The sequence below is a fragment of the Haliotis asinina genome, chromosome 10 (assembly GCF_037392515.1).
Source record: "Haliotis asinina isolate JCU_RB_2024 chromosome 10, JCU_Hal_asi_v2, whole genome shotgun sequence".
Classification (NCBI taxonomy): domain Eukaryota; kingdom Metazoa; phylum Mollusca; class Gastropoda; order Lepetellida; family Haliotidae; genus Haliotis; species Haliotis asinina.
The window spans coordinates 39627433-39882678 of NC_090289.1; the positions used below are offsets into that span (position 1 = coordinate 39627433).

The following is a 255246-nucleotide window of genomic DNA, read 5'->3' on the forward strand; positions in this document are numbered from 1 at the left end:
ACCTTTCATGCAAAGACAAGGTGTAGGATTTATTGTGAATACTGAGTCCAGTCAGAACAGTGGTCGCCACTGGGTTGCTATGTACTTTAAAAACAATACAGCAGAATTCTTCGATAGTTTAGCAGATCCTGTTGATGTTACATTTGATCGCTATTTAAAGACTTATGCTGGTTCTTACTTACGCAGTAATCACCGGATACAATCTGTGAATTCAAATGCATGTGGGTTCTATTGTTTGTACTATGTATTATGTAAATTTAAAGCAAGCCAGAGTCTAAACCATATACTTCATCAGTTTGATGTACACAACTTCATGTGGAATGACGCCTTTGTATCTGAATATGTTTGTAATTATTTCAAATACTGCTCTGCTTCTTGTTTAGATTGTAATTGATGTTATATCTATGTATGAAAAAAATATCAATAAAATTAGTGTAGATGAGATGAGGTTTGTGTTGTGTATAAATACCACGGTATCAAGCCTAGTATTGCAGTTCTGTGCTAAAGAGCGATCTGAATACATCATGGGAGAATGTGTGTTACCATTTCAAACTCCTACTACAATATCGGTTGTGGGAGGATCTTCAAGTTGGAAAACCTTTTGGGTTGCACAGCTCTTAAAACAAGCTAGCTGCATGTTCAATCCACCACCCAGCCTGATTGTGTATTGCTATGCCGTGTGGCAGGATGTCTACAGCGAACTTGAGAGGACGATTTCCAACATTCGATTTAAAGATGCACTACCTACAGAAGAGGAGTTAAAATCATATTCTTTGGAATCCGATAAACAGTGTGTACTGGTAGTAGATGACTTCATGCAAGACATTTGTAAGAACCCTCTGTTTTTACATCTTTATACCACGCTATCTCATCATCTGGGAATTACTGTCATTAACATTCAACAGTCAGCCTTTCCTAAAGGCGAATGTAACAGAACCATGTCTCTAAACACCCATTACTTTGTTCTGTTGTCTAACCCGCGTTCAGCACACGAATACAGAATTTTGGCGTCGCAAATATTTCCAGGTCAAATTAAATATTTTATGGAATCCTTCCAAGATGCAGTTGGGAGAAAACAATATGGGTATCTTGTTTTGGATGCTTCACCCCATGCTGATGAACGCTATGGACGTTTACGTACAAACATATTTCCTGATGATGAAGTATGTACAGTCTACTTACAACAGTCCTAGAAGTAGGACTGAAATGATATATTCGTCTCTCTATAAGTGTTTTCATCATTTCACACTCACCGATGAAGTTGAACAGAACCATGGATGTGTGTGGACGGTTCAATGATGTGCTCACAGACTGTGTTGAAACAGAGCGTTACACTGAGGAGTATGGCTATAAGTTTAGTGACAGACTGAAGTCGTTCAACAACTGGCCTGTTCAAATGAAACAGTCGCCAAAAGCCATGGCTGAAGCAGGATTTATTTACACAGGACAATCTGATAAAGTCTACTGCTTCAAATGTAGGCTTCGTGTACATCAATGGATACCCGATGATGATCCCATGACTGAACACTTCAGACTGTCTCCACACTGTAACTATATACACATGGTGTCTGAACCCATGGATACCAAGAAAGGTTAGACGTGAGCAACTTTGAATAAATATTAATCACTGTAGTTTTTCAAACTGACAACCTTCCATATAACAACCAATTCACGTCACTTCAGCCATTGTACAGTCAGCTCTCCCTCAGAATGTATACAGTGAAAGAAAGGAATTGTCTGATCAACATTATCGAAAAACACAGAAAGGATGATGCAACATTGAAAGAAACAGCTTCTCGAATGTTGTTTACAGTGTCAGTGTGGGGAGACGATTACGCTGCTTTACAAACAGAACATCACTATGACTCATGGACTGAAGTCATTAAAGACTTCTTGTGGAATAACAGACTGTGTCCCAACATATTAGATGAAGACATATGGATAGATGGAAGGGTAGACTACGAATGTTTCTGTAGTGAAAACGAGCGAGTGGTTGCTAATAATATTTTTCGAAAGGCTATGTCTTTACAAGATTACGAAGACTCAAAACACAGTACCACTGTGTCTGTTAAGGGTGAAGATTTGTTGGAAAGTTGGCAAAGAGATCCTCCTCATGATTGTAGTCAGTGCAAAGCAGATGACAACAAAGAAGATGCGATTTTGGGTTTCTAGATAAATAACACTAACCAAAGATGTGTGTCTTCATTTGAAAGTGGAACAGCTACCCTACAGCATCAACATGAGTGGTCTGCTCCAAAAACATTCAGCTTTTCTTATGATGTTGGAACAAGCTAGTGTCAGGCAAAGAAAGGCTTTGTTAATACATGCCTCACGTGAACAGCTTATGTCAGTGATTACTCTTATATTTAACATTTTGAGAGGAATCATACCCTTACCACACAGTGATAAAATACGTCTCTCACGCTACAAGAAGTGCATTCGATCTTTAGCCAGCAAGACAGTTAGTAGTCGTGAGAAACGTGAGCTGATTCTGACACATCATTCGGTTCTACCCATTTGCATAAAATCCTTTCGAGTATACCTCTCATCGATTCACAATGAGCAAGCCTATGGTTCTTCTGACAAGAGAGACCTACCAGAGGTTGATGAACAATCAAGAAGAACAGATTCTTCCTCAGACAGCGAATCAGATACTGAATCAGAATCCTCTGACGAGACAAGATCTGAAGATGATGAATCATAATAAGGGTTCTAGTGATGAAGCGGTTGCATCTGTCATGGAACATAACATGGACTTTATGCTTCGTGTCCCCGAGCAGATCATTCGAGGGGTTTCGTCTACAAAGACCATTGGGAAGTTAATGAGCTTGTGGATATTTGTGAAAGAAAATATTCTGAATGGTCAAATAGGACTAACAGAAGATCTAAGACTTGTGTTACCTAATGGTGAGGTATTACATGGTTCAAATATAGTGGACTTGCTCCGCTTTCTTATCATGAAAGCAGGTGCTGAGAGTCACCGACCCGTTGGATATAGAGAGTTTTATAAACTTTTGAGACATTTACACGTTCCTAAACATCTCATGAAAAGCAGGCAAAAGAAAGACAAAAAGAAGAAGACTGTAAATACTTTATATCTAAAACGCAAAGCTTCTCATGGTGTGCCTGGTGTGGCAAACGTAAGGAAAACAATAGAACCATTTTAATGTACATCCATTCTTCTATACATATTATGTACAAGGAAATAAAAAAATGGATTACTAAATGACTAGTTGGTCTTGTTGTTTATGGTAAACGCATGTTGAGTTTGGTCAGCATCAGCAGTTTCTCTTTTCCTGTGTTGGAAAGCAAACCAGCGTTCAAACTGTTAATGTTTTCATAACAGACAGTGTATCTATCATGGAAGTCTAGTCTGAGTTGTGTACGTTGATGACGTGCACTTTCCAACATGTTTTGATGAGATATTCCACTCAGAGCTTCTTCAAAATAGCGTTCCACCTTTTCATCACTATTCATCATCACACACTGGTGATGGATTTGAGATGGATGATCAATTTCACATCCATAGCAATTGTCTTCACACAATTTGTTGATTTTTGTCTGGAGTTCATTCAGGTAGAGCGTTTCAAGAATAGACTCGAACATTTGACGATGGTGTCTCAAGTCACGAGCACGCTCAAGAGATCGCCTTGTGATGTTAATTTCACGCACTTCCACAGGATATACAGTGTTAGCAGCGATCACACCCTGTTCCATGAGCCGCTGCAGAACCCTCTGTGCTGCTTGATAAGCAGCCATTCGTGTTCTTCTTAAGGTTTGTCCTTCGCGCAGCATTTCACCATTGGTCCCGATCAGCCTGTACACATATCTCTGAACATTCATTTTGAAGCTGAAAATAAATTAATGATTTGATAAATAGCTAGCTAAAAGGAGAAATATATATATATATATATATATATATATATATATATATATATATATATATATATATATATATATATATATATATATATATAATTAGATAAATTATATATAATGAATGAGTAAAGGAAGCAATATATGGTGAATGAGTAAAGGTCTCCACACATGTCAAATGCGTAAAGGAAGCACATACCTGTTGAGCACTGTTTTCTTGTGGAAAGATGTCTTCACATACATAGTGAATGTATACAATTTTTTAGATTGGTGAATATCCATATGGAACGCTGTGAACAGCATCATCTAACAGATACCTCTTGTCGTCAACTGGTGTCAATGCCACTTTGTTTTGTCTCTCAGTGTACAAAGTGTTATTGTATGATCGAATCAAGTGAAAGGAACAACTGAACCTCTTCTGTTCAAATAATGATTGTTTATACATATCATGTCTGAGAAATTTCTTGATGACAGATTTCTTAATGCCTTTAGCTGTCTTTTTTTCGATGACGTTTTTAGATTTTTGCATCAGAAAAGAGTACATTTTGCTTTTTAGTCCTACAAACTCTAATATGATGCTCCCGCCTGCTTCATCCTTCATTTTACCAGTTACCTTGCGATTTTCATTCGAGTATAACCCTTTTGGATCATCAGGTGCATAGTTGGAAGTGTCAAACAAATGTTGATTGTATTTCATGAACACATAAGGATTCAAAAGGGGATCATGTGAAGGCGCATGTACATGCATAAACAAACTGTCCGTGTCGGTCATCAAAAGATCAAGTCTTTCTGGCCCATACTGCCTTTGCATGACATCATAATAGAAAGTGTAAATTTCATATTTGGCTAAATCCAAGATGGTGAAGCCAACAGCAATGGGTTGATCTAAATGTACAGATAATTTCTCCAACTCTACTGCAGTCACGTCTTCTGAAAAAATTTTGACCTGTTTGAAGTTACTTTTAGCTGCACATTTTCGAAGTTTAGATCTCTGTGTTACCAACTGAACTGTTTTATGCTTTCGTTTATTCATGCAGAACCGTCCAAACACACAGTTGTTCATGAGTTTATAACGATCTTTATCACAGTCATCCATTGCATTTTTGCGGTTACTCAAATTAAGATCAATGTAAGGTTTCAACCATGCTCCTTGTCTAAATTTTAACACTCTGTGTATTTTTGTACATATCAATCCATGTCTCAGGTACAGCTGTAACGTTTTGAAGTGAACCACGTAGTGGGAACGATCTTTTAGAGTTGTGAAGAGTTTTTTACCGGATGATTTCTTTGAACCTTTACGCAACGATTTTTTGAGTAGGTTGAAATGAGTTAACAGTTTCTGGTGAGCAGGTGAAAACTCATCATAGAGAATGTCATCATGTGTAGGAGCCATGGGAAAAGCAGAATGAGCTTTGTGTAAGTGTTTGGGATACAACAAATCGACTTCAAGGATGTAACCTGTATCTCCTTCTGTATCGACAGTTGCCCAGTCAATGCTGTCATACTCTTCAGAACTGATGAAGCGATAGTTTCCAATGGGGAGCGGTTGTAGCATGACTGTTGCATACAGAGAGTTAACATCAAAGTAGAGAAGAAAGGAGGTGTCTTTCAGTGGATCAAAACCCGATAGGTGATAATTGTTAGCAACTGCATATTTCTTGCTAATCATAGACACCCCGCCACGAATGGAATTTTCAATGAAATTGTAAGTGTCGACATCAGTGAACAGATCAAGTTTGGCATCTGTGATTTTCATAGCAGCATCCAGACAAAAACCTGGCATGGAGTAATAATGACAAATGTCAAGACCATAGTCTGTCAAACACCCAGTTCTGAAGGTCTCTATGATGTCGGTTAATAGCAGCACATCAACACTCACATACAGCCGGACAAAATCGCTCATGGTTTCACAGTCAAACTCCTTCCATAATTCATGAACAAATGTATAGTCTTCCTGACTAATATTTTCATCAGACAAAGAACTGAAGAAGGATGCTTGAGAAGGTAAACAAGTCTCATTCAGTTTTCCCCAGCCATCCATGTATTCATAAGGAAAGGGAAGTTTCCTTGTTAACATGTTTCCATGATGGGGGAAGTGTTCTTTCAAATAGACAAATGAATCCACGCCTTTGTTCAGTTGGTTTTGTGTCAGTGCATCTAAGGAACTTTGCAGAAATTTGTAACTATCCAAAAAGACCAAATTGTTATCTACTGTAAACGATAGAAACTGTTCTGAGTTGTGAGGGATGACTGTAATGTCTCTGTCACCAAAGTGTTGTGCTACTTCCAGTATCAAGTGAGAATCATAACGTTCAGAGTTATGAAGCATGACAACCACTTTCTTGCGTAACTGAAAATTCAGGTTACATCGATTATGCAAAACTTGTCGAAAACGTCCTGTCAGGTGATCGTGGTCTAACACTCGATCAGTACCTAACAGTTCACTACACAAACCACAATGAGTAGCATTGGCGATGGTTATCTTATCTTGGACAGTGAGCTGCACGGGTTTGATAGAATCCAACAATGTCTGGATGCTGTCATATTCCCTTAAAATACTTTCAATAAAATGCTCAGCTGCCTGTTCTCCTACATAGGTTTGTACAGGTTTCGAATACCGTTCCTCCGTGCACACCACTTTGTAAGCATAAGCACAAGGTACATGTTTATTCACTCGTGAACTATCCGGGTTGCTTTCTGGAATGAGCAAGGACTCAAAATCAGCCACGATAACAAACTTGGCTCGTTCTGTTTTGCTTTGAGAACGTAATCCAAACTGATACACCGCATCCTCTGGACTAGGCATAACGACTCTTTGTGCTTTGTCATAACAGTAGTCTTTATGCTTATCCAGACATTGTTGTGATGTATAACACCAAAGACATTTGCGACAGATGAACTGACTGCGGTTATTACGTTGCTTGTTTCTGACTAACCCACTTAAACTGGTAATGAGGCAGTAATGTGTATTTGGTTTAACGTCTACGTCCATACGTTCATGTTCTTCTAACCCTAAGATGCCTTCAAAATCATCCATCTCACTTTCTTGTGAAAGCAACAACAAATCAATCTTTCTGTTTTCATCCACATCCAGTCTATTACTGATGTACATGGGATACAAAGTATTATCTTCAAAACCATACACGTTGATACTCAACTCATTGGCTACTTCAAATCGAGGAATTTGTTTTAAAGTCATGGGAAAGGTGAATCCTTCTAAATTCAAACGGTTTAAATAAGGACGATAATTTCCCTCGCGTTCTTTGTTATGAGAAGCCGGAAACAGTTTTGCTAAAATGCTGTAAGCAAAACAAAGATTATCGCCATTTTTTATGTTGATAATACTTTTGGATTTCTTGACAAGAGTTTGTGGTAGTGGAATATAACTACCACCTTTGAAAGGTTCAAACTTTACCACAGTGAGTTTCAAAAGTACGACGGCGGAGATATTCAAACCAGAATGAACCCCCTCATAATCATCCAGCGTCTGAAGCATCTTGTGTACGGCTTCAAGATACTGTTCATTTAAGTCACTACCCTCTGTAGCTATAGTCATGACACTTCTGAAATAAGCCTCATGGTAACTTGTGTTCTCATCTTCCCGACTAGGTTTGGCCATTCTAATATGGAGACACAACCCCCATTTTACGGCTTTTTTCTCACGAATTTCATCTTCAATTGTATCAATAACCTGACTTTGTTCACTAATCATGAAATTCAGTGGATCCGTGCTATTCCGTCCGTCAAAGTCATAGTCTCTAACATCTCCCTGTAAGGAGTGGTTTGAACATGGACGTGAGGCGATATTGGTGGCGGGAGGGGCGTTAGGTGGGGGAGGAGGAGGGACAGATAGCGTAGCCGTTTTAGCCCTTTGTCTACGTTTACCTCTGCCACCACCCGACATGTCATGGTCAGTTTTATGTTTGTGCATTCTTAATGCTTTAGAGGTTGGGAAAGATTGATGATACGTTTGACAAATATGTTCATCAGGAGCAGATGTTTTACAGTTACATGAATGTCGTTGATAACCGAATTCGCTGTTAAACTGTGCAAAGCAATGTGGACATTGACGACAATAAACAACATTTTCGGAACAACTTTTGACATGACGTTTTAAATTGTCTTCCCGATTAAACGACCGATGGCAATGGTTGCAGGTAAACAATATGCCCACTCGTTCACAATGTCACTGATGTCTTAACAAATGACATTTCTGTTTGAAACAATGTCTGCAAATTTCACATTGGAAGACAGGACATGTAGTTTGCTCAGACATTTTGTTATTTGTTGTTATTCACCTACTATAAAATTTGAATACGATTCACTATTGCATGCTTTTTTTCTGCGCCAACTTCTACTTTGTTTATCTGAAATAATTAAAGTTATGATAAAACGTTTCGAACAAAGTTTTAAAAAATGATACACAAAACAAAAAAGCCCAAAGACTAAGTATTCTGATTGTTACTCACTTCTCTGTTGCTTGTACGTTCGCTTGAAGAAGTCGAGTCTTGACTGTCTCTAGTCTTTGACGGACTGTTGAAGTGTGTTTCCGTTTGTGCATAACCTTACCCTTTTTATACCGTGTAAGTGCGCTATGTTGCTTGCTATTTCTCATGTCTTGTATCGAAAGGGGGATGCGACTGGGATCGCTGCGTTTTGAAAAAAGTGATGAGTCACGATTACTTCGCTTCTGTTTTTCAACAGTACAACGTGGTTGCTCGGTACATGCAGGGACGTTGATACAACGTGTTTTGGAAATGATAGAGGGGTGTGTCGCTCATATATACTGCTCACCATCACCCATGATGTTGTCTTGACTGATATTCTTGTATATGCGCGGATTCACATGGACACTCACGCGCGCGCACACACACACACACACACACACACAGACACAGACACACACACACACACAAGCCATCGAACCACATGCGCGCACACAGAGTGAGAAGTCGACACTGCTAGACTATGGGTGAAAGTCCAACAAAGAATAAGAACAAGACTTTTCAAAGTAATTATTCGTTTTATTAAATTAATAATTCCTTTTCATTCCTGACGACCAAACCTCACCCCGCGTTCAGTGTGGTACGTGTCTTATTACAAGGACGTTGTTTGCTGGTGTTGTGGGGAAAGCGTAGGGGACCCGTGCCTGACACTGTGTCACTGCATCAAGAGGATCCCTTGATACCTTCTGACAGTAACAGGAAATGTAGACTAACGCTTAGTTTCTGAATACATATCATTTTGATAGTAACACACAAACACATTCAAATTCAAAAGGAGCATCAGGGAGACCAGAGATTATAGGGCTTGAGCGCTGCAGCTAGGGCTATGGTGTTTGGGAAATAATATGGTTCGGGGGCTGTGAGACAGACTACAAGGGATATTATCATCTCGGATGGTACGGATCAAGACAGCCACATCGATTGCGAATACACTCAGCACAATCATACATTCAGCACAATCAGCGACAACGTGGTTGTGCAGACTCGTACCACTTCTGAAATAATAAAATTTGTAAGAAGAACTCATGTGTGTAACGGTTTTTAACAGAATTAATGTTAAGTAACTTTACGGTAGGAGTACTACATCATTACATGAGAAGGGGCGTGATTGGACGAGTGGTAGTGACGTCGCACTGTATATCAGTGTGTTCTAAATCGGATTTGCAAATAATTTGAAAAACACCCCTTCTTGCTATAATTAGATTTTACACACACAATTATATAAACTGTTTAAGACAAAAAATGTGACTTACTCAAGACAGTAATCTATATAAATTTATTAGACACCGCATTGTGAGAAGCTGGTTTTGGTGAACATATGAGTAAATTCATTCATAACTAACGAAGCCGGAGGAACGTTTCAGATCACTATCACCAGCTCGCCGCTTTAACCGGAATGAACCCGGTTGTCGAGCGAACAATATGATTAAAGTCAGGCCATAGCTACAGGTGTAACCTAACCTATCACCCGTCGTCTACCTTCACGTCATTCAAGACGATATGCTTACTAGAATGAACTCGCCTCACGCATATATTCAAGACTAACTAAACAAACTCAGTGAGCGGGTAAGCACGTGTTCCCGTTGGTGAGAAACATTGTGCAAGCACCGCCATTCATGTGTCCATTTAGATTGCCTCGCAGAATATCTACCACCCATCATGATACTAACAGCGCAGTGATAATAACGTATTTTAAAACTTGCACTTCTCACATCTTAGTAATAATTTATCCAACACTATGATGTAGGTAAGAACACTTTTTGTGAATTTCTGGTTCTCATAAAATTCGTAGTCGCCTACAATAGGATACAAGGTCATTATCAGTACACCTGTCAACATGTATCATTTTGTGAATACCGTCTTTAATCAAGGCGATCGCACGAACAGAATTATAAACCACTTATCAATCAGATAAAGTAATCACATGATAGTTAATACGTGATTGTGGTAACATAGATGATGATCAAAGTTACAAAGTACCTGCGCGTTAGGTTCTGCAACTTTTCAACAGAACACTAATCACATGGTTTAACATGTAATGTTTGCATCAAAATCTCTCCCACTTTGCTAGTGAATTCACTCTCACGTTTGTGTAAAGTCGAGGTACGTTCTAACGATCCTATCTAACGATCTATCACTTGTTACAGCTTGATTATCATAACGAATTTCATTAAGAGTGGAAACATTGAGGATACACATCACATAACAGACATTTTAGATTCGGTAAAGTGTTACAAAGTAATTGAATCAGAAGCGTTAGTACTCTTTATAATTTTAAGTTCGTACTCTGTTCTTTGAGCATTAAATGAAACGCGAACAGGCATTACGTGAAATATTCCAACTAAAGCTGTTGCGAGCGGTGGTGCGTTTTAAGACGTAAACGAATTAGCAGACTCTTAAATGTGGAAAACGAGCTGTCTGCTGCTAACAATTTCTTTTCATCACTAATTCTACTGAATTTGAAAACATAGCAGGGAGGGTCTTGCACATCTCAGTTAAATAAACAGTAATTTAAAGCAAACCCATCTTGACCTACAGATCAAACCATCTTGACCTACAAATCAAACCTACTTGTCAGCACTTTTTTACACAATGGGCAATGGCGGAAAAAGTGGTGCATGGGCATGACACAGCGTTTCTCTTGCTGCTGATTAAGTTTCATTACAACGCATGAAATGGGATCGCGATGGGTTAGGGTTTGTATGTGACTTGATTAAAAAACGCTAGATCATAAAGACACTGTCGAGACGTCGCCAAGATAACCAGTCACATGACACCTTTCATGGTTGTTCTATATTACAGAGTACACCGTGCACTGGGTATCAACCGGTCATTCCACCCTGTCGTGACTGTTCTGTATAAACAACTTATTTGAATAGACGTGAAACATCCATTGATAATTTCTCCTTAAACGTCATTAACTTCTTTTCACCATGGTGATATTATGTATCACTAGGCTTAATGAAATTGATATGTTTAGATAATGACTGTCACGTGTAGCTATTTTTGGGATGAAATGTGGGCCAAATGAGGGATGAGGGATGAGGGATGAGGGATAAATGAGGGATGGGGGATTTACGGTCACTGGTTTCATTGTCTTTGCTAATTGGAGCACGAAATGAGGGATGAGGGATGAGAGATGAGGGATATGGGTCATGGGCTATTGTTTTAGCTAATTACCGCATTGTTTTACCATTGTTTTGACATAGTTTCTATTGTCTGTGCTGTAGAATGAAATTTATATCTACTTACCCCTAATCACAATGCTATAATTTGTCGTTTTTGTGTATCCGGTTTTGTGTATTCTGTAATATTGTATGGTAGATATTTGGCTGCGCGTCTTGCGCAATCAGTCTTTTTCATCCATATACACTCCTAATGACCTAATGTGATCCATGGATGAATTTTGTATATGACAAGTAAAATATGACAAGTAAAATACAAGCGGCAGCTGTTTTACTCCAATAAACAAGACCAGCGGACGAGACATGACTTTTTCGGCGCAAATTGTCGTAGGCGCTTTGTGGAAATTACGTAAGTGAACGCGGAAGAAACAGAAAGCGTCATCGTTCCGCTCAGTTTCCATTGTCTTTGCGAGTTATGCTGAGATACTCAACAAACTGAGATAAAAGTCAAGATGATGAAAAAGTGGAAATCAGTGTGTGGATTAGAACTTGAAAATCACTCATGAAGTCTGTGACAAAGTAATATCTGTTCAGGTCATGATCATTTGTTAGAAAACACGTAAGTTATATGGATATACAACTTCTTATAAGGTAAGCAGCATTTCGGCGTAGCTGTTAAACTCGTTATCAAGAAAGGGATATCTTACAGGTAGTCCTGTAAGTTAAACCTTTGTTTTGGGTCGAGGTCAAAATCGTTTGGTGGAGTGACAACGGTGTTGTTTTATGGGATTAGATTACGGATTATACGGATTTTCTATGAAAAAAAGTAAAATGTGTGTCCTCAGGAAACGAATAAGACACGTGTACCAGAATGTAAGTGAATCGATGTTAGCGAGTTCAATCAGTGACTTCAGTTAATAAAATGGGCTTTCAGTTCATTCCTTCCATTAGTGATAAGTTATTCAGTTTCGTGATAAAATTGCCTGCAAGGTGAATGTTGAAAATGACAGTTTTCAGGATCATTTTAACAACTTCAGTTATGGCAAATGCGCTGCTATGCTTCACGTTTCGTCCTACTTATTTTACGGGAAGATACCTTTGTGTAAACAGCTATATGTTCATTTTGAGAACTGGTAAAAAGGGAGAATATATCTCGTGAAAATGAATTTTGAAAGACTGCAGATCAACAGTTCCAGTTGTCTCAACAACATAATTTCTAAAATACTTAGAGACCACAATCACGAAAGCCAAAGTAAATCTTTTCGAGTGTAGCTAAAATAGTGAAAATTTATTTAAAAAATAGAAATGTAAATGCAAAGTCAATCTTGATTACATTACGTATTCCTCATAGCCCGATATAATGATTACACATTAATAGTATGGATACGTTAATGTATAGTTTAAACCAATCTCCTCAAGTAATCGGGACTGGATTGGCAAGCATAAACATACATATCAATGCCGCTCCATACCAATATTACTTAACATACATGATAACAACACTTCATGTTCCGCTCGTCAAACGTCAGAATAAATGTACAGTTATCAAAGCAGACTAACAGGCCCACTAGCAGTAAAAAACAAAACAAAAACAAATAAATTACTAAATCCAAATGAATAGATGGACTACTAAAAACAACCAAAATATGCACGCCCCCTTTAAAAAGGTAGAGTGCAAAAGTGGCAAACCGGTAAAATATGCCAAGATTCAAACTCAAAACTATACAATCGTATTTTACTCGATAAATCAGAATGGTCTCAATGCCATAATGTGGGTAGTTACAGAATCGAAGCAAAATATTGTACATACATGTATCATGAAATAATAATTTATCAACTGAATAATACATAAAAAATACTCTTATGATATGTATACCATCACATTTGAGTAACAAAATACATGCGTTGAGCTTGTTAGATGTTTTAAAGATTAATGGAATATGTAGAAAAGGACACCCCCACTTGGGAACTTGGGAGCAGAGAGACGCCACGGTTCAGTGGTTACAGCTATAGGGCCATCTGTGCTCTCTGCTGAATATATTAAGGATGGTGATGTAGATGAAGGTTACGCAGGAAAAGTAGGTGATGTGGGTATACTACGTCAACAGGCAGCTGTGCAGTCAACCAGATAGTTTGTTGTTTTAACCTGTCTGACAATTGTTACGTCTGACCAGGGAGACAATAACAAGCTGATGTTAACACATGTGATCTAACGATAGTTTTGCGTTCTTTAGCATGCTTTGGAAGGGATGGCCGTGGTGTATCATTTATTCTTTCATTCATTCACATATGTACTTCTTTCTTTTATTATTCCTTTCTCATTCATTCACATATGCACTTCTTTCTTTTATCATTTCTTTCATTCATTCACATATACTTCTTGCTCTTCATTCATTCATTCATTCATTCATTCATTGTAAGATTTCGACTGATACAGTAAACTGGCTGAAGTACTGTTAAACGCAGTTGCGATGGAGACGAATCAGGTCACTGTGTGCGAGTGACCTACCCGACCTATTAAAACGAAACATGCTAAACTGGGTAGGTACACTTAAAACTACTAGGTAGGTACATTTGGTGAATGTGAGTGGAATTGACAAGACATATTTCAATACAGTTTAAAGATCTCACAACACCGTTTATTAATGTGTCCTAGCATAGTCACTGGAGTTTGGTCACTCTTGATTAGGGCTTTCACAAAAAACTTCAACTTCATAGATATAGGTTGAATTTTGTTATATTTATAGAATACCTAAATTCAAAAGAATCTCAAGGCTTAGTATTCTAAGTGTACTGTATATGTTGCTGGAAGTAAAAGGCTTCAACAACCCATGCTTGCCATAAAAGGCGACTATGCTTGTCGTAAGAGGTGACTAACGGGATGGGGTGGTCAGGCTCTCTGACTTTTGCTGACACATGTCATCAGTTCCCAATTGTGCAGGTCGATGCTCATGCTGTTGATCACTGGATTGTCTGATCCAAACTCGATTATCTACAAACCGCCGCCATATTGCTGGGATATTGCTGAGTGCGACATAAAACTAAACTCACGAAATTAAACTGAATTTTCATTAGAATTTCATCTATTTTTAAACCATATGTTTGCAAAATAAAGAAAACGAGCAAACGAAAATATTTTCGTCCACGAGCGAGATTAGTCGAATTAAGACCGGAATGATTTCATTTTTTTGTCGTGATACTTATAAACACACTTTCATTCATATATTTACAACCCCCAAGACAATAAAAAAACTATGAAAATTTAAGTGGAAGTCCAGATTCTTGTACTTGTTACAAATTAGCAGAATTAAGTCAAAATGAGTTGAATTTTGTGCCATGATACCTACAAATATATCGTCATTCATTTACAACCTCCAAAACACAGGAAAAGATGTATTTTGAGTAAAAGTAATTATTCTGGCATATTTTGTAAAAATCTTCCTGAATTTGCAAAAGTAAGTCAAAATCAGTTGAATTTTGTGTCATGATACTCACAATGGCCCTTTCATTTATTTACATCCTCCAAAAGATTAGAAAAGATGTATTTGGAGTGAAAAGGAAATATTTTCGCTCATGGGCCTAATGTTTTTCGCCCATGGGCGAGAGTTTTCAAAATTGCTCTCATTTAGAGGAATTAAGTCAAAATGAGTTGAACTTTCTGTCATGGTACTCATAAATGTACTTTCATTCATTTACATCCTCCAAATATTGGAAAAGATGTGTTTGGGGTAAAAGGAAATGTTTTTCGTCCATGGGTGAGATTTTGTTAAATAGCTCTAAATATAGCTCTAATAGCTCGGAATTAATTCAAAATGATTTGAATTTTGTGATATGATACTTATGAACATGCATTCATCCATTCACAACCTCCAAAACATGGGAAAAGGTGTATTTTGAGTAAAAGTAAATATTCTCACCCATGGGCCAAATGGTTTTCGCCCATGGGCGAGACTTTTTGAAAAATCACTCTAAATTTCGTGTCAAGACAATAATAAATACACGTTCATTCATTGAAAAGCTGCAAAGCCTGGAAAAAACATGTAGTTTCAATGAAATTAATTATTCTCGTCCATGGGCCAATATGTTTTTCACCCATGGGCGAGATTTTTAAAAATCGCTGTCAGTTAGCAGAGTCAAGTCACAACAAGCTGAAATTTGTGTCATGATACTTATCAACATTTTTTCATTCATTTACAACCTCCAAAACATTTATTCTGGATGAAATTAAACACTTTCGCCCATGGGCCTACCCATCGGCCACTGTTCGCCCATGGGCGTGCCCATGGGCGAGCGAGTTTAAATTTTGAGTTTTCGAAAAAAATTCTTTTCATTTTTTCATCCTTAGCACATATACATAACAGCTGCCTGTTTAATTTTGCGAAATCCCATGTGAGAGAGTGGCCACAGTGCTGAGAGTTTCTGGACTTTTGTGAGTCCAGAATTAAATTGTGACGTGTTATTTTATGCTTGGTGTGAAACAGAGGCTGCTTGTCGAGGCTGTTACATAAGGAAGACACTGTATGCTTGGTGTAAAATAGAGGCTGCTTGTCGAGGCTGTTTACATAAGGATGACTTTGTGTGTTTGGTAGGAAATAGAGACTGATTGCCGAGGCTGTTTACGTAAGGAATACATGATGTGTTTGGTGTGATATAGGGCCTGCTTGTGGAGGCTGTTTCCATAAGGAAGACATTGCATGTTTTTGTACAAAAATGGAGACTGCTTGTCGTGACTGTTTACATAAGGAAGACTCCGATGCTTGGTGTAAAATAGAGGCTGCTTGTCAAGGCTGTTACATAAGGAAGGCATTGTATGCTTGGTGTGAAACTGAGGCTGCTTGTCGAGGATGTTGCAAAATGAAGAGACTGTATGTTTGGTGTGAATTAGTGGCTGCTTGTCGAAGCTGTTTACGTAAGGAAGACATTGTATGATTTTACAAAAAATGAGGATGTTTGTCGAAGCTGTTTACATACGGAAGACGTTGTATGCTAGATGTGAAATAGAGGATGTTTGTAGAGTCTGTTTACATAACGCTGTATGTTTGTACAAAAATAGAGACTGCTTGTCGAGACTGTTTACATATGGAACACATGGTATGTTTGGTTTGATAGAGAAGATACTTGTCTTTGCTCTTCACTCGTGGAACACATATTGTTTTATTTATTATGATACAGAGACTGTTTTTGAGGATGTTTATATTGTATGCTTGGTGTGAAATAGAGGCTGCTTATTTGCATATACATAATAATACCTGAACTGAAGTGTGGTTTCTATATACAGAACACCTGAATTGCAAACACGGCTCCTATGTGTCCTTTGTACAGTGCACCTCAGTTGTCAACATAGTACATATGTGTTCTATTCATAATGCGCCTAAATTTGCAACATAATTCTCCTGTAATCCCTACAAAATGGACCTAAATTTTCCACGTAGTAACCTAATATATTTACTCCATTTGAAGGAGTCATGTGATCATAACATAATATTTACATATTACTGGAAGTGACACATTCTGAGCTTTTTGGTGTATTTTTATTATCATACATTCTGCTCCATATATAACAAACCATGCATCAATACAAAAATGTGAGAACTTGATGTAATTGGTCAACGTGGAGTTGGAAATGTAAGGGCACGACCCAATGAAAAAATGGGTGTATACCTTTGATGGTGGCGATATTTTAGTTTGACATGAAAAATATTTTTCGAACCGAAGCGTGGGAAGTGCGTTGCCAACCTTTGCTCGCTTCACTCGCATGTAAGAAGACTGAAGACCAGTTCTACCCCGGACCCTCATGGGTCGAACATGATTGGTCCATGTATACCCTGGGCGTCCTGGGTATGGGTGTTTGGTTCATCTTTTCTCAGAATCAGAGAGTTATGTTGTGAAGCACTGATTTAAAAGCTCCACCGAACTACTGCGCAACCTCATAAGCGCCATCCCTTTTGAAATCATCATCACCAATAATTTGTTTGGTTGTTTGGTTGTGTATCGACACACTCAGCAATATTCCAACTATGCGGTCTGTAAATAATCGAGTTTGGACCAGGCAATCCAGTGATCAACAGAATGAGCATCGATCGTACGCAACTGGGATACGATTGTGTCAACCAAGTCTGCGAGGGTGGCCATCCAGTCCCGTTAATCACCTTTTACTGAAGATCAACTTTAACTCGGACCTTCAAGGGTGTTATTGATGTCTGAAAGGTGCAGCTGTGTATATTTGCCATGTTTACGTATCACACAAATACTCACTATTCAAATATGAACACGTGTAAATATACATAGCATGTCCTAGAAAATAAACAGGTTTGCTCCTTGTGCAAATCCATGTATAGATGGCCTTCAAATGACAAGTGTCCAGTTCTTACATAGTATGTAGTTTACCTCACATGTACACAGATGAGAGCGGGGTATAATAGTTTATCTGTGCTCCTTGGTTACCTCGGGTTTGCAGGTGTGTCTAGACATGTCTGTTCAGTGATGGAAATTTTCTTTAAGCATTGACGTAAAAGGTCAGACGAGTGAAGTCACGACGACATGGGAAAATTTGTATAAAACGTTCCTCAATAAAACTGCCCCTCCATGAAGCATGTTTCTCAGCTACATTACGTTTGTCAAATCTTTTGAAACTGCTCCTATTACGTTGCCATAAATTGTGAATATATCATTTTGATCAACAATGATTAATATCGTCAATGTAGTGTTGACGCAGCGTCTTAGGTGATTGTGATCAAATGTTGGGCTTGACTAACATATCCGAATAAACGATTCCTAAAATTTATGTTTTGAAATGTCTACATTAAAACCATTTTAAGCTTTAGTGAGGATGTGATTAAATCTGTATGTGATTTAGTGCATAGGTTTGATAGACACATCACTGACAGCCCCTCGTGCTCATGTGGACATCCAGTCGAACACGCTGCGCATTATTTGTTTATATGTAATAAATACACGGAATTAAGACACATTTCTACCTGAAGTGGTCTCGTATCAACAACACTGAAGTATGGGGATGTGCATCCCTCACTAGCAATGACCTACACAAATGACTAAAATCTACTCATGATTACATCATAAGATCTGATCGATTTGATCCTTTATATATATTGATTTTGACTGTCAGTCAAATGAATCGGTGTGCATGCAGTATCCTTATCCTTATTCTCATATTGATTGCTGATAACTAAGACGTGTAACAATGTTCCAACTGTTTCCTGCATTTACTTGTATACATATTTGTCTATGGGAATGCAATAAGCTCCTCGGAGCTTGTAGGCCAATCCATTCATGCCTTCATGCAAAAATATGTTTAAACCATATTGTTTAAGTCATTGTTATGTTGAAAGATAACCATCATATTATGAAAGTCATTGTTTATGTTAAGGCATCGTTTAAGTTCAAAGAAATGTTTTTTGGAAAGAGGAACTACGTGTATAAAACAGTTGTTAATCGTATTGTATAAGGCATTGTTAATGCTATGGGAAAGAGGAACTATAAAACAACTGTTAATCACATTGTATGAGGCATTGTTAATGTTGTGGGAAAGATGAACTATAAAACAATTTTTTATCACATTGTATAAGGCATAATTAATGTTAAAGGAAAGAGGAACTATAAAACAACTGTTAATCACATTGTATGAGGCATTGTTAATGTTGTGGGAAAGATGAACTATAAAACAATTGTTTATCACATTGTATAAGGCATAATTAATGTTAAAGGAAAGAGGAACTATAAAACAAGTGTTAATCATATTGTACAAGGCATTGTTAATGTTGTGGGAAAGAGGATCTATAAAACAATTGTTTATCACATTGTATAAGGCATAATTGATGTTAAAGGAAAGAGGAACTACAAAACAACTGTTAATAACATTGTATGAGGCATAATTAATGTTGTTGGAAAGATGAACTATAAAACGATTGTTAATCATATTGTGTAAGGCATGGTTAATGTTATAGAAAAGGTGAACTAGTCACCCACGGAGACGTTTAGCATAGTACGTCTTACAAAATTGTTTTCCTGTTACACAAAATTCAGGCCAGCATTTACTTTTCTTGGAAAATCGCGCACACCGTAAATTCAAAACAGAGATGAAAAAATGATCGATGGATGTCAACAATCGCTGGCAACCCGGATGTTAACTCCATTCAGTGTCCTGCGCTACTTGGAAATGTCGCAATAACCCTTTTGCGCAATCTTCTAAGTATAGCATAAAAGCGGATGTAACACAAGCATTATAAAGTCGAATACTGTTGTTGTGTTCAGTGTTGTATGCTCACTTCTCGTCGCAACATATCTAGGTGAGTACTCAGACGTTCATTTCGGCAGAAAACCTGTCTTGTGTTGCCTCTGAAAATGATTTCATGCATTCAAAGTGACTTCGATCCTAATTCGTGTGGACATTTCGGGCTAACAACTAACCCAAGTTACACCCGCAGCTTCACTAGGCCAAAAGTTTGTCTGTTACAGCAATAGTAATATGTTGTAGTCCATATAATTAAAATATGGCAGTTGGCGTATATGTGTTGGTGTGCATGGGATAGTAGATGTGTGTGGACTAATACAAGCTTCACATTAATTGTGACTTGTGTTAGTAGGTGTTAGTGTTATATGTTTGTAGTATTTTCTGTTTGTGAGTGAGCCCCTCTCCTTTTGTGTGTGAGCCCCTCTCCCTCTCTCTGTGTCTACATCTCTCTCCCTCGCGCGCTCAGTCTCTCTCTCTCTCTCTCTCTCTTTCGCTCATTCTCGCTCACTCTCTCTCTCTGACACACACACCTTGCGTTGTGTAAACATATTTCATCCAAGCTCTCTCCCTCACTCTCTCTTCCTCACTCTCTCTCTCTCTCCCCCTCTCTCTCTCCCCCTGTGTCTCTGTCTAGTGTGCTGACCATCGAGATGCAGGTGATGCAGGTGATGCAGGTGATGCAGGTGATGCAGGTGATGCAGATCAAACATTAATTACATTTGATTAGTACACGCCACCTGAAATGCGGGTTCATACAAAAGGTAGATGGTGGATGTGTTGTTTAACGCCGCATTCAAACCGTATGGCGGCTGTCAGTATATAATCGATTCTGGACGAGACCATCCAGTGATCAACAGCACAAACACCAATCCAAGCAATATGATGGGCTGCGATCAAGTCAGCGAGCCTGACCACCCGACCGTGTTAGTCGTCTCTAACGACAAGTATGGGTTTGATGAAGGCCAGTTCTAACCTCGTTGTACATACATACGAGAACATATACGGACACCTGCAATTATGAAACGTAACACATTAAATAATGTACAATTTCCAAAACCTTTGCCTTACAAGAAAACGATGAATTCCAACCAGCTTTGTACCGCTCGTAATTTATTCCAGCACAAACCTTGTAAGAAAGGTGTCTTACTGAATAAATGCAATGAAACAACCGTATTTCTGTTCTTCAGATTAGTCCACTATGTCTCTCCCATCCCTCGTTGCTCTCACTGTTGTAACGGCTTGTCTGCTGTACACGTCGTTCCCGGTGTCGGCCCAGAGAAGTAAGTAAAGAACCTTGACCTGTTGTATATTATTTATGTTTGTGTATTATTTAACGCTGAACTAAACAGCATTCCAGCAACACAACAGTGGCCATTTGTATGTCGCCAATAGAGAAAAAGAAAAGCAGGCTATTTGAATAAAAAACAATACAAAATGTTGGATAAGCGTATCTTTCCTTTACCGCTGTGAACATTGTCTCATACAAGTAATACAAAGTATCGTTTTCTATTGACTAAACTATTGTATACTGGTCAAAATAAGTTAGGGATTCTGGCATTTTATGATTGATAATTCATCAGTTTGTCAATGAATAAATAGATCCTTATTCATAATTTCAAAATTTACATATATCCCTAACTATCTTTGTCCAGTATATTTTACGGAGATATATTTATCGTAACAAGTACGTATAGCTGCTCACTGTTAACTCATTTATATACATATCGTCCATTTTCTGGGACGGGCACTTCAAGCATTTCCCTCCTATTGTTGAAGATAGAAACTTTTCAGTTTTGAAGCTGAGTAAATTGTCTAGTGGTTGAAACATTAACATTACTTGTAGAGTTTAAGTACTTTAAGCATCGCCACTTCCAGTGCCAAGGCAGGCCCACTGTCAAAGTCGGCGAAGTGTTACGTTCGATGATTGTGTATTGGAAACTATTTTAACTATACAAGTTCTGTGTCAGACTCAACGGATGTCATTGAGGATGGTGTGATACCTTGGAATACATCTATCTACTATACTGTTTAGTTCATCAGAAAACATTTTATGGGATCAAGAATGTCCATGAAATGTTCAGATTTCCATGTGTTAATAAACACTGATTCATATAACAACATTCCATGTATTCCATGAAAGCTTTTAAATTAGAAGGTATAAGATTTAAGAGGTTGATCTCCCCGTACCCAAGCTTAATACATTTCCTAATTTAAGTTCATTCATCTGCAAATTGTCCCATGCAGTGTTAAAAAGTATGAAAATATTTACTTACTGGCAAAATGACACCTCATTCCTTTCACTGCTTACCAAAAAAAAAACAAAAACAAAAAACCAGCGCACCCCGTACCATTCTTCGTGTTTATTGTTTATCAATATTCCTCGCAACCATAATAAATTTTATAAGCAACACTATTCTGATATCATTTGGGAATTCCTAGCACATATCTGGAATTATTATTTCTTATTAATGTGTATACATATGTATACACATATACACATATGTTTATACTACAGATCTTCCATTAAAGATTGTGCAAGCTGTTATTCGTAATGTGCGTTATACGGTACACAACGGTTATAACGAACTCAAAGGGACCACTAATTTTATAACCGGAGTTCTCTATACCCATTTTGACTAAAATATACAATCCAAGTGATCGAGCCAAAAAGCAATTAGGGATATTCTTTAGTTCCTTAGCAGTGTAGCAGCGTAGTTTATATGAAAGTTAAAACAGAAGGGTAATAACTATTTTATCACATAATGTCAGTTCAAAATTCACCAGATGTCGTGCCTCAATGAGAAAACAAGGGCAGTGGTGAATCATCCCATTCAAAATATCGTGTCAAATGAACTAACATGCACAGGCGTATTCTCGTCCAGAAATCTTAGTTCATTTGATTTTTTCGGGAACTTTACAACTTTACGCAGTTTTTTTATTTATCAGCAAGGAGGCATTCCAGATGTACTTCCGGTTCTTCATTTGTTTATTCATAAGTTCGGGTTTACTGTGATCCAGAGTTTAACGGAATGGTTTGCTCCAGCTATGAGATGATAAAAGCGGGTTAAAGGTCACATGCAACGCAAAACACAACTTTGCAAAGATGCAAAATCAACTTATAAAGGTGAAAAACAACGCGATTTAAAATATGTCCGCGAAATCGGAGTTGAAATGATTCACAAAATTTTCCCCCACTGCTGGGGGAAAAGGTGGTTTCAGCAGCTGTGCTGTGCTGCGCTGCTGACGTGGCTTGAACTGGGGTTGACGACTCGTATAAATGCAGGTATTGTAGATTATCCCTGCATAAACACAGCAAGGGATGCGTACTAGAATTATCGCTACGGACGAAGGAAGTTTGGGTCCGCAGTAGTAAAAATACAGATGTGCAAACCAAGGTTTCAAGAAAGTATAGCATTAGAAATACTAATTTCATTGTTAAAAATTGCTCAGCTACAAAACTGAAATGTTTGAAGTCATGTCTATGGAAACATAGAGAAAACTTGTTGATTGTGATAATCTGCCACTGTTACAGACAAAACTCAGTGTGTGTTTTATTGACACCTATGTGTCTGCCTGTCTGCTGATGACAACATGCAATACACAACTTCAATCACTGACCACATGCAATTTGAACTTAACACTCATCAGGTTATATGTCATAAACAAAATACACTGATTTATGGCTCATGCACATTTGTTCTGTCACATTGTGTAATTACACAGACAGGCAGGTGTGATACCAGTACACATGACATGCAATCATGTTTGTGGTGTTCGTGGGTTGCAAACAAACTGGATCGGACGGAAACGGATTGTCAGTTTCAAGTTCTGCTTTGTACTTTGACTTCGCCATCTCAGTATCTGTTGATTTGGATTGAACGGAAATGCAGAGAGCATGTATTCACAAAACCCAACATCTCTATATATGCATTATTTATGGATAACAACTTCTTTTATTGACATTTTGTACAAAACATAGGGCTTTTGATTCGCGATTGTACGCTTATAATGTTGCTTATGTTTTTTCACTAGAAACTTTTATGTCATGAAGAAGTGATAACTGTGTTTTAATTATGCTTGCTTTTTGGTTGCATGTGACCTTTATCGACTCGGTGGCACGCTATGCTTTCACTTATAACCATGAGACTGGGTCCCCCGTTGTTAAAGCGTTCGCTCATCATGCCGCGAGCCTGGGTTCGATTCCATATACGGGTACAATGTGTGACGCCCTTTCGGGTTTCTTCATATTGCTGGATATTGCTAAAACGGAGTAAATCCATCTCACTCAATCCTCATGCCCTATTAATTATTCTTGGTCCTGAATCTTTACAGCAACATGTGCTGTGGGGTCAGCTTGTGACAGCTGTACAGGCGACAAGGTGAAAAGGCTGACCTTTGCATCCGGGAATTCTGTAAAAGTCTGCTGTCCCAGCTGCCGCAGCCGCTTCTTCAACTTCGGACTCAACCCGACAGGGAGCGCCTACTGTAATTGTAACTTTGACCGTAAGTATCTGACAGCGTCGTACTCGTAGTCTACGTTACGTTGGTAGTCATACGCCGGAAATGACGGGCGATTCGTTTACTAATATACATGAAAGTAACTCACCCTGTAAATTGCAGGTAACCTGCATTAAGTGGTACTTTTAGGTGGTGGGGTAGCCCAATAGTTAAAGCGTTCGCTCGTCACGCCGAAGACCAGGGCCATTTTGTCGGAAAGCTCTAAGATGATCGTAAGTCACTAAGGTAACCGTAGTGCAATGTTAAAGAAACGGAGTTGAGGTTAACCATAGTAAAGGTTGGTTTTGATTCCCCATGGGGCCAATGTGTGAAGCCAATTACTTGTCCCACCCTCGTGGTATTGCTGGAATATTGCTAAAAGCGACGGGCTTGCCCTAATTATAGCCGCTTTTAGCAATATCCCCGCAGAATCTGGACGAGGGACACCAGGAATGGGCTTCACACATTGTACCTATATGAGGAATTGATCCCGGGGCACCAGTGTGACGAACGAACGCTTTAACCCATCGGCTATCCCACCGCCCTCCGTGAGTGAGGAACAAGCAAAGTCGATATTAATTTCAAAGTGATAACAGTCGATATAAATTACACTTTCTTATTTACGAATCATAATATTGAGTGTTCATCGACACAGGGGTGAGTGGTAGCGCCAAGAAAGGGGAGGAGTGCTCTGGCACTGGAATGACCACATACGTCCGTCTAAACAGTATGCCTATCTGCTGCCCGGATCCTCTTGTGGCTAAACAAGTTCGTCGCAACGCTGCCGATGGAAGCTATATCTTCGACTGTGGTAAATCTCAGTCAATTTCCTGTTGTTAAATTAAGAACTGACTGTGCATTGCTTTCGGTTTCTTGACCGCCTCCGTGATGTAGCGGTTTAGGCGCCCACTAGTAGAGCGGAAGTTTGCGAGTTCGATCCCCGACAGCGTCATACTCAAAGACGTTGAAATATGATACTGCCTGATGCTCGACATTAATAGGGAAAGCATGGACTGATCAGATCGGACTCAGTTTAATGTATCTGAGAAGGGTACAGTGCGACATATCTCCATGAGCTAGCTATAGCATTGTACATCCAACTCAAGTCTGTGCTTGTAGAAACAGGCACACGTACACACCGTTATATTAGAGACATATTCTAAAGTACGACGTTAAACAGCATTTCACCTCAACTCAACTCACCTTTCGGCTCACTGGGGTTTGAATGGAAAAACCGATGCGCAAATCATGACAATCCGCAATCGTACGCAAATGGGATTCTACTATAATCCATAGTCGTGAAAGTACTCCGTTTTGATCGGAGAGAAGTATTTTTCACATTCACCGGGAAATGAATACAATAACAGGGAAGAACATTTCAACCAGTCTGAGTCCAGGAATTACAATGAACACAATTGAACGTCTTGCATCTGGATTTTTTTGTGATTCGCATTTAGACATTTTCACCCAAATTAACCAGTTACGTATGACATGATTCTATGACGTGTTTGTGTTTTCAGAACAACTTGGTGATTGCTGGAGAGGGAGTCAGTGCAGCACTTGCAACCAAAGCTACGTTGGCAACATCAACGGAGTGAACGTGTGCTGCTCCAACTGTGATGAGTACGGCCTCCGTCTCGGGCCAGGGAACTCCTGTAGCTGTAACCGTCCATAAAAATATCCGTCCATATTTTGATTCCACTTATACCTTCTCTTTCTAATTTTGTTACTTTAATAAAGTGTAGCATTTAATGCAAAGATGATTGTTTCTTGCTGTCTTTCTCACATCTCAATACGCCATGCATGGTGTTGCTTGCCAGATAGTTTATTCGACAGATAGTCGGAATACCGGACTCCCCAATACCAATATAGATGTGAACACACATACATGGAGAGTCTTTAACAACAATGGACAAGCAAAGATTCAACAATGAACAGATAGAGAAACAATAGGACTTCCCTCTACAGTTGATGTGATGACAGACACAGAACATAATATAACATAACTGAGAACATAAAACCATCTTTCTGAAATTCATTAATATTATTATTATTTATTTATTATTAAGTCAACAGGTTAACAGGGCAAGTGCAAATGTTTAAATATAAATGACATTTTACAGCGTGGTACTTGTTCACTTATTTTCCGGTGAACATTGTAGCATTTACCGTTGTAGAAAACATGGACTGCCCATTGTCTAGATCCAGTCGACCTTAAAGACATTTCACCTAACCATCGACGGTCATAAGATAGCTCACTACTAAAATAAGAGTCAGATTTCCCTGAGTAGCATCGACGTACTATCCCATGTGTCCACAATATCGTTCACTGAAAACTTCTCATCCTCATTGGTTGGTAGACTGCGACGATTGTAACCCAACAGGGAAACTACAGAACATTTCCGACATTTACCAGGACTCAGATCCGAAATCTATGTCTCAGCCTGTTCAAGGCAATTGGGCCCCGACACACGTGGGGTTAAGTTTTAAATATGTTTCATAGATTTGAAGAGTGAATGAAAAACACTTACATGGCTGCAGGTGAACTTTTTCTAATGGTTCGGTTTCAACCTCTACGCTTATGCTGTGTACCAAAGTATATTGTTACCTTTGTATCAAATGGTTAAAAGACATGTATGTGAGTGTATGAACTCACGAATAACTTTGTTGCTTAAAGTGCAATAGTAATCAAGGCTTTTGTCCACAATAATAGACGCGACAGGAAATTATAACCAGCTTACCATACCTATAATATCTGGGATACACAGGTACGTCAACGGCCGCACTCACAGCGCACTTGGTGCTGTGGTGAAGAAAGAATAATACGTATTTCCAGTCAGTGAGTTCACCTATTTTAGTAAGCATTTCAACTCAGCTTGTTCACCTATTTTAATAGGTATTCCCAACCAGCTTGTTCCCCTATTTTCATAAGTATTTCCAATCAGCTTGTTCACCTATTTAGATAAGCATTCCCAACCAGCTTGTTCACCTATTTTAATAAGCATTTCCAGTCAACTTGTTCACCTATTTTAATAAGCATTTCCAATCAACTTGTTCACCTGTTTTAATAAGCATTTCCAATCAGCTTGTTCACCTATTTTAATAAGCATTCCCAACCAGCTTGTTCACCTATTTTAATAAGCACTTCAAGTCAACTTGTTCACCTATTTTAATAAGTATTTCCAGTCAGCATGTTCACCTACTAGCATTTTAATAAGCATTCCCAACTAGCTTGTTCACCTTTTTTAATAAGTATTTCCGGTGAGCGTGTTTACCTATTTAGATAAATATTTCAGGTGAGCGTGTTCACCTATTTAGATAAGTATTTCCTATCAGCTTCTTCTAATACGTATTTCGTATCAGCATGTTGACCTATTACAATTAGTATTGACCTATTACAATCAGTATTTCCAATCATTGTGTTCACCTCTTTTAATAAGCACTTCCTATCAAAGTGTTGACCTTATTAATAGTCACTTTTGATCAGACTTCCATCACTATTTGGTATTCTTACTCTGAATTTTGCTTCGTCCAATTATCGGTAGTCAGTGGCTATATCCTCACAGGGGGTATCGCATAAAACTAAACTCATTCACTAACCTCACTCAAATGGAGTTAAAGTATCGTATGACTATTGTCCCCATGAGAGGATGCGTAAGTCCAAGAAATTTCGAAGTAAAATTTGCCCATGTGACTTTAAACATTAACTCACTCAGTCAGTCAGTTATCTGTGTAACCTCTGATCCATAAGCATGCTGTTGCATCTTGTAATCTATTGCTTACTCACTAAAATAAAAAAGACGTTGTGGTGCAGGTAATGTTGCATACTTCACTTTTTTGTCTGATTGGTGCTCTGCTCATTACATCTGTGGTAGTTTAGGGTTGGATATAGTTCAATATGGGCTATTACTGTGTTCCTGGCTATGCTGATATGCATAGCCACAACACACCCGGCAGGTTAGTGTGGTCTGCCTGGCATGTGCAGCCCATGCACTGCCTGTCTCTAGCCCTATAAAAGGAGTAGCTACATAGCACTCCTTGTCTTTAGTCCACTGGTCCACCAGAGGTGAGGATATTTATTTTAGTTGTTTGAGTCCTGGTGATCCAGACCAAGTAGATAAGTTTTTCTTAGTTTACCACAGGAAGTTAATATATTTATTTGTTTTTAGTCATAGGCTTTGAAATCAGAGCCATGTCTTCGTAGGATTTGGGGTCAACTTAGGTTGTTAGGTATAGGTTAGGTATAGGTTAGGTTAGGTGGTTAGGTTAGGTATAGATTAGGTTAGGTTGATGGGTGGGTAAGGATAGGTTCAGGAATTTTGTTATAAATAAATTATTGAGTTTCCTTTGTCTGTTTGTTCTGTTTTACCAGCAATGAGGCCTGATTCATAGAGCCTACTTGAAGTTGGCTAAGTTATTATCACCGCATAAAAAAAATACACAACGCAAGGTCCAAAATCAGAGAATAGCCAACTTCAGCTGTCACTGGGCTGAAAAGCCTATTACACATCGAACAAAACATGCATTCAGTTGACATACTACATATCAAGCTTTGTCAGCTAATAAACACTCATAATGTCTCATGGTTGTGACATAAATCATTATTCTCTGCCTACAATCGGGGAATTTTTGCAATACATGTACTTAAGGACCATCCTACTCTCTCGTTTTGAATGTAATAACGACCCCCTCTCTCTCCTCCTTACTCCCTACCAGCCACCGCTCCTCCCCACCCCCTATCCCCAAATTTTAGCAAGGCTACGTCAGTTGCGTGTGCTTGCGCGCGTCTCTCTCTCTCTCTCTCTCTCTCTCTCTCTCTCTCGTGTTGAGCACCGATATGCTTGTACTATGGGCTGGACCATTTGTTCTCATGTCCCGCCTATACATCATCTTGTGTGTTTGACTGTCCTTCTGATTTGTGTATCAGGGGTGCTTGTTTTTGTCTGATTCCCTTGCGACATGTGCTTTGTTCTTAGATGCTCTCATGCGGTGCCTGTTTCTCTTCTGTATGCCTGTATGAAGTACACAGGATCTTGAGTCAGCACTCTGTGAGAGTTGTGGGACTCCAGTTATGTGTTCAGTGATCCAGAACTTTGATTTTTCCAGGGTTTGCTTAGGGGCAAATCTTTTGCAGGACAGTCATTGATTTCTGACTTCCCTTCTTGCTTGGAATTTCTCTTACTTTATCACAGATTTGCATTATTATTTCATGATGACGTCAGTAGGAGAGTGTATACCTTTCTAAGAAACAGGATTTTCCTCAGCTCTGGAGATTCTAGTGAAAATTCTTTCAATGAAAATTCATTCATCTTCTGTCGGTCCCCGGGTGAATTTCGGTGGCTTCAGATGCTTACTCTCAATGCTGAGGTGATCCTTTTTTACCTCAGCAAGAATAGCTTCTGGCATGGGCACCTTTTAGCCACCTTCGACTGAGAGCTCATCTTTTGCCTCACATCCCTGAGACCCGATTTTATCGAACTATGCACTTCACCCAACCCCTACCTGTAGTTTCTGGTAATCACTCTTGGTCCTTGTTATTGACTGTTCCATGATGCGTTCGTTGAGTTATATAACATTAAATCCACATTTCAAATCTTGTCTTGAAAGTGGATCGAGTAGCTGCTCAAAGCGATCCTTTATATAATCGTGATACATGTCAAGCTGTTCTGTCAGAATACATGAGTTATAAGGTGTGAAAACCCATCTCAACTAAGTGTTCTGGAACTTTGATTTTCCTCACTGACATTTAAACTTTTGAAAACTATGTTACGTTTCGACTGAATAAACACAACACTTCAGTGATACCTTGTGATGCTCAAGCAGTCCATTGCAGAGCTTCTTCCACTCTGATACTTCATGCGGGAAAAACCATCACACAGCGTAGATCGATATGCCACACTTGATATGTGCAGTTTAAAACTTTAGATTAGTTTTGAAGCATTATATCTTTGGGAACGATCTAACGGTGTCTACCATTGGTATGAGCCATACAGCTTGTTATACTGAGTTTAGACTTCACATATGCTCCGCTCCTGTAAAACCCATGATACTGGCACAGCAAACCCACACTTCGGTTTCTTTATGTATTTCCTCGGCGCCAATTGTTGCATAGGGGCTTAAATACATGCAAAACGAAAGTGGCGTCATCAAACACCTGCGTGACCTCATTTCGAGGATGTCAGTGACCACGCACCCCCCGTGGGAATCGATCTGACACATCACAACACACCATTCATTTGGACCAATCACCGTACAGTATCGAACTCACTCAGGAGCTCCAATGACCTAATTACACACCTGGCTCACACACCGCCTTGGGAACCGGTATGACACATCACGCCATGGCATCACCCCATTGATTTGGACCAATCAGCAAGTATCAATACATACTGGTTTACGAACCACTTTCATCCGGTTTTCATTTGAACTCCGCTGACAAAAATCACTTGACTTGTCTTTAAACCATGTTTACATGTTTCCATACTCAATCACCTTTTCTGTCGCATATCTCAAAGTGCGCGACGTTGAGGCATGGTGCACTCTCAGCCTGCAGCCGAGAAAGCTCACACAGCCAAGTGGTCATATGATATCTCCTCAAATTGTTCTCTCCCATGTTATATTTTCTGCCTGCTGTGGTTTGTTTGTTTACACATTCAGAGATGAAACATATAGATGTAAATAGTTCGCCGGTTTAAGGACACATGTGCCATACTACATGTTTACACGAATCAAAATGACTTACCGTTATGCCATGGTTACTTTCCGTATCCTTATGGTATCTTGCCTGAGAATGTCAACATGTTTGTTTCATACTAAACCAGTGTATCCAATGCGGGAGATGCGAATTCAAGGATCATATTGACATATAAAAGCCAAACCTCATATGTTTGTGATTGTATGGAATGAATCAACCACCAAAGCACATGAGATGAAAATACACATCTGTGTATCTCTCACTCACCGCCACATATTAGCGCCGACAAGTCTTGGAACGACTGGCGCAAGTCTCTAATAAGTTTTATCAGAAACAGTTCATGCATGTTTCAACAGCTGTGCTGCGCTGCGTCCATAACGCATGCGCAGTGAATAGGTTCGCGGAGCTTGAAACAGTATGCATGCTCAGAGTCTGAGGTCGTGAGCAGTAGTTTAATCTTGGTTGTATACACAAACAAGTAAATAAACTACTCGTTTAGTAAAAAAAACCTTGTTGATTGTGGTAAGCAGTCTCTGTCACAGAGAAAGCTCAGTGTCTGGTTTATTCACACCTATATGTCTGCCTGCTATGTCTCCTAAAGACAGCATGCAGTACACAGCTTCAACCATTGACCACGTGCAATTTGAACTTAACACCTATCTGACTATACGACGTAAAGAAAATAAATTGATTTATGACTCGAGCACGCCCAGTAGTCTACTGTACATGACATTGTTCTTCATCCTCCTCCTGTCCTCCGCTCTCTGTCTCAAATAGGGTGTCTGTATCATCATCATCATCAGTCAACCCTTCCACCCAAGACTTGTATTTGTACAATTTGGAAAACACATCATCATACATATTATTGCTATCTTTTACTTCTGTTAATATTCCTTGTGTCTCTGGGCCCCACTGCATATGATACAGATAAGTAATAAAGCGAGCATGCGTCTCCTTAAACGCGATCCAGGTTAATTTTGTCAGTCTGGTTTGGTTTACGTCCTCGCTAAAACCTCTCTTCGTGTACACCTGACGTTTCATCTCTATTCAGCTCACGTGTACGTGAATACATTTGCCGGATACCTTGCTCTTCGAGATCAGCCATCTTACTTTTCCTGTTGTTGACATTGCTTAATGATTCATCATCATCATAATCATCCTTTTCAATTTCAGGACATTGCTTGTCGTCTAAATGTCGTAAGTTATGGTTACTGCTAAACACGTGACCACAATAGCCACATTCTGACAGAGGACGTGCTCTGTTCACATCAGAGTTGTCTTCCTCCCATTTCCATTTAACTTGGGGTATTCCAGGAAGGCTCCCATTGGACTTTTCGGGACACCAGTTTCGCCTGTGTTTTTGCAAATCAGAAGGATCTTGAAACATGAGTCCGCAGTCATCACAAGATGGCATGGCTGAGAGCTGTTCTTCACACGTCTGCTCACGATGAACGTCGAACTCGACTGAATCGTCCTAGCTTGGGGGTTTCCTCTTAAACTGAACGCATTAGGACAAAGTCGCAAATGGGGAGGTGTTTGGGGCTTTAGATCAACCAGCAAGTGTCCATACGGGGTTCTGAGTTGCCCTTTGAAACTGGTCCATGAAATGGTGTGTGTTTCCTGGATACATCTGTCTCGCCAAAGTCATGATGGGTTGTTGATCAATAGGATTATTGAACAGAAGTAGATAATGACAGTTCCTTCGTTGTGTGGGATCCTTACTGTAATGTACGTTTTGGTTCAAGGCAATTACAGAGAGATTCGGATGATGACTTCCTTCGGTAAACAGATCGGTAATGCGTGGATATTTGCTGACTGTGGACATTAAGTCATCAAGCACAACGACATTCACCACCTGGGGGTCCAGAAACGCATCCTTTTCCAGGTCAGAAGGAATGCCTTGATGGAATTCAACGTAGGGATAAACACGACTTTGAATGACATTATACAAGGGTTGCCATCGTTTGTAGAGCCATAGAATACGTTCAGGATAAGGTTTAATGTTCATCCGTTCTAGAAGCTGCTTCACTAAGTAGGTTTTTTCCATAGGAGGGCGGCCCAGAAACAATCATGGTAAACGGGTGTTGCAACCTAAATTCATCACCCACATGTAGCTGCTGCTTTTGCTGCTGCTTTTGCTGCTTGAGATGATCTCCAGAATGTTTTGTTCTAATATGACGGGACAAGTCATGAGCACAAACATATTGTTTGGAGTATACTGGACAGGAATACATGTTCATGCGGTGGCAGTCCTACTACAAATGACACATTTAGCCTTTTGTTTCTATTTAAAAATCTGTTTTCATTCGTTTTGGGGGAACTGCTTCCATGGTGTTTTCCCTATGGACGACACTTTTTTCCTTCAACTTGGCTTTCGCCTGTTGAACGACTTGTTGGGTGGGAGACGTGAGAGCAAACGTGTCTGTAGAAGTGGATAGATCCATCTTGACCTCTTGTTTCTTGTAATAGATGACATAATCGTCTACATTCGTAAAGGAATTGGGAGAGCCCTTGGCCTGCAAGTATTAACATTTGGTCCATTTCTTAGGGTCATCCAGATAAGGTCTCCACTATCTCATGTTCATGGTTTCTACTCACCCAGTGGTTTCAGATGAAGTGTCACTATCACGAGTCCACGGCTAAATGAAGCTAGATTGCCCTAGTAGTCCTTTATATAGAACTCCCCTCGTGTTTAAAAAGGTTTCGATCCACTGTCCTCTGGGTTATGAGCCCAGTGCGCTTCCACTGCGGCACTCTGCTATACTTGTATCTACATTGTGTTAGGGCATTTATATCAACCAATGACAACCAAATAGTCACAAATACATTCAGGCCATCTCTTAAACATGTAAATCCACATGACTTCTCCAACGGGCTATCACTTTCTGAGGGACTCCCACCAGGACCAAGTACGGACAGTTTGGAGACCACTTTTCATGCTCACTCCAAGGATTATCCTCGACGTCCCAGTTCTTGAGAATGACACCTCACTGCCTTCTCAATAATCTCAGCTTTCATGAATGTCAGGACTTGAAACTGTACCAGTTTGTTAACCACCTCTCCTATTCTCTGTATCGCTTGAACGAGGCCAGAATAATTTTCCCCCAGGGTATCCGGGTGAGTAGCTTCCACTTTCAAGAGGGAGAGAGAGAGACCTGGATGTGATATGTATTCAGGGACGAAGTGATGCCTAATCCAAAATGAAAGGGGTTTTATATATTCCCACTGTCAAATCGGATGGAACCGGTTTGTAGTCCAGTTCGAATTCGATGGGTGGGATGGGTCCTGTGCGGTCATTAACACCCCCGTCCGCGTGAGTCATGACAAGGGCTGTTGGACATGTCGGTCACCCTCAGTGTGAGTCATCCCGTACAGTTCGATACTGACGCCAATGGGTCCAAAGGGATGGCATGATGCCGGTTCCCACTGGGTGTGAGCCAGGTGTTCAATGAGGTCAACCCGGAGCCATTACCCAAGGGGTGGTGAGTCACCAACTTCGACTGTAGATCTAGACTGGGTGTCTAGACGGATGAGGTCACGCCGGTGCTTGATTTTTCGTTCATAAACCAAGCGTCACGGTGAGGTCACACAGGTGTTTGATGACGTCACTTTCGTTTATTTAAGCCCCTATACAACAGCCAATTTACGTTCACTGAATACAATGAATTCATTGTTTTACTTTGTCCATGATCGTCAGCCCACAGCGTTCCTTGTTTAGGGCGGTTCACATTCACGTGTATATCCTTGCGCGTAGGGCGGGACTACGATGCCAGGAGGAAACTAGTCCGCGACACTATATGGCATATAATAAAGGTTTACAGGAAACACGAGGTACTTAACACGTTGCCAAAGGAATGCTGTTTTACTTCAAGTGGTAGTTCTTCATGTAATGATCTCAAGCTGAATATAATTCTGTATCATCTATTGACCATTAAAAATAATGGACAGAAAAATTTTCAATATAAGGGGGTTAGAATGTTATACCATGATTTTTGCATTTATGTATAAGTGGAACTGTACGCCGAACGAAGCAACTGTACGTATGAATAGAAGAAACGTTTTATGGATTAGACCATCTTTTTATTCTATACTACTATACGTTTCTGAGTTAATTCCTATCCATAACACCTGTCATGTGTTCATGTTCGAGCAACTTCTGAATGCCTTTCATGAACTTCAGCTACCATGACGTCAGTGGTGACTTTAGCAGTGCATTTTCCTTACATTTCTAGTCACATACCAGTCACAGCTGGCAGAAGCTGTCGAAATTATGCATGGAGCTGAAATCGTAAGAACTGTTGGTTGTGTATACCATCTAGTTATGACTCTGTCTATGTATTGCATGTATGTTAGTTGTGGAGGTTATGGCGCGTATCATTTTAAAGCGGATAGTTATGTCTCTTCTTCAACCAGGCCATTCCACGAGGTCCTCGATCGACTCGTGAAGCGTTGTCTTTGCCGTTATCGGAACATTGACAGGGCGCTTCTCTGATATCCCTTGCCACGACGGTTCTGTCTGTGTGAGTTCACGAGCGAGGTTAGTTTTAGATTCCAGCAATATGGCGGCGGTCTCTACGAATCTGGTCCAGACAATCCAGTGATCAACAACACGATCGATCTGCGCAAATGGGGACCGTAGACACATGCCAACCAAGCCAGTGAGCTTGACCACCCGATCCCGTTAGATGCCTCGCGAAAAGCATGGTTTTCTGAAGATCGGTTCTCACGCGGATGGAAGCTAAAGATTAACATGCTTATCGTCATCACTACGGCTTATCGGAGTTCAAGGCACGTAGGGATTCACTTGTACTTATTCATCATAAATCACCAGAAGAAGGAGAAAGAGAAGCACTTGCAGTTTATTACAGTGTCATGCGTTGTAATTCGGTTACAAATGACAGTATTAATATTCTGCAAACTATAAAAATGGCCAAATGACACATTGGGACACTCCGTGCACCATGTACGTTAAACGTACTCACAGCAGGGAAAGTGTAAGTGTAAGTGAGTGAGTTTAGTTTTAAGCTGCTTTCAGCAATATTTCAGCAATATCATGGCGGGGCACGCCAGAAATGGGCTTCACACATTGTACCCATGTGGGGAATCGAACCGGGTCTTCAACTACAAAGCTATCCCATTGCTGTACAGCATAGACAGGCGCCGTAGTAATTTATACTGGACAAAAATAGTTTGGGATATATGCAAATTTTCAAATTATTAATAATGATATGTTTATTCATTGACACACTGATAAAATATCAATCCTAAAAATACCAATATCCCTAACTTATTTTGTCTAGTATGTATAAAGCGATGGGTCAGTCACACATTTTGACCCAAAATACCACATTGCCTAAACACGTTTAGACACGAAGGCATTAAGATTCATAAGACGTGTTTAGGATCAGAACACGCTATTAAAGGAACGGACACGCAGCATGACCTAATCTCAAAGAATAACGATCAATAATTGTTGTAGCTAGTTTCAGTTAAGAATGTCGCATTGAATTTTCAATGACTAAATTAGAATAGATAACATCAGTGTAGTGTCTAACAACAAAAATCTGACTTACCCACAACAATGTGTAATGAGTAAAATACTTTCGCTAACATGGTGATGTTGATGATCATCATCATGATGATGACGACGACGATGATGATGCTTATAACAAAATATAGTGATGCTATTTCATTCCAGTTACAGTATAAGGTTATAGTTTGGATCAACTGTTCTCGCATCTTCTGACAACAGGCATGGGAATTCGAGGAGTCATTGTAGAACTATAAGAAGCTCCTGTAAAATCTCTTATAATGCCACGCCAACAGCAAGGACATTATGTTTGATAGTTTCAGTTCTAAATTCGTAAATTAAAATCACATTCACTGAAAAGGATTCTTTTGACTTAATAATGGAATATATTCAGGGTTTTGCATACACCATTAATCCCTCTATATTCTGGTCTTTTTGCTCAAAATGACATTCAGATCATATATCGATATGAGTTAGACAAGTGTAAATTAACCAGCCTGTAAAGTAACCAGTCTCTGAACTTTTCACAATCAGTATTGGAACTTTATCACATGTCACTTAACGGCACACTGCAGAGGCATCTTGCGCTACGGTGTCTTCACTCATGACTTCTGAACCCATACAATTAAGTAAAGTAAACACTTAGCACAGAGCCATAAACCAGCATTCGGCTATGTATTGCACGCTCAGCTCACCTTCTGGTGGCAATGGTATGATGCATTTGGGTGTTCCAGCTCGTCTTTGAAAAACTTAACATATTCTAGAGAAGAAAAAAAATGTTAATCCATTTTAACTAAATGTTGCAAAGAGAAACAGAAATATGCCATCAGACCGATGTTCTCACCACAATACAATTGTACACAGAATTAATACAATTCATAATTATGGAGTAAGCATGTGGTGTTAAGAAAACCTAAGTGTATCAAACACTTATCACAATACATAACTGATATCTCAATATTTAATAAAACGTATCACAATACACGACAGAGATCTCGGTATTTTGTAAAATGTAACTCACTTAGCCAGATTCTGTCAAAACGGTACCGTCAAAACTGGTCTCTCACATTGCCAGAGGGGGATTCAGCTGACTGGGGTTAGTGTTTTCACAACACTTAGTCCAGATCAGTCATAGTCTGTATCAACGAAATGCTCAGTTAGTGAGATTAGTTAAGTTTGTATTAATAAGAGATGCATGTTCATTGATATGTATTGAATTTTGGTGGAGGATTTTGAGGAAGGTGAAATAAGTGACATTTGTATCAAGGTAAGACGCATTGATGTGGCATTATTTCAATTCTTTGGAGGATTTCAGGAAACGCTCGAATAGTGATATTATTGAAATAATTTAGACATAAATGATGTTCTGTGTGGTGACCTAGAATTACCCAGATCTATCAATCATGATATTACCAAATCAGTACATAAATGTATTACCACATCAAGAAGATTTTATCAATGTTACGCATTCATTTGGCACCTTGTAGTACTAAAAGTATGTTTGCTGCATGGATGCTTATATTCATATATGCTGTATCCTTTGTGTTATTTATAGTATCATATACTCTTTCAATGATATTGTGAATGCAAGTCGCATAAATGTTATTTTGTCTGGAGAAGAATTAAACTCTTCCTCATAAGCTTCATGCTTACATACAAACTTGCATGCATCTTAAATTATGTCGCATTGTAGTTATAGACTTTAGCTCACGCATCCCTCGCCTAGCCATAGTTCAACCTTGTTTTAATAAGGCCTTTGTGGTTAGAGTCTGGCTACGTGAGAGTGAACCGGCACAAAAGCGAAATAAACCTAGCCACAATATGAATTTCTGCTTGTTGCTTAAGAAGCCAGACAACAGTATACCGGAAACCCACCCACACCAACCATTGTGTCCACTATCAGTCCAACCACCCTCCACAAGTGAAGTCAGGTATTATCTCCACGCTCACCAGAAGAACTAAGAACGTATGTTCTATAAAGCTGCATGAGGAAATCAACCGCCTGAGAGATGTCTTTGTCAACCATAATGATTACCCACCCCAGTTAGTGAACAGGACAATTGCAGCAACTTTATCGCCACCTACTACCAAACCTCCTCGACCTGACTCTACTCCTATAAAGATTTCCATCCCATACATCGGCAAACCTTCCCAACAGATCAGCAGGCTGCTTAAGCAAGAAGCAGGAACAGACGCCATCTTTACTACCTCTGTCACTATCAACAACCTGCTACAGGCCAATGGAACAAAACAGCCGCAAGCCATAAAGTCTAACCACAAGGATGTAATCTACAAAACTGACTGCAATTGTGGGCACTCATGCATAGGTGAAACATCCAGGCCTGTCTACACCAGAATCAAAGCACATCAGAAATCAACCATCAAATCGGACCAGAAATCAGCCATTTCAGATCATATAGCGGCCCATCCCGATCAACAATTCAACTGGACTGACTACACCATCCTCTCAAAGAACCAGTCAGACTTTACCAAAAGAAAAACAACTGAAGCCATCAACATCAAACGATACCGACCCTGATTAACAGAGACCAAGGCTACCCCATCCCCACGGCTTACGATGAGCTCATCAAACCACTCTAGCCTCCTGTACAAACAATCTAATCTGTGTACCTCACTGGCTTACTTAGTTATCATCACTTAACCAGTATTCATCCTAGACTGTGTGCACCACTGGCTTCTATGTTTATCCTTGTATCCATTGTTATCCCTTTTCAGTCATCACCTGTTAATTAGTTTTCTGTTGTATATATATCGCTTGTTCTCTACCTGTATCATTTACACTTGAAAACGATACAAGAACCTGTATCGAAACGTCGTGTTCTACTATTAAAGAAGTTGTCATCCATATACACTTTTTCATTTGACTTCCAACTTCTAAATATGCCACTCAAACAAGTTTAACCACAATAGTCAAATGCATCACACAGATCGGAGTCATAATCACTGGACCATTCATTTGTTATGATATCATTGCCTGCCGAGCACATCGAGACGATACCATTGCCGCTTCGTCACGCCTCGTTCTGTTTGATTATGAACTGTAGATATCATTAACGTCATTGCAGCCGTGTCCCACAAGATCAGCCCACAGCACCGTGCAAGTCCCTATTTTGACTTTTCCAGGTGAACAATTAACTAGACGTTCCATTGTTTATGGCGGGTTCGAAGGATACGCTCATCTTTTGGCGAACACTGGGTATCATCAGTATTTCATAGTGATTCATAAACACATATTCTCATCGGATCGGATCGTATCATCGGATTGTCTGATCCAGAGCCTATTTGTTTACAAACAGCATCGTAAACTGTAACACTGCTGAAACAGATATACGTTCATGACAGAGTCACAATCGACTCAGCTTTGTGACACGCAAAACAACAATCTGTAATAAATGGAATTCCATTTTCTTTATAATGGTGTGATAATTGTTCGGATATATATGACACTGTATATTGTATATACAAGACACATATTTAAAGAAGCGGAACCTTTCTGGAAGTGACTGTCACTGTCCATCAAACAAGGTCCTTACTACCAAGAACCCTTCTGTAATGTCACATTTACGTCTGTCAGAACAAAACTATACAACTTTTTGAAAAAGCATCTTGTGTATACCTCATGTTTAAAGGCACTACAGATCCGTTAAGATCCAGGGTAGAGTAGGTCTTCAGCAACCCATGCATGCCATAAAGGACAACTATGCTTGTCGTAAGAGGCGACGTGATCGGGTGGTCAGGTTCACTGACACATGTCATCCATTACCACTTGCGCAGATCGATGCTCATGCTGTTGATCACTGGCTTGTCTGGTCCGGACTCGATTATTTACAGTTGGCCGTCATATAGCTGGAATATTTCTAAGTGTGGCGTAAAAATAAACTCAATCACTCACTCTAAAAGCACTATAACACACAACTTCTAAAACATGAATTATGTATTTCTCTCAATAATACAGACTCTCAACGCTTAGGAAAGTTACCATATATAGAGTGCTCTTTACGAATATCGTATAGCTCGCTTGTAAGAAAAACTCAGTCCGAGACACAATACCGCTAATATCTGGGGCAAAAACATACGCGCAACTTGCGATTGGAACCAGTTCAGCAAACGTCGACAATCACGGAACGTAGCCGAGAAATCTCCGATGATGACCGAGCGTGTTTCAAGTATTACCGACATTGTTTCCAATAGTGGCGTTGCGTTTATGGTGTTACCGGTAAACTGCCGATATCGCTGCAATTGTTTCGCGAGTGGGCTGCTTTTGTTTACATTTGAGATGCAATTCCTTAAAATTTGCCGTGATTCCTTCAGTTACTTAGGGGGGCCTGGACAATATCGCGTGCGACAGTTTCCGATGTTCGGGTCAATTGTTTACATTCCACATAAGGCAAGTGTTCTCTGTTTGAAAGCTGTTCGATTCCAAGTTTCACATATCGATGTCAGGCAAGTGAGTGCATATGCACAAACGCATACGCACACAAACTCACAAAAACCTGACTAAAATGTGAAATTGTCCTTTTAATCTGTATTTCACAAACACAACATATGTTTATCACAGTCGGTTCTAAACACGGTAGTCAACGAAAAAACAAACCACCCAACCAACCAACCCCCCCCCCCAAAAAAAAAAAACAAACAAAAAACAAAACAAAACAAAAAGAAAAAAAAACAAAAACAAAAACAAAAACAAAAACACATAAACAACAAAAACAACAAAAAAAACAAAACAAAACTCCCAAACCCACAAAAACAAACGAACGAAAAACAACAAATATATTTTAACATTGAAACTAAACACGCAAGATAATTATTGACATTGCTCTGTCCGCCTATATGATAGTTTAAAACTTTGTTTTTGAGGGGTGTCTGACGGGGTCAGGTAACATTGTGTCAATGTCCATGCATGCAATAAACATCTGATTTAATTACTAATGTATAAAATGTCTCAAAGTTTGCTCTCGAAAAAAAAAACACCACATGTGTTCTGACTATACTTTTGCATTCTGTAATTTGTTTGGGAAGGGATGGCCATGGTGTATCATTTATTCTTTCATTCATTCACCTGTATTTTTATTCTTTTACCATATTTTTCATCCATTGACATATAATCATTGCTCTTATTTCTTGCTATAATTCATTAATTTTATTCATTCATTCATTCATTGTAAAATTCCGACGGATACAATAAACTGGTTGTAATGCTGTTAAACACAGCGCTGGGAACGAACCAAGTCCCTGTGTGCGTTGGAGCATGACGAGGCACACGCTAATTAGTACAAAGGGTAAAGAAAGCAAGCGAGTGATCCATCCCTGTAGCAGATTATCCCTGCTATAACGGAAATTTAACAGTAAATTATATAAGTAAATATTGGATATGACATCGGGCATCATCACTGCTGAGGCTTGGGTGAAATATCCCACTTATATCAACCATAAAATCATTTGGAATTTTTATAATGGCTTAAAATTTGAAATTCTTATCAAACACGGTTTTATCCACAGATAAATGACATATTTACATGAACTGAAAATGTTATGACGTGACCACCACAGTTCCACTAGTAACACTAGATACATTCAAAATTTCAAAGCGTGAATACATTGCTCTCTCTCCACCTCTTTACATTCAAGCGTGGACGGACGGACGGCCCCACCACCCCCCTCCAACCCTTACTCCGCCATATACGTTCCCCTTCTGTACATACACGCGAGCAAGCACGCACACACACGCGCGTACGCGCACACTTCACATTCACACAAAGTGAAGAGGAGGCAGACAAATATTTTTTTAATGTGTCACACATTGGAAACTAGCAGTATTCAGGTCATTTATCACTGAACAAAATGTCACATACCTTTGACACAATGAAATGCAATTACATGTATATACATATGTTAAAATATAGATGTTTATCATATTTACATAAGAAATACATTAATGTCAAATATGTAAAGGCAAACGTAGTGTAATTTAATAGTCATGTAAATTCAATGTGAGCTACCAACATATTCCCCATCCTCTCCAGAGAAAGGTAACTATCTGTACTTTAATCATTATCTTCCTTTACATGCATCAGGGAGCCCAGAAGACTAGATTATCCATGCATGCATATATGCTCCCCATGTTTCCATTCAAACAGACTGCACACAGCTATAAGGACGCTATGTGGTGATAAACAGGTAAACGCCGCAAAATTAATGTGTGTATTGGGGACTATCCGGTTATTGCTTCAAAGTATATTGAACTATGATCTGATATTGGATTGATATTTTAGACGACTGTGAGTGACAATCACTTGGAGCAGTTAATCGCACCACACAAGCCAAGGCGGCATTCACAAAGCTTCTATGAATTTTCTTAAGAATGAAGAATTCTGAAATCCACCAAGAATTCTTAGTTTCCATAACAACGTTCTTAACTTGTGAGAAAACACTTAGATAGTCATTTTGTTCTTAGTTTATTTCTTAATTTTTAAGAAACCACATGAGGACACCTAACTAGCAAGTTCATAGTTATCCAAAATGGGGGTTCATGGAACCACAAACTTCCACACTAGGAAGAATGTTAAGAAGTTGTAAGAACATTTTTAGCTAAGAATGTTTCGTAGTTTGGGTTAAGAGAGAAAGTAAGAATGTTTCTTAAACTTAAGAATTCTTAAGGAAACTTAGGGGAAAAACTAAGAAAATTCTTAGAAGCTTAGTTTGTGAATACCGCAACAGGATTAATCGACAATGATACAGGGGTCTATACCACGAAACGTCGCATCGTTTTGGCATAAAGAAGTTGCTATTAAAGACAAGACAGATAATATATTAAAGTAACACCCCACTTTATACATAAAATGCAGTTAAGACCAATCTTGTGATTGTCCTTTTTTTGTTTGTTTAAACATATTCGTTTCCAAAAGAGGAATCGGATTGGTAAACAAGCAGTACATTGCTTATTGGTATCTGAATACCGCTCCGAAATCCAAATAACTTATAGATATACCAGCCGCGAGGGGAAAAGCATTCTATTAACAAGCAATAAACAATAGCTTTCTGAAAATATAACAATCATAAGCTATTCAAAATAGCTACTTTTAACAATAGAACCATTTGTGTAATAGTAAGTGCAACTTGGTTTTACTAATATGTATTTACCGACACAAATGGTTCTGTTGTTAAAAGTAGCTATTCTTTCTTTCATCGGAATGTCAGGCAGGGTTGCGTTGTAATAGTAAGTGCAACTTTGTTTTACTATTACAACACAAATCTGCCTAACAGTACGATGAAAGAATGGATAGATTGTAACCACGATTATCTTGAGCAGATTCGTGAGAGTGGCCGTATAGTATTGATGTCATATCCTTTGGTATAGAACAGCATTTTGTTTAGTATGTCAGTGAAATTAAACCACGAAATAAATAGTGAATTGGATCTTCTTAACACTGTAACAGTAGCCACAAGAACAAGATGGATTTGAAGATAAACATCGTTGATACTTATGTGCGTTTAAATCGCTGCAACTGAGGCGCGAATGGATAATCTGACAGAATTAGCCAGGGCCCCGTTTCACAAAACTCTCGTAAGCCTAAGATCTCGTAAGTTTTCTCGTAGCCATTATGCCTCCTATACTGTAGCATAAGAGATGCGAATGCTACGAGAAAAGTTACGAGATCTTAGGCTTACGAGAGTTTTGTGAAACGGGGCCCAGTTTAAACTTTACTAAGTTGTAATTGAATATATAATTTATAGTGTTAATAACAGGTACATATGATTTTTTTACATGAAACTTTACATGCATTTAAAGAAGTTGAAGAAAGCTACAAAACATGTTCAGTATGGTCTAAAAATTATTTCGCTGTTCCAGAAAAATAAAAACAAACCTAACGACGTCTCACGTGTGAAAAATGTCGATGTATGAACAAGATGGCCAACAATATTGTATCAAAAGCAACGTATGAAGGAAGATGTGTTGTACGTATAAAACAAACATATATTTGTTGCAGCAGAATAAAAACAATTAACCTGAAGTGTCTTTCTTTCGTTTGACCCTGTTGTTGTCGGTATATGTATTCCTCCGCGCTCGCACGAGCGCAGGAATGGCATGTCAGCTAATTCCAAACACACCATATTTACGTAAAACAAGACTGCCATTGTATTACATCTCTGACTGTTCATACGAAATATTATATTTGATGTCTATTGGTGATAAATACCTCAATGTAGTACTATTTCTTCTCCGAACTATTTGTGTCTGCAACGGTATAAATTTAGGTCACTGCGAAGCGGTTGTTATTGTACGGTTGTGAGATAAAGGCCGGTGGATACGTACAAATGTGACAACCAGAATCATACGCGAGAATCATGAATTTATTTGGAATCCTACTTTTGTCTTTTCTTCCATTAACTACAGGTAGGTGACTGTCCCCGTACCCTGAGCTGCTGTTTTAAGCAAAGTCGTTACTTTTCCCTCGCATTCGTAGCATGTTTGGTTTAATCGCTTCCAAAATGGCCGCCACCTTGATTATGCACATATACACAACTTCAAACGGGTGGAATCGCAGGCTTAATCGAACAACCACATATAATCATCACCGACTTTTCTTTAAGCTGACACAGTCTGTGATCCATGTGCATCACTTGAATGGCTAGAGATAAGATTTTGAGGTCAGATTATGTCGTCTGCTGTCTACATTGCTATCAATAAATCAACATTTCACAGTGCTGAAAGCGATACAGCACGAATTACATTTTATTCAACTACACTCACATGACATCTTACCAGCATTTGTCATATGTGATGCATTTAGCAATGCAATGGGAAACAAAGCATGATAAGTGATTCTTGCGCCAGGTACATGGGACTTCATAGATCTCTGCAACCAGTGAATAACAAATTAACTGATTGTCACTTCATCAAATGTGCGTAGAATAATTACACCAGAGTCAAGCGTGGGCTAGTAGATATATTTTGGCAAAGGGAACTTTACCGGGTGCACATTTCAGATTAATTACACTCTCTTAAGATAGAAAATCGAAAAGGGCACCTGCCCCTAACCCCAAACCCAAATGGTCCTAAAGGGTTGGTAACCATAAACCTAAACTCTAACCCCTAGGATCATAAAGGGTGCCTGCCCCTAACCTCAAACCCTAAGGATTGTGAAGGGTGCATAACCATAAACCCAAACCCTAAGGATTGTAAAGGGTGCTGCGCCCGTTAAACGCCATTCTTGCTGGCAAATGCGTCATCCATAACTACCATCTGCTAGTATAATTGAACTTTTATTTCGTAACAAGTTAACAACATTCTGTCATGTACTATGGACCCTGAACTAACTAACATTCATTATTTGATTATGATTATTATTTATTGTACCCTGCCTTCAGTAAATACCGGATTGTGATTGGCTAGTCAAAGTCATTCAGAGGTATATAATCACATTATATACCTGTGATTTTCCAACAAAGTATGAACTGATTTTGACTCTTAACAACTCAGTTATGTTAGAATGGAGATAAAAGTACTGTATTGGAAAATCAGAGGTATATAACAAAATTACAATAGCTCTAAATTATTAATTTAAATCCTCATTCTATGCTTTCAGTTTTAAATCAAATTTAGAGCTATTGTAATTTTGTTAATTATCTCTGATTTTCCAACACAGTATGTTTATCTCCCGAAATATCTTGATTGAGCCCAAGGAGAGGGTGGTAGGGTAGCCTTGTGTTTGATGTGATTGTCATGCCAGAGACCCTGGTTTGATTCCCCACATTGGTACAATGTATGTAGCTGGATTATTGCAAACAGCAGTCATTCACTCAGCTTGCTTAAAAATCATTCAAGACTTGAGCATGATTAGGCAAGAAAAGGGACTGAGGTGTTTTGTTTGCTTATCAAAAATACATTGTACATTCCTGAAATGAACATTATCCATTTATGAATTCTTTTATTCATTTTCACTATAATCCAATATTTGTGATTGTTTTATAAGGGATGTTTTCACTTGAGTTTAGTGTTATTTACTAAAATGAAATATGCAAAATGAAAAGTATCCAGTGATAATAGCGAGTTCTGTTATATATTAATTTTGACAATAATATAGTCACTGGTTATTGTCTTCATAAATTAACCAAGTCAGTGTGGTCAAAAGTTGTCACATAAATATTTGGCTATCATTTTAACTGAAAATACTCAATATTCAGATTTGTTATGCAGTATTGATGATCTGTTCCATATTAGACTCCGAGTGAATTTGTTGCAGTAAGAAAACATACACAGCTTACACACAGCCTCTTGTTGTAAAATCACACTAAATAAAGAATAACATTAGTTCTACTGATAGTAAGACTTGGTTAAATGTTTAATTTCAATTTGGTAAATGTTAATGATATTTGTTACAGAATGGGTGCTGAGTAAGGTCCGTGACATTAGATCAAGACATATATTATAACCTTTGTTAAATATTTGTAATGCAAACTGCATATTGTAAGGATACATGGAAGTATCGATGGATTGCAATTGTTGAGTGACTGATAACAATTAATCGATGGTTGAAATGAAAACTATTGATAGTATATGTGACAATCAGTAGTTTAGTAATTGACTTCTGTTTATAATTAGTAATTGTTTATCTCATAAATACAGTCAGTACCAACTTCATTCGCTTTGATTTTGTTGTCCACCCCTGTTGCCTGTCAACTGTTCTATTGATCTGTGTTGACAAGTTTTTGTCACTGTAGGTCTTCAGTAACCCATGCCTGCCTCAAAAGATGACTATGCTTGCCATGAGGCGACTAATGGGAATGGGTGGTCAAGCTCGCTGACTTGGTTGACACGTCATCATATCCCAGTTGAGCAGATTGATGCTCATGCTGTTGATCACTAGATTGGTCGATCCAGACTTCAGTATTCAACGGCCATCACCATATAGATGGAATATTGCTCAGTGTAAAACTAAATTTACTTAATCCAATTTGCCAGAGTGCTTTTACAAGGCGTATAGCAGTGCCCTTTGGAATTTAAGTATGGCAACAAGGATTTAATATTTTATTCATCTTCCAAATTAAGTTAAAACTGTTTTCTCCTGCATCTTCATTGAATTTAGTTACATCCCTCTGTAATGTTTGTATTAATTTGCTTTATCCTCCTATGCATTTCCTGTGTTCATGTTCACATGAAAATCACTATGGATTTTTACAAACAAAATATTTCTGTGTGTGCTCTTTAGTCTGCAGCTTGTCGTTAGAGGCGACTATTGGGATTGGGTGGTCAGGCTCGCTGACTTGGTTGACACATGGCATTGGTTCCCAATTGCACAGATCAATGCTCATATTGTTGATCTCTGGATTGTCTGGTCCAGACTCGATTATTTACAGACTGCCGCCATATAGCTAGAATATTGCATAGTGCTGTGTACAACTAAACACACTCTCTCACTCTTTAGGCTGTATGGTCTGTTCTGTTTGATTTTCACCAAATTTGTCATTGATGCAAGACAAGTTGTAGTTTTTAAATAATCAAAACTACACATATTCTGGCATGGACAAAAGTCTTGCTCCAGGGCTTGACTGAAAAATGAGTCACTTAAAGTGTTGTAATTCTAACCTAATAGTCTAGTCAAGATAAGCTGCTGTTACTGGTTGCCTTTTATCATGTTTATGTGGACAGCATGTACTAGGGGTGAAATGGTATATGGTATTTGTAGACCTCAGTATTTTGCATTCGGTTTTCTATACAGTAATGCAGTCCAAAAATCTGCTATATTCATTTTTTGTACAGTGACTTTACTAGCCTGTTTAGACTTTGTCTTAAATGTCTAGAACTTGAATCATTTCATATATTGATTTCTTTGCCATATGTCAATTTTCAATCTCATATATCAAAGTAAACGCATTTTACTGTGAAACATATTTACCATGGTAAGAGCATACCAATTCACCCATAGCATGTACATATTTCTCTCTCTCTCTCTCTCTCTCTCTCTCTATCTCTCTCTCTCTCTCTCTCTCTCACACACACACACACATATTTTATATATATACACACACACATATACTAGATTGATAAAATGCAAATGATAAAGCAAGGTATGAAGGGAAACTAATGGAAAATGCGACAGGTCATTCCATTCCTTTGGAAATGTTTTATCTGTATGGCTATATATTACTTTTCCTCATATGCATTAGCTGGTCGTATGCTCACAAAATGGAATATCCCACTACTGTTTTTTTGGATGAGGTAGATGATAAATGATGTTTTAGACCAGTAACAATTTCCTTGCAGACTTGTGCAAGTCTGACACTCAGGGTGAAATTCATAATGGGGAAAATAGTGACATTTATGTATGTGGACAATGTATGACCCTGTTATCAGTTTGTGAAGGTATGGTTCCACCTCCCTTACCATGATATAGCTGCAATAAATACAAAAGCACCTTGATTTTTTTGTTCTATAGCAGTTATTATCATCATACTTCTCTCATCATTGATGAAAGCCTGATATGCGAACCAATCTCTTGACCTGTTTCTCATTATACCACATCAGACCTTACAATTATTGTAGATTTATATATTTCCTGTGCCAAGAATGTCTGTCTAAATCTAGTAAATGGCCTGCTGGTGAAAGTTGGCATGCACACCTGTCTGTGGTAGAGATTGGGCAAGCAACAGCGCATGTACTCTTAAGTTGAAAGTTATTGTGACATTGAATTTATTTGTTGGTAATAGAAGGAGAAAGTATGAAATAAAATGGCCGAAGAAATGCAACAAAGCACTTGATTGAATTGCACCAAATTTGAAAAAAACATGACTTATTCGAAATTTAAGAAGAAAGGCCTTCAACGTTCCCTTGGAAAGGCCAGAAAACCAGATGCTTATTATTTTCACTCCGTGCAGATTTAAGAAATGCAGAAGTGAGTAAAACACCTCTACTTATCATTCTGGAACAGGCTGGAACATACTGCCGTTGGGAAAATGAGCCATGGTGAGCTGTTGGTATGCTTCAGTCTGATATCTTGCAATGTGATGTTGCTACTGGATTCCACATCCATGGAATCTCTGTTTTGTACTTATGGTGACATATTCAACAGACAATCAAATTGAAAACTATCTATGCAGTAGCTGCCAGCCATTAACAACCGCACATCAAAACAGATGGATTTGAACCACATTCTTATAACCAAACACTCTCCTCTGACTTTAAAGTTTCTAGCCACTTACCATGACAATTTGATGACATGTAAGTGTCTGGCATATGGTTCAGGCCATTTCTGAGCATCATTCCACATGATTCATGATTCATTCCAGACTCTAGACAATCAAGACATAAACATCTCTACACCCTTACTTCAAAGGACCCCCAAATTGCTGCAAACCTAATACTTAGGGGTCCATAAACAGAACAACTTTAATCTTTTATCCTGGATTACAGGATCCCCTGATCTGTCACCAATCAAACATGTCTGGGATGAAATGGAGTTTTGATTTCCAGCTGAACCCTTCAAACCATTTGCGTATGACAGGTGTGCTGTTCGTTTTGTCTGTTGGTAGTTGTTTCTTTCCACATGAGTGAGTGATGATTACATGATGCCATTTAGGAAGTGGTCAAATGCAACATATGTCATATTGGGGATTTCACTTCCTCAGTTGTGGAAGTCGCGGTGGCTGAGTGGGTTAGGCGGCTGACTTTGTGTGCTGGGGATTAGGTGCCTCACTCTGAGGGTGCGGATTCGAATCCCAAATGGGACTCAACAAAAAAGTTCTAGAATTTGTACTTTACTGAGGAAGTGAAATCCCAAATATGACATGTTGCATGAGTGAGTGAGTTTAGTTTTACGCCGCACTCAGCAATATTCTAGCTATATGGTGGCGGTCTGTAAATAATCGTGTCTGGACCAGACAATCCAGTGATCAACAACATGAGCATCTTTCCACATGATTTAATTTGTAGCAGTAGGAGGTTCAGTTCTGTTGGTGTGTCACCAAAACTTTCACACCTTGTTTCCATGGTTTCAGCATTCTAGATTTTCGCAGGTATATGATTAAAATGCAAATGGCTTGGTTGAAATTACCTTCCTAGTGCCTTTGGAGCACATGTTGACAGAAGAAATCATGTAGAAATCGTCTATATGAAAAAAGTTTTTGTGTGTGTTTTTGTGTAGAGCCAGTAAGAAGTGAAAATCAAACAAATGGAAAGGGAGAAATTAGGATCGAAACATGATACAGTTATAACTAACCCAGATGGCATTAGTAAGTGAGAGAGTTAAAAGGCCAGATAGATGAAGTTCTATTTGTGGAGTTTTTTTATGTAAGTAAAAGAAAGAGGTGCATCCATGATATACAGTAATGTTATCTCATTGGGTTAGGTCTGTAAAACTAGTTTGTTTAACTACCTAATCAGCAATATTCCTGCTATTTCCATGGCAATAGGTTATAATTCAGTCATCAAAACATCATGAGCATAGATCTATGGGGATTATAAGAGTGCACATGACATTTATAAATCTAAATGAAATTTCAGTTCAAAATGGCATTTGGCATGCATAGAATTTTACACGCTACTGTGAGATGAACTAAAGATTATGCTGGCCTGTCATTTTAATCCAGGAATCTGAACAGCGATTCAGTCCATTTTACCATTAAGGGGACGAGAGTATGTAAAGCAATAAACTGCTGTGAAGCTCGTCAGTCCACTCTGGCACTACTGGAATGGGCTTTATTTGCTATTTTTCAGTTGATGATTTCCATACACAACCCAATACAGCGCTCAGTTATTTTTGTGTGTTTAATGATTAAAAAAAGTACCAAAAGTTAATTTCTTTCCTAGCTTAAGTCCTGTGTGTGTGTGTGAATATTTGATGGATAATATGAAGGGAATGAAATGATGTTATGAAAATTCGAAACAGGGTACTAATAAAACAAAACTGATTGTTCAGTGTATCTGCTGTTTGTTACATGGATCTGCTACTTGTCATCATTATCACTGATACCACTGTCATCAGTATTGACACCTAGTTCATCCCCTTTGACAATTTCTCGATGCTAGTAATGATCTTCAATTTCAATCACGTCTGCAACAGTCTGACCGTTCCTTCTGGCCAATAGATGACAATCGTTCTTCGCAAGCACTCTGTGCAGAAGCCATTTTGAAATCTAAATTCTTGTCCCAATCCAATTTTAAAAAATTTGCCCAAATTAATTCTGTGGCATTGAAATTGGTGTGACAAGGGGGTAATCAGAGGACTATGCCTGTGTGTGTGAGTGAGTGAGTTTAGTTTTACGCCGCACTCTGCAATATTCCAGCTATATGGCGGTGGTCTGTATATAATTGAGTCTGGACCAGACAATCCAGTGATCAACAACGAGAGCATCAATCTGCTCAATTGGGAACTGATGACATGTGTCAACCAAGCCAGCGAGTCTGACCACCCGATACCGTTAATCGCCTCTTACGACAAGCTTAGTCGCCTGTTATAGCAAGCATGGGTTGCTGAAGGCCTATTCTACCCTGGGACCTTCACGGGTCAGTATGCCCATGAGTTTTTAGAGTTTCATCGACATGATATACATGGCAGTGTGGACATGATTTCACAAGTTCAAACAATTCAGCCTTCAACATAAAATGTGTGAAAGGTATATCATGTCTTTGTAGCCACGATTTGATGTCATCGTTTGGATTGTTGAAGCTTTACTGACTATGTGATAAGGGCATTGTCCATGATAACTACCATGTTTTGGGGCAGATTAGGAATAAGTTTGTTTGTGCCAACACTTAGAGAAATTGTTGAAATTCATTTCATTATGGTAATTGCTGCTCTTTTATTTGGCTTTAAATATCAAAGAAGCATTAGGATTGAATCCTTCACTTGTACCAGCATGGCCTATAAATAACCTTCGACCTGTCCCAGATGGTACCTGAATACCGCCAACTGCAGCCTCATTTTTAGTTGACCAACATTTTGATACCATGTGATGGATGTGTACATGTTTTGCTGATGTACACAATTGGACAGTTTTCTTTACACTACTGGCGAATCATTCTGAGATATCTTAAATGCCATGCAACAATGTCTTTTTGCTCCATTAGGACCTGTCTGTCAGAATGAGTTTTCTGCCATTTGAAACCAATTTTTCTTAATCTTTCATGCATTGTTTATTTACCCCCTTTATATCCCAAATCATCAGTAACCATTTTCATAACGCTTGTCAGTGTTAGCATTGTCTTGGTTACAGTGAAGCAGTGTTGAGTGTACTGGCAATTTGCGCTCTTATCAAAACCGTCAAATTCAGTTTTCCCTTCTGTACGAGAACACACTTTCCCTGGGTTTGTGAACTTACTGGTATCTATCATGCCTATTGTGGGAACACATTTACCTTTGTCATATATTTTGTGCAAGGTAACATGTACTTGACTGTAACTTTACTTGGGAGCCTTTTGGCTGTAGAAAATAACACTTCTGTGTTGCTATTAAACTCCTGTTTACTACGTGACCGGCTTGTAACATGGAGTAGCGGTTGATATTTAAATGGGTCCCATCCCTACATCTGTGTGTCCATTCATCAGTGCACATTTCTTTTCCTCGGGAGAACTTGAAGACCGTTCAGTATTTCTTCACCAAACTTTGGCACCTAGATGCATCTGGTGGTGAACAGGTGCCATTTGGTAGTTTAGGGTTATGAAAAAAATTTTTTTTTGTTTCCATGGCAGCAAGTTTGACTTTGATATAAATTGGGGGTAGTTCTCTTTTATGAATAATTTTTTTTTTCTTTTTCCATGGCAGTAAGTTTAACTTTGATGTAAGTTGGTGGTAGTTCTCTTTTTCCAGAGCAGCACTCTAAAAAAAAGTTCAATATTCCTCCACCAACACATGTCACATAGATAGGTCTGGTGGTGAAGTGGAGCCTTTTCATAGTTTTGGATTTCTGATTAGAATACTTTTTGCATTTCAATGGCAACACGTTTGACTTTGACAGAAATTGGTGGTAGTGCTCTTTCCTGAAACTGAGCAGTCTAACAAAACGTTCACTATTTCTTCACAAAACTTCTCACCTGGATAGGTCTCAGAGTGTGCTGGTGGCTTTTTGGTAGGCTTGGCAATGGAATTCTGAATGGAATAATTTTTTTACTGTGGCCTCAAGTTTCACTTTGACTGAACTTGGTGTTTGTGCTCTTATCCAGAGCAGAACTTTAAAACCTTTCAATACTCCCCTTCCACTGTGCTATATGCATTAAAAACATTTGACAAAAACATAAAAAATGGACATATTCGTGAAGAGTATTTTTCCATTGCAGGGGATACTGATGACTTTGTCTTCTTGTTGATATATTAAAAATCTGTTGTTATTCAGAAATTGAAAAGGTTAATATCAATCTCAAATGGAAGGAATCAGTTCAGTGTGTGTGTAGCCAGTACCTTGAATGTATAGCCTGTGTGCTCAGTTGTGTTGTTGAACATATCTGATGCAGTATGTGTTGGAAATACTTGGGTTAATTATAATGTTTGATTTAATGCAGCAGTAAGCTAAATGATATGATATTAAGAATTGACTCCCTATTACATGTGACTCCAGAGCTCCAGATAATGTGCGTGTTTGCCTATTTTGCGCAACAAAAAGCATGTGTACTCAATTCATTACAAAACACATACGAATAGCTTAAATCTCTGCATGGTCATAATTCCTTGCATACATAACTCAAATACTAATTTGGCTTGTTTATGACCATTCGTCATGGTGCCCAAACTCTAAACAGTGTTAACAAATCTTATGCAATGCCTACATACATGTATACTATTAAAATCGTAGCCTTTGTCCAGTGTTTGCTGTAGTAGTCATGTGACTTCCATGTTTAGTGTTTAAAATGCCTGACAACTATTTGACAATGCAAGAATTATTAAAACATTGGTCTATTGAGAAGCATTTATGTTTATATACATGTATTTAGAAGTGTTAATTACTCAGAAAGTATGAGAAACTCTTTGTAAAATTACTCTGTTCTTTAACCTAGTGTGAGTATACAAGATGTTAGTTACTGACCTTATAAAGTGTACTTGCTCATACATTAACAGCCATGGGAGTAAATATCCAGTTGCAAGAATTAAAAAAAAAAAATTCTGGATCTCTGTGACCACCTTGAGGAAAGAGGGGTAGTGGGGTAACCTAGTCACGCTGAGGACCCTACATGGTTGTGAGTGAAGAACTTTCCTGGTGCCGGTAAACATGTTCAAATACTTATCTATATGCATGTATGGGTTGGAGATTTGACTGTTTATGTGTCATGGTATCCTAATGGAAATGATTAGTTTTTTTAAGCTGGATTATTTATAGGCTATTACTGCAGTGTTGTATAATGTTCAGCCATGTTCGCCATGGTTTGTCATGAGGGTCTTGAGTTCGCAGCCCCTTGTTCAAATGTTTCCATTTTCCAGAGGTTACAGACTACCTTATTAATTTTACACAGCAAAACAGTTTTGTGGATTTCTGACATGAAACCATTTTGACACTACTAATCAACAAGTCATTTTGTTATTCATAGTTGGCTAGTGGGTGGTGATAATTTCTATTGTCTTTAAATTTGTACATGACGTAAAGGGTGGGGAAGGTGGGATCACTTACTTTGTAATGGATTTTAGGGTGGTCATTCACATTGTAGATGTTTTATCATAAAAAGCATCAGTCCCTAGCTATGCACTGGGAATGGTCCCTAGGCAATAGGGAGGCAAACTCAGAACCAGTCATACAACTATTGCTCCAGTGGTATTAAACTTTATATATGGAGTTCCAGTCAACTTGTTGGATACCGTAATATTAGAATTTTGACTGTTTCATTGATCTGAAGTCTATTCACCATCAGATTCAAAATGTTGAACTGCCATGTTCTGTATCATGTTTGTATGTGAATCTATTAGTTATTCATGATTTTTGTCGGTTTCAGGTCTGTTGTGCAAATGTACCTACTGTGGCACTCCTGGTAGTCAAACGCAAAATGACACTTGTGAGACAGATGGTGTCTGCATGGCCGTGGTAACAAGAACAAAAGGCGTGGTCAAGGTCAACTACCTGTAAGTCTTTGGCATCATTTGACCCGTGAAGGTCTGGGGTAGAATAAGCCTTCAGCGACCCATTCTTGCCATAAAAGGCAACTATGCTTGTCGTAAGAGGCGACTAATGTGATCGGGTGGTCAGGCTACCTGACTTGGTTGACATGTCATTGGTTCCCAGTTGGGCAGATCAATGCTTATGCTGTTGATCACTGGATTGTCTGGTCCAGATTATTTACAGACCACCACCATATAGCTGAAATATTGCCGAGTGCAGCGTAAAACTAAACTCACTCACTCACTCACTCACTCACTAACTAACTTACTAACTTTGGCAGTGTGTGTCCTTCCTGAGCTATGCTTAGACTAAACAGAGAACAGTGGACAAAATGCACATTGATTGCTGAAAGGAGCAAAGGCTTATTGTGCCAAATTCCAAAATTTGTATTTCTTGAACTTTGCAGATGTTTCTTAAACTATATTTGATTTGTTAAACATTTTGGACATCTAAAGGCTTGAGTTTATTAACACTGCAACTGAAACTGGCTTGAAAGTGCTAGTTAAAATTCTCCAAGGATAGAGCAGATCAAACAAACACCATGGTTTGCCAAGGTGTTCAAGGTGTCCAGGCTTCTACCTGATAGAGACCCATGAAGGTCCCGGGGTAGAATGTGCCTTCAGCAGCCTATGCTTGAAATAAAAGGTGATTCTGCTTGTCATAAGAGGCGACTAGCTTGATCGGCTCACTGACTTGGTTGACAAGTTATCGGTTCCTAATTGCGCAGATCCATGCTCATGCTGCTGATCACTAGACCAGCCTCGATTATTTACAGGCCGCTGCCATATAGCTGAAGTATTGCTGAGTGTGGTGTTAAACTAAATTCATTCACTCTACCTGATAGAGCACCTAATGGATGAACTCGAAAAGTCTCGAATCTGTAGACTCATGCAGTTGGTGTTTAGGATGTCTGAAGCAGTGATGTTATACTGATATCAGCACATTATTTTATACAAGGTATTCATTGGAATGTTTTCCCTTGTAGATGTTTTCTTGTGACTGGACAACAGGTATTGCGATTATGTCTACAGAATGTGCTATCACCTTGCTAAGTGTAACTGTTTATGACCCATGAAGATCCACGTGAGAATTAGTCTTCAGCTGATATTTTTTGTTAAAGTGTGTTTAGTCTTATGCCTCACTCCGCAACATTCCAGCCATATGGCGACAGTCTGTATATAATCAAATCTGGACCAGACAATCCAGTGATCAACCGTTTGAACATCAATCTGGGAACATATGATGTGTCAACCATGGCATTGAGCTTGACCATCCAATCTCGATCCCATTAGTCACCTCTCAAGGCAAGCATGGGTTGCTGAAGACTGATTCTAATCCGGACCTTCATGTATATGTATTGTTTAATGTGTTGACCACATCATACGTAATAGAAAAATCAAAGTAATTCGTGGGTGAAAAAAATAATAAACGTTTGTTATTCTTATGCTTTTGTAACTGAATTGTTTAACTTTTTTTGACAGCTGTAAAGAAAAAGCTGCTTTAAAGCCGCCAGTGCGACCATTTGTGTGTCATGCCAACCGCAAGAAGTTGTCAAGTTTCAATGTGCATTGTTGTGACAACAGTGATATGTGTAACTTGAAAACAATCCCAACACTAGCTCCACCTTTAACCTCAGACGATTCTGGTGGAAACAGAAGTAAGTTGAGATCGTGAACCCAAAGCATATTTTAGATTGTTGCAATCCTGGATAGTGTACTTCACTTGAAAAATATGTTGTGTGTGTCAACTGTGTAAGAAGCAAAGTTTATGTCTTAGGGGAATCTTGTAGTCATGTTTTTAACTTCTTTGAAATGAATGTTTTGTTCATGTAGTTGGATCTAAAAGCAAACATACTTCATCAGGTTTATGTCTCAGAATTAAGTAATTAATCAGAATTTTGTTAAGATTTCATGTCAAGCATATATTTATTTGCAGAAATGCCATTTACAGTATCACATAATGAATGTTTCTCTGAGTTTATTACATTTTAGAATTCTAGTCAGCTTTCATGTGAACTACTTCATTTGAATTAAATAAGAAATAAATCGACATACCATGTTGGCTTTCGCAGTGATCAAAGCAACATTATTGCTATACTTTTTCCTCCCTATCATCTTTCTCATCATTATGAAACTTTGTAAAGCATATTTGATGGTTGAAAGCATATTTAAACGCTTCAAAGTGAAGAAATCTTGTTTGAAGTAAACTGTTGCAGCAGATTTTTTCAAAAGCTGTAATTATTCACTTTTACATTTATCAGGTATACAGAAAAGCTCAAATGACTTAGATGCTGTTCAGCTGATGGCGCTTATTGCGGTTCCAATAGTGCTTGTGTGTGCCCTCTTCCTGGCTAGTTTCTTCGTGTATCAACAGTACCGGAAAACTCGTGCTCCTTCACACCACGATGTGGAGCGTAGTATGGAGACTAATCCCCTGGTTGCTGGGCAGCCACCGTCACTGCACCAGCTTTATGATTGGTCACATTCAGGATCTGGATCAGGTAGGGAAATAGCTGGATTATATTGCTTTTTATGCTTGTTTGGTAGAGATAGTTGTGAGGAATGTCTAAAATAGGTATAGTTTAGAGATTTACCTTCATTTTGATTTTGGTTCAGGTGTTTTTCACAATTATTTGTTTTAGTCCCTGTTTTAAGTTATGTATGCCACGCTTTAAAATAGTGATGCCAGAAAGATATGAAAGACTCAATTCTGCTATGAAAGTATTGGTCCTAGAGATAACAGAAAAGTCGAATAAACAATGATAATTTAATAGACCCAACTTTGTCCCTTGCTATTTTACTCTCCCTAATTAGCAATAATGAAACTAAAACGCTTGCATGAGAAGATTGTGGATTCAGCTGTTTGTTATAACCTGCTAGTTATGGGGGGTATATAGTGTTCATTCTGTCTGTCTGTCCCGAAACTCTTTCTGGAGCATATCTCTTAAAGCTTACATGCTAGGTTCACCTAACTTCACACACATGTTAATCATTGCCCATGCATGTGCCTTTAGCTGTTTTGAAGTTTTTCAGAATTTTGTTTCCATGGAAACGCGACTTAGTGCCAGATGTGTGTGATGATTTTGTCAGGAGCATATCTCTTAAAGTTTACATGCTAGTTTCACCAAACTTATACAAAAGTTAATCATGACCCACAGATATGCCATGTGCTATTTATTTGCCAAATGTGATTATTCAAAGTGTGATGTTAACTTCACACCTTTTTATGATCTTTCATTGTGTAGTGTACCAATATGCGGTTTATTCTCTGTATCTAGAATAGTTATTTCCTTGATGTTATCATGTGATCTATTTTCTGTATCTACATGGGTGGTTTTGTTCATGTCAGAAGTACAGATATAATTCTGATTGATTCTAAATAGTTAATTTCTTCATTTCCTATGTGCAAACGAAGGTGTACATGGCAACTATTATCTAACATGTATATAAAGTTTAGTAGAGTCAAAGAGAAAGTTTGTGAGCTGCTGATGCTAGTCAGTGAATGTCACATTATATATATCAATATCAGTCATTTCCATGTCGACCCATGAAGGTCCCTGTGTAGAATAGGCCTTCAGCAACCCATGTTTGCCATAAAAGGTGATGATTGTGCTTGTCGTAAGAGGCGACTATCGGGATGGGGTGGTCAGACTCGCTGACTTGGTTGACACATGTCATCGGTTCCCAATTGCGCAGATCGATGCTCATGCTGTTGGTCACTGGATTGTCTGGTCCAGACTCTATTATTTACAGACTGCCGCCATATAGCTGGAATATTGCTAAGTGCGGCATAAAACTAAACTCACTCACTCACTCACTCACTCACTCACTCATTTCCATGTCTGAAAGTGGGAAGCTGAGCCGTGGGTATGTGAGCTGTGCTCACTTCTACGCTTGTGTGTATCAAAATTAAGTTAAGTAATTCTGTTTCCTGTTTCGTAAAGTATGAATCTTTTCACGTCAGGTACATTCTTGGTGTTATGAAACACTAGCAGACAATTGTGTTGTTTTTCTTGATTGAATGGCCACTTTTACATGGAACCATAGCAAGACAATTTATCGCAAGAGTTGATGCTTATGTTTATGCTGTCAGAGGACTGACTTGTCCAAACAGTGGTACGTAGGTTGAATGGTGCTGATTGTGTTATGAAACAACACTCCCAAATTTTCAAGATAAGTTTTTGCTGAAAAATACAAACTGTTTACAGTCATAGAAAATGCGGTTGTGGTGGGTTAGTCTTATTGTTGGAATACTAGTATTGCTAAAATCGGCATTGAACCATACTCACTCAATTCATACAAAATGTGTCTCAAATTTATAGTCAATAACTCTAGTTGACAATTGGTTGTTTGTCAGGTTTATTACCCACTGCTACCTGTTAAGTGCAAAGTGGGGATATAGTATTAGGCTGTGACCATACGTACATACCATACATCTCAAGAACCATTCACTGGATTTTCTTGGATTTTCACTGGATTCAACACCAAGCTTTATCGAGGGAAGGTGCAGGGCCCAGTCAATTTTTGTGACCTTCACATAATTTACGAGGTATTGGCAACACTGAAGATTTCAGCATGGTTACCTGCATGTGAAGCTTGTCAGTGAGATATCTCACCAAGTCTTATCTAGGGAATGTGTAGGGACCTCAGTTTGGGTGACATTCAGTTAATTTTCAGGGTCGCAAGTCTGTATGTACAGATTGGAATATCTTAGGAACCATTGACTAGATTCTTTTCACATTTGGTATCTAGACTTATCACAGTAAACGAAAGGTCTCAGTCAGGTTTGTTCTTTTCTAACCTTCATCTCAAGGTTACAAGGGGACTATAGCATTTTGTCTTTTTAGTGAGATATCTCAGGAACTGTTCACTGGATTTTCATCATATTCAACACCTACCTTTATCTATGGAAGGTGCAGGGCCCAGTTGATTTTGGTGGCCTTCAGTGAATTTTCAAGGTCACGGCGACTGTTTCATATACACTGGTCAAGTTCTAAGTGACCCCTCGAAATATTTTTGTGTTTGAACAAGTGCAGTGCAAGATATCAAGAGTGTTTGAGGGAAATGATTTTTGGACATTTTACTTCATCTTAAACTACGACCTTCACTTTCATTTCTTTTTAAACTTGATTTAATAATATGCTACAGGTGATTATGTCACCTAACTGACAATGCTTGTTCAAATTTGAAATACCTACCATAAAAACCTTGCTGTTTGTAGGCTTACCGCTATTGGTCCAGAGAACAATTGCCCGACAAATTCGCCTATGTGAGATAATTGGCAAGGGGAGGTATGGAGAGGTATGGCGTGGAAACTGGAGGTGTGAAAGTGTGGCGGTGAAGATCTTCTCATCTCGTGAGGAAAGGTCCTGGTTCCGTGAGGCTGAGATCTACCAGACTGTCATGCTGCGGCATGAGAACATACTGGGCTTCATCGCTGCTGACAATAAAGGTAGGTATCCTGCAATGTGTTCACTTAAGAAACTGGGGGACACCCTGGCAAATAGTGTCAGGTATCACCCCATGCAACCTAACTTCCAGGATGTACTATTAATAGGTTTGAATGTCAGATTTTTTATTAAAGGTATTTTTCAAATTACTAAAGATTCAGATTCCTTATTACAACTAACTGGGCATTTTGGTGCAGATAGAAACAGCCAGTTACCAAGCCATGTCAAGAATTTGTGTTAGTGTCTTCACAACACTGATGCTATCCTTGTAACAAAGATTGTATGTAATCATATGTAAGGAATATTCCTTATCAGCACTGTCTTTACTGATCAGTTCAGTGATGATGTGGTGCCTTTAGATGATTTGAGATTTTTTAAGTAGTTTGAATATTTTGGCTGTCATAACAACAAGTTGGCTTTACTAAAGAACTGTGCAATGATAAAATATTTCTTCGTAAATGTTGCAATATATATCAGTCTAGAAGTGAACTGGTTCCTTTTAGTGATTGGGATGGTGGGGTAGCCAAGTGATTAAAGCATTTTCTCGTCTTGCCGAAGACCTGGGTTATGCTCATTTCTTCTGTCATCTGCTGTGACATTGCTAAAATATTGTGTAAAACTAAACTCTGTCGATCATGTGTTAATTGTAACAGGCCGAGACAGTCTTCAAATGAAGGACTCATGGTTCTTGTTTCTCCTGCCCAATGCTAATATTTTTGTTGATATTCATAATATTGTTACATCATATATATGACAAACCTGACTTTTGACATGCTTACATATGCAATGTGTCATGTTGCAAAACAATTTTGTCTTGACAGACTCTTGTTTTGACATGAGTGATATTGAACGACTGTTTACTCAGCTCTTTGCAACTGATATTTCGGGCATTAATTCAAAATTGACAAGAGCAGGGCACATTTTAACCCTCTACCCATGCATGATTGGTCTCTGTAGCTGCACAAACCTCTGTTCCGCCTGCACGTACTGACATCTGGTTTGTTTTGAGAGCTGTAACAGGTGTTGCTACTGCTGGAGTCAACAACAGTGACCTATCAGTACAATTGACATTTGTATTTTACGTGTATTAACATTTTAGTGTCTTAAATTCCGAGGGGTGGTAGCCTCTGAGTTTTTTACGTGAATGTTGTGGATATGTTGACATCGTTGATGAGAATGTTGTTGATATTTTGACATTGATGATGACAGACCAACAAAAACATTCACAGCTGCTATCACAATTCAGTAGCTGAGTACATGTTCTTTAAAAAATTTGCCAGCATTCAATATTAGGAAGCGACAAAGTGTTGCCTTAAACATTTTAAATGCCAAGGCTAGAAATGACTAGAAACAACGTGTTAATTCTGGTAGAACTGCTACTCCAAGATAAATTTGCAGCTGGTAACAGGCAAGCACAGTCTTGCAAGATGTAGTTGTTCACAGTTTTTGGAACAGTCTAGTACGAATTATAGGTGACCTGTCTGTTAGGTTTCCTTGAAGTTGCAGTCTAAAATAAAACTTTGGTTGATCTATTTCCAGTCTCTATATCTTTGAATAAACCATTTTAGATCAAAAGCCAAAGCCTTGGATATCCTTAACTGAGAGTATTTCTTCCCAGAATAGAAGTGCAGATAACATGTAAATAGTATTTTGGATGCTTTGTTTGTCTTCTCAGTTTGTAGATGCATATGACATACTGTTTTGTATCAAGTTAAATGCAAAATAGTAGTGGGTATCACATGTATGGGTATGTTTCAGACAACGGCACTTGGACTCAGTTGTGGCTCATCACTGACTACCACGAGAACGGTTCCTTGTTTGATTATCTCAACAGGCAGCCTGTCACCCCTGCACAGATGATTAAGCTAGCACTGTCAGCTGCTAATGGACTCTCCCATCTTCACATGGAGATTCTTGGTCAACAAGGTGAGTGAGTGAGTGAGCAAGGGTGTTTAGTTTAATGCTGCTTTAGCAATATTCCAGCAATATCACTACGGGTTACACTGGTTTGGATCACACATTCTAGCCATGTTGGGAACTGAACCCAGGCCTTTGTTGTGACAAGTGAACACTTAACCGGTTGGCTACCCAAACACTCCACAAGGTGAAAGAGCTGGTAGGCTACCCCACCACACCACAAGGTGAATGCGCTGCTGATAATCATCAAGGATTGAGAAACCTCTTAAATTCTTTATAATGCTGAAAATGATCCAGGGCAATCATTTGTTCTTGTAGAATAGGACAGAGTATTGTTTCAATTGTTAGTGTCATCAAGATGATTAGTGATACTAGCATTGAAAAGAACTACCTGCCTGACCACCAGGAGGGGTTATTTTCAACACATACGACCGGTTTCTCAAATTTTGTCAGGCAGTCGGACTAAGATTTAGACGTGTATATGAAGATATTCTTAATATTACAGGATAACAAATCATTATTAATCCTCTCGTGGAAATAATGATGAATTCCAATTGGATGATAAACTGTGTTGCTTGTCAAACCTACATTTTTGCAAGTAAGATTTGGTCAGGGCTGGCAAGTTTTACATGTAAGCACACTTGTGGTTTGGCAGAAATTTTGTTGAGTTTCATACCCAGATGGTAGACAAAAAAAATTTTCATTGCCATCTCTTCCTCATCATTTTGTATAATTGTGGCAAATGGTGCAAGTGTAATGACTCTTTATGTCCTTGTATCACTAGGTATTTTTTTTTTCTTCAGGTAAACCAGCTATTGCCCACAGAGATCTGAAGAGCAAAAATATTCTAGTCAAAGCAAATGGCTGCTGTATTGCTGATTTAGGTGAGTCTGTACATGCATTTCCACAGGTCAAATAAATCATTTATTGATGATCTAATTATGCTGTTGTCAATCTATACTCAGGTTATTAACTACTGTGATATAAATTTAATCTTTAATTATTAATAAGACCAACACTGCCAACCACCCTTGTACGTTTTACCAGGTGGACATTGCAAAATAGAAATTCCCAGGTACTTGCATGTGAATTGAGTTAGGAGTGGCAGAGAATGTTAAAATGTTAAAAGGATAACAGATGAAACACACTGACAAACATACATTCACACGTAGACACATGCAGTAACCGGCAAGATACTAAACTGATTTCTCTGAACCCTCTTTACTCAATCCATGAAGATGTGGGTTAGAATTAGTCTTCAGCAACCCATGATTGTCATAAAGATGACGAACAGGATCAAGTGATCAGGCTTGCTGACTTGGTTGACACTTGTCATCATATTCTGTTCATGTAGATCGATGCTCATACTGTTGATCCCTGGATTGTCTGCTCCTGACTTTATTATTTATAGACTGCTGCTATATAGTTGGAATATTGCTGAGTGTAGTGTTAAACAGCAAACCAAGCATCCAACCATCTTTACCCAACTGTTCCACTGATTCCGGACTGGACAGAGTCCAAAGCAACAAATGACGACAAACAGTGTAGTGATTTTTGTCCTGTTTCAGCTACTGTTGACTCCATCTAAAAGTTGTGACAAATAATATATTTCAGGTCTGGCAGTGCGCCATGACTCCAAGACAGACCAAGTGGACATTGCTCCTAACAACCGTGTTGGGACAAAACGTTATATGGCACCTGAGGCTCTGGATGAGTCCATCAACATGAACCATTTTGAATCCTTCAAAAGGGCGGACGTTTACTCATTTGGATTGGTGTTATGGGAGATTGCACGCAGATGCATGATCGGAGGTATGCTTATGGACATAGTTTCCTCATGGTTCTAGAAGATTCGTCTTTGTTATTTGCTTAAGTCATCAGATACAAAGATGGCAGAAACTTTAGTTTTCAAATCAAGCCTTTCAACATGTAATGTGCCCCGAACAGTTTCAAAGCCCTGTGTCAGTATCAGAAACAGTTGCTAATTCCAGAGATGAGAATTTTCTGCATGCCCATGGAATTCTGTAAATTTTGTCATTCCAAGATCATAGGCTTATTATCCCCTGCTGCTTGTTTAGCGCAAAGCGGGGGATATAGTGTTAGGCTCCATCCATCATTATGATTTGGAATATTTTGAGAACCGTTTACTAGATTCTTTTCATATCCTGTACCTAAGTTCATTACAATATAAGAAAGGTCCAAGTAAGGTCTGGTGACCTTGACCTTTCAAGGTTTTAAGGGGACTTAAACATTTTACCCTTTTTAGCGAGATATTTCAAGTACAGTTTACTGTACTTTCTTCATATTTGACAGCAAGCTTCATTTGGAGAAGGTGCAAGGCTCAGTCAATTTTGGTGACTTTCACGTAAATTTCAAGATGACAGCGACACTTAAGTGATTTCAGCATGTTGTTAACTTGCATATTATGATTGTCAGCAAGATATCTCAAGAACCATTCATGGACTTTCTTATATTTGACACCAATTATCATCTAGGAAAGGCGCTGGGCCTGGGTGATTTTGGTGACCTTCATATAATTTTCAAAGTCACAGCGACACTTAAAAGATTTCCTTATGTTAAACTGCATTTAAAGCTTGTTTTTAAGATATCTTAAGACAGGTTCACTGGATTTTCTTCCTAGACTTCAAGTTTACTCTTTATTACTATTCTGGCATGTTTCATACACCAAGACATCCATAACAATGTCAAAGCGAGTCTTGAAAATACTTGTGTGTTTGAACAACTACAGAGCAAAATATCAACAGAGGTTGACAGGTCATGCTTTTGTTGATATTTAACTACTTTTTCATTACTTTTTTAAGTTTGAATTGATAATTTGCGCTAGGGCATTATGTAACCTTAGTGACTATGCTTGTTTTCCTTGTTTTTGTTTTCCTCATATTCATTCTCATCCCTTTGCATATAAATTACTCCTTGCTCAACAATTTGGTTCTCACATTGTGTCATTCAGTAGGAATTTTGATATGTAGTCTGGATTTGAATATTTGTTTCAGGCATTTTTGAGGAGTATCAAATGCCCTACTATGACCTAGTTCCACCGGACCCTTCCCTTGATGATATGAAGAAGGTAGTTTGTATCGAGAAACATAGGCCGGCCATTCCTAATCGGTGGCAGACATTTGAGGTAGGCACATTGTAAAGTCTTTCTTGGTCTTCACCCTCATAGACATTCAGAACCGACTTTATCAGCAATTTCAAATTTTATGACATGCATATGTTACATCCAATGTGTGCATGCATTAGAGAATAGGATTGAAACGATATACTGTGGTAGTTTGTTTTCAGTTCAGTCCTTTGGAATTCACTTTGACAGTATGGTGCGTTTGGTTTTCGCACTGAAAGTATTATCTTACTCACCTTATGCTGCACATTACTTTTGGAATATCATTTCAAATATTCCATGTAATTTAATTTTAGATGACATCTTCAAAGCTCTCTGACATTTCTGTGCTGCTATTATCAACAACTCATGCTATTTTGGTTGGATGAACGAGATCGTGTAGAGGCACTTTTGTGTGAGTCCCAGTTCCAAGAAGATTTCTACATGGAACTTGAACTAAACCAACATTGTGTTTCACTCCTATTGGCAAGGTCCTGCAGTGTGTAAACAGCCTGCCTGTTGCATGCAATGGTGAAATTGAGGATCTTATTCACTGAAGCCAGTAGATATAGTTATTTCACAAAGATCTATTGTTAGTTTAGGCATTAGGGAATAATTAAATTGGACAGTGTTACTGTACTAGTTCACTGTCCCTCTGTAGCATTACTAACATTTAGGTACTGCTGACCATTGTCTTGAAGATATGTTAATGTGAGAAATGCTGAGACATAAGAAGTATGGACATTGAAAGGCTGTGAGATCTTACTTGTGAAGGGGGCTAGTTTTGTGTGCAAAATCTGAAATCTCAAAACTTTGTCGCGATAAACCATTGCTTCAGATAGATGCTTTGTGCCTACATGATGGAAGGAGGGAGTTTCGTTTTGCGCTGCTTTTAGTAATATTCCAGCAATATCAAGGTGGGGGGCACCAGAAATGGGCTTCACTCATTCTACCCATGTGGGGAATCAAAGCCGGGTCTTTGGTGTGATGAGCGGACATATTAACCACTAGGCTACGCCACCCCTCATCGCCATTATCTTTATTGTGCAGTATAATAAAAGCAACTGACAAATTCGATTTTGCTTGATATTCCCACTTTGATATACATGGTATAGTTACCAGTTTTAATTACCTAGTCAAAAATTCAAGGTTTAGGTTAAAGTATTATTACTCGCCCATTGATAATACTGCAGTGTCAGTTTTTCACTTCAATATTACACTAGTGTAATACCGCTTGACGTATGACGTCAAAATGGTTCAAAGTTGTGACGTGACAATGCTAATGTTGATGCCGTGATTTTACTGGACCTTGTTTGACTTGGAAGCTGATTCACCGGTGATTTCAATTTCACCGCAGTTTCTGTTATTTTATGTTGGCGAGTAATAAACAGAATACTAAATTCGCTTCCGTGAAATACCATTTCATTAAACTCGTTAAAGATTTAGTATCAAACTCGCTTTCGCTCATCTGATACCAAATCATTAACTCGTTTAATAAAAATGGTATTACACGGAAGGTCGTTTAGTATCCTCTATTTGTATTTCATTTATTCATAGTTTTGTACTGACTACATAGCTGCCAGATCCGCATTTGAATTGGTCTTCATCAACCCATGAATGTCATAAAAGGTGACTCACGCGATCATGTGGGCAGGTTTGCTGAATTGGCTGACACGTATCGTCATGTCCAAATTGTGTAGATTGGTGCTCATGTTGTAGATCATTGGTTTGTGTGGTCCAGACTTGATTAATTATAGACTACCACCATAGAGCAGGAATATTGCTGAGTGTTGTGTTCGATAACAACCAACCAACCAACCAACCAACCAAACAGTTGACTAATTTCCTTGTATTCCAGGCATTGCATGTCATGGCTAAGCTGATGAAGGAGTGCTGGTATCCCAATGCTGCTGCTAGGCTCACAGCGCTCAGGATCAGAAAGACACTGGCAAGTCTTGCTGCCCAAGAAGACATGAAAGTGTGAATCTGATGTTACCATGGTAACGAATTGACTTTTGGACTGCAAAGACGCCGAGCCAGTGAGAACTTCCTCTAAAGTGTGATCGAGTCTATAATGTATGTGTGCAAGAGTGGAGAATATAGTACAGATGACCGGTCCGGTGAAGATATTTAGTGGGATATTTAGAAGAATGTATATTCCTTTCACGTGTAAAATTGTTTTTAGCGCCTGTGTTATCATTATGCCTCAAATCAGTTTGCATTATGTTTTGTTGTTGAACTAATTATGAAGCAGAGGTGTGTTACAGTTGATGTGGGCATGATTATTGTGACATTTTGGTAACATGAAGTAAGTAGGCAGGGCGGAAATACATGCTCTTGTTGCATATGAAACAGGAGGAGGTTTTCCTGCCTTTTCAGATCTTATCAGGGTTAAGCTGTATATATATGTGAACTGATAATCACTGTATGCACAAACTTCAGAGAATATTTCTGCTTCTGTAGAAGATGGTTACCCTAATGGGTCTCAGGTTCACCTTGCAGCAACGTACCCAGTAAGATTCTCCACATGCAGGATTGTGAAGTCCAGTCGTGAGATCTGGTGCTCATTGTGGCAGTATTGCTTCTAGCACAAACTACACTTCCACCTACATATGGGAGCACCCACCAGTCACATAAGGGAGGGAACAAGTAGATTAAGCGTTTTTGTTCGAAGGTTTGTGGTCACATTTGACTAATCCGAGAGGTTTTTAATCAGTACAAGTTTACCACAAAGGCCAAAAAGTGAAACTTGATTCATTATTGATATGTGGTACATAGAGGTATGTATGGCAGCTAAGGTGTATAGCTTAATCTCCATTATTATCAGCTACAAGACAATTCTACAAATGTATTATTTGGGAAAACAAGATGATTTCACAGTCTGTGATCACAGTGTATGAAATAAGCCAGACATCAGTGCTGGGAGCTTTGAAATGTTTCCAGTCTGAAATGGATTTAACCAGCCCAGACACCAAGATATAATGCTTTTACTCTGGTGTATGGAACATCTAAATTCGTTTACAGAACAAGTGGTCAGTTTGGTCACACTAACGACTCTGTTTTGATTCAGCTGATGAGGACAGTGTGTCTTTGATTTCTCATTTTGACAATTATGATATCATTTGGGTGTTGATAAAATGGAATATGAGACCCTGCTTACTCCAGAGGAAGTTGAGCAGTGGACATGACAAAGTGATGTGCTTTGATAAAGGGAGACAAGTTACCAACCAGAATGAAACTTATCATTTTGTATCAATAGATGCTAATTTTGATCACTGGATTGTCTGGTTCAGGTATGACTAGTTACATACCACCACCATAAAGCTGGAATGTGGCATTGAACTGCAGAGAAAAACAAAACTGGAGTATGGTTGTCAGTAAGCTTTAACAATTAAAGTAGAATCAATAATTATGCAGCTTGTTTGCTGGATATTGAAGCACTGACAGTTTTCAAACAGATTTTGTGTAACATAGGGTCAAAATACCTGTGATTGACAAATAAATAATGGCCTGACAGAAGAAATGGCCTCTAAATATGTTGATATAATTTGTGAATTCCTTACATTTAATCTCATGAATCTCATTAATACAGTTATCTCATATTCTGTCAAAGAGAAAAACTGAGTGTTTAATTTTATTTTTAATTTTAGGTGGTCTGATGAAAGATTTTTTTCTTAAATCCTGGCTTTCCCATTTCAAGTTTATTCTCTGAGCAAGGTCAGAGGGTTTTGATATTTGGGCAAGAAGCAGCAGGCCATATTGGTAATCAGGCTGATTCTATGACCACCACGCCGTGAACAAATGACAAATAATGATCTTTTGGGGAGATGTTTTGATTGAAATTAGTGGTTTCAGTGTATGATGTGAACAGGTATTATCATAAGAACTCTTTACCATCTTTTAAATAGCAAATCAAATTTGGGGATCCAATGCATTTTTCTCGTTCTGTATAGATGTCCATAATATGTTATTTTAATCAACAGATTGTTTACTCAGCATCTACCATATCATTGTTTGATTGTATATGTTTGTTCATAATATTGACAAAGCGAGGCTGAATGTTGTTCGTGATATCTGCAGCATAGGTTTATAATACTGCTTGGTCTTTATGTTGTGTGAAAAGCTGAACTGAACTTGATCAATACTGTGTTATGTGTGGATTTGTTGTCCAGTTAAGCTCTTAAATATTTTGTGGATATAATGAAATTTTATTATGAATGGATTAAGTATGTGTGTTAGAGGTATATCTTAATGTATGCTGAAAATGTAAGGCACGTTTTTTTGACCAGCTAGAACTTGTTTTTAGGAAGCTAATACTGTTTAATTTAATCCTGAATTACCAATGTGCATATGTGTTGTGTTTCGTTTTGCTAAGGGCCACTTGTTGGTTAAAATGAGACTCTAAATACAGCATCCGTAAACAACATTGAAAGTAGTTTACTATTTAGGTCTGATATGACACTGAGGATATCAGATACTGAAAGTGTTGAGTACTCATTCTCCCCATTATCAATACCCAGTAGTTCATGGAATGTTTAAGCTGATATTTATTTGTTACGTCAGCATTAAGTGAGGCTTGTATCCTGAAGAAACTTTGAGGAACATTAATACTATTCTCAGTTCACTTGGAGTAATTTAGTAAAATCATCTGATAATAATGCTGAAAAACTTGTGCGATACATGACATTTTGTACAATGAAATAATTGATTACCATTGCTGACAAATGATATAAATAACCCCAGTATTTGTTTACACCATATTTGATGTATCAAGTGTCTTAAGTGCTCATTGACCAAACTCCTCCCTAATAACATTGAACATTCATTCAATTATCCATATTTTCCTGTAAAAAGACCCACCCATGTGGAATGTTTTTTTGCATAGTAACTACATGATTAACCAAAAACATTTCTGAACTAAGTTTGTTTGCCAAAAGCTGATCCCTGCAAACAGATTCCAGGGTGTTGCATACACCCAATTTTGTTAATATTATAAAATGTCCAGTGTACTTATTACTGCAAATAGGGTGTAAATGGTGTACACAAGCACACACTGTCAGAAGCAAGGTTCAACATCTCAGAAAGTTATTATGTGTGAAAGAATGGTATGTATGTGTTTGTATAACAGTTCATGCTTTATGCTCTAGGTGGATTTTATGTGTTCTATAATCTTCATTGTGTCTGTAAATATGTAAATAAGTGCTGGTGTATATTGCGTTTATGTCCTTTGTGATATATGGTCATCTAGTTTATTGTGATGTTGCACAAACTACTGCCTGTAACTTGTCAGAGAAATTTGCAGGTGAAGCGATGACAAGCTTCTTTTCAAGTTGGGATACAGACTAGCAGCAGTCAGTGGCTTATTAGGTGTTCTTTTATCCATTAATAGTCAGTGAAGTCAGAAAAGTGGAAATTAGCATAAACTCGCCTCCCCAAATTTTCTTTTTGTTTGGTTATGCTAAGTTGATTCTGTTGTTTAATTTGATGGTCATTATGTAAAATTATGTTCACATTATACAGAAATGAAGAGTCATCTTCTCTTGCACTCATGAACATTTAAATGATTGAGTTGGATGTTAACGTTATCTGGAAATAAGAACTTTTGTTGGAGTTACCTGCTCTTGCAGTCATGAGCGTTTAAATGAATAGACTTGTTTGAATGTGATTGAGTTGGATGTTAATAGGGAAGGGAACAGATTTTCCTGTTTATTTTCAGAAAATGTAGTGCAGATTGGCGATGTCTCCATACTGGAAATTCTGTAAGATGTTCAACCAATGCACCAGAGACTGCTTTGTATAGGCTTTGCCTATGCTCTCTGTCCACTATCAGTATATATATATATGTATTTTTCAGCCAGTGTTCAAACATTAATAATTCACATCCTTTGTAAGAACTTTGATTTATATTGTAATGGTAGTATCAAATTTAAAAACCATTAGAAAATTCCACTTTCGCATGCAGCAGATGTCAACATTAGTTGTGTTCAGTTAGGAAAGGAGATGTACTTGCCTTTTGTTTGTGTATCTTTGTATTGTAATGGCTTAAAGTGAGTAAAATCAAAACATTTTGTAATTAGGAGAGAAACATACGTGTTGGAAAATCAGAGGTATATGACAAAATGATAGCAGCTCTAAATTTGATTTAAAACTGAACGCATAACTTGAGGTTTTAAATGAAAAATTTAGAGTTATTATGATTTCATTATGTACCTCTGTTTTTCCATTACAATACATTTATTTACATTTTAAAAAAAAATTACATGGTGTTGGAAAATCAGAGGTATGTAATGTGATCATATACCTTTGTATGACTTTGATTAGCCAGTGACATCTGGTATTTACTGAAGTCATGGGAGAATACATCTTTAAACACCACCTTTGCAGACTGTTTTCATCTGCAACCTGCATCATTATCACCTTTGATATCTGAACGATAACATGAGGTTATTATTACAACTGAAATACTGTTCAAAGTATAGTGATACAAGCTGGTTACTCAAGGTATAAGCTTAAGAATTGTCACTCATATGATTTTGTCATTCTTGATTATCAGCAGGATGTAGGTTCCAGTAAATCTCCACTAGTTGGGATTTCTCAGATTTTTTACTTACCTTTCCATAGGATATATGATTATTACCTCAAGCTATGGTAAGGTAAGTATTTAAATATCTAAAATATTTAAATTTTAACAAAATTTGTACCCTGGAAATTATCGAGGATGCCATTTTGTCCTGATGTTGAACAGTAGTACATATACTGGACAAAAATAGTTAGGGATATTTGTAAAGTTTGAAATTATGAATAATGATGTATTTATTCATTGACATATTGATAAAATATCATCCCTAACTTATTTTGTCCAGTATATTTTCTTTCACTTACTGCATGTTTTAGTTTTTAATAGAAATTAACTCGTGTAATAAGAGAGCCTAAATGGGCTTTGAACTGCTAGCCCCAGATAAATTCACTTTGTCATTTTCATTGGTGTTGATGAGATGCTCATGCAATCGCAGAGTGATATCTTGTAGTGGTGCATTTATGCATGTATTCTCCAAATGGACATTTTTAGTTGTTTTTAAATTCTACCTTGGTAGCTCATCTTTTAATTGTATTACCACCCTTTTGTTCAAATTTGCATGCATCCACAAACTATCATTTTACAAAAGAGGTTTGGGTAGATTAGTTTTTTTGAAAATGTGAAAGGAAAGGTCACTTAAGGTGTTTTGGACATTGAAAATGAATCAAACATTGAAATGCCTTCAACTTTGACACAATTATGTTTGACCTCAGTTGAATATCCATATCCTTTGTCCGAACACTTAACAGCTACAGGTGTGAGTCCTAGTCACTGGTATACTCTCTAGACTTGTGGCTTAGTCATAAAGGAACCTAACATCGCAGAGTTAAACTGATCATTGTGTCTCCACATTTTTTCAGAGCCACACCCATACTAAGTATGTTTTTTTCTGAAATTATAAACACCCATGACTTCTTACCATAATTTAAGGTTTCAAATCGGTGTTTGTAACTATTAAATGTATGACGAGAGATGCAGTTAGTATGCAAGGCAGTGAATAGTTATTAATGGTATTTTGACAGATCTTCACATGAAAAGTCTTGTTATTAGAGGCTTTTAAAGTGATGTTATTTTGAAGTCAATTACTGGTTTGCGTTGTCCTGTGTTATGGTAATAGTGCTGACTGCTGCAAGAAATAACAGATAAGATGTAGATAACATCTAATTACAACTTTTATGTGCCATAATTTTTAGACATTCTGAATAAAAGTAGCAGCTAGAATTGATTACAAATGATGACACAAGTCCGTTTTGTTGTCTGGGATAATTGGACGAGAAAGAGCGAAATGTTGAATAATTTTTGTAATTATCATTAAGGAAGAATCACATGACTATGAATTATTAATCCCATGTGTCAGGCATTCAACTGACAGTTACTGACTTGGTTACCTATAAATATGTGCATTTGTTGGCATTATTGTGCTTACAGCAGCCATGTCATTAGGATTTGCCAATTTAATATTGATAGTTCTGTAATTACTCAAAATATGTGAAGCCAAAATGTTACTGTAATGGCATATGTTATTTTTTGTCTTGTGTGGTCAAGTGAATCTTCATTAGTAAGCAGGGTGTAGATGTTCAAAGCTGTCTTAGCGCTAAGATAGCCTTAAGTGCCATACATTAACATATGACTATCTCAGCAATAAGAGAGCATCGAAAATCAAGGCCCTGGGTGGTTAGTAGGTGGACTGGTAACAACAGTTTTCAGAGGCAGTTTAAAATTGTTTTTGTTTGAAAAGAAGTGCCACATGCTCCAGAAAAAAAGAAGGATGGGGTGGGGATCAACTCTCAGCCTGGTGCGTGAGCCTTTTCTACTTAGAGCACAGATTGTCCACTTGTCGATAAACAAACTGTTGTTTCAATGTCATGTGGGTCCTTCACTTGTGCTAGATTCGGACGTAATGTTCAATACCAAGTTTTGACTTTTCATTGCGTACCCTCGCTCATTAGTCTTACTGAAGTTAGAAACGTCCAAATTAAAATGTGTAACATAAAATTGACCATGTCGGTTACCCAGTATTCCGGTGAAAAAAAACTCCTCAAAGTATGCTGTGAATTATGAAATAGTAGTCCTGGGAGTCAATAAGTTATGTTCAGTAGTGACAGTTTTGTAAAATGGCATAGTCTGAGGTAACTATATTTGGGACAACATTTTGAGTAATTATTGTCGCACTCACCCTTACTATATTGTCTAACTACATCTCAGGAAGAGTTAAACTTGCAATTTTGAACAAAGTATTTTTGTGAATAACATCTGAGTTAGATCATACTTTGAATATTTGGCTGTAGAACTTTAGCTCTTGTGCGAACTCACTGTACCTGTATGATTCTGCTGCTCTGTACAACGTCATTTGTATATGAAAAATAAATATAAAATGCTATGCTACTTGGCTGTTTTGTAGTTATGTAATAATATCCTCATATTCGGTTTCTTGCTGGCATGACGTCATCAGCCAAATATTTGTGCGTAATTTTATATCGATGTGCGTGTATATCATGATAATTGTGAAGGACTATTTCTCGTCGTGATATCCAAATTTAAGACAACTCTCGCACAAAGAGAGGGCTGTGTATCAACATGTCTTTACATCCGGGCCATCTTGTTTTCAGTTTTCTGGTTCGGGAACTGACCTTGCCGAATATTACAGATGAAACTTTAATCACTGGACCCTGGTCATACGGTGGAACATCGGAAGTTGTGACGCGTTTAGAATTCTCACAGTTTGTTGGTCATGATTATGGGTGCTTTTGTCCAATGATTTGCTGATAGTCTCACGAGTTGCACGTGGACATAATAGAAGACTGGTCATTTTCTCTCTGTTGCGCAACCTTTTTTGCGCTACAGTTTGAAATGGAATGATGAAATACTTAATCTCAGTAACAATACAACAGCCTCCAATTAAGAACTGAGGCCCACAGGATGGATCACTTTTAAGCATTGGGCGTTCGTTTCATGGATATTGGACCGGGGCATGTAACAAGCGACGTGCCAGATACGAAGGCACTACTCGGGTGATGTATGCACATCATGTATCTGAATATGTCAGATACCGGAAGTAGTGAGTGTGACGTAGAGACATTGTGAGCTGCCCTGGAAAACTCACAAATGTCAGCCAGTCGTAACTGACTTGTTGATTCCGTCAGAGTTGAATGGTGAACCACTGGTCGACTTACTTGAGGGAGAGGTAAGATACGATTCCGTATGTATCAACAGGGATAATCTACAATAGGGATAGGTCACTCGCTTGCTTTCTTTACCATTTGTACTAATTAACGTGTGCCTCGTCATGCTTCAGCGCACACAGTGACTTGGCTCGTTCCCAGCGCAACTTCAGCTGTGTTTAACAGAACTTCATTCAGTTTATTGTATCAGTCGGAAGTTGACAATGAGTGAATGAATGAATTATAGTAAGAATTAAGAGCAAGAATTAGGCTATACGTGAATGAAAAATATAGAAAAATAATAAAGTACATGTGAATAAATGAAAGAATAGATGATACACCGCGGCCTCCCCTCCCAAAACATTGTTAAAGAACGCAAAAGTATCGCGAAGACACATGTCTTAACATCAGCTTTTTAAAAAATCTACAGTGAGACTTTTTTGTTTACATTAATAACTAATTCAGATATCTTTTTGCATGTGGGGAATGGAATGGACATTAACAAAATGTTCACCGACACTGTCACACACCCTTCAAAAACAGAAAATTTAAAACTATCACAAAGCGTTGTAGACACCTTTCCAATTTTGTCAAAAAAATAAGATCAAGAAAGAAAGAAGTTATAGAACTATAACCCTCTAACTTCGCAAGCATCAAAGGCGGATCAGAACAGATCGGCGATATGTCATATTTTTCATACACCTCAAATACACCCTAACATTCTTTTTTAGGTTATGAAACTATCACTATTACTTGCAAACACACTCCACCTGATAGTGTATTCCCCTTATAAGAATTAAAGGTGTATGTGAAAGATGTTTTTGAAGACATAACTAGAAACACTCATGTGTTCCTTCTAAAAAATTAACGAATGTGTGAAAGAAGGTTTTTATCAGCACAATTAAGTCTATCTTCGCGGTGAATCGAGAATGGAAGCCAGTGAGCTGTAACATACCGACTTGAAACCTTACTGCAAATCTACTGTCCTAATACTGACACCAATACCAATTATTTGACTTCAACTGATTCCAGTTGTCACAACACTCACCGAATTTAATCAGCTGAGGAAAATATACCGGGCTCAATCTTAAATACTACGCTGCGGCCATATTGGTAAGACTGGTTACGTAACGACCCGAGACATACGTTCAGGGGCTTTTCGGGGAGTTTCTTCTCTCTATATAGTCTTCCTGGTATCAACAACTCTTTCTGCAATTTACGTATTAATTTTAAAATGAAATTACATCAGTTTAGCAACTCATGAATATGGCATTTTACCAAGATAAACAACGTTTTATATATATGAAAAACTTCATAGATGAAACGGCCTTGAAAAGATGTACACATTTACAATGCATCTTAATAAAAGATATCCCTAAAAGTTATGATGTACATATTCCCTAAAAGTTATGATGTACATATTCCCTAAAAGTTACGATGTACATATTCCCTAAACGTTATGATGTACATATTCCCTAAAAGTTATGATGTACATATTCCCTAAACGTTACGATGTACATATTCCCTAAACGTTATGATGTACATATTCCCTAAACGTTACGATGTACATATTCCCTAAACGTTATGATGTACATATTCCCTAAAAGTTATGATGTACATATTCCCTAAACGTTATGATGTACATATTCCCTAAACGTTATGATGTACATATTCCCTAAACGTTACGATGTACATATTCCCTAAACGTTACGATGTACATATTCCCTAAACGTTACGATGTACATATTCCCTAAACGTTATGATGTACATATTCCCTAAACGTTATGATGTACATATTCCCTAAACGTTATGATGTACATATTCCCTAAAAGCTATGATGTACATATTCCCTAAACGTTATGATGTACATATTCCCTAAACGTTATGATGTACATATTCCCTAAACGTTACGATGTACATATTCCCTAAACGTTACGATGTACATATTCCCTAAAAGTTATGATGTACATATTCCCTAAACGTTACGATGTACATATTCCCTAAACGTTATGATGTACATATTCCCTAAAAGTTATGATGTACATATTCCCTAAACGTTACGATGTACATATTCCCTAAACGTTATGATGTACATATTCCCTAAACGTTATGATGTACATATTCCCTAAACGTTATGATGTACATATTCCCTAAACGTTATGATGTACATATTCCCTAAAAGTTACGATGTACATATTCCCTAAACGTTACGATGTACATATTCCCTAAACGTTACGATGTACATATTCCCTAAACGTTATGATGTACATATTCCCTAAACGTTATGATGTACATATTCCCTAAAAGTTATGATGTACATATTCCCTAAACGTTATGATGTACATATTCCCTAAACGTTATGATGTACATATTCCCCAAAAATTATGATGTACATATTCCCTAAACGTTATGATGTACATATTCCCTAAACGTTATGATGTACATATTCCCTAAAAGTTACGATGTACATATTCCCTAAACGTTACGATGTACATATTCCCTAAACGTTACGATGTACATATTCCCTAAACGTTATGATGTACATATTCCCTAAACGTTATGATGTACATATTCCCTAAACGTTATGATGTACATATTCCCTAAACGTTATGATGTACATATTCCCTAAACGTTACGATGTACATATTCCCTAAACGTTACGATGTACATATTCCCTAAACGTTACGATGTACATATTCCCTAAACGTTATGATGTACATATTCCCTAAAAGTTACGATGTACATATTCCCTAAACGTTATGATGTACATATTCCCTAAACGTTATGATGTACATATTCCCTAAAAGTTATGATGTACACATTTACGCTTCATGAGAAGCGCTTGGATAGCACAAAAATGTGTTATGTGCAAAACAACCTCAGCTCTACGACAGTGATAATTTTTTGTGAAGGTATGGGAGTTACAGTCACCTTAGTTCAAAGATCGCTTTGTACAAGGACATCCTTGGTTCGATTTCCTGCATGGGTTCAGTTGGTGAAGCCCATTTCTGGTGTCTAAACTCTTGATACTACAATACTGTTAAAATGCAGATAAACTATGCTAGCGCCCTGCTTGATATTTTGAAAGACACTCTTACCATGTATATTGCACGATGCATGAAGCAGTCTTTAAATAGATAGAAACTTTACAGATTTACTATGCATCAAACTTGAACATGTCATTCAACGTTTTCGAAGATGATTTCCAGAATTTATATTAGAGCTGTAGATATTTGCTTTGCATAACGTGAGAAGCACTCCTTCTATATGTGTACTATATGTATATGTGTATATATTGCATGTGTTGATATGAATTAGTATGAAATTCCTAGGACTACACATATCTACATGTTTATACAAGTAAAATGACGTATAAAGGAAAAACAGTATGGTGATATTGCGATCTGGTTTTCCACCTTACATATGTTGAAACTCAAAGATGCTGAGTATAGTTGGAGTATCCCCCGCCGAGAAGTGGTCTGCTGAAACCCATAGACTGCCTGCTGGCTGGTGAACAGAGTTGATTATGGTTATTTTATGGTCACGGTTGATTTTACCCAGACCATGGATATATGGACAGATAGACACAATTTCTATGATTGATTAGATTGATCGCAAAACATCAATACTAGTCAGAGAGTTTCTAGATCCCTTTATATGCACATCTGTAATGTACACATCTATGTGTAATGTATGGCGGTGTATGTCCACATATCACTTGTATATTGCATTTGTTCAACTGCATTTGACTGATTGTTACATTCCTACACTTTCTATTTGAACAACATAGTAGCTCATCCTTTGGTGTTCGGCAAATATCTGTTAGGTTCAGTGTAGTGTTGGTCTTCTGATAGCGTACTGCAAGAGACAAAACATAGTCGAACACAATGAATACAGTCTGGCTAAAACAAATGTTATTAACAGTTAGCTGAAACATTCAGATATATTTAATATTTATCAATCAGTACAATCATTGAGATATTATGTTCAGTTGGCTTGAGATCAGTGTGTGGAATATTTTCCAAAGTTTGCTAGCCAGTCGGTCTAGCTATACCCGAAAGTTACTAGCCCACAAAAGAATTCACTAGCTCAAACTTTGAATGCAGAAACTAAGCCAACGATCATAAGAATACATGAGAATAAGATATAGCCAGCATGACACGGATTTCATCATTATTATTATATTTCTTTTTCATTAGACCACAACTTTGCATGATTTAATAGTGTATCATTAAATGACAAGTCGGAGAGAGCGGTATAATTACAAAAAAATGGCCCCACGAAAGTGTGCCAGACAGTCGGGCCAGTGACTGTGGAGACACATGGGCTAGTGGGCTGGTGATTATTTCGCACACTACTAGCGATAGATACTATTTTCGGATTTTTATCACGGGTTTATCAGTAAGCCAAACAGTTATCGGTCTGACGAAACAGACAGATATCGCTATCGGTTCGCTGTAAATAATAAGTTAAACCTACAAGGTTGCATTTTAGCCCTATCGAACAAGAGGCATATTTTCAACCCATTTGATATGCATTACCTTTACTTAACCAGATAGAGTATGTGAGTTTGGTTTTAGCAATATTCCTGCAACATCACTGCGGGGGACACAGGAAATGGGCTTCACTCATTGTACCCACGTGGGGAATCGAACCCGGGTCCATAGCGTGCCGAGGGAACGCTTCAACCACTCGGCCACCCAACCGCCCCTTAGCACATATTTGTCCCACCCAGGTGAATACATTGTAATGTCATGAAACACCACACTGTGCTTTGGAGGCGACGTTTGCTAATTCTCCCCCAATTAACGAATGTAGACAGTTTTGAGATGTTACACAGTGAGTTGACCCGTAAAGGTCCCGGGGTAGAGTAGACCTTCAGCAACCCATGCTTGCCACAAAAGACGACTATGTTTCTCGTAAGAGGCGTCTAACGGGATCGAGCGATCAGGCTTGCTGAGTTGGTGACACATGTCATCGTTTCCCAATTGCGCAGATCGATGCTCATGCTGTTGATCACTGGTTTGTCTGGTCCATACTTGATTATTTACAGACCGCCGCTATATAGCTGGAATATTGCATAGTGCGGCGTAAAACTAAACTCACTCACTACACAATGAGCGAGTTTAGTTTTATGCCGTTATTCAGCAATATTCCAGCGGCGGTCTGTAGCTAATCGCGTCTGGACCACACAACCCAGTGACCAACAGCATGTGCATCTATCTGCGCAATGGGGAACCGATAAGTTCTGTCAGCCAAGTCAGCGAACCTGGCCACCCGATCTCATTAGTCGCCTCGTACAACAGGCATGGGTTACTGAACGATGTTACACAGATTTGAAAGATGTATTGTTGAGCGTTATACTGCAATGTTGTTGATTGTGACGTCCCAGCGATATAGTCAGACACGGGTAAGTTGACACTGATGTTAACAGAATTTCTTATGTACATGTGTTGGTGTCGTTTCTGTTGTGATCACTTCCGCTGACTCAACTGGATAGTTTGCTTGTTGGATCAATTAAGTTCTGCAGTTGGCATATTTGTTGCGGGACAACATGAACTATACAAACCCGTGGCATAAGAGTGAGTGAGTTTGGTTTTATGCCGCACTCAGCAATACTACAGCTATATGGCGGCGGTCTGTAAATAATGGACCAGAGAATCCAGTGATCAACAGCATGAGCATCGATCTGCACAATTGGGAACCGATGACATGTATCAACCAAGTCAGCGAGTTTGACCACCCGATCCCGTTAGTCGCCTCTTACGACAAGCATAGTCGCCTTTTATGGCAAGCATAGGTTGCTGAAGGCCTATTCTACCCCGGGACCTCCACGGGTCCGTGGCATCAGAAACTTACATTACGCTATTATTGAATTCATTAATAACGTTCATAGAGTTAAGCATAACAGTCCAGAAAAACATAAAGATCATTTATTTTATCTAATTACACCAATAATAATAACTTCAAGGACTGTTCTTTCTCAATTAACACACATTCATCCCAAACCCAACTCACCCCATATGATAAAGCTATAAACTACAAGAAATCACTGACACTGCCAAGATCAACAATGTTACTATGAAGTAGTCATCAAACTTGTTATCTAGTGGTAAAGCCGTTTTGTTTCTGTGCATCGAAAAATACATGTAAACATTAACGATTTTGACTGGTTAACCATTTAACGGCCATGAAATCACCTTCATTTTTGTATTTTGAATTTCTTAGCATCGCTCTCACCTTCTCGTCCGTTTCAATGCTATCGTACACGGACTGTCCTTGTTTGTAACCGGCGCTCAACAAACGAGGTTGGCGTTGCATTGGTTGATTATCCACGAAATCGTCCTGTCCGTAGTCGTATTTGAACGGCCGTTGCTGGGATTTGATTGGTTGATTCCCTCCGCGGTTCCCTTTCTGGCTATAGTCGTCCTTGACGGGGCGTGACTTTGATTTCACTGGTTGGCTCCTGGCTTGGTGACCTTCCTGACTATAGTCGTCCTTGACGGGGCGTGACTTTGACTGACCTCGAGTAAGGTGGGTCACAGGGCGATCACTCCCCACATTCCTAGAGTACAGAAAAGAGTGATCAACTTTTAACCCGACACCGGTCTTCAGTAACAGATGAAACGTCCTTCTCCTAAACATGAAAACAAGGCACAATTGACATATGTGCAGAAAGAAACTAAATCAGACATTTCCGAGAACACCCAAGCCCATCCTAACCATACCATCGGGGCCAACATCAACATCTTTGAAACCAACCAATCAGACTAAAGATCTGAAAACGGGCAATAAATATCAAATCAGCGGAGATCAGGGTTATTTCACCCCTGCAGGTTATCATCATGTAGTCTACAGTAAACATTTCCCCACATTGTCCAGTGCGGTTAGTTTTAGGCTGCTTTTTGCAGTATTTCAGCAATATCACGGCAGGAGACATCAGAAATGGGCTTCACTCATGGTATCTCTGTGGGGAATCAAACCCGAGTCCTTGGTGTGACGAGTGAACACATTAACCACTAGACTTCCACACCGCTCCGTTTGGTCATTTGGCTTCTTTCCTATGAACTATACTCACAACAACTATCAGCAATGTAATTACTGTGCACACCAACCTCCTCAGCTGTACCAGCCAAATATTCTTTATTCCCAATGCAGGACATTAACCATTACAAAACACACGAGTGTGATAGCCTATTTATCCTATGACCCGGCTCAAGGAAGATACATTATCACGGTATTATTTCGTGTGGGTGTCATTTGCCATGGCATCAGTGCTTTAACTACAAGAAGATCATTTCTATCTTGGATCTTTTCTGGTCTCTGTTGCAATCTAGATGTTGCCAATTCATAAACATGACTTTCTACGTCATGTCAGATTCTAGTGCCGTTCAAGGAAATTGCAGTAAAGCAGCAAATGCAGAGTCTTCACTTAGATATGCTGTATTTTTACCAATTGTCCTTATGTTTGTCCTGGCCAACAAACTGATCTCCGTCTTCGCTGTCATAATCGGGATAGACGTCCTCACGGTAGTAACCAGTTCGCAGGCCAGATGACCCATTCTGCTGGGCATGACCTGTAAACATGTTCAGAGACACGTTTCATGCTTGTGTAACCTGTCTCGTATGTTATTAATGAACTCAGTAAATCGCTGTCGTCACATTGATTGATTTGATCAGTCTGTTTCTGGTCAGCCACTGTTTTCTTGCTACAGTTGCATGTAAGGAAGGATGACTTCTGCACCTACCCCGCAGGTCAACCCGTGAAGGTCCCGGGGTAGAATAGGCCTTCAGCAACCCATGCTTGCCATAAAAAGCGACTATGCTTGTCGTAAGAGGCGACTAGCGGGATCGGGTGGTCAGACTCGCTGACTTGGTTGACACATGTCATTGGTTCCCAATTGCGCAGATTGATGCTCATGTTGTTGATCACTGGATTGTCTGGTCCAGACTCGATTATTTACAGACCGCCGCCATATAGCTGTAGTATTGCTGAGTGCGGCGTAAAACTAGCCTCACCCATTCACTCCCCGCAGGTCAAAATATACATAAACTTTTCGTGACGTGACACACACACATAGTTACGTTATTTTCTAACAACACGAAAACTTACTAAATAAGGCAGCAGGTTCCATCTGCTCCCACTCTTGTCTCTCATTACCATCGTTAGTCCGCCGAAAGTCGTCTGCTCTCCTTTGTCCCTTTGAAGATTTTTCTGGTTTATCCTGCATCAACCACTGTTGTTAAAGGAAGAGCGAGTGAGGAAGTCTCATATTTCAACCAAACCACTTATCTACAACCTGTAAACAAGTTCACGTCCGAAGATGGCGAAGTCTAGTATAACCTCCGTATCGTAGTTTCTTGGTGGTCATACTGTTGGGGAAGGGATGGACCATTTGTCTAAGATGGACAAATGTGAAATGCCAGGATGAGCTGCTCTTTCTTTCGAATCGGAGGCTCGTCTAAATGATCTTTTGTTTCACCACAGACTTGGTAGTGATTCCCACAGATCAGTCTTCCCCTTGATATCTGTTAGTCAATGCCTTGGTCAGACATATCCGTACGAACGGCTGCGAACGCTTTACGAACGACGTTTGGACCATTTCGAGCGTTTGCAAGAATCTTGTGATCATAGATGCGACTGTGGTAATACTATAAGACAATTCCGAAATGGCCACATCACCATAACACGCCATTACAAATTGATTATAAACCTACAAAATCAGGTGTTCGTTAATTGTTTGAGCAGTATATATCTTTGACCAAAACGTTGTGAAAAAGACTTGCATGCGATAGATGTTCCGTTGTGAAAACTCACAGATTGGTAGCTCTTGCCTTCACTAAGTACACCCTGGTAACTGTATTCCTCCTTCGTGTCGGCGGCAGGGTTATCCTCACCCACGTCCCTGCCCCAAATATCCCCCTCTAACCCAGTCAGATGGATTTCATCCTCACTGTGGTGTCTGCAAAAAGAAATTCAGAGCTAGGATTGGTGACCAACCTTTACTAATGTAAAGTTTAGATTTGAGCATGGCTGTTTCGATACTTGGAAACTAACATTTCTCTGGCTATATCAAACACTTCATATGTTTTGGCAATATATTTGTTATAAATACACAGTATGGTCAAGATTGTATGAGCCTTCTCCTCAGCTCTGTCGAAAGGAGTTTCGGACGACCGATAAGACGTGTTATGGATAGCTAAGTTTGGGTACGGATTAAATAGAGTAGATCAAGTTATGTTGCTCAGTTGGGTTGGCTTAGGTACAGCAAAGTTGTGCGGATGGATCGGTTTGGTCGGCTTCAGTGGGAATTAGACAGGGCAGTGTTGTGTGGATCGGATGGGTGGGGATTAGATAGAGCAAGGTTCTGTGGATTGGTTGGGCGGGGTTTGATTTTTATCGGTTGGGTTACATAGACGTATGATTCGGTATTGAGCAACGTAAGCTAATAATAATCTATGACGCATATTTTCAGTTAGCTATTCTATTTCTATAGCATATAGTTTTCGTAACCTTGTCATTTATAATATCAGCTATCCGGATTTGATTGGCGGTGTTGTAGCCTAGTAGTTAAAGCGTTCCCTCGTCACGCCGAAGACTCGGTTTCGACTCCATGCATAGGTACAAGGGGCGGTGGGGTAACCTAGTGGTTAACGCGTTCGCCCGTCACGCCGGGTTCGAGTCCCCACATGGGTACAATGTGTGAAGCCCATTTTCTGGTGTCCCCCGCCGTGATATTGCCGGATTATTGCTAAAAGCGGCGTAAAACTAAACTCTCTCACTGCATGGGTACAATATGTGAAGACCATTCCTGGTATCTCCCGCCGCGACATTGCTGGAAACTTGCCAAAAGCGGTGTAAAACTCACTCACTCACTAATTATCCACTTGAATGAGATATACAGCTAGAACAACAAAGAACATCATGACCCAATAATTTATTGTTTGCAAAATAGATAGCGTGGTCCTACCTCTTAGTCTTGTTCTTTCTTCTGGAACAACACGTCAGCACCAGGGCAACGACAAGCAGAAGAATTATTCCCCCGCCAAGGCCTCCAGCGATACCAGCGATGGCGCCTATCTCCATTGACAGTTTTTCCGTCTTTATGTCGCATTTATCACCGCTGTATACGAAATCCTCCGATACATCACACCTGTAAAATACCGCGCCTTCATGCATAATGACGAAATAGAATCTGTACAACCAATCAGGCTGAATGTGAGGACAAATGTTAAATAAAGAGATACCAGCAAAAAGGTTTGTCATCAACCCATATGTTTATCATAAAAAGTGACTATCTGGACCATGATGGACATTTGTTTGATGCATGTCAGCGTATCCCAGCGTATTGTTTATGGAGCTGCATGTACAATGTTAATGTCCCCCACTAAAATTAATGTACAAAGTAAGTGACCCCCGTGCTTGTCATGTACACGCCTCCAGAACATGTGTACGAAATTGATGACAACCACCAACCCTACCCCACCAACCCCTTAAAATCATCACCACGACCCTAGTCATAAATTATGAACGCCCCCTTACTTGCAAATGCGATATCCGTCCGAACCGATATGGCACCGTCCATACTGACATGTATCACCCGTGCACGTGGACAGGCATGTTACCTCTCCACTTTTCGCACCAGAACACGTAAAACCTATGGGACATATTCCCGTCGCTTGGCATTTGTCACCGATGGTTTCCAGAACTGAAACATCATCACATAGTACATAACCATCCTTCTTTCGAGCAAACTGAAAATGGCATCATATCGGAAAGCGAACGTAAAATCTCCAAATCATCACAACAGATTCACCTGTTCAAAAGTTGACCATCCATTAATTTTTACCATTAACTATTACATGCAGTAGCTAATCATTCTGACATTTTGCACCTTGTTTCCATTCCTGACCTGATGGAAGCCCAAAGATACAGGTCCCTATTGTGCATAACGACTCACAAATGATAGGTGGTTACAATTCTGCGAGAACTTTTGCTGAAAGGGAATAATATTTTACTTTCAGGCATTATTTCAACATTATATCTGGTGGTATGGACTTGACCCCGGACTTTGTATTGGACGTGCTAACGTATTAACAAATGAACTATCTCACGTCCTTTTCTGTTGTAAGTATAGACTGGTTCGCAAATGTACGCCTCTCTTATACAATCTCTTTTCATGTGATGCACGATCCAAAACCCAACAGATGGACGATTGGACAGGCAGTCTGGAACAGTTTCGTTGATTATCTAATTGAATACTTGGGACTTACTTTGTGACATATTGTTAGTCTTAGTAAACGGTTCTGCTGTAGTGTTGAATATTGTTAGGCTGTTCATCTCCGATAAAAAGGTTCCAGTGAAGGCACCCAACACGTCATCGGTTGGTTCATTTGCCTGGATGTTGACTTGATAATGGCCAATAACTGAACCGTTTCTGGAATGATAATGACTGTCGCCTAAAATGACTGTGTTCTTGGAACTGACACTGTTACTAGAACTGATTGTGTTAAAGGAATAGCTTTTAACGGAAATTACTGTAGACCTGTCGGATGTTGCTGGAACTGAGGACGTTACTCGAACAGTGTTCCTGTTTTTCTAGAAGTAGAACTGACGTTTTTACTGGAACCAACTGTTACTACAACTGATTGTGTTACTGGGACTGACTATGTTACTGAGACTGACGGCCTTACTGGGACTGACTGTTACTGGAACTGACTGTGTTACTGGGACTGACTGTTACTGGAACTGACTGTGTTACTGGGACTGTTACTGGAACTGACTGTGTTACTGGGACTGTTACTGCAACTGACTGTGTTACTGGGACTGTTACTGGAACTGACTATGTTACCGAGACTGACTGTGTTACTGGGGCTGACTTACTGGGACTGTCTGTGTAACTAGAACTGACTGTTTTACTGTGACTGACTGTTACTGGAACTGACGGTGTTACTGGGACTGTTACTGGAACTGACTATGTTACTGGGACTGACTGTGTTACTGGGACTGACTTACTGGGACTGTCTGTGTAACTAGAACTGACTGTTTTACTGTGACTGACTGTTACTGGAACTGACTGTGTTACTGGGACTGACTGTTACTGAAACTGACTGTGTTACTGGAATTGTTACTGGAACTGACTGTGTTACTGGAACTGACTGTGTTACTGGGACTGACTGTTACTGAAACTGACTGTGTTACTGAGATTGTTACTGGAACTGACTGTGTTACTGGGACTGACTGTTACTGGAACTGACTGTGTTACTGGGACTGTTACTGGAACTGACTGTGTTACTGGGACTGACTGTTACTGAAACCGACTGTGTTACTGAGATTGTTACTGGAACTGACTGTGTTACTGGGACTGACTGTTACTGAAACTGACTGTGTTACTGAGATTGGTACTGGAACTGACTGTGTTACTGGGACTGACTGTTACTGGAACTGACTGTGTTACTGAGATTGTTACTGGAACTGACTGTGTTACTGGGACTGACTGTTACTGGAACTGACTGTGTTACTGGGACTGTTACTGAAACTGACTGTGTTACTGAGATTGTTACTGGAACTGACTGTGTTACTGGGACTGACTGTTACTGGAACTGACTGTGTTACTGGAATTGTTACTGGAACTGACTGTGTTACTGGGACTGACTTACTGGGACTGTCTGTGTAACTAGAACTGACTGTGTTACTGTGACTGACTGTTACTGGAACTGACTGTGTTACTGGGACTGACTGTTACTGAAACTGACTGTGTTACTGAGATTGTTACTGGAACTGACTGTGTTACTGGGACTGACTGTTACTGGAACTGACTGTGTTACTGGGACTGTTACTGGAACTGACTGTGTTACTGGGACTGACTGTTACTGAAACTGACTGTGTTACTGAGATTGTTACTGAAACTGACTGTGTTACTGGGACTGACTGTGTTACTGGGACTGCTACTGGAACTGACTATGTTACTGGAACTGACTGTGTTACTGGGACTGACTGTGTTACTGGGACTGCTACTGGAACTGACTATGTTACTGGGACTGACTGTGTTACTGGGACTGACTGTGTTACTGGGACTGTTACTGGAACTGACTGTGTTACTGGGACTGACTGTGTTACTGGGACTGCTACTGGAACTGACTATGTTACTGGGACTGGCTGTGTTACTGGGACTGACTGTGTTACTGGGACTGTTACTGGAACTGACTGTGTTACTGGAACTGTTACTGGGACTGACTATGTTACTGGAACTGACTATGTTACTGGGACTGTGTTACTGGGACTGTCTGTGTAACTAGAACTGACTGTTTTACTGTGACTGACTGTTACTAGAACTAACCATATTACTGGGACTGACGGTGTTACTGGGACTCACTGTATTACCAAAATCTTACAGTCAAAATGATAGCATCACCATCTGGTTTAATAGTGCTTTAATAGTTTTAATTAGGTTCAGTATCCTTATAGAAAATGCACAGTTTGAACACTGATACTAAAACGGTGTACTGAAGGCATTTTCAGGATAAAGAGGCAGTTAGGTTTGTCGTGTTAAGAAACAACACACTTACGTAAAATCAGTAATGGCCAGGTACAGGAACCCAGGAATGCGTGTGTAGACAGGTGTTAACTACAAAAAGAAGATATTTTGTTTGTACCTATCTGTGATCCAGCCGTATGAATATAACCGTGTCTACCTGGGTGGAACAATCCAGTGACTGGGCTGCGACATGTGTCAACCAAATGCACCTGCCTGACCTACTGTCCTCTTATGACAAGGATGAACTGCAGAAGCTCTAACCCGGGTCATCATCGGGAAAGGAGATACTTGTTTCGATACCCGTGATTCATATTCAATGCGGTTGGGGATGTTTCTGGACCAAGCGACCTTGGATTACGTATGTTTGTGTGGATGTCTGCTAAGTCCACGATATATAAGGTGATAAAACATACATTCAAGGTAGAAAGATGTCCCTGTGTGTTTTGTATCTTTGAAATTGTGCGATGTGTGTATTTATATGTGCATGTTGATGCATGCTTGGATGCTTACCTGTTGTGTAGCGCCGCATTCAGCAATAGTCTTGCTTTCTGATAACTCACAGGGACTTACAACGCATTCGAGAAATACTGGCATCAAAGTACATGTTGTCAAATCTGTGTGTGTGTTTGTGCGCGCGCGTGCAGGTGTATGTACCTCTTGGTGCACGGTTTTTGTGTTACAAACCCCAGTGTGTTGTGTGTGGACAATCGTTGCACACAAGCCATGACGTCAGGTCAAGGCGACATTATGCGCAGGAAAACTGTAACGCAAAGTGGGTTGCGCAGCAGAATAAAATTGACCAGTCTTCGTAAATACGAGCGACGTGTTGCAAAGTCTGTTACGTGTATCTTCCCTAACATGTCTGGATCAGTAACAATGTCCATCCGGTACCCGTTTTGCATCACACCTATCACGGAACGCCACAGGCTGATACCTGCGATCGTGCATGTACGACAGTTACCTATTCCGTTCCATTTGAAACTTTACTGCTGCTGATCACGGAATTGTCTGGTCCAAATTCAGACGTTTACAGACCGCCGCCATATAGCTGGAATATTTCTCAGAGCGACGTTGAACAACAAACAAACACGACTTTGTTGTGGTGAGTTAATGACGTTGAAAACAGAAACTCGTTTTTGTCCTGGAGACGGACTTGTTGGTAACGTCAAAAATTATCCATGGAAATATTCCCTAAAGCCTGTAATTCGTTAACCCAGGCCCCACTTTCATTATCTGCGTATTGACTGTCATTTACTTTTCATAAAACAAAATGAATTCATCATAATAACGTCGCTATAAACGAGTGCACAAGTGCATGTTTAACAAACAGACACGTGTACAGTAGCTCTACAGTGATTACCGTGAGTGAGTTTACTTATACGCCGCATTCAGCACTATTCCAGCTATATGGCGGCGGTCTGTAAAATATAGAATCTGCACCAGACAATCCAGTGATCACCGAAATGAACATCGATTTATGCAATTGGGATACGATGGCATGTGTCAGCGAGCCTGACCATCCGATTCTTCTTACGACAAGCATTGTTGCTGAAGATCAGTTCTAATCCTGATAATCACAGGTCCAGTGAAAACAAAAGTTCGGTGTACAGGATACTCAGTATTATATATGATGGACTTAAACATAATAACATGCTGTATTCCGCTCGCACCTTACAGGGACCGTTACCTTAAGGATAAGCTCGTGATTCCATTCCTCGTAGTCTGTTGATGTGTTGTTGTTCAGAGCAGGAGAAAACATCACGCCCACTTCTACTTTCATATCTAATTTGAACAGTGCCGTGTCTGCGAAGAAAATATAACAGGGTACAAGTTACACTGGAAGTACTTCTCGGGGCACGAAGTCCATATATCCTGTATCCCTTACTTTCTGACCCGTGGTTAAATAACTGGCGCGATTGCCAGCTGCTGAAAGTTAGCGCCTCGCTGTTACGCGAATCGCTGCACATCTCTTATATCGCAACCTTGGTCTTCAACAACCCATGCTCGTCAAGAGAGGCGACAAATTGGATCGGGGTCTCCTTTCATTCTTTAACATTGCAGTAAGGTTACTTTGGAATTAGTGACTTACGATCATCTTAGTACTTTGGGAAAAGAGGTGTGGGTGGTCAGTCTCACTGACTTGGTTGACACGTCATCGTATCCCAGTTGGATAGACCGATGCTCATGCTGTTGATTACTGGATTGTCTGCCTAGACTCGATTATTTACAGACAGCCGCCATAAAGCTGGAATTGTACTGAGTGTGGCCTTTAAGCAACAACCAAATCCTAACTCTCTGGTGAAACACTTACCCAGATTGGGTTTGGAGGTAGAGATGTCCTGTGGTGGTTGTGTTGTCGGGGGACCTGTAACACGAAGGATACGTAACTCTTTAGTGAATAATGAAGGCAACCAACGATATCATTGCTCTCACATCTCGACATGGATACACATTTCATTACTAATCAGTTCAAGTGGGTTTTTTTGTAAATAATGACGGTGCACTTTGATTAAAGGTTTTGTAATTATCAGAAAGACAAGTCTCTTTCGTAGACCGTGTAGGGACTGGTAAGAACTAGTCTTCAGCAGTCCGTGCTTCTTGTAAGAGTCGGCTGAAAGGATCGGAAGGTCAGGCTCTCTGATTTTGTTAATACATATCATCTTATGTCACCTGAGTATAATTCAAGCTCATGACATCGGACACTAGATAAACAACCCAGACTCCAGTATTAGTTATCTCTGTCAGATCTTAGCAACATTTGCAACTAGTCAAACCAAAAGAGCCAAACATACGCTGAGTTGTCTCCGGTTCCGTTGTACTAGTTGAGGAATCTGTTACCGAGGAAGGCGTTGGACTGTAAGATGAATGGAATACCGACGACGCTGTGATGGAATCGGTTACCAAAGTCTCCATCGGAGCTGTTGAGGAATCAATTACTGGCGTGGCTGTCCCAGCCGATAAGGAATCGGTTTCTGATGTCTCCTCATGAATTATTGAAGAATCAACAACCAACGTCACTGTCCCAGCCAAAAAGGAATCGGTTATCGAAGTTGCCACCGGAACTGTAGAGGAATCGATAACCGGCGTTGCTGTATCAGCCGATAAGGTATCGGTTATCGAAGTTTCCACAGGAACTGTAGACGAATCGATAACCGGCGTTGCTGTATCAGCCGATAAGGAATCGGGAACCGAGGTCTCCACCAGAACTGAAGAGGAATCGATAACCGGCGTTGCTGTATCAGCCGATAAGGAATCGGTTATCGAAGTTTCCACAGGAACTGTAGACGAATCGATAACCGGCGTTGCTGTATCAGCCGATAAGGAATCGGGAACCGAGGTCTCCACCAGAACTGAAGAGGAATCGATAACCGGCGTTGCTGTATCAGCCGATAAGGAATCGGGAACCGACGTCTCCACCGGTACTGTAGAGGAATCGATAACCGGCGTTGTTGTTCCAAGCGTTAAAGAATCGGTTACCGAGTTATCCGTATAACCAGATGAATAATCGACAACAATCGATAACGATGATTTGGAAAAGTCTGTAAATGACAAAAAAAGTACATTATACAACGTGATATGCAGTATTATACCATGCTCTCTATCATCATGACTCACTAAATCTTGAAGTCACTAAAATTACATACAGAGCAAGAGCCTAAAGATCTGTCTGTATTTAGATTGCCCAGGAAGGACTAACGACCTTGGGTAAATTGGAAATACGTGCGAAATTGATTCAGAGAGAGTGGGCGAGTTGAGGTTTACGACGCTTTTAGTAATATTCCGGCATTATCATGGACACCAGAAACGGGCTTCACACATTCTATCCTTGTGGGAAATCCCCATCTATACTTGTGGGGAATCGCACCCGGGTCCTGGGTGTGACGAGCGAACGCCTTAACCACAAGGCTAGGCCACCGCTCCGATTCAGAGAGAGGTGTGCGAGTGCGCTCCATGTAATGCCGCTCTCATGCTGAAAATTATGAATATTCAATGCAAATTGTAGCATTTGGGCACGCTTTAGTGCTAACTAAAACATGCAGGGCCAGGGAAGGGTGGGTTGAATTGGGTCGGGGTGTGTTATTAGGGAATACTACCATTTTACAGCAAACTAAAAAGCAAACCCAGCATTTGTGCGAACAGTGAATGGGGTGCAGAGAGCAGGGAACAGGGATAGAATAGGCCTTCAGCAACCCATGCTTGCCATAAAAGGCGACTATGCTTGTCATAAGAGGCGACTAACCAGGTCGGGTGGTCAGGCTCGTTGACTTGGTTGACACATGTCATCGGTTCCCAATTGCGCAGATTGATGCTCATGTTGTTGATCACTGGATTGTCTGACCCAGGCTCGATTATTTACAGCTGGCCGCCATATAGCTGTAATATTGCGGAGTGCAGCATAAAACTAAACTCACCCACTCACATGTAATTAGTGACTTACGATCATTTTAGTACTTTGTGAAAGGAGGTCTGGGTGGTCAGGCTCACTGACTTGGTTGACACGTCATCGTATCCCAGCTGCATAGACCGATGCTCATGGTGTTGATCACAGAACTCAACTCACTCACTCCCTGTTCCCTGCTCTGTGTACCCCAACTCACTCAATCTGGTAGTTGCTAGTAAACACGGGTAACCCTAATGCTTGCAGAATATTGAGTCATGCAGTGTTATTAAGCCTTTGAAATTGAAGGGTTGCAACCCATCTTATGATGATCAGCCAAGATGTGAACTCCATTTTTGAGGACATTGAATGGACTGAGTGTTGGTTTTCCATGAAATTAGGGGGTCTGTTTAAGCGGTACTGGTCTGCACAAGGTGAAGAAATGTTGGGAGAAGTGTGTCACTCTGGATGGTGAATATGTAGCGAAGTCTTAAGGACAAGAAATCAAAATATAGTTTCCACCCTGAAAACGCCTTGGTGGTAATTAGAACGTTTTTATATCTCCGCGTATACCATTTTGACAGTAAGAAATATACCCATTTAGATCGAAAAGGAGCCCCTTGGAGGCATGAGATTCCTTAACCTGGGGAAATCTAGACTTGTTGCATTTAGGGCTTTAGCATGCAGGGATAGGTTCTAAGGAAAATAATGTGGCGCAGGGACTGTGAGACAGACTAACCCTGAATAGTGAGTGAGTGAGTTTGGTTTTACGCCGCTTTTAGCAATATTCCAGCAATATTACGGCGGGGGGCACCAGAAAATGGGCCTCACACATTGTACCCATGTGGGGAATCGAACCCGGGTCTTCGGCGTGACGAGCGAACGCTTTAACCGTTAAGCTACCCCACCGCCCCAACCCTGAATAGTACAGTGAAGAGTGAACAGTGAAGAGTGAACAGTGAAGAGTGAACAGTGAACAGTTACCTATCGAACAGTAGCACGCCAGAAGCACCAGACAAAGGTCCTTGAAACTGATCATTGTAGATCTTCTGTAACCAAAACAAACTGAATGAAAGCATGTAAACCTTTAATCCCATCTGTTCGTAACCTGAGTTTACCACACATCAAGTGTTACGGTGATCTGTCATCACCAAATACATATCAACGAGGGTCATGTTGATGTTGTAGACGTTAAGACACTTATGATAACATAACGGCTCCTTTGACCATCAAAATTGCAAAATGTTGTCTAGATATGTGTTGAGTTATTCACGTTTTTGAATCAACTTCGAATATACGGTTAGTTTGAAAACATATGAACTTTCTGGTTAAAGCCGGAATACGGATAAAGAGATTAATGTCATCCAGCACGTGACCCAGTAGGCAAGCGTGCCACAAATCACATTAGTGTGAGTATGGTTTTACGCCGCTTTTAGCAATGCGTCAGCAATTTCACTGCGGGGGCCACTTGAAATAGCTTTATACATTGTACCCTAGGGGAATCGAACTCGGGTCATTAGCGTGACGAGAGTACACTTTTACCACTAAGGTATCCCGCCCCCCTTAAGCGCCTTAGATGCCTGTGATCGTGGTTTCGAATCCCAGCTTGCTCTTGTGCTTTGTCAGCACCATATTCGTGATCTTGGACCTTTACCAAAATTGTGATCGTGTTTACTAAGTAAGTCTTTTGTTTCAGATATCCGCATTCCAAGATGGCCACAATGTTCCGGCGAGAGTTTTGGACACAAGTAAATTTTAACCAGGAAGAGGATCTAGAGCGCACATGGTATCCAAATACATGAAATAAAAGATTCACGTGATTCATTCCATTTATTTATAACCATATCCTGGGAAATCCAGGGCAGAATTGGTCTTAAGTCACGTATGCTTGTCGTAAGAGGCGACTGAAGTGATCGGGTGGTCACGCTCGCTGACTTGGTTGACACACGTCATCGTACCACAGTTGAGTACATTGATGCTAGATTTCCTATCATGAGCGTTGCCCATAAATTTAACTACTTAACAGTAGACAAAGTGGGTATTACCAAATTCAACATCGAATATTGTTAAAGGCGTACTTTTCTTTGCCTGTAAAGCATAAGTGAGAAAGTGTACATGAACACTTTTAGTTTACAATCACAATAACCCCTGTCTCACATTCATTTAGTTGTAATGATTTTACCATAGCGTTGAAGAGATGGCATTGGCATGTTAGACAGAGATTGCCTAATTACTTGAGATGCAATACACGGCTGTTAATGCTTGGTCATAAGGAATTTTAACAAATTTAGAGATTTTTTTATTTGTTGGGAAACAAATAGCAACATATTTAGACTGAAGTCCAAATATTTTTTATTCAAAAGACAGTTCCTTCTTTTGTCAATTTTAGCATCAAGAGCCTTCGTTTTATTCGTGTGTGCAGTTAATTTCCACTGTTAACAATAAGGTTCAAAATGAGTGACTGATTTTTATAGGTCCAACACGGTCTAAAAGAACCCTGTAGTCGGCATACAGAAGCACGAATAGAACTAGAGCAATATATCTACGAGGCAATCTAGTTTAGTCGCTGCGATCTGCAACCATGTACAACCATCGTGATACATTATTATATTTTATATATATTTGGCTTCAGGGAACATAAGGCAACATAGATGGTACTTCAACCCATGAGCCCCAAGGGACTAGGGAACGATTTATCTTACGGAACACCTCAGTGTTAATTTTAAACTGGTTTAAAGACGGGAATAAGAAGGAGTACCGGAGTTAGGCAGCATCCCTTATAATACTAACACGAAGTACCAAACGCAGTCCCAAAGTTCAGCATTTCCAGCGGGTAACATAGAAAATGTTACTCGCTTGTAAGCGGGATACATTGATTGGCTCAGACAGTTAGAAAACGACATGTGTGAGGTAAGATAAGATTCTATATCATTCAAGTACAAGGAAAAAAGGACTGGAAATAAACTTACCCTTTTTCTAACCCCAGCGTTAAAATAGCAATGATTTTAGACCATTTTCAAGCACATGCGATATCATCATACATTGATCTCATGCTTCGTAATCATTTTCTGTCAGTCACCTAGCCGATCTTCACATCAAAGACAAACATTTATCCTTACAATATTAAAGCCTTGTGAAAATCTATAAAACATCATACCAGTTTCCCTTTTCGTTTTTGCAGCAACTCGATTAGGCTGTGGAATGTGAATATATGATCAGTGGTAGAATATTTACGACTAAATGGAGTGTTTGCCTCTGCAACAACTCGATTAGGCTGTGGAATGTGAATATATGATCAGTGGTAGAATATTTACGACTAAATGGAGTGTTTGCCTCTGCAGCAACTCGATTAGGCTGTGGAATGTGAATATATGATCAGTGGTAGAATATTTACGGCTAAATGGAGTGTTTGCCTCTGCAACAACTCGATTAGGCTGTGGAATGTGAATATATGATCAGTGGTAGAATATTTACGGCTAAATGGAGTGTTTGCCTCTGCAGCAACTCGATTAGGCTGTGGAATGTGAATATATGATCAGTGGTAGAATATTTACGGCTAAATGGAGTGTTTGCCTCTGCAGCAACTCGATTAGGCTGTGGAATGTGAATATATGATCAGTGGTAGAATATTTACGGCTAAATGGAGTGTTTGCCTCTGCAACAACTCGATTAGGCTGTGGAATGTGAATATATGATCAGTGGTAGAATATTTACGACTAAATGGAGTGTTTGCCTCTGCAACAACTCGATTAGGCTGTGGAATGTGAATATATGATCAGTGGTAGAATATTTACGGCTAAATGGAGTGTTTGCCTCTGCAACAACTCGATTAGGCTGTGGAATGTGAATATATGATCAGTGGTAGAATATTTACGGCTAAATGGAGTGTTTGCCTCTGCAACAACTCGATTAGGCTGTGGAATGTGAATATGTGATCAGTGGTAGAATATTTACGACTAATTGGAGTGTTTGCCTCTGAAACCTTTAAAAAAATGTTTCAATAAAGTGTATATTCTGGATCCTAGCAATTACATATTTTATCAAAACGTCTGATAAGTCTAATACGATGATTAATTTACTTACCATGGTCATTCCGATTCCTGAATTTTAAGACAGTGTTGAAAACAATTTAACTGATAACCCGGAAGTAGATCAATAGATTGGCATTGTTGTTATACTACCAACATATATTTAATTCAATTAATTCTTACCCTTCGTCCTTCACACTCTGTCGAGGGGTTGATTCAGCAAACGGGTAGACCAGTTAGACACAGTTTAACGTTTATGAAGATTGTAATGCGTATAGCGATCTCCCCGCCAGGTTAAGAGATATAATAGACGGGTGTAAACCACTCTCTGGAGGTCTCCGCCCTGGTTTGTGCAATATATCATGCAATATATGTTGTTATCTTCTGCCAAAGGTAACACGCTGTTAATATTTATGACCTTACCTTGAGAGGGTGTTTGTTGTACTTGCAACAGGATTTACGTGAAGCCTACAGGGATAACTAAATCGACAATAAACACACACTGTTTATACAAGCTGTGTGAGTGGCTGCGAAACCGATAGAGCAGGACATGTTTAACTCCTGCTGTTATCATATATTTTCAGTAAACTGTTTATTTAATTGTCACAACTAGTTTCACGCCCCAAAGGATATTTTTCTCCGTTGATAATTCAACCAACCAACCAACCAACCAACCAACCAACCAACCAACCAACCAACCAATCCACTGACCGACCGACCGACCGACCGACTATTCATCCATGCATCCATCCACCAAACTGACCATTCAACCAACCAACCAACCAACCAACCATCCATCCGACAATCCATCCATCCTCCCTCAGCTGAATCTATTATTTATTACAGACATAGCTAAAATAACCATACAGCCAAACAACCAGCTTACCCACTTGCGGACCTTCCACCCACTCACCCATCCATCTACCCATCCATCCACCCATTCATCTATCCATCATCCATACGTCCAGCCAGCCAGCCAGAAGCTATTATTTATTACAGACATAGCTAAAATAACCATTCAGGCAACCAACCAGCTTACCCTCTGGCCGACCGCCCACTCACTCACCCATCCATGCACCCATCCATCCATCGAACTGACCATCCAACCAAACACCCAAACACGACGAACACTGGGGTTGCCTTCATCACCTGGGCACTGCATTTGTTTTCAGTAAACGTTCTAGAAATCTCTGGCGAGGTTGATGGGTCGACTCGGTGGTTAAAATAGATTACAAATCCACGTTACTGTTAAGTCACGTTACTTCCTTGTTCTGAGGGACGTTTTAATACGATACCCGTTGAGTGAAAGTTTTAATGCCCGTGAAGACCCAGGTTAGAGTAGGTCTTCACCAACCCTCACATTTTGATACTAATGACGAGCACATATTCATGTCTTGTCGGGTTCGTTCAGTTAACTCTTATTTAATTAGAGTTTCCTTGTCGATATGAAAGGGGAATGGGCTTCACACGTTGTACTCGAATTCGATTCGAACCCGGGTTATCGGCGTGACGAACGAACACTTCATCCTCTGGGCTACCAAATGCTCCCAAATGTGGAAAGAGCTTTGGATTATTTGCTTCAATTTCTTATAAAGTGTTACATGTACGGGATTTTCTATTCGAATAAAACACCCTTCTATTTAACACGTAGTTTTAAGGAGACCATATTCCTTACAAGGATAGGCCAATAAACCTCTTTATTGGAATGTTTACATGTTCAGCTAATAAAAGCGCAATGTACCTACATGTATTTATGACAGTTTCATATCGCTGGACATTGTTACCTTGTAAAAAAACTGAAGGAGTTCTATTCATAGTACAGTATATATAGAGTACAGCATTGAGAATTATAGCCACATTATCAAGAAGAGAATACACATCATGCAACTACCTGGTTGCTGTCTCCAAACCTAGCCCTTGATGTCTGGTATCCGTGATACGATATCGTATGCCAAGGACCCGATTTCCTCCTCTCGTCGCTCTTTTCTTCCAGTAGAAATTAGGTTAGATTATAATCATTCTCGTATCATGGAACTACCTCAGAAGTACCTTTCTGACATAAATAAAACGAAACGCCTCTACAATGTTGAACGCAGATTCATACTGTATTTCCGATCTATCTTCAAGTGTCAAAAACCTCGGGGATGCCATTATTATTAGTTTCTGAATTAGACCGGAATTATCCCAGATATCCGAATTTGGCACGGCCACTAAATACTGACACAATATTATGTTTTGATACAATTTATATTATACATGTCAAATGGAAGCTCCATGAACTTTTCATGCATGGATGAATGAATACACGACAATATAATATGTAACAGTAATCTCTCTATGAAAACAATGCTGTTTGGAAATTGTCGATATTTTGTGGAATTCCCTATGTAGACTATTCAGAAAAACAAAAAGAAAACCAAAACGTATGGCAACACAGCCACAGCCTTTGTTGTGTTTCTGTGGACTTCAGTCCACAAGACAGTAAAGCTCAATACTTCGTACAGCCACCATAACTCGATACTTTGTACAGCCACCACTGGCAGCAACCGGATACATCGACGAAGTCGCTCTTGTGGAATTCCTCTCCACTATCCTGCAATGCGATGATCAGTTGAGACGAGGCGTGTTTTGACGTTGACAAAATCGAAGGACAAAATCAATAACACGAAGTTTAACTTTTTAGACAGATCGATACTCGCTTTTCCTCTTACTTGTGTGTGCATTTTGCTTTATATGAATTCTGGATGACGTTTAGGCGAATATTTCTTCAAACGCTTCTGAAACAAGGGGGATAAGTTAAATTGTCGCATTTGACGTTGAAGCTCTCTACGCTTATGCAAAGATGACGTTTCAGAAAGATATAGAATATACGTTTTGCTTTTCCGCAGCTAGATGAGTCTGGTATTCTCAAAATCACCTATCACCTAGTTTGGAAGAGTGTAAATGTGAAAGTTACTGATCTTTGCATGTATGTACTGCTGAACATTGCATCTGTGTGTCGATCAAACTCAGATTGAACGACTCGGCACTCCAACATAGCTACCCCTGAAGATCAGAATTAGAATGGGTTCCCAACCCACTTGCTGTCTGTCATCGCGAGTGGGTCGATGCTCAAATTGTCGATCATCCAGATTGGATTTAGTTGGGGGATTAGGCGTCAAGACATTTCACTGTCATGTGTTCTGAATAAGAAAACTGATTTAATTTGTAAAAGGTTCTCCGATTTGACTCTAGATCTCTGTGAACCCACTGAAACTGAGGTTAGTGCAACTAATGCAGACATGACTTCTTTCAAGAGTGAGTGAGTGAGTGAGTGAATGTTGCTTAACGCCGCTTCTTTCAAGAACAGCCACGTCAAAGAAACTGCATAAACGATGTAATAAATTGTTATGTTTCACGTCTAGCTGCTACCCAAAACCTCTGGAATAAAAAGCAGTTGGTGCTCACGACCAATCTTTTTGCAGTGGCTTTGTCTGTCATCACACCAGTGTGATATGCATTTATTTTTCCAGGTCGTCTTGTTGTGACGGGGACGGTGGTGGTAGCTAAGTGGTTAAAGCGTGGCCGAAGCCTAGGGTTCGATTCCCCATATGGGTTGTGTGGAGCCAGCGTCTGGTGCACCCACTGTAATATTGTTGGAATTTTGTTAAAAGCGGCGTAAAACTAAACTCCATGGTCTCTTGCAGCAACAACACTTGCAATGATCATATTCTGGCTGAAAGGGTTCTACCTTGAGGGAAAATGAGTAATTTTCGCCGCTTTCAGCAATATTTCTGCATTATCATGGCGGGAAACACCAGAAACGGGTTTCACACATTGTACGACGAACGAACGCTTTCACCACGAGGCTACCCTGTCGCCCTTTGTGGAACACTGATAAGGGAATGGGACCCTGTTAAAATGAATTTCGTAACTCATTTACTTCAGCGGGAACAAAACAAACGTTGCATTCAATAACTTTATTGAGTATATTTCTTTTCAAAATGTTCTTATTGGTCCCAAGCGTACATCGTTACATGGCAATTCAGATTTTCAGAGTTTGCATACATAATTCAAATAGAATTAAAAAATACATAACAATAATGACTCTGGTTTATTGTTGAGTTGTTAATATAGATAGATAATTAATTTTTTTTCAAGATTGTAAAGGCTACCATTTATGATTGAAATGTTTTTTTTCAACATTGAAAATAACCAAATACTTTGGAGGGTTTAGAGAATGTTGTTTAATGCCATATAACAGGATTTAATTTTCGCAGAGAAGATAACATGAATCGGTACATCCATCAATGTTACAAACCAAACAAGGTACAATGTATTGTGTTATCTTAATTGAATAATTAATAATTATTCATCCAAACATAACATTTATTCAAGAGTTAGTGATTGAGTTTAGTTTTACGCCGCACTCAGCAATGTTCCAGCTATAAACAATCTATCTGTAAATAATCGTGTCTGGACCAGACATTCCAGTGATCAACAGCATGAGCATCGATCTGCGCAACTGGGAACCGATGACCTGTGTCAACCACGTCAGAGAGCCTGACCACCCGATTTATTAAAAAATGTTTGTGTTTCTTTATATTCCTAATAAACATGACAAATACTCTCATTCAGCTCATAATAAAAACAAATATATTGTTTATACTTTTGTCAACATTCCTCGCTTGACTTGGTGTAAAATAAACAAGGGAATACAGAAGAAGTATCCCACTTAAACAATACACACTGGTTACATACAACACGATCACGAATCGTTGCTAAGATTACAATTCAAAGAATGAAAGCTGTCAAAACCGGCATCTGTCCCATCCGGTAAATTGTCAACACCAGCCTATAATCTCAGTCCCATCCTTGGCTTGTATCTTTATCATCAGCTCTACAATCCGGCACCTGTCTAAACCTTATTATGTATTCAATCCCAATGCGTGCCACTTTAGACAGCTTCCACTGTATATCTTATAATCACACATCGACAACACGTCCGGAGTATTTTACACCATCTGATCTTCCATAACAGTAAAATGCAGTTCTCAGTTGAAAAGAAGCATAATACTTATATTACTGCCGTTGACAGTTTAAACGGTTCTTTATTGCAACAAGGGCATCGATCCAAAAACATAACATAGTTGCTTATCATTCGACATCATGTACACTTTCGTTAGTGCTACATGTTCGGTGTGTGCTAAGTATCGTTAGGTTGTATATGAGAAGCATTCCTTCAAGCCTGAGTACCAGATATTTACATTTGTTGTGGGAATATATATTTGGTACCTTATGCATGGAATATGTATGTTTTTTAATTCATATAAGTCCTGGATATATGTCAGTTACATACAATAATGTTTAACAGGGTAGTTCACGTATGTATCATTTACGTATTTACAGTCGAAGCTGTCAAAACCGGCATCTGTCCCATCCGGCAAGTTGTCAACACTGACATAAAATCTCAGTCCCATCCATGGCTTGCATCTTTTAATTATCATCAGCTCTACAATCTGGCACTTTGTCTAAACTGGATTATGTATTCAGTTCCAATGCGTGCCGGTTTAGACAGCTTCCACTGCATTCACTAAACTACATTAATAAACGGTAACTTGTATAGCGAACATACGAACATACAAATGGGGGTTAAGGTGGCCTGGTGGGTAAAGCGTTCGCTCGTCACGCCAGAGGATCCGGGTTCGATTGCCCATATGGGTAGAATATGTGATATTGGTAATAGCCGCTTAAAACCCATCTCACCCACTCACACTATATCAAGAAAGACAAATGGTCCTCTGGTTGTGGCCCTAGTTTACTGTGTTTCTTTTAAATTACTGATTCGTGTGTTTATGATATCGGTTTGTTCTCTGCGTTTTAATTGTTCTTGATAGAAAATAGCCGAATCAGTTCTGCACAGATATAACATCTGTGATAGTTTTTCCTGTGTTCAAGCAACTTATCAATTAATTCGTTCACTTCAGTTCAATGAATAGGTTAAGCTATAAACGTATCAACCAAAACCGGAAATCAGTGAAGATATTAAACTTTTGCTGCCAAGACTACGAACAAACGTATTGTTTTTCTTACATACGTCTATAAACATTTAGTGAAATAGCGGTTGAGTCTTTTCTGTTATACTATTTTCTAAAAATTATTGCTTCTATGCATTTTTTTTTGAAAATTAGATTGGTACTCTATACGTTTGTTTTTCCTTTATGTAATGTAACGATTTGTGAATAAAAACATATCCGCCTGTCTTTCGGTCATGCAGAGGGCAGAAGGCATCAAGCACATTCCTAGTCACTGCAGTTTGGTAAGTACTTAACGACAGGTCATCATTAATGACCTTGTAATTGTGAAGTGATAGTTAACTTTAACATTAACGTAAACGAAAACGACGCTTTTGTAAGGATGGAGACGAATGCAAATATGTACAAAATACAAACAGATCTGTGATACTCGAGTTCCACACTATACAAGTATAAGGAATAGACGAAAGTTAATGATTGAACTGCTAATCTACTTCAGAGCTCACTTGCACACTTGTAACTCCCACTCTCCAACATAGACTTAAATATCGTCGTAGAGCTAAGATCGCTTTGTGTAAGTTGGCCCAAGACCCAGGACCCTTATTCTCAAAACGTTCGTAGCCCTAAGAATTCTTAACTTTGATCGTAGCCAGTGTGTTAAGAATGGGCTTAAGAAGTTCGTAGAGCTACGAACGTTTCGAGAATAGCTAGCCAGTTTCACAACGCTATCGTAGAGTTATGACTGTCGTAACTCCTATACGGTCCCATGGACGACTTACGACAGTCGCAGCGCGACAATAGCTTAGTGAAACGGGGTCCAGGACGATTAGGAAACATCAATATTCATAATAAATTGACCTGTAAGATGTGTTATAATGCCAATACTCTCAGAATTTCAGGCCGACACCCTTAAAGCGCTAATAATGCTATATTCACAAGGCAATGCAGATATCTGATCATAGCTGTCAAGTTCAAATTCTTGCTGTTACAAATTGTAAATCATGAGTTATCTCCCCTAAATTGTTCGCAATTGGACAAGACGCCATACATTCAGTATCAGACTCAATTCCAGTTTTCAATTACTTTTAACATTACTCAAGCTATAAGACATCAGACATGACAATGCAGCGACGAGTGACCGCATTTCGATTACATACCATGAACTATATCAGTGACGATGACACCCCCCAACACGTTTGCTGGGGCAAACAGTCGTTTGGTGAACAATAGTTTGTCTGCCCTCCTCTCCGCAATTCTCAAGTTGTGTATGCAGACGAGACCCTCCGGGAAATATCGTTGTCAGATTTAGCATCACATTCGGTGTTATGTGGTCTGGAAACATTAACAATTGATCCAATTTAACAACGGTATTAGGACATACCCGTTGCAATATAAGTACAAAATATAAATAACAACAAATATAATAAAAAAAAAACAACAAAAAAACCCACAGAAAACAAAACAAAAACAAAGCAATTGAACAAGAAGAAGAACACAGTCACACCAAAACTATTATCCACATACTTCAAAAGACATAATGATCTGATTTTGTGGCATTTTGATAACATGGAAGCATTTTGTTAATTAATTCTTAGTGTGCAAGTTTACACTGATGTTATCCAGTTTAATAAAGGGGCGGCGGGGTAGCCTATTCCCACTCGTCACGCTGAAGGCCCGGGTTCGATTCCATACATGGGTACAATGTGTCTCAATTCCATTTCTGATGTCATCCGCCATGATACTGCTGAAATATTGCTCATTGCGGCGTAAAGCCGAACTCACTCACTCGTGCTGGTGAGACCACGTTGATTTCACTGAGGTATTTTCTTACCGTTAGCGAAGTGTTGGTCGTCTTGTTAGCGAAAGCTCGGTCTCTTGATGGCGTACTATATCAGCAATGGACGGAAGTCAGAAGGAAATATTATTAATTTCCTTACAGGAATACAATGCATTGTTGTATGAAGGTATACATTAGGCAAGTATTTTGACGCGTTTGCAGCAAACAAAACAAAAATCGATTTAATCGTATTTTACGGCATTGTTCATTATTCAGAGTACCCAAACTGTACCTCATTCCTTTACTATCTTAACCCAGTGGTTAAAGCGTTTGTTCGCCACGCCGAAGACCCTGTTTCGATTCCCCACATGGGTACAATGCGTGAAGTATCCACCGCCGTGATGTTGCTGGAATATTGCTAGAAGTGGCGAGAAACCATACTCATTCAAGATAATGGGGCGGTGGAGAATCCCAGTGATTAAAGCGTTCGTTCGTTACGAATATTGCTGGAATATTGTTAAACCCGGCGTAGAACTAAACTCACTCACCTGTTCGCCAGTGTCAATGTGTGGGTACACACTGCTGCCTTGCTTGTAGTTGTTACCCAACAGACTGGACTGTCTGGATGGCGGCCGATTAGTGGGCATCCGGGTGTAGGGGTTTTCCCTGCTCTGGTCCCGAGGGTGGGGAATCATCTGGCGCTTGTCATCTTGGTCGTAATCAGGAGGCACTTCATCGGGGAAAGAATACTGGGGGGTGCCAAGGCCAGATTCCCTGCCTGAGAATACAAGTTAATGATTCTGGCTTCAATTTACAGTTTGCGGTAATGAAATTTGTTGCCTTGAGTTGCCCTGTAAGGGAATACAATAAATGACGCAGCCTCCAATTTACTGTTTTGTGGTAATAAGATTAATAGCATTGGTTTGTCATGTCAGAAAATTCAATAAAAAATGTTGGTATTTTATGTACAGTAATCGAGACCGGGGTCAATTGTAACATGGAACAGTTGTAATAAGGGCGATTACTCTAAAAGTGTAGATGAGTTGTTTCCCTTCGCTTTCCTGAGGTACTTATCCGGCAAATTATGATGACGTTCCATGTTAGTTTTTTACTAGTTTTATCATAGCAGGACTTTTTCTGTCTTGTGTTGATAGTACTGGCCCTCGAGTGAAGGTTTTTTTTTATGTTAGTCTTTGCGTTATATATTTTGTGCATACCAATACAAGAAGTTTAAACCCCAAACATATTTAAATATCGATGGTGGTAATAGTCTAATGGTAACCCATTACCACCTCAGTTGATCAAGATTACATCTTTCTACAGTTTATTTCGTAGATTGTTACATTTGAACCTTCTTTGTTATAACTGTCCCATCCACCTGTTACAATAGCCACGTGCAAGGGGTCAATCATAAAACTGGCACTCATAAAGTTTTGCATTTGAAATGTAATAACTTGTAACGACATGATAGTGAACTTTAAATGACACTGAGGTTTACACCAAAGGTGCCGATGTAGTAGTACCAATTGATTGAGCGGTCGACTAGTATCAAATCACAAGACGTTAAGTACAAAGTGTTACAGTTGACCCCGGTCCCCACCTATCTCTATGGAGATTTAGAGCATTGATTTGCCGAAAAAACAGTTTCACAAACAAATAATCAAAACTCCTTTCCCCTGAAATAATCCAGCCTTGACTAATGCGTTATTTAATGCTACTTGATGTAAGAACGTTTTGGTGGTATTAGCTACGCTAGTATGCGAACGATCTGTGTCCGATTCTCGGTCTCCGTAATAATTGATAACAGCCGAGTCAGTGAATTCGTTGTTTACAGTACACTTAATGCAAGTAGATGCAAACATGAGGGAACATGTGTCAGGTCAGCATATAGTGATATTGGTTGTGTTGGTGGATAAGAGTACGCTAGGTATAGTGTTTGTAATACCATTACATTGCGAACCGATTTCCATTTTGCATTTTATTTCATATTTTCAAAAATCTGCCATTCATGACCAGCTCGTGTTATTCCGGGACAAGCCGAATACATTCGTCACCACTCGCCCCTTTCCGTAACATCCAAGAAGCTATTCGGCTTGTCCCGGAATACTACGAACTAGTCACAAATGAAGCCGAATAGCGCTGGGGGTTACGGAAAAGAGATCGAGTGGTGACGAATGAATCACCTGCGTCACTGCATGCGCAGAAATCTCTATACGGTGACTGAATATAGTTACAGAAGATTGGCAAATACGAAAGTGTCAGGTAGTTTCTTGTCTTGCTTAAATGCAGTCCAGAAAAGAAACAAATCCCCTTGAATGTGTATTCTACACTTGCTATTTTCAGAAAAAAAAAACTTTCCCTCATGCTGTCTCTTGAGTACCGTAATGAGCGACCTGGGTATTCATGAGTGACCTGTCTACGTAATGGTATAAGTATCTTTACCGAAACATGGCTATTTACAATAAAGATGCTGATCATCCATAAGGATTTGTTATTCCTGTCTTCATAGTCAAGTGTACAGATATCGATATCGATAGAGTTAACTAGAGACAGACGGATAACAAACCAAACATGGAGGCGGATTCCATATCGGTATTGTCTCTTCGTTTGTCGTCACCATAGTTACGTCCCCAGTTGCTGCTGTAGCTGGGTGCCCGGAAGTCGTTCTCACTTCTTCTGCCGCTTGGCTCGCGTTCTGATCTATCCGTACTCATCAGCCACTGGAATGAAGAAATAAGTGTGTTTATATACTTGTAGACAATGCAGACTGGTTAATAAAGATGAAAAAGAGTTCATCGTATAATGCGGACTATTTGATGAGCATTAATCACATGAATCAATCGTATTGTCCAATATCTGGAACTCTTGAAATACACATAAGAAGGAAGGTTAAATACTTACTAGAACAGACATGTGTTCAATATGCTAGGCCCGTTTCAGGTGTCCCCCGCTGTGATATTGCTGGAATACTGCTGAAAGCAGCATTAAACCATGCTCATGCAAGTATTACATCACAATGGGATGGTTGGGTAAACTTCTGGTTACAGCGTTCGCTTGTCACGCCGAAGACCCGTGTTCGATTCCCCACATGGGTACAACGTGTGAAGCCCGTTTCCGGTGTCCTCCGCATGGATAGTGCTGGGATATTGCCAAAAGCGGCTTAAAACCCAATTCACTCACTTACTCATGACATGGGTCAAATGTTCTCTCCTCGTCGTGTGCAAACCTACCCCCTCATATCCTCGTCCATCATCCCGACGACCGGTGTAGCGATACTCGTCCTTGATGTCAGCGCCGTAGTTAAACTGACCGGGCTGTCTTTGGTTGTAGATATCCCGCTCCAACCGCTCCGACAGAGGAACATCGTCTTCGTGTTTCCTGTATTTGATATGCTGTAGAATTAGTAGTGATCAGACACAAAATGTCGTTTCACATTTCATGGCATGTTTATATATTGAGGGTATCTTTGTGCGGAAGATTCTGAAAGCAAATAAAAGACTCCATCTTTGCCTGAGCGCCACTCAAAACCAGTGTATTAACTCGGTTTCACTCTATGAAAAGGGGCGTTTGGGTAGCCTAGTGGTTAAAGCGTTGGCTCGTGACGCCAACGACAAGGTTCTTTGCACAATACAGTCGTTTCAGGAACAGACAATCCAGTGATCAACATCACGAGCATCGTCCTACGCAAACGGGATACGATGACATGTGTCAACCGATTAGGAAGCCAAACCACTCGATCCCTAAGTTGCCTCTTAAGACAAACATGGGTTACTAAAGATTCTTATTCTAAAACGGATCTACACGGAGTCGTCACTTCACTGCGTGATCATTTTGCGGGGCTTTGGACAACGCGATGCCGGGTTGTGTTCACAGCCATGTCACACGACGTCTTTGCATGGACAACGATCCTCAACAACACTGACTAACCGTATCCTCGTTGAAATGAATACTACGTTCCAGACAAACATTAAACAAGAGAGTGAGTGAGTGGTCATTAAGACCACTCTACAGCCTGTGGACACCTGCCACTTGGCTCTCTGCCTCGGTGCATTTAGGAAACTAAAAGCCTGCCGTGACAGTGCTAAAAGACTTGTACGTGTTGTTGAAAACTATGTCGAAAAATATTTTCGATTTTCATGAGCCATCTCCCACAGTCTGTACTTTTAAGTGAAGTGAGGCGTAGTATATATTGCTTTAAAAAACACAGTAGGCAGGAATAACCCCCCAGCCCCCCACCCCCAGCCCCAACACACACACACACACACACACACACACACACACACACACACACACACACACACACACACACACACACACACACACACACACATACTGTCGAGTCCACTTCGAGTCCATGTCGGAATACGTACATATCATTCTCGGGATTCCTTCCCTTTCTCCTTGAACAGCACATGCAGCCCAGAGCAATAGAGAGCAGCAGGATCGCCCCTCCACCCACTCCACCAGCTATGCCAGCGATGGCCCCCTTGCCCATGGACATTTTTGTTCCCTGTATGTCGCACTGGTCACCACCGTACACGACATCGTCCGAAACATGGCATCTGAAACCATATACGTACAAGCAATAGTCTATGGCCATATTATGTATAAGAAGGATATATACAACACTATATAAGCGCGCTCGGTCTAGATGGCTGGTTCTGTGTTTGTCGTACGGTGTAGTTCTGTTTTTGTTGTAGCACTTATTTGAATCCATCAGCCCTTACATAAACTCGGTTCATGGATATTTCACTTAATTTCAATTGACAAACGTTACTAAATGTGGGTGAAAAACGACTGTGGATTGAAGGTCGACATGTTTTCTCAATTGCTGTCATATTTATGCACTCAACTACAGGAACAACAGAAAAAGACACCTTTTGTTTAACCCGCTGTTTTGTATTAGTTATTGAACTATAGGCATGTGGAATAGTTGTCTCTATAATCTCTATAAACGCGAGTTAAAGAGTTATCTCCCATGATGCTTGTTGTACAATGTACCTAAAATTCAGTTTAGACAGAACATCAAAATCACTCATAGATGGTATTAAATAACTGACTATAGTTTAAATGATAGTTTGAACAATGTTTCAAACCCTTTATGAACCATACAGATCATATATAGTAATGAACGATACAGATCATATATAATAATGAACGATGCAGTCATATATAATAATGAACGATACAGTCATATATAATAATGAACGGTATAGATCATATATAGTAATGAACGATACAGATCATGTATAATAATGAACCATATAGATCATATATAGTAATGAACGATACAGATCATATATAATAATGAACGATACAGATCCCAGGCATTTGAAAATTACCATCATAGTGTGGCTCTTGTAAACGAATATTCATATCATAGTAAGAGATTCGAACACACGATCGTGGAATTCTTGACAATAGGAAAAGCACCACTTAACGAAATGTGGCCCTTTTGGTGACCCAAACACCCGTACAGCATTGATATAAACAAATCAGTGCCTCATAATAATGAGTGAGTCAGTGATTTGGGCTTATACAAGATTTCAGGAATATCACGGCGGGGGGCACCGGGAATGAGCTTTACATATTGTATCCATGTTAGGGACCGAACCTGGGCCCTCGTTATAACGAGCGAACGGTTTAATTACCAGGCTACCAACCAATCAACTAATCAGTCGTTTCAGAGGTATTCCAGCTACGGGAGGTTAGGTGTTGTTATAGAGAAGTACGTACTTGCATATAGGTTTTCCATCACTCTTGACATTACAGGTACCATGGTGACAGTGATGATGTGCACATACATCCTCACATGACGGATATGACTTGGTGCCATCCTTACACGTAGAACCTTTGGGGCATATTCCTTCAGCATTGCATTTATCTCTAATAACATGCAAGACTGAAACAGATAATATTAATATGATGACATGGTATTTCGATAAATAGATATGGTGTGAGTGTGTTTATAGTGAACATCTACAACTTGTTCAGCTTGACCTGAGCTACTCTACATATGCATAACCCGGGAGGTCAAATGGCACAAAGGGCTTGGTCGAGTTAACTTCGTGAAATACAGGAGCAGAGATAGTTATTATTGTTGGGTTCGTGCGAAACATGGATACATGGATTCATTACAGAACTTGGAACTGAAAGCAACACTTCTGAAAAACTATCATTTCATGACTAACTTTACAACGTACAGACATTTCACTGGAAACACCAGTTGCTGCTGTTGCTCGCTGCCTAAAACCCCGAATGGGAAATATTACACCATCCATAGCTTCTTTTTAAAAGACAGTTAGGCTATTCGGACATCTTCACAATCAACTGACAAGGGTGAACCAACCCTAGGTGACACGGCCATGCAAGACCAGTTAAAGACACTGACGTTTGCATCGGCGAGATAGGCACCTGTTACAGATGTGTGAGGTCGAGCGTTGTCGCGTTGAATCTCACCCTCCAGTTAGAAACTGGAGGAGGTGAGGTCACAGGATATGGTCCACCACTTGAACCACCCCTACTTCTCATCTAACCGTATGGGGCATGGCTCCAACACCATGACATCATCCAAACCTGTGCACCTGTTGAACGCAGTTCGGAGCAAGACGTTCGTGTCGACGTCGACAGACACGTTGTCTCCCATCCCGTCGTTGCAGGAGGAAGCGCAATTCATTACTGAATCAAACGCATCGCCAGTTCCACAGGTTTCATACCTGTGTCATGTTGCACCATCGGACTCATTGTTGTCGGTGTAGTCGCGCCATGACAGGTTCATATTTGGTTGATATGCTCGAATTCCCACTTCGCGCAGACGGTTTGAGCGGAAAATCTCCGAAGATCTGGTACAACTCTTGCAGTGTCCGTCCGTCCGTCTGTCATACTTTGAAGCATATAACCTAAACGTTTCGTGGTGGCTTTACAAAACATGGTACACATGTCAAGAATGATCCCTAGATGTGCCTTTTGGGGTTTAGTCCCAGATATGAATTGTATTTATTTATCTGTTTTTAGCGGTTTCCATGGACATAATTATGACTTAGGCTGTGGCTTTGAGGATGTCATCTTGTCAGGAGCAGATCTTCCAGACTTTTGCTTTATCAAACTTAGGACCCATGTTCGCCGTGTTCATCGTGATCCCTGGATGTGCCTTTTGGAAGTTACACTAGTGTGTGAATTATAATGTGGTTTCCATTACAACAGGTATGACTGAAATTGGTGGTTGTGCTCTTTTCCGGAGCAGAAATTTAAAACCGATCACTGTCGCACTTGGGGGTGCCTATTGTTAGGTTTGGATTTTTTAATCAAACATTGTTTTCGTTTCCCTGGCAACAAGTTCGACTTCGGTTGCCTTGGGCGAAAGTGTTCTTTTCCGGTAAATCCTTTCAATACCGTGGGATAATGGTGACTTTGGTATTGTGGATGTCTCCACTCATACGTCACACGCAGTGTACATGCACTACGTGGAAATATCGTTTCTTGCATGACCGTTTCATGTATGGTTTTCATTTTTTATGGCACAGGTTTACTCACACATTTTGGGATGAGTTGACGGACAATGCAAAACAACTACAGCATGATTAACGAGATTCAAACACGAGAATTGTCTTAATGGTGATTGCTGTGAAAATATATCGAAATAAACTGCTGAAAGCGCCTATGCTTTTCTTTCTTGAAGATTGTAGAAGTTGTACTTATTGTAAATTGGCCCTCTTATTTCGTCTTGAAAAAGTCAGTGCATGTGGAGAAGTGGAGATATAACGGTACAGCATAAAAAAACTTATGGTATGGAATCAAAACTTACTCATTTTGGTATCAGTGATGAGGTCCATTTCATGGTTGAAAATTCTTGGTTGAGTCGTTGTTGAGGCAAACACATCCGTCACGTCTTCTACAACTACTTCAGCCTTTAAGGAGATGTTGTAATCAACAACGATGGATCCATTGCTGTAAAATTATTCCTCGTGTCACTTCACCATTGGTATGAACTTTTACATATATTGTCACCAAAACGTGGTTTCAAACCTTCTTACGGCAAACGTACGGTAAAGAAGAATTACTCATTGTTACTATTACCCCGAGGCACATACGTAAATATCAACTAACTCACATGTATGGGATACCGAGCACCCGCTCCGGCTACCAGTTCAGAATAAGTATAGCCCAGGAAAACAAAACGTAGGACAGACATTTCAACTTCCTGGGAAAGATCATGTATAATTAAATGAAAGATGTAAAGGTTCTGTAATTGCAACGACTGTAGAATGCAATGCAACCTACCTATGCTGATTACTTCGTATGTTGTAACATTCGTAGTAGAGGACACCAGATATGATACTTACGAGAACCCGATGACTTCAATATACAAGAACCCACGTATCTTGTCGTAGACTGACGTCATCTAGAACAGAATGATAATTTACTTGGAGGTATCTATCAAACAGTGTTTTCCATCAAAGATATAACAGACGACTGACCCAAAATGCAGAGGCGTGCCAGATGGCCCAAGGTTGGCAGCTCGGTTTGATTTCACAGGTTGACCCGTGAAAATTGTACTCAACGGAAGCTGTTCCTAGAGGATGTGCTGGTTCTTCGAGCAGACTACGCGACATAACATGCTGAGCCATAGGAGCAGGGTTCTCCTCGAATATACACTCTTCGGAAAAAGAAACGCAAAACCCAAATAGTGAAAATTTGGTATTATTCAAGCACATGTAGATTGGCGGAAAGATACATGAATGAAAGTTTGTGGTACAATGCATTGCTATCTTGTCCATATTTCAAGAGTCATCACAGTCATTACTGCTGTCCACCAGGTGGTGTTGAAGTCAGTACCTCGTATGACCACCTCCAGCTGCTACCACTGCCTGACACCTCCTGGGTACAGATCGAATCAGTCGTTGTATGTTTTGTTGTGGAATCTTTCTCCATTCCTCCTGCAGCATGTGGAACTACTGTTGAAGATTCTGTGCTCTGGTGGATTACGACGTCGACGTACTCGTCTATCGATCTGATTCCAAAGGTGTTCTACTGGGTTTAAATCCAGGGATCTGGAGAGTCAGTGGAGGGTATTGATGTTGCTATTAGCCATGTAGTCCACGGTGGCACGTGCTGTGTGGGACCTGTCATTAAGGTGAAGGACGTGCGGACGGAGAATCGGGTCGATGTTCGTCACACTGCCTTGGACAAGTTCCGATCTGCCGGAATATGAGATCTCTCCCCACAACATAACACATCTTCCGCCGAATCTGTCCAGCTGTCTGATGCAGTTAAGAGCAAAACGTTCATGAAGTTGTCTGTAGACAAGGTCTCTACCATCACAATTTCATACATTTGTAATCATCTCATGAAACGTTTGACAGAGGTCATGTTTTCCTCCCTGACAAAGTTATACATACTCAAAGGCAAAAATCATAGTGACATGAAATTGTTTCATTAGTAATCTTGTTGATGAAGTTTCAGGTTTGAACCAGTGTTAAAATGGCCGAAGAAACGCAGCCAACTCGTTAAACGAAATTTGCATGAAGCATCACAGTTTCGAGAAAAATGTCTGGGAAAGTTCATTTTAAAAGGCCAGGCGACCTGTTGCTTACCATTTCCATCCAATGCAAGTTTAAGTGCCGACGTCGGAGCAAAACACATCTAAACATCAGTCTCCAATAAATTGGAACACACGTCGCCTCGGAGAAAATGACAAATTGTGACAAATAGGTAGCCTTCAGTCCAGTAACTCACAGCGAGAGGGTTGTTCGCCAATTCAACGTCCACAGAAACACAATTTGCTAAAGCAATCAAATTATAGACCGTTCCCGTAGTAGCCGTCCACCAGCAACGACTCTACGACAAGACCTATGGAATCAAACCGCATACTGTCGACACAGGTTCCAGGCAGCAAAAGGTAAAGTGCGTACTGTACCTGGAAACAAAGGTTATCTGCGAACAGGTCGCCAACGTCTACAGTAGCCCGACGGCCAATTCTGATGCTCCGATGGAGCAGGGCGGAGCGGAGAACGCTTGTGACGGCGAGAACGTGAAAGGAGGAAAGGCCCCATCACAAAAGTCACGTTTCCTTCTTCAGTGTTGACTGCAGAACACGTATGTACTGACGTACAGGTGTGACTTACATCAGGCCATGTGATCAGGAAATGGATTATTTTGGATGTTGGGGCATAATGGTCTGGTGCGGGATAACAGCAGCAGCAAGGAGGGAAATTACTGTGATGGAGGGAACTTGAATGCTATCTTGTACCGTGATGAAATGTTACAAATGAATGTTTTGCCCTTTTTGCAACAGAACCACCCTGGAATTAAGTCTCAACTCGATAACGCTACACCACACTTGACAATGACATGTGTTGGAAGGTAATATTTAATCAGAACAATGTTAATGTGTCACCCTGGCATACAGGATCCACTGCTTTGTCACCCACCGAAACACGTATGTGATGCAATGGAGAGATGTTTACGTTGTCATTCGAATCCCCCAAGCAAGGAACGCTGCAGAAACTCTTTTCCAAGCTTTCATGTGGCCAGTGAGTAAGGCCAGTGAGGTGAAGGTTTCAGGCCTGCATCAATGTGGCTCTTGATTGGTATCCTATCTCCAAACACTTGTCGTTCCATGTTCCACAAATATGTATAACACATAAGATTTAACTCTACACGTGGTATTCGTTCAATTTTGGTACCTTTTCCTTGAACTCCCTGGTGTAGTTTTGATACAGTTCAGATTTTGGGTTGTTCAACGAGTCAGTGAAGTTTGCATGCACTTTTGCCGAGAGATTGAACATGAACTGCGCTGTCTCTGCGGAGAAAAAAAAGTTCAAATGAACAGCAAAATACCTCAAGTGCTGCCAGTGTTTCGAGCTCGGCATAACAATCGAAGAGTCCTGTATTATGGGTGACATTGGACGCTTCTTGTATTGAGTCAATGGGACAAATACACACTGATGTCATGGGTAGTAAGTATTTATTGGGTGATTTATCCATGACCATGTATAGACATGCGCCCCATTGCCATTAAATTGGATATCTCACATCACAAATCGGCTGTAAGGTTTCTGTTTCTGACATGTTTCTATATCTCAGGAAGTTGGTAATGAGGAGACGTTTATTTGTCTTTAGACAACATATTGCTGATTGCAGCAGTCATTTCCCAGATTAAAGAAAAAAGAGCTTCAGTTTGAATTTATGTCCAAACTACAGATGTGTGATTACAGAAAAGCTTGGTTTAGGTTTTCAAGATGACTTGATAATTTTTTGTTTAAAACGTACTCTCTGTTTTCGATCTAAATGTTCAAAAGATAAAACGTACTATCTGCTTGCGTTTTAAATGTTCAGACGACGACAAGCGCGTTTTAAGTTAATGTCCTACATAAGTCTATACACTATTTCCTTAAAGTACAATCCCCATTTGACAAACCATGTATTTTTTATTTCGTCTAAGAAATATGAAAACGCATTTCCTACTATGTATTTTAGCAGTCGAACAAATTGAGTCGCTCGTGTTCTCGTTTAGCAAAAGAAAGACGAATCGCCACATAAGAACATACACATATATTGGCACACTAAGTATCAGATAGTCGTATGACATAAATATTAACAGGATGTGGCATTGTATATTTTAAATAATAAATACGTCATACTGAATGTTGTTGAGTATATTGACTTCCGTGTAAAGCAACGTCCATATAAAAAAAACATGTTAGAAAAGACCGTTTTGACAGAAGAAAATATTTCACATTCAGTACTTACCTAAATTTGGTTTTACTTGAAAAGGTTTCCTGGATCTTTCTGCAATCAAAATATCAGCTTCGGACACTCTTCATTTAAACCATTTGTGAATAATCCATGTAAGCTCAACCTTATTCGCTGTGCAAACTTCCCGAGTCTCGGACAATGATACTTGTAAAACGTTTTCAAATCGATTTCAACAAAATCCAATCTAGAAGCTTAGTTCCTCTAAGTTTATATAAAGCAGAATGCCTGGTATTACCCTACTAAACACGATTGTTGATCTGTATTTACTACAACTCCATCGGATATACGTATCAATATATACATTAAGATCTTTACAGAACTCCAAGAACATATCAATACCAAGAGTATTTTCGATTTAGTCATATGACATGCAGTTAGTAGCCTCCGGTATTCTATAGACTGATCCAGACCCGGCTATCAGTAGCTCTCGTCTTTGTTTTTGACGTTAGTGGGAAAACCACTAGCTAATCGTTACGGCGTCACCGCTGGCGTAACTGCATTGTTGGAGTCATAAATTTTGCTCTTGGTACTTTGATACTAGTCTTTTGTGAATGATATTGACAACGGAAAGTTATGCGTATGTTTATTTGTACGGTTTGTTGTACCTGGAGCGGAAGAGGTTGATTGCTTAGTGGTTCCTTCAGGAAGGAAAGTGGATGATGGCACTATGGTTGCTCCTGGAAGGGAAGTGGATGATGGTTCTATGGTTCCCTCTGGAGAGAACATGGATGATGACTCAATGGTTCCCCCTGGAGAGAACGTTGATGATGGTTCTATGGTTCCACTTGGAAAGAAAGTGGATGATAGCTCTAAGGTTCCAGTTGGAGCAGAGGAGAATGATGAATGTGTGGTTCCACTTGGAGAGAAAGAGGATGATAGCTCTACGGTTCCACTTGAAGCAGAAGTGGATGATGACTGTGGGGTTCCACTTGAAGCAGAAGTGGATGATGACTGTGTGGTTCCACTTGGAGCAGAAGTGGATGATGACTGTGAGGTTCCACTTGGAGCAGACGTGGATGATGACTGTGTGGTTCCACTTGGAGCAGAAGTGGATGATGACTGTGTGGTTCCACTTGGAGCAGAAGTGGATGATGACTGTGTGGTTCCACTTGGAGCAGAGGTGGATGATGACTGTGTGGTTCCACTTGGAGCAGAAGTGGATGATGACTGTGTGGTTCCACTTGGAGCAGAAGTGGATGATGACTGTGTGGTTCCACTTGGAGCAGAGGTGGATGATGACTGTGTGGTTCCACTTGGAGCAGAAGTGGATGATGACTGTGTGGTTCCACCAGGGGCGGAAGTGGATGATGACTGTGTGGATCCATCTGGAGCGAAAATGGTTGGTGGCTTTGCAATTACACCTGTTTGTATCTGCTTGATATTGAAAACATACTTTGTTTGGACAAGAGCAAGCTGGTCTTTGATTAGTTAGTAGTGGAAGATGTTGTTGCAGAGAATTTCCATATTGCGATACATTGCGATGCGAAAGCATATATTGCGATATGTATTGCAATATATTGCAAGAGCATTTTTAACAACATGTGTGTTTAATTCGTGCATAGACTGTTGTTATAATTGTCTGTACAGTTTCTCAGTTACTATAGAAAGTCATACCTGGTGCAAGTGAAAGCGTAAATGCCAGTAATACTACGGCAAAAACTTTGAGCTCCATTCCTCTTCAATTCCTGAAACACAATGAACATATGGTAATTTATGGCAAACTATGTAAGATGTGTTCTATTTAAGTAGAGCAAGTTTGTGTAGTGAATGTTGTCAGTAACCTGCATGTCTCTGATCTAAAACTTCTGGTCTCGATTCTATGAACCACATAACGTTTCATGCATGCTAGTGCCTAATTCTCCTATCGTCACGTCATCCATGCATTCAGTTGTTGCAGTCCTAAGCACTCTGATATTGATGCGCTCTGTGACAGGTCTTCAAGCACCTTGTGTGCATCGAGCTCGTGGCTGCATGTCTTGTGGGTGACTTTAGTTTTAAGCCGCTTTTAGCAATATTCCAGCAATATCACTCGGGGGGAGAGCAGAAATGGGCCCCACACATTCTTCCCATGTGGGGAATCGAATCCAGGTCTTTGGCGTAACGGGCGAACGCCTTAATCACCAGGTTACCCCACCACCCCAACTGGGATTCGGTGACATGTGTCAGCGACTTCTATCACCCAGTCTCGTTAGTTACCTCTTACGACAAACATGGGTTGCCGAAGACTAATTTTAACCCGGATTGCCACGGGTCAATAGATTGCCACGGGTTATTAACCAGACAAAGTACTGTAACTCGGCCTTGATGCTAGTATATTCACTAGGTCGCAGAATACGCCAGACTGATCCTCCAGTTAAAAAATGATGTATTGGACACAGATCTCTGACACAATCAATGAGGTGACGGTCACGGATGTTAATGCAGTGGTCAGGGGTTACACCGGATATTGACTTGTGCTCCCACTACGATAAGTTACGTATTGCGATACAACGCCTTCGGTTCGGTCCTTTTCGATTCGGTATATGATATGATAATGCTGAAAATTGACAAGAACCAAACCTAGATAGACTTTTGATAAAATGATTCGATATCTAGGTATAGTAGAAAAGGTTTTAAAAAGTCTTCAAAAGTCTGAAAAAATGACGGTACGGAAACTGAATATAACGATTTTTTGGATTGTATTGCGGTATACCGAACTGAAGGTAAAATACCGTGGTTCTACCAATACTACGATATACCATTTCAACCCTAGTAATCAGTTGGGGAAAAACGGTACGCTGTTACGACAGTACGGTACATATTGAGGTACAATATCATTCGGTGAATGAGATGTGATCGTTATGCAGAAAATTGACAACTAAAGCCAAACCTAGACAGATTTTGATAAAATGATTCGATATCTAGACATTTTAGAAAAGGTTTAAAAACATCTGTAAAGGGTTAAGAAAACTACGGCACAAAAACTAAGCAGATCCATTTTTTATTCTACTACGGTATACTGAACTTAAGGTAAAATACCGCGGTTCTACCAATACTACGATATACCATTTCAACCCTAGTAATCAGTTGGGGAAAAACGGTACGCTGTTACGACGGTACGGTACATATTGAGGTACAAGATCATTCGGTGAATGAGATGTGATCGTTATGCAGAAAATTGACAACTAAAGCCAAACCTAGACAGATTTTGATAACATGATTCGATATCTAGACATTTTAGAAAAGGTTTAAAAACATCTGTAAAAGGTTAAGAAAACTACGGCACAAAAACTAAGCAGATCCATTTTTTATTCTACTACGGTATACTGAACTTGAGGTAAAATATCGCGGTTCTAAGTATTAACACCGCGGAAAGGCGTTTCACCACTAATTCTCAGCGCTACAGATGATTAGTTTTTTGCCAAGTTTTTTACTCTAAATAAACTGCAACTTTCAGTTCTTTTTTGCTTCTTTACAATTTCATTATTGCTTGAGGATGCATCTGTCCATCTGCGTGAGTCACATCGTGATAAGGTTGTGACAGCTCACATGCATGGTACTCTGCGATTTTCGTTGTCACTATTTAGCAACACAAACGATTTTAAACCGCCATTGTAATCCATGTTAGTGATGTGAATTTATTTGTAAACTTGTTATACTAATTGTCTTTTTCGTATACTTTTCGAGTTTCGTTTTGCATTATGTTGGGTCATCTAACAATCTTGTTAGGTCATTCTCCTAATCTTGTGGAGCCAACGGTATTGGGTATAAGTATATAAGTAAGAATTTAATTTCTATTTTCTCTGCAGGAATGATCTCAAATCGACATACTATAAAATATCACTCATGATTAACTAAGTATATCAAATCTTGCTCTGGTAAAACCGACACGATGTTTTTAACTGAACCAAAGAGGGAACAGTTTCAAAATTTGTCCTATTGTATTTTCACATTCTTTTGTTTGCAGATGGCTGTCATGTTTTGGTAATCTGAAGACAACTGATGATTCGTCGGACATCTTTAGCTAACTCGTATATAAGCACAAGCAAGCAGTTGTTTACTGGGTTTCAAGTAAGGCCGAGATAACTTGTAACTAATGGGCGTAGGGTCGGACAGCCAATGCAGACAGGCGGGTTGCTACGGGGTCCCCGTCGACCGGGGATCGGCGGTAGAGGGACCCCTGACTGATAGCGACCCGGGTGGCCGCATGGTTGTGCTGTGTTTGTGCGTTTCTTAGACTAGAATGACGCTACTGCTCTCAGTGCGTGAGTGAAGGAGTGAGTACGTACTGCATAAGGTCGCAGCAGCAATTGCAAAAATAAAATAAAATAAAATAAAATAAAATAAAATAAAATAAAATAAAATAAAATAAAATAACAGTATTTTGAAAAATAACACCCCATAGCAGGTTTCTATATACATTTTATACTTAGGTTGGTGATCTACCTTCAGTTGATAATAACCTGTTTTTATATTGTATTGATTTGTATGAATTCATAATTTATTGATTACTAGTTTTATATTTCTACCTGTGATAATCTGATTGTTCTACAGACCTTCGTTGTCAGGGTTTTTTTACTGTACCTTGCATTCACCCATAACTTGACTTAGACATGATTTGAAATGTTCCCAAAGTGACTTTAAATTTTAGCTCACTCACTAACTCGTGTTGAATTCAAATATTATGAAATACAAGACTCCCCAAAAGAGCACAATATTGAAGCAGGTAATATTTAGATCTTCAAAGTTCGAAACCTTCGAACGGGAATTAAGGAAGGCTGAATATTTAAACGATATCCAGAATTCGACTTAACCTGACGTAAATTATCACACACTTATTCAATCTTCAATCTTCTGATTGTACGTGAAAAGTCTGAACGCGTGCTCTTAACTGATGAGACGACTTTGCCGTGGCTTATTAATCCTAGCGCAGAGGTCCTCATTATATATTATGAATAAACAATGTACATTGAAATACCTTAGTTTCACGAAAACTATAAAACATAGTGCTGCTCTCACCTTGTGTCTGTGCACACTTCTCTTCCTGAATAATTTGTGACGAATTTCTCTTCCTGATTAAATTGTGACGACACCAGAACAGTAAGAGCCTTATATCATGCGTCGGTTAGATTAAACCCAGGGGTAAAAACGATCTGTCTCAAGTTTCACATACTTCACTGTATGAGCAAGATATCGACTTGAAATTCATTTCAATGCAAGCAACGCTGGTATTGCACCTCGATTTTGTTCTGATAAGTGTTCTAAGTGCAAAGATGAACCGACACACAATTAGATAAAACTTTGCGTTGCTCGTAAACCTTTGTTTAGTCGAGCTGGTTTTGTCGTTATATTGCGTAACTAACTACGTAGAGGTCTTGTTAATTTTATAGTTGACTGTGACCTTGTATTTCCTGAAAGTTCTCGTCACGCAATGTGAAGAAAACATAATGTTCTGTAATGTCTTTGAAATCATTTAAGAAAACTGTAAAACGTGGCTTCAGATGTATGTATGTATGTATGTATGTATGTATGTATGTATGTATGTATGTATGTATGTATGTATGTATGTATGTATGTATGTATGTGAGTGTGCGTGCGTGCGTGCGTGCGTGAGTGTATGCATGATATGTGTGTGTGCGTGCATGTATGGATGGACTAACTTATTTATCTTCGGGGAGTAATTGTAATCTCTGCCGGAAAATAGAGTTGAAATGCTTAGGATGGAAATTCTTGTTGTGCCATTTTTTGTGGAATGTTTTATGTATTACACGATCATTTGCATATTACAGCATTACATACATCGGTAGTGTAGAAAATGCATCTTGTCGTGCATGTCAGAAACTTTTGCCTCAGAAAGAGTTGTTAATGATGTTGTATACTAGTAGATCAATAACATCACACATATATTATGGACTGACCTGCAAGGTCACCTGATTATAATCCCACTGAACATGCTTGGGACATTACTGAAGTCGTGTTTACTCTCTTCATGTTCACCTTCATTCTCTATTTTTATATTGTGTTGTCCCTTATAGCTAAAATGTTTTAGGTTAATTACTAGTTTTACATGTATATCTGTGATATTCTAGTTATTTTACCGTCCTTCGTCGACAGATTTTTAAAATATGCATATATTCCATTTAAATGTTAAATGTTCTCTTCACGATGTGGCTGAGATATTGCCCACGTGACGATAATATTAACTCACTCACTCACCTCATAGTCTGGATGACCTTGAACGGGCGTTACAGAGAGAAAGGCAGAACATTCAATGAGAGCAACTTTAAAGGCTCATTTGGTCAATGCAAAGACGTATAGAAGCTTGCATTCACTGTGTTCATAAGCGTTATTGAACAGTGTTTCATTTTTCTCCATCAGTGTAGCATATTTTGCACCACTGTTTCACGGGTACATGCTTTTGATGATTTGTAAGTCGATTATTGCTCGAAACCATTTTCTTTCATTTTGTTATTCGTGTGTCCACACGTTCCACCCATCTCTTGCATCATTCTATAATTTGTTATTTCAGTAAAGGAATATACAATGTGATTAAGCCTTTGTGTGAGGAGTAAAAGGAGTTAAACATGGCGTTGAATCCAACTCGCTCGCAGAATCAAACTAATGTCGAAAATCGATTAGTTGCAGTTGTTGACAATCGCAGGCAATAAATTGTGGATATTGAATTCATGAATGACACTGCAAGTAGTTCCTGCTTGTCGGAGTTATTGCATTTGTATTTGACCGTAATAACCAGTTTATCGTCGATATTGTTTTTGCACGGAGTTCTCGATTGCAAAGTCACCATAAATCAAAGATAAAAACCATAAGTGCAGCTTTCCGGTAATAGGTAATCTTTATCTGCAAGATTTCTCAACAGCATTTTCAAAGAATCTATTGCGGTCTAGAATTCCAATATATATATAAAATATTTACCACCGTACCCCTTCCACAGGTTTGGTAGTCGTACCTAACTCCAGGGCCGTGGGGTAGCCTATTGGTTAAAGGGTTGGCTTGTCATGACGAAGACCAGGTTCGATTCCCTACATTAGTGCAATAGGCGAAGCCTGTTTCTGGTGTCATCCGCTATAATAATACTGGAAAATGACTAAAAGCGGCGTAAAGCCACAATCACTCGCCCTCATAGCGTATTATATACTCTTCAAAAGACGTCGCTATACATATTTGTGGCGTGACAGTTCATCGACACGCATTGATCTATGGAACGTCGATACAGTGAATCGATACAAAATTTTACATTGTCGTATATCCCAAAACGGCACTTCAAATGAGTCGCAATATATATAGATAATTTTGAATGTTGGCGAATCGCGATATCTGTCAAGATATGCCGATTTAATATAAGCACATCTGATATATGTGATGGTGGTTTATAATTGATGTCAGCATATTAGCATCGTGATATGTATTGTATCGAGATTCTTATATCGGGATTCGTATTGCATCGTAGCTGAAGTGCACAATACCTTTGTAATATATCGTCGTTACTAAACTTACTTACTTACTACTAGTATCATGATGTATCGTATCGCAGGTTGTATACCAATACCAGCTCTAATACAAAAGACACAAAATGAATTTTAGGAAAATATTTGACACAATCCAAGCCACGCTGAATCCCAACACGTTGGGAAATGGTTGCCGATGGCAAAAGGTTTGAAAAAAGAAATGTTGACGAAAATCGTGACCTTACATTCACGTCTGTAGTGAATCGCCTAAACGCATCCTGCATGAAATGCGCGTGCATCGTGAAATTGTGTATCAACGTGAACTGAAGCTTATGACTGAAGACTTTAAACCGTCATAACAACGGTACTTCACATGGAGGTCTTTAAGCAACCACATGAGCAGACGACAAGAGAATGAAAGGACTGACAGAAACCCAACGACACCCATACGTTTACAAGGATGTGTGTCCAGACAGACCATCTAAAAGTATGGATCCGATGCAGTGTTAACGACAAACCCAGGTTAGGTGGAACTAGAGTTACCACGGCCGCCCAGGATCGCTACATCCAGTCGATAAAGCTTCGTTAAAAACACTGCCTCATCATCAACAACAATCCAAATCCGTGGACTGTCCCGAATCTCTGACGAGACACTGCTCAGTTGACTATGGGATGCCAGAAGACCAGTTCAACGTCACGCCGTTCCCTTCATCAGCGTCATTGGTGGATCTTTGAAGCATGGCAATGAGCAAACCTGACGATGCACGTGTTTGACTGGACTTCCTTTAGCATAACTATGTTCAGGTGTTTTATACCTTGGCTTTCGTGATCACCCGGTCTTTCCACCACTTAACATCTGTAGGATACTCTTGATCGACGCTTGCGCCATCATTACTTCCGCTAACTCAGACACTACACGAACTGTATTCAGCGTTTCTGCTGAATGCAGTCAAATCCAGTCAAAGCATTCACTCAAAACATTCCCCGAGGCAGCATTTTTCTTGTGTTTTCTTCTGTATGTCACCGCTGGCAAGCTGTTTTCGGTGTTCATGGTGGTAACACCAGATACCGACATTTTACTCAGACCAAGTAGTTTTAATAGTCACTCTGTGGTATTTCCAAACAATTTCTGGATAATCATGAAAATTTGTAAAGTGAAGATGTTACTGTAACTGGCCAATGATGTCATATTTGAATCAATTACATTCACTCAGTAAGTAAGTTGCAAAACAGGATGTATAGTTTCTTTTCTCGAAGAGTATATCTTGTCACAACAATATGGGTTACTGTTTACTCAACGTTCTTTAGAGTGCAGATAAAGAGTTCGAGCAAACATAATAATCGATATATACAGAGTGTCTCCTTTACGTTGCTCCAGAAAGGAGGTGACCCAATGTGTAAGCTTGACTAAGAAATGTAGATAAGAGTTGCGATCTATTCTTGGAACAGTATATAATGTGACCGTGGTTGGGATTCAATGAGAAATTGGACAGCAGCTGGAGTGATATTGTGTGTTAGTCATACATGCTGGCCGTTCAAACAGTGGAAACTAAGGAAGCTATACCTGATGAACATATTAATGGTTTTAACTTTAAATACATGTGTATTAGATTCACAAAGTCTACTGCAGCGAGGTTGAAATAAGCTGTTTTATGCGTCTTCGAGAAGAACTAATATCGATCTGTTTTGAGAGGCTGATCGACGTGGTGTTAATATTGCATTGCATTTTTACGGCACTCATTCCAGTATTTGTAGCATAGTGATAAATGGCCACAAATATCAAATCTGACTGTTCCATGGTGTTATGCTGAAATGATCAGACGGTAGAAGTTTGAGCATTGGTCTTGATCCATTCTATGTGTGTGAAACAGTAAGTGTCAACCTTGATTTATTGTGTGTGTAATTGTGACTGTGGAAGTTTCTTTTGTTGGTAGGGACGGTTAAGTAGCCTAATGGTTAAAGCGTTCGCTCATCATGCCGAAGGCCCGGGTTCGATTCTCCACATGCGTAAAATATAGGAAGCCCATTTCTAGTGTCTGCCGTAATTTTGCTTGAATATCCTGGAATAGGGTTCCGGAACGAAGGAACTTTTTGCAGCCGATACGATAACATATTGAAGTATAGATCACAGGTTCTCGTCAGAATTGTGTAATCCATACCCGGAAGCCTTCCTTCAACGTTAACCAATCCGTAGGTTAATCTTTGTGTGTTACAGTTTCAAATTCCTCCATTCCTAACTTGTTACATGAAATAAGTATGAACTCAATGATCCTCCTTTCCTTGACTGCACGTAAATGAAGAGAACATCGAGGCAACAATATGCTTTTTCTCGATTTAGGGAAATGCAGCGAGCCCAGCTGATCCCATTCGTCTTCTGTTGCACACACGGAAGCGTTTTATTGTTTTATCTTTCTTTATCTCATCTTATTGTCAACTAAAAACAGGTAAATCAAGTTTGTCAGGAACATAGGTTGGTGTAGAAAGAGAGAGAGACGTGATTGGAGGAGAATCACGTGACAAACGAGCGAGTGAGCGCGCGAATGTTTATCAATATGCCAGCAATGTCAGGAATGGTTACCAACAAGGCCCAATTACTCTCTCACTCACTCACACGCACTCACAGTCAAATGTTTCCGCTGTATTCTATTGGTGTCAGATTTGTTCAAATCTACTGCACACAATGCGTCATGAGTGAGGGAGTAATGTTTTTCGCCGTTTTAGCACTATTCCATTAACATGAAGCCGTGGGATACTAGAAATCTAGATTTGTTTCACACAATGTTTCATACATTGTGCCCTTGTGGGGAATCGAACCCGGCGTGGCGAGCGAACGCTACAATAAATTGATAAGATCATTTCAGAGATTATAAAAATGCAATTGATATTAGTTCATTTTCACTAAATTATATTTATAAATATTTGACCGCTAGAATTATTCTTACCAATTTACAGCTCAGATCAAGGACATCTATGGCCGACAAATGAGTATGACTGCCGATATTGGAGAAAATGCCTGCTTACTGTCGAGGAAATCAAATGTGGAGGTTGCAAAAAGCTTTTAGGCCCGTGGAATGCTGCCCTAATCTAGCCCTACACATGAGCTGTCAACGTAGCTGGAATTAATACACAAATGTTAAAGGTTACTTTTCCCTCTCTTGGGTGATCCTTGATTTTTGGCGTGGAATTGCGGAGGTAGCTGTTCTCGGTGATGATTCCACTGTCACCATTTATAGCTCATTTTATATGGAAATCACCAAGTTTTCCTCATCGGGGAATAAAAATAAAATCTAACTTTGATCGAGGAGGGGGTGGTTTCGTTGTTACATCACTTTCCTTTCATATAGTACTGGGATAGAGTCGACACACCTATATCTTTTCAAACACTGTTTCTGTGGTGCTTCTAGAAAAGTTAACTGTAATCGAGTCAAGTCATTGTTACACCGTCACCATTTTACACTGTCTTTTGTACAAAAATGTGTCCCGAATCTAACTATGCAACATAAATAGCAAGTCACCGCGGCATTTGTTTGACAAGTGACAACCCCCTTGTGACAGCCCCTTGTGACAACCCCTTGTGGCAACCCCTTGTGACACCCCCTTGTGAGACCCCCTTGTGACAACCCCTTGTGACACCCCCTTGTGGCAACCTCTTGTGGCACTGTCTGTAAAAAGTAATATGTCAATAAAGGTTCTCTTAAAAGTAAATCGTTTACTTTTATTATTTAATATGTGTTTTTTATAAATAAAAGATAGGATCTTTCAGTATTGATATGAAATAATGCAGGAAAATCATTTTTCAAGGCGGTATATAGGATTTGACACATTAACCAACTTCTAAAATCATAGGAATTAAAAAAAAGGGTTTATCAATGAAAACCAAGATTTTTATAAAATAAATTTTCATGTATTAAATTCACACCAGATTAATGTAAAACAGATTTAATAAAATATGTTTCCAGAGGGTATCAATATTATCTGCAATTAAAAAATCATACCCCAATTAAATTGATAAGGGGAGATAACTCTTGCCCTGGTTTATTTCCAAAATGGAAATAACTGTGTAACATAACTACGCACCCCTACTGTCACACCCCTTTCGCCTATGGTATGCGCACAAACCAGCCTGTTTAAAGTCGTGTTGTGGGGAATTCTAAACAGGATATTGTCGCATTGCAAAAGTGACAAAATTAACATGGGGTCAAATATCGTCTGAAAAACACCATTAACGTGAACAACAACGCGATAAAGTCCCATCGAGATTCCACATCGAAATATATTTAAACACGATATAGGAATCCGGTTTACCTTGGGTGCGCAAATGTTTGCATACACAAATGTGCTGCCATAAGACCGGTTGCATAAAACAAATATCAGACAAATACGTTTCGCACGTAAGGGGGTGCTTGTGTACACCAAAGATGTTTTATAGAATATGGGTTGAGATCTCAAAGGCTGGTGTCAACCTATAACAAAAGAATTAATGTTCATACAACACGGACTACGTTGATTACATGATGCCATTTAGAAAGTGGTCAAATGCAACATATGTCATATTTGGGATTTCACTTTCTTAGTAAAATACGAATTCTAGTACTTTTTCGGTTGAGCCCCGTGCGGGTTCGAATCCAGGATGGGATACAACCGAAAAAGTACTAGAATTTGTACTTTACTAAGAAAGTGAAATCCCAGATATTACGTATGTTGCACAGGCTACGTTGCTTGAAAGTTTATGCTTTCGCTCGTCACGACGAACACCGGAGTTCGAACTCGATCTTCGGCGGGTCAAGCGAATGCTTTAACCACTAGGCTACCCCACCGCCCGTATGACACGCCAAAGTCGTCCCAGCTTTAGAACTTTGGGAAGTCGTAGCAAGGAAGAAGGTAGCGTTTACGCCGTCAGAAATACACTTAAATTTGATTATATAAACAGGATGTAAGTATTGTTTCTGTTTATAGCGCTTCGACGTAGAAGAACCATGCTTGGTCATCATTCGCATTAAATATACAGTTCGGAATATATTAAGACAAAGCTTATAATATGACGCTATACAAGATATATTTTCTTTCTTTTATTAATATATTTCTGATGCAACGCATGTGTTCCTGTTTACAACTCGATGCAATGAAAATAATAAATGTTTTGTAACTATAAGAAATTTGATTCTTTTTAAATGTCCCCCGTTTAACTACAGTTAGCCACAACTTCAAGATGTTTCTCTCCAAGATTTTAACTTCAGGCTTTGAATGTAATGACAAGATGACAAGAAAATGAAAGTATACCACAGAAATGTTGGTTTACTATTCAACTGTTAAATTGGAATTCAATCCTCAGATGTTGTGTGATAAAATAACGTTCATTATCTTTCTTGGATCACATCGACCTGTGAGTCTTGCATAAATAATCATATTTATACCTGGGCGAGATGCACGCTTGCCTCAGCGAGATGCGCGTTTTACTCGTGACAAGCGAGCACACGAGCCGATTGTTGAAGACTCAAAACATTAGGATGTGTCGGATTTACTTGCATGGAAGATCGACATGAAAGTTTCGTCAAGGTAAGAGTACGGATTCACGTATCTGAATGCCCCAGTACGGATACAAAATATCACATTCCCTTGACTGCACTCATTACAGTAACTTCCGTAATTTCAGGTTGGTTTAAAAATAGTGTGCACTTGTCGTTGCATCATTAGGTACCAAGAAGGGCCCTTCCTGAGCACTGTTCTTGTACTGGCTCAGCATTGGCTCTTTACCAGCAACCTGCATAACGTGTAACTCATTTCTCAGATACACACAGAGATATGTTGATTCCACAAACTTGTCGTGCTTGTCGACAGGTACTCGGATCTTCCGCTTGGAGTCGCTGCTTAGACCCAGCAATCCAAGCTACACGATGTCCAAGTATGTGGAAGGAACGAGCAGGACCAGGCTGTGGTGGTGGTGGGTTCGCAGCCCTAAAAGCCTCAATTTATTTTCTTGGCAGTCAGCACCACACCCGTACTCACGATGAAGCATCCAAGACCCGCATGACTTGGAACATTTCTCCGACGTGAATTTGACACACCATCTTGTCTGATATGCTGTTCAAAGCGACTCGTCACTATATGGCTGCAATACTGCCGAGGTGACGTTAAATATTAACTCGCTCACACTGTTCAAATCGACGTTGTGCCAAACCCACTGACGAATTCTGATCAGGTCTAGGATAACTACAGACCCCCGACTAATGGACATCTGGTACATCGATCGACGTGTTATGCAATGTCTGTTTTGTAGCAGAGTACTTGTGAACATGGTGTACATTGTGTTTTATAACATCATTGGTTTAAGTTTTAAAAGTATTAAGGGCTCGCTTATCACGTCGAAGGCCCGAGTTCGATTCCCGACGTGGGTGCAATATGTGAATCCCATTTCTGGTGTCCCCCGTCGTGATGTTAATAATAATAATAATGCTATTTTTTGCGCCTAGAATCCAACACGATGCTGCTTTCTGGCATTACATTATTACCCTGACGAAACTTTACTTTCAAAGCTGAATCTACGTGCTGAGCGCGACCGTATAGATCCGTCCATCCGCTTCTCTGTGGTGGCTGATTAGGGCCATCTCTTTCTCGCCTTAAATTTTGCAGGAACAAATAAGGTATGGTGATAGCGCTACACGTCCAAACAATCATCCTTAAATAAAATCACTGCAGCAACCCAATAAAGGGAGCGAGATTCTATGGATTTATTGCTTTTAGCATTAATCCAACAAGCTGGAACCATTTATGTTTTCCTTGGTTATAAAAACTTCGGTTGTACTTTCTTTGATTTCTTCATGATGATAAAATTTATTAACTGTCGATCTTCACCTTTATGAACCCAAATCGCTCCTACCCAAGGACCTAAGAGGCGCGCCTGACAGTAAAGCACCTTAAAATATAAATTGGGTCCGAAATGTAGAAGCAGAACCATTCCACAGTCAGTGGTCTAACCTAGACAAAAGGATGTCGCCCAACGTTCGTCCAGTCAAAGCTGAAAATATCCAGTATCCAGTACCCAGTTAAAGCTGGTCTAACTAACCATAGTGAACTTCAAGAGGTATTCAGCAGTGGGTGCGCTGAACAGTGGGGACAGTTCTAAGGATATGCAGCTTCTTTATTTATATAAGCATCGTTTTGCTGTAGACACTGTTTTCAAGCACGTGATGTACAATACTACAGGAAACGCTTATATATTCATCAGTAAAGTTTGCTTAGTAAGTTGACTGATGTTTACTCATTAACAATGATGCATGATGAAGCCAAGGGCCCATGTAAATAACACCTGTTTGCTCTGTATCACTTTTATCTGATATCATACGTATTATCACTTAGAGTACGTTATGAATATATTATTGAGACAGTTTAAATGGCATTTATATGTCGAAAGTTGGTGTGTAAAACATTCCGTTTGCCATATCTGACAGCGTCGTAACTTATAAATGCACTGTTGTATTGTATTGTATTGATATTGTATCTCTGTGTACATGTATATATATATATATATATGTATCTCTCAAAGGGTAAAGCTGCTCTTGGTCGCGTAGCATTTGATAAGCGGTTTGGTGACGCGTGTATCCAATAACCCTTTTTCAGTCTGTAACATTTTCTTTGTCAGACGAGGACTTGAAACTTGTTCAGTATATGTAATGATCTACTTGTATTATCCCATTTATAATTTGGTCAATTTATGTCAAAACTATTCGAATCTAATGAGAGCAACAGATGACATTCACTGGGTTTGGATCCGTGAAGGTCCCGGGGTAGAATAGGCCTTCAGCAACCCATGCTTGCCATAAAAGGCGACTATGCTTGTCGTAAGAGGCGACTAACGGGGATCGGGTGGTCAGGTTCGCTGACTTGGTTGACACATGTCATCGGTTCCCAACTGCGCAGATCGATGCTCATATTGTTGATCACTGGATTGTCTGGTCCAGACTCGCTTATTTACCGACCACCGCCATATAGCTGGAATTTTGCTGAGTGCGGCGTAAAACTAAACTCACTCACTGGGTTTGCGGCGGTCTGTAAATAATCGAGTCTGGATAAGACAATCCAGTGATCAACATCATGAGCATCAATCTACGTGATTGGGTTGCGATGACATGTGTCAGCGAGCCGGAGTTTGTCACCTCGTACAACAAGCATTAGTTGCTGAAGACTAATGTAACCTCGATCGTGTTCCCCGGTAAAATGGGGACTAGGGAGGTACTAGTTGTTATCACATGTCCTGATACTCTTCTTTATGGCGTCACGGCAAAGGTGCAGCTTTAGTCTGAGGTATAAACAATCCTAGTAAAAAACCTAAAGACAAATACTTCTATATTTGTGGAACACGATGTTACGGAGTATATTTTTATTTCTTTCATCAGGTGTATGAAGAAACTATGAAACGGAAAGCTATATACGAACATATACGAACATGACTAAAAGAAATGGTGATTCAGATTCCTGTTGGATTAAGTCATACGCAGACAAGACGACACGCGCAGATAGGTAAGGTAAATATCGCTCTATCGCTTTCTCGCTTCATCGCCTTGTTTTATCGCTTTCTCGTGCTGTCGCTTTCTCGTCTTGTGATATCGCTCTCTCGTGATGGCCCTAATCAGTCACCATACTTCTCAGGTAGCCATTTACGTCAGCTGGGTGGAATGTGGACGAAGTGCCTGAACTATTGCTGAATATTACTTAACGCGGTGTGAAAACCTAACGCATTCACTCAAACCAGTCGGGCCAATGCACAATGAACCACCAGCAAGCACTTACAAAGCATGTCAAAAAATTTTATTGATTGAAAATACAGATATTGTTTTCATTTTAAGGTGATGGCTCACGCTGATTATATATCTGTAACATGAACATGGTGGACTATCGGAATATGTAACCTTAAATTTTTACTTGAATATTCAAGTCTTAAAAATATAAATATGAAAGCACATATTTTCACAAGCTAACAAAGTAGGGATTATGGTCAGTCAACACAAAATTAAATATTGAAAAAATATACAGGAAAACATGAAACACAGTGATTAAAACAGGATGTTTTTTAAATATTATAAACATATCATGAATATAGGGTATTTCATCGAAGAAAGCATATCACCCTTGTTACAAAAAACCCAGATTCAACTAAGGAACATGGATTTAACATTGAAGTCCCATGAAGGTGTCAGGTGTTCGTTGAAATGTCTTGCCTAATCCGTGAAGATCCGAGATGGACATAGCAATCCATATCGTTGTCAGTTATCTCGCTCTTACTGATCTTTTCTGTTTGGTTGGTTTAGGACAAGATAGGGTTAGACTTGATTCTCCCGTTCCCATGCCTGTCGTATGAGCTGACTAGCAGGATCGGCTGAGGCTGACCTTCCTGAGGCATGTCATTGTATCACGATTGTGTAGAACGATGCTCATGATGTCAGTCACTGGATTATACGGTCCTGTCTTGAATATGTACAGACGTTGTTATATAGGTTGGAACATTGCCCGCGGCGTTAAAAACAAGCAAGACCCGCTCTGTTTATCTGGGAGAATACATAACGGCCATAATTTCATTCAACTCTGCCAAGGAAAGACAGAAATAAACGAACAATGGCATCGCTTGCCTATAAACGTCTTAATCTAGGTCTGTCTTAACCAGTGCTACCCAAGAACGAGTACCATTATATACAAGATTGGAAAACATCTCGACAACGTTTGCTTAACTGGTCAGGTTCGATGACAAACAGTCTTCGTGCGGATTTCTTGGAACATGGCCTCCATTGCTGTATGTTGCCCGCCCAACCACTAAAAGTGGTAAATATATATTACACGAATTGTATTTTCAAAGCTTTACAGCTGTAAATAAACAAATATAAACAGAAGCGTAGGGAATCTTGTTTGAAGATACAAATGGTCAAAGCGAGGTTTCAGGTAAATTATGTATTTACGTTTTGAAAACAGTGTGTGAGTATTAAACTCATGAATATCGTAGGTGTATACTATTTTAAACATGCTGTTGGTATTATGTCGACTATTTGTCTATTAGTGCATAAATAGAAATGCTTTTCGTCTCTACGAAACAAACCTATTGTTGGGAATAGTTCTGGATCTTGTAAATACAATTTTCCGTCTTTTCAGTGAAATTACTAATACATACAATGACAAAGATGATGACCATATGTATTATTATTATTATCATTATTTATTTATTTTATTTCTCGTTAACTAGATGATACATTCTAAGTGGTGTTTGAAATGAGTATTTGAAAATATCTCGTACAGCTCCTAGGAGACTAGAGTGTATGACGAGACTATTGTCATAACATCTGCAGACATAGCAACACTTCAATCATGTACAATATATGCGCTGGTAGATGTGGTATCAGCGTAAATTCTCAAATTATCATTTCATTTAAAAAAAACTGGGACAAAATATCACGCATGTGCATCTATTTAGGTAAATTAATAGATTGGAAAAGCTGACTCAGATACAATCTGGTTGATTGCAAAGACTAAACTCAGATTTTCCTGTATTGAAGTTGAAGACATGAGATGGAGAGATAGAAGCATGTGTTTCAGGAGGTGTCACCATGTCTTTACAAGACATCACTGGTGCACCTGATGATGGCGAGTAATAATAATGATAATATAATATAACATAAAATAAAATAAAAAGGGCAAATTGCGGTGACCCCTTACAAACGGTCTCAAACCTCTAGTTTAACTAAAAGGCGAACATAGTTATTGTATAGTAAAGAACCACAGTATGCTCCTGCAGTGTGCTGGCTGACGTCCAGTTGAAGATCTTTTAGATGCCGAAGGTGTCCAAGTTGGGGTGTTCGGGTGTTTACCGGAATCTGGATTTGGAAGATGTCCAGGGTGTCGTGGGTGGTGGCGTTGTGCTTGTCCATGGTGTCTGGGCTATGGCTGTTGTTGTGGTCACCTTGGATGACGATGAGGTTGTTTTGATTGTGTAGGGTGTTTTTGTTCTTGGTGATGTTAGGGGGTGCTTGAAGCACTAGAATCGTTGCTGTATACATGTAGCCATGGTATGGCTTCCTAAGTGGTGACTCTGGCAAACAGACTTCGTGTCCCATCAAAAATGGTGAGAATGAAGTCCCTGAAAAGAGAATTGTTTCATTATTCCTTTTTGAACATGCAAAAGAGAATCCGTTATTACACCTATGGAATATTAATGTACGTTTGTATTACTGAATGGCGTGGAATTGGCTTTAACCCTATTTTACTCAGTGAAATCTTTATTACTTGGACAAAAACTCATGATGTCAGCCACTGAATTGTCTACTCTTGAATCGATTGTTTACAGTCAGTCGTCATTTGACGATAGTCACCAAGCAGACAAACAGCCTTGCCAACATAGTCCTACCTCATTGCCATCCCGTCCGTGGCGAGACCAGTTCTCACTCCGGCGGTCCGAGTGCTCCCATTGTCCACGTCTGTCCCTGGGTTCCCTTAATCTGTCCTTAGCACCTCGACCCTCAGAGCGTTTTATCTCCTGTCCGCGTCGCTGTAAATCTCGGGCAAATGAGCTGTCATTGACTCTCCCGTGATTCTCAGTTCTATAGTGTTGTCCTCCATCCCTCGATTCGTTGTCCTGGCTCGGCCGACCTCTGTCGTGCTCCATGCCGCTGCCATGTTCGACGCCGTAATCTGGCTCAGGGACAGTGATGAAACTGTGTGGGTGCCGAAAATCCCCGAACGTCTTTGGGCGAGGTTTGGGAGAAGGAACAGGCGTTTGTTGTACACGGTCTGCTTCTCGGAAGCTCCGTCTGTCATTTCCAAAGCTCTCGTGTCTCCCGTGTTTTGAGGACATTCGCTCCTCCCGATGAAGCCGTTCCAGATTTCTGTCCTTCGGCACATAGATATCCTGATCCCTTTGGTCATGTGACCGGAAGCCGTCTTGCTCCTGACGATGAATTGGGGGATATTCGTCACGCTTCGGATGGTCACGTGAAGGATAGACGTCTTGCTCTTGACGATGAAGTGAGGGATAATCGTCACGTCTTGGATGGTCACGTGAAGGATAGAAGTCTTCTTCCTGACGATGAATTGAAGGGGAGTCGCCTCGCCTCAGATGGTCACGTGACCGGAAGCTGCTTTGCTCCTGACGATGAACTGAGGGATAGTCGTTGCGCCGCAGATGGTCAAGTGAAGGATAGAGGGATGAGGGATTTTGGATTTGCATTTGGGGAGTATTTTGGGTGACAGAAATGTTTTCACGGCGCTGTTCTTTGATGTTAGCGTGGGACCCAGAAACAACACTTGCCAAACGATTCGTGTCGAGGGACCTTTCAGCACCAGTCCTGTAGTGGTCCTCTCGCATCCTGTCGTGTCTCCGGACGTCGTTGAGGATGTCGGCCTGTGCAGCAGCTGAAACGTACCCTGCCTCACGTCTTGCATCTTCATTTCTGTTAGAGGGGCCATCGTGGCCATGGTGACTGGCGTAATTGGTGTCGGTTCGAGTCTTGATGGGGGGTGCATGAATCATACTTGTTGACCCCTCATCCATGAAGGAAGCGAACTCGGCGCTCGCTCTTGTTATCGGCCTCGAGATGTTGGAAGGCTGATAGACAGAGAACTGGAAACAAAAACAACATTAAAATAATTACTGTCCCCGACTACCTTCTGTTGACCTTTTTTCACCAGAGGGCTGTTTCTCCACTGTCTATATGTAGACGTGTACGTGCCACTTGTATTTGGCACCAAATAGTTTCTGAAAATATTACAAGACACGGATCTTTTCCTACATGTTTCAATTTTATCTTCAGGGAGAAGTGATTACAGTTAAACAGATTGTTATGACTTCACAATGCAACTGTATACACATGTTGTGACACGGAGTTGCCATGAATTCATATGGGCGGCTATAAAATGACAGAAGTAGAGGCACAAGAAAAACAAGTATAATTCAAATACATAGAGAATCTCAACTAAGTGTCTACTGATGTCAAATATATCAACACGAGTTGATAAAGTAACAAATACCCGCGGCTTGCCGAGGATATTTTTACCTTTATCAACGAATGTTGATATTGTTGAATCAATAGACACGAGGGTGAGATTATATTTATCATCCAAAATCATTCTCCATTAGATTTTTCAATGTAATATGTACATCTCTGAACACAGCACGGCATTAAATTTGCAGTGCATCGATGTCATAGCATTGTGACGTCATCAAGTTCATGACGTCATAGCATTGTCAGGGTATTGTGCAAAATCTACTGTCAAAGCGATATCTCCTAGGCTATACACAGATCTCACACAAGTGATATCGTCTGTGGAGCATAGTGTTTGAGGATAAATTGCTTTACTGATTTAATGTTGGATACTATTCTTTAATAACAAAGTTTTCTTTAGCTCTACGCTGCATGGCATGAGTAGTATACATTTTATAAAAAGGGAATCTTTTAAATTTTATCACGTCGACAAATATGCAGCAGGAACGGAAATAAAATTTAAAATATTTCCTTTTAAAGAATTGTGTCCTTCGTTAAATCAGTAACGCAATGTATCTGAATTAAACTTGTCTTGTAGTTCTACTACTGTCTACTGTCAGAAACTATTTGTTTATACATTATAATATGATTATTATGTATCATTATATTATTATACTATAGATCTATTTATATAAAATGTTTCTTTATATTCTTGCTTCATGGTTCAGTATGGTGTCATGGATCCACAAGATCCAACTATAGAGAGAGCTTCGATACAATGCAGAAATGTGAACAGTCTAACGTTCTTCAAACCGTATGCTATCCATGCCAACAAAACATCACAATGCATCGACTTACAGGTTCCTCGTTCAGGCTAGGTTTTTCACGTTTAATTGGGAGATGGTCCATCTCAATGGTCTCATACGACTGGTTCTGTAGCAGTAACAGAAAACGCAACAAAACATATAAACGATTCTTCAAATCCGACTGAGACAAACGAAATAATATGTAACTCCCCCGGACGATATAAATCAAGTTACCAAACCAGACACCCAATCTAAATTATTTTTTCGACCTGCTCAAGAAAAGTAGGATAACGCTCTAGTAAATAGTCTGTTCATTCTGTGCCTTTTGGTAACGTAAATTAAAGATTGTCCATTGTTGACAAACATTTATAATCCACAATCTGCACAAAAGTGATGTGACCCAAAGATCAAGACTGTTTTGCGTGTTCCGTCTCGACACTTCCGGTCAGTATCGTTTACAGAGGTTACTGAAAAATCGACGGACATTTTGTGGCAGAAGTGGAAGGTTTTCTGCATACAGCAGAACAGAATTCCAATATTTATTTTGGTGGACTGGTATATCTCTACTGTTGGCAAAGAAGAAATGTCATTGTGGTTTGGGACCACGAGGGGCCTATTCTTGTCAGGAAACCCCACAGAGCATGCACTCTATACCTTATTGGTTTTTGGCTACATAGATACACCGGTATGAGTTCTACTGTTTACGGAAATAAAAACATCATTTAAGTTCTGTATTTTACATTATATCCCTTCGGGCCGTCCTGTCTGGAGGTCCAGTGTTGTCGGGTGCCCTCGTCATAAGCACTGAGTGGCCCATCACTTTGAAAACAGAAAGATTGAAAAACACAAGTAAATGTCAGTCCTAGTTAGTGATCAGAGGTTATATGCAACATTGAGTTCATTACGAGTAAAATTGCGTTATACAGGTTAACATAGCTTGATTAACTAGATTATGTAGATTACTTTGCATTTGGTGACGATAATTCCTTCAATTATATGATCCGTTTTATTTCTTCTCAGGGGTTTAATACAACGATTGGTGTTGTCAGTCGCTGTTCATGCACTATAGCTTTCTACTTCTGTTCTATATCTGACGTGGCGGTGAGGTAGCCTAGTTGTTAAAACGTTCGCTCGTCGCGCCGACGACCAGGGTTCGATTTCCCACACGGGTACAATTTATTTAGCCCATTTCAAAGGTTCTCTGACGTGATATTGCTGAAATATTGCTCAAAGCGGCGTAAAGGCATCCTCACTCGCTCACTCTGTATGTGAGCCTACTGGATACATTTAAGTGTCGTGTACAATCCCATGATAATTCCACACATGCACGTTTTTCTTTCAGTTCCTGCTGGCGATGAAGGGGAGATATTATGTGCGCTTTCCGACCTTTTTTATAGCCAAGACAAAGTTCTAGAAATATATTTTTCAATATTGTATTTCAACAGTTATGAAAGTTATCTCCTGCCTCTGCTGGAATCTCAGTACATATTTACAGATGTCGTCTTGAGAATTAGTTTGCCTGACATGTCTCTACCTATACTGACTCTGTTCTGCTTTCAAACTGTATTGAACAGGAGGAAAGGAAAGTTGAACATGGTGTTCATACAATAGTCAAGCAATTTCTGAAGGGTTCACTTAGTAAATACGGTCATGTGGGCAAATTCGGGTTATCTTACCTAATCTTCATAAACAAATTAGTTGAAGTACGAACTATTTACAAGTGAAGGAACCATAATTCAAAATTATATTAATTTTTGTTTTCTTCATTATTGTCCATGGTATGTCTTTAAAAAGGGTCCCTACCATAATTCTTTTTTTTCACAAACAAATTAAGTAGTCAACATAAGCGCCATTAACATGACAGTGTTGTGATGCAGATCCTAAGGATTCAGTACTACCGTTTTTCTTTCGCTTTCCTCTTCCTGACGCATGTGCAGATGAGAGCTATGACCAGTATGAGAACGAGGCCACCTCCCGCACCTCCAGCTATGGCGGCGATATATTCCGACTTCAGCAGCAGCTGCTCCCCTGTGATCTCACAGCGGTCCCCACTGTAAACGTACTTTGGGTGCTTTTTGCATCTGAAATAGTGGTAAATAAGGGTAGCCTAGATAAAGCGTTCGATCGTCACGCTGAAGACCCGAGTTTGATTCCCTACAGGTATACAGTGTGTAAAGCCCATGCCTAGTGTCCGCCGCCAGTATATTGCTGGGATATTGCTGGGATATTGCTAAATGAGGCTTATGAAACTAAACTAACTCACTTCTTTTAGGTGGATATGTACCTGGAGAATATATTAACAGATGTTCAAATATCTTCCTTTCTTGTGTCTGATTGATAATGCCCTTCAGTTCGACGTTTCACATTTAGGTTGGACCAGTCCGATATTGTATCTTCGTTTTGAGGGGTGCTCAAACGTCCGACACAGATTTGGTGTTAAGATCCGGGTCAGAATTGGCCTTCAGCAACCCATGCTTGTGTGCAAGAGGCGACCAACAGGTTCTTGTGGTCACTGACGCGGTTGACACATAGCATTGCCTTCCAAATACAGAGGTTGATGCTGATGGTGTTCACTAGACTGTCGGGTTCAGATTCGATTGTTTACAGAACGCGGCCTTACAGTCGCAATATTACTGAGTACAATGTTGAACCAAAACATAAACAAACATCCAAGACCAACTAAGGTTAAATTAAAGAAAAATATATAATAAAATACGTATGGCTTCATTTTCCGTATAACTGTGTATCGGGTATATTTGTCAAGGAACGCCCTACTGCCAAAGGATAACAATCCACACTCTCACTGTTTCTATTATCAGTCCAAAATGACGAGGCGTGTGGATTCTAGGGGTGAAACAGTGCGCTCCGCACACGGCACGGTACGTATTGCGGTACAAAGCCCTCGGTTCGATCTCTTTCGTATTTCGTATGTGAAATAAGATCATAAAGCCGAAAATTGGCAACAAGAGCTAAACCTTACAGAAATGCATACTTGACGAAACGACTCGACTGCGAGACATTTTAGAAAAGGGTTTTAAAAGCTTAGTAATGTGACGTTACGAAAACCGAAAAAAACGTACTTTTGTATTGCATTACGGTAGACTGAACCGAAGGAAAAATACCTACTAAAATACTTCTACTAAAACCGCGATGTACCGTTTCACCCCTAGAAGATTCAGGGTTAGAACAGGTTATCATTGCCACAAGGCCTAAAAATCCCCGGGCCTCATGAGACAGATGCGTAAACGTCAGTATGGCTAGGCTACGACTGGCATGGCGGTAACAACATTAATCCACTTATTGCACTCAGAACATGGACCCGAGGGTAAAGCGACGTGGCCATTTCGCGAGCCATTCCCCCACATCAAACAAACTGCAAAGAAGTCAGGGTGATCTGTCAACACTGCACTATACTATTAGGAAGGAACGTTTAGTGAGTTTGGTTTACTCGCTGAGTTTCCGGTACACACCAGCAATTGGCTTTACGCCCATGTGGCGAATCGAACCCGGATCCTCGGCTTGATGAAACAATGCCTTTGAACGATAGGCCACCCCACCGACCAACATGTATTTTTAAAATAGATATTCAAGACTCTTGTCATGTGAAAATGATATACTATCCATCAAAAGTTTATTCATTACTACCCGTGAAGGTCCCGGGGTAGAATAGGCCTTCAGCAACCCATGCTTGCCATAAAAGGCGACTCAGCTTGTCGTAAGAGGCGACTAACAGGATCGGGTGGTCAGGCTCGCTGACTTGGTTGACGCGTGTCATCGGTTCCCAATTGCGCAGATCGATGCTCAAGTTGTTGATCACTGGATTGTCTGGTCCAGACTCGATTATTTACAGACCGCTGCCATATAGCTGTAATATTGCTGAGTGCGGCGTAAAACTAAACTCACTCACTCACTCACTTATTCATTACTGTTTAACGGTATAGTTTATACATGACAGACAGACAGATATTTTATTCAGTATAAAGGCCAAAGGCCCATAATACCAAAAAAAAGTAGATTCGTTGAGATAAGCGCACATAAAATTGATAGGATTTATGTTTTCAGGCTTGCAGGTCTAGTTTCACGTACATAATTCAGAAATTTACAGACATTTATGATAATATTTTTTCTTTAGTGTTAAGTATGTGTATTACATTTTGTTTGCTGACATTGCCATACACAAATGGAATGATGAACCTATTTCTATCATCATTATATAATTTACAATCAAGTAATTGCAAATTTTCTGCTTTACAGTGCAAACAATGTCAGCAACTGGAATGTCATTATGTCTTCCTACCTTTATACCTAACCCAAAATTGCTGCACCTAAACTTTGCTAGAAGAGATTTTGGATAGGGAGAGATTGATGATGTTAGGTAGCTTTCTACACGCAGCAGTGTTTTAAAGTGTTTGTGGGCAAATGAATCTGAAAGGTTATGAACAGTGGCAGACCATGATTGTTTGAGGTTATCATAGAGCTGAAGTTTAAATTGCTGCATAAATGCCTTGCTATCACCGACATCCTGTGTGATCCATACAAACCCTAAACCGAGGTTAAATAAGAATTTTTTATGTTTGTAGCCCATGTAGTCCTACCTAGATCATCAAGAGATTTCAACATATCATAACACTGAAATGGGAGTCGGTGTGATACTAACTGTGTTAACCTACACCAATATTTAACTGCTCTAGACATAAAATTATATTGTGATGGAAGCCTGCCACATTCCTGAGCTGACAGATTACCAAAATGTCTTTGAAATGAGTAGATAGACTTAAGTGCTTTATTACCTTGAGAGAAGAGGCAATGATGTGCCTTAGTCCATGATAGCCTGGGAGTAAAAGCTATGCCAAGATACCTATAAAATGGCACGACTTCAATTTGTTCGCCCTCAAAGAACCATTTTTCATAGTGCCTTAAATATCCTGAGTTTCGAAACACAATAATCTTTGTTTTGTTCCAAATTAATCTTCATACCAGTATGCCTGCAGAATAACTCTAGTGCATTTAGTCTCTTCTGCAATTGAAGTGCAGTATCTGCAACTCCCCACACATCAGCAGCAAACATTAATGCATAGAGATTATCAACATTAACTTTGATGTTAACACCTTTTTCTCCAAACCTTTCTAAAACTGAAAAGAGCTTATTGATAAAGATAATGAATAGTTGGGGACTCAAGATGCAACCTTGACGGGTGCCTTGATTGCACCTGAAAGTATCAGTGAGGCCATTTGAAGTCCTAACACAGGCTACCAATTTCGAGTACATGGACACTAAGATATTAGAGAATTTGCCAGTTATTCGAACATCCTTTAGACAATGAAATAAAACTTTATGGTTAATTGTATCAAATGCTTTTGCAAAATCTATAAAAAAAACACAGTAAAACCTTCCTAGATGTTAGGATGCAAATAAACGCTTTACAAAGTGAATCTATACGAGAGATGCCCCTATAATTACTGGGGTCTTGTTTTAATCCTGACTTGAAGAGAAGACATATTATACTGGTACACCACACAGTTGGGAAATTGCCCTTATTAAGTATTTGGTTAAAAAGTAATGTAAGATGCTGAACAAAATATGGTTTTGCTGTTTTAATAAATTCAGCTGCTATACCATCAGGTCCGGGAGATTTAATGTTTTTCAGTTTGTCAACGTTATGGCTCACTTCCTGTTCAGTAATGTTATCATTTAAGCCATCATCACACATAGTATCACACACTGCACCTGGAGTGTGAAATAAGAGTAACTGTAAGTCTTGATCACAAGTCAGGAGAGAGGAGAAATGTTTCACCCAGTCACATGGGTCAATATTAACATTAATAACAGTTGTTTTCCTAGTAGACTTAAGCAATTGCCAAAACATTCTAGGGTCATTCCTGGCTTCTACCAGTTTGTGTTGGTTGTGTTCATAATATTGTCTCTTCTTCCCTTTAAACGGGTATTTCAGTGACCTCACCAATTTGAATATATTAAAATCAGCACCTTAGTCTCTGTGGGCTCTAAGAGCAGCATATTTCTTACGTTTAAGTACTTCTAATTTTTGGTCCCACCATGGAGGCTGGGCTTGAAATTTCCTTGTGTTAGACTTATATAATTTCTTAGCAAAATCAACAGACTGACAAAAAAATGTTTGTGATTAAGCCTTTAAAGTTACTAATGAAATTTTCATAGGAATCCTGGTTCCATACAAACTTTATCCAGTCATGTGAAGTTTGTTCCTGTACAGTGGCGCTAGTATGTAGTCTGGCTTCTGTTTGTATATCACCATCAGTAATAGGTTCACAGTCACATGTTGAGTGGAGGCCAGTGTTTAATGAACATGATATTGGGAAATGATTGTAGTAATCAGCATCTTCAACTTAAAAATCGCTTATGTGTGGAAATAACTTAGCTGAAGCTATCGCATAATCCACAACACTTGAACCATTACACATGAACCGAGGTATTGTAAAACAAATTTGTAACGCTGAAAAGGTTTTGTCATAGGTTCAATAAATTATGGTACTCAGTGAAAATGGGAGAATTCTTAAGAAAGCTTTACACTGACACGCAGCTGTTCACATGCACGACATTTGCACGTGCCTTTCAGCAATGTGATGCATGTTCCTCAGACAGTTCATCTGCATAAGGTTTGCAGTTGGTTCCCCCAAGGTAATGGAGAAAGTCACCATTGATAGGTGCATAACATTTAGCGAGTGCTTTAGGTGCTCCTAAACGTTGCTGGGTAGTACCTATCAGTTGGGCAACACATGACATAAACCCACTCTGTCAAATATTCTGTCATAATTACTACTTAACAGCTCACCTGCATATAGGTTGACCATCTACCTTGAATTGACACACTCCATGACTGCCACAGTCCATGTTGTTACAATTACTGGTGCATGTGACCTTCTTGTGATCAAGGGAGCAGTTGTAGCCAATATCGCAGATGCCCTCTGCTCTGCAGATGTCAGACATTAAGTTCTTCGCTGAAAACCAAGTGTTGAATGAAATTTAGTTTTACGCCGCTTGACACCAGAAATGGACTTTACACATTGCACCCATGTGACAAATTGAACCCAGGCCTTCGGCGTGACGAGCGAACGATTTGACCACTCGGCTACCTCATCGTGGTTCGTGCCGCAGATTCGATCCCATGATGATGTGGCTAATATGGTCATTCATGGTTTATTTAGAAATCAGTTGGAATTGGAACACCAGTTCACAGAGATTTGCCATTAATCGCACCTGACGCCAATTAATATTTTGACTTGATTTTAAATACACGTGTTTCGAGTGGGATCGGTCAAAATAAACTGCTGCACCTACATACAGCCGCCATTTGTGACCCGTGAAGATCCGACATAGAATTGGTCTTCAGCAGACCATGCTTGTCGAATAATGGGATCGGATTGGTTGACACATGATTGTATCCTGTGTAGGTTGATGCTCATGATGTTGATGAGTGGATTTTCTGGTCCATATTCGATTTTCACAGACTGCCGCCATACAGCTGGAATATTAACTGCGGCGTCAAACCACAAACAATTATCATTTGTACTTACACGCATTGAGTCCCTCGTTTATATTCTGCTCGAGATAATTGCTATTTACGTCATGGCCGCTCACTTTAGCCTTCTGTAAATTTCCTTTCACAGAACCTCTGATTTCCTTGACCACTTGTGTACGATCGGTTGTAGCTCCGAACACAGCTGTGTAGTCACAGATGATGGACCCATTCCTAATAAAATAAAAACTATATCATAGCTTGAGGATTTCTCTTAAAATTCTCTGTTACTTTAAACTGTGACTTTTTCCTCCCCCCATATTTAAAATAAGGATGGAGAAAAGGTTGTACTTACTGACGAAAATGTTGCTTGGATGGCCTTGTGATCTTGCTCATTCTTTCATTTCACACTGATTCATTTGACCAGACTCAATTTTATATTTAATGCTTTACGTTATATTTCATCATATTACAATATATATTCCAGGATAACATGCAATATCACATATCGTATCTATTAAAGGGTGTATTGTACCCGTGATGATCCGGGGTAGAATAGGTCTTCACCAACCCATGCTTTCCATTGAAGGCGACTATGCTTGTAAGAGGCGACTAACGGAATCGAGTGGTCAGTCTCGATGACCTGGTTGACACATGTCGTAGGTTCCAATCGATGCTCATGCCATTGATCATTGGATTGTCTGGTCCAGACTTGATTATTTACAGAACGCCACCATGTAGGTGCAGTATTGCTGCGTGCGGCGTAAAACTAAACTCACTCACTATCAAAGGATGTATTGTACCGTGAAGGTCCAGGTTAGAATTGGTCTTCAGTAGCCCATGTATGTCGTAAGATTTGACTGACGGGATCGGGTGGTCAGGTTCAGTGACTTGGTTGATGTAGATAGACAAGTACAATTGTTTTTACAAACAGTTGTCACATTGCTTGAAGAGGCGCTTTGCAACTAACAATCAAAGAGGTCGTTTGCTATTCATCATCCATTCAGTGGCTCGCTTCCTCTATTTACACATGATTGTTTGGAGTTGAATAGAGGGCACTTGAGCTGTCTTGATTCTACGTATATTCCAGGTATATGACCGCGTTCTGAACATGATCGTTCAAAAGTCCAGTGATCGAGATCATGAGCACCGATCTACAAGATTTGATGTTAACAATGACCTGGTGTCAACCTGGTCAAAGAGTCTACCATCTGATCCTGCTAGTTGCCTGAGGTGTCTGTGTGTGCGTGCGCGCACGCGTTTGTGTCTGAGAGAGAGGTTGAGCTTGAGCTTACCGGAACCCTTTAATAATTATCTGTCTGAAACCAGGGACATCCACAAAGGCCTTTGTAATCTGAAACACCGAGCAGATACTGATGATTCTGGCAAGACAAACTGCACTGAACGTACCAATAATGCAGTGCTGAAACTCCACGTAGCACAATGGTCTGCAGGGTCCTAACAAATCAAATAGGTAGGTGATTGCGTGTGCGTGTGCGTGTGCGTGTGCGTGTGCGTGTGCGTGTGCGTGTGTATTTTATCTGAGCACTAATATTATTTATAGAAGGCAACTAAAATACTGCAAACAAAGAACAGCGTGTTCCAAATTGTTGTTTGGGGATAAACAATCTTCATCTGCATACCTGGTGAGACATTTTCACTTTTAAGATGATAACAAATAACAAAATGCCTTCCAAGCGCCAACAGTATATAAGGTATAAACATCATCGTTAAAGAAATTTGGAAGTTGCTTGTAGATGATATACCCTGTATAATCGATTTAGTTACGGTTCCGGCGAGTTCTATTGTACTCACAAAAACATAAATAAGCAAAAGAATAATAACGTTTTCAGTTTCGATGTAGATTTTTGCCGACATGTTACTGAAGGTAAATATTATTATACATGACATTTGGTAGCTGTCAAATCAATAAGACTGGCACTACAACAACTCTCAGAAACGACATGCACATGTGTGGCCTGAATGTGCTCCACTCTGCACGAGTGTACCCTGATCGGTGTAAACCTACCTGTAATAATTCCTCTGGTCCTGGCTTTTCACTTTTATAGATGATAATGCTCGTCCAATGATGATGATGCTCGTCCATCAATGATGATGCTCGTCCATGGATGATAATGCTCGTCCAATGATGATAATGCTCGTCCAATGATGATAATGCTCGTCCATCAATGATTATGCTCGTCCATGGATGATGATGCTCGTCCAATGATGATGCTCGTCCATCAATGATAATGCTCGTCCAATGATGACGATGCTCGTCCATGGATGACGATGCTCGTCCATGGATGACGATGCTCGTCCATCAATGATAATTCTCGTCCAATGATGATGATGCTCGTCCATGGATGATGATGCTCGTCCATGGATGATGATGCTCGTCCAATGATGATAATACTCGTCTATGAATGATGATGCTCGTCCATGGATGATGATGCTCGTCCATGGATGATGATGCTCGTCCATGGATGACAATGCTCGTCCATGGACGATAATGCTCGTCCATGGACGATAATGCTCGTCCAATGATGATAATACTCGTCCATCAATGATAATGCTCGTCCAATGATGATGATGCTCGTCCATCAATGATAATGCTCGTCCAATGATGATAATGCTCGTCCAATGATGATGATGCTCGTCCATGGGTGATGATGCTCGTCCAATGATGATGATGCTCGTCCATCAATGATAATGCTCGTCCAATGATGATAATGCTCGTCCAATGATGATAGTGCTCGTCCATGGATGATGATGCTCGTCCATGGATGATGATGCTCGTCCAATGATGATGATGCTCGTCCATGGATGATAATGCTCGTCCATGGCTGATGATACTCGTCCAATGATGATGATGCTCGTCCATGGATGATGATGCTCGTCCATGGATGATGATGCTCGATGAATGATGATGATGCTCGTCCATCAATGATCATGCTCGTCCATGGACGATAATGCTCGTCCAATGATGATGATGCTCGTCCATGGATGATGATGCTCGTCCATCAATGATAATGCTCGTCCATGGCTGATGATGCTCGTCCAATGATGATGATGCTCGTCCATGGATGATGATGCTCGTCCATGGATGATGATGCTCCTCCATGGATGATAATGCTCGTCCATGGATGATGCTCGTCCATGGATGATAATGCTCGTCCATGGATGATGATGCTCGTCCAATGATGATGATGCTCGTCCAATGATGATGATGCTCGTCCATGGATGATAATGCTCGTCCAATGATGATGATGCTCGTCCAATGATGATAATGCTCGTCCAATGATGATGATGCTCGTCCATCAATGATAATGCCCGTCCAATGATGATAATGCTCGTCCAATGATGATAATGCTCGTCCATTGATGATGATGCTCGTCCATGGATGATGATGCTCGTCCAATGATGATGATGCTCGTCCATCAATGATAATGCTCGTCCAATGATGATGATGCTCGTCCAATGATGATGATGCTCGTCCATGGATGATGATGCTCGTCCATGGACGATGATGCTCGTCCAATGATGATAGTTCTCGTCCATCAATGATAATGCTCGTCCATGGACGATAATGCTCGTCCAATGATGATGATGCACGTCCATGGATGATGATGCTCGTCCATGAGTGACAATGCTCGTCCATGGCTGATAATGCTCTTCCAATGATGATGATGCTCGTCCAATGATGATGATGCTCGTCCAATGATGATGCTCGTCCAATGATGATGATGCTCGTCCATCAATGATAATGCTCGTCCAATGATGATGATGCTCGTCCAATGACGATGATGCTCGTCCAATGACGATGATGCTCGTCCATCAATGATAATGCTCGTCCAATGATGATGATGCTCGTCCATCAATGATAATGCTCGTCCAATGATGATGATGCTCGTCCAATGATGATGATGCTCGTTCATCAATGATGATGCTCGTCCATGGATGATGATGCTCGTCCATGGATGATGATGCTCGTCCATGGATGATGATGCTCGTCCATGGATGATGATGCTCGTCCATGGATGATGGTGCTCGTCCATGGCTGATAATGCTCGTCCATGGCTGATAATGCTCGTCCAATGATGATGATGCTCGTCCATGGATGATGATGCTCGTCCAATGATGATGATGCTCGTCCATCAATGATAATGCTCGTCCATGGCTGATGATGCTCGTCCAATGATGATGATGCTCGTCCATGGATGATGATGCTCCTCCATGGATGATAATGCTCGTCCATGGATGATGATGCTCGATGAATGATGATAATGCTCGTCCATCAATGATCATGCTCGTCCATGGACGATAATGCTCGTCCAATGATGATGATGCTCGTCCATGGATGATGATGCTCGTCCATCAGTGATAATGCTCGTCCATGGCTGATGATGCTCGTCCAATGATGATGATGCTCGTCCATGGATGATGATGCTCGTCCATGGATGATGATGCTCCTCCATGGATGATAATGCTCGTCCATGGATGATGCTCGTCCATGGATGATAATGCTCGTCCATGGATGATGATGCTCGTCCAATGATGATGATGCTCGTCCATGGATGATGATGCTCGTCCAATGATGATGATGCTCGTCCAATGATGATAATGCTCGTCCAATGATGATGATGCTCGTCCATCAATGATAATGCCCGTCCAATGATGATAATGCTCGTCCAATGATGATAATGCTCGTCCATTGATGATGATGCTCGTCCATGGATGATGATGCTCGTCCAATGATGATGATGCTCGTCCATCAATGATAATGCTCGTCCAATGATGATGATGCTCGTCCAATGATGATAGTGCTCGTCCATCAATGATAATGCTCGTCCATGGACGATGATGCTCGTCCAATGATGATAGTTCTCGTCCATCAATGATAATGCTCGTCCATGGACGATAATGCTCGTCCAATGATGATAGTTCTCGTCCATCAATGATAATGCTCGTCCATGGCTGATAATGCTCTTCCAATGATGATGATGCTCGTCCAATGATGATGATGCTCGTCCAATGATGATGCTCGTCCAATGATGATGATGCTCGTCCATCAATGATCATGCTCGTCCAATGATGATGATGCTCGTCCAATGACGATGATGCTCGTCCATCAATGATAATGCTCGTCCAATGATGATGATGCTCGTCCATCAATGATAATGCTCGTCCAATGATGATGATGCTCGTCCATCAATGATTATGCTCGTCCATGGATGATGATGCTCGTCCATGGATGATGATGCTCGTCCATGGATGATGATGCTCGTCCATGGATGATGGTGCTCGTCCATGGATGATAATGCTCGTCCATGGACGATAATGCTGGTCCAATGATGATGATGCTCGTCCATGGATGATGATGCTCGTCCATGGATGATGATGCTCGTCCAATGACGATGATGCTCGTCCAATGACGATGATGCTCGTCCATCAATGATAATGCTCGTCCAATGATGATGATGCTCGTCCATCAATGATAATGCTCGTCCAATGATGATGATGCTCGTCCATCAATGATTATGCTCGTCCATGGATGATGATGCTCGTCCATGGATGATGATGCTCGTCCATGGATGATAATGCTCGTCCATGGATGATGGTGCTCGTCCATCAATGATAATGCTCGTCCATGGCTGATAATGCTCGTCCAATGATGATGATGCTCGTCCATGGATGATGATGCTCGTCCATCAATGATTATGCTCGTCCATGGATGATGATGCTCGTCCATGGATGATGATGCTCGTCCATGGATGATAATGCTCGTCCATGGATGATGGTGCTCGTCCATCAATGATAATGCTCGTCCATGGCTGATAATGCTCGTCCAATGATGATGATGCTCGTCCATGGATGATGATGCTCGTCCAATGATGATGATGCTCGTCCATCAATGATAATGCTCGTCCATGGATGATAATGCTCGTCCAATGATGATAGTGCTCGTCCATGGATGATGATGCTCGTCCATGGATGATGATGCTCGTCCAATGATGATGATGCTCGTCCATCAATGATAATGCTCGTCCATGGCTGATGATGCTCGTCCACTGATGATGATGCTCGTCCATGGATGATGATGCTCCTCCATGGATGATAATGCTCGTCCATGGATGATGATGCTCGATGAATGATGATAATGCTCGTCCATCAATGATCATGCTCGTCCATGGACGATAATGCTCGTCCAATGATGATGATGCTCGTCCATGGATGATGATGCTCGTCCAATGATGATGATGCTCGTCCATCGATGATTATGCTCGTCCATGGATGATGATGCTCGTCCATGGATGATGATGCTCGTCCATGGATGATAATGCTCGTCCATGGATGATGATGCTCGTCCATGGATGATAATGCTCGTCCATGGATGATGGTGCTCGTCCATCAATGATAATGCTCGTCCATGGCTGATAATGCTCGTCCAATGATGATGATGCTCGTCCATGGATGATGATGCTCGTCCATCAATGATTATGCTCGTCCATGGATGATGATGCTCGTCCATGGATGATGATGCTCGTCCATGGATGATAATGCTCGTCCATGGATGATGGTGCTCGTCCATCAGTGATAATGCTCGTCCATGGCTGATGATGCTCGTCCAATGATGATGATGCTCGTCCATGGATGATGATGCTCGTCCATGGATGATGATGCTCCTCCATGGATGATAATGCTCGTCCATGGATGATGCTCGTCCAATGATGATAATGCTCGTCCATGGATGATGATGCTGGTCCAATGATGATGATGCTCGTCCATGGATGATAATGCTCGTCCATCAATGATACTGCCCGTCCAATGATGATAATGCTCGTCCAATGATGATAATGCTCGTCCAATGATGATAATGCTCGTCCATTGATGATGATGCTCGTCCATGGATGATGATGCTCGTCCAATGATGATGATGCTCGTCCATCAATGATAATGCTCGTCCATGGACGATAATGCTCGTCCAATGATGATGATGCTCGTCCATGGATGATGATGCTCGTCCATGGATGATAGTGCTGGTCCAATGATGATGATGCTCGTCCATGGATGATGATGCTCGTCCATGGATGATGATGCTCGTCCAATGATGATGATGCTCGTCCATGGATGATGATGCTCGTCCATGGATGATGATGCTCGTCCATGGATGATGATGCTCGTCCATGGATGATAATGCTCGTCCATGGATGATGGTGCTCGTCCATCAATGATAATGCTCGTCCATGGCTGATAATGCTCGTCCAATGATGATGATGCTCGTCCATGGATGATGATGCTCGTCCAATGATGATGATGCTCGTCCATCAACGATAATGCTCGTCCATGGATGATAATGCTCGTCCAATGATGATAGTGCTCGTCCATGGATGATGATGCTCGTCCATGGATGATGATGCTCGTCCAATGATGATGATGCTCGTCCATCAATGATAATGCTCGTCCATGGCTGATGATGCTCGTCCAATGATGATGATGCTCCTCCATGGATGATGATGCTCGTCCATGGATGATGATGCTCGATGAATGATGATAATGCTGGTCCATCAATGATCATGCTCGTCCATGGACGATAATGCTCGTCCAATGATGATGATGCTCGTCCATGGATGATGATGCTCGTCCATCAGTGATAATGCTCGTCCATGGCTGATGATGCTCGTCCAATGATGATGATGCTCGTCCATGGATGATGATGCTCGTCCATGGATGATGATGCTCCTCCATGGATGATAATGCTCGTCCATGGATGATGCTCGTCCAATGATGATAATGCTCGTCCATGGATGATGATGCTGGTCGAATGATGATGATGCTCGTCCATGGATGATGATGCTCGTCCATCAATGATAATGCCCGTCCAATGATGATAATGCTCGTCCAATGATGATAATGCTCGTCCAATGATGATAATGCTCGTCCATTGATGATGATGCTCGTCCATGGATGATGATGCTCGTCCAATGATGATGATGCTCGTCCATCAATGATAATGCTCGTCCATGGACGATGATGCTCGTCCAATGATGATAGTTCTGGTCCATCAATGATAATGCTCGTCCATGGACGATAATGCTCGTCCAATGATGATGATGCTCGTCCATGGATGATAATGCTCGTCCATGGCTGATAATGCTCTTCCAATGATGATGATGCTCGTCCAATGATGATGATGCTCGTCCAACGATGATGATGCTCGTCCATCAATGATGATGCTCGTCCAATGATGATGATGCTCGTCCATTGACGATGATGCTCGTCCAATGACGATGATGCTCGTCCATGAATGATAATGCTCGTCCAATGATGATGATGCTCGTCCATCAATGATAATGCTCGTCCAATGATGATGATGCTCGTCCATCAATGATTATGCTCGTCCATGGATGATGATGCTCGTCCATGGATGATGATGCTCGTCCATGGATGATAATGCTCGTCCATGGATGATGGTGCTCGTCCATGGATGATAATGCTCGTCCATGGCTGATAATGCTCGTCCAATGATGATGATGCTCGTCCATGGATGATGATGCTCGTCCATGGATGATGATGCTCGTCCAATGACGATGATGCTCGTCCAATGACGATGATGCTCGTCCATGGATGATAATGCTCGTCCAATGATGATGATGCTCGTCCATCAATGATAATGCTCGTCCAATGATGATGATGCTCGTCCATCAATGATTATGCTCGTCCATGGATGATGATGCTCGTCCATGGATGATGATGCTCGTCCATGGATGATGGTGCTCGTCCATGGATGATGGTGCTCGTCCATGGTTGATAATGCTCGTCCATGGTTGATGATGCTCGTCCAATGATGATGATGCTCGTCCATGGATGATGATGCTCGTCCATGGATGATAATGCTGGTCCAATGATGATGATGCTCGTCCATGGATGATGATGCTCGTCCATGGATGATGATGCTCGTCCAATGATGATGATGCTCGTCCATGGATGATGATGCTCGTCCATGGATGATGATGCTCGTCCATGGATGATGATGCTCGTCCATGGATGATAATGCTCGTCCATGGATGATGATGCTCGCCCATGAATTATAATGTCTCAGATGTTGTTTTTGACTCTAGATGACCTTGAGCAGACGATACAGAGAGAACGGTAGACCATTGATTCCACAACAACACCTTTATAGGCTCATTTGGTCAATGCCAAGACGTGTAGAAACTTGTATTTGTGCCAAACCTGAATGTTATCATTTTGTTCCATCAGTGGAGCACATTTTGCATGACTCTTTCACGGGTATATGCTTTCCATGATTTCTAAGTTTACCCAACACTGTAAAATTGGTGCGTTTTGCATCGATTAAGTTATTAAATCAGTGAGTGAGTATGGTTTTACTCCATTTTTAACAATATTCCAGCAATGTTACAGTGGGGGGTCACCAGATACGGGCTTGACACATTGTACCCATGTTGGGAATCGAACTCAGGTGCTCGACTGGAATATTGCTAATAACAAGTGTTATCCTTCGTGTCTCCTCAGTAAACATCATACGAAAACAACATATCATAATACCTTACCTGTTTAGTGTGAGGATCCATGCAGCCTATTTGCCAAGAAATCCAATGCATTTAGTGATACAATCGGTATGGATTAATGTATTGTTAAATGTATGTAAGCTGTACCAGCTATGCAAGAATAGGTGCACACGAGCGCTCCGCTTGTCACAACGGGTAAATTACGCCCCTTGGCAGTACCAGAAACCTCTAACTGACTCTGACTGGCTGTGACTGGGTTCCTACGTTTGTCATCATTGTGGGTCTACATCACTTTCGGCATCCTACTTACCACTTTTCTGAATGCTGCCGAGTAGTTCATATAGTTGGGTGAAGTCTTATCATCTAAATCTTTAGAAAACGTTGCATCAATTTTCAGCGAAAAACCAAGGTTGAAATTTGCCTTTTCTGTAAAAGAAAGAGTGTAGACATATTTCTTTCTTTTGTATCATAAACATTCCCTAATCGAAAAAAATCAATTATATTGATTAAATAAAGGAATCAATTAAATGGATAATTCAGTGTGAAACGGATGAACAGTTTTTCAGGTATAGTGACAAAAAGAAATACGAGAACGTTTTTTGTTAGGAATATTTGGCACTTCTTGGTCAACAAATCAGACACAAAAATCTTGCAGTGGCCTATTCGTTAACGTGAAAGAGGGTATTTACATATCCAGCTATAAGAACAGCTGAAAATTTTCATAAATTCACACGAGTGGGAAGTAAGAGCGAACCGTATTTTCCCCAGTACCGTGGCGAGATTAAATAGTCTAGTATTATTTATAACAGCTAATGATAGCATCTTCAGCCATGTCTCATGTCTTCAATCTCCTTGGAAAAGAACCACAAATGCAGTCCATTTTGCTAATTAAAGGTCACATACAACGTAAAGCACAACTTTGCAGATTCTGATACCCTTCGGTATACACTTACGGAAACAAATCATCAAAAATGCCAATTCAGCCTATAAAGTTGAAAAAAGCGATGAAAAAAAGCCCGAGAAATCGGAGTTTATTGTCACCTATATGTCTGTCAGCCTGTCTGTTAAAGCAATATGCAATACACAGATTAAATCATTGACCACATATCAGGCTATACGCCATAAACAAAATAAACTGCATTATGTAATTATGTAATTAAACCTCATTATGTAATTAGGCAGGTGTGATACTTCAACACATGACATGTTTTTTTATGTCTGTGGGTTGCAGACAAACTACTTCCATTTTTCTCGGATGACTGAGATCTGACGGAAACTGGTGCAAACTTTTGTCAGTGTCAAATCCTGCATTGTACTTTAACGAATGGCAGTTTCCAGCCATGTAGTAGTTCACCATCTCTACTGAGGTGAGTTATGATTGGATCGTACGCAAATTCAGAGAAAATGTGCTTACAAAATTATAAAACCCAACATCTCTATGTACATTCTAAAAGAAGCTGTTATCCATAAAGAATCTTACTTTCTTGTGACTCTCCATACTTCTAAAATGCTCATGGACCCGTGAAGGTCCCGGGGTAGAATAGGCCTTCAGCAACCCATGCTTGCCATAAATATGGCGACTATGCTTGTCGTAAGAGGCGACTAACGGGATCGGGTGGTCAGACTCGCTGACTTGGTTGACACATGTCATCGGTTCCTAATTGCGCAGATCGATGCTCATGTTGTTGATTACTGGATTGTCTGGTCCAGACTCGATTATTTACAGACCGTCGCCATATAGCTGGAATATTGCTAAGTGCGACGTAAAACTAAACTCACTCACTCACTCACTCTAAAATGCTCATCAAACAGATCATCTTTGTGTACACACAATGAGCCCTCAGCGTATCAGCAAATGAACCAGCCAATCGGAAGCCGTCGTTACACTTGAGTGCACCGCCACCCGCTATGACTGGGTTCGGTCTCCCGAGGGCTTCGTTTTGAGTGAAGTAAGTCCAAGTATAAAATATTGCACTTTTGAATCGCGATTGTACGCTTAATATTTAGTTTATTTGTTTTTTACAAACAGCGATGTATATTATATATGTCATGAATAACTGATAATTGTGTTTTAATTATGTTTGATGTTTTTGGTTGCATGTGACCTTTAACTGTGGCCATTTGGGGTCCAGTCTACAGGGCAGCTTAGATCTAAATCAGAACCACAGTATGTGTATCACCTTCATAACTTCGAGGATTTCCAGCTTTGGTCAATGTTTCATTGTGACGAAAACATATAGGCTCACACAGTCTGGCGATTTATCGACATATCATATTTACTTATGATCGAATTACACATTTTGAGAGAGCATGCAAAAGGAAACCTGAATTTTTAAAACGTATTAAATCCATCAACAAGTTAAACAGATACCAGATTCTACATAACTTGTACTGAAATGAACGTTGCTCAATATGTCTTTAGTAATCGCCATATTGTAATTCAGATTCGAACCTACTGGACAAATTCTGTTAGCATTATAATGGGAACTAAGGTGGATTTGCAACGTCACTGCGTTAGTGGTTTCTGATGAGATCATGATTACGAAGGAGAAACAGTTCGGGACAGAACTACAGGTTGTTCAGCTTGATCTTATCAAGTGAATACTAATACATTGTGTGGCCGTGTCACAACTGGTTGGGTCTATTATTGTGAAGGGGTGCACCTTTGTAAGTTGATTGTCAACATGTCCGAACTGCCGAGACAAGGTCGCCATGTAACATTCTCTGCTCTACTATTTAATGTAGTTAACATTTGACCTCCCGGTTCATGCATATGTAGAGTAGCTCAGGTCAGGCTGAACAAGCTGAAAAACTGAAGTGCACCTCTGACCCTTAAACATTTGTATATTCAGTTTATTGCCTGAGTGAGTGACTTTAATTTTATAATGCTTTATCACTATTCTAGCAATAGCATGGCCGGGTACACAGGCATGTGAAGCACACATTGTAAACGCTTTAACCGTTCATAAGAATTCAGTTAAAATTTCGAGAGCTGAATTTTATTATGCTTTACAACTAAATGAATTTCTGCGATGCATAAAGTAAGGTCTTCTTTTTTTTAAAAAAAAAAAGAAAAAAGAAAGCCCCAGCTTTTAAACTGAAAATGTCACAATAGTCATTGTGTTGTTTGATTGTACATGCTCTACATAAGTGTTTCATGAAAACATTGACACGTATAAAAATAGATTTCCATTTCCAGTACGATCAGTCTCGGTTCATTCGATCGGCCCAGAGCGGATCCGTGTCTTTGGCAAATGATAGGATGGAGAGCCTGCCTGAATTGTTTGGTAGTGATTCGAATATTGAAACACTGCCTTAAAATACCTGGAATATTTGCGACTGCGGCGATAGAAACAAACCCAACAAACAATGCTCCTGGGAAAAAAACCAAGAGATATAGAAGAATGCCTTACCAGGGTGCGGAGGGATTGTATGAGGAGGAGTTGTAGTCTGTGCTGGGCCTAACCCTGATGTGGATGTAGATTTTACAGTTCTGCTGCCCCCTTTGCTTGTTCCGGATCTTAGTGTTGATAACGCATTTGCACTGGCTCCTGGGTTGTAGGATGTCGGCGAAGCATTTTCACTGGGTCCTGGGTTATGTGTTGGTGACGCATTTGCACTGGGTCCTGGCTTGTGTGTCGGTGACGCATTTGTACTGGGTCCAAGGGTGTTGGATGTTGGTGACGCATTTGCACTATGCCCAAGGGTGTTGGATGTTGGTGACGCATCTGCACTGGCTCCTAGGTTGTGTGTTGGTGACGCATTTGTACTGGGTCCTAGGGTGTTGGATGTTGGTGACGCACTTGCACTGGCTCCTGGCTTGTGTGTTGGTGATGCATTTGTACTGGGTCCTGACTTGTGTGTTGGTGACGCATTTGTACTGGGTCCTAGGATGTTGGATGTTGGTGACGCATCTGCACTGGCTCCTGGTTTGTGTGTTGGTGACGCATTTGTACTGGGTCCAGGCTTGAGTGTTGGTGACTCGTTTGTACTGGGTTCAGGCTTGTGTGTTGGTGACTCATTTGTACTGGGTCCAGGCTTGTGTGTTGGTGACGAATTTGCATTGGGTCCTGGGTTTGATATCGAAGTGGGTGTCGGTAACGCATTTGTACTGGGTCCTGGCTTGTGTGTTGGTGACGCATTTGTACTGGGTTCTGGCTTGTGTGTTGGTGACGCTTTAGCACTGGGTCCTGACTTGTGTGTTGGTGACGCATTTGTACTGGGTCCTAAGGTGTTGGATGTTGGTGACGCATCTGCACTGGCTCCTGGTTTGTGTGTTGGTGATGCATTTGTACTGGGTCCTGACTTGTGTGTTGGTGACGCATTTGTACTGGGTCCTAGGATGTTGGATGTTGGTGACGCATCTGCACTGGCTCCTGGTTTGTGTGTTGGTGACGCATTTGTACTGGGTCCAGGCTTGAGTGTTGGTGACTCGTTTGTACTGGGTTCAGGCTTGTGTGTTGGTGACTCATTTGTACTGGGTCCAGGCTTGTGTGTTGGTGACGAATTTGCATTGGGTCCTGGGTTTGATATCGAAGTGGGTGTCGGTAACGCATTTGTACTGGGTCCTGGCTTGTGTGTTGGTGACGCATTTGTACTGGGTTCTGGCTTGTGTGTTGGTGACGCTTTAGCACTGGGTCCTGACTTGTGTGTTGGTGATGCATTTGTACTGGGTCCTAAGGTGTTGGATGTTGGTGACGCATCTGCACTGGCTCCTGGTTTGTGTGTTGGTGACGCATTTGTACTGGGTCCTGGTTTGTGTGTTGTTGACGCATTTGCACTGGTTCCTGGCTTGTGTGTTGGTGACGCATTTGTACTGGGTTCAGGCTTGTGTGTTGGTGACTCATTTGTACTGGGTCCAGGCTTGTGTGTTGCTGACGAATTTGCATTGGGTCCTGGGTTTGATATCGATGTGGGTGTCGGTGACGCATTTGCACTGGGAGATGGACTTAGACCGGATGTGGTTGAGTTAGATGCGAGCCCGATGAAACAGATAGCCAAAGCTAAGAGAGCCGTTTTCATCGTTTTGTCTGGAAGGAGGATATTCATTTTTTGTTGAGATGACAGAACATCTCTCTGTCAAATAGGTTTGGTGCTTTTCCAGACAAGCTGCAAAGATTCAGAGGGTTTTTTCGCACATCTAAATGAAATGTGTATCCTTTGTTTTATCATTAACGAATTAAATAATGCTCAACTACAAACCCATCAACGGACAACTGCATTGCTGGAGTATCACAGTCGGAATAGTGAATGGCAGTATTACGCCTATGACAGTAAAGGATACACGACAACCATTTCAGAGTATGTACTATATAATTATGTCAAGATAGACACAATCACCTTGTGGGCAACGTAAGTACAATTTCCTTATTAATTACTGGAGCTAGGGTTCTACATATATAAAATTCAGGCCTTGGTCTGGCAACTCTACGGGGCGGTGGGGTGGCATAGTGGTTAAAGCGTTCGCTCGTCACGCCGAAGACCCTGGTTCGATTTCCCACAGTTACAATGTGTAAAGCACATTTCTGTTGTTCATCGCCTTGGTATTGCTGGACTATTGCTAAAAGCGACGTATAACTAAACTCACTGACTGACTGACACAAATTCAAAGACTCACTGACTTGTGTATATTCAGAGTGAGTGAGTGAGTTTAGTTTTACGTCGCCTTTAGCAATATTCCAGCAATATCACGGCGAGGGACCCCAGAAAATAGGGTTCACACCGTATATACTCAGAGATTAAACCTTAGTCTATCCCTCTGAATCTGCCTATGATACAGTATGTCACGAACGGCTACTGCCAGAGAAGGGGGTCAACTACACCGACATCGAACAGAACAGTCAGAAATCAATCGTTCGGATATACAGCCAGGCAACCTGGACCTCTAGCACAAAACAGTACGACGTCAATGGAATCTTGAGGCCATGGGCCGGAAGCAACTCTTTCTTGGCCCTTCACAGTCCAGAGCTCAATCCATAGAGCATTTCTGAGACCTTGTGGTTCCCAAAATATGTCCGATAGATTATTCATTACAGAATCGTGATGACTTGGGACGACTTTGGGGAGTTTAGACGGGTCATATAAGTATATTCTTTGAGGGTCAGTTTATCCCGAGAGAACGTTCAAATGTTTGAAGAAGTTCCCTTACTATGGTCAGTTATGGCATATTAAGACTGTGAAAAATATGTGTTGTTGCAACACTTTCTGTCCATGTGTATGTATCAATAAATACGGAAATAGCACTTCATCGAAAGTTATGAAATTTGCCCTCGAAATACACATTTGATTACATATCTTCGTGTTGTAAGGTCATGTGAGTACAATGTCTGCTGTCATCAGCCGTGATAGTGCTGAAATACAGCTAAAACCGGCGTAAAAAATCTAAACTGAAACACACTCATTCGGGTGGATGTATAACTCCCATTTATGTAAGCGTAATACTGCTTCAAAATATTCAAGAATTTGCGCAACAAGATCCAACAAAATCGGTTAATCAGCTATTCTGACAACCCAGAGCAGCGTTCCGCTTGGCCTTCAGCGAACACTCCGCAGTAGCAGGTGAAGGTTGAAGGGTCTGGTATGAATAATTACAGATCGTACAATATATTTTGACGTATGGTACGTATAACGCTATCACTGAACTAGGTGACTAAACATAAGCATAAACAGTGTGAATTGCTATACGCCTGATGTTGCAATCAATAGTATTAGCAGTCGCAGTAATGAAACACTACTCAACAAAATTAGAAAACTGACACCTACATATTTGTAAATATTGTGTGCGTGTGTATGGCGGCTTATGCGAGAGAGTGTAATTTTACGGCACACGTTTTTTCGTCGCACTCAGTAATATTCCAACTATATGGCGGCGGTCGATAATCTAGTCTAGACCAGGCAACCTAGTGATCAATATTATGAGCTACGATCTACAGTATTAGTTTATGTTGAAAGTCTATTTACGTAATGTATACACACTCCTCATATTGTGGGTTTCAATAAGTGTCAAGTTCTTAATTTGGTTGATACTTCTTAATTTGGTTGATACTACTACTACTACTACTACTACTACTACTACTACTACTACTACACTGAGTCAAAAAAGAAACTTCACAAAATATAAATATTAAAAGTAATGAATACTTTTTTTTCTGTGATGATACATCTATGTATCCGAAATGGGATCCCTTTCTTTCGACTCTAGAAAAACGTTAGCAAAACCCATTCAAACCTATCCATTTGTTGTGCAAATGACGTTAGTGCCAAATCAGGTTTTGCATGCTGGGGGTGCTTTCTGTGGTAACAACCGTTCCCGATTTCTGGTCATCCGTGGAAACCTCACAGCTGTTGCTTACCGCGATCAGGTGTTCACCACTGAACTTGTTCCTTTCATGGCGGCTCATGGCCCAGGTCTACAGTTCCAACATGATATTGCTCGGCCGCATACCACGATGTTGACACGAAATTTCCTTCAAAACGCTGGAATCAACGTCATGGACTGGCCATCGAGGTCCCCTGACCTTAATCCAACAGAGTTTGGGATGCACTTGGGAGAAGGCTTCGTGGTCTTAGGAACCAGCCTCAGAAGTTGGTTCCTCATGGAACTGATTGTGGCACTGTCAGTGTATCGAGTACATCACACAGATCTCAGCAATGAAATAATAACAATTTAACCACCTTACTATCTCTTTTATAGTGCCCTGAAGAAAGAATGTGACGTTTCTTGTTTTGACTCAGTATACTACTAAGGGACCATGTTCCTCTATTGGTAGAAGGGGCATGTTTTTTCGGACCTCGGGTACAACAAACATCAATAAAAATTATTACTTCAAATCAATTCTTAAGTTACATAATGCTGAACATACCTAGGGTGTCGTTCCTCGCTCACATCGCATATTAATGTCTATCCACTGATGTTATCAACACTGTCTGTAGTGGCCGATATCACCAGTTCGGACACAATGAAGGCGTTCCCGTAAATGTGTTGCAAAGTTCGAAATCGCTGATAAGGGCGACGTCGTATTCTCAACGGTCTTAGTGATGTTCGATGTTTTGATTAGATTACACGACAACCCTCTGTGGATCACAGCATTTTTGTGTAGCGCTATAGCGCATACTGCGAACTGGGAATAGCGAAAACACCATTTTCACAACCCCTCTCTCCTGGAAAACTATACAATTTATGATCTCAGCCAAGCCTGAGATTATTCCCGAACTGTACGGCCATGTTTTCGTTTACACCATAACCGTTTACTATCTAAACAAAGACTGAAATTGATATTCAACGACTACCTTTAGTTTTTCAAGATTTTGGAATGATAAAGTCCAAATTATGTGTAGTGGCCCTTTCGTTAAAAATAGCTTCTTTTTCACAAAGTTAAAGGTAGAGGTCAGAAGAAGTCAATAGCGTGTATGTTTTGCTCAGCTTCTGCGGATGGAAGCAGTCAAAGATTGAGTTACCACATGGGGGAATGGCGAACGGCTGCGGGATGGGCTGTATGTGTGGTTATGGCGTAGTCGTCTATCTAGCTCATCCCACTCTTCTCTTCGTTTTAAAGTCCAGTGTTCTGGAGTGTCAAGGGAGGACGTCAACCTTACTGCGCGATTACGTGGGAGGCTTGTTACGTTAGGTATCCCTGAATGAAGACATGGATGGTCCTCGGATTATGGGAGATGGTCTGTCTCATCGCACTGCCAACACTAAACCTGTCTACGCAGCAAAACTCTAAAAGACGCCGCCTCAGTACCATTGGCGAACCTGGTGCCAGTGAAGTAACAGTTAAAAGTGCAAGTCAGACGTCTGGCGTGAAGGCATGCCTCTCGTAACCTGCGATATTCTCAGCATTTTGTTATTGTTAAAAGGGGGTGTACGTCGACATACTTGTGTGCTGACGCAACATGTGATCTACTTCATCTGGGTTAGTCATGACTTGAAACATCCTTTCTTAAGGCTTCGTTCATGTAAATACACACAACAAACCCAAAATGTTAAATATGGTTGGTGACTTCAACTTGGTGTTGAATGTGCAGTGGGCGTAACCAGGGTTCACTTCGCATTTGGGTACACTGTGTGATGCCCATTTCTGATGTTCCCCACAGTGATACTTCTGAAAAGCGGTGTAAAACCAAACCCACTCAGATTGTAACAATGGGGATTTTCATGGCCATCTGGATTCACTTCTTATGCGCCAAGCCTGAACTAGGTCTATTTTTCAGACTTTTACGTCACGAGCTAATGACATATTTTGATATATAATATACTGAGATGGTCATGAATAATTTAGAATGTTTATATGAAATTCTATGCTCAGTCTTGACTTGGTCGGTCTGTCTCACAGTCTTTGAGCCCCATTCGTTTTCCTTCTGCAATGGTAAGGCTCTAAAGCAAGTCTTATATTTATTATATATATTCAGAGCGTACGTGGGACATAAGGTGTTCAAGAATGTGGCTTTGTGAAAAATGGTTTTCTGGGACCAGTGCACAGAAATACCATGCCACTGTTAAATAAGGTAAAATAACAAGTCTATATTCAACTTAGGCAAGATCCTGCTCCCAGACCAAGACAGTTCTTTACGTTAACTAGTAATAACACCACATATTAATAAACAGTAATTAATACAGGCCAGTGTTGAACGACTTTAGTGTTAGTAACTGATTTAAACACTGCATCTAGCAATGTTCCAGCAATATCACTGTAAATGCAAGATTTCTGTACATACATGTCAATGTACAAACTGTTTAAAATGAATTTTTGTTGTTTGTTTTCAAATTGTTGCAGTTGATTTTAATTAATTTATCCGTTGTGGTCCAATAACTGAAATACTTTCTCAATATTTAAAGTATATTTCCATTTAAGTTATCATTCAAAACTGTAAATGTTTACATTTGGCCAGTAAATTTCCATTGCTCAGTGGCCTTAACCTTCATGTCTAATGTCAAAGCTCAAAGGTCACATCTCGACCTCTCCAAAGCTCATGCAATTTGGAGCACATGCTTGTCAGTGTGTACTGGACCTCCATGCTGCCTAGTTGTCACTCAGCTGACTGTAAGCTGAACCATGTACAGACACACATGTGAGTACTTCATCTTTTCATTGCTAGAGTATGCTATGTCTAAATGAAAATGAAATTGTTTGTATGCCAAAATGTTAATTGGTTAGTGCAAAAATGTGTTACTACATTTCACACAATTTTTTGCAAATTTGTTGTTAATTTTGAACAATGTGCTCTTGACTAATACATTCACATAGCATTCGAATGAAGTATTGAATGTTATGTACTGTGAAATTTGTACATTTTCCGAATTTCATTGATAGCTATTGTTTGTTGTAGTTTTCTGAACCTCATCAACGTCACAACTGTAACGCTGAACGCAACTCATCTGTGAAGTTTGTATCTCTGCCTCAGCCACATATAAACGCTAATTTCTAAAGGCTATAATAATAAACCCTGTTGATGCGAGTTTCAGTTTTGTGTTCTTGCATTAATAATCACAGTGGGGACACCAAAAGCCAGTTTCACACACTACCAATTTGGGTACAGGTGAAACTTTCACCTTTAGGCTACCTATCGCAGACAATGATGTATCTCAATGATACAACAAGTGAGATGGGTCGATGAGGTCATCCTGATATGATATGTAGGCAAAGCATGAATTAACTCATCTGTGTATCATTTTGGACATAGATAAGATAAGTGTGACAGTCACAGCCCAAGGCTTGGCCTGGCTGTCATCATTATCCTTGTGTCTTCCGGGTAGCAATATAATAGTTTGTCAGTATAGCAAAACATTTACCTGTCAGTTTCCTATTGGTTAAATAAATACACAACGATAAAATTCTAATGAGAGCATTAACTCACCAAACAATATTTTCTCCCACCAATGTCAAATACAACAGACACCAAATATTACATAACATGTTTACTTTCAGTAGCCTATACTGTCATTAACAAAACTTGGCTTGTGCTGACAGAAGCAATGGAACCAACTTTGGCATTATGTTCACTATATAACAGAAGCAAGCATAGTTTGTATCAGTCAAGAAAGACACATGCCACACAGTTCATGTCCATTACCTTTCCAAAGATGGTGACACAATGCTTGCTGTTCAAAATGAATGGAAATGATGTCCATTCCTGATACAGGCAATAAACAAGAGGGCTTGATTTAAGAGATGTTTACCTACTTGCACCAGGTGCAACTGGAGATGAAAAACCTAGTTGCACTCACAAAATTCCAACTGCACTGCTTATATTGCAATATGTTATGAAAGAAATATGTTACTGAATTAATTAGATGTTTGGGTAGACCTCTGAACCCCTCCCCAATCAAAAATTGACTTGCACATGGTGTTCGACTAATAACTACGTTGCACTTAGTAATACTGATCAGCACCAGTGCAAGTAACAAAACACTAAATCCAGCCCTGAACAATGAACATGTATCCTTACACCTTTATATATATATATACACACACATGAGCATTTATTAAGCCTCTTGTTATTCACACTCGAGAACAAAACTTGAACAACTGACCAGGTCCCCAAAAAATGGTAAAGGACCCAAGTGTGGAATATCAGACCTCCCCAACATAAGGACACATTAAGCAATAGAGTGCATAATAGTTTTCAAATCTTGCTGGCCAGTAAGGGTAGCTATGACTGACAAAATAGGTCCACAAAATAATTCTCTAGCCTACAATTTCACTGTAGAAATTAAGCAAAAGATTAGGAAAATAGAGAATAACACTTCGGCAGCTAATATGATGAAAATTTTGTATCAGCCCATAATCTTGCTTGATATTAAGGTTCATTTTAACTAAACAAATTGGTGAACATAATGTATTTACAAAATGACCCTATGTAAAATCACCAGCCCCACTACATTTTTACTAGCCATCAGCCAGAGGCAATTTCGCACACTGCCAGGCATGTGTGATTATGACTAGGCGAACAATTGTTTTTCTTGGCAGGATGCCATATTTTTCTGTGTTGTTGAAATGAATATTTTTTTAAAGACTTCTTCACACTAACGCCATTAAATCGGTTTTGATCACTGGTGTCATGTTTCCGATAATCAATCCAATCGAAGGTCAGCTCATTCATTCAAGAACAAGCATATGTTTATTGATTAATTCATGCTCATGTGGGTGTTTTCTTTGCACACAGGTTACATAGTAAGTGACCTATTTATATATTCTTTTCACTGCTGTATGTATAAGGCTAAATAAAAAAAGTGAAATGTTTCTCGGGCATCGGCGTGACAATTTTTTATTGCCATTTAAAAGATCATCTATTTGTCTATTATAAGAATGAGTGTCTATAAGAATGAGTGTCACTGAATCTACAACTCAGTAACACGTGCTAGAGTTAAACTTCCCAATCTGCATCTATGAGAAAAAAAAATAAACATGTTCCTCATACATCACTTATTTTCTATAAAGTCCAACTGCCCATGTCACTTATGAAAAAAAAAATGTGCCCGAGTAACACCTATTTCTTTTATGCAGCCTAAGTAACATTAATGATTTCTCATTCACACACCTTTCCTGAAGATTGAGCAAATACAAAGCACAGTGAGAGATGCTCTTCCACCACAGTTCATTTCAGGCATTACCTTTACATGAAACAAACACTGGCCAACATAACAAATATTATGCTATCACTTGCACATTCCAATCACTTCTTCCTGGAAAACCTTGCAGTTCCACTCATGCCATATATACATATGATACAAGATAATATATACAATGAGATGTAAATACGATATACAATATTATACATCAACACAAATTAGAACACCAGGTGTCTACAACATGTCCAGAGCTGCTGTGCTAATAAATGTCACAATATAAAGAAACAATATGTGGTTTTGATTGAATTTAACAACTGTACCTTCTGTGTATCTCATAAACACCATTTTAATCCTTTGAAAAGCTTTGAGAGATTTACCAGCTATTTCAGTTGTACAGGGTGTCACAACATTGTTTTAAACCACTGCTTGCATCACATTGATCTGAACCCTTGTGAGAAACGGAATTGCTCTTTTCCTTCCATTTTTGCAGCACTTCTTACAAGGGAGGAGGGGCTCTTGATCGTAGACCATTGCTGAATACTGATGAGCATCAATAACAAAACAATCAGAAAATTATATTTGTTCGTTAACTGTGATTTGATCATTATTTGCGCATAAAAAAAATAATATAATAAATATCAGGGGTATAGTTGACATGAATTATAAATAAACTGCAGCCTGAGTAAACTTAGCCCCAGTGTTATTCGTTACACTCCTATACTGGGTTTAACAAAACCTAGTAAGATGTCGCTTCAGGTAACCCTTGAGCGACATATGACCATCCAATCAAATGCGAGACAGCAAAATGGATTTAGCCAGTCAGACAACAGCTAATGTTTAGGGTTTGGTGGGTTTTACAAAATACTCTGTCACTAACGATGATCTCTCAACAAATGAAAATCTGCATATAACACTGATATTTGACCTGCGGTATATACGCTTTTTGGTTTCTGTTGGCTACTATCTTGGTTACCATTAGCTAATATTCTTAAATATTGCCAAAACTACTCTTTTTCCACGACTGTTTATTCACTGTTGTTGCATGCTCCATGTGCATCACCCAGAAGCAATCATAGGGAAAATAACATGCGGAATCATTCAGGTCCAACCTTTGCGTGAGTAGAAGTTACAAAGGTATGTGTGAATGTCCACTTTCACAATTTGATAAGCAATGCTCTGATTGACCAATTGCAAAGGTTACCTGACATGACCTACTAGGTTTTGTTAGACCCAGTGTGGGAGTGTAACGAATTTCACTGGGTCTGAGTTTCCTTAGATTGAAATAAACTTAGGAAGAATGCTGAGCATATATACTTTCTCTCATGCATTAACTAATCAATGGAATAATCTTTCCTTCGAACTGGTGTGCAGAAATTCACTCAAGATCCATCACATGCGCCAACCTCTGATGGAAGTTTCAGTGTCATCTCCATAATGGAGAAGACCCATACAAATGTACTGTTTGTATTATAGCATCGTATGCGTTACATTCATACTTTTGACCTGATTGCTCAAAGTGATCTTTGCACTATGACCATTATAAGTCTGTTTTGGAGTGTGGGAACCAATATTTGCACTATGATTATCAACAAACTTCCCTGGTGGGGTATTGTGCAGTGGGATACTTCGACTTTTAGATCAGCTCAACCAGGCTCAATAGATTCCAGATAAAATATGTCCCTAACACCAAAGTGTACAAATACTGCCATGCTACAATATGATTTGTCTCCGATACAGTGCTTTGCTTTCCATGGTGCATACTGTCTCCATTTTAGTAGGTGAATCACAACCCTGAATCACTTGTTTTCAAATAGCACAGCTGGAATTTTGTAGGGGATACATACATACATTTGGGGGAAAATGTACACATTCAGGATAAATTGGTTCTTGGACAGTTTCCGTAGTTATGCATATTTTTACTCCAATGTCAGTTTGTTATCTATGTACATGTATAATGAGTCTTGTCTCACAATACAATAGTGCATTACCATATTCTTACAACACTACTAACGATTAATGATTGTTAGATGCGACAATATTGATTGAGGTGTTCAGGCTTTATGAGTGAGTGGGTGTGTGAGTTAAGTTTAAGCCTCACTCAGCAATATTCCAGCTATGTGGCGGTGGTCTGTAAATGACAGAGTCAGGACCAGACAATCCAGTGATCAATAGCATGAGCACTGATCTGACCAATTAGGAATCAATGAGATGTGTCAGCTAAATGAGCGAGCCTGACCACCCAATCCCATTAATCGTCTCTTAGGACAAGCTTAGTTACCTTTTGTGGCAGATCAGCCTCTGGTTTGCCTGATCCAAACCCTCTTATCGTCACACTGCCACCATACAGCTAAGATACTGCAATGTGTGTCATTAACAGACATAAAACTGAAGAATAAGCAAATTCGCCTCCAGTGACACATTCTGAAGATTCAGCTTAAATTATGTGTGGATATTGGGATTTATAATTGAAAATTCAATATAGCAAGCATCACTGACAAAAGAAACCCAATTCTCTACAACACTGGGGCCGAGACGATCATCATATGCAATTTGTTTGAGGAATAGGAATCAGAAAAATCATGCATTAATCCTATAAGCCTATGCTTCACAGTTTATTCCCCACCAATGACCACTTCACAATATCGCTACCACTGCAGACATACTGAAAGATATTTATGGCCATTCCTCAATAAATATTCTTTCCCCATGTAAATAAATTTGTCATGTCAAATTTTATAAAGCAAGAGAGTTGAGGGCATTTTCAATATGGCTGCTCTGTGGTCCATATTTGGAATGGGATCCCAAGTCATGTTTTCTGAGTGTCAACTTTATAGATCACTTAAATCCATCACATCATGTGATTTTAGCTTGAGCTTTAACTAGAAATATTTAAACTGAACCTAGGGAAGATGTGTTAAGGGACCTGTGCACTGATCAACAACAGGAATGTCTTTTCTAACCATTACAGATATATCCCTCAATACTGACAGTGCTCATTTTCAATAGTGTTTTAAAAGAGGCAATGGATAAATCTCCAACCAGTCAAAAGTGAGACTTAAAAGAACATACTGCAGATAAACTTAAATACTAAACCCATGATTTGTCAGTACCCTGATAAAAATCACACACAACCAACAAAACATGCTAAACACAACCATTATAATGCTATCACTCCATTGGTTATACAGATTGGAACCAAGATAGCAAAGAAACAGATGACGTTCCTCAGCAGCGACTTCCAGTCATTGGGCACGGCATATTTGGCCAGGTTGGCGGTGATCTTGGATATCTCATGGCTGATGCAGATGAAGATGAAGGAGGTGAGGATGACGTTGAGGACAGGGTAGCTTGGGATGAGGACAAGCACGCCATGGGTGTCTGCCGCCAGCCAGATGTGATACTGGGAGATGAATAGCTGCAGAATACAAGCAGTGATCATTTTTCATGCAAAACGTTCAAATTGTTGATTCGAAATTGATTTGTTTTTTCTTTTGTTAGACAAAGCGCGCTATAAAATTCCAAGCCACAATCTAGTCTAAACCTGACAATCCAGTGATTGATATCATGCCTAACGATTCCCACTGTAAGAGTAAAATCAAACAATGTCCCTAAGTCTGACCATATGATCCTTTGAGCTTCATCCCGCGTGTGCTTTTGGGGCCCACTTCATGCCTTGAATCCACTATCTAGCAAAGACTAACTCTGACCAGCATCCTATTTTAAATGTTCTAAAATAACAAGTAACACTTGACCGCCATCCTTAATTTCCTACCAGCAGAATGAGAGACTCACCTCAAGTGAAATCTTGCCAAACCAAGCAAAGAAAGAGCTGTACCTCGTTCTCAGCCACCCTGGCACATTTCGTAAAACTATGTAGGAAATGATCTGAAACGACAAGACATTGGATGAAAAAAGACCAATCAAGTGATACAAATTAACAGTTGGCATCAACAGAGTATAATCAGTGACTAGAGTAACTGACTTATGAACCCAAAGGATGATGTCATAAACAAGATCCTAACATCAGTGTAGAGTGTGTAAGTGAGGGTTTACATAGCTATGATCACTGTGGTAGACGCCAGATTGTTTTGTTCTTAAACACTGCACTCAGCAATATTAAAGATATATGGCTGTGGTCTGTACAAAATCAAGGCTGGACTAGGCAATCCAGAATGAACATTGATCTACGTAACTGAAATCCGATGTGTCAACCAAGTCAGCAAGTCAGACCACCCGATCCTGCCTCTTATGACAGACATGAGGTTGCTGAAGACCAGTTCTAATCTGGATCTTCATGGATATGTAGACACCAGAAATGGGCTTCACATCGAACATGACGGCATGATGACAATCGAACGCTTTCACCACTAGACAACCCCTGTATCAGACTTTACTTAACTCTTACAGCAATGAGTCTAGCTACTGTGACCCATTTACGTGGGACAAAAGCAAGTCAAAATCATTCATGATACACTTGTTTCTTTTTTGTCCACTTTATGCAAATCCTCAACAATTCACATGAGAGTATTTCGAACAGCTGTACTTACAGGAAGGAAGGTTATGTAAGAGTGTACATCATTACACTGCTGTTTATTGCCACAGAGAAAGGTGAAGGCAGCATAGCTCTGAAAGTAACAGCATAACATTCAAATGCTACAATACATCCATCTGTACCACAGTCCAGGGCTGGGTGAATGTTGTTTTATGACTCTATCCAGTATGTATTAGGCTAGAAAATAACTCTGTTTTCTTTGTAATTACAAATACATGGTATGTATTTACCAAACATACTTAAATTAGTTAACAACAAAAATTACTGAATAGGCTCTGAAGTAATCAGAATGATTTTTGTGTTACATTCATAAACAGAAGCAACTCCCCAAGCAATTTCATGACAGCCTCCCAAACAACTCCATTAAAAACATGTTTGTTTGTTTCCCGTTTAATGCTGCACTCAGCAATAACTAAGCTATATGATCAAGTCTGGACCAGACAATCAAGTGATCAACATCATGAACACTGATCTCTGCAATTGGGACACAAAGACATGTGTCAACCAAGTCACTGGGTACGACCACCCAATCCCATTATTCTGCCTATATAGAACTCAGGAGTTGTTTCTTTTTTGTCCACAGACAGTAAGGAAAGCAGCACCTACCCCTATTCCTATTAGTCCCAGCACACCGAGTAACCAGGATATTGGCTTAGAGAAGAGATTTTCCTCATGGCTATCATTGATGATCTTGTACCTCAGAAGAACTTGATATCCAAACGCAAACAACATTCCATAAACTACACTCTGAAAAAATAAGAAATGGAGTTCAGATTTTACAAATATACAAATCTCAAATCCAAGGCTCCAAACACATGTGAAAAGATTCTTTTGAATCATGGAAATAAGGAATATGTGATACTGAATAGGCAATATTTCATATCTTACATCATTCACTGACACAACAAAAAAACAAATTTATGAACCCATACAGTCTTCCCCAAAGGAAAATGAAGAACATGGTGATGTTAATACTTACATATCTATCTAACTGCCATCGGAATCTCCACTCGTGCAGTGAGTCATCAGATGTCACAAACAGGGCCTTGAAGGGCCTAGTTAAAAATACTTTTTCAAAAAATACCTGAAAAAGAATCAATGTTACATGTAAGTTATGTCTCTAAATACTAAAATGCAAACTGTAAATAGTAACTTGTTAAAACAATTCATGCAGTTATTATACTACTTAGTCATGGAATGAAATCAGAGACAATGTCTTTAATGCTTCTAATTCCACATATCTCTCAAACTGTTCAGTATGGTTTTACGTGGCTTTTAGCAATATCACAGAGGGGACACCAGAAGTGAGCTTTACTCTTTTTACCCACATAAGGAATCGAACCTGGGTCTTCAGAGTGATAAGCGGACAATTTCACAGGTCATCCCACTGCCTAATGTCAAAATGAAAGCAAACATGAAACACACTCTTCCCAGTGTGACAGGTCTAGTCTCTACAAGGTCATAACCCTCTGCTATGTTCACCATAACATTTTGTAATTGAACTCATTAATAAAAATTCAACACAATACTACAACGAAAGTACCAGTTTGGCAAATGTTGATACATACATACACAAATTTCATGACTGTATATAAACAATCTCCATCTTATGCTCCAGAAACGATGAGCATGATAAGAAAGCACTGATTCTAATTATACCTGCTGTCATTTTTGTAAATATTAGTGCTATGGCGATATATATTGATAATTGTGAAACATTATCGGACGATACATATATCAATACTGTTTTTTTGTGTTGTGATATGTATCGTTGACCTTGAAATTGTTAATTTTCACAAGAAATTGGCAGTTATGTAAAAATTTAGACTGTTACTTGACATCAAAACATACATTTTAAAGAAAATCATAATGTACATTGAAATGAATAATGTATTTCCAAGATGGTGCGATATGTATTGTATCATGAATGGCAATGAGCAAAGCAGATAGTTACACTGGCAATGTGAAAGTGTTGTCACAGATATACTGACCTCAGATAGGTAGAAGAGAGTGATGATTGTAATCAGCAGAACCATCTTGATCACCATGAACAGGTACTGGAGCACATTACCTGCAACAAACATGACACCTTGATCAAGTGCTTGGTACACATACATTGAAAGTATAGTATACCCATGAATATTCATTCTGTAAAATTGGGACTTCAGAACATGTAAAGTGAAAAAAAACACATGTTTCAAATCTTTCTAGTTTTGGCAGTATGGGCTATAAGTCTCGCGAGGGGCTACTTTCAGAACTAAGCTGAATCCTGGCTCTCTTTGCATTATCAACTTGTGAACTATTAGGCTTGAAATTTCCAAAGGCAGAACAGTCAAAAGAAGCTTGGGGACAAATTCTGTGTCCACCACAATGAGTGAGTGAGTGATCAGGGATTGGGAAAGGCAGGGGCCATAGCCGTTTTGCACATTAGAATGAAAAATGGAAGTTTACTATTGATACAAGGGCAGTGGCCCATTCTAAATTCAGAAAATGGCTAATAATTCTGAAAATGGCCCATTGTCAACATTCTCTTTCCCAATCCCTGAGTGAGTTTAGTTTTACACTACTTTAAGCAATACTCCAACAATATCATGGCCAAGGGACACCAGAGATGGGACTCACACATTGTGTGTATGTGCCGGGTCTTCAGCATAATGAATAAATGTTTAATCGCTAGGCTACCTCACTGCCCTTGAACCACAACGAGACAAGAATGACATGACAGAAAGACTTACCTTCAGCCGATGCCTGAGTAATGTGGGGCCATATCGCCATGGACACATATATGACGATGAACCAGTAGGATACAAGAGGCACAAAGTAGTAGAACTGGTAGGGCCTGTTCATCACAAAACACAGCACGACAACTAGCAGGTTGAGCCGGAACAATACCTGCAACACAAACAACATCATCAACCATCATCCCTGGATACTGATGATCATCCCAGTCAGGACGACCAACTGATGTCACCTTAAGCTTCCAACTGCATTTATCTGTCAAAAGTGTTGAGTGAGTATGGTTTTACATGTCTTTTAGCATATTCTAGCAATATCACAGCAAGAGACACTGGAAATGGGCTTCACATATTGCACCCATGTGAGGAATAGAACGTGGGTCTTCAGCATTGTGTGCGAACACTTTAACAACTTGGCTACCTCAACATCCCTACCTCTCAATAATGATTGGTATCTTGAAGTCATAGCCATCAGATGAACCAACACTAACCTTGTTTGTGTGTTCACACATCAATTTCTTGCCAAGGTTTAGATATATAATCAGAAATACAAACATCAAATGAAAGCACTTAGTGGTAACAGGATAAATAAGGATCTCAGTGAGCGAATTTAGTTTTAGGTCAATTTTTGAAAATTATTACAATTGGGGCCACCAGAAATGGGCTCCACAGATTGTATCCATGGAATCTAACAATGGGGCTTAGATCTTCGAAGCCTCTTAACGCTTAGATAGTCTTAACGGCCATACATTAACAATGACTTACAACTATCTTAGCAGTAAGAGAGCTTCGAAAATCAAGGCCCTGGTCTTCAGCTAGACAAGTGAATACATTCACCCCTACAGTCTGTTTGCAATTCATCGACCCACTTTTGAGCCAAACTTACTCGAAACCTAATACACACAAAATACTCAATGAAAGATTGAACATTATCAAAACATCAGATCAAACTCTGTAAAGTGTTTGCAGAATGTATGTCCTGAAAATTAAAAAGCTGTTTATCATTAAAATATTGACACAGTTCACTATTTGTTATAAGGGAGGAGTGCAGAGAAATGGAAAGCCAGGTGTTGGGTTATTGAAGATCAATTCTGGTCCGCATCTTGGCAGGCAGAATTTTTGAAAAATCGTATGTTAATGTTGAAAGTTGATGTGTCAAACTAATGTTAAAGCTTGTTATTCAAAAGTATCTCAAGGTAGCAAGTAGGGATAAAAGAAAAGATGCTTAGCAGATGGGTAAATCATGGTTATTCAAAATGTTATGCATGTTTTATCTGTGACAGGCAATACCATTAACTTCACCTGAAATTTCAGAAAATAAAGGAAACTTTACAAAATCAGTTTCTTTGATGAAAAAGTTACAGTTCATAAAAGACAATCGATCAATCAGTCAGTGATAAAAAAAAGTTCAGCCTACTGATGGAGTTATTTAAATGAAGATAGGTGTGAGTGAGTGAGTGAGTGTTGTTTTATGCCCTGTCAGCAATATTACAGCTATATGGTGGTCTGTAAATAATCAAGTCTGGGCCAGACAATCCTGTGATCAACAGCATGACCACTGATCTGTGCAACTGGGAACTGATAACATGTGTTGACCAAGTCAGCGAGCTTGACCAGCTGATCCTGTTAGTTGCCTCTTGCGACAAGCATGGCTTACTGAAGGCCAAGTGACTTGGTCAAGAATAAGGAAAGTAAATGTAGTTCATATAAAAATATGAAAATGAAACGATATGTGGCAGCACATGTTATATCTGGGATTACATTTCTCTGTAAAGTACGGATTCTTTGGGGTTGAGTCCCATCTCAGAGAATTGAACCATATGAAATGTCATTGTCATTTTGCCTTATTCTACATGCATACAACTTGCACATACCCTGTATACGATCAGAGCTCCAGATAATTTTCAAGCAACTGGGTACTTATTTCCATGTCTGTTTATGAATGAGTAATTGCATTTTTTGAGGAGTAACTTGCATTTTGCATTTTCCCACTCGTTTAAAGAATTGAGTACTTTTCCACGGTTTCTTATCCTTATTGGGTAATTAAAACTAAATATATAAATATAAATACATCTCAATAGACTGAAAGGTTTTAGTGATTGTCATATTGCCAAACATTTGACGGCCATTTCTAAATACTCAACATGAAAGTCATGTGACTTTTAGAGTAAACCCCGGACAGTGGCTACAGCTATATAATAGCATATGTATATATAGGCATCGCCTACAATTAACTAATGCTGCTGTCGAGTTTGCTTGCCATGACAAATCATACACAAGCCAATTTAGTTAACTGATTAAAGTATGCCAGGTATTATAGACCTACTGGGTTTTGAGTGATTCTTATGCATTTTTTGTACTCCCAGATTTGTAATTAATTGAGTAAATGTGTTTTTTATCGAGTAAAATACGCAAATACACGCCTTATCTGGAGCTCTGTATGATGTTCCACACAGTCAGTCTACATCACCTGACTTGTTCACAAAGATAATATCCTACTGATATATAATGAACTTCACAATTTATTACCTTCTCCGTGATTTGACACTGCTTGGCCCCCAACATGAATATTTACAGGACAAATGCAACACACAATCAATAGCAATGCCCCAAGTCCAAAATATCCTTGAAGCCTCAACATGGAATAATGGCCATAGTAAAGTTCCATCAACAATCATTTACCTATGTCTTCTGTTAGGTCAAAATGCAGTTTGCTGCACACAAGACTATTCCAGCTATATAATGGTAGTCTGTAAATAATTGTGACTTGGCCTGACAAACCATGAAGTATGACAATAACTGGAATTGCAAAGAAAAAATCTATTTTCTGCTGAGAACTTGACATTGTGTCATAAAATGAGGATTAGATGATTTACATGATTCACAATTTAAAATAAATCTGGAGAAAACTGTCATTCATGCCATATAAGCAATGCTGTGGCCTAAAACAAAAGTAGGGAATATTCCATTTTGCGAGCATGCTACAAGCCAATGCCAATGCATGTGAGGAACAGTAAGATACATCAATACAGATGAAACATATACAAAAGAATGGAATAAATCATCACATTTTCCCTTATTTCTCTTCACCAAGACAGGAAGCACATGGGAAACATGTGGTCTCACCTTAGGCAAGTGAGTTTGTTCAAATTTGCCTCTGTTCACCCAGCAGAAAATGGGTACCCGGTGAGTCTTGTGACTATAACCTTCTAGTGCTTAAGAGGGCAGCTTGGGTTATCCGGGGTAATGATAATCAGATTCTGATTAGAGCGTCCAGTGAGCAACTGGTCAGATGGATACTAGGCGCTATATAAGTGAATTATTATTATCATTATCATCTGTTTCCTCCTTGGCTTCTGCATTTAATCAATCTTGTGAATCCTGAATCCAATATGCCCTACTTTTTGGGAATGGTATAGGGTCAATTAGTGCTCATTCCTATTCATATGACCCATGGAAATTTGTGTTAGAATTTATCTTCAGTAACCCATGCTTGATATAAGAGGCGACTGACGGGATCGAGTCATCAGTCTCACGGACTTGGTAGATATATGTCATTGTATCCCAGCTGCATACATTGATGCTCATACTGTTAATCCTAGTGAGTTCAGTTTCACACTGCACTCAGCAATATTCCAGCTATATGATTGGCAGTCTGTAAATAATTGACTCTGGACCAGACAATACATTGATCAACAAAATGAGCATCGATCTAAGCAACTTGGAAACTAATGACATCTGTCAACCAAGTCTGTGAGCCTGATCACCCGATCCCGTTAGTCGCCTCTTATGACAAGCACAGTAGACTTTTATGGCAAGCATTGGTTGCAGAAGGCCTATTCTATCCCAGACCTTCATATTGATCCTAGGATTGTCCAAAGTCAGTTATTTACAGATGCAGCCATATAGTCGGCACTAAACAACAAACAAAGAAAGAAACATATGTTCATTTATCTTGATAAGTTTAATCTAAAGAAAGAGACGGCCAGAGTTGCAATGAAGAACTGACTTGAAGTATATAAGACAATGGGATAACTTGATGTGGAATCGTGAGTCTTAAGTAGTTCTATACATTTACCTGTCACTCCCACAAGCAGGGTGTTGACCAACCAAGAAATAGATTAATGCGAATACGGACAACGTCATTGATTCGTTGATCATGTTGATGATATATTAATGGCTTCAACACTGCAGCTTTTGACAACTGTCTTGGATGCACCGAAATACACACACGCAAATACTTGTGTGTTATATTTCACTCAATCCTAGAATCTCCATGGGTGAAGTAAATGTATTTGTTCACATTAAAACAGCTGCAAGTGAGGGTAAAAGACAAGACTTTAGTTACTGTAGGTAGTTAGCACAGCCTGCATGAATCTATTTCAATAGGAATCCATAGTCTGTTACATCACAGGGTAAAACATGACAGAAGCCAAGACACATGAAGCAACAAACACAAAGCCACACAAAACGAAGACTAACACATGATAGCGTTGAAAGTCTAACTCTAAACACAGCAAAAAAGGTTGGGAAATATACCATACATACTGTATGTTATGATTTGGGCTTTTTCTTGACCAGTTATTAAATATCAAAGTCAGTGAGATGGTGAACATTCTCCTGTTACAATAACTGTCCTGCTGATTCATTATACCACCTTACATGAAGAATAAATACAATGTATTAACAGAATGGCTATGATCCAGTATGACACAGACGCAGATCTGACTGAAGTCTCCAATTTATGGTCACTTTTACCTGTCTGTTTTTCATTGTTTCCAAGTATTATCAACATAAGAAACTATTCTGAAAAATAACTTGTCCAACTCAGTTGTGAAAACTGGTTTCCCTCTTAAACTTATTCAGCAGGGCACTTTTCAGGCCCAAGACACATATCATGTACAGGTAAAACAGTTGATGAATGCTATTTTAAAACTATCACAAGAGTGGTATTAATAAAGAGATAACCAAAGAGAATCAAATTCTGTTCCGAGGACTTGTATATTATTCTCATTTTAAGGAGAACTTTTTTAAGCATACACAACCATGGCAAGAGATGTTGTCTTATGTTTCATAATCACTCATTTGAAAAATAAGGAAAGATCCATTAAAAAAGATGTGTTTTGTTTGAAAAATGGCTACCGTGGCTCAACAAATTTGCTTTAAAACTTTAACTAACACCTATCGCAAATATAGTTAACATCATGCCCTTAGATTTGATCTTCAGTAACCCATGGTTGTAAGAGGCGACCAACAGGTTTGGGTGGTCAGGCTCGCTGACTTGTGATTGACACATGAGCCAACTGTGAAGATTGTGCTCACTTTGTTGATCATTGGACTGACTGGTCCAGAGTTGATCATTTACAGAATGCTGCCATACAGCTGGAATATTGCTGAGTGCAATGTTAAACAACAAGCAAAGAAAAATACAAAATATTAGACTACACACGACTGCCTCCCCTCTCTGTCAGATAGCTCCACATTGTTTAGACAGGCTAATTCAGAGCTCATGTTAATGGGTGTGAACAAAATATCTGACATACTATTCAAGGTCTTTTGATCCTCCCTCCATGAAAATTAAAACTTAGTAATGGCCTTGAACTTGACATGACCTGATTTTCCATTCATGTTTTAAGGACTGAATCGCATTCCACTGGATATAATTAACTGGCTACAACACCAAAAATTATAAACTCAAACTTTGAATAGATTTCCACTTTTTCTTCTAAAACACTTAAAAGTATATAGTTTAAGTAATTCTCTTGCGAACAGATTACTTTTGAGAATATATGGTCTTTTCAAAACAATCTCACAACAAGGATTTTTGGAAAGTTGTGGACTATTCTATTCTGGAATCAAAGGTTATCCCTACATATATCCATTTATTGCCTACAAAAGTTTCATATGGAATAATCTCAAACAATGCCTTATTCTTGACTGCCGTACAAGCATGATCACAAAACAATAATTACTGCTTAATAATAAAGCATTTTCGCTCCATATTATACCATTGAGAAGCAATGTTTTTGATGCTTTGCCAAAGAACTATACCTGAAAACAACATGAGCATAACGCACACCACCACATATTTAGAATCATATATCATCTGACAGAAGTGTGTGATAACCGTTATTATTCATGTTTGAACATTATATTGCTTAAAACCTATTGCAGCAACCATTGGTCAATACTCTAAACAAGAATTAAGGTTCCCAAAATATTTTAAAATAATAAAATCTAAAATTTAAAACAAAACATAATGATACTACACTACGTATTAATATCTATAAACTATGAAAACTCAAAGGAAGCATGACATAGAAGTTGCTACCAGAGATGAAACTGCGAAAAGGAGGGACGTGCAGAGAAAGAAAACTTACTTCCAGAACCCGACGCAAGCTGTTCTTTCTTGTATGCCAATAGAAGGGTAAGTGGCGACAACCATTCTGAAAAACAAGTCACTAAGTCCTAAACAAAAATTGCTGGTATCAATTACTGTTTAACGTTAAGTATAACTTACAGTTTTAGAATATATTATAGGAATGATATTTTACTTGTTATATTTGCTATCCTAACAAAAGACACTCTTCCAGAATGACATCTAATTATAAGATTTATTAGCTCGGTTTTATATCCAATACTGCATATCATTTTTGCTTGATTTTCAAAAGGACAAAATGGAAATATATTTTCCATTAATATGAACACTGCATATGTGAAATTACTAGCACTTCCCCTAATAGTTACATTAAAAGGTAATGTTATTTACTTCACTAGTTAATAATGAACAAACAATAACATCCACAAACTAAATTTTCAAATCATTCATAGTACACCAAGTAACAAAAGACATACTATGTGTTCAAATTATTTATTTCAGTGCTTGAAATGCTTTGCAATAAGAAATAAATATAAGGCATGTCTAATTTTATCACTTACACCCATCACACTGCACTTGAACATATCCATAAAGGTTTAGAGGCGTTCAGGAACATATCTTCATGATGAACTGAGAAAATGTTCCATTGTCACCCATCATGGTCAGTTCAATGAATTCTTTAAGCATCTATTACCTCTTTCTTTCATTCAATCTTGGGAATGAATGATGTCAATAACTGTTTCTTTGTTCACGTTTGAATGATTTTAAACTGAAGTGATAATACTTCTGTGAAATGTTTCCACAAGCATGAACTAAATATTGGAAAAGTGTTAATAGCAGCAATGTCATATTAGGGCAAAAGCGGGGCATGAATATGATGAAGGCAGTTTATGGACAAGCAAACATCAGAAATAATAGTGTCAACAGAAAGTTGAAAACAGAATTAATAACTCCCACAGACAGATGGGTGTCCTGTAGCCATTGCAGTTATCAGAACAATACTCCACTTTTCAGTTCCGAGCTGAACAATATGTGCACAGAAAAGTTAAAAAGGAAAATAACGGAACAAACTCAAAACAGCAAACAAACACTATGGAGAGATGGAGTCATTCAAACTGAAATAGGTGATAAAACTTCAGAAGGTCCAACCCTGAATGCAAAACTTTAAGAAACCTTCAGGAGATTATTGTTATTATTATTGGTGCTGAAAACTGAGAGAATAACTGATAAAGTACAGTGCAGATTGTTTCACAACCTTACAACAGAATGAAAGTCACAGTACACTAAGATCCCTTATAGTAGAGCACTGATGGAACATTAAGTTCAAGTCAGCCACAGTGCATTTATACAGATCTTTAGGTCTAGTATAAGGAATTACTAAGGAATTAGAATAATCAATGTTTGCTTCAGTGAAATCACTTTACCAAGGCCTGAAAACAGCAACTAATTTTTTTTAATTTGCTCCTCCTTTTTTTAGTAAAGTTATTAATGCCCATTTCATTTCAGAATATCAAATTCATTTTGTGAATCATAATGTGCATTCTGAAGATTCATAATGACTGCAATATTCCAGCATTGTCACCATGGTCACATCCAAAATGGACTTGACACCTTGTAACCATATGCTCAATTGACCTTGGGTCTTCAGTGTTACAGGTGAATGGTTTAACCACCCCCATCCACCTCTCCATCCCTGACAGGTTCATATGTTACTATTTTCATTTGTCCATGCTTTAATTCATGTGTACCTGTGATTCCATCGAATTAGACAATACACATTGTCAAGGTGTTGTTGTTACAATGTGACTTCTAATTGGCACAATATGGCACAATATGACATATGAGTGTACCTTTAGACACCAGAAACTGGTACAAACAATGCAGTTACTTTTTTAAAAACTATCCTCTATAATGGAAAGGATTTCAAATATGGGAAGGTGTAGTGTGGGAATTTTGAGACTATTCATGGAACGAACTGCATCTTGCAACATGTCTACTTCCATTATTATGTCTGTAAGTGAGCCCATCACAAGAAGTATCATACTAATCCCACGCAAATATTTAGTTTAGTTGAAGACCCCAAAAGCAATGACCTTCAAATACATTAGTTGTAATGAAGAGAAATTACTTCAGAGGATAATGTGGTTATTGTATTTGCAGTAGTCAGTGCCACTGGATGCAAAACATATTGACAGAGGATGCGCTTTAAGCATATGCATATATTACACCATGTGAACATATGGGCGTCAGGAAAGAGAAAGAGTCCACGAAAGAGATAATAATTTGTTATGGGGGAAAACAAATTAGCCTAAATTATTGTGTTAGTGGTTGATGTGAGCATCTAAAACCCTCTGTGTGCCAAGACAAGGCATCGACCAAGCCAGTAAGGGCAACTATCGAGATCCTCATTTGCTTCTTACAAGCTGAATAAGAATTTGAGGACCTAGTTTGAACTTGACTTGGGAGTTATATAGAGAATCAATATAAAGTATGTTTCATGCAACTTCCAAATACACATACTGAAAGTAATAATACACTGACAAATAGTTCTCAAGACATATATATGAACACAATTATGATGATGTCCGATGTCTCTTGTCAAGCTGCATGTTTGACACGACCACACCTACATTTTGTACATAAATGGCATGAAGAGGTAATTCCTTGCTGACAAAACAGATAATGTTCAAACCTATTTCTGCAAAAGAAAAACAAAGACTGACTATAACAGACCAAAGCCAAGCATTAAACAATCTAAACTGAAAGACAACCATCACGTCTATGACCTTGTTAGTAAGGTCACAAAGAAACCATAGCATCCACTACTTTCTTTGGAAGACTACAAGAGAACCATCACCTTCATGACCTTTCTAACAAGGGTAGTAAAGGACCACAAACTACAGGAAAGACTACATGAAAACGAGCAAGTCAGGGCCACAAGAGTCCAAGCAAGGTTAAAAGGGGACCATAACAGCCCTTTTGTGGACAACAAGAGGATCACAAAGTTCACAACCTTGTTAGGACTACAAGAACACCAGTGTGTTCACATCACTATCGTCATGACAACAAACCCAGAAAGACAATGACCTAGTTAGCATGGTTACAAAGTCGTCTTGGGAATTGGTTGAAATCTCATAATTGATGACAGGGTCATTACAACCGATCCATCATCAAAAAACATTGGTTCAAGTCATTTTTCAGATTTTGCAATTCTGGTTGTTATTGCAGATAGTATAACATGATGCAACTTGCTAGTGAGATGACTAATATATCATGTACATTAACTTCCTGGAGTCTACAAGAAATGTTCTATTATGACTTTTCAGTTACTGAAGAGAACATTATAACAATTAAACATTTTTCAGACCCTGAGAACTTTCCGATAAGTCCGATCGTCAAGTGTTTCAAAGACTACATCAGTATTTCCAAAATCATTCGTGTTTGATTATGAGATAATGAGATTGATTGCCTGGTCGTTTGTAATTGCCACCAAGCTTTGATTATTTCAGTTTTTCTGAACACCAGTATTACAAAGGAACAGCCCAACAACAGAAGAGCAAAATCAGATACATTCATGATATCCTGTGCTTGGCTGGCCACCATACCATGTTCTAATCCTTGGGTGGTATCAGAGGGCTGTCCTTTTTCAAACAAGAAAACACAGGACAATCTCTCCTTCAAGATGGTTCTCTTCAAGTACCTCTGGGAGTGAGTGGAGATGGGTTGGGATGATATCCTTCATCATTTAGCATAAGAAAATTGTGGATATGATTTCAGTTGTCAGTTTCAGAAACAACAGAGGTCATTAACAGTCTCCATATACACCTTATTCCATTCACTTAAAGAACAAAGTTGTTACATCAGTGTCACACAACATCATAAAGAGCTTGACAGTACCGAGAAACGTTAGGATCAAATATCACAGTGTCTGAGTTAGCGAGACTGAAACACTCTCATCAAACACCACAGCCAAAGATCAATGGCAAAGCATGCAACCAACAGCCAGCTGGTCTCCAAATGGCTTTTCCTCTAAAACTGATACACTATAATAAACCTTCTATGGGAACATCCAGTCCACAAATTATTTCCTACAGGGTCTCATGGTGTAAGGTGGGTGTTTAGTTATCTATCACAGGTATGAGTGCAAGTGCTTGCTGCTTATGAATAAACAGGAGGAGTTACATAAGACAGGGTATAATAAAAGATCGGGGAAAGAAAACAAGAAATAAAATGAAATGATTGAGACTTGTTTCCACCTCTCTTGAGTCAAACTGATGATGAGCTTTTGCAAGTGAAATATAGCATTAATTCTTGAGAGAGTGAATATAATTCAAGGGAATCACCTTTATTACCCAAGGAAAAAATCAGGAAATGGCTTAAAACACAAACATGTCAAATAGTAGTAACAAAGTTTCATAGCATCATGCCATTGTATAACAGGATTACTTTCTTGGGTAATAAAGGCATGCAATATAATACATGTATCCATCACACAGGTGAGCTACTGGAAGGGAGCAAGGAATTTTTAGTGACAATATCATGATCAGCGCTTGTCTTCTCACCATGCCCCAGTAGGGTTAAACCCATGCTTTAGAATGAAGGAGTAATAATATTGATGACACCTTCTCAAGTTTTCAAGTTCAAAATGAACTGATTAGCTTAACCACTGGACTAGAACTAGTGGCTTGTTACTCAACGATTATACCAGATTTCAATCTGAGTTCTACAATATTTGGCCAATCAGTAGTGACAACGAAACAGCCACGAGACAGAACACAATAGTAAAATGTAAACTTGCTCATCGTTCAGTAACTTGTCAGTGTGTTAATACTTAACAAGCCAAGCATAACTACCTTTGTCAAAGCTTTCCTCACAAGGGAATGTACGTCCGTACCTTGACTCTGAAACGTTAGGCATGGCTTCACACTAACTGACTGAAATACATGTCTGCTGTACCATGTCTTCATAAGAAACCATTCTCAGTCCTAAGAATGACATCAACTTGCGACTTGCTAATATAATAACAGAATCTAAGCAGAAAAGAATACTTTTTGCTTGACAAACATTACAGCAGGAACTAGGCTGCAAAAACACTATGACAACTAAAGAAAGCAATTGATGATATAAGCAATGACAAACAGCAAACAACACATGTGCAGAACAACATTTAAACAACACAAACTATCAGTAAGCCTCTCTACAAATGTTATGTCGTGGTTGTGACAGGACAGATTTTTGGTTTATATTCCTTGCTCCATAGACAGTTTGGGGAAAAATTTAAGTGTATTAAAGGGGAAAAAACACTTCATGTCATGTCTTTTCATATTTTATGTTTTCCGATATTCGTAGCTAGTGTTACAGTATAGATTCATGAACTATTCTTACCAATTACCTTAGTGTCTAATCTATTATGTGTGTATCCTTTGTGAAGTAAAAGCTTAAGTTTTCTGCTGATGCAAGTAAAGAAAATGTTGCATTGTTTTCCCAATTTCCCCCCACATTTCATTTTGAACAAGTTGGCAAAAAATTCATTCTTGATATATACGCTTCTGACACATGGCAAAACAATATTTATATGAAGATGATATCAAAATAAATACCAATGCCAAACAGTGCCCTTATTCCAGAATATCTGAAATGACTTATTGAATTCAGATACATCACATGTGAATGACCTGAACACTCATGAAAACACTATCGAAAAGCACCCAGCATAAAACATTTCTTGCTTTGCACAAACATTATTAACTCATACATTTTGGGACTTATTTACAGTGTCAAATCAGGAGATATATTACAAACAGGTACTTAATTTTTTCGTACATCCAAATGATTTTTGCTGAAACAAATCCTACAAGAAATGATGAGATAAAATGACTGGTAAGCAGTTTATGAAAATAATCTCTGAAGCTGTAGTCTCATTTGATGTGTTCAAACATTGTTAAGATGGCAACTGATGCAAAAAGAGTCTATGAGGGGCCTACCTTGCAATATCTCACTAGCCCATATTCCCCCTTGTGCCAGAAGTAGGTGAAATGCCCGAAGCCAGTGAGGAAGAGGTAGGATGACACCAACACTCGTATGTGCATGTACACTGGCAGCACCTGCAAGGAAATCACGAGAGGGAGTAAGGTTTAATGATGCTTTTAGCAATATTCCAGTGATATGGTGAGGGAGGCAAGACACTGGCTTCGAACAATGTACCCAATGCAGGATTTGAACCTAGGTCTTCAGGGTGACATGTGAACGCTTTAACCACTAGGCTACCCAACCACCCAACCACCTTAAGTTCATTTAATAAGAAAGCCATATTGTAAAACTATGAGTATGTAACAGTCACATGGCTATAGTCAAAGCCCTGGATGGGTAAACATGTTCATCATGACTCCAGAGTGAGTGAGTTTAGTTTCACGCCGCAGTCAGCAATATTCCAGCTATAGGCAGCAGTCTGTAAATAATCAAGTCTAGACCAGACAATCCATAGACCAATAACACAAGCATCGATCTGCACAATATGGAACCAATGACAAGTGTCAACCAAGTCAGAGAGCCTCACCATCCCATCCCATTAGTCGCCTCTTACGACAAGCATAGTCGCCTTTTATGGCAAGCATGGGTTGCTAAAGGCCTATTTTACCCTGAGACCCTAACGGGTACATGACACCAGAGAGTTTCAAGGACAACAACATAACAATACATGTAACACATGTTTTCTCACTTGAGGGAAGTGAGTTTCTCAAAATATGCCTGTTCACCCAGCAGTGAATGGGTACCCAGAGGGATGACTGTTAACATTCTTGCCCCACAGGAAGCCTGCTTCTGATCAAATGACTGGGTAATAATGCTAGTGCTTTGGGCATATGTCCTGTGTATGAAAGCAAAGCAATACTTGTACACAAATCATTAACGTCCGATTGGAAGCAGTGAGAGTGAGTTTAATTTGACGCAGCATTCAGCAATATTCCAGCTAGGTGGTTGAAGTCCACATAGCTTGCAGTCTGTAAATAATCAAGTCTGGGCCAGACAATCCAGTGATCAACAGCATGAGCACTGACCAATGATGACGCACATCAACCTAGTCTGTGAGCAAGGGTTACTCAAGATCAATTCTAACCAGATCTTCGTAGGTCTTGACTGGAAGCAAAGGTAGATTGAAGAACACAACCCAGCCATTGCAGCACAAAGCATGATTATTCTACCCTATAAATAATAGTGGACAGGTATAGTGATAAAATTACAAAAGATATTCAAACATAAAATAAGCACCTTCTCCACTTGAACATCTTTCTCACCTTGCTTGCTCCTGTAAGATGGTATATAAGAAACGCCAGCTGCATCCAGCCCTTCCACTCATCAGTCTGGTCTCGGTGAAGGACAGCTGTCTGATGGCAAAACAAACAGAACTAATACCCTTCCTGCTGGTACCAGGGACTGGTAAAAAGGCAGGGGCCATGGGCCATTTTGAACATTAGAATAAAAAATGGCCCATTAAAATTGTGAAGTCTGCTATTGATACAAAGGCAGTGGCTTTCTGAATTCAGAAAATGGCTAATAATCCTGAAACTGGCCCATTGTCAAAGTTCTCTATACCAATTGCTGCTCTACAGTGTATTCCTTGTTAGCAGGGCATAAATGCATCTATACAAAGCCAAAAATATTCTTTTGTAAGCAACACTTAAAGTTCTTAGATGGGGATCTTCGGAACTATATGATTTATGTACATACTGCACAAAACTGACCCAAGACACAACAAAATCTTAAGAATTCCAAGGACCTAGAAAAATGTTTTTAGTTCAAGATATCCTCTGCTCATTTCACTAACATCTTTTTTTCTACCTCATGACTTCAAATGTACCGACTGAGGACTGATCAGAGCCTCCTTGCATCAAGCACTAAGGTAACCATAGTGCAATGTTAAAGAGTGGTTGTTAAGGTTAACCCTGTTAAAGGTTGCTACATGAAATGAGGCCTTCTAAAGTTAGATTTTAAGGGAGCAAGTTAGCCATCATTAGACTGCAGGAAATAAGCAATCAGTGAGTTTGGTTTTAACTTTTATGCAGCTTTTAGCAATATTACAGCAGTATCATGGTGGGGGACACCAGGAGTGGGCTTCACAAAGAACTGACTCAGTTTGAACACAATCAACCTGATGACTGGTCACATAAATAGTCAACTAAATGCTTGCTCCTTGTTACCTTGTCCGTCTTCTCAGTAAAGAAGAAGCCGAGAATCATGACATAGGCGAACGGGAGGAAGAAGTTCACATGAGTGTAGTACTTGTTTTCTTTCATGAAGAAATTGGTCCTGGAAGTGAAATCATATGACTGATATTAACGTAAATATTTTCATGATTATTATCTTCACGTAAAAATGACGCGTCCTACTTCTAACTATGATAACACTATATATTTCGTAACAACAGACCACCTCTTGGTGTTGCATGCTACCATGCCAACAAGCATGTACCCATACAATGATACACAATGATGAACAATTAAACAGGTCACACTTGGCCACAGCTGTATTTTCATAAACTGCCATTTCTTCCACCAGAGAGGAACAGAAGGCCCTTCATGAAGAGTATGTTATACATACATCTTACATGATAATATACAGTAAACCATGTTTATAACCAACATTTGTGACAAACTGGTTTGGGAGTCTTGTGCAATCAGTATACAGTCAGGCCGCGTTAGTCCGGACCCCGACGATGCGAATACCGCGATATCCGAACAATAGCTAGCTGAAACCAATCTTGTTTACTATGTAAACTCATTACCTGTTGATTCAGTAATCCGGTGCTTCACTCTCTGTATCCGGACGTTAATCAGCGGTAACAGATTAGCTAATTACACATAGTTTTGCTTCATTAATCCAGCGGTACATCAAAAAGGTTCGGATAATCCCTTCACACCATGAGCCCCATTCAGTGGTAATTGTTAAGTGACACTTCCGAGTTGAACATGTTGTTAGTTTGTGATTTTGATCAATTAGTAGGTCTCACATTTGGTTAGTTGGAGTAATACCTGTCATGCTTACTTCCTGTGTAAAACATTGATCGTGTCAAAATGAGATCAGATGACGTTTGTCAGTCATAATGGCAAGTCCTGCCCCTAGGGGTAAAAGATGTGAAATTACTGCCGCACAAAAAAAGAGAAATTTGTAGATACAAAGAGAAAACCCTAAAGCCAGTTTTGATCTTATGTGTAAACATTTTGGTCAAGAATTCGGACATTCTATCGGCAAGAGCACAATTTTGGACATCGGATATGTTTTGTGATTGGCTATGATCATTTGACAGACAGATTCAATCACGTGGTTGACACGTGATCTTTCTTTGTGACAATGCTGCCACTGCCAGTCACAAGTGTGCCAGTGTCAAACTGAAAGTTAATTTCTTGCCCCCAAACACCAAATCACACATTCAGCCAATGGATGCTGGCATCATGAGAACTTTCAAGGCCCACTACAAGTGTCGACCGGCCACAGAAGCTTAATCTCCAAGAAGCACTGAGAAAACTGCCTGATCCGAAGTAAAAAGCTCCATCATTCAGAACTGACACTATCTTGTAGATTTCATTCACAAGTGAGTTTTGTTATGTGTATATATGTATAATCTATCCAGACATGATTGTAAGCATTTGTTATTATATGAATATTCAAGTTATTTTGTCTACAAACGGTAATAAAATCTTTTGAAACTTGTATACGTTCATATGTTTTTGTATTGCCATGTCAAAGGGAAGTAACTCTACTGTAGTTGTGTTCATAAAAGTTCGTTTCAGTAGTCCGTACGTTTCACTATCCGAACATTTTTTATGAAAAACAGAAGTGTCCGGATTAACGTGGCCTGACTGTACATGCATACAATAAACTTTAGTCATTATAAAGAAACATCGTATGTCCCTTTGTTTTTTGTTATTATGACAGTTTAGAAGAGAACAGTTATTGTAGGGCACTGCTCATATTTTTTCAGCCTTCTGTCATGCTAGAGGTTTGTTCTGTCAATCTGTGTAACAAGGTGAAAATGGGGGAAAAAGGCTTCAATCTAAGGGACCTGGCTACATTACCTGTCACAGAGGTAGAAGTATGCCATGATGACGCCCAGCTTGGCCAGTGATACCATGACATCGTAGCATCCTTCATGAGATTCTTGCAGACCATTCTGTCCATTACGCTGTCCATTTTCTATAACAGAGGGTCATTATGTAATACATCTGAAGCGATGCAGCTTTTTGCTTGCAACATTGCACTCACCAATATTCTGGGCTCAACAGATAGGTCACTGTGAAATACATCAAAACTGCTCATCGTCACAATTTTTTACATCTTGTTTACATGTCACCCTCAGCAATACTTCAGTTATACATGTTTGATAAAACACTTAAAAGGCTTCAAAGTATGCTGATTACAAGCTGAAAAATAACTGAGGCAAGTCAGGGGTATATATCCATAATCGTAAGCTTCTGGCACAGCACAGGGACTTTACTCTGTGCAGCAAAAAAGGAATCCACTGGCTCATTAAAGATAAATCTTTACTACAAGCCTTTGTGTAAAGAAACAAATGAGTTCAAGAGATACACATTGTTACACTATAAAACTTCTTCTCAATAAGGTTGCACACATGGTAAAATAACAACAATTTATACAGGCTTGTTTGGAAAAGTTCAAATGTATTTTGTCACCTTGAATGCAGAACTACAGTATTTATGAAATATCAAGAAAAAAACCCAATTTCCTGCTAACTTCAAGGCATAACCTTCATCACAGTTATAAAACACACTGAATCTGACTATTCATCTTTGTGGATGTTGCAAGAATGTTTAAGCAAAACAAGAAATTTTCTTCTGTAAAATGAATGAGTTAAAATATGTCTGAACACAAAATGTCACAGCCACCAGAGGACCCAGGATGACCCACAAGTCACAGCAACTGTGAGTAGATGGTTCAAATGATTATACGATGGTCTAAAACCACATTTTCATGACTTGAGAAAAGTGGGGAACGCCATCAAAAAATACTACTGAAATCATGAGTGCCAAGATATTCCACAGATTTACTGAAGCCACATTTCTAATATATCAATAACTGATAGGAATATTTCTGAATCCGCAAATTCACAGTGACTCTGCCACATGACCACATGTGGAGTCACCATGAGTGAAGAAAACACTTACTCTATGATTGGCCTAAAACCACAGATTCAATCTCTCTGAAACTACGGAGAACGCCATCAATAATAATATGAAGAACCATCATACCCAAAGCATGAGTACTGTAAAGTGTAGTCCCATAAAGATTAACTTATTTGTCTGTTCCCGCAAATTCACAGTGACTTTGCCACATGACCACATGTGGAGTCACCATGAGTGAAGAAAACACTTACTCTATGATTGGCCTAAAACCACAGATTCAATCTCTCTGAAACTACGGAGAACACCATCAATAATAATATGAAGAACCATCATACCCAAAGCATGAGTACTGTAAAGTGTAGTCCTATAAAGATTAACTTATTTGTCTGTTCCCGCAAATTCACAGTGACTTTGCCACATGACCACATGTGGAGTCACCATGAGTGAAGAAAACACTTACTCTATGATTGGCCTAAAACCACAGATTCAATCTCTCTGAAACTACGGAGAACGCCATCAATAATAATATGAAGAACCATCATACCCAAAGCATGAGTACTATAAAGTGTAGTCCTATAAAGATTAACTTATTTGTCTGTTCCCGCAAATTCACAGTGACTCTGCCACATGACCGCATGTGGGGTCACCATGAGTGAAGAAAACACTTTCTCTATGATTGGCCTAAAACCACAGATTCAATCTCTCTGAAACTACGGAGAACGCCATCAATAATAATATGAAGAACCATCATACCCAAAGCATGAGTACTGTAAAGTGTAGTCCTATAAAGGTTAACTTATTTGTCTGTTCCCGCAAATTCACAGTGACTTTGCCACATGACCACATGTGGAGTCACCATGAGTGAAGAAAACACTTACTCTATGATTGGCCTAAAACCACAGATTCAATCTCTCTGAAACTACGGAGAACGCCATCAATAATAATATGAAGAACCATCATACCCAAAGCATGAGTACTGTAAAGTGTAGTCCTATAAAGATTAACTTATTTGTCTGTTCCCGCAAATTCACAGTGACTCTGCCAAATGACCACACGTGGAGTCACCATGAGTGAAGAAAACACTCAATGATTGGCCTAAAACCACAGATTCAATCTCTCTGAAACTATGGAGAACACCATCAGTCATGATCCTTCTACAAACAACCCAAACCCAACCCTGCTAAAAAAAAAAACCCATGCACACTGAATATTCATAAACTACACTTTTAATTATTATGACAATATTGGACCCAGTCACCCTATTCTGAAGCAAAACATAAATAATGAATTCCCCAAATGAAATAAATAATATTTTATTGCAAGGAATATACAAATATCAAACAACTTAGGCACAGTGGATCCGCGTCTCCTAATCTCAGATGTTATTTTTTGCTGAAAATACAGAGAAGGTTAACAATAACTAAACACTGCAAGTTCTGTATTTCAGAATTATTGAAAACTATATAACCCACCAAATTGAACAGTGTTTAGCATTTATTTTGCTTTAGGTCAGACCAGTTTTATTTCTTGAAATTGCTTTTCCACACATGAGGAATCAAACCTGGGACGAGATTTTCGAAGCTCTCTTAGCCTTAAGATACTCGTAAGTGCAATACATTAACATGAACTTATGACTATCTTAGCAATAAGAGGGCATTGAAACTCTATGCCCTGGGCTTTAGAGCATGCTTTAACCACTAGTTTCCTCCATCACCCCAATTTAAAGATGAGAAAAATAAATGAAGTAACATAAATACAAAATATCAGTTTGTTTATGAAACCTGTACAGCAGTGTGCTTGAAGTGTCTGACCATGCAATGTCACAAGTGCTACAGGACTCCGCATGATCCGCAGGTGTCATGGCAGTTATGACTGACGAGGTCAGGTTAATCTATGATGGTCTAAAACCACTTCTCTCAATACTCAGAGAGACTGGGGAACGCCATCAATTGCACAATTTTTCAATACGTCACAACTTCATAGAGTGGCTGATATATTCAAACCTTGGTATTCACTGATTCAGCGTGACAAGCGAACTCGTTACCATTTAAGCTACCCAACCGTCCCTATCTACACAAAATGCCATATAACTTAAATATTGCACAGTGTGGCATGAAACTAAACTAACTCATCTATGTAGAATCAACAGTGCTCAATTACTAAGGAAATAGTCTTTGAATTCTGGTGTACTGACCAGTTGATCACATACAGAAGCATGGAAAAAAATTCTGCCTTACTAGGACAGTCATTTATTTTGATAAAGGGTCTGGTCACTCTATAGTCAGTCATGCTGAAACTCTTGCATATCTAAGAATTGAGGTAGGTATTTTTAGATAACTGACAAAAAATGTGCCAAAAATGTAACTAAATTCGAATCACCAATAAGTCATCAGTAACAACTACACAAACTGTTCACATATTTATTTATCACAAGGAGTGTAGACCACATGTTGTGAGCTCATATTATTCTCAGGTTGCAACAAACAGATCAATTTGTGGGGTTTTCCATTAGTCTCTTTTTATCAGATCATTACCTGCTCTTGCCTTTGCCCCATTCCGCCTCAGCTGTCTTCGGCGATACAAGCACAGGGCTATTGCGGACACGATACTGAAATAGTAATTGTGTATTTAGTAACAATTTTACATAAGTAACATCTTACGGGTGTGGCATGTCTAAGGGAAGCAGCTCTGCAACATGAACCGCAAGAGAAGACAAGAAAAAATCATCAACATACCCTGCAGTAGCAAAATACTCTTCAAGTGTATGTCTACTAGTTATGACCATGTCAAATGGTTTGTCTTTATGGCAAAGCGGAAGGAGTGTACTGAAAACTTTATAAGTTCTGCTCCAGAAAGGAACACTCCCACTAAATTCAGTTGAAGCCAAACTTGTTGGCATGGATGAAAAACAGCATTTGCCATGGAAACACACAAAAAAAATATTTTATTAAAAAATCCAAAAGTACCAAAAGGCACAAGTACACTACCAGATTTATCTATGTGGCAAGTTTGGCGAAGAAATAGAGAACGGTTCTGAAGTTCTGGTCTGGAAAACATAAATGTGCATGGACGGACAGAGTGCATTTTAATACCTCCTGGCATGATACTTTATGGAAATTGCTTGGCAACAGTGTAAGAAGCTATACTGAAAATGTTGCATCATAAGGTAAAGAGGTTGTTATGGACACGGCACCATGATTACAAGGTAGTCTATGTGAGCTGTATTACCAGACAAGGAAGAACGCAGCAGTAATGATCTGCAGGGTGGTTGCCTGCTCCGGCTGGTTGCAGCAGGTGCCATCATGGTGGTTCATGTCATTATTGCAGTACATGTTGAGCAGAATCTGGACATCCTGTATACACACAAAGGCACAATATAGTCAAGACATCTATGACATGGTAGACGTTTAGTGCACAGATTAAATTTGGCCTTTCCAGGTTAGCTATCTTGCTCAAGGTGCATCTGATCATTCTTACCCTGGATATGTCAGGCTTAAGGTTTGGTTATTAGTTTAGCGCAGTGGTGTAGTTGTTACCATGCAGGCCACTCATGCCAAAGACCCAGGTTTGAATCTTGATAGAAAAAGAATATTGTGACCTCGTTCTCATGCTGTGCTGAGTCCCTTGGCACAGCACCTTGTCCACATGGCGCTCAGTCCACCCTGCTGTTTAAAATAGCTACCTGAGAAGTGGGTGTACGGACATATACCGTCACGGTTAGCGGCTAGTAGCAGCTTTGAAAGTACAGTTCCATCAGGGTGATAATGTAATGCATTAATTTGCATTTTTTCTGGCATTGTCAACAAGGGAGGTGGAGGTGCCTTTGATCTGCCACTACATGACTGGGTTCTGTCTAGATGAAACACTTGCACACCGTGCTGGGGCAGATGTTCCAGGTTTCCCAAAGAAAACTGAAATTACCGATGCTTTGTGAGCGGTCACTTTTGAAACAGCGATGCTGATTGCACAACAAACTCGGATTACAACCAATCATGAATCAAGAACACTCATACCATGAAAGGGCTATATTAGAACATAGATTACGTGGGACGCTATAACAGGAGTAACCTCTGTGGGAAGAGAATGATTTTCTGCTGGCTGAAGAGAGGCAAATCTGAACAGACTCACTTGCTGAAAGTGAGGTCACATGTATGTGCTTTGTTGTGGGGAAGGACTGAGTGATAGAAACAAATGGTCACCCATCCAAGCTACAGAGGATCCCAACACTGCTAAAGTTCAACAGATTTCAACCTGAGCTCTCTGCACAGGACCACACACCAAAATCAACTTAATGGTTCTGCAATGTATTTGTTGCAAACACATCAGAGGACCATAATTTGATACAGGTCACTTTTATGATCTATATTCTAAAACTTACCAGATCGAGCGCCAGCTTTGAAATGTGCAGACCATCCTCAGATTCCTTCTTCATCCCTTGAGCAACAAGACGTGATGACTTCCACAACTTGGCATCACTGTGTCGCCTGACAACAAACATCAGAATGATGATGATGATGATGATGATGGTGATGGTGATGATGATGATGATGATGATGATAACAATGACTAACACAAGAATCATCTTCAGCATCAAGATCAACTTAGAGACCAATGGTGTTTTGCATATACAGGACTCGATTAAAGAGATGTTAACCTACTTGCACCAGGTCCAATCAAAGATAAAAAAACTACTTGCAGAAGACACCGCGTTTATTGCAAAGTGTAATGAAAGAAATATAATGCTATTGAAATTAGATGATTTATTCACAATTATACCCACTCAAAAACTGTGCAAGATAGACTAATAACTGGGCTGCTTTTTTAAATATTTTTTTGAACCAATGCAAGTTACAAGGCACCAAATTGAGCCCTTATATATATTACACACCAGCATTAATGCTATGAAACAAAAAAATGATAACAGACAATTTCAACATGTTCAATGTTTCAACCTGCAACTGGTCCACAGCCTAATTCTGTCAATGTTTATTTGGAATTTATGATAAGTACATGAAACTGTGTCTCCAGGAAATAATCTGGCTGGTCAGTTGTCACTAGAATTTATATATAGTGGACAGCTACCTCTAACAGGATATCTGATACTGATGTGGCTTTACACAATACATCATATTCTGATCATGTTTACGACCTTTTTAGCAATATTCTTGCAAGATCACTGTGGGGGATACCAGAAATGGGCTTCACACATTGTATCCGTGAGGGTATTTGAACTCATGTCTTTGGCATGACGAGTCAACCCTTAGGTTTAACCACTAGGCTACCCCACTGCCCAACATCATATCCCCATTTCAGCCACTATGCACTAGGCAACACCAGGAGACAGAAAAAACAACATTCAGCATCATCAGTTCAGGTTGTTGCCATGGAAATCCAATAAAATATTTTTCATATATACAAAAAATCATCTAAATGTAACTGCCCAGCAAGTGTCTGATACAAATGCAAAGGAAATTAAGAAAATATTAACTGCCTTCTGCCAAAAGTTCCAGAAACACAATGTGACAGAAATGCAAATATATCCCCTCTCATCATACTTATCATCATGATCATAAACATATTGCAACATGTTTCTTTCTTATGTCTGCATCATGTGTCTGTTCCTGCAAATCCACAGGGACATTGCCACATGACCACATGTGGAGTCACCATGAGTGAAGAAAACACTTTCTCTATGATTGGCCCAAGACCACGGAGAACGCCATCAATAACAGAGCGAACATCTAGCATGAAGCGAACAACCAGTATGAACACTGTAAGATATGGCCCACATTACATTAGGTTTAAATCATTTGTCTGTTCCCGCAAATTCACAGTGACTCTGCCACATGACCACATGTGGAGTCATCATGAGTGAAGAAAACACTTACTCTATGATTGGCCTAAAACCACAGATTCAATCTCTCTGAAACTATGGAGAACGCCATCAATAATAATATGAAGAACCATCTTACCCAAAGCATGAGTACCGTAAAATGTAGTTCTATCAAGGTTAACTTATTTGTTTGTTCCTGCAAATACACAGTGACTTTGCCGCACGACCACATGTGGAGTCACCATGAGTGAAGAAAACACTTACTCAATGATTGGCCTAAAACCACAGATTCAATCTCTCTGAAACTATGGAGAACGCCATCAATAATAATATGAAGAACCATCTTACCCAAAGCATGAGTACCGTAAAATGTAGTTCTATCAAGGTTAACTTATTTGTTTGTTCCTGCAAATACACAGTGACTTTGCCGCACGACCACATGTGGGGTCACCATGAATGAAGAAAACACTTTCTCTATGATTGGCCTAAAACCATAGATTCAATCTCTCTGAAACTAGTGCAAACGCCATCCACACTTTTGAATTTTGCCTTGTAAAGTTTGCTTGGTGCATAACATTGCACAAAGCAATAGTGCAGCTATATGGTGGTGGTCTGTATAAAATCAAGTCTGGACCAGACATTCCAGTGATTACCAGCATGAGCACTGATCTACACAATTGTGATCTGATGACATGTCAGCTTAGAACTTGAATCTTCACATGTTTACCCTCTGAACCAAACATGACAATTTCACTGAAACAATGCACACTTTTGAAGATCATTACTTACAACAAATCCAAAGCAACCTTGTTGTAGTCATCAATCTGTTCATTAGTTATCATTGAGCGGTTTGCATTCAGTTTCTCTTCCACCACTGGATCTGAAGAAACACAACCAAACAACATTAACAACAAAAACAGATTTAGTTATTAACTTACAAGTTTGCAATTGTAGGAAAATAGAAAAAAAAAATAATAATAACTGGATTAATGTTGTTTTTACAGAGCTCTAGATAGCCTGTTTGTAATCTGGGTATTTTAACCATTGTGCCAGTTATAAGTGGCTACTACTGATCTCTGAGGTTGCACTCAAATTTTCCGATACCTGCCCTTTTTAAAAAATTGAGTATTTTCTACACCGGTAATTAAAAAAAGTTCACATTGTCATTTAAAGTGAAACACAACATATGTGTAGTCTTACGTCACTTTGTTATTGAGTGACTCGATTATAATCGAAATATATACATTTTTCTTGTCATCACCAGTTATAAGGGTTTTACTCCAGGTTTTTTCTAATCAATGTTTTTAATAACTAATACAGTCTTGCAATGAAATGCACACATTTAAGGAAGACTCTGGAATTTTAATTAAATAAGAAAAGTCGTCAACGTATTACAGTGTGTGTAACTTAAAACTATTGAGCACATGTTTGTTCTCGAATTTTGTCAAATTTAATCGTTAGTTTACTTCTTTCAAGTGTCTTTCCAAACCAAGAAAATTCTGATTAATCAAGCATATGTATTAGCAAATCGACAATCATTCTTAATCTTTCTTTTGATCGGTTTTTCGATTATTTTCAATCATTGGAATAGCACTAAATGTAATCAGTTATGATTGTTAATAGTGCTTCAACCAAGTTTACTGTGTGGATAGACAACAGTGGTAGTGAAACAAATACCTTGCAGCATCCAGAGTATTTGGGTTGTATCTTTCAGCTTATGGAAAAGCGGGACAATTGTTGTGAGATTCACTGAAACAAAAGGAAATTAGAGTAGATTTATGGTTGGTCGAGTTTTCGTTTAATGCTGCACTCAGCAATATACCGGCTATAAGATGGAGGTCTGTAAATAACCAAATCTGGATCAGACAATACAGTGATCAACAGCATGAGCACCAATCTATGCAAGTGGGATACAATGATCCTGTCAATCCTGTCAATCTTCTCTTATGACAAGTATGGGTTACTGAAGATCAATTCTTACAAAGATCTTGAGGTGTTGGCAATAAAACATACCTTGATAGTTGCTAAGAGCATTCTTGCTGCCATTGTTCAGCTTTATGCACCACTGAAAAACACACAAAGCAGAAGAAATTAGAAGATGATACAATACAATACATTAATACCTAATATAACTCCACCACACAATGATCTTGGTGGGAACTACACACACGGCTAAATTAAGAAAGAGAAATGTTTCTTGGGTATCGGCGCACCACTTCCATAAGTGCATGTAACAATTTTTTACTGCCATTTAAAAAAAATAATTTTGACTTTACCCAGCCCAATCATCCATTCGTGCACCATATGAATGAGTGTCTGTGAGAACGAGTGACTGAATCTACAACTGTGAGGATACCACAAATAAGCTTCACACACTGTACCCTTGTGGAGTTAACCCTGGTGTTAGGTGTGACGAGCGAACACTTTCACCAATAGGCTACCCCATCATCCGTATTTGAATGTGCACTTGCAGGAACTCACCGTTGCACTGCCTGTTATGACCAGGTTTGGTCTGGCGCCGGGTTCACTGAGCAGGAAGTTCTTGTACACATAGAACATGGAGAGATTCACCATTGGCTGCCACAGGAAATCCTGAAGTTACAGAGAGAATCAATGAGTTAAGGGAAATGCAACTGTTTCCGCCAGACAGGTAATTTAAGCGTGCCCTTATCCACTTCAACTAAAATTATCACAACAATTACCCTATTTCAAATTGTTGTTTGAAAGAAGTGAATGAGGTTTGAACCTTTAACATGTACAGTGTTTGAATCTATGGACCCTCAAATCTTTAGCAGCGGGCCAATTACAACAAGCCTTTGACATTCAAGCAAGGACCTATCCCTACACAGAACTCTCACACAAGCTACCCTCCCGAAGGTCACTAAGCACTACTCACAATTCTGGCACTGATCTTCTCATCCTGGAAATGGATGTCCGTATGAGCCTTCTTTTTCTCCACCTCCTTTGACCCGATAAGGTTGACAAACTCAAAATAGAGTTGCCGGATTCTTGAATCGCCTACGAATGTGATGTGATTCCTGCCTCCCCAGTAGGACACATAGTGCATGCACATCCTGGCGTCACTGAAACAGACAAAGAACACGAGTGAGTGAGAGAGTTAGAGTTTACGTCACTTTTAGCAATATCGCAGCAATATCATGGCAAGGGACACCAGAAATGGGCTTCACACATTGTACCAATATGGGAAATCAGATCTGAGTCTTAAGCATGACGAGTGAGTGCTTTATCCACTTTGGTACCCAATTGCTCTACAGAACATTAGCATGCATAGGCAACAGAGACTGTGTTCCTGCAAAACTACTTCCCTTATGAAACGAGGAATGTTTAACTTGTTTTTAAGTGAGTGTGTAAGTGAGGGAGATGGGTTTCACACCACTTTTATGAATATTAGAGCAACTATCAGGGCAGGGGAACATCAGAAATGGGCTTCACAAAATGTATCCATGTGAGGAATCAAACCCAGTTCTTAGGCATAAGAAACAAACACTTCTAAGGACAAGTTTACATGAAAATTAACCTTTCATCATAAGAAATGTTTTGCTAAGCATTTTTATGGCCAAAACAATTCAGACATCAGAAAAAACTAATTAATTTTTTGTTTTATATTGATACAAATTGACATCATTAGACCTTATTTCACATGGCATAGGTAAGGTTCTTCTGTCTCGATGTGCAGGCTACTTTTACCTGGCGGTCAGCATGGTCAGCTGGCTACGTGATTTGGTTCTAAACTGATACATTGTACACAAAGTGTCACATAACCAAACTGTATAACATTTACCCAGAGTAGATCATCTTTCCAAGAAACAGTAAATTCTTTCACCGAAACTTAAATGTATGTACTACATCTGTCTTGCCATCAGTGAATGTGATTCTTTGTGAAGGTATTCTATGTTAGACATTCCTACATAAATTGTACAATATATGCCCCTCTTCTTCAGCCTTCACTTTGATGTTGAAACCATATCCAAATATATCCTGAAGATACAACTTTGGAAATATTCTGTTTGAAATTCTTTCTGCAGTGACTAAAATGTCTGCATAATCACCAAATGAGGCCTCTAAAAAATATTGAAGACATTTGGGTGTTTAATGAGATATCACATTTATGCAAGTGTGAAAACTGGTCCAAGAGTTATGGTGACCTAAAGGATAAGGTCAAGGTCACCCAAATCAACTGGTGCCTAGTAACACCCTAATGTAAGCTGCTACCAAATCTGAAGACACTAGGTACAACACTTCATGAGATAATGCGCTTACATTAAGTTTGAAAATAAAGTCAATGGTACCAAAATCGACTGGCGTCTACCTAATTCCAAAATGTAGGCTGTCACCAAATTTGAAGACACTGGATACAACAGTTCATGAGATATCATGATATCGTTGCAGTGATCTTGAAAATAAGGTCAAGGTGACCCATACTGAGTGGAGTTTGTGTAGTCTCCCCAATGTGGGATGCCACCAAATTTGAAGACATTGGGTACAACAGTTCATGAGATATCATGTTAACATGAATTGGGATGCACATACATATGTACAGACACTGCTGAATACATAGTCCCCCATTCTGTATTGTGGCATAGGACAACAAGGCCAACCTCACATTTTACACTGTGTATTATTTTCTAATACTGTGAGTTTTAGAACATGCAGACTCCAGGAGAAGAGCATCATAAGACAAGGTACTTAAAAAAATATAGGTGCATTCAAATTATTTCCATGCTTCAACACAATGTATCATAGTTTCCAAACGCGTGACGCCATGACTGACACAAACTCACACACAATGATGACATTTCAGTACTTCTAGAGTGTGCTATATAATCAAGAAAAACAAGTATATATTTTCAAGCATTGATATTAAGTAACTTAAAAATCCACTCTGGTTCACATAAGAAAAAACATGATTTTTTTCGTGTACACTTTAACCACAAGGCTACCCAACCGCCCACCTGGCCTGGTGTGCCAGCCCTTGACACACGTACAGCTTTGTATTTTTCAATTTATTGCCATGAATCTGGTTCACAAGTTTACGGATGTCCAAGCATTGCAAAATACTAGCAGTCATCAAAATGGTCAAGATTGGATCTTGACCATGTTAGAATTTCACTTAATCCTGTCACTGGGTTGCAGCCATGTTGCAAATTCAAAAGTAGGCTGTTTAGGTATTAGAGAAAATACATATTACCTTCTACCTTCTACTTGATGTAAAATTACTGAAACTAAACATTTGTACCTGAGTAATAACACAAACAAATCATCTTAATTCTATAAAGACAATAGTCTGGTTATGATTTAACAAAATAAATATCTTCATGGAAACATTCTTTTGTAAACGATTGCCATGGTTAAATACACATCAAAAGGTTCAGTTAATCTATTCTCACATTCACTGCAGAGTGGGATTCAGTGCACAGCGTAACAATGTCAAGTAGATGATTATCAGGGATTGACTTCGCTATCTTCAAACTACACCAGTGTGGCTAACTTTCAATGTTGCCAGTGTAGGCTATCAACATGATAAAGTCTACAACATATGCATGGAAGCAGTCTTAACGTGCTTAGTGTTATACAGACAAAAGAACTGTCTATTCATTGCTTATTCATTGTACTGCCTGTACTGTTATTAGTATCAACCAGACAGGTTATTAGGTTTCAGTTTGCGTACATGGAAATGGTTCCTGAAAACACACCTGACGCAACTTACTTTGATAAAAGCATGTGGTTTTTGCTATTTGCATTCGAACTGAAATTGTAGTTAGTTTGTTTTGATAAGTTAGTAAGGCAGCAAGGTGTAAAGTGTCAGTTAATGGTACTCATTTTGGGTGTTTGACTGAACTTAAATGTTATAGAAAGTTTAGTAAGCAGTGTAAGATATTGAAAATGTAATACAAGGTATATTAAAACAAACACTAGATTCTGATTTGGTGGTTTAGTTTATTATCACAACTAACACAGGTCCTGCTGAGCATAATACATTTCTGGTATTAAATCGGTCTTCTGTTGTGTGTACTAGGTTAATAAATTATCAGAAACGAATATGTAAACAGTCGATTTTCATGTTCGTATATCAGCTATATAGATCACATACTGTACACTATCTTGTACACATCATAGGTAATGGTGGATAAACTGATTTTACCCTGAGGAAAAATGATTACATTCACAAATGAATGAAAATGTTCGTTAAAACAGCAATCTATCCAAATATGATTTCAGACATTGAGTAATGTGAGTTTTTTTCTAGAAATAGCGATGCTGGTTATGAATATTTCCCTCAATCAGCTACTAAAGAATTATCCATTCTCCCATGTCGGCAACAGGGCGGTGGGATAGCCTAGTGGTTAAAGCGTTCGCCTGCCACGCCGAAGACCCGGGTTCGATTCCCCACATGGGTACAATGTGTGAGGCCCATTTTCTGGTGTCCCTCGCCATGATATTGCTGGAATATTGCTAAAAGCGGCGTAAAAACCAAACTCACTCGCTCATGTCGCTAAAACTGATGATTGTTGGCATGATTGTGCAACCAATATTTGGATGGTGCAATCTGATTAATTCACTTAGTTGCACCTGGTGCAGAAAGTGAAATAAATAAATAAAAACTAAGAAGCGACTAACAGGATCGAGTGGTCAGGCTCGCTGACTTGGTTGACACATCATCGGTTCCCAAATGCACAGATTGATGCTCATGCTGTTGTTCACTGGAATGTCTGGTCCAGACACGATTATTTACAGACAGCATATAGCTGGAATATTGTCAAGTGCAGTGTAAAAGTTAACTGTCTGTCTGTATGCATGTATATACATACATGATAAAAAGATATAATCCAATTTAAATTGGAAAGGAGCTCCAATGAGATGGCCTGAGGTTGAGATTTAGACTTGCTTTATTTAGGTCTTAAACACTACGGAAAGGACTTTCAGAAGGGGAAAAACAGTTCAGGGACTGAGAGACAGACTAGCTGATCATATGTGTGTGTGTTCTGATTAAATACACAGAAAGCCCAATGGTCTTGACTATCTCCCAATATACAGTGTCAACACACCCTAACATACACGTCCTACATGTCACCAGCAGCCTGTGAACATGATTGAGCCATCCAACAAATCATTCTCTACATTGCATTAGCAACATGAGTAGATATGCATGTCACATCCAACAGGTCTAGAGCTGTTTTACACCAATGGTTTGTGTGAACTAACTAGATCATGCAAATTTTAATTTTTAGAACAAAACAAACTGTACCTCATTTTTTTTCACCATACATGGACTATCATGTCTGTCAATGCACCATGCTCTCAGACTTGCAATGCAAAGGTATTAGCTAAAGAGACTCCAACATAATTGACTTTTGTGGGCAGGTATTTTAGCTCCCATATGGAATTGTTGCATTATTTTTATCATTGGAACCAATTACAAGAACAACAAGGTAAACCTCCTTGATCAGTAAAAAACCTACCACTTTAGTAAAAATATAATGGTCACAATATGTAACAGAAACAGGAATGTTTATTTATCTGAGTCAGGATGTTTAATGTCCATTGCTGCATGCTTGGAGTTGGCGCTGACAAATCAACCATTGGTCAATCAGCCTGTGTGTGATGCAGTACTGCACATGATAAAATACTGGTACCATGACAGCAAATATGGATTTTTACAACAGCTGGCCAGGCAATCCAAACAATGAAACAACATATATAACGGGACACCTATTCAGACAGGCAGACATTATTCCAGTCACATATTACCAAAGCAACCAAGTTTCACTGAAACACTGGCTCATCCAGATACACATAGAAATCTGAAAAAGGTGACTTTGGTAGACAAATTGCTATAATTTTTTATTGCGTTCAAAATTAAGTTCTTTCCTTAAATTAAGACTATTTTAGAAAATGTTTAAAATTATTGGGTGGATTCAATGATTAATCAGGTTCAACGTAACACTCAGCATTATCGCACAATAAAGACTTATGGTTAACAATCATGTTACTAGTGAAACACAAGTTATCTATATAAACAGAGAGTTAGTTTTAAATGTCAACATTTAATTTAAATTTGTGAGTTTAGTTTATGCTGTCATGAGCAATATTCTAGCAATATGGCAGCAGTCTGTAGATAATTGTGTCTGAACCAGATGATCCAGTGATCAACAGAATGAGCATCAATCTGCAATTGCGAAGCAATGACATGTGTCAACCAAGTCAGCAAGCCTGACCACCCATCCCGTCAGTCGCCTCTTACGATAAGCATAGTCGCCTTTTGTGGCAAGCATGGACTATTGAAGATGTATTGTATCCTGGATCTTCACAGGTCTACACAAACAGAAAATTAGTTTTAAATTTTAACATTTAATACAAATTAGTGAAGTTTTCATTCAGATGGCATTGTTTGGTTTCTTGAACATTGACCTCTGTGCAGGTCAACATAAATAGATACATCCCTGGTCACGGAAGGCATATTTCTCATAAATAGCCACCTATAGTTCTCCAAGGATCATTTAGAAATTCAGGTAAACCTCTTAACCTCAGTATTATAGACTAAAATTAACAATATCATTGTTTTTTGGGAACAACTTAATGTATAGGAAAGAAGCCTTTATGGATTATCAAGTTTTTATCAGATTTCAAGCAAGAGGTTGTATGATAACCACGTAAGAAACATCGCTATTGCAGAGGTTGGTCATCCATAAAGTCATGTCATTCCTATTACTTACTTCTAGAATGTCTGTTTGCCTAATGTATACACTCCTTGTAATTTAGTCATGACTGCACATATAAAACTGCAAAGATACAGTTACTGGTAATGAAAGTACACTGTGCACTGTGCCTGAATATGTTAAAGGGTGCTGCTTTTTTTACAGCATAAATGTACAGACTGAGGAAATTGTTTCTAAGTATTTATTTATGATACAGCATGGTCAAAAGACATTCAGTTACTGATGAATCAAAATGCTTTTTGAGAAGATAATCAGTGCACTCAACTGTGACCACTGTTCATGATGTGACAGATTAACTGTGTGAATACAAAAGAATTGACATTTTCATGACATGGTACATGATCAACCAGGTAAAGTTTGCATATTCTACATAAGCACCAAGAGAGAACATCCTAAATCAATAACTAAAGCACAAGTGTGTTTACTTGAACTGTTAAGAAAGAATGAAAACTTTGTTCCAGCTCACTTCCATGGCCGAAAGAACAAGTAAAAGGGCTTTATGTAAAAAAAATTCAAATTTTCTTTGACAATCCTTACGAGTTTTTTTAGTAGTACAAAGTGAATGATCTTGATTTGGGGAAGACATATTGTTATTGTCACCAGCATGACTATTTCAAGTTATAAAGCAGATTTAGAATGTGGACTTATCCCTTCAGCTGGTAATGCTACCAAATACAAGTCAATATGAATTGAAGGACAACACAGACAATCTAAATGCCAATCAAGTTTACATTAAAAACCCACACTGACAAGTGCAAAAGCATATAATATTACGGATAATTTGATCCCAACTATCTGTTAATGTACATTACAATACAAACGGAAAAATAAGAGTTTGGACCACAGAAATAGAAAGGCATCAAGGAGAGTAATAGACAGACAGACAGACAGACAGAAGATTTTATTGTATGAATGGCCATGAGGCCAATAGTACATCGGCATTCATAATAGTACTAGTAGAGTCTATAGTGCCTGGATATTGAGTTGTATATTAACGGTACGTGACTGCATTATTTTTGTACAATACACAGCTAAACATACTAGTATTAGCTAATTTAGAATTCAAAAAAGCTATAAACATATGAGGATGTAATGTGTATAACTTGGTATAACCCTTGTAAAGAACACACATCCACTGTCCATATCTCTTTGTGTCTTCCAGAGATCGTTTTTGACAACAGCAACACAGAAAGGGTACATCACTGTCTGCTAACTAATACAAAAAACTGTTCTATTTTTATCAGTGACATCATGTTCATTAGTACAATGTGCAGTAGTGCTAATCTGAAGTGCCATTTTTCATAGTGAAACATTCAGTGTGCTGAAATAAGACCAGTAAACCACAGAGCAGTAATGTTACTTCCTTTTCACTTGACTGATACTGTCATAGACACACAAGAACATATACCTTACATTACTGTAGATATGCTAAATTCTGATGACCAAAACTAGCAGTATGTAGAACTAGACGGGGATTTGAATATCTATTATTTACACTTTTGTCAAACTCTTTTATCATCTGGGGGTAAGAATATGGCATTGTATTGCAATGGTGAACGAACAAACCAGACAAGACAACTCTGTCAGTAAAGATGTCAAATTTGCAATTAAACATCGCAAGACAGGAGTATTTACCTATTCACTTCTGGCATTGTATAATATACAGGGATTCCAGTGAATTAGTTAAAATGGACCATTCAGCAGAGATGAATTCTGATGTGGTGATCTCAAAAATACAGTATCTGAAACTATTATTTTATAAAAAGAAATATATTCTAGTATTATGTCATTTTAATTGCAAGTTGTGCTAAAAAATGTAAAATATTTATAATTATAACTTAGGTTATGCAACAGCTTTTTGTTGTATGTCCAGGAAGTTTTTATGCATGAAACAGTTTGACCTGTCACCAATCAGGTTTCACATGATCTTGCTATTTCCACTGCATAAGCAGTTCGTTGACTTATGATCATCTAGCTACCCAGTAACTGTGACTTTTGACAAAAACAAAATATGTTTGTGTATCCACTTCATGTCCTCCACTGTATGTACAACCAGATTAATTAATGAAGCCCAATCAAGTACAATTAGCTCATCTATTACCGATAATTGATGTTCAGAGTTGGAGACTGGAACATCCCATTAATCTATTTCACTGATTGATGTGTTCATATAGTAAACGATTGGTTACAGGTTGAATCGGTTTAGATTATTTGGATTATTGGGGACCGGATTAATGCAGCTTGAATGTATTTGAAAAATCACACCAATCAATTTTCTAAATGTCTGAAATTATGACTTGTACAACAATTACAGTGTTTGAAATTAAGAGGTTTTTAGAGTGAGTGAGTTTAGTTTTACGCCATGACAATATGAGAACATGAGCATCAATCTCCACAACTGGGAACTGATGATGCGTCAACCAAGTCAGAGAATCTGACCACCCGATGCCGTTAGTCGCCTCTTATGATAAGCATAATCGCCTTTTATGGCAAGCATGGGTTGCTGAAGACCTATTCTACCCCGGCACCTTCACAGGTCAAAGGTTCTTAGAGGTCTGCTCCTTCTACATCAAAATGTCAAGGTCCCCCTAATCTTCGACTCTGAACAAGTAATGAGTGAGTTGGTCAGTTTGGTTTTATGTTGCTTTTAGCGATATTCCAGCAATCTCATGGTGGGGGCAACAGAAATGGGCCTCGCACATTGTACCCATGTGGGGCATTGAACCTGGGCCTTTGGTATGATGAGCGAAAGCTTTAAACACAAAGCAATTGAACGAGTATGCATGTTATGGGTATGCAACTAAATGAAAGATGGTACCGTGTAGAGAGGAGTTGCAGGCAATAGGGACAGAAAGTTAGTTAATGTCACCAAAAAACCTAGGGCTATGACAAGGACTCATGCTTACTTTTGAACACTAACAGTTCACAAATGTTCATTTCTAAATACAACTTCAAATTATGATGCCTTTGTACCTCTTTGAATATTTGTGCATCATGCATCCGTATGGCTGCCAGGTGCTGTAGCCGGGGAACCTGCCATCGCTCAGGAGCCATGTGCATGAGTCATTACCTGCGGGAAGAAATCATGGATATGGTTAGGAAATCTTGCGAAACAACTTTGACATCATTACATGAATCGTTCCCTTAATAGGAGTATGATGAGTTTTAATGTATTTTTACCATAATTACAGTTTGCCAGTGACTGACTGTATGTTGGCAATTAGGCACCTCAATCTGGGAGTGTTGATTTAAATCTAAGATGGGACTTAAAGGTCACATGCAATGCAAAACACAACTTTGTAGATTCTGATACTTTCCGTTACAGACTTAAAGTCACAGAAACAAATTAGCAAAAGTGCAAATTCAGCCTACAAAGTTGAAAAATAACACGATAAAAAAAGCCAGTGAAATCGCAGTTCAAACAATTCACTAATTTTCTCCCCGCGTTGGGGTAAAAAGTGGTTCCACCAGTTGTGTTGCACCATGCCCAGAACGCCTGTGCTGTAATTACGTTTGCACGGCTGGAACTAGGAGGGCAACTTGTACAAACACAGCAAGTGATGTAAGCAGTGCAGTACAGTGTAACGTAATTACACTGATAGGCAGTGTGATACTTGTACACATGACATGGTATTGTATCTGTGGGTTGCAAATTAACTGCATCCAATTTTCCCAGAGGACCGGATCAGATGGAAATTGGTGCAAACTCAGATTGTCAGTTTCAAGTTCTGCTTTGTATTTGGATGAATGGCAGTTTCCAGCCACACAGTAGTTCACCATCTCAGTATTTGTTGATTGAATTGCAGAGAGTATTTACAAACCCAACATCTCTATAAACAATTTTTATGGAGAACAACTTCTACTGTATATGGTGAGACGGTTTGGTATGGATTTCTTATTACTCACCATACTTCAGAAATATCAATCAAACAGGTCATCTCTATATACACTCAATAAGCCTTCTGCATGTCATCAAATGAATCAGCCAATACAAAGTCTCCATTACACTTAAGCGGACACCCACCCACTCCAACTTCGATTTGAGGGAAATAAACGCATGTACAAGATATTGCAGTTTTGATTCGCAATTTTACACTTATAACTTTGTTGCTTAGTTTTTTCACAATCAGTAATGTATGTTATATGTCATGAACAAGTGATAATTGTGTTTAGATTATGTTTGTTTCATTAATTGCATGTGACCCTTAGGGTAAACAATACAAGTATTACTGTAACGTACGTACTGTACTGATGATATATACAGATATAGCACATGGCCACAATGTCACATGTATTCATAGCTTAGGCATCGGGTCCTGTGGCAAGTTACAATTGTCAGAGGGGCACAAAAAGTATACTGTGTACATGTTCTAGACTACAGGTTTTAGTGTGCTGGAGATTAGGTGCTTCACTCTGCAAGTGAGGATTCAAGTCCTGGATAGCACTCAGCCTAAACAAAGAACATGTACTTTACTGAGAAAGTGTAGCTCTTGACACAGTAGCAAACAGTGATAAACCTATTAAACACAACACAGAAACTATGATCAATAGCAAGCTAACTCTTCTCCACTCGAAATTGAGGCCATATGACTAAGATACAAAAATATGAGTAGATTTCTAACAATTTCCTGTTGTCATTTTTTCCTCCAATGTGTGTTGAAATATCCTTTAATAAGTTTATGCATAATTGAATCTATATTTCCGCAGTATAGTTCCGCCTGTATCCCCCTCCTATTACATAGCAAATTTGCTGCAGGTGAGTCCTCACCCAGTGTATTATTCCAACACTGAAATAAGTACATGGATTGCTGTTTTATACCTGTTCTAGTTTATAGAATGTATATACTGGGATGTATGTCAGTTTGTAATTTCGGTTTTGATGTGGGTAGTGGGTAGGAGCGGAACTCTTACCATGTTTTCATTATATAGAGTTTCTGAAGATAAACGTACGTGATGAACATGCGTTATGTGCGGACACCATGAGTCACGAAAACATGTGACGATTTGGAAGCGACGTGACGAGACATGCATGTGGCTTTGTGATACAAGTCAATGTCAAGTGCAGAGAGCACAAACACTGGTTTCAACTTAGCCTGAGATGTATAATTAATTACATAAAACCCTGAGGTAAACGAAAAAAATGGCAATGGCCGTAGTGTTGATTTGACAGCACATTCGCCCACTGACGAAGTGAAAAAACCAAACAAATGAGGTATTCAGAAGAGGAATTGAAAAAGTAATGAGAATTTGCATCAATAAAACCTTACCGAATTTGAGATGTAAAACCCCATGGTATAGGATAAATCCCGACACCATAAGAAATGCAGCTATTTTCGCATTTTCTACGTTCAGGTAATGTGTAATTTCGTGAGTCGATGTGCTTCTTTCCGCCATATTTCCCCCATGTCTCGTTGGATCTCGTTGTAAGTTCGAGACTTTGTTCGAGTTGGACGTTAATTCATTAAAGCGTACGTAAAATATATAATTCTTCCGAGAAATCGAACGTTCGGATCTCCCATAACCTTCAAATTTTGAGTAAATCGAACATTAAAATTGAGCAATACGAATATATCGTGGTGATTGTCTTATTTGTATTTACGTCCTAAAGTTGAAAATTTCGAAAGATCGTCGTAGCCTTTGCAATAACATTGTTTTGTTTGTGTATTCGTGAAATGGAATTTTAATCAACGACAAAAGCGCCCAGCAAATTGTAAACCCACCGTAAACGTCGAATTCAAGATAACAGCGGGTATCACAGGGTTAGGATACATAGTGACTGTCTGCTACACCGCGGACGGGGTTCAGATTGGTGTTATTTGACATTGTCACTGACACTGATTTTCGGTTCATGGGAATATAAAGCTGTGAAAAATATGGTGAAGTCTAAACATGTTCTCAGCCTCGCGTTTTAAGGATTTATATGTACTTAACATTCAGTATGATACAATAATGATACAACCAATGATATGATGAAAATCCCACCAAACTTCTAATGGTGGCGTTGTAACACAGTTAACGAAGGTGATTTCTGAAAACAATTCCAAGCAATGGCAGATTTCTTGGAGATATATCCTATCTCAATGGTATATACTATACAATATTCCTAAATGTTAAATCTATATCAAGTCAATGACACAGAACAAAGGTTCACATGAAAAACAAAATACGAAAGGAAACAAACAAATCCAGGCGTCACAAAACCTGTAACCGAATTATCAATATCTCTTTTATATGTTGGAAGGATTCGTCATAAATTTTAAGATATTCTTAATGATATATCTGACTTTGATATACTCATGGAAAAATTTAAGGGAACGCATGAAATAGCTGTGACTTTTTATCTTTGAATCAGCAAGAGAAAAGTTCATACAGATGAAAAGGCTTCTGAAAATTAATATCGGGTGTGTCCCCCATGTCTCTGGAGAACTGCTTGGCATCGTCGTGGCATGCTGCGAATGAGTGTACGGATGGTACCAGTCGGAATTCTACGCCATTCTTCCTGGAGAGCCACGAAAAGTTCATCCAAATTGTTGGGTTGAACAGGTCTATCCCGAACATTGCGGCCAAGAACATCCCAAAGATGTTCGATAGGGTTAAGGTCAGGACGTTTAGCCGGCCATTGCAACACCCGGACACCTGCAGCCCTCTCTCCCGACAAACATGAGCGATGTGAGGGCGGGCATTGTCATGCTGGAACTCGAACATTCGACCTGCTGTACGCGCAAAGGGGATCGCAATCGGGTTCAAAATCTCGTCACGATATCGTACACCTGATATCCTGCCATCAACACGCACAAGATCTGTTTTGTGGTTAAAGGTAAACCTGCCCCACACCATAACAGAGCTCCCTCCATAACGATCATGCTGTTTGATGGTGCAAGCACTGTGACGTTCCCCACCGTGTCTCCAACTCGAATTCGACCGTCATTATGGTCTAGTGTGTACCTGCTCTCATCACTAACCATGGTGTTCCTCCATTGACTTACGGTTCTTCCTCCATGGTTCCATGCCCACTGCAGTCTCAAGCGCTTGTGTTGCTCAGTCATGTTGATTCCAACCAATGGACGGCGGCTTTTTTAGACCAGCCGATTTGAGGCGATTACGCACTGGACATGAACAAATTCCGACGTTTGTTCTTCGCCTGAATTCCGTATTGATTTTCGAGAAGGATTTGAACCTGTCTCGCAGAGCAATAAGGCGTAGGGTCCGGTCATCCCGTGGGGTGGTTTTTCTTTCTCCGTCCCCGACTACGCCTCATTTTGACGTCACCAGTCGCTCTATAGAGATGCCAAAGTCTGGATATCACGCTAACAGACTTGTCAAAAATTGTTGCAACCTGTCGTAATGAGCTTCCACCATTAACCATGCCAATTTCCTCCCACTTCTGTGCCAAAGGTAAGTACTGTCTCGCCATGTTAACAATGTTTTTAACAGTGCACATGCATTGTGTGTGACAGTGCGCATACATGTAACATGTAGATCAAAGTGCATGTAACTTCAGGAGCATGTAGTGCACGTGCATGGAAAGCATTATGGTGAGTTTGAGTGAACTTCTCTTCACGAAAACGATAATACACGGTGAAATGCCCTAAGAAACATGCGTTCGCTTAAATTTTTCCATGGGTATATTTGGTGTTTCACTCGGTAACATTTAGATAGTAAAATTCAGACTAAAGAGCTACTCATTGACCACTCTCATGTTTTAACGACAAGTGACTGCACATTTCCACTGCCACCGGAACAACCATTTCTTCGCCACTGCAGTGATGACTGCCCGGACCATCCCAAGACTTCGCCGTATTCACCCCAACACAGCTGGGCAACGTTTACGTCATCACGGGATCAGACCACGACGTCCCGCCATATACAACCTATTCTGACACAACGACTTCGACAAGCTCGCCGAATGTGGTGCCGCAATCATGTCCGCAGACCCTTGTTTTGGTGGAGAAATGCTGTTTTTGCAGAGGAGTACAGGTTTAACATTCCCCATATTTCCTATTAGGTTTCCCCGATGGAGCATGTTTGGGGCGAGATGGATCGACGTCGTCCTCATCCGCCAGATACCGTCCTTGACCTTGTATCAGAACTTGAGAAAATCTGTTGTGACATCCCACAAGCTTTCTGTGCGTCGTTGATGCCCCGCTGTTCTCAATCCCGATAGTGGAAGTACCCTGTATTGAGCTTGTGACATGGCCGTTTGGCTCCTGCCCAACTTGTGGACTCGTGACATCACTGTGATTGACTTTTCAAATGAAATTCTTCCAACTTATGGTCTCATGATCCCTCCATTGAAGTTTGTATGTACCTTTGATATTGTTATCGTACTTATCACAAGAGATTATATTTTGACAACGCACGCTTTTCTTTTTGTTGCTAGTATAGTACATGTTTCTGACTGATTGCATGTTAAAAGAAGACAGGATTTAGAAACACTCATGAGTGAAATGATGTGGTTCCAGTTATTTTCGGAACTTAAATGTTTAATGTTATGCGTGTCATATCGTCTACCCAACAATGGGTCATGTCAGTTCACTGGATAATTAGTTATACTCTTGATATAGCAAAGCATATGGTTTGGCTGGGAGAATTTACATCAAGATAGTTTTACTCATTTTCACAACGTACGTGGCCTGATTATTCATTACAACCTACAAAATGTTATTACTGAACTGACTAGAGTAACGCCTGTTTCATCCTCCTTGACTGATCCCTTTATTTATCTGAGGATTGTCCATACAAAGACGCGGGGGTCGTTGAATTCACGTAAGATATTATATTAGTGATCAGAAGGGAACCTATGTCTATATTTCAAACATTGTAAATGTCAACAGTGCATACAAGTAGCAAGTTTGGTTGTATGAAAGCGGTAATTATGATGCGTTAGATAATCTCATGTGGGAGATTCTCTCAAGGTCTGTCGCAAGGTCAAGGACGTTATCTGGCGGATGAGGAAGACGGCGTAGACGTCGATCCAGCTCGTCCCAAACATGCTCCATCGGGGAGAGATCTGGTGAATTTGCACGCCAAGTCAGCAAGTAAACCCTTGCCGTATGAGGTCGGACATTGTTCTGTTGGAATGTTAACCCACGGTCATCACGCTACAGAGAAGGAACTGCCGCAGGTCGAAGAATCTGATCCATGTCGCCCAAACCGGTTACATTGCCCCGAACAATCACCAAAAGAGTTCCATGGCGTGCTTTTATTCCATCATCACTGAACCACCACCAAAGAAATTCCTCTCCAAGACTCAGGCCTGTGCATAACGTTCTCACACACGTCTACAGGCACGCTGATGTCCATCACCTGGACTCATCTGTGAAAACAGCCATTTCTCCACCAAAACAAGGGTCTGCGGACATGTTTCGGCACCACATTCGGCGAGCTTGTCGACGACGTTGTGTCAGGATAGGTTGTATGGCGGGACGCCGTGGTCTGATCCCGTGATGACGTAAACGCTGTCCAACTGTGTTGGGGTGAATACGGCGAAGTCTTGGGATGGTCCGGGCAGTCATCACTGTAGTCTGAAACCTTTAGCGAAGGTGGGTCACTCCTATCCATCTGTCCTGTCATGTGGACGTCCAGAACGTGGCTGATCGATGACGTCATTTGTGTTCTGGTAGCGTCTCACCAGTGCAGAAATGGTGTTCCTGTGACAGTGGAAATGTGCAGTCACTTGTCGTTAAAACATTCGACCACGGACCATATGCATCCCAATGGCCTCATGGCGCTGTGCAGACGTTAGCCTTAGCGTGCTATGCGTTTCAACAGCCGTTTCGTTTTCTTGAGCGATTGCAAGGGCAGGGGTTGAGCTGGACGAGCTAAGAAATGGAATCTTTACCTATTTCAAGCAACACCAAAAGTCCCGTGAAACCTGAACATAACCGACGTCGAATCTCAAGTGAGACCTAAACCCAAGCAAACCCTGCACACAACTGACCGGTTCGACCGTGGTCAAGAGCACGTGTTCTGCCTCACGTGAAAAGTCATGCTTCTCGGTAAGCGGCGAAGCATGGTGCGTTTACGCGATCCGTTCCAACAGTTTTGGCATGAGAGGTGTAATGTCATGTGGATGAGCCGAGTGGTAAGTTGAAGGACGACAGTTGATAAGAGTTTCTGCCCAGAGAAAGCAGTCACCTACTCTTCATCTGTGACATCACCACCACTGAGGATAGCAAAGATGGCACGTTTTGCAGCTTTGTGGTTTAAAACACTCCTCCGAAATGTGAGGCATTAGGGGGATTGAAGCATCATTCCAAGTAAACGCAGTCTCAGTACGTTCCGTTAACTCCACTACTGAGTCTAACAAAACCTTATGGGAGGTCGTGTCAGGTAACTTTTGAGATTGACCAATCAGAACACAGCTTACCAAATCGCGAAAGTGCACATTCGCACATACATTTAGAACATTTACCTCGGAAAGGTTGTACCCGAACGATTCCGAATGCTATTTTCCATACGATCGCTACAGGGTAATGTACATGGAGCAGGCTGCAATATTGTCAAAAGTGAGTAAACCGTCGCTGAAAATATTTAAGGGTGTGAGTCTGCTTGTCAGTTAGCACATGGTAACCATGTCATCAAAAAGCCCTAAGCACATATACTGAAGGCCAAATACCTGTGGTTTATGCGGATTTTCGCTTTTTCAGGGACCACTGTCAGTGACTGGCGAATTTTTCCCGCCAAACCCTAAACAGTAGCCGTTTCTGATTGGTTAAATCCGTTCGGCCTTCTCGCGTTTGACTGAACGGTCATGGGTCACTCAAAGGTTACCGAACGCGACCTCCTACTAGGTTTTGTTAGACTCAGTAGTGGAGTGTAACGATAAGTACTGAGACCAAGTTTACTCAGACCAGAGATCATATATGGTCTGATTGAACTGATCGACTGATTGAAGCACAATTTTATTCCCTTGTTTGCGAGTGATTGTCTAACTGCACTCTCATCAAGAAGGAGGAACAGTTCCGTCAATGTTTTAACAGACCCAAGTTGATAACATTATGAAATACTACTAGCTCAGGAAGACCTCTTTTGTTTACCATCCGATATGAGGCATTGAGAAAAGAGCCGTATCCATGCCACATTCATGGCGATTTGCGTCACTTATCTCATTAGTGATAAAATTCTCCTTCAAGTTTATCATCTTTTGATTCAGACAATTAGGGAGAAACCTGTGAACCCATGCATTCACTCGTGTGAGTCTTCTCCACGAGGAGAGAGGTTTCCAGTCGCCTTGAGTCATACGGCACAGTAAGAAAGTTTGATCAATGAAGTGTATTTCTGTTCATCTCTTTCAGGGCATCCTCTTTTGTTGACTTCGGTTTAGTTTCATGCCATTCACTTTCATCTCTCAGTAAGAAGGCCCTGACGATGACAACGAACTAGTAACCAACTGTTGAGCTATGGCACCTCGAGTAATCAAATCAGCTGGATGCGCATGTCGGTAATCACTGGACTGCCTGTCCAGACTCGGTTATTTACAGATCGCCGCTATATTTCTGGAATATTGTTGACAGCGGCGTAAAGCCACACGCAGTCACAGTACTGAATGTGATTTTACTGGCGCTTCATGTAATTCGGTGATTAATACGTGGCCTCATTGAACGGCTCACGCGATGACCCAACGATGTGGCTTGCTGATGACATCACCGTCACCATCTAGTTGTGTAGGTGAATAACCCGCGGATAGCGAACCTCTTGGGGGTGTTGTGACTCTGGGATGTCCACTTCTGGATCAATCACATGCCTGTCATATTGAAACGTATGGTGGCTGATTCGTATGGTGGCTGATTCGGGCCATCGCTTTATCGCCCGGCAAAATCAAGGCGACATCGCGACAAAGCGATAGCACGACACGACACTGCGATACGGCGACACGATATAGCGATATTGCGATAAGGCCAGAAAACGAAATAGCGAAAACACGACACGAAATAGCGATAACACGACACGAAATGGCGATAACTAGACACGAAATGGCGATATCCCGACACGAAATGGCGATATCACGACACGAAATGGCGATATCACGACACGAAATGGCGATAAAACTGGGCGACATTGCGATATTGCGATAAAACGAAAAGGCGACATTGCGATATAGAGACACGATATGGCGATACAGCGATATTGCGATAAAGCGATACAGCGACATTGCGATATAGCGACAATGCGATATTGCGATATAGCGATACAGCGACATTGCGATATGACGATATTGCTCCCTTTCCATTTGTGAAATGTGGAAAAGTGGATAAGTTTATTCACTTTTAGAATCTAATATGTGAAGTATGGGATTAAACATCTGGCTAATAAAAAATAATGTACATGATTAATGTTCATGGGTTTCAGTCTATCTCTACAGATATTTTTAGATTAAGAAAGTCTGGGTCTTGTAGTTGTTATTGCATGATGCCTCTGGAAGACGATTTGGAAACAAACAGTTAAACTCATGTGTGGCCATGGTAATGTGCACAAAAGGATTAATGAAGCTGATTTCCCGTATTCCGAAAGTCTACGTCTTGCCGTGTCAAGTTAATGTTTAGTACTAATGTCATGATTTTTATCAGTTCATAATTTATTTATTTATTTATTTATTTATTTATTTATTTATTTATTTATTTATTTATTTATTTATTTAAAATAAGAACCTTATCTTTTACTTGTTAAAGTTAACACTTTCTCGATTTGGTTGTAGCTTAGAAGTTCGTTTTAAAGTACGATAATGATAAATTTGTGGACGTGGCCGATAATACCGCTTAACCGTTATATTGCCATACGAGCTTCACAGTACTATATTTCGCAAACCGGTTCACCCGATACGATCTGCCATTTTTGTGATGTAGCCAAACTACTAATAATATTCGTATTTCCTCTATATCATTATATATTAATACACTCCGTACTGGGTCCTCTTATGTTCCTTGTTTAGATAAATGAATCACTTATTGGTATCAAGCAACATACTTTTATTTGCTGATGATACCTCCCTTTACATAATCATACGTAACCCCACCGATGCACCAAGAATATTGAACAGTGATCTTACTAATCTGTCTGAATGAAGAAATGAATTGCAGGTGCCGTTTAGTCCCCCCAAACCAGTGACAACGTTATTCACTGAAAGGCAATACCTAGAGCGAAAACAGATTTAATGATGGATGACTATCATAAACATTTAGGGCTACGATTTCAAAGCAATGGTATATAGAATATGCAAATCGAATATCAGGTAAAGAAACTAGTCCTGTAATATATTGCTTTTGGAGTCTTAAATATGCACTAATAAATTAAACAGAAAGACTGTATATATCATTCCTCCTTCCTGTCTTTGAATACTGTGACTTCATTTGGGACAACTGATCCCAAGAACAAGGATCAGTACTAGAAAGATTACACCTTGATGCTCATCGTACCTAAAGGGAGGCCATCATGGGTATCAGTCATTAAACAAATGACGAAGAAACATGTATGCCATCTCTCTTCCAAAGGAGAAAGAATCATAAATTGTTTATTTTTTATAAGATGGTACATGTTTAACGCCAGAGTACTTAACAAGATAAGCTCCACAAGAAGTGGGTAAAAATACTCACTATTTCCTTCATAATGCCAAAGATACTCAAGACAGCCAGAACAAAAACAGCTGGACGAGTTTAACACTATAACACTCTCTTCTTCCATTAGTCATACAAGGCTACAATAATCTGAACGAAAATGTAAATCGGCAGAGTTATTGTCTAAATTTAAATTATATATTACTTATTACACTCTCATTTTCAGAGCTATAAATACTTTAATTATTGCCACGATCTTTTTCCAAATTATCATGTCCAAACTGAGACTCGAGTTCCAAACATTAGAGCAAAGCATTCAGAAACATGTTCATTTGATCTCTCCTACAATCACACCTGATTAGCAACTGACTAGTGGCATTGTTTCAAAAGAAATGTAACAATAATTTTATGACCTTAAACCATGTGTTCCACTTTCACAATGTATTGCAATACATATTGCAGTACGACGACGTATATCACAAAACATCGCTATACGAACATTTTGGTAACACCCAACCCTGCTAATGTCTATTTAGAGAAAATCGGTAAATATCTCAAATATTTCTACATTTAGTGCAATATTTTTTGTCCTTATGTATGGAACAATGTGTCGACGTTGTTCCATTTTTCTTTAGTTAGTGGTAATATGACGCCGCAGTTACACAGATGGTAAGAGATAAGAGGTACGTTTTAAATAGTAATAACCACCCCACCATTCAAATACAACACTGACATGGTCAGAAAGCAAACAAACAAACAAACATACATGTTTTTATCTGTTTGTTTCCAAATCGTTTACCAGAGGGACCATGCTATAACAACTACAAGACCTACACTTTCTTAATCCATAAATATCTTTAGAGACAGATTGAAACCCATGTGCATTAATCATATACATTGTATTTTATCAACTAGATGTTTCACCCAAAAAAACATTTACATCCCCGTAAATTGTACCTTTCCAGTAAAATTCTATTGCTCTAGCCCCAACAAACCTAAACTAAAGTCAATTCCACCCAATTTTGTACCAAATTGTTTAATCTAATCATGTGTAATATTGTATCTCGGACTGTTTAATTGGGCTGTCTCCTCAAACGCTGAAGGTCATCAGTGGGTCCACAATACTGTATTCGGCGTCAAATATATTTTGCTTTAAATTCTTTAAATTCTGAGAGTGACTTACTATACTTACTGAAATTAATTCAGTGTACAATGTAATATTTTCTTATATATAGATATAAGAATATAAAGTCTTCTACAACTTTTCTTTATGATCATATTTTCATTTCGTAAAGAAGAAGAAAAAAGGCACGGTATGATGCCAAATCCGTTCTGGTGAAATCCTATAGCCTACAAAGTTAGCATGACCATGGCCTGCACAACTATCACACTTTGAAATATGTCATCACTCATCGTGCTTTTGGATGAGCTATAGCTATTTCTGTAAACTGGATGTTTTTACAAATGCGTTTATCTCACATACTCCACCTATCACATTCTAAAACTGAATCAGCTTACCCGCTTTTCCATATTTCATAAATGGAAAGGAAGCAATATCGCAATATCGCAATGTCGCTGTATCGCCATATCGCCATATCGTGTCTCTATATCGCAATGTCGCCTTTTCGCGTTATCGCCATATCGCAATGTCGCCCAGTTTTATCGCCATTTCGTGTCGTGATATCGCCATTTCGTGTCTAGTTATCGCCATTTCGTGTCGTGATATCGCCATTTCGTGTCGTGATATCGCCATTTCGTGTCGGGTTTTCGCTATTTCGTTTTCTGGCCGTATCGCAATATCGCTATATCGTGTCGGCGTATCGCAATGTCGTGTCGTGCTATCGCTTTGTCGCAATGTCGCCTTGATTTTACAGGGCGATAAAGCGATGGCCCGAATCAGCCACCATAGAAACGTGTAAAGATCCGAATTATGGTTTGTCTTTTGCAACCCAATGTCCTTGCAGTATGGCCGTGGGAAGTACCAATTTGTGACACTCCTGGGGATCGGGAAGTGATTGTTCAGTCTTCACGACAAACAGGTGTCATACCCATGGTGGAAAAAGCGCTGGTGCATGAGACAATACTCACAATGTTTCCAAAACTTCGTTCAAAACACATACAAATGTATTTGGTTGCATTTTGGCAAATGAAACATGTTGGTTGCGTTCTGTACAATCAATGCTCTACAATAATGTTATTAGTTAGAACACGCAACGATTCCACCTGTGTATTGTCTTTTACTCGCCAATGTGTGCGCGTGTGTGTATGTGTATAAGTGTTTGTATGTATGTGAGTGTATGTCCGTGTGTGTATGCATGTATGTGTGCGTGTGTGTGTACAAGTGTGCGCATGTATGTATGTATGTATGTATGTATGTATGTATGTATGTATGTATGCATGTATGCATGTATGTATGTGTGTGTATGCGTGTGTGCGCGAGTGCGTGTGCATGCATTCCATAGAGCTGTTAAATTTACACTTTAAGCACAGAAATCTTCCAGTGTCCTATCATAAAGCGTCGACTGGTATTTGTCAGCTGAAGTTATGAGCTGACAAGATTGTGCAAACATGTCCAGATTTATAGAATCTAGGCGCTTCTATAAAGGCAAACTGGGAAGTTAATTTTAGAATCGGTTTATGCTATTTATTAATAGTATGCGCGCGGTAACGAGCAAGGCCCAGCTTGATCGAAACAATTAACAATGGTTCTCATGCACGTGGCGAGGGTACATGCAAATGGGCGATTTGCCAACATTTCAGTTCTAATCTCATCTAAAAATTTTCATATTTAAAAATGCAATCTTTAATCCTCGCAATGACATGAGCGCCTGTGAACAGCAGACCAGAGGCTAATGGATGAATGACTTTCTCGGCACTTGTGCACGTGCTTCTCCAACACCTGGCTGTGCCTTTCCCTGCACTCGTCCCTCATAATAAACAGTGAACTGTGTCAATATTTTAATGATAGCTTGTTAAACAACTTTTTTCTATTATTAGGACAAACATTCTGTAAAAACCTCACAGAGCTGGTATGATGTTTTGATTATGATCATCATTTCATTGAGGATGTTATACTTAATAGTTTTTGAGTTACATAGCAGTACATTATTCATTCAAATGGTTCCTTGATATTATTTTTTAAACATATTATATTTTAAACACACTGAGTTGCTTCAGGACCACTTTCTCCGTTAGTTTAGAAAGAAATGGGAGGTTTGATACCGCTCTAAGATATATAAGTTTTGATACGGGTCTGCAGTTTTAAGTACCAGGGGACTCAGAGAAGATGTCTTGAGTACAGGGGTCTCGAGCGCCTGCTTGAAACAGTGAGGCTGTCTTCACTACAGGCAAACGCTGACGAATTAAGCACGTAGGCACTGGGTCAAGTTGACACGAGTTGCTGGAGGTCTCTTAAACAGGTTTAATGACATCTGATTCACAGACTTGGTAGAAATGGTTCTGTCCTAAAACACGAAAGTGACTGTCATACATTCAAGGGGTCTGGTGTGATGATGTCTGATTATGCCCGACACTATCTTGTCAACTTTTCTGAAGAACTCAAAACCAAATTGTTAGCGTGTTACTGTGGATTCTGACTTCGTTCAGCGGTCATCACAGCGGAGCTAGACACACTAAAGTGATCAGAAAGGCCATGATCAGCCACGTTTGCTGACGAAACAATGACGTTATCTGCTTTGGTGATGACAAGATAAAGTGTATGGCCTCTCTGTGTGGCAGAAAATGCATGTTGTGTCAGTCCTGCAGAATACAGAAAACCGTGAAATTCCTCAGGTATCCTTCACGTGTGTTAGATCTGTGAAGGAAAAAACAAGGTGCTGGTATTTATTCGGTACAGGCGTACGATTTCCAGAGTACCAACCCACACAGCTACAACGTTAAAAAACTGACGCCCCAGCAACTACTTAGATACCTAACGATGCACACATCATAACAATACGTAATAAGCGTGGCTAGATCACAAATAGAACACAATTATCTTATCTCAACATTCGTTAGTTACTATGGAGACCGTCATGTTAGATATAAATTTCGCACACGAAATCTCGTGAGACTAGCAATATGATATTTTCCAAACTACGACCTAACTCTAAAATCCCCGACCATCAAAAGATGACGATTTGTTGTGGATATTGTTGACTGAGACCTACTTCCTAAGTGGCTATTGTGTCCTCTGCCCTTACTTCCTTTGCCCACCTGTTATTCATCAGTTTCCACTTGCTGTTGCTGAGATGGAAACAACTCTTTTCCTTTATCAGACTCTGCAACAACTCCATCCATCATTGACTTAAAATCATTTCATCACAAGTGCCTTGTGTCCTCTTGAGCAGCTGCCCACAGGCGAACTACAGAAGCATTTCTACAATGATATCAAATAAGTGGTGTGAGTGGGTTTAGTTTTACGCCGCACTCAGCAATATCACAACTATATGGTGATGGTCTGTAAATAATCGAGTCTGGACCGGACAATCAAGTGATCAACATAATGAACATAGATCTACAAACATGTCAAACATGACATCGAACCTGATCATCCTCTCCCGTTAATTCCCTCATAGGACAAGCATGGTTTGCTAAAGGTCAATTTTAACCAGGGTCTTTACACGTTCGTAGGAACTGAACTGAATATATAAATATAGGCACAGTGCCGTGCAGATTAGAAATGTCCACCCTATTTCGTTCTACATTAGGTCAAACAAGCTGTTGATCGCAGTAATTGCCTTAGATGACACGGAATCACAGATGGTCATCCAATCAATTTTCTTTATATAAACTAATACACACAATAACATTCAATGACAAGATGGCCCTTCTTGCTGCTGTCCTCTTGCTTGAGTCGCTGACGCATTTCGCGGCGGCGTCAACAGTAACTGTTAACGTTCCTGGCCTTGGAGACATCGTTGGTGTTGTTCGGGCTAACTCTAATGCGTTCCTCGGTGTCAAGTATGCCACAGCAGAAAGGTAAGTATCGGTTAGCCCAAGAGGGCCCTTGTTTAAGAGATGAAATGCTCACAAAATCCCGATGCGCGTACGGCATTTAAAATAGCATGGTGGCGATGCCTCCGCGCATGAAGGTTGGCAGTGATTTCAGTTTGTTAGCACATCTGTTATGGCCAGATTCACCAAGGTGGTAAATACATATGGACCTTTCCAGCCCCATGACACTGACAGATAGTGATATACCATAAATACGGTATGCAGCTGCGAGGTTGTATTCCTCAAAGACGCTAAATCGTTCAAGCTATATCGTTCCTCCATCTGCATAGGCTGGGGCAGAAGTTGACACGGTTCCGTTCCATAAACAACAGGGCCAAAGGAATCCGTTTGACGCAATGAGCTCTTTTGGTAACTGCTCTTCTAAATGTTCCTCGAAGATGTAGATGAAATTATGTGTATCATCGGCGTCAGACATGGCGAAATCTTATCTTCCCTGCTCTTCTAAATGTAGATGTAGAAGATGTAGAAGAAATTCTGTGTATAAACGGCGTCAGGCAAGGTGAATTTTTATCTTCCATGCTCTTTTCCTATAAGAGGTAATTCGGTGCAGCAAAATGTAAAGTTTCCTCATATAATTTGTGTTTTAATTAAAGATGGTTGTAGGGCCTATGTTTATAATACTTCTGTATAAGGACGATAATATCCTGGTGTGGAGCAAAGCCAAAGACCTTCATTAAACTATTGACATCTGTAATGTGAAAGAAGCAAATGGAACGAAATAAATCGAAATGAAAGTTCTTATATTTAACGGAAAAAAGAAAGATCATAAACACATTTCTAGGCTGTTTGATGTTGTTGCATAAAATATAGAGTGTAAATGAATAAAAATGTCTGTCCTCGTCGTGGAGAGGAAACCTGTTCACCACCAAGGAATCAAAACTTACTGTGGTGTCTCAATAATTCTTCAATATGGTTTCGAAGGTATGAGAATCCTCAGCCCGTGAGTCCCTGGCCAAATCCCTACAACGCAACGGCAAGGGGCCCTGCCTGTTACCAGAGATGTCCAGCCATCCCGGCCCTTGTGTGTCAGGATGAGGTAGGTGCCTTTCTCAGTGAGTCAGGACCGGTAAAGATCCGGGTTATAATCTGGAATAGAATTCCAGACTCGCTGACTTGGTTGACCAAGCCATCGATTGATGCTTTTGGTCACTGGATTTTCTGGTCCAGATTCTATTAGTAACAAACTGCTGCCATATGCCTGAACTATCGCTTAGTGCAGCGTTTAATAACAAAGCAATAAAAATTAAAAAAAATATCTGTTTCTTACTGCTTTCCGTGCACAACACACTACAAGGGTGATAGAAACTAACCTGATAGTAAACCTAAAGATCTAGTTTCTGGATAGAACCAGGCCAGGTCGGATGGGATATCACGAATGGAATAGATGAATGGATGAATATGGAGAATTATTGCAGCTCTGTTTCAATAGACCGACCAAGTCCTGGCCGGTAAGCCCCGTCCACTAGCTCTCCTCTTCTTGACGTTAGAAGGGACAGCCATTGACAATAGACCGATCCAGTCCAGGCCGATAAGCCCCGCCCACTTCGCTTTTGACGTTAAGGGGGATAACCACTGACTAATAACAATGGCGAAACGTACTTGATTGAGAACGATGTTGATGAATTCTACCTGTGGTACTTTGGTATCCGTCGTTTGTGAATGATATTTAAAGAGGAAAGTTATGCATATATGATTTTAGCTGTTAGACCGTGTTTTGTTTCGAAGCAATATATGTTAGACAATTCACGTCCCTCAAAGATATTAGCAGGGGAAGGTAACTCAATTTGTTTGTCTGCCTTTTTTGTTGTTGATATTGTTGTTTAAAAATTCTATCATAATTTTATACAAACCACAGATGCAAATGGCAGACCGTTCCAGTATCTATAAGCAAACTGTCAACACTGCCGTTACTGATCTACTTGTTCAAATTCAGTTAAATCAATAATCTGAAGCACAGGATTCTATCTCTTAATGAATTAAAAGAACGGAGAATATAAAACAAAGCAAAAGATATATTTCCAGCCTACTACTCGTTTATCTGTGTATATTAATGTCAACAAATCGATCACAACATAACTTGTTTGATCCTTTCTATTTATTGTCAGTGGGTACTTTTGTAATCCCAAATGAGATACAAATCAGTGAATGCTCTTCCACATCACTAGACTTGACGAACTGCCTGCATTTAGGTATGTCACAGCACCAGAAAACACAGGTGATCCATGATACAATCTGCACCTGTAGACTGATCCATCTTCCAGAAATAGGAAACCTGCGATGGAAAAACCTTTGAAGAAAGGATCTCTGTTATCCAAACAATTAGCTAAAATTGAAATTACATGCTGCACATCGTGCAGATATATTGTTCTTTCTTTACAGTCAAAGATATTTACCTGCTAACTACTAAGGTAAATAAAGTGCAAAGAATATAAGTTCTAAGCTTTTTTGTCAAACTTACATAATGACAAAACGAGTCCTTCTAAAACAATGATAATCTTGATGTGACTCTATATCCCCGGAGTAGTGGATATAACACTAATTTTCTTCTATTTCATTTCTGAGCTACTTAGTAACTGTCATAAAAAATGTATCAAAGTTTGCTGTTATTACTTGTTGACCGCTTTGTAGAATATCGTGTATTGCGAGCCACACTTGGGAAGCCTTGCTAATGTGAACATCCCCAACCGAAATAAGATCGCTGCCAGATTTGTTGTTTCCACTGTGTGATGGTTTCTCGACTGTCTCATTTCAACATTATCACCTACCAATTCAATGCCCAATATTGACAAAACCACAAGGCAAAAAACAGTTTTAGTTACAAATATTGTCATTGGTTGTAACACTTGTAAAGTTTTAACTTGCTTTTGGTCGTCATCTAACGGTAATGAATATGGCTATGTGCAAAGATGCGGAAATTTGTGCAAATTCACACCTTCGGGCGGACGCAAGTTTCGTGGACGATGGTGCCGGAGTTTAATTGACCGTGAGGTCTTTCGCACTCCTTGATCCGCTTCAGATCTTGTGTCCGAGCAGTAAGACTTTGGTTGAAGGTACATATCAAACCCCAGCAATAGGTAACAGATACCGGGGATGTGAATGACATGATTATTCTTAAGATCATCTCTTTTAAGGCATCGTTTGACCCTGTGAGTTAGTCTGACAACGCGCCCGATCTTGGATTCATAGATAAAATGATGAAAATGACAAAATGATAACACGACATGGATCTTTTCCGTGACCATCCGAAGAAGATCCGTGTCGTGTTATCATTTCGGAGACTATTTGTTATATATGTACTACTACGCTCGGTATTCTCACCACATATAATATATGAAAGCAATGTAAACCGTTATCTTGTTCACAGTACGTAATTATCAATTACATATTTGGCCATGGTTGCATGTTCTTGGCCTGCCAAACCTCTGCCCAAGATTTTTGTGAACCTTGCTGTTCGTAAACACATTTTTTCCCTAGTTCACTGATTTGGAACACAATTTCATGAAAGAATGATAGACATAACCAAAGTTTACAGCAGATATTTCGATTTCCAGTTACGTAAAACCAAGCTAGACATGCTTACCTTGTGTTGTATTACACCTCATTACTGAATTCATCAAAGTTCAAAGCAAAAGTGTTTGACTGTATTCCCATATCGGATCCAATCAATTACGTATTTAGAAAATCTGAACACCATAACCTTGATGACCACATGTATTTCTCCAGATATCCGAGGACTGTTTGTTTCTGAACATCTTCACGCCATTGGGAAACCCCTCTGGAACCTGCGTTATGGTCTTCTTTCACGGCGGAAACTTCCAGTCATATAGCGGCGGATCTTTGCTCTTTGATGGAGATGCGTTTGTTAAGGAGGGTGGATGCATCTTGGTGACCATCAACTACAGATTATGTGAGTTGGATGGTTGAACCTTTGTTTAACGCTGCCTTCAGCAATATCACAGCTATATGGCGACGGCTTGTAAGTAATCGAGTCTGGACCAAACAATCCGTGATCATCACCATGAGCACGGATCTACGTAATTAGGATACGATGACATGTGTCAACCAAGTCAGCGAGCCTGACAACCCGATCTCATTAGTTGCATCTAGCGGCAAATATGTTACTGATATTTTGGTAAGTTGCATTTAATCTTGGCAATTTTTCTTCGTTTGCTAACGTCGTAAATTTTGCATTAAAATATTTGAATTAGGTTTGGATTCTTATAGTCGATGTCTGTACTCACGTGTAAAACACATTGCACATGCATTAAGCGGAAAACCTTTCATGTACCTTTTTCAATGTTTGTTATGACAAACCTTTACAAACGCATTCTGGAATACAGGTAGACAAATTGTTTTCTCTCCTTCGTTAACGCCTCCATACCTGTTTGGAAAATGTTTATTAACATGTATACGAGTCTATGGTCTTCATACGTAATAAAGACTTGGTATTGAATATCAATATCTAATAATATCATGTCGACAAAGGCTAGCTGACCTTGTCGTGGAACTTAATATAAACAGTTGGGAGAAGCAATGTTGACATGATAACAATGAATGTTCTGAGAGTGCCACTTGTACTTCTAAAGGACATAAGTAATTTAAACACTTATCGCTCTTGAAATATGTTTGTTGTATCAAGTGAAATTTACATTTGCATTCTCAAACAAAAAAGAAATGATACTAACAAACGCGAGGTGCAAGATAATTGTCAAAAATTGTCTGCAGTGAACTATCGACATTCCTGAAAATCAAGAATGACATTACATGCACGTGTATGAAGCAGCCTTAGCAAGCACTGATGCATTTGTTACACTGCATATACTGAGTCTAACATACCCTAATAGAAGGTCGCGTCAGCTAACCTTTTCAACTGACCAATCAGAACAGTTTACCATATCGCGAAAGCTAACACTCGCACCTACCACAGCCAAACTGTAGCGCAAATGGGGTTGCGCAGCGTAGGGAATATGACCAGTCTTCATATATGTGAGCGAAGCGAGCAAAGGTTGGCAACGAACTTCCCTCGCTTCGGTTCAAAAAATATTTTTTATGTCAAAATAAAATATCGCCACCATCAAAGGTATACTCTTATTTCCTCACTAGGTTGTGCTCTCAGATTTCCAACCCTATATTTAATCATTGCTCACGTGAAATATGTTTTATTAAACATTTTAAGCGCCACTCGTCGTATTGAGATCGTTCTTCGGCTCCATTACCCCTGCCAGCTTCCGGTTCAATGGAGTGAAGGAACAAGAATGAGCAGAAATCAAAAGGAAATACCACATTGCCTAATTTTATCATGAATCTGTTGGAGTTTATTTTCTTAAGTGTCGTCGTTATTATTACATCTTTGGTAACACTTATAGTAGTATATACAATGGGGGTTCTGGACCACTTTCAAGAAATGTCTCTACAAAGCCTTATTTACTAAATAAGGCTTTGGTTGGGTCATTAGCTCTTGCTACTATTACCCCTACTACTTAACGTGTGTTGGAGGTAACACTGTGCCGTACGGTACGATCAATAATTCTTCTCTTACAAACCCCCTACCCGGCCCATCCCTCAAGTAGTACAAGTTAGGTTCGTCGGCTTTCATATCCACTTTATCTATGTTGTAAGTTTTGACTGACCATATAGGATCGGTGGCTCGCTTACGGCTATCACCCTCGTGTTCCCCCGGCTGGTATAGATACCTCACTAGGGCCCTATCTGGTATCTGTTTCTCCTTCCCACGCAATGGAGCGGCCGACTCTGCAACTATTGATTTTAGTTTGATAGCGTCTGCCGGTTTCTTACCGGTGAGACGGGTGACTTCATGGTTGATTGCCGACACCACCTTGGGTAACCTCGTGACCCATTCAGTCGATCGTTTTCCAGGGGTGACCATCTCCCTAGCATACTGATGGCCGAACAAGCGCTCAGCCAAAGTCCTATTAAATCTCTCAACTATGGCTTGGCTGCGATGGGCTCCAGCCGTGCCACGCCTGACCTTTGTATCGTGTTTGGCTAGCAGTTGTGACACGGCACCCATGAACTCCCGTCCGGGGTCAACTTGCAGCTCTGTTGGCCACGTCAGCGGGCTGCGTTTGTATATGCGTTCGAATCCTCTGGCTACCTGGGCCGAATCTTTCGTGGTCAAGGGTTCGGCTTCCTTGTAACGACTGGCTACGTCCACTACGGTTAAGGCATACTTGTACCTCTTGTCGTTGGGTAGGAACAGTAGGTCTGCCTGGTGAGCGCTATTAGGTATGTTAATACCGAACCTCCTTCTAGGCATGTAGCGTGGTGCCGGCAAATAGATCTGCCACAGGGCTTGTTTTTCAAGCCACGCTTTGGCTTCCTCCGGGGGTACTCGCGCTATTTTAGCTAGCTTATCTACTGCGCTAGCTCCTTTCCAGTACCCACGCGGGCTGTAGTAAATAGCCTCAAATTTTTTCATGTCCATACGCGTATGTGTTTATCCCATCAATAGCTATCCAACGTTTCGTGTCCATAGGCGACAGGGACGTCTTGTTTATAGTCAGTCCGTATATCTTATGTCCATCACTTCTAAGTGTGTTCATTTTATGTCTAAAGGTACGGGTCTTGAACAGGGCTTCCTTGAATCTGGCGTGTTTGATGTGTTGTTTCACCACATACTTCTTAACCCCCTTAGCCTTCCGGATCTCACTATTGTCGGCTTTCAGTATGGAGTACATCTTAGGTCTCAAACCTATGTACTCAGCTATGGGCGTGCCAGCACACTCGTCCTTCATCTTACCTAGGACCTTTTTATTTACCGTACTGTGTATGGCATGGGTTTTAGGGTAGTCGCTGGTGTCGTATAAATCGAGGTGTTTTTTCATGTCCTCGTACACGTCCTCGGTTCGAATCTCCATCAGCAGGGAATCCGTGTCAGTGTACAGCACTTCACACCTGTCGCCGTACTGTTTCTTGAGCTCTTTGTAGTAAAAGTCGTACATCAGGTGTTTGGATAAATCGAGGATGCTCATCCCCACGTAAACAGGCCGGTTGAATTTTATATGGCTTTTCTTCATGTGTAGGGCAACCAGGTTGTCTGTGAATATCTTACTACGGTTGAATGCCGGACTGGCTATCAATCTCCTGAGCTTGTCTTCCTCACTCGACCGAACCAGCTTCACGGTCACGCGTTTCCTCAGGTTCTCCATAGTCTTACCAAACACCGAGTTATTCATGAGCTTGTAGAGATTTTTCTCAAAATCACTGGTGGCTTTTTTTCGTAGGTCTGTGTTCATTCTGATGTAGGGCTCCATCCATGGGCTCTGGTCGAACATGAGCACCCTGTGTATTTTGGTCAGCCTCATACCCAACGACAGGTACAGCTGTAGGTTGCGATAGTGAACGATGTACTTGGTCTTATTCATTAAGTTAGGCACGAGTTTTTCAACATCTGTCACACGCCCACCTGACAAGTTATGTTGGTACTCAGACATCCAGTCTGGGTTAACCCTCATACGTTCGGGGGCCAGGGGGTAGCTGTTGTGTGATGTGTGTAATTCCTTGGTATACTCTAAGTCAACCTCGAGGATATACCCTTTGTTCGAATCTGGTGCAACCCCCATAACATCAACGTGGGGTACCCATTCGAATCCCCCTGTAGGTAGATACTGACTCATGGCCCAGCCGTACAGGTTGTTTGCGTCGAGGTAGAGAATGTGATTGGTTGGTTTGTTAGGATCGTAACCTTTCACGTATTGATTATTTGCTTTCGCGTATCGTTTGGATGCCATGGAAATCCCACCTCGCAAGCCTTTCTCAATGAATAGGTGCATGTCGTAATCTGTGAGCAATTCCAAATTAACTCCGGTCTTTTTAAGCAAGGCGTCCCACGACAGACCTGGGCTGGTGTAATACCATGCGGGGTCGAGTTTATACTGATTGAAACACGTCCGCCTAAACGTTTCAAACACGTTGGCTAACAGCAGTACATCTGTCCTCAAGTACAGGTCGTGATAATCACCCAGGTTCTTACAACCCAGTTTATTCCATACGTTAGTCGCGTGCGAGTAATCATCTCGTGAGACGGACGCCTCATTCAGCTTGCTATAAAAGCAGTCAATAGGGGTAGTCTGGTCTCGGTGAACTTGGCCCAACTATCCATGTACTCATAGGGGTACACACCCTTCCTCATAAGCAGGGGTCTAGTCTCGGCGTCTGTGTATCGATCGGTGATAGGGAAGGTATTGTTGGCCTTGACCAGACTGTCGAGTGACGACAGGAGGAACTGAAACGAGTCAATGAACCTAAGTCCGTTTAAGCTGAAGGAGATGTATCTCTCCATGTTGTTGGGGATGCACGTTATATTACCATCGATTTTCGCGATGGCCTGCATGATCAAGTGTGAGTCGTACCCTCTCAAGTTGTGAAAGACAACGGGGATGTTTATTGTCTTAGGGTTGATTTTAAGCTTGAGGTTGCACGCGCTGTGAGCGGCGCCTCTATACTTACCAGTTATGTGGCAGTGATCTCTCACCGAATCACCGTTAAGTGGTGAGTCACACACGTGACAGTTAGTGCTACTAGCGTGAGCTAGCCTGTCAACTCGGGTCATACGCATGGGAGTGATTCTATACAATGCATTCCTAATAATTTTTTCTTCCTCCTGCAAACACTTTAGAAACCTTTCAGCCGCGTCAGGGCCCCTATACACTACCGGAGCTTTCGTTTCCCCGTCACAACGGATGACAATGTATCCAAACGAACAGGCTTTATGCTCTTGTGTTTTGTGGGTGAAGGCACCACTGGGAGCCTCGCCGGCGGCAGCCACTAAGGCTTCGAAGTCGGCGTATATGATATAAGGCACAGACATTTGGTTCTTGTGGTTACTGAATTTTAGGATATTATCACCTTCCTTAGGCATGTCGACTCGTATGGCCGTCTGCCCCACACCTTGACAATCATCCCGGTGGGATTCTAATAAATCAGCTCGTGTGAAGCCATGTAGGCATCGTTCACAGAAGTGGGTCTTTTCTCTGTGTGCCGATTGGTCATACAACAGCCTGCTAAAGTGTTTTATCCATGTGTAGTGATACTTGTCACCTCGCTGGATCATGAATATATTGATAACTTGGCGATCCTTCACCGGGCTGACCCTGTGTACTATTGTTGTGTTACCTTCGTGCCCAAAGACATTTATAGCCAGATTATTCTGTTTTTCTACTTTAGTGATCTGGGATATGGGGGTGGGTTCATCTATACCATCCCAGTTGAGCCCATCGTCTTGGGGATAGCTAGAAAGCCTATCTGAATGAGTGCCAGCTGGAAATAAGGCTGACCTGATAGCTAACCTCAGGCAATCGTTTCCTCTATTCTTAACGTTTACTATGGCATGTTTGTTCCTATAGTAGGGTGGCAAGGTTAGGTATGATCCGCCTCTGAACGGCACGTAGTTAGCTATGTCTAGATAGACATTATCGATTTTATCTACAGCCCACCCGGACCCCAAGTGTGTGTAGCGTTCTAGGTATTCTCGTATCTGCTGAAAACTGGTATCGATTGATGCGTCAATGGTCTCTGTATGTGTGGCGACCTCTTGTTGACCTCGGAAGTAAGGCTGAACATACTCAGTGGCCCCTGTGGGGCCCCCAACCTGCTTATCGAGCGACATTTTCACTGTGATCTGAAACTTGATACTTCCTAGGTTATTTAGTTCCTGGTTGACCTTATCAGCTATCAGAGGCTTGATATCTGTAATGTCTATGTTTCTATCAACGTGCATGCGCCAACCTCTCAAATAGTTGCCTACAGCGCGCTCAGTGCGCACGAACTGTAGGTCAATAGCTCTATTCTGTCGTAATAATTCAACAAGCTGTGGTTTTCTCATACGGGAATACCCACCTAAACCCAAATCGTGTGCCTCGGCTTTCAGTTGTTTTACAGTGGGAGGTTTTGCTACGGGGGCATGTGATAACAATGCTGTTAACCCGGCTCTCCCCAGGTTTGAATAACCCGTGTATCCAAGCTGTTTTGCTTGAGCTTTTAATTGTTTTACTGAAGGAGGGGCTTCTAAACCTAGTAATCTCAACAATGCTGACTTCCGCATTCGAGAATACCCGATCACACCTCTCTGTTTTGCGACCCTCTTCAGCTCGCGTACAGTAGACATAGTGTTTACACCTAAGAGAACCAATGTCTAATTGCTTCACAGTAAAGGGAGGTAACCCTTTCACGCATTGGAGTCTATCTTGAGCAGTCGCCTACGTTCTTTTATGTAGCCTTTTTTATTCTCGTAGATGAGTTGATGTCTGACTACGTTCGCTCCGTGAGCTTTACATAGACAGTAGTGTCCTTTAACCCCGATACCACACACAGAACACGTGTAGTTAGGACTTCCCATATGGAAACAACAGAACCCCTGATTCCTGCATTTCCTACCACAGGCCTCGGTCTTCCCCATAAGTATGTATTCGCATCGGTATGGAGCGGGTCTCATGTTTACTTATATAGGTATTTTAATTTAATTGCTTCGCAGCCAACGCAGTAGCTGCTATACCCAACACTATGAAGCCCAGTTCACGATTCATTTGTCCCTTGGATGGTGTGTAGTACTGAGCGAGTGTGGGTTTATTGAGCGGTTCCAATTGTTTACCAGTTAGTAGGTAGTATTCTTTCATTGCTTCATTGACATCGTTGAATGTTTGAACGGCATGGTTTTCACGCTGGAGTTGTTCGTTAATAAAATCGATCCTCTGGAGACGTTTTTTAGCGTACTCGGCCTGTGCTCTTTGTAATTTCTCAGTAGCGAGATCGTGCCGCTTCCTTTCTTCCTGTATTTCAGCCGCGTGATCATCTCGTAGTTTCGAGAAGAGGAAATTACTCCCGGAAAATGCCAGGGCATTCACTAACGCCCCACCGACCATCATAGCTATCGTGGCCATCCCTATATTTATTTCATTATATTATCAGGTATGATCCCTTGTTTTACTAGGATGTCTTTTGTGGCCATCGCCATACCAAGGTTCATTATGAGCATACCCATATCCTGCAGGTTGAAATCTAGCTTGATAGTTGGTTGTTTAAGCACCATTTTAGTCAACCGAGCGTACCCTACGGCTAGACTGGCGACCACTGTGGCGTGGTATGCGTCGTTGATGAACGTTTTCCCCTCAGACATTATGTATATGATATAAAATATTAAAATTATAACATGATATGCGGGTCTACCGTGGGGGTGGGGGGCTCACTGTTGGGTGGTGGCTCACTGTGGGAGGGTACCCCCACGTATAACCACGAGATAGCCAAGGCAGCAGTTACACCTACAGCCAACAACAGTCGGGGGTTGGTCACTTTATGTTGGTTACACCACCGTTTTTTACCGGCAGCTACTCTCTTAGGATTCTTCTGTCTGGTTACTGTTGGGGGCACTTCCCTCACTGGTTCCTGTGAAGGGGTCTCCTCCACTGTTGGGGGTACCTCCACTGGTTCCTGTGCAGCATCCATCTATACTATTATTATTATTCTTTCTCTCAAATTGACAATGTTTTGCTGTGATAATCGCCGCCATCACTGGAGCCAACAACATACCATATTTGTGGTACAGCCTGCAGCTGATAGAGCTCACGGCGTGTTCAATAAAAGGGTCTTTCTCGAGGTCCTCCCACAGGTAAAGTCGGCGCTCTGGTGGAATGGGAAGGAAGTGTGATACAATACCGGTGTATATCTGGGTCATAGCCGATGCTATTGTCTTTGTCATTTCTGCTCCGAGCCGGGACTCGTATCTAGCGTACAGCTTATCGATTTCTTCGGCTGACATTTTGTGAATTTTATCCGGAGTGTAGTCTCCAAAGTAATGTTTGGCTTTGCCACCAACAGCCAACGCCACCAGTTTCTCTCGCTTGGGGGAATCCCCCACAGTGGGGGTACCCCCAGGTACCAACTGTTCGAGCAATTCCTCACACTCCATCTTATAATATAACAAGTAAGATTTAGTTTTAACTATATAATACCCGATGCAGACAAAACACAGAGAAATGAAGGTTAAGTTGCACATGACAAATACTTCAAATATCATAGCTATATGCTTAGCTTTGCTTAGCTTTGCTTAGCTTTAGCTTAGCTTTGCTTAGCTTTGCTTAGCTTTAGCTTAGCTTTGCTTAGCTTTGCTTAACATACTATATATGCTACTGGTTGGTCGGTTTTTAGAACGAGCTTAGCGTGTTTAGTTTCAGCGAGCTGTTTCTTCACCCGTTCCCGTTCTAATTTGCTCATCACATCGTTCTCTCTCAAACACTCCTCGAACGAATCCCTATCCTTGCAGTGAAATAAGGCCACTCCCTGAGGTCTTTCAACACCGAGTTGAACTTCTGCGTTAGCACCCAGACGCTGTGATTTGCATGCCGGCCGGAGAAGGCCAAGTACGATAGCATGTCTCTCTTTTTTGTTATCTCGCGATTAGCGCTGCAGTCGTCCAGTATAAACAGCGTCGGTTCCCCTTTAAATTTCTCGTGAAGAGCTTTCAACCAGTCCTGCAGGCGTGTTCCAGGGTCGATTTTGTGTACGTCCGGGTCCGTCATCACCCAAGGTCGCGCGTACGTTTTATTCATGCTCAGAGTAGGGCACATGATAACGATGTTATCGAACACATCCTTGTAGTAACCCTCCAACATATCCAACGCGAAAACGGTCTTCCCACAGCCAGTCTGCCCGCACACTATACCGCAGTGTGGGTCAGTGGGTAGTTGTGGCAGTTTATTGTTGGGGTACCCCCCATCAGTAGATGGCTTGCACGAATCTCCCATTGTCTATATTAAGTTGCGCGTCCATAATAACGTATAGATATAATTTCAACTTACCAGCGGGTTGAGCCTTCTTAGTAATCTGGATGGTTATCCCTTCGCTGCCGTTATCTATACGGCGCCCGCTACCGTGCAGTTTATCATCATCCGTGGATCGCATGTCCAACCATAGGGCGTACTTGGTGGTCAGGTATTCACCGATCTGCACGGAGCCTAGGTCCAGGTCCTTTGTTATGTAATCCCCCACTGGTAGCTTTTTTATCTCATCCCACTGCTGGTGTGGTCTCATACCATGACTGAACAGCTGGTTGGGCACGCCCTCGATGGTCACTTCCACCTTTTCAATCTCGGGGTTGAAAAACTTCTCGCTGTCCCTCCGGAATGGCTCGTAATCCTCCACGGGGACGACCAGGATACCTTTCATCGATCGCGCCGGCACGTTCAGGTTGATATTCCACACAGTGTCGCTCTTATCTCACACGACTGATCTATGCCTCAGTACGCGATCGTACAGGATAGCCATCTTCCCAGAGTACTGACTTCGAACCTGCCTGGCCAGCTCCGGGCTAGTGACCATGTCGAACTCCAGAGAGATGTTGTCTATGGCATAACTGGCCTCATCACCGTTCGGCGTACGCACTACTTTGCTATAGTCGTTAAACGTGAGCTCGTATTCGAGCCTATCACCCAGCGCGGCCTGGTAAAACGGCGCGTGTCCCGTGAGCAACTCGAAGTCGAGCGGCACGCAGAATCGATTCCCGTATGCTCGAGCGATGGCCTTTTCACCGTCCGATAGCTTGTCTAGCTGGTCTGTCGTGAAGGCATACCCTATGCGCGACCGGGTTGATTTGCTGATGCCCTGGTACACATCATTGACTCGTTCTCCCTCGCTTTTCCAGAGATCCCCGTAGCAGTGAAACACGTCGCTGTCGTCGATACTCAGCACCTCGTTACCGCTGATCTTGATGGTCGTTTTCTTGATGATAGCTCGACCCACGTTCCGCACTAGCTCGCGTTTGTCGTTGTCGGAGGTCAACGTGATATTGAACGCCAGTCGAACAGTGCCTGGTACAATGAGGTCATTCTCACCAAGGTTTGGAAATCTAACCAGCAGAGTTTGATTCTGGTCTATCTTGCTGGGATTGTTGGTGATGGTCACCGACTGGCGCACGGCTCTGGCGCCTAATGGCTCTCTCAATCTTCTGAAAGGATCTAATTTTCTGCCGTACATTGTTATATAAATGAAATATATTTTTAATACTAATGGATGAAGACATAGATATGACGGAGATGCCGGGCGCTAGTGCCCAGGCATTCGATGATGATCAGGAGACCTCATTCAGTACGGGCCTACAGCCGGCTGTCGATGCAGTTGAGACCTCATTATCGAAGCAAAGGGCCGAACTCATTAAGGGCGCCGTCGACGGTTATTACAACACAGTTGAAAAGAGAGACAACATCAAGGCGCCGGGAAGGTACTATTCCGATTTTACCATCATCGATGGCACGCTGCGTTTGAAGGCTCACCCGGATGCCGATCTCGTGACAAAACGCAAGGGAGAACCGCTTGCTTTATCAACATTGGCCAGAAAATATGGGATTGACTTTATCCTATAAACTAGGCTTAGAATATTACGGTGGCGCGCGACCTAAGCAGTATCCTCCGAAGTTAGTTCAAAGTCTGCAAGACATCAGGGACGCCATATCAGATCAAAACATGACTTATGATATTAAAAAGGTGTTGGCCGACTACGAGAACAAACCCTTCCCGGGGCTCGAATTTACCATTCGGGAACTGCGGGGGTTGGATCTGACGATGCAAACCATTCGCGGACATCTCGCGAAAAGCACGGCCAGAATGAGTGAGATAGACGACAACATCGCCTATGAAAAGAAAAAACTCGGTGAAACTGATGACGAGGCTCTGAAAGCCCACATCGAGAAACAAATACGCAATTTGGAAGAGGAAAGGCAGACCTGGCTGGAGACAGCATCCTCCTTCAAAGAAAAGCTTCGATCCCAGGTCAACCGTATACGGGAAACCATCAATCAAGTCCTCTACCGAGACACCACGTTAGCAGACAGGATTCGGATATTGTTCCGGGAGCAAGGGATCACCATCGCCAGCATTCTGACTGCATTGGGTTTCATCATATCAACCCTGGTGGTGTCACTGGTGGGAGGAACCCCCACACCCCCCACACCTGGCGGCGGCGGAACTCCAAGTGGCGGTGGGGGTGTTAAAGACTGGATAAAAAAACTCGGGGAACGCCTAGCTAAACTGGCTGGTAAAGCCGCCGAAGCCCTTCCCGGCATCCTGGGTAGCATCGTCTCGTGGTTGTTGAGCGCTCTGGCTAAAACTGCCACGTGGTTCAGTCAAAACCTGTGGGCAGCCATCGTCGCCGTGGCTGGTCTGGTGTACGTAGCGGCTAAGAAATTTTTAACCAAATAAGTCCCAAAGCTACCCCACCAACCGCCAGGGCTGTTTTATTATCAATATGATTGGTGGTCTGAATATGGGGGGCCACCTCCTGTGGTGTTGGTTGAACTTTAGGCTCCGGGGGCGGCGCAACTATACCCGTTTCACGTGGTGGGATGTGTGGGATATAGGTGGTGTTAATATCGGGGTTGATACCCAACTTTTGATCCGCCGTGGCTATGACTATTTTGTTGTTATAACCCACCACTTTTTTTACTCTCAGTTGCATATCACTCGGAGCCATGTACAGCCCCACTCCGAACACGTAGTTGACTTTCGATCTGGCGTATTCTAACACGTTTTGGTAGCGTTCGATGGCCCGCGGGAGATCAACTGGAGAATTGATAGCATCCTCAACGTTGGAAACGAACTGTTTCTGAGCGTCGTAAGCTGTTCCCTTACCGATGATGTTGGAACGCGTTTGCGACTGCGCACCCAACAGCGCCCACACGTACGTTCGAATCGAGTCATTCAACCTGACTACCCCGGCACGAGTGAATCCTTTCGACGTGTCCAGCATGAACATTTTCCACCCGTCTGCGGTTGATTGCTCCACTTTCTGGACTGTGAAAGCAACACCACCTTTAAAGTTCATACGATCATCCCTCCATTCATTACTCGACAAAGCAAAGTCCTGGCGTAGTATATCTCGTTTCAGTAAATCATCACTGACTTCTTTCACTGGTCGCGCGCCATCATAAGGAATACCCAACCTGTGGTTCAGCCCCGGCAAACGCCAATCCGTCTTCGGGTTTATTTCGAATTCATTGCAAATACGTTCGTAGACCCGTCTATCGTACGGGTTGTTTGTTGCGTCCCACGCTTTGTCCTGTGGGAGGGGGGCGCTGATCTCTTTAAGGATACGTCTGACCTGGTAGTACACGTGGAACTTGAACACAGACTGACTCAGCGGTCCACGCCGAGTGTCGGTCAATGTCACACCACACCCCGTTGTAGCGCACCACACGGCAAAGTTGAATTGATTCTGCCAGAACTGCATAGGGTTGTTGAACCAAGCGTGGACTGCCTTGACGTTAGTCACCGAAAGCTTATACTTATCGAACACATCTAAAAGCTGGGCATTGAAATACAACCCAGGAGCAACCACGATCTTCATGGGGGAGAAATCTACGTCCAGTTTAGGGTAAAACACACCAGGGGAATACATTTTAAAACTATTATATAATGAGCATATATACTCTAACATGTACATAACACTTCCAGGAATAACGAGCGGTGAGGCTGTTCAGCTGACGCACGCGATCGATAACACGTCAGGTCAACTCGAAGCCGCACTGTGCGATATCACCTACCTACCGCAATGGACTAACATCAACATCAGCAACAATAAGCTGTTCGTCAGTGGAACTCGCAGCCAGATAACTGACGGCTACTACAGCGTGTGCTCTCTAAACGACGAGGTCTTCAAACCCCTGGGAGCCGAACTCAAGATGAACGACTCAAACGGTACAGTGGTGTTAATCAACAACGGAAGAACCTCATTGAGGCTCGGCCGACCATTAGCGAGGATACTCGGTATGTCTCCTGACGAGATAAAACCAACAACAACCGTCACAGGCACGAAGTTACCCGACCTAGTACCGTACCGAGAGCTGTACATTCATCTAGGTCAGGTGAGCACAACGTACAACATTCAAGGAGGTCACCCTTCCACTATACTGAGAGCAGTGCCGGTGAAAACTGAGAAATACAACGACGGTAGAACCGAGTCGTTTTCACCACGGCAGTATAAGAGATTAACCCAGGGCAACATACCTGAGCTGACAATATCGGTGTTAGATATAAATCATAATCCTGTAAATATAGGATACCTCAGCTTAACGCTTCATGTAAAATGACCAGCGCACAAGGACCCGGAGTGAAAAAATGCGTCAATATCGGGATCTCCGACCTCGGAGACACGCGCGGTTTCGACGCTCCCGGAGTAGATGGTAAATCGTATGCCTTGCAACTGAAAAACAACATTTACAAACGCGTTGAAATCCCCTCCGGTGGAACCCTAAGTGATATAGTAGATACCACAAGAGCAACAGTCAACACTAAGTACGCCCTTGTCAACACCGGTAATAATAACTGGATAATATACCCATCGTTCGGGGGTAAACTGTTCGACTTAGACGATGTTGAGAGCACTACCGTCGCCCGAAACAAGCCATATATGCTCGTCTTCACCGAAGATGACAAGTGGGTGTTGTTACCCGATAACGACTGGTTTCTCAATATTAGACTCGTCTCCCCTTACGTGTTTACTGATAACAAAGACAACCACCTAAACAAAGTCGTGAACAATGGAACCCTGCTCGTGGCTTACGTCCCAACTCAGAGACGTAGCGTAGTCGTCAGCCCAGTCAATACTATAGCAGCCCACATGCTATCGAGTAAACCAGCCATACAAAACGTGAAATTGCAGTTGGTGTCTGAATTCGAAGGTGTGGTCACTATACTAGAGGATCTACCGGCAAACTCAACACTGATCATCAAAGTCTACCTAGGGGAACCATCGGGGAATGATGTCGAGATCGTGAAGGGGATCAAACTCGGGTGGGTGAAACGACACCAGTATCAAGTTTGCAACGTTTACGTGCGGGTGGGTGTCGGCTCCAACACCAGTCTGCAGGGGGTCAACGTGATCGTGGAAAACAAGATATCACTAACCAATATCTTCCTGCCTGACAACATACACTTCATGGGTATGAAGTTCACCCCTGAATTATTATCAGAAAACCAGTTGGAAATTATATCGTAATAGTATAATAATGACCAGTCATCGTCCCAACACTACGCTTAACGACCTAGGAGATACGGAGGGATTCGATCAGCCTGGTGAGGAAGATGAATTATACATCCTGCACTTCAAAGACAACGTGTACAGACGGGTGCCGTTACCAGATTTAAAAGAGCCCAAATGGCTGATCAACTTAACATTCACCTCACCTTATATCACATTAAATAATGGGGTTGTCTCTAAGATTAAGAACAACGGTATCTGGGCCGGGGATTTCATTCCGGAGAATACATTAGTACACATAGCATCTACTGGTTACGAGAAAAAGGGGTTAAGTGCTTATCCAAACAATAAATTAACATTTAGCAGTAATCTTGATAGAATATCCTCCCCTTTCACCCTCATCATAGAAGTCTTCTTTACGTCTATATTCCATGGAACCCCCCCAATAGTACACCAAATTTTACCCGGGGTGTCAATGCGCTGGTCTTACATAGACCAATATTGTCGTATTGTTATACAACAGGATACCACGGGTCCTATAAACCACTTAATAAACCTCAGTGGGGTTTCTATTACAACAGGAAATTCTATTAGCCTCTCACCTATTGCCCTGACTAGTAGTCTAGAACTTGTAGACTTCAAATTCACTGATAGATTTTTAACTGAAACCCAATTAAAATATCTTTCAAAATATACATTATAGGATGGGTCTGTACCCAGTCGTAGAGGAAGTAGCGAAGACGCTGGAAACCGTAGATGGGTTCCGCTTGAGGCAGTTATGTGATGTGAAACGCCAACTAGAACAAGACCGTGACACGCGGAAAGCACTATGTAAAAAGTACAATAGAGCTTTCAATATCGTGGACGGGGCTGACACTACCCTTATGGCAACCAGCATGGGACTAGGGGCGGCAGGTGTTGGGTTGTTAGCTACCATCGTGGCTGCACCTATAGTGCTAGGTATTGAAATAACAGCTGGGGTGGCAGGGTTAGCAGGATTGGCGCTTAAGTTAGTATCACGCAGACTTAATCGTAAGGCATTGAAACACGACGAGATCAGGGTTCTGGCCGAAGCAAAGCTGAACACAGTGAGTGAGCGTATTTCCACGGCACTCTCTGATAGTAAGATCTCAGAAGAGGAGTTTCGTTCAATCCTCTCTGAACTCAAAAAATATAACGGAATGAAACAAGATATTCGATCCAAGTCTCGTAAGTCTGCTATCAGTGAGGACGAGAAAAAAAAGTACATAGAACAGGGGATACAAAAAGCCCAGCAAGCCTTTATTATGAACACCAAAGAGATCGTAGGCGGTTCACGTTAAACTGTTTCATCGATATAAACATAACATAGGCACAGACGTTAAGTAGTAGGGGTAATGTATCTATACCAGCCGGGGGAACACGAGGGTGATAGCCGTAAGCGAGCCACCGATCCTACATGGTCAGTCAAAACTTACAACATAGATAAAGTGGATATAAAAGCCGACGAACCTAACTTGTACTACTTGAGGGATGGGCCGGGTAGGGGGTTTGTAAGAGAAGAATTATTGATCGTACCGTACGGCACAGTGTTACCTCCAACACACGTTAAGTAGTAGGGGTAATAGTAGCAAGAGCTAATGACCCAACCAAAGCCTTATTTAGTAAATAAGGCTTTGTAGAGACATTTCTTGAAAGTGGTCCAGAACCCCCATTGTATATACTACTCTTATTCTACAATAAAAACACTTCTGGCGTAGTGGGCGTGTGAAGCATGGGAGATAACTCTTCATGTATTCCATAAGGAATAATTATCTGTTTCTTCACTGCGATGAACCGGAAGCTGGCAGGGGTAATGGAGGTGAAGAACGGTCTGAGTTGCGCTTAAAATGTTGAATAAAACATACTTCACGTGAGTAATCATTATTGTGGGGTTGGAAATCTGAGAGCACAACCTAGTGAGGAAATGGGAGCGTACCTTTGATGGTGGCGATATTTTATTTTGACATGAAAAATATTTTTTGAACCGAAGCGAGGGAAGTTCGTTGCCAACATTTGCTCGCTTCGCTCGCATATATGAAGACTGGTCATTTTCTCTAAGCTGCCCAACCCCATTTGCGTTACAGTTTGCCTGTGCACCTACATTTGAACTTTTATCTCGAAAACGTTTTCACCCGAAAGAGTCCGAATGCTACTTTCTGTACCATCGTGATGCACATGGAACACTCCACAACAGTGAATAAACTTGAGATTTTTCAAAAGGCATCTAAAAGTTGGTATAAGAAATACAAGACAAATCTTATGGATAACAGCTTCTTGATATATTTTTTACAACGTTCCCGGTCTAGTTCTTGCCACTTCGTCATGTGGGTAATGAGCACATTGTGAAAAGTAAAAGTTGTCACCCATAAGATGCTCCTTGTATTAGTGAGTATACAGTCCCTAAATAGCTTTTTGTCAATATTCATAGATGTTAGCTTGCGGAGATGATAGCTAATAACCATGTTATCAGAAAGCCCTAATCGTACATTGTGCTGGTCAAATATCTGTGTTTTACGCAGATCTTCGTTTGTTGAGGGATCAGTGTCAAGGGAAATTTGTAAGTCTCGCCGAACCCTAACCAGTAGCTGGTTTCTAGCTGATCAAATCAGTTCGGCTGTCTAGCATTTGAGTGGAAGGTCATGGGATCGCTAAAAGGTAACCTGACGTGACCTTCTACTTGGGTTTGTCAGACTCGGTGAATAATACCGAGCCTGTGTTTACTTAGACTGGTGTGCGAAGCAACTGCCTGGTGCGCGTGCATCACATGCTACTTGTTTAATGGGCATTCTAGAAGTTGGTGAGTCAAAAATGAAACATTTAGCCTCATGGATTACAACTTTATTACATTGAGCGACGTTTCGATGTAGATTCTTACATCGTTTTCAAGATGTAATCGTGAAAATGTAGCTTGAAAACGATATAAGAATCTACATCGAAACGTCGCTCAACGTAATAAACAAGAAGTTGTAATCCATAAAGCTGTAGGTTTCATTTTACACCGCACGCACGTTCTATTTAGGTTTGGTGATAAATAAAAATGGTGGTGCGTTCATAAACGCTTACACTTCCAATCAGAAATGAACGGTCAAATACCCCAAGTGTTTTAAAGAGCTCGAATAAATGAATTTCTTACACGTTTACTACTTTGGCGAAACCTGCAAGAGTACAGGCAAGGTGCTGGAATACTAACAACTAGAATCATAGATTGGATAGTGAACCTGACACTGAGATTTAGAGTCCAACACACATTAGGAACGGAATTGTGCATAGTGAGTTGTTTCCGCTAAACCATCCATTTAAGAGCACCTGACTAGAAATCTAAATCTCAATCTATTACTATATTTCAGCATCTTTTGGTTTCCTTGGATCGAGGAACCTTGGACTGAGGGACCAGATCGCTGCGCTGGAGTGGATTAACAACTACATCTCGTACTTCGGGGGGAGCTCAAAGGTCACTGTTAGAATTAAAGTCAGGGTTTAACTGCAGTTGAAGTCTTGGTACACTGACTGTAGAACGGTCTCCTAATTGATTAACATCACATTCGTGCATTTCGTACCTAGCCACGTACCTGTCTGTCTGTTTGTATGTATATATTGCAGATGATAAAGCTGAAAAAATATCATTCTAGTTCTTCTAACATATCCATCAATAAATCATTGTTAATACTCTCCCTTTCCCTTGCAGCATAGCTTTCAGACAGATTTTTTATAACATGAAAATGTAAATTGGGGTATGTTTCCACAGATAACACTCTTCGGCCAGAGTGCTGGGTCCCAGTCTATTGGTCTGCTGATGAGCATCCCCTCCGCCTATCAGTACTTCGATCAGGCCATCCTCGGGAGTTGCCCTTTCACGCTGCCCTTCAGAACCGCAGCGGAAGGCGACAGCCAAGAAACTCAACTCGCCACCTTGATGGGATGTGCGAAGGGAAACCTCACCTGCTATCAAGAGGCCGATCCTGAGGACATCTTGACTTTCCAAGACCAGGTCTCTCTGCCTGGGGCAAACTACCTTCTAAGCTTCCAGTTCTGGGGTCCCGTCATCGACGGTGACCTGGTGCAAGACCATCTATACAACATCTTTGACAGAGGACTTCACAAGAAGATGAGAACAATCATCGGAACTGTCCAGGATGAAGGTGTGGGATACATCTTTTCAATCTTCACCAGTCCATTGTCTTCTGCAGAGCTTGAGAGTTTTTTGACCTCTCTAAACCCATTACTTACTTTGGACTTGCTGGGTCTTTTCTATGACATCAATGCAAACGCTGACAAACGTTTTGTCTTGTCTGAATATACAACGGACTATCTGTTCAACTGCGTGGGTCAGTCCGTGTCTGCCATTGTTGCTGAAGACTCTCGGGCATTTAACTACATCTTCGACCAGGTATTCCCCTTCAACATTTGGGGGGATGGAAACATCTGCAACAACTTCACCTGCCACGGAGAAGAGCTACCGACCTTGTTTGGTACTTATCCCCTCGCAAACATAACTCTGCCACCCGATCAGCAGGAGCTCTCTGTTGACATGATTAAGTACTGGACCAACTTTGCCAAATACGGAAAGCCTTACAGAAGGAGGATGGATCTAGTGAAATGGAGCAGGTATTCGTTTTGGGTCGACAGAATTCTGATCCTAAATGGTGCCAACACTCGTCAGATTTCAAGTGCACCAAATTCTGTACGATGCCTATTGCTTGAGCTATTTGTGGGCTTCAATCCCTACCCAACTTCATGATCTGATCTGAGTCAGTTTGAGATTTTCAAAATTATATTGTTCCTGAAAAGATAAACGATATATTATCCGTTCGCGATAGTGGATTTTGTTTACCAACATCATATGTTTGAGCTATTTGTAGACTACAACCCTTGTGGTTTTAAAGGGGAAATGTATGAGTTCAATAAACCATTATATATATTCCTCTGGGTTTTTTGTTTGTTTGTGTTTTTGTTTGTTTTGTTTTTTGTTTTGTTTTTTTTTAAATTATCCGTTGGTCATGTTAACGTACCATGTATAGCTATGCGCATTGGACAACGTTAGCGTGCCCAAACGAAATCAGCAATGAACTACACATTCTAGTTAATGGTACGGCAGCTTTCAAATTTCAAGGATTTATAATGAATAGAAACATTGGAACAGAACATGATTAAACTCGGCTAGAAACAGCAGACATCGTTACCGTGGCGTCGGATTACACTGACAGCAACCTTCAGTGATTGTAATCATTCGACCAGTCAGGTACTTTCTGCTATCTTCAGTGTCACAATACGTAGGAGTTATCCCCCTTTTATGTGTTGATTGTAAGTAGGGGGTACGTTAAGTGCAGATTTGGCATTTGATTCACTTATACTACCCATCAAGAGCTTAGATTCACTTAAAGAAATCACTGTATATTACATATACACATATGGTTACATTGGAAATGGATTTTTCCACTAACTGCAGATGAATGACAACAGGATCATGCATCAATTGCTGAAAAGCATGTGCACATATCGTGCACGTGAACAGTTATGGGGTAAAGTTTTGTTAAGAATTTGCCAATTTTCACCAAGTTTTATCATTTATTGAACTCATGACAATAATCTTTGCAACATTACAATTTTGTTTGATGCGTCAGTTCATGTGTAAACAATAACTTGAAACAGTAAGGACCATTTTGCAAAATCTAGTTGAAAACAGTTCACTGAAATAACTGACTACATCTACACTAGTGAATTAAATTTTTTTTATAGGAAGTATATATGAGGTAAGTGTTATTTTAAATTTAAATGATCATTTGTAAATGTCCAGGTTCATAACAAGACCAATAGAACTGCAAATACATTGACCTTCTACAGGGGTTTGTTCCACTCACCGAGTAATACTGAGCTTACGTCAACTTAGACTGGTCAGATATGGTGACCGAGGGGACATCGCTTTCTTGACTTATTACGGGGAAGTTGAAGCGATAACACGAAACGAGAAAGAGAGAGACAGAGCAAAAAACGATGTTTGTTTGGTTGCTTGTTTGTTGCTCAACGAAGCACAGATATTCCAGCTGTATGTCACTGTCTGTAAATAATCGAGGCTGGACCAATAATCCAGTGATTAACAGCTTGAGCATCGTTCTATTCAGATAGTAGTTAACCAAGCACGAGCCTGACCACTCGATCCCGTCACTCGCCGCTTATGACAAGCATGGCTTGCTGAAGACAAATCCAAGGAAATATGCGATGTGAAAATCTTGCACATGATATACACTCTGACGAGCCCAGTTAACATGGCACAAACATCGCACATTTTTTGTACCGCGTTTTCCATTGCCCGCTGACCTCTGAAGCTTGAACAATATATGTTCATAAGGTGTGAGAGACTTTATGTTGTTCTAATTGTCATGACTAACGAAAAGTGATAGTTTCCAGATTGTTTGTTTTCTACCAGTAGTGTATTCTGTTGACAACATATCGATGTTGAACCGTATGTGTTCTGGACTCTTTTATGGCTGTACGTCAGTTCACTCTGTCAGCGGTGTTTGGGTTTGCTTGGTTCTAGAGTGAAACAAAAAAAAAATTCAACATTTACAGGTATTGTCTAGTGTACATTGCTAACTGAGCACATTCGACAGCATGCCTTCGCTAGTAAAGTGAGTGAATAAGTTAAGTTTTACGAAGCACTCAGCAGTATTCCAACTATATGACGACATTCTGTAAACAATCGAGTCTCAACCAGGCAATCCAGTGATTAACAGCATGAGAATCGACCTGCGAAATTGGGAACCGATGACGTGTGTCAAGCCAGACCACCCGATCCCGTTAGTCGCCTCTTACGACAAGCATAGTCGCCTTTGGTGGGATGCATGGGTTGCTGAAGGCTTATTTTACCCACGGGGCCACTAGTAAAGAAGCTTCACCGAAACGTAACTCGTATAAATAATATAGCTGTATATCCTTAGAACTCACCCCGCCATTCATGACATAAGCGTCTAAATTCCACCCATAGAATTAAAATGAAACATATGAAGGAAACTGTATAGGATGTGAGTGAGTGAGTGTAGTTTTAGACCACAATATTACAGCTATATGGCGGCACTCTGTAAATAAATGAGTTTGGACCAGACAAACCAGTGTTCAAAAGCATGAGCATCGATCTGCACAATTTGAAACGATGACATGTGTCAACCGAGCCTGACCACCTGATCCCGTTAGTCGACAAGCATTGGTTACTGAAAGTCAATATTCTAACCATTATTCATACAGGATATGTATGTTTTATAACAGTTTTTGGTGATTAATCTTGTTGCCATACATTATGGATTTGACGAAATCCACCAAGCCATTTATTTTCGTGAATACTTTGGTTGTAATGCTGACAACTTCCTTGTGATTGTAGTCAGGCCCTGTCAATTCCTGAGGACTGTAGATGATTTTATAGAGCGCTTCAAACGATTATTCAAAATGATATCGCTTCTCGACATTTAATCACGTTAGATACATAGTCTTATAAAGACGGGTTGAGTATGGCTTATGTGTATGAAGTGACGGGTAAGTAAGTATGCTGAGTTTGCTACTTGTGTATATGGTATAGCACTGGGTGAGATCATGATCTAAGTGTCAGTACACATAAATAATTTAATAAGGAAGTAAGTGTTTGTATCGCAAAGATTATAACAATTCATGCATGGTCACGTGGTTTGTCTCACAACCCCTGAAACGCAATGTGTTCTTTTCTGCATAGCCCTTTCGCCAAAGCTAAAGCCCTAAGTGATGCAGAACTAGATCGCCACAGGGTTATCCTCCTTTTGTGCATTTGCATTTGCACGTTCTTCCCGAACACCAGGCTGTCCCTTTCTCTGCAGCCCTCCCTCGTAACAAACAGTGAACTATTTTAATGATAGTTTGTTGAACAACTTTTTTATTGTTAGGATAAAAAATCTGCAATAACCTCACAGAGTTGGTATGATGGCTTCATTACGATTATCGTTTAATTGACTAGTTTATGTTTATTAGTTTTCGAGTTAGATTGCAATTCATCAGTCCCCTTTTAAGCCAAATATTTCTTCCAAAATTGTCAATGACGTACAGACAAAACCTCATTCTGTTAGTTACAGCATACATACATGGTGCTTTTTTCACGATGAACGGCAGGAAATATTTCATAGCAGGAAGTGAACGATTTCGGGAGTAGTGAGCACATTTTATTTTTTAGGCGAACGAAAATTGCCGATATCCATATTTGTATAGGACACATTGACACCAATATCATACAGTTTTATCATGACAAGAGAGGTGGGGTAGTCTAGAGGCGTAAACCCATCTCAATCACTCTCTTGAAAACCAAATGCCATCTTCATATGGCATGCTACGTGCCATTCACAGTATCATATAACATGGGGGTCAAAAGAACGTTTTTCACATGTAACTGAAAATTAAAATAACTGTTGATAAATTTGATTGTCGTTTTACCCATCACAACACATTGGCTAAACTAATGGTCATTTTGTGAAGATTCGTGAAATAAAGAATGGATAAAGGAATAAATTTAAATGAAATTTACATGACCGTACAGTGTTTGAATTGTTCATTAATTGTAAAGGCAAGACACTAACGATATTGGGGAAGAACCTGTTTCTGATATATTTCCAAATCAAATTATGTTTAAAAAATAAAACCATTCTTTAAGAGCTATGTAATTTCCAAAGATATTTATCAGTCATCATGCTCATTTAATGACTTTGAAAAGGTACCAAAACGCTCACACAGAGAACGATATCCCCAATTTCCGCGCCACTGAAATATGGGGAATTGTGGAGCTGTTTACAACTGACGCAGTGTTGTGTCTCTTTGTTGACAGATTCACTATGTGGTTCAAAAGTACATTTAGGCCAGGGTATACACCGACATATTTGCCTTAGCATCATGTTACGTGTAGATGAAATTAGTTTAACGTCGTATCTAAGAATATTTTGTTTACATGACGACGTACATGCATGCGTATTAGTGGCTGCTTGTACTAGTCCAGGCTTAAGCTGGTTTTATAGTGCTAGCTCACTGAGATAACATGCCGCATTTAAGGATGGCTACTCTACCAACAGGCATTTTACTGACTCCGACCTGACCAGTCCTTGTTGTACCCATTAATAGTGAGCGCCATTCAGGGACCAACAAGTACCATATTTCAATGTCTTTTGGTATAGAAGCCGCTACCTTCCCTTCTCCGGGCAGACACTCTAAGCACTGCACCATGGTGGCGGTCTCGTTAAGTATAATGAAGAACATCAACGATCGGGGGCACAGGGATTGCCAGTGCAAACAGGTGAGTATCTGTACGTCCTCTCGACAGTCCGAAACATAAGGCCACGCATAATGACACCCGGAAACCGGAACGTTCCAACAGTCATTGGACCCGTGAAGATCCGGGGTAGAACAGGCCTTCAGCAACCCATGCTTGTCATAAAAGGTGACTATGCTTGTCGTAAGAGGCGACTAACGGGATCGGGTGGTCATGCTTGCTGACTTGGTTGACACATGTCATCGGTTTCCAGTTGCACAGATCGATGCTCATGCTGTTGAGTACTGGATTGCCTCGTCGCTCGATTATTTACAGAGTGCCGCCATACAGGTGGAATATTGCTGAGCGCGGTGGAAAACTAAACTCACTCACTCACTTCAGCAGTCATTGCATATTGAAGTCATTCTAGGCACTTCCAAACCAATTAGCAAGAGAGCGGAAAAGTAGCATCGACTTGCTCAATCAAGTAGACCCTAATTTCCATCCCTTCGGGAATAAAATTAATCAAAACTGTGTATCATCAACAAGTTTTATTCAGTCGCGTGTATAAACCTTCCGCAACAAGGAACAAGACATATTACCGCTTGTCCGATCAGATACGACAAATGAGACTTGAGTCCATGAATAGTGTTTCTTCTGGTGAATATGTGAGTGAGCACGGTTTTAGGTCGCCGTTAGCAACATTCCATTAAAATCACGGCAGGGGACACCAGAAATGAGCCTGTTCCTGTGTGGGGAATCGAACCCGGGTCTTCAGCGTGACGAACTGATGCTATAACCTCATCTTACATTAATATATAAATGGATGTATTTTATCAAGGTAGCAATACTGATGCTGATAGTTTTGTTTGTTTGTTTATTGTTTATCGCTGAACTCTGAATCTTTCCAGATGTATGGAGGCGGTCTCTACCCGACCTCGTTAGTCACCTCTTACGACAAGCGTGAATTGCTGAAGATCAAATCTAACCTGGATTGTTCACGAGTCTAGTGCACAACATATTTACACCCATCGTGAATACGAAACATCACCTCTGATGATAACAACTTCTTTTTAGCCTTACATGTCAGAGCTAATATTTGCTTCTTCATCAGGTGAGCATTCACCTGATGTAGGAACAGGAGCTAGCTCTGAATGGTCATGTAAGAATATACTGAGTCAAGAAAAAAAAGAAACTTAGCATTCTTTCCTCAGGGCACTATAAAAGAACAAGAGATGGTAAGATGGTTAAATTGTTATTATTTCATTGCTGCGATCTGCGTGATGTACTCGATACACTGACAGTTCCACAATCACTTCCATTAGGCTACACCACCGTTCCGAAACATGGCTATACAGAATGCCAAGTCACAAGAACAAAAATTCGACATTTCTCAGTTCAGTATTGTGTATGGCAAGAATGGAGATTGGCAGCCCGCAACCGATTTCGAATGGTCTGTGAGGACAGTCGACCTCTAAACATCTCAGCCCTGGTTTGTGTAGCCGGCGGAAATCTGTCAAGTAGGTGATGTAGAATGATTTGACGGTCACACTTGGACGACCCGACCTTGGTCGATCAGAAACGGTGCCAGTTTGTTGCAGCACTATCACCATTTGCACGACGTTTGAGTGGGTTTTGCTATCGTTTTTCTAGAGTCAAAAGATAGGGATCCCATTTAGGAGACATAGATGTATCATCAGAGAAAAAATATTCATTATTTTGAAAAAATCCATTCTGTGAAGTTTCTTTCTTGACCCAGTATAGGTAGACGTTGTTATCCATAGAACGTATCAGCTTCTTTTCAAGAACACTATCTCTGATATTCATCTCTGCTTCCAGATTTACGCCGAAAGGAGTCTTTCATTTTACAATCGGATCTATTTTTTTTCTCTTTCGCCGTCGTTTTGTGTTGATTTGGTCGATCTCTTACTTAAATCATCAGTGATAC

General features: G+C 40.0%; 8 protein-coding genes across 10 annotated transcripts; 4 read left to right on the forward strand and 4 right to left on the reverse strand.

Moving 5' to 3' along the window:
* Nucleotides 1-19651: 19651 nt before the first annotated feature.
* Nucleotides 19652-26012, forward strand: LOC137298356 (uncharacterized). Its single transcript, XM_067830576.1, has 5 exons — nucleotides 19652-19812; nucleotides 20945-21037; nucleotides 24090-24260; nucleotides 24910-25065; nucleotides 25775-26012. Exons 2-5 carry the CDS (start codon nucleotides 20956-20958, stop codon nucleotides 25927-25929), a joined length of 564 nt encoding a protein of 187 aa, XP_067686677.1. The 5' UTR covers nucleotides 19652-19812; nucleotides 20945-20955; the 3' UTR covers nucleotides 25930-26012.
* Nucleotides 26013-37362: 11350 nt separating this feature from the next.
* On the forward strand, nucleotides 37363-39017 carry LOC137298689 (uncharacterized). The gene is made up of 2 exons (XM_067830970.1): nucleotides 37363-37367; nucleotides 38324-39017. The coding sequence occupies exons 1-2, from the start codon at nucleotides 37363-37365 to the stop codon at nucleotides 39015-39017; spliced, it is 699 nt and encodes a 232-aa protein (XP_067687071.1).
* Nucleotides 39018-44761: 5744 nt separating this feature from the next.
* LOC137297962 (TGF-beta receptor type-1-like) lies at nucleotides 44762-75028 on the forward strand. The gene is made up of 10 exons (XM_067829967.1): nucleotides 44762-44897; nucleotides 55416-55542; nucleotides 57061-57236; nucleotides 57840-58079; nucleotides 60800-61030; nucleotides 62787-62954; nucleotides 63749-63829; nucleotides 64560-64757; nucleotides 65960-66090; nucleotides 67925-75028. The coding sequence occupies exons 1-10, from the start codon at nucleotides 44849-44851 to the stop codon at nucleotides 68048-68050; spliced, it is 1527 nt and encodes a 508-aa protein (XP_067686068.1). The 5' UTR covers nucleotides 44762-44848; the 3' UTR covers nucleotides 68051-75028.
* Nucleotides 75029-79632: 4604 nt separating this feature from the next.
* Nucleotides 79633-95930, reverse strand: LOC137298690 (uncharacterized). Its single transcript, XM_067830971.1, has 14 exons — nucleotides 95903-95930; nucleotides 92397-92881; nucleotides 92135-92324; nucleotides 91654-91707; nucleotides 91030-91145; nucleotides 89374-89432; nucleotides 87079-87242; nucleotides 86348-86513; nucleotides 85776-85958; nucleotides 84623-84767; nucleotides 83918-84041; nucleotides 83258-83381; nucleotides 82045-82369; nucleotides 79633-79662 (listed from the first exon to the last, which is right to left on the reverse strand). Exons 1-14 carry the CDS (start codon nucleotides 95928-95930, stop codon nucleotides 79633-79635), a joined length of 2193 nt encoding a protein of 730 aa, XP_067687072.1.
* A 5762-nt stretch (nucleotides 95931-101692) lies between these two features.
* LOC137297740 (mucin-1-like) lies at nucleotides 101693-122425 on the reverse strand. The gene is made up of 14 exons (XM_067829684.1): nucleotides 122295-122425; nucleotides 118911-118981; nucleotides 117902-118621; nucleotides 117291-117329; nucleotides 116225-116340; nucleotides 113882-113940; nucleotides 113344-113486; nucleotides 111276-111441; nucleotides 109910-110101; nucleotides 108770-108917; nucleotides 108106-108259; nucleotides 106088-106317; nucleotides 105594-105648; nucleotides 101693-105094 (listed from the first exon to the last, which is right to left on the reverse strand). The coding sequence occupies exons 2-13, from the start codon at nucleotides 118966-118968 to the stop codon at nucleotides 105619-105621; spliced, it is 2055 nt and encodes a 684-aa protein (XP_067685785.1). The 5' UTR covers nucleotides 118969-118981; nucleotides 122295-122425; the 3' UTR covers nucleotides 101693-105094; nucleotides 105594-105618.
* Nucleotides 122426-133528: 11103 nt separating this feature from the next.
* On the reverse strand, nucleotides 133529-163475 carry LOC137298886 (mucin-3A-like). Its single transcript, XM_067831240.1, has 11 exons — nucleotides 163395-163475; nucleotides 158946-160641; nucleotides 155843-155958; nucleotides 147295-147353; nucleotides 146058-146233; nucleotides 145316-145481; nucleotides 140405-140587; nucleotides 139247-139325; nucleotides 138559-138633; nucleotides 136128-137339; nucleotides 133529-135860 (listed from the first exon to the last, which is right to left on the reverse strand). The coding sequence occupies exons 2-11, from the start codon at nucleotides 160579-160581 to the stop codon at nucleotides 135837-135839; spliced, it is 3726 nt and encodes a 1241-aa protein (XP_067687341.1). The 5' UTR covers nucleotides 160582-160641; nucleotides 163395-163475; the 3' UTR covers nucleotides 133529-135836.
* A 6250-nt stretch (nucleotides 163476-169725) lies between these two features.
* On the reverse strand, nucleotides 169726-212900 carry LOC137297739 (N-acetylneuraminate 9-O-acetyltransferase-like). 3 transcript variants are annotated; one of them, XM_067829681.1, is made up of 23 exons: nucleotides 212743-212900; nucleotides 210449-210545; nucleotides 201634-201820; nucleotides 201219-201329; nucleotides 200751-200802; nucleotides 200415-200486; nucleotides 199527-199617; nucleotides 197283-197388; nucleotides 196133-196257; nucleotides 195439-195512; nucleotides 191840-191957; nucleotides 189965-190073; nucleotides 189062-189151; nucleotides 187754-187873; nucleotides 186623-186670; nucleotides 181771-181836; nucleotides 175391-175547; nucleotides 174647-174726; nucleotides 173635-173739; nucleotides 173262-173402; nucleotides 172651-172728; nucleotides 171896-171988; nucleotides 169726-171518 (listed from the first exon to the last, which is right to left on the reverse strand). In XM_067829681.1, exons 1-23 carry the CDS (start codon nucleotides 212867-212869, stop codon nucleotides 171261-171263), a joined length of 2505 nt encoding a protein of 834 aa, XP_067685782.1. In that variant the 5' UTR covers nucleotides 212870-212900; the 3' UTR covers nucleotides 169726-171260. The 3 variants fall into 3 exon arrangements, with proteins under 3 accessions (XP_067685782.1, XP_067685783.1, XP_067685784.1); XM_067829682.1 differs by lacking the exon at nucleotides 186623-186670 and having other exon boundaries at nucleotides 171178-171518; nucleotides 212743-212882; XM_067829683.1 differs by lacking the exons at nucleotides 181771-181836; nucleotides 186623-186670 and having other exon boundaries at nucleotides 171178-171518; nucleotides 212743-212889.
* A 12950-nt stretch (nucleotides 212901-225850) lies between these two features.
* On the forward strand, nucleotides 225851-248964 carry LOC137297662 (cAMP-regulated D2 protein-like). The gene is made up of 5 exons (XM_067829569.1): nucleotides 225851-226008; nucleotides 226966-227080; nucleotides 229768-229951; nucleotides 247396-247499; nucleotides 247794-248964. The coding sequence occupies exons 1-5, from the start codon at nucleotides 225851-225853 to the stop codon at nucleotides 248784-248786; spliced, it is 1554 nt and encodes a 517-aa protein (XP_067685670.1). The 3' UTR covers nucleotides 248787-248964.
* Nucleotides 248965-255246: the final 6282 nt, after the last annotated feature.

Bases quoted from the DNA above. Each gene is read 5' to 3' on its own strand.
- LOC137298356 (XM_067830576.1), top strand. From the start codon at position 20,956: ATGTCTCTCCCATCCCTCGTTGCTCTCACTGTTGTAACGGCTTGTCTG. The intron at 24,261-24,909 runs GTAAGTATCTGA...TCATCGACACAG, and splicing joins CTGTAATTGTAACTTTGACC to GGGTGAGTGGTAGCGCCAAG. The intron at 25,066-25,774 runs GTAAATCTCAGT...TTGTGTTTTCAG, and splicing joins AAGCTATATCTTCGACTGTG to AACAACTTGGTGATTGCTGG.
- LOC137297962 (XM_067829967.1), top strand. From the start codon at position 44,849: ATGAATTTATTTGGAATCCTACTTTTGTCTTTTCTTCCATTAACTACA. The intron at 57,237-57,839 runs GTAAGTTGAGAT...TACATTTATCAG, and splicing joins CGATTCTGGTGGAAACAGAA to GTATACAGAAAAGCTCAAAT. The intron at 64,758-65,959 runs GTATGCTTATGG...TATTTGTTTCAG, and splicing joins ACGCAGATGCATGATCGGAG to GCATTTTTGAGGAGTATCAA.
- LOC137298690 (XM_067830971.1), bottom strand. From the start codon at position 95,930: ATGCCAATGCCATCTCTTCAACGCTATG. The intron at 84,768-85,775 runs GTAGGACCACGC...TTCTTTTTGCAG, and splicing joins AGAAAGAACAAGACTAAGAG to ACACCACAGTGAGGATGAAA. The intron at 83,382-83,917 runs GTAAGTTTTCGT...ACATGTTTACAG, and splicing joins GGAACCTGCTGCCTTATTTA to GTCATGCCCAGCAGAATGGG.
- LOC137297740 (XM_067829684.1), bottom strand. From the start codon at position 118,968: ATGGAGCTCAAAGTTTTTGCCGTAGTATTACTGGCATTTACGCTTTCA. The intron at 110,102-111,275 runs GTACGTACTTCT...ATATGGTTTCAG, and splicing joins GATGGAAAACCTATATGCAA to ATGCCATGTTTCGGACGATG. The intron at 108,918-109,909 runs GTACGTATTCCG...TATCAAATACAG, and splicing joins AGGAATCCCGAGAATGATAT to GAAACACGAAGACGATGTTC.
- LOC137298886 (XM_067831240.1), bottom strand. From the start codon at position 160,581: ATGAATATCCTCCTTCCAGACAAAACGATGAAAACGGCTCTCTTAGCT. The intron at 147,354-155,842 runs GTAAGTAGGATG...TCGGTGTTTCAG, and splicing joins CGGCAGCATTCAGAAAAGTG to ATTACAAAGGCCTTTGTGGA. The intron at 138,634-139,246 runs GTAAAATACAGA...TTACTGCTACAG, and splicing joins ACGGCCCGAAGGGATATAAT to AACCAGTCGTATGAGACCAT.
- LOC137297739 (XM_067829681.1), bottom strand. From the start codon at position 212,869: ATGGCGGAAAGAAGCACATCGACTCACGAAATTACACATTACCTGAAC. The intron at 200,487-200,750 runs GTATGTTTTATT...CTTTTGTTTCAG, and splicing joins TGCTCTTAGCAACTATCAAG to TGAATCTCACAACAATTGTC. The intron at 196,258-197,282 runs GTAAGTTTTAGA...GTGTGTATACAG, and splicing joins CAAAGCTGGCGCTCGATCTG to GATGTCCAGATTCTGCTCAA.
- LOC137297662 (XM_067829569.1), top strand. From the start codon at position 225,851: ATGGCCCTTCTTGCTGCTGTCCTCTTGCTTGAGTCGCTGACGCATTTC. The intron at 226,009-226,965 runs GTAAGTATCGGT...ATGGTTTCGAAG, and splicing joins AAGTATGCCACAGCAGAAAG to GTATGAGAATCCTCAGCCCG. The intron at 247,500-247,793 runs GTCACTGTTAGA...ATGTTTCCACAG, and splicing joins ACTTCGGGGGGAGCTCAAAG to ATAACACTCTTCGGCCAGAG.